This window comes from Stegostoma tigrinum, chromosome 5 (genome assembly GCF_030684315.1).
Source record: "Stegostoma tigrinum isolate sSteTig4 chromosome 5, sSteTig4.hap1, whole genome shotgun sequence".
Lineage (NCBI taxonomy): Eukaryota > Metazoa > Chordata > Chondrichthyes > Orectolobiformes > Stegostomatidae > Stegostoma > Stegostoma tigrinum.
The window spans coordinates 102514785-102762820 of record NC_081358.1 but is presented as its reverse complement, the minus strand read 5'-3'; the positions used below and the strand labels follow the sequence as shown (position 1 = coordinate 102762820).

Sequence of the window (248036 nt, the reverse complement as noted above, 5' to 3'; positions counted from 1 at the left end):
GATGAAGGGTCTAGGCCCGAAACAACAGCTTTTGTGCTCCTGAGATGCTGCTGGGCCTGCTGTGTTCATCCAGCTCCACACTTTGTTATCTTGGATTCTCCAGCATCTGCAGTTCCCATTACCATAGCCAACTGAACTAGTTGCATTTCATAAGAGACCGGGTGACAAATTTGTCCCCTTAATCTATAAAACTTTCCAGTATATGTTCACAGCCTAGCCAAGGTTTTGCGCAAACTTAAGAGTTGGAGTCCAGAGTGGTTTTTTGTTAAAAATTGGTTCTACAATCACTCATATGGCCATGCAGGTATCGACCTCCGTTAGAAGCAGGTGGCCATTTAATCAGGCATTTATCCTGATTGCTTAGCAACATCCAAATCACCCGATTTAGCTGTTCCGACCCAGATGTAGATGGACGTCTCAGGATATGAAAACTCTCCTCGATACCAACCTATGAGACATCTTGCTCAATTTAGGTCTGGTAGGACTCTTTGCTCTCTTGAATCCACATACCATCTACTTGCTGCCCAGGATCCTGAAGAAAATTTTAACTTTTTGGCTGAGGCTTGGCTTCGTTTTGAGGTTCTGCTGTGGGCTGACCTAGAGTCCCTCTGATCAGCATATCTGTGCACTCAAGTGGGGCTCCCCAAGAACCAGCAGACTGGCGAGGGTGTCAACTTCCATTGGAATACCGTGCAACTCGTATGAACCACTTGCCGCATTTTCTAATGATAAAGCCTATTGTAGTAGGCTTCAGCTCGTGGGTGCTTTTGCATGCTTACCTCATTAACCCCACAAATCAACCAGTCTCTAAACATCTCATTATGGGATAAAGCAAAGTCATATGCCCCTGTAAACCATCTTAACATGGTCAAAACGCCTGACACAGATACCCTTGGTTCTCAAATTGTCTTGAAAAAAACTACAGTATCTCAGAATTTAAGGAGGCTCAGGGTCATAATGTTTCTTATCTAACCCTGTCAACTCTTGAAAAGTTTTAGGATCTGGTACCTTAGGGAATGTTAGGCTCCTAATAACAGAAAAAGTTGCGGGTTCACAGTCTGTCAGGATAATTACTATTGCTTTTCATCTGTCTCAATGTCATTTGCCTGGAAAAATAAATAATACGTTCTTTCCACATACTGGGCCCAGTCTTTGATGGCAGTGACAAGCAAGTCAAGCTCTCCAAATAACGGCACAATGCCAGAAATGCGTACCTCAACTCAAAGATGATTGTGGCAAATGAGTTTCTTGAAGAACGTGATTTATTCTCATCGCCACTGAAATAACTTCACAGAGGCTAGTATTGCATCACAAAATGACCCTTTATTTACAAATGGTAAAATCCTTGACTCTGGTACAACCTCGTCAGAGTTACCACCCAGAGTATTAGGATCTCTGACACTCTTCTTTACCTCTGTCAGCTGGGGTTCCCTGATCGGACCAGATTAACCTAATCCTCTAATCCCCTCATCAGGGAACTCATGTTCTATGAGGTCCACCTGGCTGACCTTATTACAACCACTACAATAATATGTTGAACTGTGGCACTGCTGCCCTCCCAGGTCAACTTATAAGTCTCTTGGAACAAGTTCAAACAAAAATAGATATATTCTCCAGTGTTCTAACATCATAATGGCACTGAAACCCATATATTAAATTAATCAATGTTAGTAGGCAGACCATCCTTTTGATTTGAAAACAACATCCTGGTCTTGAGAAAACCAATTGTGGGCTTACTACAAAATAGAAGCTGCTGTGTTGCCAGGTGTGAAGGCCATATGCACCAATGTCAGGCAAACTGTGTCAAACAGCACATCCCATTGACCATTCACTGTGGGCACTATGTCAACTGAGTTCAATGAGCTCATGCTTAAAAGCCTCATAACAGTATGGCCAAGATTAGATGTGATTTTGCAATTGGTGATCATTTATTAAATAGTTCAGACAATGCTAAGACTTACACCTGAAATCACTATAAAGTTATCAGACAGGTTCATAGCATTCTAGAAGTGACATTTATTAGCACACAGGTCCTTGTTTATGAAAGAACAAGAAATTTGCATTACGTTGCACCTTTTTAATTGAAAAAAAACGGTGTTGGAGAATATTCATCTCTATTGTGTTCCCATTTCATTTCTGATTCCTCAGACACTGAAATAGTGTGTGGCTATATGCAGTGAGACTTGAATAAAATTTAGGCTTGGCTGACAAAAGGCAATTAACATTCATACCGCACAAGCACCAGCCAAGAACCATATCCAGCGAGAGAAAGTCTAACTATTGCCCCTTGATACCCAATAGGTTACTATTATGGAATTCCCCACTATCAACAGCCTTGGAGTTAATTGATTTAGATTTAGATATAGATTTGGACTAAGATGTATTGTCACATGGACTCAAGTACAGGAGTACAGTGAAAAGTGTATAATGTTGCCACACGTGGCATTGGCTTAGGTGCCCATATGCAAAGAACTTAGATACAAAGTAGTAAGAGAAACAGAGTTAAAAAGTTATAAGCATTACCTACATAGAATATGTAGTAAAATAAAGAAATATGGCAAGAGTTAACATTAAAATCTTGCTAAATTTAAACTAGAAACTAAATGAATTAAGTTAAAAATTTAAGTCTTTGATGAGTCCTCCGCTTAGTTTGCTCTCCATGAGACCTCAGCTGCCTGTTCTCAATGCCACCACCGCAGATTCTGGGGGGGGGGGGAAATCAACGTTTTGTTCTGGGCCTTTGATCCTGATTAATTTATCCCATTAGAAAGACCGTCCAAACTATAAACCAAATAAAGCAAGCAAAAAGCACCTCTTCCCCTCTGCACTGAGTTCCCATGCTGCTCTAAAATCCCAGAAATAAATACTCGATTGCGCTATATCTCACTGCGGTTGTGATCTCTGCTTGTAGATTGTGCAAAGTTTTCAGATTATTTCTAAACATTAATGATTATGAATTGCTTCTGAGTCTTGGAAGTTGTCTGTTTTAATTGTGAAAATCCTTGGTTTCATATTTCTCCCTCTGCATTGAATGCTTACTTCAAATGTTGATTTTTTTTACTGAAATAGTTATTTGTGACTTAGCAATTTAGTCTCCCCTATCTTCAATCCATGTCTTCTGAACTGCATACAAGGCAAAATAAATGCGTATTTCCAAATCATTGAAATGTTTCCTTATTTTAAAAGTTTCAGTTAAGTCTCCCATTATTTTCTTTTCACAAGAGATAAACATTTCAGAATCAATAATTGCAGTTCATACTTGAAACCTTAATTTCATTTATCATTTAATGGCCCCTCTTGTAAAACCACTTGACATCATAGACAAAAATTTGAAAATTACAAGATGCCAATTTGGTAAACTGTATGTCTAAAAATATTTTAGCCTTTAAGAGTTTTTCTTTGTTGTGTTTCAGTAATTTCATAGCAATTTGTGAGATGTACATGTGTCTAAATAAATAGAGAGAATCATTGAGGACAAGCAAGATTCAATTGCTTTTTGGATTTTTATTTTCTACATTAATTTTACACTTAAAAGTAGATGCTGAGAGCCCCACTCCCTCTCCAATTCCTGCCTACACATCACCTCTCCTTGTAACATAGCATGCTACTCATCCCTTCTGAAGCGAGAAAGAAAAATTGGGAAGGTGAGAGAAAGAGAGCAGAGAGAACAAAAAAGAAAACAAATTGGGCTATGGCATCGTAAAGCAAGAGAGAGAAAGCAGAGCAAGGAGACACAAAGATGAAATAAAATCCAAACAGACAAGAAACAGAATGTGTTCTGAGTTACTGGTGACCAGGAGGTTTTTATTAAATTTATTGCAAAAACTATATTTTATTCATTAAAAATCATCTACACTCACAGGTACTAAAACAGTTCAGTACAATCCTTGCATATCGTGAGAAACAAACATAGCAATTTGACTTTCCCTGCATTTCTTACTCATGCAGGACAGGATTTACATACATTGAGGTGACAAGAGGGTCAGATAACTGAGCAAATCCTCATCCGATTTCAACAGAAAGACCTAACACGGTAGTCTTTCTTCACTAGGCTTTGGTGGTAGCTACCGCAAGCTTTAGTGTGTCCCTCAGCACATAGTCCTAGACCTTGGACTATGCCACCCTGCAACACTTGGTTGAGGTCAAAGTAGATGCTGAGAGCCCCACTTTCTGCTGGAAAACTTACAAGGTTTTGAGCAAAGCAAAGAGCGTCTTTTGCCAAGTTGCGAGTCCCTGGGGTAGTTGATATTTGTCCCTGTGTACATCCTGGAAAACAGACCACAGTTGCTCAGAGTCCTGTGTCACGGAGATGCTCAGGATCAACCTTGACAAGAGCAAGTACATGTCTCTCCATACCTTCTTTGCACATTCCAGAAGGAATTGGTGACTTTTTTTTCAAAAATAGACTTCATTTATAAAAAAAATTATCTTACCACGCTTAGTCACTAGGGCAGTTCAGTTCTATATAGTCTTTGCATATTGAGGACAAAACGAAAATCCAGGCATTGCTCACTTATACAAGACTATATATACATACATTTGAGGTGTGACAGTGTATCCAGGAGGTTAACTCACAGGCTGTAACAGTCCGCAATATTCCTTCAATTTGGATGCCTGGCTGTTTTGAATGATCAGAGTACCTAGAGCCACTTTTTAAACCTGAATTGTGTCATTCTCGTTAATGTGATACATCACAACATTAATATATATCTTCAGTAACTTATCCCTAAAATTACCTATGATTTCATAACATTTTTCCAGACCCTGAGACAGGGCGGGGGTGGGATTTCTGACTGTGCTGATCTCCAGGATCCGGCCCCACCACCCCTCTATCCAGTGGTGACAAATCAGAGCAAGGTTGTCCCTGTGCCTTAGATAGAGAGATAGGCTGTGAGGAATTGCTTCTCCAATCAGAAATTCCGTCTCTCATGCCTCTGCAGATTTAGACTGCTTCTCATTGCCTTTCTGTGATTGGCTGCCTTGTGAACCTACCAACAGAGAATCTGAGAGACAACCAGCCTGTGTTTGAAGGTACAGTTCAGTGTGTCATTGGTTGCTGTGAACAAGTTGCTGGGATTGTTGTCCGTTGTGACTGGGCCAAAATGGGTGCCACGTATCAGAGACACGAGATTGCAAGGGGGGAGGTAAGTAGCCGCTGGGAACTGGGGTGCAAGTCGATCCAAGTGACAAGAGAAGGAAGAAAATCGCAAGGGATGGGATAAAGTGTGGCTGCACTGGGAGGGGAAAGCGAAGACTGTAAGGTGAAAGGGAAGAAAAGAGTGGGAAAGAAAATGTTGCAATGATGGGAAGGCAGGAAGTGCAAGATGGGGGGAATGGAGAAGGCTGCAAAGGAAAGAAGAACATTTTATCGACTAAGTTAGACATAGGAATTCACCAAGGTAATGCTTCCTTGAACAGGAATTTAGAATCTTTAGCTTAAGGCTGCGCACGTTCAGTAAGCGCTACATGGAGAATACAATATGGTGATGGTTATTGCAATGAACAATTTGGCTGTTGTGAAATTTAAATCTGGAGCTGAGACCTAATGAGCAGTAAATAGGCAGAAAACAAAAAAACACAAAGTTGCTGGAAAAGCTCAGCAGGACTGGTTTTTGGTTTTTATTTCGTAAATATGCAGAAACTGCTTGTTAAAATCTTCCGACTTTCCATTCTGCCAACTGCTTTTGCGATGAAAATTAATTTTCTGTAACCTCATCGATCTGCAGGAGTTGATATTGTGTTTTTTTTATTTGATATGGCAGTATATGTCAGTTATTTTGCAAAATCCTTTGGCTGCTAACTTATGCCTATTGCTTTGTGCCACTTTAAATACGTATTGTGTGGGGAATTAATACTGCCCTTGTATAATCTGTTATATGAAGGATGTAATAGCAGAGGATTTAAATATACATAATATGATAAAACAGAACCCGCAAGGCTTCATGAAAAGGAAATAAAGCCTGAAAATAAAACCTAAAATTCCTGGAGGAGGTAAAAAGCAATATGGATAGAGGGAACCAATCTATGTATGACATTTGGACTTCCAAAAGACATGTTTTAAGATACTGTACAGAAGCTACTTAATTAGATCAGACACCATAATAAAAACTGAATAAAATGCGGATGCTGTAAACCAGGAGCAAAAACAAAATTGCTAGAGAGGCTCAGCAGATCTGGCAGCATCAGTGAAGGAAAAAACAGAGTTAACGTTTCGGGGCCAATGGCCCTCCCTCAGAATGCTATAATGTTGAGATTTAGGAAATTAGCAGACATAGATGTTTGGCTAACTAATTGAAAACCTCAGCTACAAAGATAGATTGGAGAAGTTAGGACTGTTTTCATTGGGCAGAAGAAGGCAAAGAGTAGATCTGATAGATAGAAGTCTTCAAAATCATGAGATGTCCACATGGAGAAGACAGGGAAAACTGTTGCTGCTCATAAAAGCATGAAGAATGAGAGGGCACAGAATTAAAGGGATTTGCGAATATGAGAAAGGTGTTTCACATAATGAATGCTTTAGGTTTGGAATGCGCTGCCTGAAAGTGTGGTTGAGGCAGGTTCATTTGAGGCATTCAAGAGGATACTAGACAATTAGTGGAAAAGAAATAGTGTGCCAGGGTATGGAAGAAAAAGGGCAGGAGAATGTCTCTAAGTCATAATAGTCATTGGGTATCAGTGCAGACACAATGGGCCAAATAATCTCCTTCTGTACCATAACTCTTCTGTTATTCTGTGATGCTAATCATTACCATAAAAGCAAGATCTCTTGTAATCTATGTCCTTCCTAATCACCAGAGTTATGTACTAAATGTAAACTCTTTTTTATAACTGTGAATCTTCTTTGTTCAACAGCAGCAGAGAAAGCACAGCATCAACCTTTTTTTGGATGAAGCTCCAGTTCTACCTCTGCAGGCAGATTTTGCGAATCCTTTTTTATTGTGAGAAAATTACATACAGCGGAAAAGAGATGTTCCAGGTGTACAAAAGTGACTAGCTGCAAAAATAACATGCCAAACATAAAATTTCTCTTTGCAGAAAGAGTGCTTGGGAATTAAATTATAACTTTAATGGCTTTTAATAATTTGGCCTAGTTGGAGGTCCTAGATCTTACACTTTTTAAACAGATTGTTGATGGGATCTGGACATTGTTGGCTTGGAAAACATTTATTGCATATCCTTAAATATCCAGAGGGCAGTTCAGAGTTAACCACATTGCTGTGGGTTCAGAGTCACATGTAGGCCAGACCAGGTAAGGATGACAAGTTTAATTTCCTGAAATATACATTAGTGAACCAGATATCTTCTTCTTATGACACTCAACAGAGGTCCTATGGTTGGCTTTCTTTGAAATTCCAGGTTTTTAATTGCACTCAAGTTTCACCATCTGTCATGTTAGGATTTTGAACTTGTGTCCCCAGAACACTATGATCGTTGAAAACAGCGTGAGTCATACCGTTTCAAGAAACCTGTTTTCTGTATTGAGAAACATTAGCTTTTTGTTGACAATTTTGATTTAGGAGTCTCTTTGTCCTATAATATTGAATTTTGCACAAAAAGAAAACAGTCAGCAATCAAGGTGCTTCATAGATGTTCTCTCTCTGTGAGATCCAGTAACTTATTTTACACTGATTACTCCAGTATGCATGTACCACAACACTATGGTTTTGCTCTCGTTTGAACTCACCAGTGGCACATAAACTTGCCAATGCCAGGATCTGTTGGGATTGGTGCTGCCACTATCAGATTAAAAGCCCGACTCTGCACGAGGTCAATCAATGCTAGCCATAAATATCCCATCTCAGCCCACCTAACGGTGAGAAGGCTTATCATGCCCATGATGGTGATGGTGGAAGCATGAGCTGTAATGTATGCATTCTCAGCCTCAGGCAGAGGATTTTGAAATGGAGAAATTAGTCATGGTTGCAGAAGGTAGTCTTTGACACCCAGTAACCAAACCAAGCAAAGCATCAGGCCCTTGAAATGAAGCAGGATCATGAAAATTTTCAAAGATACAGCTACAAAGGCAATTCTCCTGGTATGTGGGACAGACTTCGAAGATGCGGTATCAATGGTCACAATGATTTGTACATTGCTGGAGTGGAACTGCTCTCTGTTGATGAAGTCAGCTATATTATGAAATGGTGCTTTCAGTGCAAGGTGTGTAGAGTGTCCAGCCACTGGGAGAAACCTGCTATGCTGGCAAAGCATAGAGCCTAAGCTGCAGTACTGATCTTATTACAGAGAAACAAGATGAAGGGGTATGGTCTGTCATAAATTGACATTTGTGGCCTGTAGGTTTCCAGTGGATAATTGGAGGCAGCCAGATGTATAAAACTTTAATCCAGCTGACACCTTGATAGATATTAGAATAAGTTGACCACCCACGCTTTCAAGTTGCACATCCCGGTCCAGCAGAGATGGCATAGATCTGTGACAGTATCACAGGATATCCTCATCCTGGAGGAAATGATGTGCCTCTGGGACGCAGGTACCTCCTCTGTACCTTGAGGGAACATTCTGTTGTTTTTTTTCTTTTATGTGGAGGTTGTTTGGTAGCTGCTGGAGGTTGGTGCTTGTCCAGGGCTGGCAATCATTTCCGCCTCAATTTTGTGGTGAAATCATTGCCACAGTGATTGTATCATCTGCTGGGATTAGATCTTTCCCAATGAACTGCCCAGGGAACAATCACAATCAGAACAAGTTCTTAGTCATGTGAGCTGTCAGCATCTCCTACCGTCAAGCCAATTTTGAATCCAACTAGCTAGCTTTCCCTGGATCCCATGTAATCTAGCTTTACTAACCAAACTACAATGCAGAACCTTGTCAAAGACTTGCTAAAGTCTATATAGACAACATTTATCACTCTGCCGTCATCTATCTTCTTGGTCACATTTTCTAAAGACTCAATTAAAGTTTGTGAGGCACGATTTCCTACGAACAAAGCCATGCTAACTATCCCTAATCAGTCCTTGCCTCTCCAAATGCATGTAAACCCTGTCCTTCAGAATCCAACAATTCCAAGACTGCTGGAATATCTTGTTAATGACCTTTGATGTAGTGGTCCTTACTCTGATATTTGCAGCACAAACCATGCCGCACAAATATAGAAGATTGTCAGTGTGGTAAGAATGTAAGAAAAAACTGAAACCCTGAACCTCCTGCCTCACCAAAGGAAGACCATTTTTTAGCAGCATGTAGCAAATACATGCAGTTAAAGATGAGAGGTCATCAGCTCTGTTATGCAGTTTACAAAATCTTGCAATGCCTTTGAGAATTGTGACAGGTGAGTGACAATTTGAAGGTTAACTGTGATTATATCTGCTGCACAGAGATGACTGATAATAACCAATGACATGATCAAGATGGCTGGCGACAAGAATTTATATTCCACCCACTTGAAAAGTACCTGTGTTTGCCATACAGAGTACTACTTTAAAAGATATCTTCAACCTGGACTGTGCAAGTAAATGGCAAGTCAATGTAACATCCCCGTGAAGGGCATCACAGACCGGCTTAACCAGCAATGCCAACATCCCACGAATTAATAAAATACTTCAGGTACTTGGTGAAAATTGGCACAAAATATGTAGAGACTAAAGACTTCGAGATTAGTTTGAAATAAAACCTTCAAGGGAGATTTAATCGGCGTTCAAAATTGCAGAAGATATTTGAGAAGGGGGGAAGGAAATTATTCCCAATGACACAGATAGAGAACGCATGGGAGCAATTAAGAATGATTTTTTTTTCTTACCAGGAGCACTGTTATGACTTGAAAGTGACGGGAAGGCAAATTTAAAAAAATAGTAACTGTGAAAATGTGCAAAGGCCTGGGAACCAGCGGGATTGTTCGGCAGACGGAGCTGGGCCGCAAAGTTACCCACTTGTTTATAAATCTGTGCGCCCCTGTGCAAAGGTAAAAATCATGATTCATTGTTTGCTACGTCTTGACTTTGCCAACTCCTGGAGGAGGAGGAGGAAGGGTGGGGGGGTGGTCGACTGTTTCATTTCTGTTCTCACTGGTTTGCTGTCTGCTGTGCAGCTAGGTGGAGCTTGTATTTAGGGCGACTGGTTTCCAGCCCATTATCTAACTGGACTTTATCTCCCTGTTGAGGAAGGATTCTGCTCTTGGTGTATTTAATGAGACTGCCCGCCTCTGCTGCAAGATTCTCTTTGTTTTGCTGACGGCTCCAAACTTGATGCATGTCTGATCCCGGTGGGGGTAAGTATACAACTTTATTTGGAGATTTCTTCGTTTAGAATGGTCCGCCTTCGTAAAAAGAAAATGCCAATTATTTTCATGCCCACTGTGTTTTAGTTGCTGATCCGTTTCATTTTATTAATTTTTCTTTGCAGAGCTGCGTTAATGTAAATTGTATGTGTTTGTCCGTTTTATTTTGTGAGCCAGAAGCGTTTATTTTCTCGCTTTAATTTGAGGAGCTGTAAAGTTCTTAGCTGCAATCAATGTTTCCCGTCACCAGTAAAGTGGGAAGGATAGGAATTAGAGCAGAAGAGCGGATTGTTTATGAAAAAAGTATTTTTCAAGAGCCCGAGATGCGTTAACATGATGAATTTGGTGAATTGCATGATATTTGCTGGATTGAATCTTTACTTTTGTTATGGACGGTTTTCGTGTTTGAGTGGTCGCTTGAATATACAGAAATTGTGCTCAAATTTATCACTAGAGGCAGAGCCGAATCTTTTCACTTTTAAATTACCATCGGCGTACTACCTGGGAAAGAATGACGAATACTTACATTCATATAGCATCTTTCTCAAAAGCGGGACGCCCCAATGCCGTTTGCAGCCACTTGAAATATATTCGGTGTTGGGAGTGTATGCAGGGAACATTGGCTACCAGCTTTCTCCCTCAAATGGCAACAAAATAAATAATAGATAATCCGATCAATCTTAGTTGAAGGATAAATTTAGGTCAGAATATCAGGAGTCTCCCCTCCTGTCCTAATAGTCCCATGTGGGAACTATTCCATGCTCCTGAAAGTGTAACTGAAGCCTGGGTTTACTGAGTCACCTGAGATACAGCACCTCCAGAGAATGCAACAGTCTTTCTATACAGCGCTGAAGTATGACCTCCAAATTGGGTGTGATTGCTACAAACTACCCAAGTAAATATTGTAGAGACCCAAACTGAAATCTTTGCTCCATGTCCCACAATCCATTTGCCACTTCTGGTGGTACACAGTTACATGAATAGACAGTAAGTTATCAGTGCCAGGATTGTGAAAGCAAAATCGCGCTTGGCAAATCTACTGGAATTTTTTGAGGATGTGACTTGGTAGTGTTGATGAACAGGATGTGGTTATTTGGACCTTCGGGAGGCTATTGACAAAGTCCCATGTAAGAAATCAGTGTGCAAAATTAAAGTGCTCAGGATGGAGGTAGTGTATTGAGATGGCTAGAAAACAGGTTGGCAGACTGCAAGGAAAGTGTAGGAATAAATGGGTATTTTTCCAAATAGCAGGCAACTAGAGGAGTATTGCAGGGATTAGTGCTAGGACCCATGCTAATCACAATATATAGTAATGATTTCAAGAGGGAACCAAATGTAACATTGCTAAATTTTCAGATGACACTAAACTGGGTGTGAGGGTGAACTGTGAGGAGGATTCAGAAATGTTCCATTGTGACGCAGAAAGGCTGAGTGAGTGGACAAGTGCATGATTGATGCAGTATGATGTGAATAAATGTGAGGTTATCCAGTTTGGTAGCAAAAACAAAAAGGCAGAATAGTGTGTGAATTGCTATAAATTGAGATGGGGGAGTATGCAACAAGACCTGAGTGTCTTTCTGCACCAGTCTCTGAAGGAAAGCATGTAGGTGTAGCAGGTGGTAAAGGAGGGAAATGGCTCCCATAGCAAGAGGATTTGAGTATAGGAACAGGAATATCTTGCTGTAATTATTATAGGGCATTGATAAGACTATACCTGAAATACTGTGTACAGTTTTGGTTTCCTTATCTGAGAAAGAATGTTCTTGAAATAGGGGAATCCACAGCAAAAGTTTACCAGCCCGATTCCTGAGATAGCAGGACTGAAGGAATGAGGAGAGATTGAATTGGGTAGGATTATATTTGGTTGACTGTGCAGAAGGAGGGGATCTCACAGAAAAGTAATATTCTAACTGGATTGGACAGGGTATGTGCCGGAAGGATATGCCGTTGGTGGGGAGCCCAGAACCAGAGTCACAATTAAGATGCCAAGTGAACCATTCAGAACTGAGATAGAGTCATAGAACTGTGCAGCACTTGTCCATGCTGACCAGATATCCTAAATTAATCTAGTCCCATTTGTCAGTATTTGGCGCATATCCCTCTAATGGTTCTTGCTCATACACCCATCCAGATGCCTTTTAAATGTTTTGTTGTACCAACTTCTACCACTTCCTCTGGCACTTCATTCCATACATGCACCACCCTCTGTACAAAAAAGTTGCCCCTTATGTCCCATTTAAATTTTTCCCCTCACCTTAAACCTATACCATCTGGTTTTGACCCGTCCGTCCTCCCTAGACTGACCTATCCCCTCCCTACCTCCCCACCCATACTCTCCTCTGCACCTATCGTCTCCTCTATCTATCTTCAGCCCGCCTCCCCCTCTCTCCCTATTTATTTCAGAACCCTCACCCCATCCCCCTCTCTGATGAAGGGTCTAGGCCTGAAACATCAGCTTTTGTCCTCCTCAGATGCTGTTTGGCCTGCTGTGTTCATCCAGCTTCACACTTTGTTATCTACCATCTGGTTTTGGATTCCCCTATCCTAGACCTTTACTAATCACCCTATTCATGTCCTTCGTGATTTTATAAACTTCTATAAGGCCATCTCTCAGCCTCCAATGCTCCAGGGAAGGTAGGCCCAGTCTTTTCAGCCTCTCCCTATAGCTCAAACTGTCCATTGCTGGCAACATCCTTGTAAATCTTTTCTGAGCCCTTTCAAGTTTAACAACAATTTTTTTCCTATAGCTGGGAGACCAGAATTGAATGTAGTATTCTAAAAGTGGCCTAATCAATATCCTGTGCAGCCACAACATGAACTCCCAACTCCTGTACCCAATGCACTGACCAAGGGAGGCAAATGTACCAAATGCTTTCTTCACTATCCTACTAATTTGTGACCGCACTTCCAAAGAAGCATGAACCCCTGCTCCAAGGTCTCTTTGTTCAGTAACACTCCCCAGGATCTTACCATTAAGTGTATAAGTCCTACCCTGATTTGCCATAATAAAATGTAACACTTCACATTTATCTGGATTAAACTCGATCTGCCTTTCCTCAACACGTCAACCTCTCTGATCACGTCTCGTCGTACTCTGAGCTAACCTGAGATGAGAAATTTCTTCATCAGAGAGTGGTAAACCTGTTGAATTCACTATCACAGAAGGTATTCGAGATCAAAATATTGTATGGTTTGAAGAAGGGGTTGGATATAGCACCTGGGATTAAAGTGATCAATGCATGTGGGTAGGAACATACTACTGAGTTGGATGATCAGTCATGATCATAAAATCTTAATGCCCTATTCCTGCTTTCCTTTATTTTCATGTGTGGAATCATCCCTAGAATCCTTACAATGTGGAAACAGCCCCTTCAGCCCAACAAGTCCACACCAACCTTCAGAGTATCCCACCCAGACCTCTCCCTCATATCCCACCTAATCTACACATCCCTGAACACTATGGGCAATTTAACATGGCCAATCCACCTAGCCTGCACAACTTTGAGCTGTGGGAGGAAACCCACACAGACAAGAGGAGAATGTGCAAACTCCTCACAGACAGTCGCCCGAGGGCAGAATCGAACCTAGGCGCCTGGCGCTGTGATGCAGCCGTGCTAACCACTGAGCTAGCATACTGCCCTACAAAGGTGGCTCCTTCCACAAAGCCATAAACTTCCTTAAACACCCTCAGTTGGAAAATAGAGATGGGAATTATTTGCTTGTCAATATAAAAAATGTTTGCAGCAGAAAGAATATACTTATTATGTATTGTAACAATTGAAAGCCTAAGGCAAAAGGCAGACTATTATTTAAGTGGAGAAAGACTCCAAAAAAGTGCAGCGCAGAGTGACCTGGGTGTCTTTGTGCAGGAAAGACACAAAGCTAGTGTGCAGGTGCAGGAAAGAGCTAAGAAGGCAAATAGAATTTTGGTCTTTATTGCTCAGGGTTTGAAGTTTAAAAATAGGGAAACCTTCATGCAAATATACAGAGTAGTAGTGAGGTTACAAATGGACAACAGTTTGGTCCCCATGTTTTAAAAAATTAGTATACTGGCATTGGAGGCTGTTCAAAAGAGATTCACTGTGCTGGTTGATGGGCCAAATGGGCTGACTTATCAGGAGCAGCTAAACAAATTAGGCCTTTATTCATTAGAATTTGGAAGAATGAGGTATGATCCTTTTGAAGCATAGAAGATTCTGACAGGGTATGTGTTGAGAACACATGGCGGCAAATCGGGAATCTCACACATGGAGACATTGTTATAGAATGAGGCAACACTCCTTTAAAACTGAGATGTGAAGGAATTTGTTCATTTAGACAGTGGTGAATGTTTGGAATTTTCTACCCACAGAATTGATCACTGGAAGTATTTAAGGAGAAGGTAGATAGATTTTTAAAATATCGAGGAGTTGGATGCCACTCTGCCCTGACACAAAAGCGGAATTGAGACCTCAGGCAGAGCAACTATGATCGTGTTGAATGATGGGACAGGCTTGGAGAGCTGAATGGCATAATCCTGCTCCTGTTTCTTATGTTCTTCTGTTCTTATGGTCTGTGCATCAAAGCTATGAACTGGTGATGTTTGAAGTTTTAATAAATTGGCAGGAGAATGTGTTCCAGCACATTATGAAATAGGTGAGCAAAATAAGACTTGCTGTTGAAATGTTATGGAAAATTGAAACCAACTTTCAAGATTTCAGCTTTTCAAGTTAACAGGCTGTAACTTTTAGTGTGCTGCAACTATCAGTGCTGGAGCCTCCACTATTTACAATACACATTAATAACTTATATGAAAAGGCTTAGAGTAATTTATCCAAGTTTGTTGATAAAAAGCTAATTGAGAATAGAAGGTTGTGATGAAGACACAGATGCAGAGATATAGACTGGTAGATTGAGTGAACAGCTAGGTGGCAGGTGGAGGATAATGTGGAGAATGGTCATATTTTTGTAATTTCCAGGTGCTGGTCTAGGGCTAGGGTGGACAAGATCAGGAGTCACATGACACCAGGTATAGCCCAACAGGTTTTTTGGAATTACAAGCTTTTGGAGCACTACCCCTTTGTCAGGTGAAGCGAGGAAAAGCACACAGGCACAGCACCTATAGTCAGATCAATGTGCAGAGAGATCAATAGATCACACAAATGGTGTGAGTGGAGTATCAAATAATAAGTCTTTGCAAGTGATCAAAAGTGTCAAATATGAGTAAAATGTCAACAGCTGAATAATGAGTGATGGGGATGACCCATAATCCACTTAACGGTGGTGGAGCGATAATTACAAAAAATTAAAATTGAGTTGGTGCTGGCGATAAACCAAATGACTGGTATAACATTATAGGTATAAGAGTCAAATGTTGAGGATCTAACCAAAGTAACAAGTAATCCAAAACTATACAAAGGAATTAAGGTGGAGAGAACATAACAATTCATCAAGGTGATGGTGTTAAAACAGAACAGTAAGGAAAATTTTGCAGGGGGGGGGCACATGTAGCGTAACATGAACCCAAGATCACAGTCTTCATTGGTACGGAACTTGGTTTTCAGCCTCTGCCCCACAATTCTGCGTTGTTGTGCATCTCAAAGGCTGCCTTGGAGAATGCTTGCCTGAAGATCGGAGCTAAATGGCCTTGACTTGCTGAAGTGTTCCCCGACTGGGAGGGAACATTCCTGTCTGGTGATTGTTCTGCTGTGTCCATTCATCCGTTGCTGTAGCATCTGCATGGCCTTGCCAATATACCGTGTCTTGGGGCATCCTTGCCCATAGAGTGTGAAATATACAACATTGGCTGAGGCACATGAGTATCTGCCACGTACGTAGTGCATGGTGTCAAGTTTCTGCAGAGCTTCAAGAAAGCTGAGAAGATCCCGAAAGCACTACAGATCATGAACCCACCCAAGTTAACCTACAACACAGACTATGCTGAGAGGCTCTGCCATTACAACTCTCGAAACTCCTCAGTCACCTCGTACACCAGCTCAACATTAGCTTGAAATTGAGATAGAGCCCATATTCTCAGCTTGTGCTCAGGATATAGTGGACCAGCAATGAGGCGCTGCGAAACGGAACTACAGCACCTATATGCACACCAAGAACAGGAAACTGGAGAATCTTCGCATCACCACCAGCAGTAACCAAACCTCCCACAGTTGAAACTGGTACCGCTGTAGGAAAATCCATCGTCAACTTGTCTGACCACACCCTTCAATCAGTCAAAATCAAAGTTAAGTATTTACTTCCTTGTTTTTCTAGATGGTAGAGGTCACAGATTTTGTAGATGCTGTTGAAAGAGTGGTGAGTTACTGGAACAGCAAGTATGTTTCCAGGTCAGGATGATGAGTAATGCTGTTCTCTTGAATTTGATGCTCTCGTCTTTCCAGGTGGTGTCTGGTTGTGGGTTTGGAAACTGATGTCTAAGGACCCTTGGTGAATTTCTACAGTGCATCTTGCAGATAATGCACACTGCCACTACTCTGCATTGGTGGTGGAGGGAGTGAATGTTTGTGGATGTGATGCCAGTCACGTGGACTGTTTTATCCTGAGCGGTGCCAAGCTTCTTGCACGTTATTGGAGCTGCCACTAATCCAGAAAAATGAGGAATATTCCATCACATTCCTTTAGATGTGGACAGGTTTTGGAGACATGGGAGGGGTGTTACTGCAAAATTACAAACATCTGGCCTATTCTTGTATTTAGATGCCTAATCAAGTTCAGGTTCTGCTCCATGGTAGCCCTCAGGATGTTGATAGTTATATTATCCCTTGTTGGAAATGTTCATTGCCTAGCATAAATGCGATTTCTGACTTATCAGCTCAAGACTGAATGAACGTTTTTCAGGTCTTCCTCATTTGGATAATGAACGTTATAGCAGCTGAGGAGTCATGAGTAATACTGAACATTGTGCAATAATTTGTGACTACCCCCAATTCTGAGCACATTGTTGGAGTAATTGACGGAGGAGCTGAACTTCAACTAGGACATCAGTGACTTAGTGCCTCTGCGCCAAAAGGTCCAGTTTCAGGTCCCATCTGCACCAGAAACGTGTCACAACAAGTGCAAACGAAAATCTGCCCTGAAGAAATCCTACAGTGATGTATTGAGAATCAAGTGATGGCCGTCAACTGCAAACCTTCTGCTTTGTGCTAAGTGTGACTCCAAGCAATTTTCTGCCGACTTCCCAATGACTTCAGTTTTACTAGGGCTCCTTTAAGCCAAACTCAAATGCAGATTGAGGTCAAGAGCAGTCACTGTTATCTCAACTCTTGATCTCAGTTCCTTTGTCTATATGTAGACCATGTCTGAGTAACACAGGAAGATGCCAAATTGAATGTGCCATGGAGCAACTTATTGCTTAATAAGTGCAGCTTAATAGCACTATTGTTGGCACATACCAACATTTTGCTGATGACCAAAGGTAGGCTGATCCAGGCAATTGCTGCACCATGGGATTTGCTCAATTTCTTATTATCACAGACAGCACGGGATGTTGGTGCCTGTTGGATGGGTTGGGAGGACAACATCCCAAAGGTGAGGCCAGATTGTGGGGTCAGTCGAGGAAGTTACTGTCTGGTTTGGCAGCGATTATTGTCTGTTTGTAGACCCCACTGCTCTTTCAAATCCAAGGTTGGAATAGCTACACAGAGGCTGGTACCCTGTTACCAAGTCAACCTTTATTTATATATACACCAGTACACTAGCTATAGATTAGATTAGATTCCCTATAGTGTGGAAGCAGGCCCTTCCGTTCAACAAGTCCACACCATCCCTTGATATATCCCACCCAGACCCATCCCCCTATAGCCCACACCCCCCCCTGAATATTACCAGCAATTTAGCATGGCCAATCCACCTAGCCCACACATTTTTGGACTGTGGGAGGAAACCAGAGCACCCAGTGAATATGCAGACTCCACACAGAGAGTCACCCAAGGCTGGAATCAAACCCAGGTCCTTAGTGCTGTGAGGTTGCTTATGCTAACCACTGAGCCACAGTACAGCCAGCCCCACTCAGGAAACCATCCTCAAGTGAGAGTTTAATCTCCTGGTTATATTGGCCAGCCAATGATTTCCTGATTGGCCTGGATTAAAAACCCCAATCAAGAACATTGTAGTTAACAAGATCACCTGGTCCCAATCACTATTTTCCTCCCCTGCCATGTTCAGGGCTATAGGCCTGGTCTTTCTCTTGTAGTTTCCCTTGCAATGTTTTCGCCCCAGGCCTGGTTCCTGTCTCTCGGACACAGACATTTTATGCTAGACTGTTGCACGTCTCTTGCATTGGAACATCTTGGAAGAGTTTCCTCCTCTTCTTCTGGCAGCAATGGTCTCAAAGCTGCATCCAATTCAGACTCAGAACTTTCCCTGACACTAGATGGAGGGGTAGAACCCATGGTTTCTGCCAGGCCTTCTGGCTGTTCTGAGGGGCCAGGTATGTTTTGCTCCTGCCCTGTTTGTGAGGTAACGGCTTTTAGATGATCCACATGTTTGTTGAGGACTGCATCACCAAGCCAAACGTTGTAAGTCATGGGACTGGACCTCACGTCACCCATGTACCGTAAAGGGCCATTTCCTTTGTTCAAGCACCAAACTTCACCCCCTGAATTAAACTGCCTCTCTTGCTTAGAAGTGGCATTTGGCCAGCACTGGTATTCCTGCTGCCATTTCACCCTCACCGTCAGGTCTGGGAATATCGGGTTTAACCTGGCACAGAATCTTCTCCCCATCAGCAACACTGCCGGAGCTATCCCTGTTGTTGCAGGTGGGGTGGCCCTCTTATCAAAGGGGAAGCAGGACAGTTTATCAATTGATGCTGTAGGCTGCTTCTTTAAGCCAACCTTCAATGTTTGGACTGCTCTGTCCACTAGATCATTAGATAATGGATGGTATGGAGCTGCCCTTATGTGCCGAGTGCCATCGGATTTTAGGAAATATTCGAATTCCCTGCTGGCAAAATGACTTTCCATTATTCGTGACCAATACTCCCAGGAATCTGTGTATTGTCAAGGATGCTTGCAGCTTCTCAATCACCGTCCCTGAGTTTGCTGAACAAACTTTATGTACATCCAACCCCTTTGAATGGACATCCACAATGACCTGGAACACTGAGCCCATGAAAAGTCTGGCATGGTCGACATGAAACTGAAACCAGGGTTTACCCGGCCATCCCCATGAAAGTTGGGTGGGGCTGCTAGTAGCAATTTCTGTCCTTGTTGGCACTCGGGCCACTGCCCCACCAGCGCAGTTATATTGGCATCCAACCCTGGCCACCAAATATAGCTTTTCCCCACCGTCTTCCTCTTCGAAACCCCTGGATGACCCTGGTGGAATTTGGTCAGTATCTGGCGGCAACCTTTACTGGGAACAATCTCCCTTGCTCCATGCAGTAATATGCCGCCCTGTACAGGGATCTGGTCTCGTCAGGTCCAAAAGGGTTTCAATCCGGCTTGTAATGGCCCTTTTACTTCACCCGTTATCACCAGCTGTTTCAGTTTCACCGGGACAGGGTCTTTTTATGTCGACAGTTGGCTAATGTCTGCAGTGACTGGAAAAGTGTCCAGACAGTTTAAAACCAAGCTGGACTCTTCCAAGGGAGGCACCTCCAGTGGAGTATCTGCCAGAGAGAGGCAGCTTAAGCCATCCACATTAGCTACATGGCTTCCTGGACGGTGTTCTAACTTGTACGCGCTGAGAATAAGGAACCAATGCTGGATTCTACTGGTAGCTGTGGGCGGCACTGCCTTGTCTTCATTCAGTAGCCCTAACGGGTGTGAGTTCTTTTACTATGACAATTTCTCATTCATAAAGGTATTGGTGGAACATCCTCACCTAAAAAATTACTGCTAAACCTTCCTTCTCTACCTGGGCATAACTTGCACTTGGCATCAGCCATACGCTATCGGGCATTTCTGTTCTTTGGGTCATCAATGAGCCAACACTACCCTGATACCATACAGGGAGGCACGGCATGTCAGCACCAGATCTCATTTGGCATCTTAATGTGCCAACACCTTCGATAACAATAGCTGCATTTCCACTTCATGAAAGGCTGCTCCTTGGCTGTGTGGCCATTTCCAAGGCTGACCCTTTTTCAACAGCAAGTATAAGGGTGCCAAGATGGACACTGGGTGATGTATGGAGTTACAGTAATAATTTACTAACCCAAGGAAAAACCTATGTTTTTGTACAGATGTGGGAGCCAGGACTCCTTTGGCCGCACTCACTTTCTCTTAAAACAGGTGTAACAAGGTTTTGTTGACTCTGTAACCCAAGTAGGTCACTTGGGGTGCCTGGAACACACATTTTTGACATATGTCGGCCTGGAATAAATGTTTAAACAGTATGTGCATGTTCTCTAAGCGCTCTGCATTGGCCTTCCCTGTTATCAGTGTGTTATCCAGATAAATGACGACCTGGGGTAGCCCTTGTATAATGTTCTCCATGGTCCATTAGAAAAGAGCACAGGTTGATGATACCCCAAATGGCAGTCTCTTGTACATTGATTATAAACTCTTATGGGTATTTGCTGTAGCGCACTTCTGGGGCTTCTCATCCAGTTGTAGTTACAGGTAGGCATGGCTCATGTCCAGCTTCATAAAGGACAGCACCCCCTCATACCCCCACCCCCACCCACCAACTTTGTGTACAAGCCCTCGATGTGAGGGATTGGGTATTTATCCGGCTGTCAGAAGGAGTTTACCATTTGTTTAAAATCCCCACAAAGGCAAACCGAGCCGTCAGGCTTCACAATCGGTACGACCGGTGCTGCCCATTCTGCAAACTTCATTGGTTTGATGACTGCTTCACTCTCCAAACTCAGACAATGCTGGAAGATTTCAAGAGGTTGATAAGCAAAACAAAAGGAGAGCTAAGCTATCATTTGGCCAAACCTTCATATTAGAACAGATTAAGGTAAATGCTGCTTAATTATTGGATTATTGTATTATATTCAACATGTATTTGAGGAAGTACTCGAAACAATTCATAATAAAGTAATCAGAGATAATGGGAACTGCGGATGCTGGAGAATCCAAGATAACAAAGTGTGGAGCTGGATGAACACAGCAGGCCAGGCAGCATCTCAGGAGCACAAAAGCTGACGTTTCGGGCTTAGAGTTTTTTTGTAATAGTGCTGTATGAAATTGAGTAGACTGCCTTATGACCGACAAATTACTTGGAAGTGCACGGGCTGGTGTATTGTAAACAAATTTGGTGTCATGATTCTGTAATCTGAGATTAATGTTTATTACCTGTACTCGGTGTCAGTGATAGAGCAGCTCACATACCTTTTCAATGACTTTTTCCTTTGTTAAGTTTGGATGTTCCATCAAATAAAAGAAGCATTCATTGCCTGTATGGAGATTAATGTGTCAGCCAGTATAGTTGTTTAAAATCAAAGGGTTTCATCAGGACTATTAAAGAGAAACTGTTTCCTTTGGTATGGAAATTGAAAACAAGGAGTTATAATTTTAAATAAATAAGGAGGTCGTTCAGTTGCCATGTAAAGAAATGTTGTTTTTGAATGAATGAATTAGTTTTATTGTCACACGTACTCGAAGTTTATAAGCCGTCAATTACAGTGGCATCTTGAGTAAAAAGAAAAGTATCAAAGTTCCTCAGTCACAGATTAGTTAGTGTAACTAATGTCACCAACACATGGTGCTATCATAGATGCAGGGTACCGAGGTACAATCCTTAGTGACAGAATAGAGAAATGAAGAAAAGAAGTTAAATTACAGCTATACACAGTATCACCATATGTCAGAAAAATAAGAAGCAAAGGCAAAAAGACAGACACCACAGACTCTCCACAGTAGACAAGTGTGGGCCTGGGCTGGCCGGGCGGGTGGGGGCTCAACACAGCCTGACTGCTGGCTACCACCACCCTCTGTGGTGGGCTGCTGTCACCATGCTTCACAACAAAGGGTAGAAGTCATTTGGAACTCTTTTTCCTAAAAGGCTGCGATTGCTGCCTTAATTGTAGCTTCAAAGCTAAATTTTGAAAGATGGATGTGAAGGAACGGGAACTTAATGTGGGTACATGAACAGTCGGGACAGATCAGTCCATAAATGGCAGGAATTTGGAAAGGCTAAGTGCCCCCCCCCCTCCTGTTTCTACACATTCACAAATCATTGTGTAAGGGATTCAGGAACATAGAGTAGCCTTGATAGTGTGAAAGAACTGCTACTCACTGAGCATAAGTGGCACAGAGGGGATGGATTTAGAACACTCTGCAGAATGAGAGTCTTTAGAACATATAGATATGTATGTACAAAGAAGATGGATTAAACCTTCATTAATGCAGCAACAAGTCAGAGCCTAATATAGAACAAGTCAGAGCTTAATATATTAATGATTACCATTGTTATGGACCAGACCAAACCCCCTCAAAATGTATCAAGGAGAAACCATTTTTCTGTGCTAATTTGTATCTTATTTAAAGGCAAGTGTAGGTCGCTGTGTTCCATGTGTGTTTCAATTGGTCACATGACTAGAATTTAAGCAAAACGTGCTTTTTTCTTACACTGCATGTTTTTGGATGGATCTGTTGGATTGTGGCCTGGTGTCATGTGATTTTTGACCCTGACTTCATAGCTCATAGATATGTAATTCTGTTCCCCCTCCCATAGGAAGGATGTTGTGAAACTAGAAAGGGTTCAGAAAAGATTTACAAGGATGTTGCCAGGGTTGGAGAATTTGAGCTACACGGTGAGGCTGAATTACCTGGGGATATCTTCCCTGGGGTGTTGGAGGCTGAGGGGTGACCTTATAGCTGTTTATAAAATCATGAGAGTCATGGATAGGGTAAATAGGCAAGGTCTTTTCGGCAGGGTGGGGGAATTCAAAGCTAGAAGTTATAGGTATAAGGTGTGAGCAGAAACATATAAACGGTGCCTAAGGGGCAACTTTTTCACACAGAGGGTGTTGCGTGGTTGGAATGAACTGCCAGAGGAAGTGGTAGAGGCTGGTACGGTTACAACATTTAAAAGGCATGTGGGTGGGTATATGAAAAGGAAGGTTTTAGAAGGATATGGCCCAAAAGCTGGTAAATGGGGCAAGATTAATTTAGGATATCTCGTGGGCATGGACTAGTTGGACGTTCGGGTCTGTTTCTGTGCTGTATGTCTTTATCTGGGGCCACGGTTAAAACTCGAACATATTAAAAGAATTGGCACAACTTTAACTCTATCAAAATACTTAGCAAAATAATACATGATTTAACAACAAGTGATCAATTGCTTCAGTGTAGCAGCAGCCCATAAACACACCATTGGCAAAGGCAAATTCAGCAAAACAGATTTCGCTGTTTCTTCCAGCCCAGGAAAAAAAAACTAAAGAATGAATGTAACAGCAGAGAGCGAACTGTAGCTAGCAGCTTCAACTCCAGAAATAAACAACTTTAAGTACCAAGAGCAGTCACTGGGCCTGTGTGAGCCTGACTCCGCCCACTCATGCTGTTTTTATCTAATTAAAAAAAACTATTTACTCTGGTTGACCACACCTTTCTTTAAGAGAAACAAGAAAGAACACATCCCTCTTACGGGCAAATGTCATCACGCCATGCACAGCAGTATTTAGTAGATAATTAGTGGTATTCTGAAGTCTAAACCCAAAGGCAGTTTTATATTTTGCCTTCTCAATTAGTCTGTCATGAACCTAAACCCTTAGTGTGGCATCAAACAACATGATAAAAGATAGATGTACTGTGGTTACTGTTGGGTTAGTCCTGAAGAAGCCATAAGAAGCGATGATGAGGGATAGTCTTGAAGAGTAGAGTACTCCTGAGAGTATCCTCAGTATGTTACTCAGCATGTGACATGCTATCAGGAAGGTAATGACTATACGGTTATCTGCAATCATTAGGTGCTGGAGGAGCTCCATTCCCATTAGCTGCATTGTCTTCTCTGCCATTTCCTTGACAATGGCCAAGGTCACCTCAACCTCCATGGGAGTGATTTGATAGAAATGGGGTAATCCTGCTTCTGTCTGGACCATCTTCCTTGCATTTTGCATGACCTTCTCGTTTTGTTGGTTGTCCTTTTGATTCCATTTGCTACTGATTGGCCAATCTGACGAGCCATCCTATACCCTCTTGTAGTCTAAGGCTATCCTCCCCACCAATTTTTGTACCATTTGCAAACTTACTGAGCAACCTTCGATATTCAAGTTTAAATTGTTTATATAAACCACAAACAGCATGAGCCCTATGTGGTACATAGCTCGACACAGAATCCCATTCGGAAAGATACCCCTCAACCTTCACTCTCAGATTCATGCCACTCAGCTAATTGAGGATCTGTTTTGTCAGATTTCTTTGGACCCCATTGGCTCTTACTTTTGCTATCATTGTCAAAGGGAAATTCTGTTTAACAAATTTAATGGAGTTACTTTCAGGAGTAATGTGTGCTTTTGATAAAGGCAAACTTGTAGACATGTGATACTTAGATTTCCAGAAGGCATTTCATTAGGTGCCACATCCGAGCTGATTGCAGAAAATAAACTCCTATTAATGAGGGAGTAACAGCATGGATAGAAGCTGAGCTGGCTGGCTGGCTGGCTGAATACCGAATATGCATAACTGAACCTAAAATGGATGTGATGTTTAAAGTTTAGCAAGAATATTGCTGTGAGGTGAAAGGGTGAGTAGAAGTACCCTAACGAACCTTGACCAGTTGGCAGTAATCCTTTTTAAATTGGAGTGTGACAGCGGTGAGCGAGACGAAGGAGACAAGAATCAGGAAAACCCAACACAACTTTATTGAACACTTTATCAAAGATAAACAATATTTGTCAGACCCTGTATTATAGTTTAATTAAACTCTGCCCAAGTTAAAGTTCTACAACTAGCTATATACATCTGAGACACGCTTCCAGGGTTTCGTGACACTCTGCCCACGGGTCCATTCCACTGAATTTGAACTGTTTATTTGAAAAGACTTGTAATAACTGTTCAATAAGACTGAGATAGGCTGTTCCTCAATTTTGTAGGGTTGGCTGATATTCAAGACCTGCAGTAGTTCATTTGGGGATCTTCTCTCATCTAGGGCTGTTTCTGGTCTTTGGGTGGTATCACTGAGTGGTCTTTTGGACCTGGTCAGCCCGATGATGCTCACCATGAAGTCCAAGGTGATGGAAATGCTGTGCAGCTCAGTTGTCAGTCAAAGGTGCTGTCTGGAGACACCGTCAAAGAAGGTGAAAAAGCAGAGAGAGCTGGATCCAGGTTGCCCCTTTTAATCCCCTCCCCCCATTCGCACCCTTCACAAAAATCCTGTGACTTATGTCCAATATTAGCATTGGGTGGAGGCTGGAAAATCCTTTGAGGGGACTACTTTGCACTTGGAGGTTGCAGAACATGGTTTTGAACCTTCAACTGTCAAGTGCTGTCCTTTTTGTGCTGTACCTCTGGCCTCCAACTGAGCTAGGTGCCACCAAATCTGTGTGGCATTCTTCTATCAAAGCAAGTACACTGAAGGAGTAAAGTGGTCGCTGCTTGTGCCTGGCCAGGCAGTTCCAGGCCTGTCAGGTTTCGACTGGAAGCTGATTGTCCAAGGCCTTGAATTCTATCTGATCTAGTCTGCAGTTTGCAAATTGCAGAGTCTGGCTAGGTTTAAACTTTGGCTTCCATATTTCAAGGCTTTATTCATACTCATAAAACAAAAGTCAATAATTCTGTAACAATCTGAAGATCGTGGGTAACTGGACCACAGTCTGTGCTGGGCCTCACATTTTTACAATTTACGTTAATAGTTTGGATATGAGGGTCAAAGCTGAATTTGGCTAAATTTTTAAATGACAGCATGATAGGTAGGAAAGTATATCAGAATTGTAACATCATGGAATTTTAGGACTTTCCAGTAAAGAAGGTCATTCCAGCCATCGTATCTGTACTAGCTCCCAAAAGAGCTACCCAGCTGGCAAGTTTTGAGAAGATTTGTAGCTCAGGTTGAGGTTTTGGATGTGAGTTTGCTTGCTGAGTTGGAAGGTTCGTTTTCAGACGTTTCGTCACTTTTTTTTATTTGAAAATATATACTTTATTCATAGAAGGTACAAAAAATAAAACATTTCTACACCTACCCAGTCATGCAAGCCGCTCCGGGTTACCCACGGGGTACGTACACCAACTAAAGGAAAAAAAACAAAGGGGGGGAAACAAAGCAAAGAAAACACCCCGGCAGTCGTCACCCCGCACAGTCCCCGTTGGCCCCCTGACCAGTTGGGGAAGGCACCAGCTGGGCCCAGTTACAAGATAGGGCCCTTTTTTCTATTCTGGACGAGGAGTTTCATACCGTGGTCTTTCCCCACTGTGCCTTGGCGGCGGCTGCCCCAAGCTTTAGCGCGTCCCTCAACACGTAGTCCTGGACCTTGGAGTGCGCCAGTCTGCAACACTCGGTCAGGGTCAGTTCTTTCAGCTGGCAGACCAGCAAGTTGCGGGCAGACCAAAGAGCGTCTTTCACCGCATTGATGGTCCTCCAAGCACAGTTGATGTTGGTCTCGGTGTGTGTCCCAGGAAACAGCCCGTACAGCACGGAGTCCCGCGTCACGGAGCTGCTCGGGACGAACCTCGACAAATACCACTGCATCCCCCTCCAGACCTCCTGCGCTTAGGCACACTCCAGAAGGATGTGATCAACAGTCTCGTCCTCCCCCGCAGCCGCCTCGAGAGCAGCGTGCGGTGGCACAGAGATTCCGGGCGTGCATAAAGGATCTCAGTGGCAGAGCCCCTCTCACCGCCAGCCAAGCAATGTCCTTGTGCTTGTTTGAAAGTTCTGGCGATGAGGCATTCTGCCAAATGACTTTGGCAGTCTGCGTGGGGAACCACACGACGGGATCCACCCTCTCCTTTTCCCGAAGGGTCTCGAGGATACTACGTGCTGACCACTGCCTGACGGCCGTGTGGTCAAAGGTGTTTCCTTTCAAAAATTTCTCCACGAAGGACAGGTGGTACGGGATGGTCCAACTACTCGAAGCGTTCCGCGGCAGCGAGGCCAGGTCCATCCTTCGCAACAGCGGGGACAGGTAGAACCTCAGTAAGTAGTGACACTTGGTGTTTGCGTACTGAGGATCTACGCACAGCTTGATGCAGCCGCACACAAAGGTAGCTGTCAGGGCGAGGGTGGCGTTCGGTACACCCTTTCCCCCATTTTCCAGGTCTTTGTACATGGTTCCCTGCGGACCCGGTCCATCCTCGACCCCCAAATGAAGTGGAAGATGGCCCGGGTGACCGCAGCGGCGCAGGTCCAGGGAATAGGCCAGGCCTGCGCCACATACAACAGTACCAAAAGCCCCTCGCACCTGCCAACCAGGTTCTTGCCTGCGATGGAGGGGGACCGGAGCGTCCACCTGCCCAGCTTCTGCTTCAGTTTGGTGATACGCTCCTCCCAAGTCTTAGTGCATGCCCCAGCTCCACCGAACCAAACATCCAGCACCTTCAGGTAGTCTGTCCTGATGGTGAAGGGGATGAAGGAGCGGTCGTCCCAGTTCCCGAAGAACATGGCCACGCTCTTACCCCTATTGACTTTGGCACCTGAGGCCAGTTCAACTGGCCGCAGATGTCCAACAGGCTACTCACCGACCGACGATCGGTGCAGAAGACGGCGACGTTGTCCATGTACAGGGAGGCCTTGTCCTGAAGGCCTCCACTGCCTGGGATAGTCACGCCCTTTAGGCTCACGTCCTTCCTGATGGATGCGGCGAAGGGCTCCACACAGCACACGAACAAGGCAGGAGAGAGCGGGCAGCCCTGCCTGACTCCAGATCTGACGGGAAAACTGTCCGATTCCCACCCGTTGATCGAGACTGTGCTAACTATGTTGGTGTAGAGCAGCCGGATCCAATTGCGGATGCCCTCCCCGAACCCCAATTTGGAGAGGACGCCCCTCATGTAAGCATGAGAGACCCTGTCGAAGGCCTTCTCCTGGTCCAGGCTGACGAGGCAGGTGTCCACCCGCCTGTCCTGTACGTAGGCGATCACATCCCTGATGAGCACGAGGCTCTCAACGATCTTCCTGCCCGGCACAGCACAGGTTTGGTCAGGGTGAATCACCGACTCCAGGACAGATCTGACCCGGTTGGCTATGACCTTGGCCAGGATTTTGTAGTCCACATTCAATAGTGAAATGGGACACCAATTCTTAATTTCTTCCCACTCTCCCTTCCTCTTGTAAATGAGGGTGATGATGCCCTTCCTCGTGGACTTGCACATTTCCCCTGCCCGAAGCGCACTATCATACACCTCCAGCAGGTCCTGGCCGACCAGGCCCCACAGAGCGGAATACAGCTCGACCGGTAAGCCGTCGCTCCCGGGAGTCTTATTCCTCTCCAATGACTTGAGGGCTTCTGGTCAGCTCGTCCAGGGATATCGGCCGGTCCAGCCACTCCCTCTTGCCGTCGTCTAAGACCTCCGTGATAGACGACAGGAACGACTCGGAGGCCGTGCTGTCCGTGGGCTTTGCGTCATACAGTCCGGCATAGAAGGATCTGCTGATCCTCAAAATGTCGGGCCGAGACGACGTCACCGAGCCGTCGTCCTCCTTCAGCCGGCTAAGCACAGAGCTCTCTTTGTGCACCTTCTGAAAGAAGAAACGCGAGCACGTCCCGTCCTGCTCCACGGAGCGGACCCTGGCCCGGAAGATTATCCTGGAGGCCTCCACGGCGAAGAGCGATGCTTGCTGGCCCCTCACCTCGCGGAGGTCCTCCGTGACATCAACACCCATCAACTGCGGAAGGAGCAGGTTCTGCACCCTTTTCTGGAGTCATGACAGCTTTCCCCGCCTCTCTCTCGCCTTCCGAACACCCTTGAGGACAAAGAACCTCTTGATATTCTCCTTCACCATCTCCCACCAGTCACCCGGAGACTCAAAGAGGAGCTTCACGGTTCTCCAACCGGCGTACTCCCTCTTAAGCTCCTTGACGTTCTCTGGGGTCAACAGAGTCGTGTTGAGCTTCCACGTCCCCTTGCCGGCCAGCTGGTCATCCTGTAAGTGACAGTCAGCCAGCAGGAGGCACTGGCCAGAGAAGAACACCGGCTCGACGCCAGTGGACCTGACGGAGAACGCCCGTGACACAAACAGGAAGTCTATCCTTAAGCAGGTAGATCCGTCTGGCCGCGACCAGGTGTACCTCCGCTGTGCACCGTCTGCAGGGGTGCGAAGACGTTGAGCAGCTTGGCGTCCTTCACCGTGCCCATCAGGAATCTGGACGTGACGTCCAGTAGACTCCCCCCACCCGCTGTCCCCACGCTGGATCTTCCATCTGCATCGATGATGCAGTTGAAGTCTCCGCCTAGAATGACCGGCCTGGACGTGGCCAACAGGGGTGGAAGCCGCTGCAGGACGGCCAACCGCTCACTCCGTACCACTGGGGCGTACACGTTGATCAGCCTCAGGGGAGCGTTCCTGTAGGTGATGTCAGCCACTAGGAGGCGCCCCCCCACCACCTCCTGAACTTGAGAGATGGTGAAGTTGCGCCCCTGCAGCAGAATAGCCAGGCCCGAGGAGCGACAGTCGTTACGCCCCGACCAGATCGAAGGCCCACAGGTCCAGGCGCCCGACCATTTCCCGTACCTGCCTGCAGAAACAGGAGGTCTGCCTTGATGGTGGTCAGGTAGGCCAACGTGGATACACATCTTGCGGTGGACTTGACGCTGCGCACATTAATGCTCGCAACTTGTACCCCCAATATGGGCAGTCACTGCAGTACCCTCCCCAAGTCCAAGGTCCAGCCCCTCCATCTGTCCCTTCATGCCCATTGCCCAGGCTAACTGCTGGACACTCTCCGGGCTCAGGAAACCATCCGTGCTGCCTTCCGGGTGGCATCCCCCCGTCGGGGGTACGGAGGCAGGAGAGTCCGGCTCTGGGTCAGGCTGGGGATGCACTGTTTCCTCCTTCCCGCCTGGAAGTTCCGGGGAGCCCTCCAGGGCCCCTGCGGCGCGTGGCTGGGTGTCGGAGGGAGCCTCAGGACGCCTCCTGTCGCCTGGAAGCGGGGTGCTGCTTTCCTTCTCCCTCAAGATCTTTAGCTTCAGCTTTGGGCAGGCCTCCTCCGAATCTCCCTCGTCAGAGGAGCTCTTATAGCCCCCCTGTAGCTGCCTCTTCCCGCCTGATGGTTGCGGTTCCTGGGCCCACCAACGCACCTTCCTCCTCACTTTCCGGACCGTCATCCACTCCCCTGGGTCACCTGTCGCTGCATCCATCGACTCCCGGTTGTCGGGGGGAGCGGAGCCTGGAGGGGCGCTTTGCTGGCCTTGGGTCCATCCTGCGGGGCTGGGCCCTCCTGCATGACCTGGCCCTCCTGCACATTATGGGGGTCCTTGCCCGGCCCTGGTGCCTTCCTCTCCTCTGGGGGGGCTTGCCCCGCATTGCCCCTGCTGGCGACCTGGGTGTAGGTGGTCCCCCGCCGCGGGCATGCCCTATAGAGGTGGCCTGCTTCCCCGCAAAGGTTGCAGCTTTTTTCTTGTGGGCAATCCTTTGCAAGGTGTCTGTCGTTCCTGCAGATGGTGGCTTTGCAAGGTATTTTGTAGTTTGTAGATGACGTCCAATGTAGCGTTTGTCACAGTTCTTGCAAGGTATTTTGTATTTTTGTCATCTACAAAATACCTTGCAAGAACTGTGACAAACACTACATTGGACAAACTGGCAGAAAGCCAGCCACCAGGATACATGAACATCAACTAGCCACAAAACGACAGGACCCACTATCACTCGTATCCTTACATACAGATGAGGAAGGACACCGCTTTGATTGGGACAACACATCCATCCTAGGACAAGCCCAACAGAGACATGCACGAGAATTCCTAGAAGCATGACATTCCAACCGGAACTCCATCAACAAACACATTGACTTGGAGCCAATCTACCATCCCCTGAGAAAAAGAACAGGAAATGACATCACCAATGCAGGAAATGACATCACCAACCCAAGGAAACCTAACCAGATAAATAGAAAGCGGGACATAACACCAGCGCTTTGTCGGAGGCTCACTGTTGATGTTACCTAGAATGGTGACGAATCATCTGGGAATGAACCTTCCCGCTCAGTGAACCAGCTTACTTGCGGAACACAATAAAGACCCACTCTTTTGTGGACCGAGAAGAGGAGAGAATGACTGTGTTGGAGGTGGAAGGAAGACATCAGGTTGGCTGTGCACCCTTGCAACCGGTGGATCTTAATGCTGGCTTTGGCCTAACGCTGGTTCAGGGGAGCAGCCAACCTGCAACGGTGGCTGCGGCGAGTGCTTGTGCCCCAGGTCAGGGGGTCCGGAACACCATCCGCGTTTCCGTGAAGAAGGTGGATGAAGGCGTACCTGTGGACCGCACCTTCTTCATGAAGAGGTTCCTGTTGGACTGTTGTGGGTTCGCTGCTGCGGACATTTACTGCCTGCAGGATTTCCCGGGAGGATGTTTTTACGACGTGACCTTCAGGAGTGCCAAGCTTTGCGAGCGCTTCCTGGAGGTTTTCAAGGAGAAAGGAGGTGAGGGCCCCCTCTCTGTATTGACCGCTGTCCCGCTGTTCGTGATGCCAGCGCCGAGGAGCCGTATGGTGACTGTACACATGTACAACCCGCATGTGCCAGCAGTTGATGTCCTGACCTTGGAAGGTACTTGAAGGTGGAAGGGGACCTAACCAACATCATGGACCCCTTTGGCATCTGGACCAGTAAGAGGCAGGTCAAGGTGACACTGAGGATGGGCACGGACGGGAACATCGTACACCCACCGTCCAGCTTCGTGATCGGTGGGAGAAAGGGCTACCTGACCTATGCAGGGCAATCTAAAGTCTGCCATGCCTGTGGTAGGTCAGATCACGTGGCGGCCGACTGCAAAGCCACCATCTGCAGCAGCTGTGTACGTAATTAGTGTTCCCCTGAAGATAATTGTCTGACTGGACCTGCTTCGAAGCTGAAAGAAACTGGGGGAAAAGGAAAATAATTATTCATCAAAATAGAACAGCCAATTTTTTAAGAAGCAAACTTTCCCAATGGAAAATGCAATCTTAGATTCAAAGGTCAATCCTGTGAATCCTAGATATTTCACAAACTCCTGCTTTATATGCAGTATTTTGATGACAGCCTAACGCAAATAGTTACCGGCTGGTTAATTAGAATTTTATCTTTATTTTAACTTAACTCTATCGCCAGGACTATCATGTTAATGATAATAGCCCAAGAGTCAATCATTTGTCAGGTATTGATTAGCTTCATGCGTTTGTTTATTTAATAAGCTAAAACACATTACTAGTTCTGGAGTAAACATACAATAATCCAACAGATTTCACTATGTGCAGCTTATAATTTAAAAAGGAAACTTTAATAATGAACCCTCTTAAAGACAACATACACAAGCAACATCCCTTTTTGTCCAAAAAACGGTTTTGCGACTTACAATAACAAGTGTGAACCGGTAAGTGTCTATATCGTACAGGTAATTTGCTGATTTGTCCAGACTATTGCTGATTTGTGCAGTCCTATGAAACCCAAATATCTCGCAGTGCTAATGGTGTGCAATCTAGAGTCACGTGATTTCTCAAACATCTTGGAACGCCTCTAGTTGCCAACCCTACTTTAACAATAACTGAAAACTGACTTGATAACAGATGGCTATCTGCCGACAGCATTGCAAACACTAATGTTACAGCAGCTCGTGAAGGGACATGGTTGCAAACCTGAGTTTATACCGAAGTTGCGTAGTACATCTTCTTAAGATTTTGCCAGACACTCCAGGAGAAAGCAGCCTGTTTTATTGACACCATACCCACTCCCTCCATCACTGATGCTCTGTAGCAGTAGTGTGTATCATCTACAAAATGCACTGCAATAATTCACCAAAGATCCTCAGATAGCATCTTCCAAACCCACAATCACTTGCATCTGAAAGTACAAGACCAGCAGATACATGGAAATACCACCACCTGAAAATCCCCCTCCGAGCCACTCACCATCCTAACTTGGAAATATATTGCTCTTCCTCACTGTCGTTGGGACAAAATCCTGAATTCTCTCCCAAACAGAATGTGAGTATTCCTACGGCAGATGGCCTGCAGCAGTTCAGAAAGGCAGATCACCGCCTCATTCTCAAGGGCAACAGGGGATGGGCCCTAGGTGCTGGCCCAGTCAACAATTCCCACAATTCCACAAGTGAACAAAAAAACCCTCTAAATTGTCAGCTTGGCAGATCTGAAATCCAGGAATCTGATCTTTCTTTGGATGAAATGTGTTCAAAAACAATTTGCTTTATCAATATGTGGATGCTGTTAACAGAGGAGCAAAATTTGACTTTCTTATGGGCAACAAGGGAGGTCAGGAACCGAAGTAAAAGTAGGTGAACACTGGGCCTAGTAATCATCATTATATTTGTTTCAAAATGACTAATGAAAAGGATAAGCCTTCAATAAAAGTTAAAGTGGAATAAGGCAAATTTTAATGGTACAAGACAAGAATTTTCAAAAGTAGATTGTCATAGAATCCCTACAGAGTGGAAACAGGCCCTTTGGCCCAATAAGTCCACAACGACCCTCAGAGCATCTCACCCAGACCCATCCCCCTAATCTATACATCCCTGAACACTATGGGCAATTTAGCATGGCCAATCCACCTAACCTGCAGATCTTTGGACTGTGGGAGGAAGCTGTAGCACCTGGACAAAACCCATGCAGAGTGTGCAAACTCCACACAGACAGTTGCCCAAGGGTGGTATCAAACCCAGTTCCCTGGTGCAGTGCTAACCAATGAGCCACTGTGCCATTGTTGGCTGATAATAGGATGTCTGACAAGTGGGAGGCGTTCAGAAGTGAAATAACAACAGTTCGGAGACATTATGTTCCTATTAGAGTGAAGGGTAAGGCTGGTAAGATTAATGAACAATGGATGACTAAAGATGTTGAAGTTCTCGTCGAGAATAAATTATAAGGTAGAACACAGTAACTTTGAAATGCATTTAATTAGCATAATAACCCTTTTACAGCAACTAAATTTGTTTTTAAAAATTACAGTGATTAATATGACAACGAGAGAGGAAGGGCAGGCAGACTAAACAGAGCTTTTGATTCAAACTGGCTCAGTAGCACCCTTGACGTTGGACCAGGAATTATCCATTCAAATTTTATTCTTGTCTAATTTTCCAGTGCGGTACTGGAGGAGTGTTACACTGTCAGAGGTGCCATCTTTTGAGTAAGATGCAAAGTTGAGGACCTGATGTTTTCAGGACATTATTTCCAAAAGAGGTTTTCCGCTGTGGAACTTTGGAACTGGTGATCAATGAATTGAGCATTGTATCCTGTTCTTATGAGGGTATCCTTCAATACCTTCAGGTGTCTGTCTCATGCCTCCCCATTCGAACAGATTCTGTGTAGGGCTTGTCCATTGTGAATGGCTGTTTTTAACATGTTTCAGGTGGAAGCTAGAGAAGTGCAGCATTGTGAGGTTGGCCATAGGCTTGCGGTTGAGTGAGGTATGAGGGGTCTATCCCTGATGGAGATGCGTGTGTCTAAGAATGAGCCTGATTCTGAAGAGTAAGTCTGATTTGTAGGAACAAACTTGTTGATATCACTGTGTAGTTATTTCAGTGATTCCTCGCCATGGCTCATGGCGACACACTATAATGACCTCCTCAGAAGACAGACATGAGATACGTATGATAGGGTGCCCTTTGTCGCTCAGTACTTCCTGGGAATGGAGAAACTACACCTTGTTCTTTGCAGCCTTCCACACGTTATCAATGATGATGAGCACCTGACCTCCACTTCTTGCGTTCAAACAACAGCCAAACCTTATAGCAAACTACCCAGCCATCAGGACAACATCTACCACAACACCACACAACCCTATCATGGCAACCACTGCAAGACATGTCACATCTTCACCATAGACACTATTGTCACACGTGAGAACAGCACCCACCGCGTGCATGGCAGATACTCATGTGACTCTGCCAACGTTGTCTACCTCACACACTGCAGGCAAGGATGCCCAGAGGCATGGTATATTGGCGAAACCATGCAGACACGACGGCAACGGATGAATGGACACCCCATAACAATCACCAAACAGGGATGTTCCCTCCCACTGGGGAAATACTTCAGTGATCAAGGACATTCGACCTCGAATCTTCAGGTTAACGTCCTCCAAGGCGGGCTTTGGGATACACAACAACACAGAGTTGCCAAGCAGAGACTGATAACCAAGTTCGGTACCCAAGAGGACAGCTTCCACTATGATCTTGGGTTCATGTATTACAGGTGACCTCACCACACTGTACACCATCACACACACGCAGTCACACACACACACACACTCTCTCCCTCTTTCTCTTTCTCGCGCCCACACTGTCATTCTTTCTCTCTCTCTGTCTTTTGCACACACTCTCTCTCACGCGTGCGTGTGTATATACACACACACACATTCTGTCTCCCTCGCGTGCACATACTCTCTCACTGCCTCACACACACACTCACTCTCTCTTCCATCCACACACCTACACTCTCTGTCTCCCCTTTGACAGAAGACCAAAATTGTAACAGGATTTTACTTTTATCTTAGTTCCATAGTTTAAATATCATAATATCTATTTTAGACATGGATATTAGCTGCCTAATACATAGAACTGCACAGACAGAACAGCACTTCACCATAAACCACAATTTGTATTAGATTTTATATATACAAGGGAATTCATCACTGAATTAGTAATCCAGAGATTGCTAGTTTTATGTTTGCCACCACAGCAATAAAAATTGTTTGTAATCAAAAGTCTTATTATGACCATTGTCAATTGCCGTTAAAATCCCATCCAGTTCATTAATGTCCTTTGGGGGAGGAAACTGCCTTCCTTATCTGGTCTTGTTTACGTGTGAATCCAGATGACAACAATATGGTTGCCCTCTAAAATGGCTTAGCAAGTCACACAGCTATACCAACTGTGAGAAAGGAAACAAGGGACAAAATCAGACAGACTACGTAGCATTGACTAAGATATTGACAGTAGTGAATGTGTGTGTACCATGTTGAAGTATATTGCTGTTCCTCAGTCTATCTGGACCAGAATTCCAAACCTCTCTCCCTAATGGCACTGTGGATCTATCTACAGCAAATAGACTGCAGTAATTCAAGAAGGCAGCTCACGACAATCTTGTCAAGGCTAGTTATTGATGACCAATAAATTTTGGCCCGGCCAGTGACACCTAAATTGAATAAAATTAAATATTTGACATGAGTTCAAAGTAGGATTTGCATTTCCTGACATTCAGGCCATGCTATGGATTCAGAATTAAACAGAAGTAAACACCAATCAATGATCTTGTATAGTTCTGTTTAAGAGGGAGGATAACTTATTTATAAACATTACAAAGTTTTCCTTTTGATCTTCAGCCAGTTGGGGTTGAATAGTTTATCAATAAATAAATTATTACCAAAGCTGCAAAAACATACTTTGTATTATCAAATTATTATTATCATTAAGAACATAGAAGCAGGAATACACTATTCGACCCATCAAGCCTATTTCACCATTCAGTCTGACCATGACTTATCGTGAAGTTTAATAACCGAGCCCACTCTCCCTGATATTCCCTGATCCCTTCAGCCATAAAGCCATTTTGACTTCTTTTTGAAAACATGTAATGTTTTGGTTTCAACCACTTTCTGTGGTAGTGATTTGCACAGACCCATGACTCTGTGGGTGAAGAAAATTCTCTACATTTCAGTCCTAAGAAAAGGTTTACCCCTTATCCTTAAACTGTGACCTCTGATTCTGGACTCACCAACCATCAGGAACACCCTTCATGCGTGTAACATGTTTGGTCATGTTAGAAATCGTATGAGTTTCTGAGATCCCCAGACTCTTCTAAACTAGTGAATACAAAGAACAAAAGAACAAAGAAACCTACAGCACAGGAGCAGGCCCTTCGGCCCTCCACGCCTCCGCCGATCAAGATCCTCTATCTAACCTGTCATCTATTTTCTAAGGGTCTGTGTCCATTTGCTCCCTCCCCATCCATGTACCTGTCCAAATATATCTTAAAAGATGCTAACATGTCTGCGTCTACCACCTCCGCTGGCAACGCGTTCCAGGCAACCTCCACCCTCTGTGTAAAGAACTTTCCACCTATATCTCCCTTAAACTTTCCTCCTCTCACTTTGAACTCATGGCCCCTAGTAATTGAGTCCCCCACTCTGGGAAAAAGCTTTTTGCTATCTACCCTGTCTATACCCCTCATGATTTTGTAGACCTCAATCAGGTCCCCCCTCAATCTCCGTCTTTCTAATTAAAATAATCTTAATCTACTCAACCTCTCTTCATAGCTAGCACCCTCCGTACCAGGCAACATCCTGGTGAACCTCCTCTGCACCCTCTCCAAAGCATCCATGTCCTTTCGGTAATGTGATGACCAGAACTGCACACAGTACTCCAAATGTTGCCGAACCAAAGTCCTATACAACTGCAACATGACCTGCCAACTCTTGTACTCAATACCTCGTTCAATGAAGGAAAGCATGCCATATGCCTTCTTGACCACCCTATTGACCTGCGTTGCCACCTTCAGGGAACAATGGACCTGAACACCCAGATCTCTGTGTTCATCAATTTTCCCTAGGACTTTTCCCTTTACTGTATAGTTCGCCCTTGAATTTGATCTTCCAAAATGCATCACCTCGCATTTGCCCGGATTGAACTCCATCTGCCATTTATCTGCCCAACTCTCCAGTCTATCTATATTCTGCTGTAATTTCTGACAGTCCCCTTCACTATCAGCTACTCCACCAATCTTAGTGTCATCAGCAAACTTGCTGATCAGACCACCTACACCTTCCTCCAGATCATTTACATATATCACAAACAACAGTGGTCCCAGCACAGATCCCTGTGGAACACCACAGTTCTAAGGGTCTGTGTCCATTTGCTCCCTCCCCATCCCTTTTACTACTACTCTCTGTCTACTGTTGCCCAGCCAGTTTTTTTATCCATCTAGCGAGCACACCCTCGACCCCATGTGACTTCACTGCAATATAATTCTGACTTATTCAATCTCACCTCATACATAAGTCCTGCTATCCCAGGAATCAATTTGATAAACCTTAGCTGCACTCCCTCGCTAGCAAGAACATCCTTCATCAGATAAGGAGACACTTTCCAGTCGTAGCCTCACTAATGCCCTGTTTAATTTCAGCAAGCCCTTTGTTCCTGTTCTTAGAACCTGTCGTTTTGAAGGCTGACATATAGTTTGCCTTCTTTACTACCTGCTGCACCTGGGCTCTTACTTTCAGTGAGTGGTGCATGCGTACGCATGATGCTCAAATTATAGTGCTGTTGCAGATGAGTAGGGAAGAGTGTTGGTAGAATTACATGGTGTCAGTTTTGACTACTCTGTAGACTCACCATCGTATTTATTCATTTATTCATTCATTTATTCATAATTTGTCATGTGGGATACCAGTGACGATTGTAAACAAGGCCAGGCATCCATAACATGGCAGAATCTTCCAAAGGGTAATTTAAGTCATTGAGTCAAAAGCTTTTCCGTGATTGAAGAAAAGCATGTGTAAATGGAGATAACACAGTGTGGAGATGGAGGAACACAGCAGACCAAGCAGCATCGGAGAAGCAGGAAATAGATACTGTGTTTTCTATGTGGTGGAAACATCATAATTTGGTTTGATTTGATTTATTGTAGTCACATTTACCTAAATACAGTGAAAAGCTTTATTTTGCAAGTAGTACAGGCAGGTCAGAGCAAACAAAGACGCGGGTGCTTAGACAGAGTGAGGCATGCAGATTACACCACAGGAATTGCGCAAAGCAAGATCAACATTATTTGATGTTACGGAGTCCATTCAGCAATCTAATAACAGCTGAGAAGAAGCTGTTCTTGAACCTGTTGATGCATGTGTTCAAGCTTCTGTACCTTTTGCCTGACGGAAGAGGTTGTAGAAGAGCATTACCAGGGTAGGAGGGGTCTTTGATGATGTTGGAAGCCTTTCTGCACCAACGAGAAGGTAAATAGAGACCCTGGATGGGAGGTTGACTTCCATGATGGTCTGGGCTGTACACATAGTCTTCTGTAGTTTCTTAGAGTCCTGGGCAGAGCAGTTGCCACACCAGGCCTTTATGCACCCAGGTCTAGGCCCGAAACATCAGCTTTTGTGCTCCTGAGATACTGCTTGGCCTGCTGTGTTCATCCAGCTTCACACATTATTGTCTTGCACCCAGATAGTATGCTCTCTATGGTGCACCTGGAACCTACAAAGTATGGTGCATAAATTCTCCAGAACTTTTTAGATAACACCTTCCAAACACACACCCAATTTCACTTAGAAGGACCAGGGCAGTAGATACATGGGAACACCAGCACCTGCAAGTTCCCCTCCAAGCTAGTCACCATCCTGACTTGGAAATATAATTGCAATTCCTTCACTGTGGCTTGGTCGAACTCTGGAAAACCTTCCCTAAGAGCTTTATGGGTCTGTCTACAACAGACTTCAATGAAGCTGCCAAGTTGGGAATTATACCTGCGTTCGTTGGATTTTAGCTCTGCTTTATCTTATCTTTTCGTTATTTTTTGGCCTGAAGTAGTGACAGCTCGTGAACCATCCAATCATACAGGGTATTACGGTTGCATCTGAAGTGACTGTTGCACAGAAAACAGTCTTTATAACAGGTCAAATTTCAACAAAGGTATTTTAAATTTGTTTTTATTCACTCAGGGGGTCATAGGCATCGTTGGCTAGGCCAGCATTTATTGCCTGTCTGTCCCAAACTGCCTTTGAGAAGGTGCTAGCCAACTGCCTTCTTGACTGGACTGGAGCGGTTCAAGAAGGCAGTGCAACAGTCACTTCAGATGCAGCTGTAATACCCTGTATGATTGGATGGCTCACGAGCTGTCACTACTTCAGGCCAAAAAATAATGAAAAGATAAGATAAAGCAGAGCTAAAATCCAACAAACGCAGGTATAATTCCCAACTTGGCAGCTTCATTGAACATAATTTTAAAGAAAATATATAAATAAAAATTGCTCATTATAAAACACTAACTGACTTATTACCGGGGGAAAGAGATAACGCAGGTAACTGATCCAGCCTAAATTAGACTTGAATTCTAAAACTATTTGTTTGAGGCCACTTAATGGTTAACTGTGGGTCCCAAGGCTATTTTTGAAAAATGTGCACTTAATCAATCCCAAGCCGGATAACTGGAAGATGCTTCTTTTCCTTGGAGTGACATGAGTGGAAAACATCAGTACAGAAAACAAATCTAATTGGTAATTAACAGAAGAGGCTTGTTTTTACATTGTTGACAGTGAAACATTTATTCAAGTTTACACACTAAGGCACGGGCTGTTCCTGTCAATGCCCTAGTCTGTGAGGGATTATCTTATTTTGAGTATATTGATGGTCTTGATAGATACAATTTTTCACTGTAGGCATTGTTCCCTGAAAACTACATGTGGACCAAACCACTTGGGTCCGCGCAGTGATCCGTGTGCTGTTGCCATTCATAGCATTGACATCTTATTCCAGAAATTGCTGCTGCACACAGATTTCCAAGGAAAAGGAATTAGCAGGATTGCTGAGTGTATGTGAAACAAGGGAGTAATGATGTTGCAGAAAGTAAGGTCCAAATATTGACTAGGACACTTTGATGTAACATGCATGATTTATACATATTTTAATATAATTTATTTTGAATTTGCGGCATGTGTGTTTTCTGTGTTTGTGAAAGGTTTAATAATTAATATTTCTGAAGCTATGTTAGTCAGTTAAAATGTAGCATGAAAAAGAGACTCCCTGGACATATAGGGACTTTGTATTCAATGGGTGAGTTTTACAAGTGAATAGAGTTAACAGTTTGGTTTCAGACAGAACAATTCAGAACTTGTTTTCAATTTGTATAGGGGAAGCAACCATATCTTGAAGAAAATCCTTTGGTTTGAAGTTTGTGGAAACAGATATGGAGAACAGTTGCTCCCTAAAGAAGGGAGATAGTTTAGAATTATTAGGAAATGGGTTACCTCAGTGTAAGGAATTGAGTTTTAATGTTCCAGACCAGAAGTGTTTGGATAAAACCTTGAAGGGATTATTTTAAATTGAGAATATCTGGACTTGATTGTATGAAGATTCAATGAAGCAGTAATTACATTCTGAAGTGCAGAGAATAGAATCCACAGCTAAGTCGAACCCAATATGTGATAGAGAAAGAATTCTCTCTCTGGTGTTCAGAGTACTGTAAAAGGATACTGTTGGAATTACTGTGGATTTTAGATTATGTGTGTTTCAAAATCTTTAAACTTTTATATAAATACTTTGATTTATTCTATTTCATCTTTATTTCTTTTGTGTAATAGACTTCTATTTACCAATAAAACAAAATCTACAGCATCCTGTTATTTATTGAGATCACCTTGTTAAAACAAAAAAAAACATAATATAGTCTATCAAGCTAGATTTAAGTCTGGGATCTGACTTGTCAAGTAATAGCATCAGCTGGGATCATAAATATCTAATAGAATGTTGGAACAGGCTGACAGGACTACATGGCCTACTTTTGCTATTTTAAAGGGGAGGAGAATTAGCAAATTTTAATTCGTTCTTTCTCTCACCAAGCAGAAGAGAGTTGCTGCTAATAGGTAAGGAAATGATAAATGCTTACAAGTGTGCAAAAGTGACAGAATTTCATGCGGGTGTTGTTTTTTTTTGTTAGTTTCATATCTGTTATTGATGTTGAGTTGCCAGGATTCACTTGCAAACACCACTCCTTCATATCAATCCAGAAACAAAACAACATTCCAAAGAATAAAATGTGAGGCTGGATGAACACAGCAGGCCAAGCAGCATCTCAGGAGCACAAAAGCTGACGTTTCGGGCCTAGACCCTTCATCAGAGAGGGGGAATGGGGAGAGGGAACTGGAATAAATAGGGAGAGAGGGGGAGGCGGACCGAAGATGGAGAGTAAAGAAGATAGGTGGGGAGGTAGGGAGGGGATAGGTCAGTCCAGGGAAGACGGACAGGTCAAGGAGGTGGGATGAGGTTAGTAGGTAGCTGGGGGTGCGGCTTGGGGTGGGAGGAAGGGATGGGTGAGAGGAAGAACCGGTTAGGGAGGCAGAGACAGGTTGGACTGGTTTTGGGATGCAGTGGGTGGGGGGGAAGAGCTGGGCTGGTTGTGTGGTGCAGTGGGGGGAGGGGACGAAATGGGCTGGTTTAGGGATGCAGTAGGGGAAGGGGAGATTTTGAAACTGGTGAAGTCCACATTGATACCATATGGCTGCAGGGTTCCCAGGCGGAATATGAGTTGCTGTTCCTGCAACCTTCGGGTGGCATCATTGTGGCAGTGCAGGAGGCCCATGATGGACATGTCATCAAGAGAATGGGAGGGGGAGTGGAAATGGTTTGCGACTGGGAGGTGCAGTTGTTTGTTGCGAACTGAGCGGAGGTGTTCTGCAAAGCGGTCCCCAAGCCTCCGCTTGGTTTCCCCAAAGTAGAGGAAGCCGCACCGGGTACAGTGGATGCAGTATACCACATTGGCAGATGTGCAGGTGAACCTCTGCTTAATGTGGAATGTCATCTTGGGGCCTGGGATGGGGGTGAGGGAGGAGGTGTGGGGACAAGTGTAGCATTTCCTGCGGTTGCAGGGAAAGGTGCCGGGTGTGGTGGGGTTAGAGGGCAGTGTGGAGCGAACAAGGGAGTCATGGAGAGAGTGGTCTCTCCGGAAAGCAGACAGGGGAGGGGATGGAAAAATGTCTTGGGTGGTGGGGTCGGATTGTAAATGGCGGAAGTGTCGGAGGATAATGCGTTGTATCCGGAGGCTGGTAGGGTGGTGTGTGAGAACGAGGGGGATCCTCTTGGGACGGTTGTGGCGGGGGCGGTGTGTGAGGGATGTGTTGCGGGAAATGCGGGAGACGCGGTCAAGGGCGTTCTCGATCACTGTGGGGAGAAAGTTGTGGTCCATGAAGAACTTGGACATCTGGGATGTGCGGGAGTGGAATGTCTTATCGTGGGAGCAGATGCGGCGGAGGCGGAGGAATTGGGAATAGGGGATGGAATTTTTGCAGGAGGGTGGGTGGGAGGAGGTGTATTCTAGGTAGCTGTGGGAGTCGGTGGGCTTGAAATGGATATCAGTTACAAGCTGGTTGCCTGAGATGGAGACAGAGGTGCAGGAAGGTGAGGGATGTGCCCTATTCCCAATTGCTCCGCCTCCGCCGCACCGACTCCCACAGCTACCTAGAATACACCTCCTCCCACCCACCCTCCTGCAAAAATTCCATCCCCTATTCCCAATTCCTCCGCCTCCGCCGCATCTGCTCCCACGATAAGACATTCCACTCCCGCACATCCTAGATGTCCAAGTTCTTTAAGGACCGCAACTTTCTCCCCACAGTGATCGAGAACGCCCTTGACCGCGTCTCCCGCATTTCCCGCAACACATCCCTCACACCCCGCCCCCGCCACAACCGTCCCAAGAGGATCCCCCTCGTTCTCACACACCACCCTACCAACCTCCGGATACAACGCATTATCCTCCGACACTTCCGCCATTTACAATCCGACCCCACCACCCAAGACATTTTTCCATCCCCTCCCCTGTTTGCTTTCCGGAGAGACCACTCTCTCCGTGACTCCCTTGTTCACTCCACACTGCCCTCCAACCCCACCACACCCGGCACCTTTCCCTGCAACCGCAGGAAATGCTACACTTGTCCCCACACCTCCTCCCTCACCCCCATCCCAGGCCCCAAGATGACATTCCACATTAAGCAGAGGTTCACCTGCACATCTGCCAATGTGGTATACTGCATCCACTGTACCCGGTGCGGCTTCCTCTACATTGGGGAAACCAAGCGGAGGCTTGGGGACCGCTTTGCAGAACACCTCCGCTCAGTTCGCAACAAACAACTGCACCTCCCAGTCGCAAACCATTTCCACTCCCCCTCCCATTCTCTTGATGACATGTCCATCATGGGCCTCCTGCACTGCCACAATGATGCCACCCGAAGGTTGCAGGAACAGCAACTCATATTCCGCCTGGGAACCCTGCAGCCATATGGTATCAATGTGGACTTCACCAGTTTCAAAATCTCCCCTTCCCCTAATGCATCCCTAAACCAGCCCAGTTCGTCCCCTCCCCCCACTGCACCACACAACCAGCCCAGCTCTTCCCCCCCACCCACTGCATCCCAAAACCAGTCCAACCTGTCTCTGCCTCCCTAACCGGTTCTTCCTCTCACCCATCCCTTCCTCCCACCCCAAGCCGCACCCCCAGCTACCTACTAACCTCATCCCACCTCCTTGACCTGTCCGTCTTCCCTGGACTGACCTATCCCCTCCCTACCTCCCCACCTACACTCTCTCCACCTATCTTCTTTACTCTCCATCTTCGGTCCGCCTCCCCCTCTCTTCCTATTTATTCCAGTTCCCTCTCCCCATCCCCCTCTCTGATGAAGGGTCTAGGCCCGAAACGTCAGCTTTTGTGCTCCTGAGATGCTGCTTGGCCTGCTGTGTTCATCCAGCCTCACATTTTATTATCTTGGAATTCTCCAGCATCTGCAGTTCCCATTATCTCTAACATTCCAGAGAATGCTATTCTACTCTAAAATATACCCTCACTTCTTCCAGCACCATTCTGAATCTCAGGCTAACAGTACAAAGTAGATGTTTCAGAAAATAACCCATATTTCCTTCTCGTGAAGTTGTTTAGGTTTGGTTTATGACGTTTTTGAATTTTATTTTGATTTAGGAAGAAGTTTATTTTCGGCAAAAACTGAAAGATTATCAACAAGAATGGAATAAGGATAAATTCTAAAAATGAAATCAAACGTACAACTGGATTCCAAGACATCAGCATGACAGAAATCGCAACATCTGTTTGGAAGCTAGTTCCAAAATGCTTGATGCCTACTCGAAACACTGGCTTAACTCCACATGAACTTTACCCGGATTAATGTTCAGGAAAACAAAGTTTCATTCATTTTCTTTCAGAAAACTTTCATTATTCCGACCAGACTTCCTTTTGTCGAAATATGTGTCAAACTGCTGCTCAACAACCAGCCTGTCAAACAATGATTGAGTTACAAAGAGAAATCACTTTGAAGAGGGAATAAATTGCAGAATTTGTCAACACTGGTTTCCCCAGATCTGTTTCCTGGCTTTCCCACATTTTTGTCAGATCAGTGGAGAAGTATCATTCAAGAAGGTTTCGCTATGTTTGCTCACAGGCTTCAGAAGCAGCAGTGGTTTCTCTGTTTGCTGGTTTTTACCGTGCTCCTGTTATCGGTCGCTTTTACTTACACGGACAAGATTGACTTTGCACTTAAAAAATTATTCGCCGTGAGAAAGTGCAAATGTAACAGTTGTGTGTCAGAATTAAATGAATCAGCATGGTTTGACAAGCGATACATTCCTACTATGTATCCCATCCTGACCAAAAATAGCTTCACACTTCCTGAGGCATCCTATAAATGGTGGCAAGTAAGTACACTGCACAAAAGATGTGATCAGTTAACTATATTGAGGGAGAATCCTGTTGATTGATAAAGTGTTATTGAGTATATGCTTGACATTGAAAGAGACTGATTACTAAAAATTCTTCAGGTCTGTATTGAATATAGTATAGTGTTTAAAACAAACAGTGGGTACGTTTGTGTGGCTAGCGCTTGACAAAAACATTCAGTGAAGATTGGCAAAGGTCTGCAGGGCAGGAGCAGGCAGACATCACTGTATTACCTGATACCAAACTAGAACAGGAATTTGGTACCCACTCTTACCCATCAGTGCGTGCATGGTCCTTCTCACTGCTGATGGCATTGTTCACTTATTGAGTATTTGCCACCCACTTGCTCATTTCCCGACACCAAACCTCTCATTGCCTCCTCTTTTCTGATTGTGCACAATGCCTCTGTTGCTACCCCTCACCACCTCACTTGCTGCTTCACTCTCCATCTCACCATCTCCATTCAAGAATACACAAGAATGAGGACCAAGGAGAGGTCATTTGGCTCCTTGATCTATCCCATCATTTGATAAGGTGATGCCAAATCTAATTATAGTGTCAATTTCACTTTATTGTCTTCCACCAAACCCCATATTGCTTGACTCTCTAGTTGATTAAAAAAACTATGTAACACAGCCTTGGATGCATGAAATGACCCAGCCTCCATTGCTATCAGTGAAAAGAATTCCTCAGATTTACAACATTTCTGAAGAAGGGTCTAGACCCAAAACACCAGCTTTCCTGCTGCTCTGATGCTGCTTGGCTTGCTGTGTTTATCCAGGTCTACACCTTGTTGTCTGAGAGAAAGAAAAGTTCTCTTTGCCTCAATGTTAAGAAGGATAATTTTTAAAATATGTCCCCTAATTCTAGCTGACCACAGGAGAAAATATCCTCTCAGAATGCTCAAGAGCCTTATAAATTTCAGCAAGGTAAACTGTTTTGTACACTCCAATGAGTTTAAGCCCAGCTTGCTCAATTTTTCTTCAGACATAAAACGTTCTCTTCATCCCAAGAATCAAACGAACCTTCTCTGAGCTTCTTTAGATACAATTATGTCCTTTCTTAAGTTTAAAAAACTGTAAATATACATAATGCTCCAGATGGAGTCCAGATATAGTCCTATAGCGATACTTATTTTGCCTGGTGTCCACCACTAATTTGAATCTTTCTAACAGAAGAATGCATCTGACAGTTATCCAAGATGTCTGTATGGTCACCTCCCTCTTTGTCATCACTCAATTCAAAACCACTTCCTAGCTTGCCTCATGCTGAGGATCATTTACAGGCCTTACCAGACACCTTAGTGTAGATAAAAGGATACACAAGGCATTATCATATGGATTAGGAATGCCACAAGAGCCTAAACTAAGAAACCTGACCATTTCTAGGCATTGTTCTTATGTTTTTCTGGGGAGCAATAGAAGATGGTTGCTCAACTGAGGTTGTCTATGCCAGTTAATTCTTATTAAATGTTCCTATACTTGTATCAAATAGTAAAAGTGCAGTTTTTTTAACAATGTAATTTGTTATAACTGGGGAGGTAATGGTCGAGTAGTATTGTTGCTGTGTTGGTCCAGAGTCCCAGATAAATTTTCTGGGGACCCAGGTTTGAATCCTGCCACAGCAGATGGTGATATTTGAATTCAATTAAAAGAAAATTCTGAATTAAGAGTCTGATGATGCCCATGAATCCATTGTTAATTGTTGGAAAAGCACGTCTAGTTCATTAATGTTCTTCAGGGAAGGAGGCTGCTGTCCTTCCCTGGTCTGGTCTATTTGTGACTCCAGTCCCAGAACAAGGTGGTTGACATATAACTGCCCTCTGGGCAATTAGGAATGGGTAATAAATGCTGCCTAGCCAGTGATACCCCCATTCTGTGGATGAAAAAAATTCATGTATCAGGGCATCCTGATCCCTCTGTACCAAAATATTTTGCAGTTTCTCTCCAAACAAGATAGTGCTCACTCTTCTTCCTGTCAAAGCAGAAAAGTTCACTTTTTTTCTGCATTGGACTCCATCTGCAAAGTTTTTGTATACTCACTTAATTTATCTAATTTTTAAAAATTCATTTTAAGGGGCTTTGGGTGTCACTTGTAGATGAATTGCTCAGAGGGGTTTAGAGTCAGCCACCTTGCTGTGCTCTGTAGTCACATGTAAGACACCAGTTTCCCTCCCTGAAGGATATCAGTAGGTCAGATAAGTGTTTTACCTGGCAATCAATAGTAGCTTCATGATCATCATTAGACTTTTAATGATTGCAAGTTGTATTACCTACTGGAGTGGGATTTGAACCTGGGTCCCCAGTGCATTACCCAAATCTCTAGATTAATATCACTCGGCCATCCCCTCCCCTCTTAGTAGAGGCTTTATCCTTTTGATAGCTTAGTTTGCCACCTACTTTTGTGTCATCGGAAATTTATTTATTATATATTCCATCCCTTCGTTTGTATAGATTGTAAATAGTTGAAGCCCAGCCCTGATCAAACTCTCCTACTATCATTTTGCCCACTTGAAAATGACTCTTTAATCACTGCACACTGCTTCCTTTCCAATTTTCTACTGATGCTAATATGCTAACTGTAATATCATATTGTATGGTAACTTGTGCTATGACACCTTGTGGAATGGCTTTTGGAAATCCAAATACACTACACTCATAGGTTCCTGCTCATTCCCTTGATTGTTGCTTCCTCAAAAGAACTTTAATCAATTAAATTTACTGTTCATAAAACCATATTTGCTTTCCTTGATTATACACTCATAGAATGTCTACGGTGTGGAAACAGGCCCTTCAGCCCAACAAGTCCACACTGCCCCTTGGAGCATCCCACCCAGACCCAACTCCTTATAACCCACCTGAGCTACACAGCTGTAAACACTATGGGCAATCCACCTAACCTGCACATCTTTGGACTGCGGAAGGAAATTCACACAGATGTGGGGAGAATGTGCAAACTCCACAGAGACAGTCGCCCGAGGGTGGGATTGAGCCCAGGTCCCTGGCACTGAGAGGCAGCAGTGCTAACCACTGAGCCACTAGGCCACCCATGGAAATCATTTACCTGAACCTAGGGACAAACTGCTTTTTAAAATGAAGGACATTTTCAGATACATATTAATCATCTCATAATCAAAAGCAAAATATTCATATAACACTTGAATTCATTATACTGTAGCCTGTTAGGAAATGTGTTCACACTATCATTATCAAAAATTTGATGGTGTCTGTAAACCTTTTTTTATTATCTACTGTACTTATTATTCTTTGTCTCCATTTATCACAGTATTTACAATTAGGTCTGTTTGGGCACTTGGAGGACTTAAAAAGCTTCACATCACCTGAACGGATCTAAAAGCGTTGTTTTTATTTTCCAGTGGGCCCAGACTTGACATATCTGCAAGATTTCGAAAATACCTTATTTTTAGGTCTGTTTAGTTTTCAGGCATACAGACAAAGGATACCGGATCTATGTATGATTTTCTAAATACCCTCCCAATATGTCCTTTGAAATGGATTCGAGTATTTCCTCAAAAGTTGATTTGGCTAACTGGCCTATTGCTTCCTGCTTTCTATATCTCTCCTTTCCTCAACTGAGATGTTACATGTGATAATGGGAACTGCAGATGCTGGAGAATCCAAGATAACAAAGTGTGAAGCTGGATGAACACAGCAGGCCAAGCAGCATCTCAGGAGCACAAAAGCTGACGTTTTGGGCCTAGACCCTTCATCAGAGTGTTACATGATTCATTACCAAATCTGCAGGAGCCTGTCTAGAATCTAGAGAATTTTGGAAGAACATCGACAATGCATTTACTATCTCTGCTATCATTTCTTTAAGATCCTAGGATGAAGAACATCATGTCCAGGGGAAATGTCTACCTTTAGTTTTAGTAGCTTTCCCAGTACCTTTACCTAATACTTGTGAATGTTTAAATCCTTCTCGCCTTTTACCTCTCGCTTTTCCAGTGTTCTCATTGTAGAAGACAAAAAAACCTTCTCAATTCTTCTACCATTTCCTTGTTTCCCTTTATTAATTTACTTTTCGTGCCATCCAAGACACCCTCCTTAGTTACTTTTTTAAAAAATATCCTTGGAAACTCATACTATCTGTTTTTATATTTCTACCTAGCTTTCTCTCAGATTCTGATTTCTCCTTCATTAGCTGTTTAAATAATTCTTCAATTTTTAAAGTCTGTCCAGTTTTCTGACCTATCACTAATCTTCACAGTGTCTATGTTTTGCTTTCAATTAATGCATCCTGAACTTCTAATGATATATCCTTCTCATACAGCCCATCTTTTTCAATGGAATGTATCTTTGCTGAAGATAGAATATCTTAAATGGGTGCCACTAATCCTGTACTGTCATTTATTTCAACTGTGTTCTCTGTTCACTTTAACCATCTTTAACCCCATACCATGTAACTGCCATTATTTAAGTTCAAGAGACTGTTACTAGACCCACACTTCTCACCGAACAGCAAACTGAATATAACATTTTATTATGGTATGATCACTGTTGCATCAAGACTCCTTCATCATGTGAATGTTAATCCTGTCTAACTGCAGATTACTAAAATAGCATGCTCGCTGATGGCACTGGAATATACTGCTCACGGTTTCCTCATATAGACTTGATAAATTCATCTTCCTTTGCCAATTTGCTATATACATTCAATATAAAGGGGACTATGGTGATGCCATTCTTATAAGTCTGCATTAAGTTCTCCTCCTGTTATACTCTGTTCTTCACTATGGCTATTAGGGAGCTTGCAAACTACTACTTACCATTGCTATTATCTGTACGAGTTGAGCTTCAATCATAAATGCAGTCCCATGACAATTTACTCCTATTTGGGGATCAGTACTCTTTGATGTGTTCCTTATGCTTAATTATGGTTTTAGATTGTCCGAGTGAAACCACACATCACCTTAGACATTGCACATCAGTGAAAGATTTGAAAAAAACCCAATTAGCTATTTCTGTACTTATTAAAATATCTTTGTTTGATAAGACGGATGGGTATATGCATTGCTGATGGCTATATGCTGTGTCTTTGGCAATAACGTCTCTATGTAGCAAAACTGGAAGAAGTGGATATCGGGGCAATTTCCCCACTGGTTGGGGTATTAGCTGGCACATAGAAAGATGGTTGTGGCTGCTGGAGGTCAGTCATTTCAGCTCCAGAGCACCTCTGCAGGAGTCTTCCAGTTCGTGTCCTGGGCCCACCCGTCTTCAACTATTTCATCAATGTCCTTCCCTCCATCATAAGGTCAAAAGATGGGAGGTTTGCCAGTGATTGCACAAGGTTCAAAGTCATTTGTGGGTTCAGTTCCAACCTCAGTCGACTGCGTGGAGTTTGCACATTCTCCCCATGTCTGTGTGGATTTCGTCTGGGTGCTCTGGTTGCCTTGCACTCACCAAAGATGTGCAGGCTAAGTGCTTACTCATGGGAAATGTAGAGTTACAGACATAGGGAAGCGTGGAGGATCAGTGTGAACTCGATTGAGCCAAATGGCCTGCTATTATATTGGAGGGATTCTATGATTCAATAAGATCTGGACAATATCCAGGTTTGAGCTGACATGTGGCAGGTGATATTCACCCCAGACAAATGCCAGGCAATGACCCTCTCCAGTAAAAGACTTTCTAACCACCACTGCTTGATATACTGTCGTAATAGTGAACACACATTATTAACATCCTGCGGGTTACCTTTGACCAGAAGCTCAACTAGACTTGCCATATAAACACAGTGTCTACAAGAGTAGATAAGAGGCGAGGAATACTGTTGCGAATAGCTCATCTACTGACTTGGCAAAGTCTGCCCACCATCCACAAGGCACAAGCCAGGAGTGTGATGGAATATGGCCCACTTGCCTGGATGAGTGCAGCTCTAAAAACATTCAAAAGCATGACACCACCAGGACAAAGTAGCCCACTTTATTGGCACCACATCTGGATACATAAGCTCTGTCCACCACTGATGCTCAGTCGCAGCAGCATGTACTACCTACAAGATGCACTGCAGAAATTCATGAAAGATACTGAGACAGCATCATCCAAACCGACAACCACTTCCATCTAGAAGGAGAAGGGCAGCAGATACATGGGGACACCACCACCTGGAAGTTCCCTTCAAGCCACTCATCATGCTGACTTTTAATTCAACAAAAGCCCAATAAATTTTTAATAAAATTATCAGTATGAAACAACATTGTTGCTGTTTCTTGTACTGGAATGTGGCCAAAATCACCTCATCATGATAGTAATACAACAAAACAAACAGAAAGCATCAGGATTTGATTTCTGAGCAAGTGTTAAAAATAGGGTCTACTTCATTGCCACTGAAGTTCTAAGATTCACTTAAAACACAGTTTTGCAATGTGGTCGAGGGCCTGGAATTATGCGGGTCAACTCAGATTTGAGATTTACCATACAATGTACAACATAAAAATTATGCAGTAAAAGTAGCCACCCATCTGGAACCCTTCTGATCTCATTGATCTTAGTAGGATAATAGGTCAGTACAATATCATGGGCTGAGGGGTCTGCACTGTGCTGCAGTGTTCTGTGTTCTATGTACTTAAGGTCATAATGACCATAGCACCAGCTTACACAGTTTCCAAATGATCTAATACAGATTATAGGTCACGTCTTCTCAACAAAATCATTAAAACTTAAAGCTGAATACTGAACAGAGTTTGGGCAGTAACAGCAAGTTTTGTTTTGAACAAATCACTCTTGGCACAAATGTCAAACTTAAAATATTAACTGTCTTCTAAATGAGAGGGCTAATTGAGCCAGGTCAAATAGAAAGGATGTCATGTATCCTCAGCCAGAAGTGTGAAAGTAGATGATTCACCTCAGCAGGCTCCTGATGTCCCAGGCATCACAGATACTAGTCTTCCGCCAATTCAGTTCACACACTGTGATATCTGAAAAGAACTGATGGCAAAGAATACAGCAAAGGCTATGGGCCCTGACAACATTTTGTTCACAGTTTCTGTGGCCCTAGCCGAGCTGTTTCATTATAGTGGGTTGGAGGTACAACACAATCATCGACCTGAAGATGTGGATAAATGCCCAGATATTGCCTGTGCACCAAAACCAGAACATATCCAATTCAATTAATTACCATCCTATCAGTCTACTCTCGAGCATCAGCAAAGTGATGGAAGCGACCATTGACAATGCTATTCGTCAGCACCTGCAAGGGAATAATCAGCTTGCTAATGTTCAAAATTGGCGTGTGTAATAGCGACACTGAACTCATTACAGCCATGGTCCAAAAATGGACAGCAGAGGTGAAAGCAGCTGCTCTTGACATCAAGGCCACACTTGACTAAATATGGTATCAAGGAACCTGAGCAAAACGAGAGGCAATGAGAATTGGGGAAAGGAGTCCAATGGCAGGAGTCATATCTGGCATAAAGGAAGATAGTTGTGGTTGTTGGAGGTTAATCATCTCAGCTTCAGGACTTTTCTACGTGGGTTCCTTAAGATAGTATCCCAAGCATCTTCCATTCCTCCAACAAGACCTTCCCTTCGTCATAACAATAGTGGGGCACTACAAAGATCTGTGCTTGGACCCCAGCTTTCGCAATTTATATTTGTGATTTAAATGAGGGAACTAAATGTAATATTTCTAAGTTTGCAGAAGACACAAAGCTGAGTGGAAAGGTGAGCTGTGAGAAGTACTCAGATGCTTCAGAGTGATTTGGATATGTTGAGTGAGTGGACAAGTGCATACCATGTGCAAATATTGTGGATAAATGTGAGGTAGGAAAAATATGTGGTAGCAAAAACAGGAAGGCAGATTATCAGCTGAATGGTGATAGATAGGGAAAGGATGTGGTTCAATGAGATCTGGGTGCCGTTGTACACCTGTCACTGAAAGTAAGCATGCAGGTTCAGCAGGAGGTGAAGATGGTAAATATATATTCACCTTCATAGGAAAGCACTTTGAGTACACGAGCAGGGATTTTTGAATGCAATTATACAGGGATTCGGTGAGATCACACCTGGAATATTGTGTGCAATTTTGTCTCCTTATCTGAGGGTGGATGTTCTGATTATGGACAGAGTGTAATGAAGTTTTACCAGGCTGACTCCTGGGACAGGAGAACAGATGCTTGAAGATGGACTGGATTGTTTAGGACTATGCTTCCTGGAATTTAGAAGAATGCGGGGACATCTCATAGAAACCTATAAAATTCTCATAGGATTAGGCAGGGTTATCACTGGAAGGATACTTCCAATGACTGCAGAGCACAAAACCAGGAACCACAATCTAAAGATACAAGTTCAGCCATTTGGGACTGAGATGAGGAGTAAGGAGTGTGATGAGCTTGTGGAATTCTCTGCCGCAAAAAGCAGTTGAGGCCAAAACATTGAATGTTTTCAAGGAGTCACATATAATTCTTAAGGCTAAGGACATCAAAGGATATGGGGCGAAAGCAAAAACAGATTGTGTGTTAGATGATCAGCCCTGATCATATTGAATGTAGAGCAGGCTTGAAGGCTGATTAGCTTCTATTGCCTATGTTCCTGTCTTCATTGATAGTTGTACAATGTACAGTCCCGTTTGTGACCACTGAAGTTTCTAAAGCAGTCTATATCCATGCTCAGAATGACCTGGGCAACATTCAACCTTGGACTGATAAGTGGCAAATAACATTCTTTCCACACAAGTGCCAGGCAATGACCACTTCCAACAAGAAAGAATCTAAATATTGCCCCTTAACATACAATGGCATTACCATTGCTGAATCCTAACCCCTGTCAATAACCTGGGGGTTACCATTGACCAGAAAACGAATTGGAGCAGACATATAAATACTGTGGTTACAAGAACAGGCTAAGAATTCTGTGGCAGTTCGCTCACCTACTGAATCCACACAGCCTATCCACCATCTGTTGGTTAGTAGTGTGTTTGGATGAGCTCCAATAATATTCAAGGAAGCTTTACACCATGAAGGAAAATGCAGCCCGCTTGATTGGCACCACATTCACAAACATCCACTGCCTCCACCACTGACACTCAGTAGCAGCAATACTTACTGTCTACAAGATGTACTGAAGAATTTCACCAAGGCTCCTTAGATAGCACCTTCCAAACCCACAGCCACTTCCATCTAGAAGGACAAGGGCAATAGATGCACGGGAACACCACCAACTGCAAGTTCCCTTCCAAGCCATTCACCATCCTGACTTGGAAATACATCATCATTCCTTCAGTGTCGCTGGGTCAAAATCCTGGAACTCCCTCCCTAACAGCATTATAGGTCTACCGACAACATGCACTGCAGCAGTTCAAGAAGGCAGCTCACCACCACCTTGCAAAGGGAAACTGGGAATGGGGAATCAATACTGGCTTACAATGCCTATACCTCATGAATGATTTTTTAAAAATGTATATATTATATTCTTGCAATCAAATGTTTGCCATTTTTGCACAATATGTTTCCTCTGTTTATTTTGATGGTGCTGCCTTTTGCATCTCACATTGGACATTAGCTTTCTTGACTTTTTTTTAGCTGCCTTAGCAGCTGACCATTTGAATTGGATTTCAGTGCAATTCTGCATGGTACTAATTATCGAACACAGACATTAAATCCTTTGAGACAATCGTAAGGAACACATCTGAGAAATGTACACATATTGAAACCTAACGGATTTATAAGCTATGTCAATTGGAGCAGTTCATCAGATCATGATCTAATTAACCCAATCTAGTAATTCTGTTATTGGCAGCATCCAAAGCCAACTTCTTGGAACTACTTGAGTACATGGTGAGGGATGGAAAACCTCATTTTGCCCTTGTTATATGTCATTGCTGTGGGATGCACTGTCATTTTGTCGGTCAGTTTCTAGCCAGTGTTTGCAAAAATTCTGCATTTCCCCCTAATTTTGAGCAGTCGTTCAGCATCTGATGGACTTTCTCTCACACATGCACCCACTCTGATGGATTCTTACAGACACACACAAATCCCAACTCTGACGTGCACCCACTCTGACAGACCTTCACACACATACACCCATTCTGACAGACCCTCACACACGCACACCCACTCTGACAGACTCACACACATACACCCACTCTGACAGACCCTCACATACGTACAACCGCTCTGCGAGACCCTGACACATGTACACCCACCCTGACAGACTCACACCCGTACACCCACTCTGATGGATTCTTACAGACACACACAAACCCCAACTCTGACAGACCCTCACGCACACATACACCCATTCTGACAGACCCTCACACACGCACACCCACTCTGACAGATTCACACATGTACACCCACTCTGACAGACCCTCACACACGCGTACACCCACTCTAACAGACTCACACACGTACACCCACTCTGATGGATTCTTACAGACACACACAAACCCCAACTCTGACATATCGTCACACACATACACCCACTCTGACAGACCCTCACACACACGTACACCCATTCTGACAGACCCTCACACACGCACACCCACTCTGACAGATTCACACATGTACACCCACTCTGACAGACCCTCACACACGCGTACACCCACTCTAACAGACTCACACACGTACACCCACTCTGATGGATTCTTACAGACACACACAAACCCCAACTCTGACATATCGTCACACACATACACCCACTCTGACAGACCCTCACACACGCACACCCACTCTGACAGACCCTCACACACACGTACACCCATTCTGACAGACCCTCACACACGCACACCCACTCTGACAGATTCACACATGTACACCCACTCTGACAAACCCTCACACACACGTACACCCACTCTGACAGACCCTCACACACACGTACACCCACTCTGACAGACTCTCACACATGTATACCCACTCTGATAGACTCATTCTCACACATAGACTCAGTCAGAGTGAGTCTTTCTCATGCATACATTTACTCTGATGGACTGTCTCTCATAAGTACACCCTCTCTGACGGATTCCTACACACACACATTCACCCACTCTGAAAGTCTCTCTGTTACACATACGCCCACTTCTTTGGATTCTGTCTCACGCAGACACCCACTCTAACACACCCTCACACATGTACACCCACTCTGACGGATTCTCACACATACACACACAAATAGAAGAAGGGTCTGACCCAAAGCGTCAACTTTCCTGTTCCTGTGATGCTGCCTGGCCTGCTATGTTCCTCCAGATCCACACTGTGTTATCTCTGACTCCAGCATCTGCAGTCCTCACTCTCTCTGCTGCTTACATCCCACTGAGTGCTGCTCGTCCAATCATAGGGCCTATTCCTTCTGTATTTCTTGTTACTCGGTAAGAGAGAGCCTTTGATTAGACAAAAAGCTTTGTAGCATCTTTCAAAAACACACTTAAGCTGGTCTCATGTACTTTGGGCAAAGCTAGGCAGGCACATTCAGCCCTGGGGACTCGTATTGAGCCAGCTGGAGTTAAAAACATAAGGGAACTGCAATTTTCCACTCCTCCATAATCAAGTACCCTTGCTGCCTTCACTCCTACATAAAGTTAATTATTTGGGTGTATCTGGGAGTAAGGTGGAAGCCAATGCATGACATAGTCACACTTCAAATGTGGAACAAATCTGAGGAATAAAATAATCTTTTCTCATTCAGTTTTCTCAATGGCTTTTGATGTATCAAAGAGTATCTGTAAAGCTATGTGACACCTTTTGAATGCCAAAGGCTTCTCAAATTTAATCAATTGGATTTCTCACAAATGTCTCAGTTGAACCTGCCGCTCCCACATTGACAGTATTTACTGTGAGCTGAATTCTCTGCCATCACTCTCTTCCTCCAGGTGTGAAATGTAACAAGGGAAATGGCTGGGAAAACATGAAGGGTGAGTGGAGTCCGTTCAGAGAGAGGTCGCAGCAATAGGGCCCTCAGGGTGCATGGCATTTGCTGCAGACTTCAAGTCCTTTGTCCTGATGCCATTTCCTGGGGATGTGTAAGGTCCAGTGTTGACGTGGCTTTGTATGTCCCAGGACTCTGTCTTGGAACAATGCCAGATGCTGGAGTGGGAGGTGATTCTCTCCTAGCATCTATGAAGGTCAGCTGCTTTGAACATCAATGTAACTGGCTCCTTCAAGGGAGTGATGGGTGACCTGTAATAGATCTCCCTGTCATATATTCACAAATACATCAGGACAGTGATCAGTGTTTTCTGTTCAAGGCCACTGGTTCATTTCATTCCCAAATGACCAAGTTAATGTTCCAGCTTGTGCCATACCAGAACTGAGTTCTCCAAAGTGCAGGGTGTCACTGACTGTATGTCCATGGCACAGTGCTGCAGAATTCAACAGAAGCGGGTCAGTTTACTTAAGTTCAGGTCATCTGTGTCACCACTGTTAACACTTCCTGGCAGCTGCCACAACTCCTGCAATCCAGAAGCTTTCTCGTGCCAGGTGATGAGGTGATGTGCTGGATGCTGAGGAACTGGGTGAACAGAAGCAATTTTCCGAGGAGGAGGAAGGAATCATTGGAAAGGAGGAATCTCTCTTTGCTCATGAAAGATCTCAGAGGCATTGGGTACCATGAGTTACATTGCACCTGATTGACAACTGCCTCCAGTAGATGAGAGCTGGGTGCAGAAGACCATCATGATCATTGATCATGGTGGCACATTTATGGTTTGCGTTATCAAGGCTAACGTCAGCCCTGTTGGTTTTATTTATGTTCACTTTTGCTATCTGTAAAAGCTCATGTTCAAATTTGTCCAATTATTTTCCTGTATCTAATGTTCCCCTGTTGGACAGTGAGATGTTGCAGGTCTACAGTGAGGATTTGGGACAGGGCAGCACTGCAAAAGGTGGTAGTTAGGTGAGATGTTGCTACAGACAGATGAACTGTGTGGTGTGGTGGTTAAACAACAGGTAGGGTGAGGGAATGAGGTTGTATGTGTGAGGGAGTGTTAGCCATGTCAGCTGTGAATCGTGGGCAGTATGACTTTGTGACTGGTGTGCCACAACCTTGTTGGGGTGGGGCAAGGCCAGTTTGCCATTGCATGCCAGGCTTCACAGCTGCATTTCTCTGTCTTGCATGAGTGCAAATAATGTAGGTCTTTTGTCATATAGCTGCTGACTTATTCCAGAAATGGTAGGTGGTAATATGAGGGACAACATAGCTGTTCGGTATGTAGTTAATGAGGTAAGTTTGATATGATATGACCAGAGACCTCATTACACTTTGAGGTGAAAATTCTTCTAAAAACTTTGATGCAAGTCAGACAACAAAAAAAGCATAAGATTCAGCCCATTGTTTTTTGCATTTGTATTTTACCAATGTGCATCCTGGTAAGAGAGCGAGGACTGTAGATGCTGCAGTCCTGATGAAGGGTCTCGACCCAAAACATCAACTCTCCTGCCTCTCCGATGCTGTCGGACCTCCAGCTCTACACTATACTGGCTTAGCATCCTGCTGAATCCACTGCTCTTTCTAAAACAAGTTACATTTTTTTTTACCTTTTACAAAGTGAAAAAACCCAAAGAACTGCGGATGCTGAAACTCTGAAACTGAAACAGAAATTGCTGGACAATCTCAGCAGACCTGAGAGAGGCTGTGGAGAGAAATCAGAGTTAACGTTTTGGATCTAGTGACTTCTTCAGAACTATTGGTAGCTGGGAAAAAGTTGGTTTTTATGCAGAAGGTAGGTCAGTGAGGGGGTAAGGAGTAAATGATGGGTGGAGTTAGAGGCTAAAGAAAGAGAAGAACAGTTGGACAGACAACGGAATGGATAACAATCAACCAAGTAGAATGAATAGCTACCAATGGGGACTATTTGTGACTTACAGTGGGTTGTGTGTAATAGCAGGCCATGTGATAACAGAGTCTTGTGTATGGGGTAAAGTAAGAATGTGGGAGAAGGTGCCTCAAGCCCTTAAATAATTGAGCTTGATATTGAGTCCAGAAGGCTGTAGAGTTCCCAAGTGGAAAATATAGTGCTGTTCTTCCAGTTCGCACTGAGTTTCACTGGACCACTGTGCAAGCCTGAGGCAGAGATGTTGGCTCGGCAACAGCGTGGTGCATTGCACTGGTAGGTAACTGGAAGTTCAAGGCCTTATTTTATGTACATCTCCTCAAAAGAATTAACTCTATCTCTTCTTTTGATATCTACTGCAATTAAGAATACAACTCCACCCAGGTGTAATCGATGCCATAGAATGCTTCCAGAGGAGATTGTTGAACCTGAGTCCCAGCTGTTTAGATTTTTTTTAAGAAGTGGCAAAGTTTACAGATAACAGATTCTCTGAATGGTTGATGTTCTAAGTAGCCTTTTCACTAGACACAGGTTGAGGGAGAGACTGACAGCCTTGATTCTCCTTGCTATTGCCAGCACTTGTTACTTTCTCTCACTTCGCTGAGCAAACAACTGAAATATGTTAACTTCTACATTACAAGTTTAATATAACTGTCTTCTCTAAATTAAATGCACCACGGATGAACTTTTATATCCCCATTTGTGAATTTCATCTTGCAATTGTGAGTAAAACAAAAGATCTGAATTTCTTGACACCTTGGTGAGTTCAGTGCCTTTTGATTAAGATGTGGAAAATTGATCAGGTATATCCTGTACACAGAAAGCAGGACACATCCAACCTAGCCAAGTCTGCCCCAGTGTGCTCTCGATCATCAAAAAAGTGATGGAAAGTGTCATCAACAGCACTATCAAGCAGCACCTGCTCAGCAATAACCTGCTCAGTGATGCCCAGTTTGGGTTGGAGGAGGGCCACTCAGCTCCTGAGTGGATAATAGGAACTGCAGATGCTGGAGGATCCGAGATAACAAGGTGTAAAGCTGGATGAACACAGCAGACCAAGCAGCATCATAGGAGCAGAAAAGCTGACGTTTCGGGCCCAGCCCCTTCATCCACATTGATACCACTGGGCTGCAGGGTTCCCAAACGGAATATGAATTGCTATTCCTGCAACCTTTGGGTGGCATCACTGGATTTCACAAGCTTCAAAATCTTCCCTCCGCCTACCGCATCCCAAAACCAGCCCAGCGCGTCCCCACCTCCCTAGCCTGTCCTTCCTCTCACCTATCTCCTCCTCCCACCTCAAGCGCCCCCCCCATTTCCTACCTACTAACCTCATCCCGCCTCCTTGACCTGTCAGTCTTCCCTGGACTGACCTATTCCCTCCCTACCTCCCCACCTGGACTCACCTTTACTGGCTCCATTCCCGCCTCTTTGAACTGTCTGTCTCCTCTCCACCTATCCTCTCCTCTGTCCATCTTCTACTCACTTCCCCCTCCTTTTTTGATTCAGAAACCCCTTCCCCACCCCCATTTCTGATGAAAGGTCGAGGCCCGAAATGTCAGCCTTCCTGCTCCTAAGATTCTGCTTGGTCTGCTGTGTTAATCCAGCTCCACACCTTGTTATCTTCTGACTTCATAGTAGTTTCAATTCAAATATGAACAAACAAGTTGAATTCCAGAGATAAAGTGAGAATGACAGACCTTGATATAAAGGCCACATTTGTCCGGGTGTGTCATCAATGAGTTATAGCAAAACTGGAATCAGTGGGAATCAGGGAAGAATTCTCGATAACAAAGTGTGAAGCTGGATGATCACAGCAGGCCAAGTGGCATCTGTGCCCCTGAGATGCTGCTTGGCCTGCTGTGTTCATCCAGCTCCACACTTTGTTATCTTGGATTCTCCAGCATCTGCAGTTCCCATTATCTCGGGAAGAATTCTTACCTGGTTGGGGTCATGCCTGACACAAAGGAAGGTGGTTCTGGTGGTTTGGTTATTGCAGGTCAGTTATCTCAGTTCCAGGACATCTCTGCAAGAGTTCTGCATGATAGTATCCTAGGCCAAGCCATCTTCAGCTGCTTCATCAACAGCCTTGTGTATTTAGGTAATTTGGATAAGTGTACAGCATGTCTAAATTGTTTTACATGGCCACTAATTTAAAGATACCATCTTGAGTGTTGCCTGAGTAGGAGCTATTCAGATTAGTGCACAACATACAGCTTGGGGAATATGTTATTTGTTACTAAAGTCGTTCACTAATAAGACCTAAAACCATTCTTATAAATCAAAAGGAATTTATTTAAGTACATGAAGAAGAAAAAATACAGGATATAGTGAGTGAAGGGTTGTGATTAACTGGTGAAAAGAACTCAATGTGCTGAATTATTTGATTTCCGAGCAGCTCTATCGCATAACCTTATGAATCACTTACTTTCTAAATATTACCTTTGCACAGAGGCTACAAAGTGAAAGGAAGCCATCCAATTATAGCAGTGTCATGGAAGAACTATTTAAGCTGTTTCCAGGTGATGACAAGCTCATGGACCAGGGACCAAACAGATGTCGGACCTGTGCAGTCATAGGAAATTCTGGCAACTTAAAAGGTTCTAACTACGGGCCGTCAATTGACTCTAATAACTTAGTAATGAGGTAAGTCACTTGATGCTAAATTAGTATCTTGCCCAATTATTAGAGGCGCAAAATGCAAACTCAAAATTTGAATAAAATACAGCCCATAATGTGAATAGAACTTCTCAAACCACTAATTAACACTTCTTGTTTAAAATTTCTTTAACAAAAGCCGTTAAAAGAGAGGAGGACACAGCTTGGAAAGAAGTAAAACAGAAAATACGCAAGCTTTGTGAATTGAGTGCAAAGCTCAAATTCTATGCAGAAGGAACATGATTAATACAATGTTTCTCCTCTGTGTCTCTCTAATGTTTGATCGTTTGCCATAGATAGGACTTGTCAACTGCTAGAGATTTGAATCTGAGAGAAACTTGGGTCAGTTGGCAGCCTAAGCACTGGATCAGTAATAGTTTGGCCCACATTCCAAGATATGGAGCTCATCATAGCAGGATGCCACTCCCCTGCTGAGAAAGTGTTTCAGTAACAGAGAAGAATGCCTCCTATGATGAGACTTTAAATCGCGATCTTCAATATCCATGCCCGTTCCCCCATTCGCCCCCGAACCAATTAAATGTTCAAGATCCTAATACATTGTATTAATGAGCAGCAAATTATCTTTGTGTCCTGGTCAACAATACTTCTTCAAGTAAAAGAACCAATATAGCTTAGTCAATTGCTTAGTCATCCCAGTAGGATCCTGTTCCATTAAAAATATTCTCTTACATATTTTTACTGTAACTCAAAGCAATTATTTGTATGTGAAGTGGTATGAGACATCCTAGATATTGCTGTAATTAGATTAGGGAAAGCAGAGGGTTATGATGTTTCATTGGGTAATGCAGCATTCAGTGAAACTTTACACACAAAGGTCCCAAATTTTACTCACACTAATCTGGGACATTATTTGGTAGAGTATGGATTAATCTGCAAATTTGTCTTACTTGTGTGGGAACTGAAGTAATCTTCTCTGCACCCACCCAAATTTAGCACAGACGAAGAAGTAAACTTGGAACCTTCCTTGTCTGCATGGTTTAGCCGTTCAAAGTGCATTTATTACTCAATGTGGCACTGTCCGAGCCTAATATCTTGTTTAGTCCTACTTCTTGCCCTCCCTCAGTAATTCTCACTGAGATAAGTTCTACAGATGCCATTTGTCCCCAAGTAAGAACCTCAACCAAGTGACTGTTTGTTAGTTATGAACTATTACAGGCTAACCCACTGCCAAAGATGTAAAACAGCTTTGATTAAGTTACAATGTGGATTCCAGAATTGCATATATTCCTACAGCTTTACACAATTCCAGCATAACCTCCATGCTCTTAAACTCTAAGCCTTAGCTAATAGAGGCAAGTATCTGCTAAGAAAGCGTATGAGATACTTGATTTTATTGAGCAACCCATTGAATTTAAGAGCAGGGAGGTTATGCTGGAACTGTATTAAAAGTTAGTTGGGCAGTAGTTGGTTGTTGTGTATCATGTACAGACCTGGAATCCACTTTACAGGAGGGAGTGATTACACTGGAGAGAGTGCAGAGGAGACTTACCAGCATGTTGTCTGTGACGGAGAGTTTTAGTTATGTAGAGAGATTGGATAGATTGGGGTTGTTTGCCATGGAGCAGGGGAGACTGAAGGGGAACATCATGGAAATGTATAAAATTGAGGCCCAGTTACAATGTAAAAAGGAAGGAACTTTCCCCCTTGGTGTTCAGTGACTGCTTACGTAGATTTAAGGTCAGGGAAAGGAGGGTTTGAGGGGATATGAGGAAATATTTTTACACACAGAGGCTGGTGGCAGCTTGGGGCTCACCACATGTAAGAGTGTTAGAGGCAGAACTCTCGCAACATTTAAGAAGTATTTAGATGTGAACTTGCAGTGCCAAGACTGTGGGCCAAGTGCTCGAAAATGGGATTAGAATAGTAAGGTGATTGATTTTGGATGGCACAGACTTGATGGCCAAAGAGCCTTTTTCTGTGCTATGATTCTAAATGCTATTATATGTAGATTACATTTATATATTTTAATACTTTTTCTATATTTAAGTTATATATTTTGATTTAATAAAACTTGCCAAAGCATTTCATGGGAGCTTTAAAAAAGCAATGCATTTTCAATGACTTGCAGCAAAGGGTGAAAGCATTGAAACTTTCCCTATTGTGGTCATCCATCTCAGTTGCTGTGTTGCCTTGAATTCTCCTTTTCACTGGATCATGTGAAAAACAGCTAAGAATGTAGAATAGGCAATATCATCCCACCATGATAATCAAATTCCTAAGCGTGGGTTCAAAAGTGAAGAATGTAACCTTTGAAATCATTTCCATTTTGACCGTGCTTAAACAATGCAACAGTGTACCGACACCACAAAGCAAAGTGATGTTGAGCCACAACAATTATTAAGCCAAATGAACAAATTCTCTATTGAAGGAGTGAAGCCAGGTGCAGAGGCTTAGGGACTGGGTATTCTAGAGCTTGGAGCTTCGGGAATTGAAGGTACGACTGCCAAAAGTGGACTGACTAAAATTGGGGAAGGTAAAATGCTAGAATTACAGGAGCACAAACAGTCAGAAAGTTGTGATACTGAAGGAGATAACAGTGATAAGGAGAGGTGAGGCCAGGAAGGTTTGAGAATAAGGATGAATATTTTAAAGTCACAATGTTGCTCACCTTGCAAATCATATTAATCAGTGAGTGCAGGGTGATAGGGGAACAGGACTTAGTGTGACTTTAAGACATTAGCAGGGAGATTTTGAATGACTGTGCTACTTCAAGTGTACAAAGGGTGGAAAGTGGGAGGAATATATTTAAATAACTGAGCCTGGCATGATTCATTTTCACGAGGATATGAGGTGATTTGAGTCATGTTACAGAAATGAAAGTAGGAGCTGTTCTTGAGACATAAGTAATAAGTCAGAAGCTCAGCTTGTGACACTACAAAACCACAAAGCTGCAGCAAAACTGAACTAATTACAGCACAGAGATAACTCTCAGAGCTCCTAAATCAGTCTGAGGGCAAGAACTGAATGCTAATAATGCTGAGAGCAAACATAGAGAAAGCCTTGGAAATAATAAGGACTGAAGATGCTGGAAGTCAGAGTTGGTAAAATGTGGAGCCAGAGAAGCACAGCAGGTCAGACAATGTCAGAGAAGCAGGAAAGTCATCAGGACTGGGGAGGGGGAAGACAGCTCAGAAGTAAATAGAGGGAGGATGGTGGGTCAGGGGCAAAGGTATCATCTACTTAACCCAACTCGTCCTCACCCTTAACAATTTTTCCGTTGACTCCTCTCACTTATAACAAACCAAAAGAGTGGCTGTGGGCACCCGAGTGGATCCAAGCTATGCCTGCCTCTTCGTGGGATACGTGGAACAGTCCCTCTCCTGCAGTTACATTGGTACCAGCCCTCACCTCCTCCCCCACAATATTGATGACTGTATTGGTGCTACTTCGTGCTCCCACGAAGAACTCATCCACTTCACCAACGCCTTTCACCCTGACCTCAAATTCGCCTGGACCATCTCTGACATCACCCTCCCCTTCTTGGACCTCTCTGTCTCCATCTCCACCAACTGAATTTGCACCAATATCTGTTTCAAACCCATTGACTTCCACAACTACCTCAACTACACCTCCTATCACCTGCCCTCCTGCAAAGATGCGATCCCGTACTCCCAATTCCGCCACCACCGCATCATATCCCAGGATGAAGTATTCCGCTCCTGGACATCCCAGATGCCCTACTACTTCAAGGACCATAATTTCCCCTCTCCTACGATTCGTAATAACCTCAACCATATCACCTGCATTTCCCTCATTTCTGCCCTCAAATCACCTCTCCGCCAAAGACAATAAGGATAGAGTTCCCCTGGTCCTCACATGCCACTCCATCAATCTCCAAATCCAACACATCATCCTCCGCCATTTTTCCACCTGCAATCAGACCCCACCACTAAAAAGATATTTCCTACCCCTTCCCTATCTGCTTTCCATAGGGACTGCTCACTCTGCAACTCTCCCATCAGCTCTACACTCCCCACCAATCTTTCCACCATACCCGGCACCTTTCCCTGCAAGCGCAGGAAGTGCCGCACCTGCCCATTCACCTCCCCCCTCACCTCATCCAAGGCCCCAAACAATCATTGCAAATTCGACAGCGATTCACCTGCACATCTTCTAACCTGGCCTACAGCATCCGTTGCTCCCGATGTGGTCTCCTGTAAATTGGAGAGACCAATTGCAGACTTGTTGGCAGATTTGGGGAGCATCAGTGCTCTGTACACTCCAATCAACACCACCTTCCATTTGCCAGCCATTTCAACTCCCCCTCCCACTCCCTTGGTGGCCATTCTCATCCTGGGCCTCCTGCACCGTCAAAATGAGCCAACATGTAAACTGGAGGAACAACACCTTATATTCTGCTTTAGGTGTTTACAGCCCAATGGCTTCAACATAGATTTCACCAGCTTCAAAATCTCACCACTGTCAGCCTCATCCCATGTTCAACCCTCCCTCTCATTCCTGCCTCCTTGACCTGATACATTCTGTCCATTTTCTGTCTCACCTATCTGCTCCACTCTTCCCACCTATTTCCATCCCACCTACCTTCCTCCCTCTGTTTATTTCTGAGCTCCCATTCCCCTCCCCAGTCCTGATGAAGTGTCCAGACCTAAAATGTCAACTTTCCTGCTCCTTCGATGCTGTCTGACCTGCTGTGCTTCTCCACCTCTGCATTTTATTGAGAGAGAAAGCCTTGAAGTCATGTGGTTTCCATCCTAGGGTTTTAAGTATATTGGGCGAGAACATTACAGATTTAAAAAGCAATAGTTTTCTAAACTTTCTTGAAAATGGCCGAGTCCTGTTCCTAATTTGTATGTTCCTACTTGGTATATTGATTCAGGAAAGTTGGTTGAAAAGTTATGTGAACTGCGAAAACTGAGAGAGGGAAACCAGCCAGGTTGTAGTAAAAACAGGAATGCTGGAAATTCGCAGCAGATCTGGCAGCAAATGTTTCGAGCCAGGTACACTTCATCAAGATAGAGAATGTGCAAATTAGTTGGCTGAACATGCATTGCTGGTGGTGTTGTTTGGGGGTCTGTATTTTCACTCGTCATGAAGTCTCTGCACCTTATCAAAACTGTACCTGATTCATTAATTACGTGGACTTGCAGAACATGTTTAAGTCCCTAATGAAAAACTGTTTGCAAAAATTGAAACCCATGGAACTGAAGGCAAATTAGACAGCTGATTAGGAAATAGGTCAAATGAAAAAAGTCAGTGAGTCAGGTTAGTGGGAGGATGTGACAAGTAGAATTCCAAGGTGTGTATTGAAACCACAACTGTTCTCTATATTCCTCAGTTCTGAGGAAGAGTGGCTGATCCTGAAACATTAACTCTTATTTCTCTCCACTGATGCTGCCAGACCTGCTGAGCCTTTCCAGCAATTTCTGTTTTCATTCTCTATATTAATTAGATGATAAGACAAAAAGCCAACTGGCTGATGAAACAAAGCTGGCCATTTATAGAAGTGGAAAATTGGAAGGAGGTAGTGATGTATTGAGTAAATACGCAAAACTGTGACATATTGATCTTACTGTACCCAAATGTAAGATCATCCACTTTGGACCCAAAAAAAAAGAATAATGTGATTTCTAAATGTGGAGGCCCAGGAATGCATTGTTAAAATATAATGGAACAAGTGTAGAAACTAAGCCAAAACGTCTAATGGAATACAGGAGATAACAAGGTGTGGAGCTGGAGGAACACAGCAGGCCAGGCAACATCAGAGGAGCAGGAAAGCTGATGTTTCGGGACTGGACCCTTCTTCAGAAATTTTTGAAGAAGGGCCCTGACCCGAAATGCCAGCTTTCCTGCTCCTCTGATGCTGCCTGGCCCACTGTGTTCCTCCAGCTCCACACCTTGTTGTCTCACAATCCAGCATCGGCAGTTCCTACTATCTCTAATGGAATACAGGACTCTCTCTTAATACATAGAATGTAAAGAGGTTTGAAGTTATGCTTCAAATGCAAAGCGTTGGTTATACCATACCTTATACTGTGAGCAGTTCTTGTACCACATCTTAAGAAGGGTATATTTGCCTTTGTGGGTGTAGAGTGTAGATTTACTCTGACGAAATCTGAACCCCAAGGTTGAAGTGAAAGGAGAAATTTATCAAAAGGTTCATATATTGAGGGGTGACTTGACCTAAGTTTTCAAGAACTACTGAGAGAAACTATATCCACCAATTAGACAAGAGAGGATAGCCAAATAATTGGACCCAGAATAAAATTAAGAACGACTTCTTCACATAAAGAATAGTACAAGTTTGGAACTGACTCTTGTAAATAGTAGCTGATGCTAGAGCAATTGTTAGTTTTAAATCTGAGTTTTTTTTTGTTAGTCTAATGGTACTAAGGAGCACAAAGCAAAGGAAGACATAGAGGGTAACGTCACAAATCAGCCATGACCTCACTGAACAACAGAACTGGCTTGAGAAGCAAGAAGACCTACCACTACATAAATATTTTAAAGCACCCTCGATTATATGACAAAAATCAAAAGAACTGCGGATGCTGTAAATCAGGAACAAAAACAAAGTTGCTGGAAAAGCTCAGCAGGTCTGGCAGCATCTGTGGAGGAGAAAACAGAGTTAACGTTTCACGTCCGATGATCCTTCTGCAGAACTTATAACACTTGTCATAACCTCAGGAAGTTCCAAAGTGCCTTGCAGCCAATGAGTTATTTGGAAGTGTAGTTACTAATGTTACACGGTAAACACAACCTGTTCACAACAAACTCTGACAGACAGGAATATGATAAAACATAATTTTGATGATGCAGCTTTGAAGAATATGTATTGACCAGGACACCATGGATAATTCCCATACTTGTTTTGAAACTTATAGTATGCCCACCGTCATAAAGTAACTCAAATGGAATTGTTTTATCATTTACTTAATATCTTATACTCTTCTGAGATAAGCAGTTTTTGTCTAGACCTGAAACATCAGCCGTCCTGCTCCTCTGATGCTGCTTGGCCTGCTGTGTTCATCCAGCTCTACACCTTGTTATGTCTTCCTTTCTTTACTTCCTGTTTGCGTAGGATGAACACGGCAAGGACCACTGGCTATGAGGCGGATGTAGGCAGTAAAACTACACATCACTTCATGTACCCTGAAAGTGCTCAGAATCTCGCAGAAAACGTTTCTTTGGTTCTCATCCCTTTTAAATTATTGGACATCAAGTGGCTAATTAGCGCTTTCACAACAGGCAACATCACTCGGTGAGTGAATAACTTAATCTTGGGTAAGGAACAATGGTAAGCAAGATTCAACTCACGGTAGTCAGTTTCCCTCCTTTTTTATTATGTTTCTATCCCTTTCCTGCCTCCCTGAATTGAGAAGACATTGACACATTCTAAGTTAGTGCCTGCGACCCTCCTACTTCTGCTGAAGTACTCACTACCCATGTATAAGACTAACAACCAGAAAAAGAGAATAGGGTAAAGGAGTCATTCTCATGGTGATAAACCATAACTAAATCAGCCCCAGATGTTCACAATACATCAATGATTTGGATATGGGGACCAAATATAACATTTCCACATTTGAAGATGACAGAAAGCTAAGCAGAATTGTGTTCTGTGAGGAAGATGTAAGACATTTTCAGGAGGATTTTGACAAACTTAATCATTAAGCAAGTTTGTGGCATATGGAATATAATGTGGAAAAATGTGATTTTATTGACTTTGGTAGGAAGAACAGATTGAAGTCTAGTTCCTAAATGGTGAGAGGTTGGAAAGTGTAAACGTGTGAGGGGATTTGAGTGTCCTTGCCAAGCTGTTAGGAAGGCTTAATGGAAATGTGAGCCTTTATAACAGAGATTTGAGTGTTGCAATAATGAAGTCTTGCTTCAATTGGACAGAAGCTTGGTTAGATAGCAGCATGCATCCCTTACATTTGTCTTTTTTTTTGCAATTTCTAGCCTAGGTTATGATTTAATTTTGAGATGTGCATTCTCTGTCCCTTGCTGTCACGGTCGGTTTGTCATTTCCCATATTAGTATCTTTCTTGCTTTGTCTCTGCTCTTTGATTTACCACATTTTCCCAAATTTCATCTGCTGTCCTGGCTGTTCAATTTAGAACCCTCTCAACTTCCTGAGTTATGTGGCTTTCATATCCTTTCTTAAGTCCAGATCACTTTTAGGATTTAAACAGTATATTTGGTTAAATGTCAAATACAAAAAAAATTATAATTTTAGAAAAGGTTTAAAGTTTCCCTTAGTGACCCACTCTGTTCTTAGTCATGATTAGATTAGAATCCCTACAGTGTGGAAACAGGCCCTTTGGCCCAACATGTCCACACCGCCCCTTGAAGCATCCCACCCAGATCCATCCCAGTATAATTCACACAACCCTGAACACTATGGGCAATTTAACATGGCCAATCCACCTAGCCTGCACATCTTTGGACTGTGGGAGGAAACTGGAGCACCCGGAGGAAACCCGCACAGACACGGGGAGAACGTGTAAACTCTGCACAGACAGTCCCCCAAGGCTGGAATTGAACCCGCATCCCTGGCGCTGAGGCTGCAGTGCTAACCACTGAGCCATACTGAGGTGTGGTGTAGACCATTAATTAAAATAAATCCATTTCTGAGTTGGTCAGTAAGATACAATTCAAAATAATTTTGTTCAGTTAAAATTGTTGTAGTTATCTTTAGTTGTTTACTTAGATGAATTAATTACACTTTCTGCATTTATTCTTTCATGTTCAGTACCTATATACCAGTAATGCGTCACATCAAGGCAGATAAAGATAAGGTGAGTTGAAATTTATTTCTTTATATAATTGTGAAAATACATGTCAAAGATTTTTGGTTGCTGGCTGAGGATGTGTCTCTCTGACCATGCTGAAATAGTAATGGTTGACCTGATCCCAGAGCGTAGTTAAATGAGTGATAATGGGAACTGCAGATGCTGGAGAATCCAAGATAACAAAGTGTGGGTCTAGATGAACACAGCAGGGCAAGCAGCATCTCAGGAGCACAAAAGCTGACGTTTCGGGCCTAGACCCTTCATCAGAGAGGGGGATGGGGTGAGGGAACTGGAATAAATAGGGAGAGAGGGGGAGGCGGACCAAAGATGGAGAAAAAAGAAGATAGGTGGGGAGGAGAGTATAGGTGGGGAGGTAGGGAGGGAATAGGTCAGTCCAGGGAAGACGGACTGGTCAAGGAGGTGGGATGAGGTTAGTAGGTAGGAGATGGAGGTGCGGCTTGGGGTGGGAGGAAGGGACGGGTGAGAGGAAGAACAGGTTAGGGAGGCAGAGACAGGTTGGACCGGTTTTGGGATGCAGTGGGTGGAGGGGAAGAGCTGGGCTGGTTGTGTGGTGCAGTGGGGGGAGGGGACGAACTGGGCTGGTTTTGGGATGCGGTGGGGGAAGGGGAGATTTTGAAGCTGGTGAAGTCCACATTGATACCATTGGGCTGCAGGGTTCCCAAGCCGAATATGAGTTGCTGTTCCTGCAACCTTCGGGTGGCATCATTGTGGCACTGCATGAGGCCCAGGATGGACATGTCATCTAAAGAATGGGAGGGGGAGTGGAAATGGTTTGCGACTGGGAGGTGCAGTTGTTTATTGCGAACCGAGCGGAGGTGTTCTGCAAAGTGGTCCCCAAGCCTCTGCTTGGTGTCCCCAATGTAGAGGAAGCCACACCGGGTACAGTGGATGCAGTATACCACATTGGCAGATGTGCAAGTGAACCTCTGCTTAATGTGGAAAGTCATCTTGGGGCCTGGGATAGGGGTGAGGGAGGAGGTGTGGGGGCAAGTGTAGCATTTCCTGCGGTTGCAGGGGAAGGTGCCGGGTGTGATGGGTTGGAGGGCAGTGTGGAGCGAACAAGGGAGTCACGGAGAGAGTGGTCTCTCCGGAAAGCAGACAGGGGTGGGGACGGAAAAATGTCTTGCGTGCTGGGGTCGGATTGTAGATGGCGGAAGTGTCGGAGGATGATGCGTTGTATCCGGAGGTTGGTGGGGTGGTGTGTGAGAACGAGGGGGATCCTCTTTGGGCGGTTGTGGCGGGGGCGGGGTGTGAGGGATGTGTTGCGGGAAATGCGGGAGACGCGGTCAAGGGCGTTCTCGACCACTGTGGGGGGAAAGTTGCGGCCCTTGAAGAACTTGGACATCTGGGATGTGCAGGAGTGGAATGCCTCATCGTGGGAGCAGATGCGGCGGAGGCGGAGGAATTGGGAATAGGGGATGGAATTTTTGCAGGAGGGTGGGTGGGAGGAGGGTGTATTCTAGGTAGCTGTGGGAGTCGGTGGGCTTAAAATGGACATCAGTTACAAGCTGGTTGCCTGAGATGGAGACTGAGAGATCCAGGAAGGTGAGGGATGTGCTGGAGATGGCCCAGGTGAACTGAAGGTTGGGGTGGAAGGTGTTGGTGAAGTGGATGAACTGTTCGAGCTACACTGGCCCCAAACCCCACCTCTTCCTCCGTTACATTGATGACTGTATCGGCGCCGCCTCTTGCTCCCCAGAGGAGCTCGAACAGTTCATCCACTTCACCAACACCTTCCACCCCAACCTTCAGATCACCTGGGTCATCTCCAGCACATCCCTCACCTTCCTGGATCTCTCAGTCTCCATCTCAGGCAACCAGCTTGTAACTGATGTCCATTTCAAGCCCACCGACTCCCACAGCTACCTAGAATACACCCCCCTCCCACCCACCCTCCTGCAAAAATTCCATCCCCTATTCCCAATTCCTCCGCCTCCGCCGCATCTGCTCCCATGATGAGGCATTCCACTCCCGCACATCCCAGATGTCCAAGTTCTTCAAGGGCCGCAACTTTCCCCCCACAGTGATCGAGAACGCCCTTGACCGTGTCTCCCGCATTTCCCGCAACACATCCCTCACACCCCGCCCCCGCCACAACCACCCAAAGAGGAACCCCCTCGTTCTCACACACCACCCCACCAACCTCCGGATACAACGCATCATCCTCCAACACTTCCGCCATCTACAATCCGACCCCACCACCCAAGGCATTTTTCCATACCCACCCCTGTCTGCTTTCCGGAGAGACCACTCTCTCCGTGACTCCCTTGTTCGCTCCACACTGCCCTCCAACCCATCACACCCGGCACCTTCCCCTGCAACCGCAGGAAATGCTACACTTGCCCCCACACTTCCTCCCTCACCCCTATCCCAGGCCCCAAGATGACTTTCCACATTAAGCAGAGGTTCACCTGCACATCTGCCAATGTGGTATACTGCATCCACTGTACCCGGTGTGGCTTCCTCTACATTGGGGAAACCAAGCGGAGGCTTGGGGACCACTTTGCAGAACACCTCCGTTTGGTTCGCAATAAACAACTGCACCTCCCAGTCGCAAAGCATTTCCACTCCCCCTCCCATTCTTTAGATGACATGTCCATCATGGGCCTCCTGCAGTGCCACAATGATGCCACCGGAATGTTGCAGGAACAGCAACTCATATTCGGCTTGGGAACCCTGCAGCCCAATGGTATCAATGTGGACTTCACCAGCTTCAAAATCTCCCCTTCCCCCACCGCATCCCAAAACCAGCCCAGTTTGTCTCCTCCCCCCACTGCACCACACAACCAGCCCAGCTCTTCCCCTCCACCCACTGCATCCCAAAACCAGTCCAACCTGTCTCATCCTCCCTAACCTGTTCTTCCTCTCACCCATCCCTTCCTCCCACCCCAAGCCGCACCTCCATCTCCTACCTACTAACCTCATCCCACCTCCTTGACCTCTCCGTCTTCCCTGGACTGACCTATCCCCTCCCTACCTCCCCACCTATACTCTCCTCCCCACCTATCTTCTTTTCTCTCCATCTTCGGTCCGCCTCCCCCTCTCTCCCTATTTATTCCAGAACCCTCACCCCATCCCCCTCTCTGATGAAGGGTCTAGGCCCGAAACGTCAGCTTTTGTGCTCCTGAGATGCTGCTGGGCCTGCTGTGTTCACCCAGCCTCACATTTTATTAGCGTATTTAAATGAGATGTCTTGAAATTTTTCAAATTAAACATTAATATTGAATATATTATTGCTGCAAAGAACAAAATGTGTTTTTCTGACCAAACAGGTTTAGTACATGATAGAAGACTGATTATGTTACTGGTCTAGGAATCTAGAGGCCTGGACTGTTGACTTCGAGACAGAGGTTCTGTTTCCACCACAATAGATGAAGAATTTAGATTCAATTAGTTAAGCAAATATGGAATTAAAGCTGATATCAGTAATGGTGGCAGGCATCAAACCTCATCTTCGGAGGGCTTGTGGTTCATGCCACGATCACCCTGGTGAGAGTGTGAGCATTGTTCTGCATCAATCCACAAATTTCTTAGACTTGTCAAGAGCCGTGTTTTGAGGAGGTGTCCCATGTCTTCAAATAGCCATCCCTATATGAGAATAGAATCATAGAATCCCTACAGTGCGGAAATAAGCCCTTTAGCCCAACAAATTCACACCAAACCTCAGAGCATCCCGCCCAGACCCATTTCCCTATAAACCCACCTAATCTACACATCTCTGAACCCTACAAGCAATTTAGCATGGCCAATCCACCTAGTCTGCACATCTTTGGAATGTGGGAGGAGACTGGAGCACCCGGAGGAAACCCACGCAGACACAGAATGTGCAGACTCCACACAGACAGTCACCTGATTGTGGAATCAAACCCAGGTCCCTGACACTGTGAGGCAGCAGTGTTGACCGCTGTGCCACCATGCCCCCCCCCCCCCCCCTGCCGCCGCCCAAGGTCCAATATGGTCTAAGGAACTTGGAAAGAGACAGGAACCTGTATGTTCTCTAGAATGTAAGAGTCTTCGCAGCTGCCAGTTTGTCTCATACAGGCTTCCAAATGATGTCTTCAATGATCACATTAGTGGTTGAACATTAAAGGGGTAGAATCCTTCCCTTTTCACAATCACACCAGATGGTGACAGGATGCCCTCGAAACAACATGGGTACAATTGATAGTAACCTGTGTCTAGGAAAACCAGGGATGATAGGGAATCTTAATGGTCTAGCTGCTTGACTATCATTATCGCAGGGAAAGATATTCAAGAGGCAAGCTCTGGCGAAAATGGCATGATACGTTTATGACTGGAGGATTGAGTGATGAGAGGAATTTCCTGCTTCCTGTTAGAGAATAAAAATTATGAGCAGCAATAAGGCTGACAACCATTGAAGTAATCTAATATTTTGGAGCTAAACTTTTTATCTAGCCACTGATCCAGCTCTGAGATAATGGAGTGGGATATGTTTAATTGTTTGCAGCATTGCTGTTCAGACATTTGTGGATATCTTTGCATTGCTGTTAATTTGCTCACTTTATCACCTCGGATCCATGTCTCTTATGGCTATAGACCATGCTCATGTAGAGGCAAGGAACATTGTGACTTCTCCAACTCACAACCCCCACCCGCCTGACCTGTCAGTTCCTTATTATTTGGTAAGTAGTCCCACCATACTAACCACATAGCTCCCTATCATTGTCACCATTCCCTCAGTCACCCCTGTACAGTGAAGCACATCCCTAGATTTGATGTGCTCATTTTCTTCAGGATGCCAGAGACTGCCCTTTGATAAACCCCCAGACTATTAATGACCAATTCCCCCATGACTGACCGACTTGGAAGGACAGCTCTGACTGACTACAGCCCAGCTACTTCATTGACATCTTGATATCATCCCAACTGATATCCCTATAATTCTCAGGCTGCTTGTGCCCAATCTCCAGATTCAAGGGCACAGATCTCTAGACTTGCGTAGGATGAAGCACCTGACTGCCCCTGGCCAACCCTCTTGGCTGGCACTGAATGAGCCCTATGACTGACTATAGTATCCCCTGATAGTTTGCTGTTAGCCCATTAAGAACTCATTTCCTTTGACTTTCACACAACACTGTTCACTTTTAGCACATGCAGTGAACTTGCCCCTTAAGCTGCTGGCACATGCTGCAGCCCAACATTGATGTAGTACAATGCTACACAATGATATGATCACTCCCTTAGCGACTGAAACATTTGCCCTTCAGTCCTCCCACTGCCACTAATTCTATGTTAAAAAGATGGCTGAACCACAGAGGCTGCTTGTCTTAACATTAAAGACCTTGTGCAATATAAAGCAAGCTAAGACCCACAAGATGCAGCTCCATGTCAGCACTAAAAAGATAAATGGCTGTCCCTGAACACAAACCTGGTAGAAGCATGCAAGTCCTGGCTGATCCTCTGCTCCAGAGTAGATGGTTGAAGCACTGTTGATCAAGAGCACATAAGATGATGTCGTGAGCTTGATGCCTTGCCAGTACTGGGTTGCATGGATGAAATGTCCAGAAACAGAGTGGCCACTGACCATGAAGGTAAAGGAAGTAATTCCACAATAACAAGAAGCACAGCCATTCCATGAGCTGCGAAGATGCTGACGAGACAAATTGTCAGATACCAGCACTATTTTACTTGTCAAGGCTTTACACCATCTAGTTTCTCAGTTGAGGAGAGGAGGATTTGAAATGCAATGATCATACATCAGGTTGAGGTACAAATGAGATGCAAATTGATGGAGATAAGCTTGCCACGACTTGAGTTCAATGGCCTTCTCCACTCCATCTGCACAAATGCCTTCATCTTCTCTCTGATACTTCCCATTCATTCTACCACTATTACTGCATGGTCAGCCATGATCATATTGAATGGCAGAGCAGGCTCAAAGGGCCAAATGGCCTTCTCCTGCCCCATACTCTTCTCACCAAAGCTCCTGCTCCACCACTTCCCTATTGAATGCAACATCTTCCCTCACTCACTCTTTACCCACTCAGTTGTCCCACATGACCAATCGCTCTTACCCACCCAGTTGCCCCACATGACCAATCGCTCTTACCCACTCAATTGTCCCACATGACCAATCGCTCTTACCCACACACTCAAGAGATAGTAAGAACTGCCGATGCTGAAGAGTCTGAGATAACACAGTGTGAAGCTGGATGAACACAGCAGGCCAAGCAGTATCAGAGGAGCAGGAAAGCTGACGTTTTGGGTTGAGAAAGTCTGAAGAAGGGTCTCAACCTGAAACGCCAGCTTTCCTGCTCCTCTGATGCTGCTTGGCCTGCTGTGTTCGTCCAGCTCGACACCGTGTTTACTGACACTCAAGTTCAGTTTATAATTTCTTTTTAAAAGCTTTTTTTCTCAATAAGGTGATCACAAAAATAATTATCTGCCTAAAGGTAGACTGGCAAACTTGCCTTGTTCTAATTGTGATTTCCTGCTCTCCATAATTTCAGGTATTGGTCTACAGCCCACATTTTTTTAAATATGTTTATGACAACTGGAATGAGCACCATGGAAGATACTCCTCAACTGGCATGCTGGTCATAGTTTTTGCACTTCATGTCTGTGATGAGGTAAATGTGACTTCTGATATATTTCTCTTTATTCCAGTTAAAATATAAGTCCTTCAGTGCTTAGTTGCTCATTTGATAAATAACCCTTAAAAGGAGACTAAAGATCTACTTAAATTTGAGCTTAGAAGCTTGAGGGGTGATCTGATTGAGATTTTTAAAATAATGAAGGCAATTAGCCAGGTAGATTCCCTGATAGGAAAATCAAGAACAAAGGTTGCAAACTTAAAATTGAAGTCAGACCATTTAGATTGAAACCTGGAAACCCTTATTCACTCAAAGATTGTTTAACTCGAGAATTCTCTTTCCCGGAAGGTTGTGGTTCTTGTTACAACAGGGCTTTCATGATTGATAATTGTTAATGTATTAAGGGATATTTTTTCATTCATTTGTGGGATCTGGCAACCCCTGCCTGGACTAACATTTATTGCCCATCTCTTACTGCTTTGTTCTAAGTGTCTTGCTAGAGCTATTCGGAGGGCACTTAAGAGTCAACCACATTTCTGTGGGCCTGGAGTCACGTGTAGGCCAGACCAAGTAAGAATGGCAGATTTCCTTCCCTAAAGGACGTTAGTGAAGTGGATGGGTATCTATGACAGTAGACAATGGTTGCCTGATTGCTGTTAGACTGGGTTTTAATTTGGGAGTGGCATAAATTGTAAATGAGATTTAGATAAGGAGTTGCCTAATTCAATGACTAAGTTGGCTCAAGAGGGTGAATGGCCTACTCCTGGTCCTTTGATATTCTGTGAAGAAGTTGTGAATTTTAACTTGACCCTGTTAATCTCAGTGGAGTAGTTAGCTTCAGTGCCTCTGTGGAAGTAAACTGAAAAATGAGCATAACTTACCAGTGATCTTTGCAGGAAAGACTTTTACTGAGAAAAGAACCGTCTAATGCCTCCACAGTCCGTGAGAGTAGTCCTATCCATGCGATCAGTGACAAATAAAAGGGTAGAAAACTGGGATTTTCTTCTCATGTGCAGCTTTACTTTAACATCTGTGCTGCTCTGCTGTGCAGGTGAATGTTTATGGGTTTGGAGCCAACAGCTTAGGACATTGGCATCATTACTGGGAGAAGAATGCAGGCGGAGGAGCCTTCAGAAAAACAGGAGTACATGATGGAGATTTCGAAGCCAATGTCACAAAGATGCTTGCCGATGTTGGTAAAATAAATTTATTCAAAGGTACTTGACATTGTAGCACTGTGAGTGAGCTCCAGGCAAACGTTATGCATCTGTGAATATCTTTGTGTTCACTGAGGTGATGGATTGTTGAACTAGGAAATTGAACATTACATTGGAAACTCAGAAATTCAGCTCCTATTTGGAATTAGCCAAAAGAAAAGTCAGACTGCTTCTTCTCTCTTTGAATAATGTGCCTTAACTCCAGCCTTAGAAAATCATGCCTTACTAAAACGCCAATGTTTTTCTTGTTACCTATTTTACAACTACCTTTGAAGAGTCTGTTTCTCAATCCAGCCTAATTTGTACCAAATTACAAGCAATTTCTTGACCTATATCAATGGTAAATTCTTTTGATATGTTCACTATGTCTGTCCATAGCTTTAGTCTGAAAAACAGTTTTTCAGTTAGAGAATGAAGAGTAGACAGAATCTGACTATTGTGCACTATATTAAAACAAAAGAAATGTCATTAAGAACTTTTAGTTCAGTAAGAGTGATCAGATTACTTAGACAACTTTCCACTAGGACCAAATTACAACAGGATTATCAACACGAGGGAGACTGGCACAGCCAACAACCTATGGTTAAAAACATTGGTAGCAAGAATATTCTTAAATTGTAAATAAATGAAGTTTCAGAGAGGAAAAGCTAGACACTTTATTGCATAGATGAAGCCTGTAAATGAAGTGTGAAGATTCAAGAATGCTCATTGACAGATTGGAGTTAATTGGTGTTGCTGTATTTAAATTTAAGACCTCTTTTATCTAATAGAAACTAACATTTAACAGAATGTGATATGGTGTCAGCAAGTAGATATTGAGTAAGCTCAGAATCAGAGTTAGGCTATGTTTCTAATACAGTTGAGTCACCTGCTATGCTAATTATCCAGACCTGAAGTTGGGTGAACTTAATCAGATTAGTCAGCGTCACAGAATTATTTCCCAGACTGTCCATGCTATTCAGGAGGCGAGCAAACTGAAAGAAATCCCAACAATCTTCAAGCAGCTTTTTGCTGTCAAAAAATGTTAGTGCCTCATGAAACATTGAGGGTTAGGCATTTTTCATTTTCTTACAAATCGTGTTGAAAGTCACTATCACATCTTCGACTTTATATAACAAGCCATCCCCAACACCAAAACAAAATGTTCAGATTCTTTTTTGCTGAAGTCAGTGACCTTTACTCTCATTACATTAACATCCTGAAAGGACACTGATCTGATTATGATATTAACCAGTGAAGTACTTAATTGGATTAGGTTTCATACAGAAGTATGTCTGTTTGGGCTAATAGGGATATATAATTGTTTCTGCTTCCCTGCCCTGATCTGCAACAAATTGGTCTTGGTATTTATTCTCACTGTTTGATGACTCTGAATGGCAAGACTATAAATCCAGAAAGACTAGGGAATTGAATCTGAATACAGACTTCACCTTAAGTAACACTGCTACTGTTCACTTGCTGCCGTGGAGTAAGAGAATGAAACAGCCAGGATTTCTGCTCCTAATCACTATACTGTTGGAAAGCATACTCTTGTGGCTATTGGCTCAAGATGGGATCAGATTCAGTGTGGTGCTGTCTCAGTTGTCAAAGTAGCTTGCTGGCACTCGCTATTGAGGCTCACTCATAAAGAATGGCTTCACAAATTCAAATCAAACCATACTCCAGCAGAGCCACCTTCTCTCCTGAAAAGTTCTCAAGTCTCCTCACTGTTCAACCAATGTGCTGGCCAGTGTTATTCTCCTGTTGATGGACAGAAATGTGTGCTTATCTACATGGTCATTTTAGGCATTGAAGTAGAAATGAAACTGAACAAGGCAAATCCACTACACCGACAGAATGAAAGTTGAAAAACACTACCTCATACACTGAAAACTGGACTATGAAAAGAAGCAAAACCAAACAACTATTTGATGAGAACAAATTGCTTTAAACTGGCTGTAAAGTGCTTTCCATGACTTGTGCTGTGGAGTAACAGAAAAAAAAGACATGAAGGCATTTCTTGTGTTAATGCATCGTAGTTTAGTCAGCCGTCTAGCAATTACATAAGCAAGCTAAAGTCTTAGAAAAGATGCTTGAAGATGGCTAAGTTGAAATTGATGGACATCAATAATGTATGTGTGCAAGTTCATTAAAATGCCTTGTTCTCATGTTATCGGGTGAAGCCAGCAGAGTTATTTAGGGGACTAATATATACATGCGTGGCTCTTCACTTTCTGCTTGAAAAGACTGTCAGAGGAGAGAGAATACCTCAAGAATTCTGTGTCATCTGATGGAAGGTGAACTTTGAAGTGAAGCTATAAGGGGTAATTCCTGCCATCCCATTCCTCCTTATTCCCCCATACTCCTATAGTGGTAGTTGAACTTAGATCTACAACACTATTGGCCTATTTGCAAATCTCATATGTCCCCAGTGGGTGTCAAAAGGAGTTTTGAGTTATCCCTACAAAACTAGAAAGCGGGAAGTTATTAACTGTGTTTATCAAATTAATTGATGAAATGGAAAGATGCTGCTACTATAATAGCTCCTGAATAAATAATAAAGGGCTGTATTGTTGCACAGAATTTTCAGTAAGTTGTGTGTTAATGACAGCCAGCTAGTAATCTGCCTTTCAAGGTTCTGATGATGGCCACCTCAACTGCAGGCTTTCAAGGAATATCTTTCTATCCTAAACTAAGACTTGAATTACAGGCCAATTCAATAGTCGAGATTTTTGAATACTTGAAAAGAGTCAATGAGAAAGAAATTTGAATTTCATTTACAAAGTTCCAAACTCTGTATCTCAAAATCACTGTTTGAAAGTAGAATTGTAGTACCTTGATTCTTGTGTCACTTGGTCTTAATAACTTCAGATTAAAAAGTATAACCAAATGAATGTGGTATGTAATTTAAAACCAAATTAAACCTCCAAATTAGGTCACTTATTAAATTGGCTGCAGTACTGAGCTGGAAAGACCGTGACCGTTCCAACTTTGGTCCTTATTTGGTGCTGAATAAAGGTGATCTTAGCATTACAGTGTCAATGGTACTGGAAATGGCTTCACTGGCCCATAAGATAGATAGAGAAAGAATCAACAGTGTTTTGATCATTATCAATGTTCATTTAGACCCTGCTGCAAAATGAAATGCTGTGCATTACTGAAGATGCAGTAAATTGCCTGTTCACACACGCATGAAGAATAGAAGGGAGTCACCAAACAGTCACTGCCACATGTAGGAGTGTACCTAGTTATGAGACAGGGGGCTCATTTTGTCTTTAGATATCAGTTCAGTCACCAGTTACACATCTATCCCAATTTTTATTTCCACTGAAGTTGATAGAAGAGAAGTTTGAGACAATTGTGTAGCTTGAGACTGAAACTATAATGCCTATAATTTCAAGACTTTCCCCAATATTCTTTGGAGGACGAAAATGGAAAGTTTAGCTTTTATTTTGCTTGTGTGTTTTTTTTAATTTCTGGGATAGAAAATGGGAATGGGATGATAAGTTTAGTGAAGTACTTCTGAAATGATGTGATGTATTGTGACTTTTTAGTTCATTCAGTGCCTTTCTGTGTCGATACCAGATATAATATTGTGATTATAGGTGTTCAAATTAGAAGGATGGAGAGGAAAAGTAGGAGAGATAAAGAATTAATGATCGCAATTTTTTAACACTCTTATTTAACTCTTCCGTTGGGTTTCCTCTGGTCATTCACCACCAGACAGCTTGAATAATGCTTCTCTATGAAATTAGCAGTGAAGCCAGTCGGCAAGTGAATGGTCAGTTTCCTTCAGTACTGTCCATAGGTCCCATCCTATTTCAAAAGCATTCCCATGGTGGTGTCAATGAGAGCTTTCCCTTCCCTGTTCTCACCATGGCACAGGACTTCATTGCAAGCTTGAAACTGCCCAAAAATATTCAATGTCTATTGTTCATAGCACCACTGTTTAATTGTCATTGAATAAGAATGTTAGAACTCAGAGCAAAAGTAGGCAATTCAACCCTTTTAGAGCCTGCTCCACCTTTAGATACAATCATGGTTGATCATTTCTCAGCTTCAACTCCACTTTTCTGCCTGTTTTCCATAATCTGTTTCTATTAAAATCTTTCTCCTCCTTTAAATTTACTCAATGTCCTAGCATCCACTACAGTGAATTCCAGAGAATCACGACCCTTTGAGAGAAGTAATTTCTCCCCATGTGTCTGATTTCTCTGATATGTAACTTGATAATGTTATAGTTGCTTACATTTCCAACAATTTATGATTAGGATTTTTTTATGATTATATTTTCATTTGACGTCAAATCCCTCTGTAATGATCTGGAATAATGGGATTTTCAACAATGTTTTGGGTTCAGTGCCATAGAATTGTATTTTAGCTAGCTCCACTCACTTCCAACCCTGTCCTTGCCATTTATTTTGAGAGAAATTGCATTTTAAAAAGGAAGTTGCTTCCCTCACACTTTCGGATAAATCACCCAAATCAGTGTTATAAAAATTCACCATAACTTCCATGTTTCTGTACCCTGTGCTTCCAAACACAAAGCTCAGAAACTCAGGATAAAAAAAGTATGGAGCTGGGTGAACACAGCAGGCCAAGAAGCATCTCGGGAGCACAAAAGCTGACGTTTCGGGCCTAGACCCTTCATCAGAAAAGGGGGATGGGGAGAGGGTGCTGACATTAATAGGGAGGGAGGGGGAGGCGGACCGAAGATAAGATAGAGGAGAAGATAGGTGGAAAGAAGAGTGTAGGTGGGGAGGTAGGGAGGGGATAGGTCAGTCCAGGAAGGATGGACAGGTCAAGGTGGCAGGATGCATCCTAAAACCAGCCCAGCTTGTCCCCGCCTCCCTAGCCTGTTCTTCCTCTCATCTATCCCCTCCTCCCACCTCAAGCCGCACCTCCATTTCCTGCCTTCTAACCTCATCCCGCCCCCTTGACCTGTCTGTCCTCCCCGGACTGACCTATCCCCTCCCTACCTCCCCACCTATATTCTCCTCTCCAGCCATCTTCTCCTCTATCCATCTTCAGTCTGCCTCCCCCTCCCTCCCTATTTAAGTCAGAACCCTCTCCCCATCCCCCTTTTCTGATGAAGGGTGTAGGCCCGAAACGTCAGCTTTTGTGCTCCTAAGATGCTGCTTGGCCTGTTGCGTTCATCCAGCTCCAGACTTTGTTATCTTGGATTCTCCAGCATCTGCGGTTCCCATTATCTTAGAAACTCATGTTTTTTGAAATAATCGTTGAACCATCCCAACACTTCCACTGATTTTGTTTGAACTCATGCCCACATCCCTCAGGTGGCACCCTTTGGCTTATATTTCTTCACCAAGTTCTTTCAACCAAAATATATATACTTCACGCTTCTTAGCATAAAATTTATGGTTCATTAAATTTCATTTGCTTTGTGTTTATGTTTAATATGCCATTAAAATCAGCGGTGTTTGTACTTGATATCCCCCTAAACAACACTTTATTTACCAGTCTGAAAACAACTATTCAGCACTACATTCACCTTTCCTTGTCACTCATTCAACTTTGAATCCATGCTATCATTGTCCCATTTGTTTCATGCACTTAGACTTCGCTGACAAGCCTGTCGTGTATTCAAACTTATTAACCTTTTGGATGTGCATATTCCAATAACTTTTTCAATATGACTTGACAGTAAAGATAAATGTCAAGTACTTATTTAATACTTGAACCATCACCTCCAGTTGTAGATCCCCGTTTTGGTCTCTAACTGTCCTCATCCTCCTTCTTACTACCTTTTCTTAACCTATGTGCTGGACTCTGCTGCCATTTTGTGCTGAATTTAGTCAGGCAGGTACAAGCGAGCATTGACAATCCCATGGAATGACAAAAAAGGGTTTCTGGATACCTTGCTGTCATTTCCAGGCTCCTTCACAATTTCCACATGCACTTGGTTGGCTCGTTATTAAGGCTGGCATGTGAAGAATGACCACTTGGGTACGAGACATCATCTGTACCCCTGAAAGTTGGAGTGAGGCAAAAATGAAATGAATGTTATTTTGACTAGTTTAGTGATTGTAATAACAAATATAAACAGATATTAATCATTCAGAGCTCATAGCCTGGTGCATGAATCACCAAAAAAATTACTATGTGGGGAAAAGAGTTTAGGAAGACAACTAAAATGCTGGCATTTGCAGCAAAAGAAATTGAATAAAAAGTAGGGAAGTTTTACCGTAGTTTGTACACGTCCTTAGTAAGAATGCAGTGCTATCTACAGTTTTAGCCTCCTTACTTCAAAAGGGTTATAGTTTCATTAGAACCATTTGGGACAGTTTCTGTCGACTCACTGTTGGGCTAATCATATGAAGAATGTATGAACATGTTGGGCTGTACTCATTGGAGGTTCAAAGAATGGGAAATGATCTTGCTAAATGTATAAGATCCTGAGAGGGCTAGGTAGCAGGGATATGGAAAGGATGTTTCCTCTTGTGGTATGAGATTAGAAATAGTAAGTTTAATAAAACCAGAATGAATTAATAAGTTTAAAAGTAAGGGTCTCCCTTTTAAGGCAGAGATTATAAGAAATGTGTCCTCTCTGAGTCATCAGCCTTTGGAATTTTCTTCTCAAAGCAGTGAAGGATGGGTCATTGAACTTAGTCAACATGAAATGGATAGATTTTTGATACATAAGTGAGTCAGTCGTTAAGGAGGAGCAGTGAGAACAGTGAAGTTGAGACCACAGCAAATTCAGACATGATCTCATTAAATGGTGGAGCAAGATTGAAGGACCAAATGACATTGCTGCTTCAATTCAAAAAAAAATTCTGGAAATGCCACAGGTTGTTGCAAAAGGGGTGACCTAGTAGCTCAGTGGTTAGCACTGCTGCCTCACCATGCCAGAGAGCTGAGCAACTGTCTGTGTAGATTTTCCATATTCTCCCCATGTCTGCGTGGGTTTCCTCTGGATGCTCCGGTTTCCTACCACTGTCCAAAGTGGTGTAGGTTAGCATGGATTGGCCATGCTAAAATTCCTATTGTGCTCAGGGACATGCAGAGTAGATGGATTAGCAATGGGAAATGCAGAGATACAATGACAGGCTAGGAAGGTGAGTCTGGGTGGGATGCTGCCTGGGGGGTCATTTTTCACTTGATGGCTGAATAGCCTGCAACCACACTGTAGGGATTCCATGAAAAGCCTGAACTGGTCTGCCCAAGTTCTTTAGGTAAAGAAGCTTACTTTTGTTACTAGGCCTTTATGTAGCTCCAATCTGATGGTTGAGAACTACCCTCTTAGATGCCTTAGCAAGCTACTCAGCTCAAACAGAAGGTCCAGCAGCACTTACTCAGGGTAACTAACAATCAATGCCAGCCTTAACAGCAGAGCCCATATCCTGAGAATAAACAAAGAAAACAGAAATTCTCTTACTCTTCTTCCATCCTCTGAGTGAATCATTTCCAATACTTGTATTTGTTGTCTGTTAAGAAAACTGTGTACATATTTGTCATGGGTATTTTACAGGATAATTTTTTTAAGTTAATTGATAGATATGTGAATATTTTGATATTCCTGGCAGTTTAGATTCACTAACGCAATTTTATTTCTATCAATGATAAAATTACTGAAATTGCATCCATATTTAATGAATGTTATTCATCATAATGATGGTTAGGGCAATATGTACCAAGCTACTCTTTTCAGCATTCACTGTTTGACTCGCTGGAAGGATGTACTGATTAAAATAACCCAATTCCTATCCTTTAATGTGGATTGTCATTGACACATTATCCTGTATTTGTAAAGGGAGAAGCCTTTATACTTGTAGATTACTCATTTACTTTCAAGCTTCTTTGTGGTCAAGGAAAATGGTGCCACCTGTAGCAGTCATCTGACAGAGAGCCATTCCTTTCTTGTGACATCATAGCTGTTGGCAATGTTCAGGGCAAACCTCAAACATAGACAATTAAACCTTTTGCACAGGATGCCGGCTCTTGGTTGTTGTAAATGAGTAATAATCTCCAACCAGAGGTGGAGACCAGCACCCTCAGTATTGTACTCAGCTAGGAAGAGAAATGGAATGAAAATTAACAACAGCTAGAATAACTGGTCCAGGTTGCTGCCCCTGCTTTTCCGTGTTAGAAAATGAGCACAAGACACTGAATCGTGTCCAAATATTGGCTGCTTAATGTGCTGCCACTAGTGTATACCTCTGATGGGAGTCAGTGCCTTTGGTGAAGGAGGGCAGAAAGAGAAAGTGTTTGCAATTAACCGTTCTGATATGGGGAGTGTTTAAACACTAGAGGCAATTTTCCAAGTCCATACCAATGATGGGATCTATCAAGCAGCAACCGTGTTTCAAAGTCATGGAAATGCTGTGAGTTTCCATTATAGCTATTGATTAAATGCGCAGTCCTAACCCAGACAGTGGATATAAATGGTGTGTGTCAGCAGCATGCAAATGACCTTCTGATTTATGCTTCGATTGCCCCCACTACGCAACATTCATTTTCCAAACATTGCCTTGTGACAACAATTCCCCAGTGATCTTTGGCAGATTATTGATTGTTGGCCAATTTCTAATTCAAAATCAACCAGATTTCAATCAGGTTTGTTCCTTATGTATAACAAAATACTGTAACTATGTTGTCAATGAAAATCAATGTTTTATATACAAATTATTTCTCAATGTATTTCTGACTATGCAATACAATTAAGCCCAATAAAATATTGTAACTATTGCGTTTTTTTTGCCTCTTGATGTCTTGCTTCACTTCCCTTGCATCAGGGAGGTTCCTCCCACAGTGTATTTGTAACATCAGCTTAATGATGGTGATAAGCTTAATTAAATGCTTAGTCTGCAGTTCTAATGGTCCATTGGTTGTGCTGCTTTTGTTGTGACATAAGACAATAAGATGAAAATGTGAAGTAAGCCATTCAGGTCTGCTCTACTATTCGGTAAGATTGTAGTGGAACTGATAGTGTTTAACTCCACTTTTCTGCTTCTTCCCCCATATGCCTTCAATTCTAAAAAAATCTATGTATCTCAATGTTGAATATACTTAATGATCCAGTCTGCACAGCTCTCCATGAAGGTAAAGAATTCAACAAATTCACCACCCTCTCAGGTAAAAAATTCCTCCTCATCTCTGTCTTAAAAGGGCAACCCAAAATTCTGAGATTATGCTCTCGAATCCGTAGACTGACCCACAAGCGAAAACAACATTTCTGCATCTAGCCTGCCAAGTCCTTTAACCAACTTGTAGGCTTCGATAAGATTGTCTCATTCTTTTAAACTGCAATAGAGTCCCGACCTACTCAAGCTCTCTCGTAAGACAGATAGGCTGGCCATATGGGCTGATCAGAGGCGAATGGAATTCAATCTGGGTAACTGTGAGGCAGTGCACTTGAGAGGGATAATCAAGACAAGGGAGTACTTGGTGACCCTGGGAAGACGAGAGGTACGTTGGTATGCATGTCCTCCAGTCCCTTAAGACAGGTAGATAAAGTGATTAAGAAGATGTAGGGGAAACTAGCCTTTACTGGTTGAAGTATGGAGTTTGAACATGGAGGTTATGCTGAAACTGTACAAAAAGTTTGCTGACCACTACTGGTCACAGATATTCAGTCAGAAAAACACAGCTCTCTTTGTCTTCTGTGCCCAAGCCAATTTTGTGTTCACTTTGCCAACTCACCATGGATCCTATTGGACTCAATCTTCTGAACCAGCCTGCCATGAGGGACCTTGTAAAACAAATGAGTGAAGCCCATGCAGACACATCCACTGCCCAACCCTCATCAATCTTCATCATTTCCTCAAAAAAACTCAAACAAGTTTGTGAGACAAGACTTCCCATCATATAAAGCAATGCTGACTATCCCTAATATGTACTCTTTTCCAAATATGAGTAAATGCTGTCTCTAAAAATCTTCTCCAATAATTTTCGTATCACTGTTTGAAAGTTCACCGGCATATACATTCCTGGATTATCCCTGCTGCTCTTCTATAACAAAGGAACAACATCATCTAGTCTCCAATCTTCTGGGACTTCACCTCTGGCTAAAGAGAAAGAGGGTTCTGAAGAAATGTCACTGGACTCAAAACATTAACTCTTCTTTCTCTCCACGGATGCCTCAGATCTGCTACATTTCTCCAGCAAATTCTGTTTTTGTAGCAGTTTTTCAATCTCTGAAACCCTTCTGGAATGCAGTGGATTCTGGAATATTTTGAATTAATTCCTCTATCATCTCTGCAGCCTCTTCCTGTAAAACTCTTAGATGGAGGACATCAGATCCATCAACTTGATTGACAACGCAAAATATTGGTTTAAATTATCTGTAATTTCGCTATTTCCCCCATTATCAATTCCCAGGTGACAACATTCAAGAGTCACACAATCACTTTAGCTCTTCTTTCTACTTTATACCTGTAGAAGCTCCTGCTGTTGTCTTTATATTTCTTACCAATTACATTGTGTGGTGATTAGAACCAGGTTGATCTTGTGCGCTACAAAATTCTTGATTGGGGTTGTTAACCTGGGCCAATCAGGAAAGCCTTGGCTGACCAATTTAACCAAGAGATTACAATTTCCTCACTTCAGGAGACTGGCTCCTAAGCTGGGCTGGCCACAGTCAGTGTACCTTGTCTTAGTAAATAAAGTGTGACTTGCTGATGGGAACCAGCCTCTGTGCAGTTATTTTAGTGGCAATGGGACAAAGCAGGATGTGCCTGAAGAATATTCACTTGCAACTGTCAGCTTGGAGTTGGGGTAAGCATTTCTGGCACCGTGTCTCTATTTGGGAAACTTGAATCATTTGACCCTGCTGTTGAAGACTGGGCCAAAATGTGGAAAGATTGTGATATTTTTTCCAATCAAATGACATTGGGGCAGATAAAAAGCAATGATTAATCCTTCTGACTGCATGTGGGCCTGTGGCAATTTTGGTTATAAGCAGTTTAACTTTCCCAGAGGCACCAGACACTTAAAAACTTCCAAGAGGTGACGGGGTTGGTTAAGGAATATTACGAGCCCAAGCATCCACTAATCCTGAGCTGCTATCAGTTTTATTCAGCTGCTGCAGAACAGGGGGAATCTGTATCAGGATTTTTGAGAGGTTGAGATGACTGGCAGAAGCATACAATTTTGGGTTAACAACAGCGTGTGAGATGCTCAGAGACCATTTGGTATATAGGATTAATGATGTAACCATACAGAAGTGCCTACTAACTGAAGCCCAACTGGACTTCACACAGGCACCGCAGCTGGCCTTGTCATTAGGAAATACAAGTGGAGCATGGGAACTACAGGGTATCCCATTGGGAGTGGCCACTTTCTCCTGTCCAACTAAACTTGGGGAACACCACTGGAGTGTAGGTAATTGCAGCGCCTCATGCAGGACATCTCCTGAGCAGAGGGACCCTAGGTCAACCCACAGCAGAACCCCACAACAAAGCTGAGCTTCACCCAAGTGGCGAAACAGTTCTTCAGGATCTGTGCCAGCAAGTCATTGTAGTTGCTGCTGATATGCGGCGTTGAGACAGCAAAAGAGTCTTACAAGGCATAACTCCATTAGGAAAACTAGGCCAATACCCAGGAGAGTACATACCCTGGAAAGTTCCCCAACATGTGGGTTGGAACAATTAAACTACTTTATAATTGGCTATGATATGAGTGTTACTATGAAGGTTTGGTTAAATGATCACCCAGTTCCCATGGAGGTCAATACCGGTGCAGCTGTATCAGTGGTTGTGGAATCTGTCTTTAATAAGATTTTGCTCAGGACTCCAATTTTAACTTGCTCAAGACCTCAGCCAGACTGAGAACATGTACTGGAGAACTGTTGCAAATTAAAGGTATAACTTTGCTTCTCATCTCTTGTGAGAAGTAATTGGTGCAGTTACCCCTGATTGGAGTAAAGGTTTGGGTGCAAGTCTACTGGGACAGAATTGGTTGAGGAAACATTCACCTTGATTGGCTCCACATTTGTCAGTGAAGTCCTGGTGAAAGCCCAGGAGTTTTTCAAAAGGGGCTTGGGCCTTTCAAAGGGACAAAAAAACCACTTTACATGCAGGCTGCAATGCAACTCCAAGACTTTGCAGGGCTCACTCAGTGCCAGGTGCCTTGTGGGCAAAAGCAGAGGCAGAAATCAGGAGGCTGGAGAGTGAAGGAGTCATCAAACTGATGAAGTTTGCAGAATGGGCAGCACCGGTCATACCGATTGTGAAGCCTGACGGCTCGGTTTGTCTTTGTGGGGATCTTAAACAAATGGTAAATATGTTCTGACAGCCGGATAAATACCCAATCCCTCACATCGAGGACTTGTACACAAAGTTGGTGGGGGGGTTCAAGGAGTGCTGTCCTTTACAAAGCTTGACATGAGCCATAGACATGAGTCTATCTGCAATTGCGACTGAATGAGAAGTCCCAGAAGTGCTCTAAAATTAATACCCATAAGGGTTTATATCAATGTACAAGACACTGCCATGTGGAGTATCATCAACTTGTGCTCTTTTCTAATGGACCATGGAGAACATTTTACAAGGTCTACCCCAGTTATCGCTTATCTAGAGAACGTACTGATAACAGGGAAGGCCAATACAGAGTGCTTGGAGGACATGGATATACTGTTTTAAATGTTTCTCCCAGGCAGGCATATACCTTTAGACTGGCGAAACATGTGTTCCAGGCACCCCAATGACTTATCTGGGTTAGAGAGCTGACAAAATTGGATTATATTTGTTAGAAGATGATAAAGTAGAACAAAGAACATTACAGCACGGCAACAGGCCCTTCACCTTTTAAGTCTGCACCGACATGTTGCCCATCACAACTAAAACCCCTACCGTTCCAAGGACCATATCCCTGTATTCCCATCCTATTCATGTATTTGTCAGGATGCCCTTTAAAAGTCATTGTCTTTCCTGGCAGCGAGTTCCAGTTACCCACCACCCTCATTTTTTGTTTTAAAAAAAGCCTCATATATCACCTTTAATCCATGCCCCTCATACCTTAAACCTATGGCCCCCTGTAACTGACTCTTTCACCCCGGGGAAAAAGCTTTTGACTGTTCAGTCCATCCATGCCCTTCATAATTTTGTAGACCTCTGTCAGGTCGCCCCTGAACGTCTGTTGTTCCATTGAGAACAACCCAAGTTTCTCTAACCTCTCCTTGTAGCTAATGCCCTCCAGACCAGGCAATATCCTGGTAAATCTTTTCTGTATCCTCCCCAAAGCCACCATATCCTTCTGGTAGCATGGCGACCAGAATTGAACACAATATTCAAAATGCAGCCTAACTAAGGTTCTATAAAGATGCACCATTACCTGCCGATGTTTAAACTCAATGCCTCGGCTGATGAAGACAAGCATGCCATATGCCTTGTTGACTACCTTTTATACCTGCGTTACTACTTTCAATGACCTATGTACCTATACACCCAGATCCCTCTGCCTGTCAGTACTTTTAAGGATTCTGTCATTTACTGTGTATTTTCCATCTGGATTAGACCTTCTAAAATGCATTACCTCACATTTTTTCTGGATTAAACTCCATCTGACATTGTTCTGCCTGCCTACTAACTGAAGTCCAACTGGACTTCACACAGGAACTGCAGCTGGCCTTGTCATTAGGAAATACAACAGGTGGAGCATGGGAACTACCGGGCATCCCATTGGGAGTGGCCACTCTTTCCTGTCCAACTGACCTTGGGGAACACCACTGGAGTGTAGGTAATCGCCAACCCAAGTCACCAACCAATCTATATCCAGCTGTATCCTTCAATGGTCCTCATTGCTGTCCGCAATTAGACCAACCTTTGTGTCATTGGCAAACTTACTAATCAGATCAGTTACAAACTCATCCCTGAGAAACCACTAGTCACAGCCCTCCATTCATAAATGCACCTTTCCACTGCTACCCTCTGTCTTCTATGACTGAGCCAGTGTTTTTTTTAATCAATCTTGCAAGCTCTGCTCCCGTGTGGTTTTAACTTCTGTATCAGCATACCATGCGGGACCTTGTCAAAGGCTTTACTGAAGTCCATGCAGACAACATCCGCTGCCCTACCCTTGGCGATCATCTTCGTCATTCCTCAAAAAACTCAACCTAGTTAGTGAGACACTACTTCCCCTTCACAAAACCATGTTGCCTCTTGCTAATATGCCCACTGATTTCCAGGTTGGAGTTAATCCTGTCTCGAAGAATCCTCTCCACTAATTTTCCTACTGCTGACATAACACTCACTGGCATGTAATTAGCTGGATTATCCTTGGCACCTTTCTTAAACAAAGGAACAACACTGGCTATTCTTCAATCCTCTGGGACCTCCCCTGTAGCCAGTGAGGATACAAAGATTTCCCTCAAAGCCCCAGAAATTTCCTCCCTTGCCTCTCTCAGTTCTGGGGTATATCCCATCAGGCCCTGGGGACTTCTCTACCTTAATGTTTTTCAAGACCCCCAATACCTCCTCCCTTCTGATCTCAACATGAACCAAACTATTTACACACCCTTCCCCAAACTCATGTCGTGGTTATTATTAAAATTGTCACGATAGAGTTAGCAATTAATACTAAAGACTCAGAGTCAGGTTGTCATGGATAAGAGCAAGTTCTTTATTTCAGACTCTGCGCAGAGGATGCGTTCCTCCCACCACTGGAGTAAGAGGAAGGCGCGCTCCACGCTTGACTTCATCAGGTTTTATACATATGCTGGTGCTGGGCAGGTGACATTAAGACTTACACAATTAACTGAACCAGTACAATTCAATACCATATATAGAAATCCTCTGCGAGCTTGTTCACGTAGTGATGTACTATACAAAGCTTATATACTTCCTTATTTTGCCCACCGTAGCCAGGTACGGTCTACCTCATCTTACTCAGGTAGCCATGTACTCTACAAGCTCATGCAGGTGCTCACGTAGCAATATGGTTTTGTTTATATACTTCTGCCATTCCCTTAACCATTTCTAAAGATATTGTTCAAGGTTGATCACTCAAAATTTTCCATCACAATTCCCTCCTTTTGTCATATAATGACAATATCTGACAAAATTTTGAATGCTCAATAAGAGGCTTTCATGCTGCGACATACAATTTTGCTGCAAACATCTGGTTATTTAAGAATGTTTATCAGGCATAGTCTCTCCTTGACAGGCTTTCAACAATACCTTCATTAATCCTAAATACACACAGATTACATAAAACTTCTAATGTATCTCAACTTTGCTCATACACATCACCTCAGCTCTGATAGCACGGGGTCTAACTGAAATCCCAGTCTAATCAAGCGCTGTTTCCTGGTTGAATGGGGGTACCCATTCATTTAAACATCCCAATTCCACTAGCTCCTCTGCATCTACTCGTTTAACCCTTTGGTATCTGCTGGACACTGTAGACACAGTTAATTGTTGCAAACCTTTATATAGGCAGGGTCCTCACGCTCTCCTTGCCTCGCTACTGCTTGGGTCTAGTGTATCTAAGTCATCAAACTCATACCTGTCCAGGGGGTCTGCTACGGTAATGACAACCCTCTCCATACCCCCGGTCCTGACAACCCTGCCATATAAGCTGGGGGGGAGACTCCTGTCTATCAAACCGCACAGGTATATTCCTTCATCCGTGTGTTCTACTACACTAATCGTTACCCTGGCCTCTTCCCCTGTTGCTTGGGTTATCCTGATTCGACCGTTCATATTGGGGCTCCCTAGTGCTGTGGTTGACCCCTCTATAGACCAATCCCATGACCCGCATGGATCCCGACTCAAAAAATTTTCATCTATTCCATTCTTCCTATAATGGTCACGCCATAGGTTACATGTGAATATGCCTGTTTCTCCCTTAGTCAATGTTGCTGTGTAATTCCCTGCTCCTCCCCATGCCAGTCCCAGCAGGGCAATCACTAGGAGACGGGCTGTTCCTTTCCTATTGTTTCCTCTGGTGCGGGCAATGGTTCCGGCACTCACTTGCAGTGACTAGCGTGAATCCACTTCACTCTTTCCGCCACCTTGACCGCTGTCTGCGTTACGAGGAGAACTTGGAACGGTCCCAGCCACCTTTTAGCTTTCCAACTCTTCCTCCTGAAGTCCTTTACCACTATCCAGTCTCCTGGCTGCAAGTCATGCAGTTTTCCTCTGGCTGATTGCGGTAGAGCTTCCTTTACTTCAGCCTGTATCTGAGATAAAATTGTGGAGAGGTTTGCACAATAATGTAACATTTCATCCTCACAATGACTTGTCAGGGTCCTTACAACAGGTTTTGGTCCAATTCCGGTATTAGGTGATCTGCCAAACAGCATTTTGAACGGACTAAGATTTGCCCTTCCCCTAATTCTGGTCCTCATATACATTAATACCACGGGCAGGGCCTTTGTCCAAGTTACCCCCATCTCATCACAGCACTTTGCTAGTTTGTTCTTTAAGGTAGCATGTTCCCTCTCTATAACTCCTCCGCTTGCAGGATGATATGTACAATGCTGTCTTAAATCTATTCCCAGGTATTCTCCTATCTGCCTGAGGGCTTGGTTCACAAATGGTGTGCCATTATCACCACTAATATTCCTTGGAATGCCCCAGCGTGGGATAATCTCAGTTAATAAGGCCTTTGCTACTGCACTGGCATCTTGTTTAGCCGTTGGGAAAACCTTCACCCACTTAGAGAACATGTCTACCATCACTAAACAGTATTTCTTTTCTTCACTTGGGGACAATTCGATAAAATCCATTTGTATATATTCAAATGGTTCTTGCGGTGCAGGGTGGGCACCCGGTGTCATTTTTATTCCCTTCCCCACATTGTTAGTAGTGCAAATGACGCACCGGTCACAAAATTTTTGGGAATAATTAGTAAAGCCCTTAGTATACCAATGCGTGGAGATACTTCTCAACATCCCCCCTTTTGACACATGGTCCTTTCCATGTGTCAGCTTAGCGTAATAAGGGAACAGTGCCCTTGGTAAGCACGGCTTGTCATTGGGTCCATGCCGCACCCCTTCCTTTAACTTGCCTCCCGCTCTTGACCACCTTTTCTTTTCGTCTGGTGTAGCCTGCATCTGGAGGTCCTGCAAATCAGCCGTTGGAACAGGGGTTATCAGCATTTGCAGACTTACGCGTCGGCTGCAGGTCTCAGCTCTGCCGCGTCTGCTTTTGCATTACGTTGTGCGACCGGATCAGTTTTCCCTGAGTGTGCATCACATTTGCAAACAGCAATGGAGGTGGGTAAAAGGGTTGCCTTTAAAAGATCAGAAATCAAGTTATGATGGGTAATTGGTTTTCCCGCTGACGTCCGGAAGCCCCTATGCTTCCATAGGATTCCAAAATCATGAGTGACCCCAAAGGCATATCGGCTGTCTGTAGAGATAGTAACAGATCTGCCTTCTGCTAGCTTGCATGCTTCGGTAAGAGCGACCAGCTCTGTGGCTTGCGCAGATAGGTATCTAGGGAGGGGTTCTGCCTTTAATATTTTGTGTGACGTGACTATAGCGTGTCCCACACAGTTTTGGCCCATTTTTTTTATTTCTGAACGCAGAGCCGTCCACAAATAGCTCTAACTCAGGGTTTTGTAATGGGGTATCTTGTAGGCCTGGTCGCGGACTACAGACTTGGTTGGTGACAGCTACACAGTCATGCGGTTCACCGTCACCCTCCGTGGGGAGAAGGGTGGCAGGATTAAGTATTGTACACCTTTTAACTGTGATGTTTGGCATTTCTAATAATATTGTGTTGTACCTCAGCCACCTCGCCGCTGACATATGCGCTGTTTTCTGCTCCGAGAGAAGCAGTGAGACTGCATGCGGTACCAATAATGTTAATTCACTGTATCCTGCAATGTCTCTGGTGGCTGTTACTGCCTTTTCAGCAGCCACCACTGCCCTTAAACAAGTAGGTAGTCTTGCTGCTACAGGGTCTAGATTTGCGGAGAAGTAAGTTTCTTCCCATGTTCCTGCAACAATACAGATGTCATACACTCATGTTTCTCATCTACTGTCTGAGTAAAAGGCTTGTTTGGGTCAGGAAGTCCCAGGGTTGGTGCGGACTGCAGAGCTAACTTCAAGTCGTTAAACGCCTTTTCAGCTGCCAGAGTCCAGCTAAGCAAACTGTGTGCCTGAAAGCTCTTTCCATGTGCTATGTTACTTAAGGGGGCTTCGAGGACAGCATAATTGGGGATAAAGGTTCTGCAATATGAGCACATTCCTAAAAATGACATCAATTGCTTCTTGGTTTTGGGTTTGGGAATTTCCTGGATTGCTCTTACTCTGCTTTGCTGTAGGGTTTTACCTTGTTCTGATATCAAATGTCCCAGGAACTTGACCTGTTTTTGTACAAATTGTAATTTAGAGAGACTCGCCTTGTGCCCCTCCTTAGCCAGGTGACATAATAAGGACACTGTGTCTTTTTCACATTGTTCTTTAGTTGGAGCTGCAATAAGACAGTCATCCACATACTGTAGGAGGGCTGTCTCTGGAGATGGGACCAGTGGCTCTAGGCTTTTCTTTAAGGCTTCATTGTCAATTGTGGGTGATGCACAATATCCTTGGCATAATCTTGTAAATGTATAGCCTTTCCCTTAAATGAGACGGTGAACCAATACTGGCTATCAGGATGTACAGGGATGCTGAAAAATGCATCAGCTAAATCGGCAACAAAAAACCATCAACTTCCCGGCGGAATTTGCGCTAATATAGTATATGGGTTTGGAACATTAGGAGCTCTGGGTACAACAGCGTCATTTATTGCTTGTAAATCTTGTACAAATCTCCACTTCACACGTTCCCCTGAGAGCCTTGCTTTCTTTACTGGGTAAATAGGTGTTCGTACTGGTGAATTTTCACAGGGTACTATTACTCCTGCTTTCAATAAGGAATTGAACACAGGGGTAATTCCCTCTATAGCTTCAGCTCTCAGTGGATACCGTGGTTTACATGGCCTATAGTCAGATTTTGCTATAATCCTTATTGGCTCGCAAGTATGTATCAAACCTACGTCATGTTTTCCCATTTGCAGTCGTGAATCATCAAAGTTAATTTGTGCAAAACACCAGTGCATCTTCTTCTGCCCCATATTGGTCGTAGGGACTATTTCTACTGTTCTCTCCATTTGCGATAGCCAATTTAGACTGGTCCTGTAAGCTTGCAGGCTTTCACTGAACCACACAGTTGAGTTCGGGAGTAATTCCCAATCCTTAACCTTGAGATTTCTGAGTACCCACGGTCCCAGGTCCCTGCACTGGTCATTATTTCCCTTAGCTGAAGATACAGGGGGATGTGATCCTTCGATTGTGAAGAGGTGTGGCCTTCCTGATCCTGACTTTACTCTACACAGGTTGACACTTACAGCACATCTATGCTTACTCCAATATAGTTCTTGTAACAACAGCATATCCGGCTTTTGGAGCTCCCTAAACCACTCATTCTCATATCGGACATCTGGTCCTCCGACGTGAATGTGTGCCGTACAATGCAATTCGTCCTCGGACATAAAATCAGTGTTAGTTGGGTTAACACATTCATGTGCCTTCTTCATGAGCGCTTGGTTCACTGAATTCACAGATTTCCGAGATAGTCTCCATCCATAGACATACGTCGGGGTCTAGCATCAAATTTAACTCCCTGGAATTCTGTTTGCTCTTGCTCAACCACCCTCAATCCCTCTGGAGCGCTAATAATGTTTAATCTTAATTTTCCAATCAGGTTACACCCCATGAGATTGATTGGGCAACAGTTCAAGAACAGAAATGCGAACTTGAACCTTTCCCCTTGGGGGGTTTCGCATTCCAGAAGCATGGTAATTTTTTCTTGTATCATGACTCCTGATGCTCCTACGGAATTCAGGTACCACCCACTCGCTTTTATTGGTATACTTAATTGGTTTGCCTGAATCAGAGCTCCCTGCACCTGAGTCTACTAAAAACACGAGCTCCTCCCCTTCTACGGTCAGTGTATACATAGGCATTTGCTTATTTGGCTCATTGCTATATTTAGCATACGTTCCACGCGGGCTTATCTCGCATGCAAACCGATTCACAGTTGACGCATTAATGTTAGTACATGTAATTAGATCAAGCATTTCTTCATTGCAAAGCAACAAAGTTCCAGACTTACCCTTCCTCTCAGGCATACCTCCGTCGTCCCCAGCCTCCTCCAGTCAGTCACCTTCTCTATCGTTTTTCTCTCGTCTTTCTCTTTTCAGTCCTTGGACTCTCCTTCGCCCAATGATCCTTGCTTCCACAGAGAAAACATCCATCCGTCCTATCCCGCTCCCTGCCTTGGCCTCCTCTTCCGCGTCCTCATCCTCGTCCTCTCTCTCTCCCTCTTCCTGCTTGTCAACTTTCAGCAGATTGAGCAACCATCTGTAGCATGGCTAACTGTGCTCTATGGCTCTGGTCCTCCCTTCTTTTATTCCACTTTCCCCTTTCTTGTGTCAACAAATTTTCAGCATATATGGCGTGCTGTTCAACGAGACTAAGTTTTCCCGTATCCCAGGTAATACATTATATCCTTTACCTTTTTTGCAATGTCCTCACTCAGTCCATTCATGAAGCTATTTCACAAATGTACTTCATATGGGGTTGCCTCTGAAGCATTCAAGTCAGCTGGTGGGGTGAGTTCGCTGTGAGCATTGTGGACCTCCGTAAGGCGAGTGAGGTATTGGGACACAGTCTCTCCATCTCGTTGCTTGCACATTGCAGTCTTTGTCATGTTCATTTTTACTGGGAAAGCTGTTCTGCAAGCATCTGTCACTTCCGTAACGAAGGCATTATAGGGTCTGTTGTCAGTGTGGTCCCGCTGGATTCGTAGGGCATGCATGTTATCTTCTGGCCAACTATATTTGATTTTAGAAATATCTGCTCCCAAATTTCTTCCCAAGAGTCGCCGCATCTCCTGAGAGATAGGACGAAACTCACAACAGAACTTTCGTACTTTGTCTGCAAATTTTTGTCCTCCTGCCTCTCTGGGATCAGGGAGTTGTTCGTACACACGCTCAATGTCCTTCATTGTCCATGGTCGGTGGACAAATGTTGGCTGCCCGTCCAGACCTGCTACCTCAACCATCGGGGCCATGACGGTACTGCGAATACTGTCAGGTTCCTGTTCTTCTGGTCCTTCTTCATCCAGCGGTCGGCTTCTCACTCGGCACACGTTGCTCGTAATATGGCTAGACACCGGGGAGTCAGCCAACCCAATTCTCTTCGGACCGCGGTTCTTCACTGTCTGTAGGGTCTCACCGGGCGTGGGGTGGGGTGGGGGGGGGTGGGTAGTCCGTGGCTGTCGTACTTGCAGTCGCGCTGCTATAGGATGGAGGTGAAGGTTCTGCAACAGACTGACCATCTGGGTGCATTGGAGGAGCCGTAGGACGTCACGGAGCGTAGCCGTCAAGGTCAGGATCATCTTGGGCAGTGGGAGAGCCTGGAAAAGACTTAACACACTGTAAAATATCAGTCTTCTTCACAGTGTCCCTAGCCCTAGGTTGAGATCGCCTATTCCTTATCTCTGCCTCAGTCTTCCACATACCATACGCCCCCCACTAATTTTTTATTTTTCTTCTTGTTCTTTTCCTCCAGCTCTTTCTGTTGCAGCCTTGTTTTCAATGATTCAAGTTGTCTTAAAATAAAACTTCCTCCTTCAGGGAAACCACATTCCAATCTGGGTCACAGATTCCCGTCCATAATTAGTAATCATATATTGAATGTTACGACTATTCGTAGCTACTATATCTTGTTGTTGCTTCCTGTTGCTGTTACCCATGACCGGCCTTTTAATTTTTTGACATAAACTCACAGTGACGGACTTGCTTTCACCTATGGAGGTTCCCTCATCTCAGTGCATCCACCCAGAGGTTGGTTTTCCTAAACCAACAAACGAATTGGGTACCTTAACAGGTCCAACCTGTGGACGGACCCAAGTCTAAGTCTGTCTAGCTGGTTTTTCCTAAACCAACAAATGACCAAGGTTGGGGAACAAATGACCAAGGTTGGTTTTCCTAAACCAACAAACGATCACTGTGAGGATGCTAGTCAGGTTTTCATGATATTTCTAACCCCTTTTCTTATTACATTTTAGTTCTTGATCCCAGTGTTGAGGTGATACAGCAATTCCCTGGTCCTCTTATGCCAAATGCCAATTTAGGCGTTCAAGATGAAGTGAAAAGCCTTCAAGGCATCAGCGCTAACGCTGCCCCGGGATTCTCCGTTCCCCTCAAGTATGGGATCCCATCCTCGTCGCCAAGTTATTGTGGTTATTGTTAAAATTGTCACGATAGGGTTAACAATTAATACTAAAGACTCAGAGTCAGGTTGTCATGGATAAGAGCAAGTTCTTTATTTCAGACTCTGCTCAGAGGACGCGTTTCTCCCACCACTGGAGTAAGAAGAAGGAGCGCTCCATGCTTGACTTCATCAAGTTTTATACATGTGCTGGGCAGGTGACATTAAGACTTACACAATTAACTGAACCAGTACAATTCAATACCATATATTGCAAGCTTGTTGTTCACATAGTGATGTACTATACAAAACTTATCCGTCTACTTCCTTATTTTGCCCACCGTAGCCAGGTACGGTCTACCTCATCTTACTCAGGTAGCCATGTACTCTACAAGCTCATGCAGGTGCTCATGTAGCAATATGATTTTCTTTGTTTATATACTTCTGCCATTCCCTTAACCATTTCTAAAGATATTGCTCAATTTGATCACTCAAAATTTTCCATCACATTCATCATCCACCAGGTCCTTCTCTCTCGTGAATACTGATGCAAAGTATTCATTTAATACCTTGCTTATTTCCTCTGTCTCCACACATAAATTCCCTTCCCTGTCCTTGAGTGGGCCAGCCCTCTCCCTGGCTACCCTCTTGCTCTTTATTATTGTATAAAAAGTTTTGGAATTTTCCTTGATGCTGTTGGCCAATGACTTTCCATGATCCTTTTTTAGCCCTCCTGACTCCTTGCTTAAGTTTCTTATGACTTTCCTTGCATTCCATCCTTGTTTTGTGTGCTCCTAGCCTTGATAAATGCTTCCTTTTTTCTCTTTGATTTGGCTCACAATATCTCTCGTTATCCAAAGTTCCCTAAACTTGCCATACTTATCCTTCATCCTTAAAGGAATGTGCCGATTCTGAGTTCCCAGAAACTTGCTCTGGAAAGCCTCCAACATACTTTATGTTGATTTGCCCTCAAACATCTGCCTTCAATCTACGTTCTTTGATTCCTGCCTAACATTATTGTAATTAGCCTTCCCCCAATTTTAGCACCTTCACCTGACAACCTCATTTATCTTTATCCATCAGTACCTTTAAATCTTACTGAATTGTGACCGCTGTTCTCAAACTGCTCCCCTACTGTGACATCAACCACTTGGCCAGGCTCATTCCCCAATACTAGGTCCAGTATGGCTCCTTTCCTAGTTGGGCTATCTACATACTGTTTCAAGGAGTCCTGCAGGATATTCCTTACAAACTCTGCCCCATCGAAGCTCTAAGCACTGAGTCCCAGTCAATATATGAGAAGTTAAAATCACCCACGTCAACAACCCTGTTACTTTTACATCTTGCCAAAATCTGCCTACATATCTGTTCTTCTATTTCCTGCTGGCTGTGGGGTGTTGAGGAAACCCCAAACATTGTGATTGCACTCTTCCTTGTCCTGAGCTCTACCCATATTGCCTCACTGTGAGCCATCCAGGGTGTCCTCCCGCAGTATAGCTGTGATAACCTCCTTCACATGTAGTGCGATTTCCCCTACCTTTTACATCCCGCTGTATCCCACCTGAAACATCTCTATCCTGGAATGTTATGCTGACAATCCTGTCCCTCCCTTAACCAAGTCTCTGTAACAGCAACAACAGCATAGTTCCAAGTACTAATCCAAGCTCTAAATTCATCTATCTAACCCTCTTGCATTGAAACAGATGGACTTCAGTCCACCAGATCTGCTTTGATCTGCAACCACACCCTGGCTGCTCATCCTCTGAGTCTTACTGGCCCTATTCTCTAGTCTCCTTTCAGTCCATTCACCTTTTTGTTTTGGTTCCCACTCCCTTGCCAAGCTTGTTTAAACTCTCCTCTACGCCACCAGCAAACCTCCCAGCCAGAATATTTGCGCCCCTCCGGTTTAGATGCAACCCGTCCTTCTTGTGCAGATCCCACCTGCCCCGGAAGAGATCCCAGTGTTCCAGATATCTGAAACCCTCCCTTCTACACCATCCATTTAGCCACATGTTAAGCTGTACTATCCTCCAATTTCCAGCCTCGCTGGCATGTGGCACAGCGATTAATCCTGAGATTACAACCTTGGAGGCCCTGCTCTTTAATTTTCTACCTAACTCCCTGAACTGCTGCTGCAGGACCTCATCTCTCATTCTACCTATGTCATTAGTACCGATATGTACCACAACCTCTGGCTGTTCACCCTCTCCCTTCAGAATACTTTCAACCTGTTCAGAGACATCCTGGACCTGGCACCAGGGAGGCAACACACCACCCTGTACTCTCTTTTACACCCACAGAAGAGCCTATCTGTACCCCTAACCGTACAGTCCCCTATAACTACTGCTCTAGTGCTTCTTTGTCCTTCCCTTCTTAAGAACAGAGCTAGCTGTGGTGCCATCAGTCTGACAGCTGCTACTATTACCCCCAATAGGTCATCCCCTTGACATCACTTGACAATAGCCCCTCCACAAACTACCTTCTGGAAGCAGTGACTGCACTGATGCAGGTCTTCCCACATCAGCCAATCAGCATCACTACTCTGCCCTCTTCAAGTAAGAGGGGCCAAAGGTGCCCTGTCTCTCACATCTTGGGTTAGTGAATTATTACTGTAACTTCATACATAACCTGGCCTCCATCTTATCACCCTTATACCTGCTGTTGGAAAAGGGTCAGCCTTGGAAATGATCACGTAGCCAAGAAGCAGCCTTTTGGGAAGTGGAAATGCAGCTATTATTATCAAAGGTGTTGGCACAGTATGATCCAAAGTGAGATCTGGCACTGACATGCCATGTCACCCTGTATGGTATTGGGGTAGTGTTGGCTCATCAGTTGCCCAATAGAGAGGTTTTCTCAATAGTGTATGGCTCCCAGACTCTGGCTGATGCCAAATGCAAGTAATGCCCAGGTAGAGAAGGAAGGTTTGGCAGTCATCTTCCGCCAGTAGCTTTATGAACAAGAAATTGTCAGAGTAACAGAACACACACCCTGTTAGGGCTTCTGAAGGAAGATAAGGCAGTGCTGCCCACAGAATTCCCCCGGGGGAAGCCGAAGTGTCATTACAACCTGGATTGAAACCCTTTTTGGACCCAGCGGGACCAGATAACTGTACAGGATGGCATATTACTGCATGGAGCAAGGGCGATAGTTTCCAGTAAACAAAAATAGAACTGAGGAAGGGTCAACAGACCCAAAACCTTAACTCTGAAATTTTTTTTTCTTCACATGCAGCCAGACCTGCTGAGCTTTTCCAGCAACTTCTGTTTTTGCTCCTGATTTACAGCATCCGCAGTTCTTTCCATTTTTATTTTGTCCTGAGTAAAGTTCTTCCAGATTCTGGCCAAACTCTTCCAGAGTCATCCAGGGGTTTCCAAGATAAAGAGGCTAGTAAGAAGCAATGCCTGGCGGCCAGGGCTGGAAGCCAACATAGCGGCATTGGTGGGGCAGTGCCCAGAGTGCATTCCTGGGATTGGCTGGGTAAACCATAGACTCAATTGCATGTTGATTGTGCTGGTTCTTTCGTGGACTCAGTGGTTATTGTGGACACCCTGTCAAAATGGTTTGGATGTGCATAAAGTTTGTTCAGCAAACTGATGATATTTAGAAGCTGTGAGTATTGTTTGGGTTACCAAGATTCCTGGAAGTATTGATCACAGACAATGGGATGTCATTTACCCACAAACAATCTGAATATTTCTTTAAAGTCCAATGGTACTCGGCACATAAGGACAGCTCCGCACCATCCATCCATCATCCAATGGTCTTCAGGAAGGACATACTAGCCCTGGAGCATGTCCAGCAGAGATTCACATGGATGATCCCTGGAATGGTAGGTTTAACGTATGATGAATGGGTAAGGATCCTGGGATTGTACTCATTAGAGTTTAGAACATTGAGGGGAGATCTAATAGAAACTTGCAAGATAATGTATGGCTTAGAACGGGTGACTGCTGGGAAGTTGTTTCCGTTAGGCGGGGAAACTAGGACCCATGGGCACAGTCTTAAAATTAGAGGGGGTAAATTTAAAATTGAAATGAGACGACATTTCTTCAGCCAGAGAGTGGTGGGCTTGTGGAATTCATTGCCACAGAGTGCAGTGGAGGCCGGGATGTTGGATGCCTTCAAGGCAGAGATCGACAAATTCTTGATCTCACAAGGAATCAAGGGCTACGGGGAGAATGCAGGGGAATGGAGTTGAAATGCCAAACAACAATGATTTAAATGGCAGAGTGGACTTGATGGGCCGAATGGCCTTACGTCCACTCCTATATCTTATGGTCTAGTGGAAAAAGTAGTCCAAACATTGAAGGCAGGCTGAAACATCCCAGTTCCTGTTTGATAATAGGGCCACCCAAAACACAACAGGGATAGCTCCGGCAGTGTTGCTGATGGGGAGAAGACACCACGCCAGGTTAAACCCGATATTCCCAGACCTGAGGGTGAGGGTGAAATGGCGGCAGGAATACCAGTGCTGGCCAAATGCCACATCTAAGTGGGAGAGACAATTTAATTCAGGGGGTGAAGTTTTGTGCTGGAACAATGGATATGGTCCATTATAGGCACAAGTGAGGGTGACGTGAGGTCTAGTCCCGTGACTTACAACGTTCAGCTTGGTGGTACAGTCCTCAGCAAACACATGGATCATCTAAAAGCTGTTACCTCACAAACAGGGCAGGAGTAAAACATACCTGGCCTCTAAGAACAGCCAGAAGGCCTGGCATAAACCATGGGTTCTGCCCCTCTGTCTAGTGTTGAGGAAACTTCAGAGTCCAAATTGGATGCAGCCTTAATACCATTACCACTGCAAGAAGAGGAGGAAACTCTCCCGAGACGTTCTGGGTGCAAGAGATGGGCCACAGCCCAGTACAGGGCACTTGTGCCCGAGTCAGAGGAACCGGACCTTGGGCACAAACTTCATCCAAAAAAATCTGAGCAAAAGACCTGACTTACTTTCCTGCACTTATTGGCGGGGTTGGGAGTGGCAGGTGTGGATGTAGTGATTGGAACCTGGTGGACCTCATTATGAAGCTCTTGATTAGGGTTGTTAACCTGGGCTAATCAGGAAAGGTTTGGCTGGCCAATATAACCAGGACAATAGAATCTCCTCTGAGGGATTGACGCCTGAGCTGGGTTGGCCACAGCCAGTATACTGTGTACATGTAAATAAAGAGTGACTCAGTGATGAGACACTAGGCTCTGTACAGTTATTTCAGTTCCGTAACAAATTTTCTCTATTTTTATTAGTTTTTCATCGTCTGCTGCTGGTTCCTAAAAACATTTCTAATCTTCTGGCCTACCACCAGTTGTTGCCACTTTGTGTGCCTTACATTTTGATTTGTTATCCTCCTTGACTACCTTTGTTAATCGCAGGTACCTCACCCTCAGTGAGTTCTTCTTCTTAACCAGAATTATGGAGCTCCCCTCCTTCTCATCCAGTGATCAGCCCCAAGGTCTTTTTCCCAACACACTTTGGGCAGCTCTTTAATCAGGGATCTGTCATTGCCCTTATTTAGGTTGAGCACACTGGGTTTAAACCCGAGTTGCTGAACTTTGAACTGATTTTGACATTCGGATTGTGTTGTGGGAAAATATGCAAAATAACAGTTAAAGTCATGACATTTCCTGATCCTGTTTTATAATTTAACCTATCTCTGCCTTAACTGGGCCCATAACCTAACACTGATTTAGAACATAGAACACAGAATAATATTGCACAATACAGGTCCCTCAGCTCATATGGTTGTGTTGACCTATTATCCTACTCTAACATCAAATTAACCTGCATACCCTTCATGTTACTATCAAATTTCTTCTTATTCATTGCATATAGAAATGTTCACAGCCTATTTGACTGCTAGTCCACTTCCACATTCAATGCAAAAGTAACTTGCAAGAAATAAGGGCTAAAATATATGGAATAGATAGGAGCAATTAATTTTAAAATTACAGTTTGGTGAAACCCACAGCAAATTGCTTTCTTCAGACAGAAATGACCAGACATAACATGGTCAGCCCCCTTCACATCAATATGAAATTGTTAACAAAGATTAAACACACAAAAGTGACTATCCTAGGGACTCATTGATTTTTGCAATGTAGCAGACTTGCGGGATCTCCGTACATGAATATATAGGGGCCTGAGCTTTGCAGACAGAAAGAATGTGACAGCCATTCACTGGATCATTTCCCAGCACAATTCCTTGACTAAACAGATTCAACCCCAACCATCAACAAGCAATTATAACAGTCAATCATTCACTTCTGCATTCTGCAAGGCATCACCTGATCTGTCAGAGTGCAATTGCCAACCAGTCAGCATTGTCATACAAACCGAAAGGACTGTAAATCAGAAATAAAAGCAAAAATTGCTGGGAAAGCTCACAGACCTGCTGAGCTTTTCCAGCAATTTCTGTTTTTGAGCTCTGTGATGCAGTTAGTTTTATACTTTTATTGGTACTCAATTGGAACCTCGATTGAGATGCAGAGTGAAGCAAACATCTTGGGTTCGTTTCCTGTACCAGTGAGGTTACCACAAAGATTCTCCTTTTCGACCTTCCCACGCCCCACAACACCCCCCCCCCCATCCCGCCTCACGTGTGGTGACTTCCTGGTTAAATTGCCTCCATTCATTCAATTGTAATGAGAGCAGCCCTATGGTCCAGTAGGGCTATGGTGAGTTTGTTCTTATGAATTGTGCTGATGTGAGCAAGATAAATTTCAACATGAAATGCATATTTCAGCATTACTTTCTTCAAATATTTACATTTCCTGGGTAAATTAACTTAAAAATAATGTTTTTTTAAGACTATGGTAAGAGGACAACATTCTTGACTAGCTTTCTTACTTTGAGCTGGGTTCTGCAGGCACAAATTATTTGTCCTAAAATCTAGCTCCCTCTAGCGAAAGTTGAGAGAAATTAGTTGAGAATTGTGCCTGACCCAAACAGCTCTAAATGAGGAGATTGTAAAAACAATGCAGGGTCTGAGCAACATTGTCTTCTTTTCTGGGAAATACCTTAGGACCAACAGTGCTTCTATTCCAGGCTGATGATTTCTAAGCAAGCTCATCAGACCAATTCATAAACTACAGACGTTTACACATTGGGTAAATGATGCTTGGATAGATGGGTTGATTGGTCCTGACTCTGGCAAAACTTAAGTCATCTGAGGTCCCTCAGATGTTTTGAGGTATGATGCCATTCTTGACTTTATTTTCCTCACATCACACTTCACCCTTTTCCTGCTATCTGCTGACATGACTGTGGACTTCTTTCTTATTTCCACCCTGCCCTATCCCTCCTGTATTTCTGTTTTCAGACTCTGCTACCTGTAGAGCCACAGATCACCAGGGGCAGAGAAAGAGCTGTACCACAGCCCTGATCCAGTCACTTGATCTGATGCTCACAGTTATTAGCTCCTGAACTGTGACTATACATATTAATGAGTTTGACCAACACATAGTCAGTTACCATTTACAAATAGGCTGCATGGATAAGGGGTGGTTTGTGTGCCAGCTCACCAGACAGTGAATCATTTGGATCTGATTATGTGTAATGAGGCAGATTTAGTAAATCAGAGAGAAAATCTTGGGTCAAAAACAACTATGTTGAATTTAAATAAGGGTAATTACAAAGAAATGAAGAGTTATCTAGAATAGAACAGGAAAGGAGTTCAGCAAAGACAGCTGAGAAACTGTGGTAGACAATTAAGAATGATAGTTCAAGGCTGACAACAAGGATATTTCCCAGGGAGAAAGAGGATTCCAGAAAGGAACAAAGCCCACTATGGTTAACCATGTGCCCCTTCGTTTAAGGAAATACACACTGACATTGGAGACTGCCCAATGAAGGTTAATTCAGCCTATACAAAGTAAGGAGAGTTTCTCTTATGAGGAGTTGAGTATATTGGACTTGTAATCATTACAGTATAAAAGAATGAGAGGTAACTTGGTTGAAATGAGTAGATGCCAAAAGGTTGTTTCCCTTGTGGACTGTGTTGAACCAAGGGCATAATCACAGAATAAGGGGATGTACATTTATAATAAAGATAAAGAGGAATTTCTTCTGTCGGTGGATTGTGAATCCGTGGAATTCTTTCCTGCAGAGGACTGTAGAGCCTGGGTCATTAAGTATATTCAAGACTGAGATAGGCAGATTTTTAACTAGTAAAGGAATCCAGGGTTTTGGACAAAAGGCAGGAAAGTGGATTTGAGGATTATCAGATCAGCCATGATTTCATTTAATAGTGGAGCAGACTTGATGGGTTGAATGGTCTACTTTGGTTCCTAGGTCTTATGGTATAGCATACAGTTGGTCATCTTTCTCAATAGTTCACAAAAAGCTAGCATAGACATTCAACAGTAATAGGGAAGGCAGTTGGAATTTTTGGCCTTTATTTCAAAGGAAATGAAATATAACAAAAGGGAGCTCTTGCTAAATCAATACAAGGATCTAAACACATCACCTCCATGAACAGGTTGGGTCTCCTTATTGAAAAGATATGTTGGCTTTGGATACAGTCTAGAGAAGGTTCACTAGGTTGATGACAGGAATAGAGGGACTGTCCTGGGAGGGAGGTTGTATAGCTTAGCCCTTTACCCACTGCAGTTTCGAAGAATGAGAAGTGACTTCATTGCACTATATTAGATTTTTAAGGGACTTAACAGAGTTGATGTGGAAAGGCTTTTCTCGTTTGTGAGAGATCCATGAGCGTAATCTCAAAATAAAGGTTTGCCTTTATGAAACAGATGAGGAGGAATTTCCTTTCTCAGAAGATACAAATCTGTGGAAGTCCTTTACTGGAAAAGTTTTAGAACTTGGTCATTACATTTATTCAAAGGTGAGAGAGATTTTAATGAGTGAGGAAATCAAAGGTTATGTTGAAAAAATCTAGAAAATGGAATTGAGGATGAACATATCATCCATGATCTCATTGAAGGTTGGAGCAGACTCGATTGTGCTGTGGGAAATTATTTTGCAAAATATTCTAAGCAGCCTTGAGGTACATGTTATTGAGCCAACATTGGGAGAGTTTACTGCATAAAAGATTCTGAGGTAGCACTCCAGCTCAATAAGAATTCATTAGATATTTATACATCTGAAATACATTACTTGAATTCCGAAATGGTCTGTTTCAGACAAACACCTTGCTTTTTTTAAATTCCGAAGACACCTGTTACTCCTGGTCTTGCCACATGCCATCCTATCTCATCTCCGAAACCTGTGCTTCGTTCCCATACCTCCTATTGCTTTGTCTTTCTCAGTGTGGTATGTGATCAACCTGACATCCACTTTCCAAATAACGCTTCAGGATTAATGTTGGATCAGTCATGGCACTGTTTTACAGAATCTCTGACTACTGCATTACCTTCTGAGTGTGTTTATGTGGTTTAACTCATTTTTCTTTTAAACTGACTACTTCCTTGATTAAGAATAAATGAAAAATAAATCTTAAATGATTTATGAAGCTACCTAAAACTCTTTTCACATTCTAATGCCAGCTGGCACTTCAAGTGAATTTACTGATTAACTGATGTTTCCCCCTAACAGCATTCCTTGTAGCCCCTTGGACAAAAGTTCAAGGTAGCCAACCAACAGATCCTTACTAAACACTTACTCCACTCTCCACCACGCTAAATATTGGCTAGATATCCTGCTTACAGTTGTAACGGTGGGTGATTAGAAGTTCTGTATCAATTGATCCTTTATTCTAGCCATGTGGCTTATTACTTTATTATCCAAATTGCTTAATCTAATTTTCTTACCTTCCTTTCTGAGATAGGTCAATATGACAAGTGCTCCTTGAATTAAGGCTGGTGCATTGAGATAATCGAAATCCGCAGATGTATTCTCAGGTTTGAGCCCCAGTTCCACATATCCTTCCACCAAGTAGATGCATCAGTCTGATCAACATGTTCCTTTAGGGCGGAGTTTGTTGCTGAAGAGTGAAATATGTTTCATGTGTCCTTTTTGAGTGTGTTCCTGAATCACCATCAAATGCTTTCAGTAGGAAGGGAATTTCATAAGAATGCTGATTCAAATATTAGGTTAAATTATCCTTCAAAATGTCCTTGACCAAGAGGTCAATGCTTCTCTCGTTATATTTCCTCTAATTTTACATTTCTCACTCTTTCTGGTATTTGTGAATGGAAGCAATCAGCATGATTGGTTGTGGGGCATAATAGATTGTTCCTGTACTGAAAATTCTGTGGCCGTGTAGCAAAGTAAAATATCCCCTTGCCCATGCATGCAATTTGGGTCGCTTCTTTTGAAACTCTCATAGTTTCCATTGTACAATTTATTGTTGCATTAAACCCACACTTGCCTCATCAGTTTTACATATTGAATCCACACACATCATTGCTTGTGCTGACAATATTTCCCTCTATCTCTACAGCATATAACAGCACATTTTAATATCTAATCTAATGATTCACTCTAATTACACCAATACTTTGATATATGCTTGATATGGTAATTTGCCAGGTGTTGATGAAGGGATAACAGAAATTACCAATACAATACTGATTCACATATTGTTTTCCATAGCATATTCAACATTTGGGGCGGCACGGTGGCTCAGTGGTTAGCACTGCTGCCTCACAGCACCCGGAACCTGGGTTTGATTCCACCCTTGGGCAACTGTCTGTGTGGAGTTTACGCATTCTCTCTGTGTCTGCGTGGGTTTCCTCTGGATGCTCCGGTTTCCTCCCATAGTCCAAGGATGTATATGCTAGGTGAATTGGCCATGCTAAATTGCCCATTGTATTCAGGGATTTGTAGGTTAGGTGGGATATAGTGGGGTAGGTCTGGGTGGGATGCTTTGAGGTTTGGTGTGGACTAGTTGGGCCAAAGGGCCTGTTTCTATACTGTAAGGATTCTATGATTCTATGATTAGTGCTGTATATTTGTCAGTGCCCTAAGCTGGTATCCAGCTCATTCTGGCCCCTATATCAGGAAAAATTGAACATATGTTCATTTGTTACCCACAAAGTAACCATCCCCTCCTTAATCTGCCCTAGATTTTCCCACATCTGTTCAAGCGTCCATAATGCATAGGTGCTGCATGCATCCTTTCTATTAAAGTCACCTGAGATTTTTTTTCAGATTTAATTAATCTGTCAAAGATTCCTGCAAAGCTCTCCACTACAGTGGCCAGATTTTGGATTAATTTTGTAAGGCTCTGGTTTGCATTTAGTTACTGCCTTGAATTCATTGCTATTGCTCTTCTGGTAGAATTGTCTTAATTTAGGAGCTCAATGACTGGACCTTCTGGTTCATGGCTGCCAGATCTACAGAATTAGCTATGCACATATCTGAATCGAAGGCTGTGGCAATTTCATTCATCTAACTACATTTGGATCCAGGTTTCCCCAGAGATGCTGGGAGTGCAGCCAATGGATGAGTTCCTCATTGAACTGAGCTGCTTCAGTCATCAATTGACAAATCGAGATTGTGGAAATGTATATGGTATGTGATGAACCACTGCCGGGGCGTAATATCGGAAACATTTACGAATACAAATATCGGCTCATGGCATACATTGTCAAATAATAATTTACCACTCGTTAATACCACTCGTTCCAAACTACACTGAAATGAGGGGACGTCACGATATCTAGTCAGTAGGATACCAAACATTCCACATGATTTTGCCTGTCCTTTTCATGGAAGAGTTAAAGTCCTACTCTGCTAATCTGAAACAAAAAGTGTTTAACTGTAAAAACTTAACAAGAACTCCACAGAGTTGTAAACATGGAAACAGATCCTTCAGTCCAACTTGTCCTTGCCAATCAGATATCCTAAATTAATCTAGTCCCATTGCCAGCATTTGACCCATATCCCTCTAAACCTTTCCCATTCATGTACTCATCCAGTTGCTTTTTAAATGTTGCCTTTATACCAGCTTCCTCCATGTCCTCTAGCAAATCATTCCATACATGTACTAGCTTCTGCGTGATAAAAGTTGCCCCTTAGGTCCATTTTAAACCTTTCCCCTCTCACCTTAAACCTATGCACTATGATTTCGGACTGCCCTATCCTGGGAAAAAGACCTTGACTATTCACCATCTCCATGACCCTCATGATTTTATAAACTTCTCCTCAGCCTCCCTTGACACTCCAGGGAAAATAGCCCCAACCTTTTCAACTTCTCCCTGTAGCTCAAATCCGCGCCCCCCCCAACCCTGGCAGAATCCTTATAAATCTTTTCTGCACCTTTTCAAGTTTAACAACATCTTTCCTATAGCAGGGAGACCAGAACGGAATGCAGTATTCTGAAAGGGACCTAACCAATGTCCTGTACAACTGCAACATGACATCCCAACTCGTATACTCAATGCAATGACCAATAAAGGCAAGGATACCAAATGCCTTCTTTACCACCCTGCCAACCTGTGATTCCATCCTGAAGGAAGAATTAACCTGCACCCCAAGGTCTCTTTATTCAGCAACACTCCCAAGGGCTCTACCATTAAGTGTATAAGTCTTGCCCTGATTTACTTTACCAACATGCAACACATTTATCTAAATTAAGCTCCATCTGTCACTTCACCGCAGTGTAAAGTCACTTGATCTCCCATTATCACATTTAAAGTTGCATGTGATATACTGCATTCAGCCTCAGTTGAGGTGACAGTGTCTGTCATGTTGCGGTACCTGTCACTGCTTCCACAGTGAGGATTAATAATTCCTCAAGACTAAAGATGGCTCCCAACATTCTGTAAATTAAACAAAATATCACTCAGTCATCACTGGTTGGTTGGCATTCATGCAATTGCACCGTGCTTCAGCTGAGAGCCGGACTTCCAACACCTTCTACTTTTCATAACCACACAGGAGCAAGTGTCACTGGTCGTATTGATCTTATATGGTCCTAGTCTTTAGGTACGAATCGTTTTTGATTTGATTTGATTTATTACCCAATTACAGTGAAAAGTTTTGTTTTACATGTAGATCATACCATACAAAAAGCATAAGGATAATAGAACAGAGCAAGAAATACAATGTTACAGCTGAAGAGAACGAGCGAGGTCAATATTAAATTTGAGAGGACTATTCGGAAGTCTCATAACAGTAAGGAAGAAGTTGTTCTTGAATCTGTTGATCCATTTGTTTAAGCTTTTGCACCTTGTGCCCAATGAAAGAGGTTGGAAGAGTCTTTGATTATGTTGGCTGCCTTCCTGGGACAGCGAGAAGTGTAGATGGAGTCGATTTAATGGAAGGATTGGGCTGCATTCACAAATCTTTGTAGTTTCTTACGGTCTTGGGCAAAGCAGTTTCCATACCAAGCTGTGATGCATCCTGATAGGATGCTTTCTATGGCACCTCTATTAATATTGGTAAGAGTCATTGTGGACCAGCTGAATGTCCTTTTGAGGAAGTAGAGGTGTTGGTGTGCTTTCTCTAATGTAATGGTTATTCACATCCAGTGTTCATCTTTCCTGTCACTACTCAATTAACCCATTCTCTCAATATTCCTAAAACAAAAATCATACATTCCACATTACCTCACAAACACTAACAGTTCTTGTTAACTAATTATTTGTCCCAGTTTTTCAAAAGTAAATGTAACTTGCCAAATTTCTTCAGACATTTCTCTTCTCGAATATCCCAAATTCACTATAATGAGTTCCTTTCAGAACTTGTCTCCTTCCTGGAACTGTTAATGTGTGTAATTTTTCTTGCTATTATCTGAATATTTAATGCTAGCTGAGCTACAACTGATCCAGTCCCTTCAGTTCACCCTGCAGACCCGGTAAGGATAACAGTTTCCTTCCCTAAAGGACATTACTGAATCAGCTTGGTTTTTCTGACAATTGACAATAGTTTCCTGGTCATCATTAAACTCTAGATGATTTTATTGAATTCAATTCCCACTGTCTGCCATGGCAGGAGTCAAACGCAGTTCCCCTAGAACATTAGATAATAAAATGTGAGGCTGGATGAACACAGCAGGCCAAGCAGCATCCCAGGAGCACAAAAGCTGACGTTTCGGGCCTAGACCCTTCATCAGAGAGCCAGAGGCTCTCTGATGAAGGGTCTAGGCCCGAAACGTCAGCTTTTGTGCTCCTGGGATGCTGCTTGGCCTGCTGTGTTCATCCAGCCTCACATTTTATTATCTTGGAATCTCCAGCATCTGCAGTTCCCATTATCTCCCCTAGAACATTACCTGGGTCTCTGGATTAATATTTCATTGATAATGGCACTAAAACATTGCCTCACTAAACATGTGCATTTGATGAAAAAGCCTGAAATTCAACATCCCTAGAATTGCTACAGTTTTGAAGCAGGCTGTTTGGTCTATTGAGTCCACAGCAACCCTCAAAGAACATCCCATCCACACCTACCCTTCTATCCCTGTAATCCTGCATTTCCTATGGTTACCCTACCTATCCTGCACACCACATCGGCAATTTCCCATGGCTATTCCACACATCTTTGGACTGTGAGAGGAAACTGGAGCAAACTCACACAGACACAGGGGCATTGTGTAAACTCCACATGTACAGTCGCCCATGGGTGGAACTGAGCCCAGGTCCCTGGTGCTGTGAGGCAGCATTGCTAACTACTGAGCCGCCGTGCTGCTCCTTGTAGTGGCCACTTTACAATGCTTCACCCTGCTACAAGTGTGAGGTATCATTGAGTAGACAATTGTACTTACCCTGACAGGGCAGAGGTGATCATTCATCCTCTTGCAGCCACCTGGAGCCAGATTTTCTTGACCCACTGTGAGAGCTGACCTCTGCAGCAACCTCTGTCCATTCTCAGTCAGAATGGTCTCTTGTTGCCATTCATTGGGACAACAGCTTCCCTTCTTGCCTGGACAGTCTTTAGGAGAACATATAGGGAACCATCATTAAGGCCTTGCGTCATTTTTTTTATTCTGGTCTCTGACTTCACTGGGTGGGTGGGGATGCTAAACAGAGATTGAGTGGTGCTCCTGGGCTGCAGAGAGGTCCCATCCGGATGCCTTTTAAATATAGTGCACAGGTGTTGGAGTGTGGAAAGTTCTGGACAAGTTTCAGAACTTGTTCCCCATACAATTGCCAATGCATATTTAATCCCCTTGAGTTACCATTATTGTGTAGGGGAAACCAGCCCTGCTACAAGCAGAAGTCTCACTCACCTTTAGAAATTCCACCCAGATCACTCTAGCATGAGGAAATGCAGAAGGCAATGTGCACAGCAGGAGGTCACTACCAGCAGTTTAAGGTCATTCACCAGAAAATCAATTTCGGTGATCAATATTGGGCAGGGCAGCTCCCCAGCCCTTTTTCAGACTAGTGCCATGGGATCTTTCAGAGTCAATCAAAGGAATTTGACAAAGACTCAGTTTTTTGGCTCAGTGATTAGCACTGCAGCCTCACAGCGCCAGGGACCTGGGTTCGATTCCAGCCTCTGGTGATTGTCTGTGTGGAGTTTGCACATTCTCCCCGTGTCTGCATGGGCTTCCTCTGGTGCTCCGGTTTCCTCCCACAGTCTAAAGATGTGCAGGCTAGGTGGATTGGCCATGCTAAATTGCCCATAGTGTTCAGGGATGTGTGGGGTATAGGGGGATGGGTCTGGGTGGGATGTTTCAAGTGGCAGTGTGGACTTGTTGGGCCAAAGGGCTTGTTTCCACACTGTAGGGAATCTAATGTGTTATCTAAAAGTCATATCTCAACAGCGTATTGCATTTTCAGTACTGTCTGGAGTATAAGAGTAGCTTTTGTGCCCCAGTTCTGGATTGGAGCTTGATCCTACCACTACAAATAGAGGCAACATAGCCAAGGAAACAAAACTGACTACCACATTTGCTGATGTGCAGTGTATGTCATATTTATAAGGTCCTGTGAATACAATAAGTCTTTTTGTAAGTGCATGTTCCTTTCAACAATTCCTGATTCTAAAAGGCAACTATGCCTCCTAGGAGGGAATAAGTCATTCAACATTTGGGTCTGACAGCCCGACATTCGATCGAGTTAGTTTTGTTATTTTGCAATCCCAGTGGAAAACTTACATTCACAGCTCAGAATTACTTCATATGTTTTGAGATGCTCCCACCCATTCTGACAGCATATTTACAATTGTAACAGCTGGAGGAAGCACTCATTCCTGGCTGGGAGAATCTGATAGAGTCTGGTGAAACTCAGCTCACATGCAACCAGGCACTCAACCAGCATATATTGGAATAAAATAAAAATTAACCCCTGCCTGTCTGGAACCCAAGTTATAGACACTGGTCTCTACTCAGCAAAGAATCACAAACACACCGTCAGCAACACTTTTTTGAGGGGAGCTCTCATTTTTGGTTCTCGGTTGAAATGTACCACTTTAGGCTAAACAGCAGTGTAAAAACAACCCCCTCCTCACACTCTTACTTCTTGTGGTTTCTGTTATTAATCATTCATCGGATGTAGGTTTCATTGACTAACCAACATTTATTGGGTGGCACAGTGGCTCAGTGGTTAACACTGCTGCCTAACAGCACCAGGGACTCAGGTTTGTTTCCACCCTTAGCTGACAGTCTGTGTGGAGTTTGTACCTTCTCCCCATGGGTTTCCTCTGAGTGCTCTGGCTTCCTCCTGCAGTCCAACGTTTAGGCGTATTGGCCATGCTAAATTGCCTATAGTGTCTAGGGGTTTGTAGGTTTGATGTATTAGTCATGGGAAATGCAGGGTTACAGGGATAGTATAGACGGGTGGGTCTGGGTGGGATGCTGAGGGTCAGTGTGGACTCAGTAGGCCAAAATAGCCCACTTCAACACTATTAGAATTCTACAGTGATGAGCTGCCTTCTTGAACTGATAAAGCTGTTGCGATTAAGGCAGTTCTGTTAGGAAGAGTGTCCCAGCATTTTAACCTAGTTAAAGTGGTGATAGTTTTACAAGTCAGGATGGTGTGTCCCTTGGAGGAGAAATTGTGGGCAGTGGTGTGCTCATCCTGCCATTATTCTTCTCGATGATAGAGGTTGCAAATTTAGAAGGTGCTATTGAAGGAGACTGTCAATGCACCAGATTGTACATACTGCTACAGTTGTGCATTGGGGGGGTGAAGTGACTGAATGTTGAAGGTGACAGCTGAGGGTCCCATCAAGCAGGTTGCTTTGTCCTGGATGGTGCTGGAGCTGCACCCATCCAGGTAAGTGGGGAGTATTCCGTCACGGTCCTGACATGTGCCTTGTGGGCAAGTTTTGGGAGACAGGAGGTGAGTTGCTTACCACAAGATTCCTGGCTTCTAGCCTGTATTAACATGATTAGTCCTGTTCAGTTTTTAATGAATGGTGACCACAGGATATGATAGTGGAGGAATCAACAATGGTAATGCCATTGAGCATCAAGGAGGTGGTTGCATTCCTTTTTGTTAGAGTTGGTCATTTCATGATACTTATATGGCTCAAATGTTATTTACCACTTTTCAGCCCAAGTCTAGAGATTGTCCAGATCATTTTGCATTTGGCCGTGGTCGGCTCCAGTATCTGAGGAGTCACAAATGTTGCTGAAGATTGTGCAATCATTGGCGACCGTCCCCAATTCTACCTTATAATAGAGAGAAGATCACCAATGAAGAAGCTGAAGATGATTGGGCCTCGGACATAAACCTGAGGGACTCCTGCAAGGATGTGCTCGAGCAGAAATTAATGATGCCAACAACAATAACCATCTTCATTTTTGCTAGATATAACTCCAACCAGCAGAGCAATTTCCCCTGATTCCCACTGATATCAAAATTACGTCTACACAATTCAAGAACACTTACTTCTACCTTTCTATCTGAAAGTTTATTTCATTTCCTGATTTATCTTTCTACAAAATAAAAGCCGTAAAATGGCCTTGTTTTGATTCAATTGAATCTGAACCCTAGAACAAATCTGGAAGTTCCAGATTTCTGAAAGAGAGATCATCTATGGTTAGAAAGAATGGAACAAATTCCAGGTTGACTTCTTTGTGAAAGCTTAAGTCAATTCAACGATTCATGGTAACAAAGTGTGGAGCTGGATGAACACAGCGGGCCAAGCAGCATATTAGGAGCGTAAAAGCTGACGTTTCGGGCCTAGACCCTTCATCCTTTTCTGATGAAAGGTCTAGGCCCGAAATGTCAGCTTTTGTGCTCCTAAGATGCTGCTTGGCCCGCTGTGTTCATTCAGCTTCACACTTAGTTATCTCGGATTCTCCAGCATCTGCAGTTCCGATTATTGCTCATTGATTCATGCTGTTGATGTGAACTGAGGAAAGAAATGATTTTACTCTTCCACCAGAGGGCACTCTATTCAAATATTGTAATAAACCAAGAGATAGAGATAGAAGGAACTGCCAATGCTGTGGGATCTGAGATAACAAGGTGGATGAACGCAGCAGGCCAAGTATTTGAAAAGAGCTTTACAAAGACCCATCTTCAGAAGGATTCAGACCTGAAACATCAGCTTTCCTGCTCTTCTGATACTGCTTGGCCTGCTGTGTTCATCCAGCTCTATACCTTGTTATCTTATAATAAACCAATCTGGCCTCTCCCTGACCATTAAAGAGGAAGGTCATTTGAGCTTCATTACCACAGAGAGGACCCAACAAATCCCTATTTTGATATCTGTTCATTTCTAAACAATTCTACAGCCTTTACTTCCATTTCTGTCTCTGGATGTTTATTCTACTCAATGGCCTATCTTTTCGCATAAACAAAATCTATCTTTTTCTTTAGTTAGTTTAAAACATGGCCCTAGTTGCTTCAGATCAGCTCCAATAAATATCTTCGATGGCTTAGTGAATTCATATCTCATCCCCAAGATGAAAAACCCAAGTTCTGAAGAAGGGTCACTCGACTCAAATGTTAACTCAGCTTCCTCTCCATAGAAGCTGCCAGGCCTGCTGAGTTTTGTCAGCATTTTCTGCGATTTCCATAGCTCAATTCTTAAAATTCAAGACTCTGAATATCGAGAATCAGCTTGTTGGCTGTCCTTGACACCACCTTTGGCATTTTCCCAACTTTGCTGCAGCTGGATGCTAAATTCAACTTCACTGCACTTTAGCAAATATGTCAAAGTTTGGGAAAGGATGCAAAGGAAATTCATTAGGATAATACCAGGGATGAGGAATTTCAGTTTTCAGACAAGCTGAGATTAGATTCTTTAGAGAAGAGAAGGGAGGAGTTAAGAGAGTCATTCAAGATTCAGAGAGGTTTAGTATAACACAAAGTGAGAAATGGTTTCTACTGCCAGAAACATCAGTAAACAGAAGAAACTCGTTTAATCAAATTGCCAGAAGATTTATTCTTATACACAGTGAGTGTTTAATGGCCTAAATGAGCTGTCTAAAAAGTTGGTGAAAACACATTTAATCACACCTTTCAATCGAAATTGTAACAATACTTTAAAAGGAAAAAATACATAGAAGGCAAAGGGGTAAAGTGCAAGGTAAATTAGTCATGCGAACATTTAGACAGCAGGCCAAGCAGCATCTCAGGAGCACAAAAGCTGACGTTTCGGGCCTAGACCGTCTAGGCCCGAAACGTCAGCTTTTGTGCTCCTGAGATGCTGCTTGGCCTGCTGTGTTCATCCAGCCTCACATTTTATTATCTTGGATTCTCCAGCATCTGCAGTTCCCATTATCTCTGAACATTTAGACAGCTCTTTTCAAATACCAGCATTGGCATGATGGACTAAATGGTCTGCTCTTTCGCCGTACAATGGTGTCATTCAATTTTAAAGGGTAATGGGCCAGAGCGGAGCACTGAGTTATAATCATTAAGGTATAGAAGGAGGCCATTGGCTCACTGGGTGCATATCTCTCAACCAAAACCTGTGCATCCTATCTCCTCTCAGCCTTGTGCTGTTGGCAAAAGGGAACAGTTTTCTTATTGTCTATATTGCCTAAACCTGTCAAAATCTTGTTCAACTCTCTCAGATCTCTCCTCTATCTCCTTCGTTCTAAACAGAGAGCCCAAGCTTCTCCAGCCCAACCCTGACACTAAATTCCCTCATCCCTGGCACCTTCACAGCCTTCTTAAAGTGAGATGACAGAAATGGACACAATACTGGGGGGCGGTGCGCCAATAGGAGTTTTATGAGCACACTCCAGCATACCATCACTGCTTTTGTACCCCTATTTCTCGAGGATACCACTATGTCTCAGTACATCCTGTCACTTTCAAAGATCAGCATGAACCCTCAGATCTTCTACGTTGTCACACGCTCTTCAGAACTGTGTCACTAAATCAATATTGTCTCTTTTTGTCCCTTCTACTCAAATGTAACATCTCATATTTCTGCACATTAAACTTCATCTGCCACTTTTCTGCCCGTTCTGTTTGGCTATCTAAATTTTTGGCTCTGGATAAGCAGTCAAATAGTTCAGCAACAATGAAGAGATGTGAGGTAAGATTGGGTGTTTTCATTGTATTCATGATGCTGAAAGTTTTGAAAAGTCTCTGACCGTGGTTTGCACTAGTCACGGAACCCACTGCAGCTGTCACTAAGTTATCTCAGTAGCCCCACTTAGCCCCACTCAATTCATGACCCAGATATACAGCTGAAGTATCATTGTAATGTAGGGAATCTCAACAATTATTCGCACACAACGAGGCTGCCAGAAACACCATTAAGATTATGTAGCAGACAATTTGTTTCAGTGATTTTAGTCAGCATGGCCAGCAGGAGTGAGATAAGGGCAGAAGTAAAAATGCCTGAGGAAAAAGGTAGAATATTACAAGCTGTACTCAAAAACTAAAAATTCCAAGCGCCTTCATTTTCCTTTAGCAAAATTTTAAAGATAAAACAAGCACTAGACATCATTCTGTAGGGAATTTGAGTGGCCCGACTCTATGCCAAATTCTAACGCGAAACCTGGACAAAGAATATAGTGAAGCTCAGTACAGAATGTTTACATGAGGTATATAGGTTAAATAGGGGCATAGCATCCCCACTTTCCTGCTGTATATGGCTTAATTTCATGACAAATGCTGTGCCTCAAACTAATTTAATGGAAAGGAGTCAGAAGTGACAAGAGAGTGAAAAATGGAATTTAATTAGAGAGTTGGTGTTAGTTTTCTTTCAACATTCACTCACCCAAGATAACCTCAAACATGAAGGAGAGCTTTAACTGGAGTAAATAAATGATAAATTATAACACTAGAGATTAACACCTCTCAGTTTTACCTTTGGCTATGTACCTGAAGATGTTTCAAAATTATTAATACAATGACAACCATGACAAGTACAAGCATGCAAGATGCAAAAAAATTTTAATTTTCTTTTGAGTTCTGAAATATTCAAGTTAAATATTTCTTAACTTAATGACTAATTTTCCTAATTTAATGACTAAAGTTGATTTTTAGAAAAAAAGTAGAAATGTTCAGATAATCTGCTCATTTGCTGCACTCTTTATAGGCAGAAATTAATGTATCTATTTCCGAAGACAAGTAGGCAGATAGTAAGAACTGCTAAGTAGTCAACAGTAAGAACTGCCAAAGCTGGAATCAGAGATAACATAGTATGGAGGTGGGAGAACACAGCAGGCCAGGCAACATCAGAGGAGCAGAAAAATTGACGTTTCAGTTCTGGACCCTTCTTCAGAAATTGCTGGGGTTCCAGGATATTAATTGGGACTGTGTATGTTGTTCTTACAGAGAGGTGGTATGGACTTTGTGGGCCTAATGGCCTGCTTCTGTGCTGTAACCATTTATGTGGTTCTGTCACATGATCAATCTGTTTCTGCTTAAACAGCATAAAAGGCCTTTTAAGTTCAATTTTTCTGCAGCTACATGCTTTTCTTCCAAATTACAGGACATCTCTATGAGATGTACCAATGAATGTGACTATTTTCCAATACTGCCCTATTTTGACTCCAGGTGAGTGATAGCATTGAAAACCAACCCAGGCTTGTTCTCAGGATTGGTACTAGTGCTGTTTTACAACTCATCACTAATAGACTTGTTGACGTAAACCCTTCTGAAACAGAGTGAACACCTCATTTGCATGACAATAGTGCTGTAGCCATTTTGCTAGTCCTCAAATTTTTCTCAGGACTAGAATTAAATCGTTGTAGGTTGGTAACAGTTCCTCCTTGAATATACATCCTGTCTTGCTAATAGCCTGCATTCAGGTGCAAACTGGCATTGGCTTCACAATCAAAGGCTCATATAACAGCCAAGTGAAAAGAGGACCTTGGGTTAAAAGAATACTTTACTATACTGGAAGTGATTTTCAATATTATTCAGGACACAGCTGTTAGAGGTTCCTTTCTCATAAAATCAGAGACTAATTACAGATGTGAAAGATAATTTGAATGGTCATAAGTTTCCCATGCAAAGTGAGATGAAAACTACCCCATTGCAAGATCCAATTGTTTCTTAAATAATTTTCAAAGTTTTTGACACCGCTATTTATCTGAAAGTTTATTTTGCACATTGATCATTCTGTGAAGAATTTCCTGATTTCACTTCATAAGTGACCTTGTGCTAGTCTGACCCTATGACTGAATCGTGCACCAACAGCTTCATTTAAAATAACATTCTAAGCTACATTTTCTTCATGTCATTTTAACAATCTTAGATCTCTCTTCACTAGATCACTGCTCAGATATCCCTTTACAAGTGTGATGTGACCAATACATTGGCGCTTCCTCAGAAGCCCTGGAAGTAGGAGTCAACCTCAGTTTTCATCTTAGAATCCCTACAGAGTGGAAACAGGCTATTTGGCCCACAAAATCCACACCAACCCTCCAAAAAGCATCCTACCCAGACCAAACCCCTTGCCCCTGCATTTTACCATGTCTTATGCCCCTAACCTACACATCCCTGAACACTACGGGTAATTTAGCACGGCCAATCCATCTAATCTACACATCTTTGGACTGTGGGAGGAAACCAGAGCACCCAGCAGAAGGCCACACAGACGCAGGGAGGACATGCAAACTCCACACAGACAGACATCTGAGGGTGGAATCAAATGCAGGTGCCTGGTGCTGTAAAGCAGCAGTGCTAAACACCATGCCACCTTGCTCGCCCTTCTATCACAGGTAAAGATTGAATCCGCAGTTCTCCACCTCAGAGACAATTCTCAAGGCTCTCTATTCTTATTTCTGACAAAACAAGCTTACATGTAAAAAGTAAGGCCTACAATTTCCTCTAGTCATGCTCTGCACGATGGGTATGTTGGAGTAGGCTTGCTGCTCAAACACCCTGATTTGGTTCCATTCTTTGCTGATAGCCCTGATAACTCTAATTTTTCTTACAGATGTTGCCAGACCCACTGATTTTTTCCAGCAACTTCTGTCTTTGTTCCTGATTTACAGAATCTGCAGTTCTTTCGGTTTTTTCATCTACTTTCTGCCATGCCAGAAACAAGTCTAGAGCAGATGGCCTCCAAGATGGCACCAGAGCCTGGCAAGCTGTCCTAAGCAGATCATCGCCTCTCATCTGTATAATCGTTCTACTCTTTTAAATCTCAATTGTAAGTCTGTCAGAATTACTGACAATGTTCTTCTGTACTGACAATCTACTTACAGATCTGATGAACTTCAGACCTTGGGAAACAAGCAATAGCCCGACTGGATCTGACCATGGAGACCAGGACCTCACAGAGCACCCGAGTGTATGAACTTATGGGCCCATCTACTGACTGATGCTGGGACCACTACTGTGACAACAAAGTGACTAGCCACTTACCAGCTTCTCAAAGGCCTGACCCAGAGTATGTTCAGTGACCTGACTCTGTGGAGTGGACCCAAACTTGTGGTGACCTGACATGGAAGCTGGACCAGATCTTTCAGAGTGCCTGAGGCTGCAGCCAGGTGCCCAGGACCCCACTGGACACACTGACCTACCTTCCAGAATAATAGACCATCTACACTGACTCCTGGGCCTGGACAGAAGCAGCTGAACTGGAAACCCGGGAGTCGTGCTGGCCTGCATGTGTGACTGAAAAAGACATAGTTTCTCCCAGCATACATCTGGCAAATGCACAAGCTACTGAAAACAAGCTGGACAAACTTAAATAAGAGATGAAAAAATGAAGAGCTGGATGAACAGAGCAGGCCAAGCAGCATCAGAGGAGCAGGAAGGCTGATGTTTAGGGGCTAGACCTTTCTCTACACCTTGTTATCTCAGATTATCCAGCATCAGCAGTTCCTGCTACCTCTGGACCATCTTAAAAGCTAGGCTCACCAAATAAAGGAATTGAGAGACTGGTGTGTGTTCTGTTTTACAGAGACATGGTTCACTTCTGCTCTACCCACCTGTACCTTACATCCTGACGGCTTCACAATCCACCAGATGGACTGCATGGCATCCTGGGGCAGGGCAAAGGGTGGGTGGGTCTGCCCACTGAACAGCACCTCTTGGTGCCCAGATGTGCCGACCCTGGCGAGTTACGAATCCCAGATCTAAAATATCTAATGGTGTACCTGCCACGTGAGTTCACCTCCGCTATCCTGACATTTACATCCCACTCCACTCAACACTAAACAGAGCACTTGATGAAACATACGTCGCCACAAACAGCTATGAAATGGAATACCCCGAGGCCCTGTTCATCATAGCCAGTGACTTCAACCAGGCCAATCTAAAAATTGTGCTACCAAGATACCACCAAAACATCTCCTGTCTCACTGTGGGCCCAAATACCCTGGAGCATTGCAGCACAACCATCAAAGATGCTTACCTCTCCATTCCCAATGAGCATTTTGGAATTCAGACCATAGGCTGTGCTTCCTCTCCTGGTTTACAAGCAGGAACAGAAGCGTGAAGATCTGTTACAGAAACTTATACAGTGCTGGTCTGAGGTAACCAACGAGCTCCTACATGAGTACTTAGAGTCGATGGACTGTTTCATATTCCAGAGCTCAGTAACCAACCTAAATGCTACTAACTTTACAGACTTCATCAGTAAGTGTGTAAAGGATTGTACGTCAAAGAAGTTAATCCGAGTGCTCCCCAACAGATGAACCGGATGGCCCACTCCTGACTGAAGTCCATGTCTGAGGTGTCCAAGTTGGGTGACCCTGACCTATACAGGAAATCTAGGTATTGTCTTTGCAATGCCACCAGAGCTGCCAAGCGACAATGCCAGAATAAATTAGGGTCCCAGAATAACCACATAAACTCACGTCAACTGTGGCAAGGCTTACACAATATAATGGGCTACAAAGTGAACTCGAGTAGAATCGCTGACAACACTATATCCCTCCTTAATGAGCTCAATGCATTCTGTACTGGTTTTGAATAGAACACCAGTGAAATGATGTCACCTACCCTGATAGACTCAGGTGCACATGTACACACAGACACTGTCGCAGATGCCAGATCAGCCTTCCTGAGAGTGAACCCTTGAAAGCAACTGGTCCTGATTGAGTGCCTGGCCATGCACTCAGATCCTGCATGTACAGCTGGTGGGAGTATTCACAGACATCTTTAGCTAACCTCTCCTTACTTCAATGTGAGGTTCCTACCTGCTTCAAGAAGACCACTATCATCTGAACAATGTTCCTTAATGATTACTGCCCTGTAGCTCTGAGATCCATCATTATAAAGTGCTTCGAGAGGTTAGTAATGGCACGCATCAACTCCAGCCTCCCAGATTGCCTTGACCCTCTATAATTTGCCAACCATCACAATTGGTCCACAGCAGAGGCCATTTCCTTGGCCCCACCCTCATCCCTGACACATCTGGGTAACAAAGAGACCCTTGTCAGACTCCTTTTTTTGACTTTACTTCCACCTTTGACACCATAATTCCAATAAAACTCATGTCCAAACACTGAGACCTGGAACTCAGCTCCCCTCCCTTACAACTGGATGCTAAACTTGCTGACCCACAGAGCACAGTCAGTAAGGACAGGCAACGACACCTCCTCCACAATAATGCTCAACACCAGTGCCCCATAAGGGTGCATACTCAGTCTCTACTATACTCTTTGAACACTTATGACTGTGTCACCAAATTCAGCTCTAACTCCATTTATAAATTTACTGATGACACTATAGTAGTGGGTCAGATTTCAAACAACGATGAGACAGAATGGTATGGTGTAAAGAGATGAACAGCTTAGTAGCATAGTATAAAGACAACAATTTCTCCCTCAATGTCAGCAAAATGAAGGAACAGGAAACAGAATGGAGGACACAGCTCCAGACTATGTTGTCTCTGTCTGCAGCATCGGCAGTTTTACAATCTCTGAGTGATTTCTAACCCCACTATGAAACCTGTTCTAGGGATGCCCACCTTGAAGAAGTTTTCCTCCTCCCTCCGCAAAGACCTCAGTGGATCTCTCTCCCTTTGCAACCCACAGGTGACCTCCTCTTCCCTGAAACTCTTCAACCACATGCTTAAACAAACCCAGTACTACAGCCACATCTCCTTTCTCAGTACAACTTTCTGAAAAAGGGTCCTAACCCGAAACATCAACTTTCCCGCTCTTCCAAGATGGGGCTAAATAGATTATTGAGGCAAGCGTATAAAAGTATATCAGAAGCAGTCGAAAATATGGTGTCATCAGATTGGCCACATCTATTTTAAGGTCAGAACAGACTGGAGGGACCAAATGACTTATTCCCAGTTTAACTCATATGTTTGTATGTTCGAAAATCACTCACCAGAGGTTTCTCTCTATTAACCCTGTAATTCTTTTAAATATCTTAAACACTTACAGCTTGATGCAGAAAGTTGTTCTGATGTGGAAGTTGAAATTGAGTAACACAGGGAGGAATCTAAACAAGCATGAGACAGAAAAGAATAGAGAGATACATTGATGGGGTTAGATGAAGCAAGATAGGAGGAGACATATGCAGACCACAAAGAGCAGCAGGGACCTGTTGGGAAATCACCCTTTGTGTTAAAGGAATAGGCAACACTAGTAACAGTATAATGCAAATCCACAGATCTGAAAGTTTTATACTCTTTTTCTCTCTCCTCGGACTTGCTGAGTATGCCCGCACTTATTTTTGTTTTAACATTGAGTAATGCCTTATTTTAATGCCTTGCATCAGCATTGATCTTAAACATTGCCCAGTCAGATTTCACGCTGTGCCATTCCAACTCCTCCTTACAGCTAGAACAGCAATCACTCAAATCAGAGATTGTAGGAACTGCTGATGCTGGAGAATTTTTTCTGAAGAAGTGTCCAGACCCAAAACGTTAGCTTTCCTGCTCCTCTGATGCTGCTTAGCCTGCTGTGTTCATCCAGCTCTACACTTTGTTATCTCATCCAGCTCTACACCTTATTATCTCAATCACTCGAATCAGGCATGATTTAGTAGTAGCTATACACTCCAAACCGAGCTTGTTCTGATGAAGTGTCACTGGACCCAGAATGTTAAACTCTGCTTTCTGTCAATAGATGCTGCCAGACCTTCTGGTTTTCTCTGGCAACTTTTATTTTCATTTCACATTTCCAGCATCTGTAGTTCTTTGTTTAATCAAAATTAGCTTGTGGGAAGTAAAGTGCATTGAGATGTCCTCTCTTTCTGAAGTCTTTCTTATTGCTGCCTGATTTTCACCAGAATATCCATCATATTGGATGTTTGCTCCTGTCTCTGCCTGTGTTACACTCATATTCCCCAAGGATGCACCCAGCCACATTTTTTTGTGGATTTCAGGAAGTACAGTAGCAGGGATTGAGCCATGACAACCTTGGCTGAGCACCTCTCCAGAGACTTCTGGAGAAAAGAGTTTTGCGCTTTGAATATTGCATGAAAATTCAGTGGGATCCCCTGCAGGATGGAAGTGAAAGGATGATATCTAATCTGACCCAATCCCCCACCACATTCTGTTGCATCTAGCCAACATTCCTTTGCTAGAATTCACCCTGCCATGAGTTGATTTCTGGTAGGGGAAAGTTTTGATTTTAAAATTCTAATCCTTAATCTAATCCTTAACTTTAAACTTCTTCACTCCTCCAGCTCAGCCCATTCTCCAGCCAATTCCAGCTTCTAAAGTATCCCAGTGTTAATCACACCAACATTAATGATTGTGCTATCCTCTGCCTAGACCCGCAGCTCCCTCCCTCCCTGAATTTCCACATTTCTCTTTCATCCTTTGAGAAACCTCTGTAAGATTAGTTTTTGACCTGGCTTTCAATTTGTCCTTATTGGTGCTATGGCTCAATGTAAAGCTTTGCTTGATAACACTCTTGAGTTAACTGCTGAAGACAATTTATTACAGTAAAATGCTATTTAAAAATAATTTGTTGGTGTCCATATAAATCATGAGCCTTCAATTTCAGAAATGCAGGATATGGTGTGGGATAGTCTGCTCCTCAAGCCTTTCCTATCACTCAATTAGATTATGGCTGCTGTGTATCTTAACCACCCACTCACCTCCAATCTGTATCAGCCAATAGGTTACAACAACAACCTGCACTTGTATAGCATCTTTAACATAATAAAACATCCCAGGAAGCTTCACAGGTGTATCATAAAATAGAACATGACACTAAGACACATATAGCTTGGCAATAGTGATAATGGGAACTGCAGATGCTGGAGAATCCAAGATAACAAAGTGTGGAGCTGGATGAACACAGCAGGCCAAGCAGCATCTCAGGAGCACAAACACTCCTGAGATGCTGCTTGGCTTGCCGTGTTGATCCAGCTCCACACTTTGTTGGCTTGGCAATAACTTGGTCCAAGAGGTAGGTTTTAAGCCGTGTCTCAAAAGCGGAGAGTGAGATAAAAAGCTGGAAATTTGGGGTGGGAATTCCCGTGATTAGAGCTTGGGTGACCATTAATGGTGGAACAAATAAAACTGGGAATGCTGAAGAGACTGAGAATAGAGAAGGGCAGATGCTTTGAAGGGTTATGGGATTGGGTGCAATTGCAAATAAAGCAAGGGGGCCATGTGATGGAAGCAGTTGACGATAGGGAAGCAAATTAGAGGGAATGCTGCTGGCAAAGCATTCAGTTGTGTTAGTCACCAAAAAAATCTAAGAAAAGATAGTTAAATTAGACCTACCATGTGGCACTGACCTAGTCATGGAAATAACAAAGACAAACTCAACACTGTTAACTCTGCTAAGGCCTCTTTGTCTACATCTGGGGCTAGAGCCAAAATTGTGAAAACTATCCCATAGCTATATTTGTGGAATTAAAACGCCTTACACAACATCATCATCATCTCTGGAGAGGTGGCAGACCAGTGAAATGGTCATGATGGAGTCATTGTGGGGGTCCTCAACACTGACTTTGCACCCTCCTGAAGTCTCATGGCATTAGGCCAATCACTGACAAGGAAACCTCCTGCTGATTACTATGTACCACTCCTCCTCAACTGATGATTCACACAGCTCCTCCATATTGAACATCACTTGGACGAAGTGCTGCAGATGGCAGAGTTGCAGAGTTTAGTCTGGGTGGAAGACTTCAATGTTCATGACAAAGATTGACTCTGTGGCATCACTAAAGACTAAGCTGGTTGAGGCTTAAGGGACATAATGGCTAGACTGGGTCTGTGGCAAATGGTGAGGGGAAAATGCAATCTGCCTGCTGCAAATGAATTTGTGACAAGAGTGAACACTACAGGGCTCGTAGAGACAAAGTCCCATCTTCACATTCAGGATGCTGTTGTGTCGTATGGCACTATCTCTGTGCTAAATGTTATGGACTTCAAATAGGTCTAAACAAGTCAAGACTGGGTTTCTATAAGATGCTGAGGGTCATAAGCCTTAGCAGAATTGTACTCAAAAATAATTTGCAACCCCTTGGCCTTGCATACCTTCCACTCCAGCATTACCTTCAAGCCGGGGGAAACAGCACTGATTCAAAGAAGATTGCAGCTGGTTATAGAGATGGTAAGACCTGCTGATGCTGGAGTCAGAGATAACACAGTATGGATCTGGAGGAACACAGCAGGCCAGACAGCATTGGAGGAGCAGGAAAGCAGACGTTTTGGGTAGGGACCCTTCCTCGGAAAGGGAGTTGGATGGGTAAAGGTCATGTCAGGAGCATCACCAACCATGCCTAAAATGAGATGTCAACCCAGTGAAGCTACAAAAACGGTGACAAAGTGACATGCCAAGCAGAACACAGAGCAGGTTGCAGGGAGGGCTAAGCAATTCCATAACCAATGGATCAGATCAAAGCTTTGCAATCCCGTCACGTCATGTCATGAATGGTAGTGGATAATTAAATAACTCACTGGAAGGGGAGCTCCACAGACATCCACATCTTCAGTGAATGTGTGCCCAGCACATCAGTGCATAAGTCAAGGCTAATATATTACAACAAATCTTGATCAGCTCTACACCCAAAAGCATTCATTCCCTTCACTCAGTGTGTACCATCTACAAAATGCACCATAGAAATTCACCAAAGCTGCTTAAACAGCTTCTAGAAAGATATGGGCAGTAGATACATGGGGACACCATCACTTTCAAGTTCCGCCCCAAGCCACTCACCATCTTGGCTTGGAAATATATTGCCATTTCCTCAGCGAGACTGAGTCAAGACCCTGAAACTCCTGTCTTTATGGCATTGTAAGTGTACCTACACTATAAAATGGACCGCAGCAATTCAACAAGGCAACTTAGTACCACCGTCTCAAGTGCATCTAGGGATGGATAATAAATGCCGACCAGCCAGCAATAATGGCCCATGAATGAAGAAAATACACAAAGATAAGTATTTTAAGATCATGAACAAAAACAAAGTTGCTGGAAAAGCTCAGCAGGTCTGGCAGCATCTGCGAAAGAGAAAAGGCTTTTATTTTTTATTTTTAGAACAAGAATAAACAACAGTATAGCACAGGAACAGGCCCTTTGTCCCACTAAAACTATGGCGTTGCTGTACAATGACTGACAGCCAATCTAGATGTGTGGTCGAGCAAATGAAGAGTGATAAATCAACAGGATCTGGTATCAATTAAATCATAAACATCAGTTACTGGATTTCATAACAATGGTTACCTTTTGTGTTAAACATGGAAAAGGAGATGAAAATATGCATTGCAAAACAATTTTTAAAAGTTTAGGTAATATTCCTTACCCAACTTTTGCTATTAGAAAACACGAACATTTATTCAGCAGCCCCACCCCCATAACTCCACATAGGCAGTGAGTAAAATCTAAGTTAACATTGATAAGGGAAAGTTTGGCAGTTGCTTTATCAGACCGGCTCCATCCTGTCCAAGGTTTCTCCCTCTCCAACAAAAACAACATTTGCAAATGCGCATGCTGCAACTCTGAACTGATTACAGTGTGAAGTTCAAAGCACATGGAGACATGTGTGGATTGGGTTTTAAACTATACAAGCAGGCCAGTGTTGTGACTGCCTTGAGGCAAAATGCAATATGCTGATCACCCTTTTCCCCTATGAATAAGGAGACCATTGAAAAGTTCCCTGCTGATATCAAATTACTAGGACATTCTGGTCACAGTCAGATCAAACCACAATGAATCAACTCTCCATGTGCTTTTTTCCCCACAGATGTAAGGTGCCCCATCAAGCGATTAACTGCTTAAGTATTATAAAGCTCATTGTTAATGTCTGTCTCCTAATACAGACCATTTTATCTTTGTGTAAAACAATAGGACTATTTCTGACAACAACTATTTAACAGTAGGTGGATTATTTTGTGGAGTAGGCTATTGTTTTTCAAAATGTAAGACAGCAGAGGAATTTGTGCTTGGCCACTGCTGAATAAATATTAGAGGCAGAAAAGATCCCATCAAACTGGCTCCGAGATGAGAGCATTCACTGAAACGATGACTGTCTTCCTTCCCCCATTCCCTCATTTGCTATCAGTCAGGCCTATAGCTAAGGCGTAAAGTCTTGAAAGAAATGCAATGATTTCCTGTCAGGATTCATTCTGATCAGTTCCGTGGTATAAGGCTCCACCTGGGGAGACCCTGCCCCCATAGCATTCCACATCATAGTTCCCCAGACCTGCACTACTGATTTCTACCTCCCTCCCAAAATCAACGAACAGGACTGAGGTACGCCCATCCTTTCTGTATCTGCCCGACTGAATCTCTCTCCAGAGATCGTAAGAGCTGCTGATGCTGGAGTCTGAGATAACACAATGTGGAGCCAGAGGAATGCAGCAGGCCAGACAGCATCAGAGGAGCAGGAGAGCTGACAGCTCCACACTGTGTTATCTGAATCTCTCCCCACATCCATTCCCCCTTCTGGTCTAAAAAATGATCTCCACTTCAGCGTTATGGAGTTGTTCTAGCACTTTCTGTTTTTATGCAAGTTAAATATCAACTGTGGGTGGACAATTTTGTGAAAGACACAGTTGCGATGTGCTGAAATTTGATTGACTTTCAGCGCCAAATATTGTCAGCGACTGACCACACATGCTAAGGCCCAACACTACCTGCTGAGGCACAGTGCCTAAAATGGCATCTTTCAGCCATAGCAGACTGATGGTTGGAAACTGGGTCAAATGTCTTGGCTAAGATAACAAGGTGTGGAGCTGGATGAACACAGTAGGCCGAGCAGCATCTTAGGAGCAGGAAAGCTTTCCTGCTCCTAAGATGCTGCTTGACCTGCTGTGTTGATCCAGCTCCACACTTTGTTGTCTCAGATTCTCCAGCATCTGCAGTTCCTATTATCTCTCAAACATCTTAGCTATAGGTTTGACATGTATTCAATACCATAAATATTAATTGTAAATTTGCTCTAAATCACCAGTCCACCCAATTTTCAGCTGAGAACTTCAGAAAATGAACATCAACAGTTTGGAATAATTTCAAATGGATCCCATACAGCCTTTTATTTACAAATACTTCCCAATTGGATGGTGTAACAGAGATAGATTTTGATCAGAAATCAAAATGAAAAATGTTGGTACTAAGCTACCCAGAAACATCTGTGAGAAAAAGGAATCAAGTGGTGACCTGTATTTTTGAATTCAACATATATGGACGTCCCTGGTAAGTATTCACCATTCTTGAGAGTGAGTATTTGCTAGACCAGTTAAGAATCAAACTGGGTCTGCATTTACACAAAAGGTAGACGGGGTAAGGACAACAGATGTTCATTTCTAAAAGGTTAGTAGATAATAATAGATAATAGACAATAGGTACAGGAGTAGGCCATTCAGCCCTTTGAGCCAGCACCACCATTCATTATGATCCTGGCTGATCATCCACAATCAGTATCCTGTTCCTGCCTTATCCCCATAACCCTTGATTCCACTATCTTTAAGAGCTCTATCTCTTTCTTGAAACTATCAAGAGACTTGGCCCCCACTGCTTTCTGGGGCAGAGCATTAGAGCAATTTGGAAGTTTCATTGTCACTAATACTGGTAAATTTCCCAGGAAGCAGGTTGGGATTTGAACACAGTTGCTGCTGATTACTAGTCTTTGGGCAAGTCTAATAATTACTGGATTACCTGTCTAATAACATGACTACTATGCAACCATACCCTGCCATGAGCTATTTTATCCCCTCATGCCTCCATCTTAATGAATTTTGGACTTGGCATGACACTGAGCTCTTCCGTTGCCTTCAGCTCCATGCTCACTTCTTCACTCAGAACTCCTCCCCACACTCTATGTGCCCATTCATCTACTTTCAGTATTCTTTTTCCACCTCAACATCTGCCTCTTATCCTCTCTTGGTCTTTTTTATTGAAAACTGTCTGCATGGTACCTCTGACTTTGTGATCAAAACTGCTGTCAAGTGGGATGCATTTGTTGTTTGTCAAACAAACCTCTGCCTGACAAAGGCTGAGGGAAAACTGTCCAAGATTGTTTTCCACGATCCCCTGGACTTTGGCCCTACCACCAAACCATGCCATTGTTTCCAGGCCTGTCACTGCCCTCATCTTCCCTCCAGAGCCTTGCAATTTACAGTCCCCAAATGAAACCTGTTTCTATCTCCATCCCAAACACAGATTTGTCATGGTAGACCCATCAGGTCATAGGAACATACAGGTTGTGAGCGGAAGATGGACATACAACCCCTTGAGACTCCACTGCCATTCAATAAGATAATGGCTGATCTCATTTAACTCCGATGATCTTTAATTCTATCAAGAATCTATCTCTTTTCACATTTCTTCCCAGCAGAACTTATTTCTTCTGATCTCAACTTTATTTTTTTCTCCCAGTCTCTTCCCAAACATAGGCAACTACTTAACAATGCGGAAAATTGCTCAGGTCTAGCCTGCACACAAGAAATAGGACTAACCCAACCTGCAAATTATCACCTCATTAGTCTTCTTTCAAATATAAGTAAAGCGATGGAGAAGTTTATCAACAGTGCTATCAATAACCTATTTAGCAACAACCTGCTGACTGATGCACAGTTCGGGTTAAACCAGGATCACCCTGACCACCTTACAGCCTTGGTTCAAACTTGGACAAAGCAGCTGAATTCCAGAGGTGAAGTGAGAATGACTGCCCTTGAAATCAAAGCTACATTTAATCAAGTGTGGCATCTAGAAAAACTGGAGTCAATGTGAGTGTGGGGTAAACTCTCCACTCATTGGTGACATATGTGACATATAGGAAGCTGGTTGTGATCTTTGAAGGTCAATCGTCTCAGCTCCAGGGCATCTCTACAGGAACAATAGCAGAAATTGCTGGAAAATCTCAGTAGTTCTGGCAGCATCCATGAAGAGAAATCAAAGTTAATGTTTTGGGTCCGGAGACCCTTCCTCAGAACATCTCTTCATGAATTCCTCCCAGGCCCAACCATCTTCAGCTGCTTCATCAAATACTTTCCTCCATCAATAGACAATAGGCAATAGACAATAGGTGCAGGAGTAGGCCATTCGGCCCTTTGAGCCAGCACCACCATTCATTACGATCATTGCTGATCATCCACAATCTGTATCCTGTTCCTGCCTTCTCCCCACAACCCTCGATTCCACTTCCACAAGAGCTCTATCCACCTCTTTCTTGAAAGTATCCAGAGAGTTGGCCTCCACTGCCTTTTGGGGCAGAGCATTCCATATATCCACCACTCTCTGGGTGAAGATGTTTTTCCTCAACTCTGTTCTAAATGGCCTACCCCTTATTCTTAAATTGTGTCCTGTGGTTCTGGACTCGCCCATCAGCGGAAACATGCTTCCTGCCTCCAGAGTGTCCAATCCCTTTATAATCTTCTACGTCTCAATCAGATCCCCTCTCATCCTTCTAAACTCAAGTGTATACAAGACCAGTCACTCCAATCTTTCAACATACGATAGTCCCGCCATTCCGGGAATTAACCTCGTGAACCTATGCTTCACTCCCTCAATAGCAAGAATGTCCTTCCTCAAATTTGGAGACCAAAACTGTACACAATACTCCAGGTATGGGCTCACCAGGCCTCTGTACAGCTGCAGAAGGACCTCTTTGCTTCTATACTCAATTCTTCTTGTTATGAGGGCCAGCATGCCATTAGCTTTCTTCACTGCCTGCTGTACCTGCATGCTTGCTTTCATTGACTGATGTACAAGGACACCTACATCTCATTGTACTTCCCCTTTACCTAACTTGACTCCATTTAGATAGTACTCTGCCTTCCTGTTCTTGCCACAAAAGTGGATAACCTCACATTTATCCACATTAAACTGCATCTGCCATGCATCCGTCCACTCACCTAGCCTGTCCAAGTCACCCTGTATTCTCATAACATCCTCCTCACTTTTCACACTGCCACCCAACTTTGTGCCATCAGCAAATTTGTTAATATTACTTTTAATGCCTTCATCGATATCATTAATGTATATTGTAAACAGCTGCGGTCCCAGCACCGAACCTTGTGGTACCCTACTGGTCACCGCCTGCCATTCCGAAAGGGACCCATTTCTCACTACACTTTGCTTCCTGTCAGCCAGCCAATTTTCAATCCAAGTCAGTATTTTGCCCCCAATACCATGTGCTCACTAATCTCCTATGTGGGACTTCATCAAAGGCTTTCTGAAAGTCCAGGTACACTACATCAACTGGCTTTCCCTTGTCCATCTTCATGGTCACATGCTCAAAAAATTCCAGAAGATTAGTCAAGCACAATTCCCCCTTCATAAATCCATGCTGACTGTGACCTATCCTGTTACTTCTATCCAAATGAGTTGTAATTTCATCTTTTATAATTGACTCCAGCATCTTTTCCACCACTGACGTCAGGCTAACCGTTCTATAATTCCTTGTTTTCTCTCTCCCTCCTTTCTTGAAAAGTGGGACAACATTAGCCACCCTCCAATCCACAGGAACTGATCCTGAATCTATAGAACATTGGAAAATGATTACCAATGTGTCCACAATTTCTAGAGCCACCTCCTTAAATACCCTGGGATGCGAACCATCAGGTCCCGGGGACTTATCAGCCTTCAGACCTAACAGTCTATCCAACACAATTTCCTGCCTAATATAAATTCCCTTCCGTTCATCCATTACCCTAGGTCCTTCAGCCACTATAACATGTGGAGATTGTTTGTGTCTTCCCTAGTGAAGATGGTCAGAAGTGGGCATGTTTGTTGATGTGATATATTCTTGGATACAGAAGCAGTCCATATCAAATTCCAACAATATTGAGCTGGTAAGTTGCAAGTAACTTTCTGCAAGACCGTGCGATATAGGTGAAGAATCAAGTCATTCAGCCTATTGAGTCTGCTCCACCATTCAATTATGGCTGATATGTTTCTCAACCCCATTCTCCTGCCTTCTCCCCGTAACCCTTGATCCGCTTAATAATCAAGAACCTATCTACCCCTGATAGATATCCTCAACATTGCACGTTGACATTCAATGGCATCATTGAATTCTTCACTATCAACATCCTCAGTTTTATTCAGAACTTAACTGGACCAGCCATTCGTTTCTAGCTGCAAGACTAGGTCAGAACTTTGAAATTGTGTAGTGAGTAACTCAGGTTCTAACTCCCAAATTCTGGAAAGACACAAGTCGGGAATGACCATTCCCACTTCCCTGGATGATTGAAGCTCCAACAACACTCACAATGCTTGGTACCAACTGGGAAAAAGCATGTTGTTCGGTAGTTCTCTATCACCATAAACATTCTCTCCCTCAACCACTGATGCACATACTAAAGATGCATTGCAGCAAATTGACAAGGTCCCTTTGGTAGCACATTCAAAATATATACAAACTAGAAGGGCAAATAAATGCATCAGCGCACCACCATTTGAAAGTTTTCATTTCAAAGAAACCACAAACCAAAGTTGAAATTATATCTCATTACTTCACTGTCACTGAAAAGTAAGTTATAATGAGGATATGAGAAAGCTACAAAGGTGAGAGTGGCAGAGATAATGGGAACTGCAGATGCTGGAGAATTCCAAGATAATAAAATGTGAGGCTGGATGAACACAGCAGGCCAAGCAGCATCTCAGGAGCACAAAAGCTGACGTTTCGGGCCTAGACCCTTCATCAGAGAGGAGGATGGGGAGAGGGAACTGGAATAAATAGGGAGAGAGGGGGAGGCGGACCGAAGATGGAGAGTAAAGAAGATAGGTGGAGAGAGTGTAGGTGGGGAGGTAGGGAGGGGATAGGTCAGTCCAGGGAAGACGGACAGGTCAAGGAGGTGGGATGAGGTTAGTAGGTGGCTGGGGGTGCGGCTTGGGGTGGGAGGAGGGGATGGGTGAGAGGAAGAACCGGTTAGGGAGGATGAGACAGGTTGGACTGGTTTTGGGATGCAGTGGGTGGGGGCGAAGAGCTGGGCTGGTTGTGTGGTGCAGTGGGGGGAGGGGACGAACTGGGCTGGTTTAGGGATGCAGTAGGGGAAGGGGAGATTTTGAAACTGGTGAAGTCCACATTGATACCATATGGCTGCAGGGTTCCCAGGCGGAATATGAGTTGCTGTTCCTGCAACCTTCGGGTGGCATCATTGTGGCAGTGCAGGAGGCCCATGATGGACATGTCATCTAGAGAATGGGAGGGGGAGTGGAAATGGTTTGCGACTGGGAGGTGCAGTTGTTTGTTGCGAACTGAGCGGAGGTGTTCTGCAAAGCGGTCCCCAAGCCTCCGCTTGGTTTCCCCAATGTAGAGGAAGCCGCACCGGGTACAGTGGATGCAGTATACCACATTGGTAGATGTGCAGGTGAACCTCTGCTTAATGTGGAATGTCATCTTGGGGCCTGGGATGGGGGTGAGGGAGGAGGTGTGGGGACAGGTGTAACATTTCCTGCGGTTGCAGGGGAAGGTGCCGGGTGTGGTGGGGTTGGAGGGCAGTGTGGAGCGAACAAGGGAGTCATGGAGAGAGTGGTCTCTCCGGGAAGCTGACAGGGGAGGGGATGGAAAAATGTCTTGGGTGGTGGGGTCGGATTGTAAATGGCGGAAGTGTCGGAGGATAATGCGTTGTATCCGGAGGTTGGTAGGGTAGTGTGTGAGAACGAGGGGGATCCTCTTGGGGCGGTTGTGGCGGGGGCGGGGTGTGAGGGATGTGTTGCGGGAAATGCGGGAGACGCGGGAGACGCGGTCAAGGGCGTTCTCGATCACTGTGGGGGGAAAGTTGCGGTCCTTAAAGAACTTGGACATCTGGGATGTGCGGGAGTGGAATGTCTTATTGTGGGAGCAGATGCGGCGGAGGCGGAGGAATTGGGAATAGGGGATGGAATTTTTGCAGGAGGGTGGGTGGGAGGAGGTGTATTCTAGGTAGCTGTGGGAGTCGGTGGGCTTGAAATGGACATCAGTTACAAGCTGGTTGCCTGAGATGGAGACTGAGAGGTCCAGGAAGGTGAGGGATGTGCTGGAGATGGCCCAGGTGAACTGAAGGTTGGGGTGGAAGGTGTTGGTGAAGTGGATGAACTGTTCGAGCTCCTCTGGGGAGCAAGAGGCGGCGCCGATACAGTCATCAATGTACCGGAGGAAGAGGTGGGGTTTGGGACCTGTGTAGGTGCGGAAGAGGGACTGTTCCATGTAACCTACAAAGAGGCAGGCTATAGCTGGGGCCCATGCGGGTGCCCATGGCCACCCCCTTAGTCTGTAGGAAGTGGGAGGAGTCAAAAGAGAAGTTGTTGAGTGTGAGGACGAGTTCAGCTAGGCGGATGAGAGTGTCGGTGGAGGGCTAGCAGCTCAGGTGTCATTGTTGAACCGGCTCTCCTTGAGTTATATCTTTTATCTTTTCCATTCTTAAACTATTCAAAATTATGACAGATTGTGGCAACTGGTGATGTTTTTCATTATACTTTACTGCTTTATTCACTGTAAAATGCAAGTGATAATAAATAAACCATTCATTCATTATACATGAATTGCAGAAAGTTAGTATGCAGGTACAGCAAGTAAATCAGAATGTTGGTGAATATCAGTTAATGTAAGGGGAATTGAATATAAAACTATGGAGGTTATGCTTCAGCTGCACAGAATGTTGATGAGACCACATTTGGAGCACTGTGTTAGCGATCTGCTTATTTCAGAAAGGTTGTAAATCAGACAGTTGTAGTGAAGGTTTATTAGCGTAATACCATGAAATAGTGGGCTGTCTTATGAGGAAAGTTTTGACAGGCTAGGGTAGCATCTACTGGAATTTAGAAGAGAAAGAGGTGACTCCATTGAAGCATAAGGTCCTGAGGAGTCTAACAAGGTCAAGGTGGAAAGGATGTTTCCTCTTTGGAAAAAACTAGAATTAATGTTTAAAAATAATGGGTCGCATGTTTAAAACAAAGATGAGGGTATATTTTCTCTCAGAAGATTTCAAATCTTTGGAATTCTCTTTCTCCAAAAGTGGTTGAAGCACCTTGAATATTTTTAAAGACAGAGGTAGATAGATTCTTGTTAAGCAAGATAGTGAAAGGTTATTGTGAGTGAGAATGACTATAGAATAATTAGATCAGCCACGATTTTATTGAATGGCAACTGCATTAGAAAGTTCAAGTGGTCTGCTCCAGCCGATAATTTATATGTTTGTATATTTCCCAGGGTTGGAAAATATCTAAGAAACAGATAATGCCTTTAAGTCTTCAACTCACAAGCAATGGGCATACATCTCCCACAAACAGACAATATCCACGCATCTCTCCAAGCACAGACAATATCCACGCTTCTTGTCACTGTCAGGCAGTGTCAATGCATTAGGTAATATCTCTACATTTCCTCACATCAGGCAGTCACACATTTCTCCACAACAGACTATATTCACACACCTTCCAGTTAAGCAAATGTCAAGCATCACATGCCAAATGGCAATAACTTCTTATTTCTCATCATCAGCAATGTCCATGTTTCCCTCTTGCAATTCTGTGCCCTGACAGACAACACTCGGATGTCACTCCATCATTGAACCATTATGATTAAGGGAGACTCACATTTCTTCCAGTGCTGTCCTGGTATACAACAGTCTTTAACAAGACGTCCCTGCAGCACTCCTGCTGTTAAGATTTTCTGCAGTGTTCAAACCAAACAGAACTATGCCAGAGTTAATCCAAACTCTTATTAACTGCTTGTAATTGTTTTTAAGAGATCTACTAACCACAACATTAATTCTCTAATTCCATCAAAAAACTATGTAGATCGCATTGCTGAGCTGTCTGAATATGTTGGCCCAATATGTAGCCATCAACCAAAACACCTAAAACTGAAACAGATCAGCTAAACATTCATTTTATATGAGCCTAATGTGGCCCAGATGGGTACTGCATTACCCTATGTAACAAACAACAATGTATATTCATCTAGGGCCTTCAACAGAAAAGATTCAAAGAACTTTGGGAAGAGTATCAGAACATGACTAAAATCATCTCTACAATGAATTTCAAGGAATGAAGCAAATCACCAAGATAAAAAAAGGTTAGGGAAGAAGTTTTACAGAGAGGGGTCACTGTGGTTGGATGTTCTGACATGAAATGTGGATCTGAGAGTGATGTGTGTCATAACCATCAAAAGCAGTTGGACTAGAAGGCTTCAAATTGCTGATTTGTGCAGAGAGCCTCAGATTGCAAGTGTGTTAGATTCTGGTATAGGGTTGCGTCCATCTGTAGATTGGAGTATCAGATCTCCAAATGTGAGTGTGTCAGGGATTAGGGGAAATCTTGGATCAGGGTTTAGTTGTAGTATCGATTTGTAGGGTGGTGTGATGTCAGACCATGAATCCTGGGTGGCTTGTATCACAATGGCCTTGGATTGTGGCTATTGAATTATCAATCTGGGTGTTACAAATTTGGGTGGCACGGTGTCTCACTGGCTATCGCTGCTGCCTCACAACGCCAGTGACCCAGGTTCGATTCCACCCTCAGGCAACTGTCTGTTTTGAGTTTGCACATTCTCCCTGTGTCTGCGTGGGTTTCTGCTGGGTGTTCCAGATTCCTCCCACAGTGCAAAGATGTGCAAGTTCAGTGGATTGCCTATGCTAAATTTTCCCATAGTGTCCAAGAATGTATAGGCTGGATGGATTAATCATGGTAGTTACAGGGTTAGAGTGGCGGGGAGATGGGGCTGGGTCGGTTGCTCTTTGGAGGATTGGCAAAGAGCCAATGGTTCCAATAGTCTCTTCCTGCACCATGTAGATTCTATGAAGCGGTGTGGCTTCAGGTTATTGCTTGAAAGCTGGTGAACAAGGGACAGGATGCTGATGGCAGGATTGGAAGCTTGTTAGCTTGGGGGAAGAAAAGCACTAAATACGTGGCATCTTAGCAATGTGCACACATCTATCCACAAACAAGCAATTATGGTTTGTGTTGGGCAGGCACTTAACCAGCATAATCCAGTCATTCTCGTCACTCTTCAGATATTGGGTTTCATTTGACAAATGAATAGCTGATGCCATGCAGCAGTTATATGTTCCTTTCTGGCAGCAGATCACAAGAGGGAAAGTGGCCAAATTGTGGTTAACAAAAGAATTTAAGGAGTTAGATTCAAAAAGGAGTCACATATAGTTGCTTGAAAATATAGAATATCTGAGGAGATAGTAAAAACTGCCGATGCTGGAGTCTGAGATAGCACCTGGCCTGTTAAGTTCCACCACCTCCAGACTAGAATACCTGAGGATTTGGAACAGTTTAGAATTCTTCAAAGAAGAACCAAGAGGTTGATTAAGAGGTAAAGGATAGAGTAGAACAAATTTGCAAGATATGAAAGTGGACTATAAGAGCTTACATTGGAAAAATAGAAAATAGTAGACCATTTGGCCCTTCAAGCCTGCTTTTCCATTTAATATGATCATGGCTGATCATCCAACTCAGTACCTTGCTCCCACTTTCACCCAATGCTCTTTAATTCATTTAGCCCCAAGAACTAATCTATGCCTTTCTTAAAACATTCAATATTTTGGCCTCAGCCACTCCCTGTGGCAGAGAATTCCACAGACTCTCCAGTGCACTGGATAAAGAAATTTCTCATCTCAGTCCAAAACAGCCTAACCTGTGTCATTAATCATGCCCCGTGATTCTGGACTCTTCAGACATCGGGAACATCCCAATTTTTGTTCTGTTAGAATTTTATACATTTCTCTGAGATCATCAGCCCTCACCCCCGCTTCTTCAAAATTCCAGTGTGGAAATAGTCCTAACTAATCCAGTCTCTCTTCATATGTTAGTCTTGACATTTCAGGATAAGTACCAAAAGAACTGCAGATGATGTAAATCAGGAACAAGAACAGAAGTTGCTGGAAAAACTCAGCAGGTCTGGCATTTTCCTGACATTTCAAGAATCAGTCTGGTGAACCTTTGTTACACTTCTTCCATAAATTTTGCACATTCTCCCCGTGTCTGCGTGGGTTTCCTCCGGGTGCTCCGGTTTCCTCCCACAGTCCAAAGATGAGCAGGCTAGGTGGATCGGCCATGCTAAATTGCCCGTAGTGTTCAGGAGTGTTTGGGTTATGGGAGGATGGGTCTGGGTGGGATGCTTCAAGGGGCGATGTGGACTTGTTGGGCCAAAAGGCCTGTTTCCACACTGTAGGGAATCTAATCTAATCTAATCTAAACAAAGCACCCTTCCTTAAATAAACTGACCAAAACTGTGCACAATACTCCAATAGTATGGTGACATCAAGGCCCCATACAATTACAGGGAGACATGGTATTTCAATGCATCATAGTAACATATCTGCCTTAGATCTATTTTTAGTGCTCAAATGAGGTGCAAAGTAATCTTGAAGAACAGCATGTCAACTTCCACTTGGGGACCCCGCAGCCTTAAGGACTCAACATTGAATTCAATAGTTTTAGATCCTGAACACTTCCTTCCATGTCTTTTTCCCACTTCTATGCTCCAGGTCCTGCCTTTAAATAAGAAGCTTTCAGCAAAGTCAACATATTTTTGCCCACTCATATCCCCCATTATCATTATCCAGCTTCATTCCTTCCCTGGCTTACTATCTACAATCACTTTGTTTGCTGACCATTTTCCCTCTTTCTTTTGCTGGGCACTTTCTCCATTTATCCATTCAGACCTTCTCACCCCCCAACTCCCATCAGTACAAGTATCATGTTTTTTCCAGCTGCTGTCAGTTCTGTAGAAGATTCACTGGACTCAAAATGTTAACTCTATTTTCTCTGCATACATGCTACCAGACCAGCTAAGTTTTTCCAGGGATTTCAGTTCTCTTCCAGATCTCCAGCATTCACAATTCTTTCTTTTATTATATCCCTGCTGCTGAGCTATGCTTCTATAACAATGTAAAAGTAAAGAGATTGGTAAAGACAAATATAGATGCCTTGCAGTCTGAAATGGGAAAAATGAACATGGAAAACAAAGAAACAACACAGCAAATAAACAACAACTTTAGTTTTATCCACAGAGAAGAATGCATAAATAATTTCTCAGAAATATGGGGGCGGCACAGTGGCTCAGTGGTTAGCACTGTAGCCTCACAGCGCCAGGGACCCAGGTTCAATTCCGGCCTCGGGTGACTGTCTGTGTGGAGTTTGCACATTCTCCCCGTGTCCGCGTGGGTTTCCTCCGGGTGCTCCGGTTTCCTCCCACAGTCCAAAGATGTGCAGGCTTGGTGGATCGGCCGTACTAACTTGCCCGTAGTGTTCAGGGATGTGTGGGTTATAGGGGCATGGGTCTGGGTGTGATGCTCCAAAGGGCTGTGTGGATTGTTGGGCCGAAGGGCCTGCTTCCACTCTGTAGGTAATCTAATCTAAACAAAATGAGGGAAGCAAGGGTCTATTGGGAAGGAGAAAGTTAAGGAAATTACTATTAGTAAAATAATAGAGATAGATAAATTAATGTGATTGAAATATGATAATTCTCCAAGGTCTGTAACCTACAACCCAGGATACTAAAGGAGGTGACTGTGGAAATAATGAATGCATTGGTTCTCATCTTCCAAAGTTCTGTAGATTCTTTGATGGTCCCAGCAGATTGGAGAGTGGCAAATGTAACCTCATTATTTAAAAAGGAGGAAGGGCAAAAACAGGGAATTACAGACCAGCTAAGTGAACATGTATAGTGGAGAAAAGGTTGGAGTCTGTTATAAACAATGTGATAACATGACAGTGAGAAGGTACCAACAGGATTGAACAAAGCCAGCATGGACCACTCAGGTTTGACAAAATCATGTTTGACAAAACCTGCTGGAGATTTTTTAGGGATCGACCCTATAGAATTAGTGAGGGAGGACTAGTAGACATGGAGTATCTAAATTTTCAGGAAACTTCTGATAAAAGCCCACGTAAAAGGTTAATTTGGAAAACCATAGCACATAGGATTGGGGGTAATTTATTGGCATTGATTAGCAGACAGGAAGCAAAAATTAGAAATAATTCTTTTTGAAGTAGAAACTGGTGACTCATGGAGTCCCTTAGGAACCAATGCTTGGGCCAAACTATTCACATCATGTTTCAAGGATTTGATTCAGATAATCAAATGTAATACTACAAAATCAAAAGAAACTACTATGGATGTTGGAGATTCGAAATAGAAACAGAAAATGCTGCAGAAACCCACAGGGCTAGCAGAAGAGAGAAAAAGGTTAACATTTTGAGTTCAATGTACATTTGAAAGATGATTCATATTGTATTCAAATATTTTAAACTCTTTCCACATTGCCTGCCAGATCTGTTGGCTTTCACCAGCATCGTTCTGATAATGTTTGCAAGTTTTCCAATGACTCATTGCCAGGATTAGAAGGATTGAGTTGTAGGGAGAGGCTGAATAGGCTGGGGATTTTTCTCCTGGAGGGTCAGAGGCTGAGGGATGATCTGATAGAGGTTTATAAAATCATGATGGATGTGGATAGGGTGATCAGCCAAAGTCTTTTTACCAGGGTAGGGGAGTCCAGAACAAGAGGACTTTGGTTTAAGGTGAAAGGGGAAAGATTAAAAAGGGAACTGAGGGGCAACATTTTCACACAGGATAATGCATATATGGAATGAGCTGTCAGAGGAAGTGGTGAAAGCAGGTACAATTACAACATCTAGAAGGGTACACGAATAGGAAGGGTTTAGAGGAATATGGACTAAATGCTGGAAATGGAACTACATCAGTTTAGGATATCTGGTTGGCATGGACGAGTTGGACGAAAGGGTCTGCTCCTATATTGTATGCTCTATGACACAAAAATAGATGGGATTGTAAATGGTGGGGAATCTTCAAGGTGATTTGGATAAGTTGAATGAATGGACAGTTGGCTCAGGAAATTGTAGCATGTCTGCCAGGATACTCACCAACTTTTACAGTTGCACCATAGAGAATACACTATGCGGGTGCATAATGACCTAGTATGTCAACTGCTCAGCCCAGGACAGTAAGAAACTTGCACAGCCTAAACCGTCATGCAAGCTAACCTTCCATCCATGGGCTTTATTTACATTTCTTGTTGCTGTGGAAAGGCTGCTAACATCACCAAAGATCTGTCTCACCCGATAATGCTCTCCTACAATTTCTTCTGTCAGGCAGAAGGTGCAGAAGCTTGAACACATGCACCAGCAGGTTCAAGAATAGCCTCTTCCCTGCTGTTATTAGACTGCTGAATGGACTGTCTAACTTCAAATAATGTTGATCTTGTTAATGTTGACCTTGCATCACACAACCCTTCTGCAGTTTAACCCTGTATGCCTTGTTCTGTCCAAGAACCCAATGATCTGTATATTCTTGCTTTACTATTATCTGCCTGAACGGCTCACAAATGAAGCTTTTCACCGTACATGGGTACATGTGACAATAAATCAAACCAAATCAGACCAAATCAAATGCATGGCAGACAGAGTATAATGTGGATAATTGGTGTAATTTGGTAAGAGTAACCGGAAGGCAAAGTACAGGGCTAATGGTAAGATTCTTAGCAGTGTAGATGAGCAGAGAGATCTCAGTGTCCATGTACACAGATCCTTGAAAGTTGCCACCCAGGTTGACAGGGCTGTTAAGAAGGCATATAGTGTTTTAGCTGTTATTAATAGAGGGATCGAGTTCCGGAACCAAGAGGTTATGGTGAAGCTGTACAAAACTCTGGTGCAGCCGCACTTTAGTATTGTGTACAGTTCTGGTCACCGCATTATAAGAAGGATGTGGAAGCTTTGGAAAGGGTGCAGAGGAGATTTACTAGGATGTTGCCTGGTATGGAGGGAAGGTCTTACGAGGAAAGGCTGAGGGACTTGAGGCTGTTTTCATTAGAGAGAAGAAGGTTGAGAGGTGACTTAATTGAAACATATAAAATAATCAGAGGGTTAGATAGGGTGGATAGGGAGACCCTTTTTCCTAGAATGGTGATGGCGAGCATGAGGGGGCACAGCTATAAATTGAGGGGTGAAAGATATAGGACAGATGTCAGAGATAGTTTTTTTACTCAGAGTAGTAAGGGAATGGAACGCTTTGCCTGCAACGGTAGTAGATTCGCCAACTTTAGGTACATTTAAGTCGTCATTGGACAAGCATATGGACGTACATGGAATAGTGTAGGTTACATGGGCTTGAGATCGGTATGACAGGTCGGCACAACATCGAGGGCCGAAGGGCCTGTACTGTGCTGTAATGTTCTATGTTCTATGTTCTAATTGCAGTGTTATCCACTTCGATAAGGAAATCAGAATGGCTGAGTATTATTTAAATATGATAAATTGGGGAATGTTGATTTACAAAGGGAACTGGGTATCCTTGTGCACCTAAATAATGCACATTAACCTCTGGAATGGTGTTTGAATCCACAATATTCTTTCTCAGAGGCAGGAAGTTATGACTGAGACAGGGTTGATACCATCAATACCATACCCAAACATTCCCCTAAATTTTCTTTATGTATTGGCTGCAGCACTGCCCTTCTAAATGCTGTGCATTGTTCTGAGGAAGGCTCAGACCGGAAATATTAACTTTGATTTAACCCAGGTTCCTGGCGCTGTGAGGTAGTAGCGTTAACCACAAAGCCACTGTGCTGCCCATTATGCCACTCATTTGGAGAATTGATGTAGACACAATGGGCCGAATGCCCTTCTTCTGTGCTGTAACAATTCTGTGATTCCATTAGCTACAAGAATTCATACAAAAATGCAAGTCTTCCTCAATTTTATTAAAAAAAGTATTACAATTCTTTGGCAGGATGGAGGGAGGGCTTGATGGAAACATAATATTTATCTACCAGTGCTAGTAAACCAGATATAGAGTAACAATTTAGGAAACTAAGAGTTCAAATGGCAACTGGGAATTTAAGTTCTGTTTATCAATCAAACCTGAAATAAAGTTATTGTTAGTAATAGGAAACATACATGAAATTTCCCAATTGCTATGTATTTTAAAAATCTGTTTCTCAATATCAAAGCTGAAGGCCTATTGGAAACTATTTGTGTATCATTCAGGGATTGAACTGAGTTCAAATGAATGGTTGCCAAAGCTGGCATCTATAACATTGCCACTTCGGGGGCTGCTCCATGGCAATGAGCCATGTCCTTCGAAGAAAATATTCATAGTTTCTACATTGTTGCATTGTACAATGAGCCACTAATCCAGACTTCAGATCAGACCTGCTAAACATTCTGGCTATTCAAGTTCTCTCAGACCAGTGGAAAGATTCTTATCTCTCTAATCCTTTCTCAGTAAATTAAGCAAATCTTTCCATTCACATAAATTAGAATGGAACTGCTGCTGGGAGAATGGAGTCGGTGCCCAAGACTTGATTAACACGTCTGAGGAAAGGCCATCCTGTCCAGTGTTTTGTTTTCCTGTAAACAATGGAACCAACCTACTGAGTGTAAATACAGAACAGGTCACCAAGTGACATTCAGGCATCCCGACAATGGGGGAATGATGTTAGAAACACATCTGTGTATTGGTAAGAAACTACAAACTTTCTGTTGTAACATCTTAAAGCCTTTTGTATATTCAGCAGTTATAATCTTAAAATCAAGAGGAACATAACTTCATTAAAAGTGTTAAGGGAAAATGATGCCTTGGAAAAATAAAGCAATGAGTGACCTCTATTAGTCTTGATAAGCCTTTTCTTGAGACATTATAAAGCGAATAAGGAATATAGGAAAAGGAGTTGGAATTTATTCATCACACACGCTTATCATTATTCCATCAGAACATGACTGATGAACCCATCAAAACTACTCTCCCATACTATTTCCATATCCTTGATGTAATTATTCCCTAGAGCTTCATTGATTTCTTTCTTAAATGTAATCAATGAGTGAGCTTCCAGACTTCTGGGGTAGAACATTCAAAAAATTGGCTATCATGTGAGTGAAGAAACTCCTTCTCATCTCAGTTTTAAAAGGCCTACTCATTATCCTAAGCTTTTGCCTTCTCCACCTCCCCACCACCCCCTCCATTACAGACTGACTACCACTAGCATAACAATCCTATCCATATCCACCTTGTCACAACTTTCTAAATTACAATGAGGATATCCCTCATTGTTCAAAATTCTGAGGAATACAGGCACAGTTTCCTCAATGTCTCCTCAAAAGGCAAACTTACCACCCGAAGGCTTAACTTGGCGAACCTCCATTGCACTCTTCTGTGCTAAGTATATCCCTATTTAGGTACGTGGGCAAAAACCAGATATATTGTTTCAAATGAGATTTCACCAAGGCTCGATACATCTACAGCAAAACACCTTTACTTGACTGAAGCTGAAGGAACACAGCAGGCCAGGCAGCATCAGAGGAACAGGAAAGCTAACATGTTATCTCAGACTCCAGCATCGGCAGTTCTTGCTATCTTTACTTGACTTAAATCGCCTTGCAATGAAGCCAAACACATCATTTGACTTCCTAATTGCTTGCCGCACCTGCGTACTAAACTTAAGTGACTCATTAGCAAGGAAACTTTGGGAACTGCATTTTCCAACCTCACACCATTTAAGAAATAAAATCCCCACAGTGCAGACAGAAGCCATTCAGCCCATTGAGTCAGCACTGGCCCTCCAAGAGAAGGTTCCACCGAGGCACCGTTCCCCACTTCCCAACCCCATAACCCTATGTTTCCCATGACTAATCCACTAAATTACACATCCCTGGGCTCTGTGGGGCAATCTAGCACGCCCAATCCACTTAATCTGCTTCCTATTTGGACAGTGGGAGGAAACCCACACAGGCATAGGGAGAATGTGCAAACGCCATAGACAATTCCCAAGGCTAGAGTCGAACCCAGGTCCCAGCAGCAGTGTTAACCACTGCGCCACCCAATTCTGCCTTAATGTTTATCAAAGTAAATAAATTCACACTTATTCACATTACATTCCATATGCGAGAGAATTCACTCATCCTGTCCAAGTCTCTGAAACTACTATTATCTTCTTCTCACAACTTATGTTTCATTCATTAATTAGGTTTGTATCAGCAGCAAATGTTACATTTGGCCCCCATAAATCATTTATATAGGTTGTGAACACTTGAGGACCAAGCAATGATCCTTACAGCACCTCAGTAGTACACAGCTACTGTCCTGAGAATGTTTGATTTAATTCTAGAGTTTGCTTTTTGTCTGTTAACCTCTTCTCAATCCAAACTAGTAGACTACCACCAATCCCCCACACTATAATTATATTTACTAACCTCCTGTGTGGGACATTATCAAAACCCTTCCAAATTATCCAAATACACAACATTCACTTGTTCTTTTTTTATCAGTAGTAGAAGCAATATCCTCAAAAAACTCAATTTATCAAATATGACTTCCCCTTCATAAACCAATATTAGCTCAGTCTAGGTTTACCATTGTTTTTTAAATATCCAGTTATCACCCACTTTATAATAACACTTCCGTGTAATTCATAAAGATGAGTTGCAAACTTTGCAGTTAGTCTCTTGAGTTTAAAAGTTGGATATGTGAATTGATCAAAGTTTTAAAATGTTAAAGGGTAGATATGGGGAAACATTTCCCCCAGTGGAAATAAACTTTAAATGGGAAATCAAGAACATTTTTTTCACACAAATGGCAGGACATGAAATTCCCTCTACCAAAAGGCAGTAGGGGCTGAGATACTTACATGCATTAAGGTTAGGCAAGATAAGGGATATGGATCTAGGACAGGAAAGTTGTATGTTACTGCAAGGTGGGACAGATCTTACAGCCTAAATAACCTGTTTGTTTTTTAAAGTTACAACAGACACCTGGAGTTTACAACGTGCTCAGATTAGGCAACAATTTTGCTGGAATTCCAAATGTGTAGCATCATTGGAAGCTCCCACAGTCATTTCTAATTAAGACTCAAGCGGGGTCTAACATCAGGGTCAGTTGACCAATCTTCACTTTTGTAACTATCTTGCATTCATCTACATACTTCTGACAGGAATTGCTACATTTAGAATATTGTGCAGCGCCTCATTGAGTATAGGAGTTGGGATGTCATGTTGAAGTTGGAAAGAATGTTTCTGAGGTGGCTTTTAGAACACTGTATACATATCTGGTCTTCTTGCTACAAAAAACATTGTTAAGAGTACAGGAAAGATTTATAAAAGATTTACAAGGGTGTAGCTGAGATTGGAGTGTTTGAGCTACAAGGAGAAGGCTGGGGCTTTTTTCCCTGGACCACCAGAGGCTGAGGGTGATCTTATAAATGTACACAGATATTTTCTTTTGTAGGGCAGTCTACTGAGAGATCATAAATTAAGGCTAAATGGTGAGAGATTTGAAACAGAGATGAGGAGAAATTATTTCTTTCAAAGATCGCGAAACCATGGAATTCACTGTCCAGAGTGTGGTGGATGCTGAGTCATTGACTACATATAAGGAAGAAATAGATTTTTAATGAGTAATGGGGTTACAGGGAGTAGGCAGGAAAGTGGAGTTGAGGCTGATAAAATCAACCGTGATTAGATTAGGTGGTGGAGCAGGCTCAAGGGGCTAAATTGCCTACTCCTGCTCCTAATTTTTACATACAAGGAAATTAGATTCCATATAATGAATTAGCTTAGTACGGTGCCAGAAGGAACAATGCAGTAGACCAGTTTAAAAATCAGGGACAGAGAGGACAGGCTGTTCATAAAGTAAATACACTTTAGCCATGATTATTTTACTTCAATTTGATTTCAGATTCACCTGCACCCTTGAGAGATAGGCACTCATTTATAAAGAAACGTACTCATTAATAAGAACTATTTTGGTTAAGTGTCCTAAAATGGTCTTACTGAATTTTCAATAGCCAGAACCCATAATGGCATTGGATTATTTTTCATATTTTAAGGACATAGCATAATAATGTTATCATTTTGCTTACCGAATAAAGATTACCCACATGATACATTCATTCCCATTCAATGGTCTACAGGTAACTCCCTGAAGGTTCAAGTAAAACTTTATATAAGTAGCTAATTCATACTGACTAGGGAGTGCCCAGGTTTTAATCTCCAGTCCTCCCTGAGTTTGCATTTCCTGTGGATTGCAAATTGTGTCAGTAGCCTTCATGTACAAAGCTGATGAGCACAGCAAACTATTAAGTTCTAGCAGATTCTCTCACAAGTACCCCACCATGAAGCTAACAGGTGTCAACATTATTGATTGTTTTTGGCATTGGCATGTTACCGTGTCATTGTGGTGGTGCATGTCAGTCCCAAATAGAGACTTCGAGCTGTACTTAAGGTAATATTCCATTTAATTTGTCTATGCTGACAAGATATCCTATGTTAATCTAGTCTATTTTCTGCTTTTGGCCCATATCCTTTAAATCCTTCCTATTCATATATCTACCCACATACCTTCTAAATGTATTTGTACCACCCTCCCTCACTTCCTCTGGCAGCTTGTTCTATACATGCACCACCCTCTGTGTGAAAAAGTTGTCACTTATGGCCCTTTTAAATCTTTCCCCTCTCATCTTAAACCCATGCCATCCACTTTTGGGCTCCTGTAGCCTCAGGAAAAAACCTTGATTATTCACCCTACCCATGCACCTCATGATTTTGTAAATTTCTATGAGGTCACCCCTCAGCCTCCAACACTCCAGGCAAAATAGCCCCAGCCTATTCAGCCTCCCCCTATTGCACAAATCCTCCAACCCTGGCAACGTTCTTGTAAATTATTTCTGAGCCCTTTCAAGTTTCACAATATCCTCCCTATAGCCGTGAGACCAGAACTGAACACAATATTCCAAAAGTGGCCTAACCAATGACCTGTACAGCTGCAACATTATATCCTAACTCCTAAACTCAATGCGCTGACCAGCAAAGGCAAGCTTACCAAATAACTTCTTTACTACCCTGACTATCTGTGACTCCACTTTCAAGGAATTATAAACCTGTGCTCCAAGGTCTCTTTGTTTGGCAACACACCCTAGGACCTGACCAATAAGTATATAAGGGACAACTGAAATTGGTCTAACTGTCAGTAGGTGAGGCAAGTATGAGTATAGAATTAGTTTACTATGTTTCTCACTGTAGTTGAACATCAGACTAGGCTTGTGTAAAATAGTCACTTCTGAAAATTTCTGGCCAACTGTTAGCTATAGTCAGAATCAGAACAAAAGGTAATTGATTTTTTTTCACTCCATATTATGCAATCGCACAGGTCAAATCTAAACATCAAATCCTTCAGGAGGGAGGAAAGATAAGTCTCAGTCGCAGGAAAGATAACATGTATGATAAAAGAGCCACTGATTTGACAAAAGGATGTTCAATGGAATATTCTTGAAACAAGGTTGGATTCAAAAAAAAGGTTTTTTCAAGACAGTAAAACAAACAAATAAGGGCAATATAGACTTACCACAATTCTTGCAATTAAATTTGACTAAGACATCCTCATAGTACTTGTTTATTGTCATGACTCTTCATTATAAAAAAAACTTTTAATCTTCAGTTATGGGAGGTTATCTCAATTGTTTAGCAATGGACTGTGCAGATAGATAGCTTGAGTTGAGTGCAGTGTCACTGGAACGATAGCATATTTAGTAAGGCATTCGAAACTCAGGCAATAGGAGGTGGATTAGCTTGGATAGTAATGTTGAACAAGTCTTGGGACACACAGAACAGTTGATGATATTTTAATATGAAAATAATTGCTTGTCAAGTATTTAATCTTGGCAATCACGGCAGCAACATTAATGTTATTTACATTCCTGGGTCTCCCAGAATAGAATTGAACTGCTAGAAATGTAACAATTTATCACTCTTGCTTTCGTGCTAATTCTTCAGATGGAATTATTTTTCTTGTATGTTTCCTTTTAAAGATGTTGAGTGAAGCTCTGTCACTCTTCAGGGATCTTGAGGTTCATGTTCAGAGCCCTGAAGATAGCTGGACAGGTTAATAGATTTGGTTAAGAATGCATATGGGATGCTTGTCTTTATGAGTTGAAGCACAGATAACAAGAGCATGGGGGTTAGGATGGTGTTATACAAAACTTTAATGAGACCACAACTGGAGCACTGTGTGCAGTTCTGACCACTACGCTATAGGAAGAATGTGATTGCACTGGAGGGGGTGCAAAGGAGATTCACCAGGATGTTGCCTGGGATGAAGCATTTTAGGTATGAAGAGAAGTGGATAAACTCAGGTTGCTTTCCTTGGAGCAGAGAAGATTGAGGGGAGACACGATTGAGATGTAGAAGATTATGAAGGGCGTGGACAGGGTGAATAGAAAGCAGCTGTTCTCCTCAGTTTAAGGATCAGAAACATGGAGCATATTTTGAAAATGAAAAGCAGGACATTCAGGAGGGATTTAAGGAAAACATTTTTCACCCAGAGAGGTAGTGAACATTTGAATTCACTGATTAGGAGGTAGTTGAGGCTGATGACCTCACAACCATTAAAAAGTAATTGGATTAGCACTTTATTACATCAAGGCTATGGTTCTAATGCAGGAAAGTGAGACTGGTGTAGGTAGTAGCCTATTTTTGTGGAACAGACTCTTTGGCCAAAGGGCCACATCTGTATTGTATGAATTTTTGTTTCACAATGAGCAAAGGTGGCAAGGCTTACAGTAATTGACGGAGTTTACGTTTTGGGTCTGGTGACCCTTCCTCAGAATGTTATTAGCTCTGAGGAAGGGTCAGCGGACCTGAAACGTTAACGGTTTTTTCCTTCACAGATGCTGCCAGACCTTCTGAGCTTTTCCAGCAAATTTGCATTTGTTCCTGATTTACAGGATCTGCAGTTCTTTTGGTTTTTATTACAGTAATTAATGTTGTGCACAATTTTAATGTGTTAATGACAAATTTGTACACACATATGATGTGCCAGTTTCGCTCAGTATGTATCAATGAATTCAGATTGTTATGCAGATTTAGCACAGGAACTGTAATGCATATTTAGTCTTTCCTGGTTAGAAGCGAAGTTGGGATGGGCAATAGGATGAAAGCACACTTCACAGGGCAAAATTTGGGTTCTCAAATTGTAGAATCAGGCATTTTTCTATTAACTTAATCTTTATTGACTCTCAAATAGAAACCACATTTTAAAAACACAAAAAATGCCCATTTTAAATCACAGAGTTAGTGTTCCACATATGCACAAAGTTTATTATTGTATACCATTTCAGTAATTGAGACCATTAGAAACAATGTTCTCAACCAGTATCTACACTTTCCAGCAGAAATAACGAAGAGATCAGAACTGCAAGGGGTCAACTTTTCTCCTCATTCTTAGCACAAGGCCAATGAGGCAAATTGTGACGGTTTGTTGCCATTACTTTGGCACAGCTGGTGATCTTTGGGTCAGAGGTTGAGGTTCAAATCCATGACCTAGTACTTGGGTAATCCTTTAAGCCAGACATGCTGAAAGATGCTGTATTCTCTAATCACGATTTTCTTCAATGTTTCAAGGCAGTGTTTGAAGTATTCCCCTCACACACTAGATCACACCCCAGATACCAAAAGCAGATTAATCAGTTATTCAGATCACAGCTGGTGCAGAATACTTTGGCATTTGTCAACAGAGGAATAATGCACATCAGAAGGAATTCACAGTAGCAAGCACTTTTCAGATGTTTCCAAGTAAGAGGTGACTCTGATTGCTGTCCTGGTGTAACCTTTAACAATATCCCAATGATTAATCTTAATAATTCCTGGTGACGTCAGAAGAATCCAGAGGGTGGCAATACTCAGTTCAGGACACCATGAAGCAGAAACTACAGAATGATACCATTGACAGTTGCATAAACTCACATATATTCCTTTTGGTTTGGGACTGTTGAGTGCAATGGATAGAGAGACTTTATTTTCTCCAATGGAGGATCCTGAGTTACGGGCAACAATCCAAACGCTGGAGCATGGCAACTGTCGAATGAAATCAGGACACAGTTTGCTTCTCAATTCCGAAAGCTTCTGGATTTCAGACCAATTGAAAGTTTCAAAACAACCAATAACTTGCATTTACATAGCACCATTAATTAAAACAACTTATGGCATTTTTCAAGGTTGAGATACCTAAACATTTGGTTAAATTGTAGAATCAAAAGTCAGGTAGTTGGAGTTAATGTGTAATCTGATCATGGCCGTGTAAATTAATAGCCTCAATACGTTCCTGTTTGCTAAGCAATGGTGAGCTATTAGGATTTTTTTTAAAAAGGCTGTATGTAAGCTTATAGTTGACATGCAGTTCAATTATGAACCTGATTTTAAGAGATGAGAGTGGAACAGTAACAGAAACACAATCTTAAAAACAACTAGTTTGTTTAAGTTATTGTACGCAGAGTTGAAAGCACAGATATAATAGGAGGAGGTGAAAAATGATGTAAAATGAGTTGAACAGGTTATTATAAAGTATGTCATTAACAGATGGGTCCCAAATGAAAATAATTACAAGACATCAACTCTTTGATGCAATTCAGCTTTAGGAGCATCACATCCAGGCACTATCCCAAAATTGCTGTGTCTGCCCACATCACAGCTGGGAATGTGGGAATTGTGGCCAGTTTTCTCCTCCCTCATTCACAAGCACACTAATGCCAATTACATAACATCTCTGATCCAAGTAAACAGCACCTAGATAAGAAACCACTCCAACAGATTGTACTTATTTCCATCAATAAACTCGCAGAGTCCATTTAAACAATACTCCCAAAACACCTGATGGAAAGATGGAGGGAGCTTGGCACATTGGGAAATGTAGGGTGGAAAGAAGAATCTTACCTAAAATGTGCAGTCTCAAAACACAGGACAGGTGAGAAGATTGCTTATATTCATGGAGCTACCATAAAAACAATGTGCATAAATCACTTACAAGTCAGTAGAATCATAGAATCTCTAGAGTATGAAAGCAGGCCATTCAAGTCACACTGACCCTCCAAACAGCTTTCCACCCAGATTCATTCCCCAACCCTATCCCTGTAACCCTGCATCTAACCTACACATCCCTGAACACTATGGATGACTCAGCATGGGAAATTCACTTAATTTGCACATTTTTGGACTGTGGGAGGAAACAGAGCACCCAGAGGAAACCCCCATAGACATGGGGACAAAGTGCAAACTCCGCACTGACAGTCGCCCGAGGGTGGGATCAAACCCAGGTCCATGGTACAGTAATACTAGAAATATTAGAAAGTTTCCAAATAACTGCATTTGGGCACTTAGTAGTCAAATGGCATGTATCGAGCCCTTGCCAGGTTGCTCTCATTGGGTGACATTTCAGTGCCCACAGGAGATGGGTAAAACTGATGAAATACAGTATCAAAAACACTCTTGTTTGGTGGGACAACTTGCAGCATTCTGTCCAGATCAAATACAAATGGTGGACGTAAAGGTGGCAAAGCGTGTGGCTCAGGTAGAAATGGCCACCTGGGTGGGCTAAAGATCGGCGTTGGTCTATACGGAGAGAAGAGGTTTGAAGGACTGCTGTACTGAAAAAATGTGGAATATGGTAGACTCATACTCGGAGGTGCAATTACATTTGGAGGAGGATATTTAGTGTAAGATGTTGGTAGTTCCCAAGGCATGTAAGGCCTGGATGGAAGCTCTGAAAAGTTGGCACAACGATTGTTTAACAGTGAGAGAGGAGTAGACGTGCTGTAATCCATTGATAACCTCAACCGTTTGGATTCATGCTGATGAGGAGATTCGCGTTGAGAAAAGTTGGTGTTGTCTTCAATGGAGGAAGAACTCGAAGTTGAAGTGCTTAGGGGTGAGGGAAACTGGTTCTTGCGATGAGCACTATGAGAGAAAGAGAATGAAGAAGAAGCCTGAGGGCTGTCAGATATTGCTGGATGAGGATGCCAAGTGCCCAAGTCCGATCTTTCCAGTTGTGTAGAGCCTTCGTTTGATGCCTTACTCTGGAGACTGCACTTGGAGGTCTTTGGATAACGTTTGTACCTTTCGGATGGAGATGCTTCCAGGCTATTCCACAATGTATCAATGGAAAAAGCGTCCCCTGTCCTGCTGCCACCTTGTTGCAAGGGGGCAGTTTCACACCGAGAGCAGGATCCAGACACTGGCTGTGCTTTGCTGCTTTCTTCAGAAGCCACAAGGCTAGCAATCCCACCTTGGATATAAGCAGTTGAACTTGCTGCAAACTTCCTCGCATCTTGTCGTGAGACAGATGTGTTTTGTCGCTTCAATGCTTCGGGTGGAATGCGAGTAACATCGACCGTCCAGTAATTCCCCTTCGCTTGTGGCCGCTGTGGGTCATTCAATACCTAAATAACAAAAATAAGTGTATTTTAGACATCAAGCCCCTTTTGTCTCCTCTAGACGTATAAATTACTCAATTGCTGTGGGGCTGTGATTTCTCATTTATGAGCCAAGGCAGCTGCTTTGACAGGAAATTATACACCAGAAGGCATCACAAGTGAACTATCAAAATCTCTACCACCCTCATGCATTATTAATATACTTACGCTTTCCAGGACGCTTCTGTGGAAAATAAATGAGAAGAAGTGGCTGGCAATGCTGCCTCACAGCGCCAGGGAGCCAGGTTTGAATCCAGCCTTGAGTTTCAAGTTTGCACATTGTCCCATTTTTATGGGTTCCTTCCAAGTCCTTAGGTTTCCTCTTACAGTCCAAACTGGTGCAGGTTTGTGGATCAGCCATGCTTAATTGTCCCATAGTGATTAAGGATATGCAGGCTAGATGGATTAGCCATGTTAAAAGCGGGGACAGGAAAAGGGGACTGGGTCTGGGTGGTAGGCTTTTCGGAGGGTCAGTGCAAGACTCAGTGGGCCAAGTGGCCTTTTTCTCCACTGTAGAGATTCTAAGAAGGATCCTGGCAAATTCCTCAGTACCTACCACTTCTGCAATCAGTGTTGTGCAGTCCAATTCAAGATGGCTCACTACGAGCCAGTTACCTCAATATCCTTTGGGGATAAAATCTAGGACATACCCTGACTACGCCCTTATTCAGTCACATATTTACCAACTGAGGCAGGCTGTGTACTCTATTATCCCATGCTGTAATGCTGTAGTTACTGAGTTTAATGAAGTCTAGTTGTTATAAAACCCGAAATTTTCCAATGGCTCAGAAATTTATCTAATGAGGAAACTATATGCTGTAGAATAAAAAGGAAATAGCCTTGATTGATAGTGTTAACAGGAAGTTGTCATTCAGCCACTCCTATAATTTCTGCTAAAGATCTCCTGACAAGAGGGGTCAGCTGCAGCTTTAGGAAAAGGGCTGGCACGAAGATTGTAATCGCAGCCTGCTGTTTCTGATTCTAGTCAGCAGTTTCCCATGAATGACACTTTTCCTTTGTGACCACACATCATGGCTTACCCTTCTCCTTTCATGCCCAAAGATTTTCATTTTACTGTTATAATAGCACCAGTGCACACTGTGGGACAGTCCAGAATCACAAACTATGGATGAAGGAGGTTAGTTATTCTATCTCATTCAAATTTCTATAGAAACCTGTAAATTGCCAAAGTCTAATTCAGTGTTTTGGCTTCCATGACATTAACAGGCACAGTCCAAGTATTAATAATTTTGTTTATGCAGCTTCCTGACCCAAATCAGGAATTTGCCTGTTTCTCCCATGACAGTTATTTTTCAATCATTGTTTAACTTAAATCTTTTGGAATTTTATGTTTTCTAAACCACTCCCTTAATTGAGGAAACATCAGAAGTAAGCAAGCCTCCTCCATGCCACTCTCATTTACTTTGTTAAACTTAAATTGGCCTACACAGGTGCACTATTCTCCAGACAGAGAGCTTCCCGCGATACCCACTCAGCATTGAAGGGACAGAAACAAACTTATCTTCAACTCCACTTCCTCTTCCCTGCACCCAGAAATTTTATCTACAAAGTCAGCAACAAAGGAGTCACAAATGAACTCAGTGGTCAATTTCTTTTAACCTCCTCCTCAAATGCTCAAAAATTTAAATACCTCATGCTAACTCTTTGACTCCCTTGTTAGTCAAGGGACTATTTCTGCCTTAAAAAGTACTATTCTCCAGGGAAGCAAGTTCCAAAGACACTCAGCCTTTAAAATGTTTCTCCTCATCTGTCTTAAGTTCCCTAAATTTAAACTTAACTCCCTCGTCCTAGATTCCCACAAGGGGAATCATTCTTTCAACATCCCATCGCCGCATCTACCCACCCCGCCCACCGCCATAACTCTCCTGTCAAATTCCCCCAGAATTGTGCACTACAAAAAACATTCATCTACCCTTATTTGCTGTTGGTTAGGAAACCAGCTGGGACCACCCTAAAACAGGCCCAACCCAATTTTCGATCCAATTTTTCTACCCAGATTCTAGTCTTTAAAAACTGATTTTACCAGAGGAAATTCTGTACCACAGACCTGTTTTATGTAAGAAAAGCAAGGAAAAAAATAGGTGACAGTGAAGGTAAGATTTAAGTGAAAAGCAAATGGAATCTGCCAACACGTGTCCTTAAAATTTATCACCAAGTGTGAAACTGACAATAATGGTCAAGCAACTTATTTTACAACTCAAGCTGATCTTCTCTATTATTGATGGAAACAAAATTAGGGTAGGGTGTAAAATGGGTCCAATTTGCTAATCATTCAATAAGACTAAATTATTCACAACTATTCTGAACTACGTAGAAGGAAACATACTCAGTAGCAGAATGTGCTAATGTGCTAGAAGTTAAAACATTCCCCTACTACAATGATACTAATTAACACCTACATGCCAAGTCAGAGCTAAGTATAGGCCTTAGATTCTTGCACTTAGCAGGTACTTTACACAAGTTCTTACAACCGAATGAAAGATTTGATGAGAACTCAGCTCTCATATGCAACAAGTAATTTAAATTTGCTTTGAATTAAAAACAATGATGAAATCTGCAAAGTACATTCTGTAGAGCATGCTTTTATAATTCTCCATTACTTGAATTCTCAAAAAGCTAAAGCAGTGATTTTCTAAGTGGCTACAGGAATAATGGAGTGGTAGAGCAATTATTTAATCTGGTGAGAGAATCTATTAAACTGTAAAATATAGGACAATGCCAGAAGTCACATGATTCAAGATCAGGCAGCATCAGGAGTAGGAAAGTTAACATTTTGAGGTGGGACCCTTCTTCAGAAGCATCAACTTTCCTGCTCCTCTGATGCTACTTGGCCTGCTGTTTTCTTCCAGCTCCACACTGTATTGTCCTTGACTATAGCATCTGTGTTTCTTGCTATCACTGGGTTGTAGCCCAACAGATTTATTTGAAATCAGAAGCTATCAGAGCATAGATAACAAAGTGTGGAGCTGGATGAACACAGCAGGCCAAGCAGCATCTCAGGAGAACAAAAGCTGATGTTTCGGGTCTAGACCCTTCATCACCCCTCTCTGATAAAGGGTCCAGGCATGAAACATCAGCTTTTGTGCTCCTAAGATGCTGCTTGGCCTGCTGTGTTCATCCAGCTCCACACTTTGTTTTCTTGGATTCTCCAGCATCTGCAGTTCCCATTATCACAGCTATCAGAGCATAGCCTTTTTGTCCGGTGAAGGTGAGTTATAACCTGGTATCATGTGACCCAAACACCAGTACCTCCACATTATAAAATGTAGGAGCAGAAGTACAACATTCAGTTGAAGAAGTTTGTTCTGCCATTCAATGACATCTAATCAACAACTCCACCTTCCTTTTCTATCATACAGGTTTCAATTCAGACTGCATTAGAGCCTTTTTCACATGAGGAACCTGCAATCCTTGTTTCCATACCTCCTGAGTCCCTTACTGATTAAAAATCAGTGTGTAACAATCAGTTTGTGTCTCAGCCTTGAATATCCGTAATGACCCAAACCCTTACAGTAGAGAATTCCACAGATTCACTTCCTTCAGGGAATAAAATAACCTCTTCTAATCTCATTTCTGAAGAAGGGTCTTGACCCGAAACCTCAACGTTCCTGTTCCTCTGATACTGCGTCGCCTGCTGTACTCCTCCAGTTTCACACTGTGTTACCTCTTCATCTCATGTTTCAATGGGTGACCCCTGATGTTGAGATTATGTTCTTGGTCCTAGACTCATTAGGGGAAAACAACCACGCTGCATCTAACCTCCCTTTAATTCTACCACGGTTTCTTATATTTGCCTTTTAAAAAAAGCTTAGTAATGAGAAGTTAGGAAATAAAAGAGAATCCACTTTTTGCCTTCAATTCATTTTTCGTGCTGAAAGGAAACTAAGTATGACTTTCTACTCAGGCTATTCATAAAATTGCATTTATTACTGAATTAATCTCCGGCAGCTCTGAATGGTATGGTTCAGCAGTCACAGGTAACCTGGGCGAGTTGAAACAAAGATTGAAATTAACATCAGCTGTCAAGTTTATATTACTAGAGCTGTACGTTCAATTGAACTGTGCTTGTATTGATAAATAAAGGAGGAAGTGTATCGCCACCAAATGTCTTGAATGCTCGGAACAAAGACGGAAGTAACCCTGCCTTCTCTCCACAGAGAGCTATTCCGTCAATTTCTGTTTTTTTTGTTTCTGATTTCCAGCATCCCCAGTTCTTTGATTTTCTTTTTGTCTAGTCTGCTAGATATAGGAAGAAATAAGGGGCGCAAATGCTATTTCAGGTGGAGCTGACACGGGCTATTCGGGCCGAAAGGTTTGCTCTTCGCGTTTTAATTTCAACTCGTTTTGCTCTTGAGTAAGGGAGGATTTTTTTTTGTTCATTAACAGTGGCTTTCATGAGCTGCGCCTTGTGAAAATGGATAAAGGAAACATTCAAACTGAAGTAAATTATGGGGAAATCCACACCAACTTTTGCTTTGTCGACGAAGAGAACACATTCCCACATTCCCACTCCCCCACCCCACCATCTGGGGTCAAGGTACTGTACAAGTTAGCGAGAACTGTAAAAACTGAGCAAGGGAACAGCAAGAAAATTGTTTCCCCACTTTATCCCAAACGCAAAATAACTCATTGAAATAGATAACACAGATGGCCAGGAATTCCCAATTTACGGGCACCACACTCATTTCAATGCTGGAAAGAGTGTGAGCGTTCTTTCCCGCTCGTTCATTCTAATTTCTTTGGGAGAGCTGCGGAAATTCCGGAAAAAAAATCAGGTATAAATCATTTCGCTGGAGTTTACACATCTCTTCCACAAGCAGGAAAGCTGTCCTTAAAAGTCAGCCCGTCCATCCATTACCTGCATTTGCAATCACCAATGTTGTGACCGAGTACTATACTGGCAAGCTTCAAAGTCAGAAAAGGTACGAATTTCTCATCGTACCCGGGTGATTAGCCTCAATTCCAGTGGTTCAAAAGCCAGAGAATTCCACAGCCCCACAATAAGGCCTTGCTGAGAATACAAAGGATACAACCACGGAACTGAGCTTTTCAATCTCTCTCCTCATTTAAATTGCTACACTGACCTCTGCTTTACAGTATAATTGCCCAACACAATCAATATAGTTTAAGAATACTTACTTTTATAAAACAGTCATTCAGAGACAGGTTGTGTCTGACTGAATCTTTCCAGCCTTTGTAATGTCCTTTGAAAAATGGAAACATAACACTGATTTCATGGAGAATCTGTGAACACATAACACACAGCCATCTTGTTACATTTTGTTACACATAACATCCTCTCCATATTTGACAAAAAAATTTCTACACACACACACACACCAGTCACAATCAAAAAATCTGTACCTGAGATAGCTTCAGTTTCTTCTCTGGTGAATTAAGGATAGCAATGGTAATAAGAGCAAGGTATGTGTAGGGTGGCTTAGGGTATCTTTGGTAATTTTTCTTCTTCGATAGTTGTTTGTCCATATCTCTTGCATTTCCTTCATTGCAGTCTTCTATAAACTTGTGGTCTCTTATATCCTGGACCTGAATTGTAGAGTCATGGGTATGACAAGCTGAATCATCAGGGATGTGAACTGACTGCTTCACCCTGGGAGCCTTGGATGAACCCACCAAATGCAAACTCTGAGAGGAAGGGTTTCTTTGGTAGATGGATTGTTTGAAGTCAAGAGAGGTGGTTGTTGCAGGAGGAAGAGAGGAAGCCATTGCATTGTCCCAGTCTTGCATTGCAAGTTGAGCATCACTGCTGCTAGCTAATGGAGACGATGTTGAAATCATCTCAAATCTGCGTACCTCCCAGCTCATTCTCATGCTGATAAATGGAGCCACACAAATAGACTACAGCCAGAGTTGTTTTCTTAGAAGACAATCAACATTTGCATGATCATCCAGAGTGTAATCAGTCATGACATAGGGGGATTAGCTGATGAATAAAGGGGTGGGATCAAATGGGAGGGGCATCAGAAAGCTTGGGAAGCCAATGGAATTCATCAGCTCCAAAACTTTATGCCCCCTTCAATGTTTTTGCTCCCAAACACTGGAATCTCTCCTTGTATTGTGGCTTAAATTTATTGCACTGAGTCCCTTTGTTTTTCACCTGAACCTAGTTAAAGGTCACTGCTATTAACAGAGTGACTTCTCTTTTCCATTTGGTTATAATAACTCTTTGTGAGGTTATCAGTCCTCGTTAGCACATGGTGCCTTCTAGACAGGAATGAGAAAACACTTCTTTCCCTTATCAAGTATGAAAATGTTTGCCCAGCTGTACTTTCTCCCCTCCCCTGAGGAAAATTTACCTCTTTAAACCTTTTTCTCATTTTGATCTACTCTGTTAGGAAGTTGCTTTAATTTGCTGAGCTGTTTCTTTGACTATGTTGCTGGTTCTTCCTTTTTTATTTGTTAGAACTCTTTAATTTTTGTGTCAATGTTTTACTTCCCTCCCTCCCTTTTACCACTAATTTTCTCCATTCTGCCTTCCATCCTGGCATTGAGCCCCTTAAATACCTGGCATCCTGAATCATAGAGAATCTTATCCTCTTTCTTTCCCTCTCGCTCCCTCTTTATTGTTCCTCCATTTACATATCTATCATTTTTATGCTCTTTTTCAGTTGTTTTTCTGCATAAGCCCCTCCAAGGCCTTTCCTGTCACTCCCTCTGTAGGCTTTTTTCCAAACTCTTGTCCCTCTGACTGGCTCTGTTCACCCAATTCTGTACCGCTGCCTCCTCCCTGCCCTGCCCAACCTCTGCTTCCCCACCTCACCCCATTCCCAGTCCGCCCCACACCCCACCTCACACCGACACCCCTCACTACTTCATACCTAAACACGTTGAAATCTTCCTGCTGTAACTCCCAAGTATCATTCCCTGCAAGGTCCAGTTATTCAAATGTGGCCCTGAAAAGTGAATGACTGCAGAGCATTTGCAAAACGGAAGATTCTCAATATCAGCATTAATGTAACACCATGACAATAATTGGTAAAGTTTGACACTATGTTACGTGAAGTAACTAGAGCAGATCGCTGAAGTTTCATTTAGGAACTATGTTTGAAGGAGTAACTTAGAGGAGGAAATATAGGTGGAGTGTGTATAAATATATGGAGTGAATTCCAACATTTAAGGGCTTGGCAGCTGATGCATGGACGTCAGTGGCAGACAATTAAAATTCAGAAGGCTGAAGAGAAAGAATCGTATTCGGCTTGGAGGGCCAAAGGGCCTGTTCCTGTGCTGTAGGTTTCTTTGTATGATTGCAGATATTTCTGAGGGTTATGAAGCTGTAGGAGATTACAGAGAGAAAGAAGGCCCAGGCCATGGATGAAAACAAGGATGAAAATTTTAAAATCAAGGTGTCACTAAACTAGAAACCAATGCAGGCTAGTGAGCCCAGGGTGGCTGAGTGAACAATGGTGTGAGCAATGGCATAGAGTTTTGGGATTACCTCAGATCTATAGAGGATAGAGCACAAGAGTGCAATGGATTCATCAAGTCTAGATGTAACAAAGGCATGGATGACACTAACAGCAGCAGAAGGGCTGCTGTAGAAGTGGAGTTGGGCAATGACTCTGAAGTGGAAATAAGTGATCATTGTGATGTTGTGGGGAGTGTCTGGAAACTTTCTTTAGGAGCAACAACAACACCAGGCCTGTCAATAATAGAGTTCACCTTCAGTGAGAGTTTTAGAATTGGTAACTAGGGAAGAGAGTTTGTAGTAGGTACCGACAATGATAGCTTTATTCTTCCTCATATTTGGGGAAGCCTATAGTCATCCAGCACTGGATGTTGGATAAGAAGCAGTATAATGTAGTAGCTGTGGTTGAGTAGGAAGAGTGGTGTGGAGGAGCTGGAGACCAATGGCATTCTTTTCAAGTGATGCTGCAGAGGGGCAAGTAGATAAGAAATAGAAGAAGGACGAGGAAGAATCCTTGGAGCACACCAGAGGTACAGAGTGGGAAAAGAAGCCATTAGAGATGATACTCTGACTACAATGAGGTAGAAAATAATAAACCAGGGGAGTGAAGCTCGACATCCAACTAGACAATGATAGAAAAGCATTGGAGGAACATAGTGTGGATAATTGTGAAACTCAATTGTGTCAAAAGTTGTAGACAGATCAACAAGGATGAGGAGAGATAACTTTCCTTTGTTATAAAAGGGGGACTTTGAAAAGAGTTATTTAAGTATTGTGGTCAGGGCAAGTTGCCAAAGGAAGTGGTAGAAGTGGGTACAATTACAACATTTAATAGATATCTAGATAGATACATGGATAGGAAGGGTTTAGAGGGATATGGGTCAAATGCAGGCAAATAGGGCTGGTTCAGTTTGCTGACAAATAGGCTTAGGTTAATTTAGGATATCTGGTCAGCATGTGTCTGTCTCCATGCTTACAACTCTACGACTCAACAAAACCTGGTTGGCATGGATGAGCTGGGCTGAAGGGCCTGTTTCCATGATGTACACCTCTATGACAGAACCTGATTGAAAGGATTCCAATCTGCAATCCTGGTAGATTTGGGAAATGAATATGTTTTGGGACTTTGGAGAGGAAGCGAGATTGGAAGTAGGTAATAGTTAGATATTAGGGGACTTTTTCGAGGATGTGAGTGAAGATGACTGATTTGAAGGATAGAATGGATGTAACCAATGATTGGACAACATGAGAATTGGACAACAGGTGGTGCTAGAGTAAAGTGTGATTCAGTGCTAGGGAATGGGAAACAGAACTTTCACAGCGTGGAAAGTCGGGAAGTGGTAAGTGCAGCTGAATGGGTGGCCTCAATGCTCGTGATGGAAAGGCTATGAGATCTCATGCTTTTTACAATTCATTCACAGGATGTGGGGTGTCGCTGTCTTGGTCAGCATTTATTATCCATCCCTAATTAGCCAGAGGGACGTTATGAGTCAACCACATTGCTGTGGGTCTGGAGTCATAAGTAGGCCATACCAGATAAGGGCAGCGCATTTCCTCCTCTAAAGGGTGTTAGTGAACCAGGTGGGAGTTTCCTCAAAAATTGGCAACAGTTTCATGGTCATCAGCAGACTGATAAATTCAGGTTTTTTTTATTTGGTTCAAATTCCAATATCAGCCATGACAGATTTGAACATGAGTCCACAGAACATTACCTGGGTGTCTGGATTAATAGTCTAGCAATGATACCAAGCGATCACGACCTGACCTACATGCTATACCTATACCCCAAGCGATATTCAGGGGACAGTGCGGAGGATTTTAACAAGATGGTTTTCAGCCAAGTAAAAAGTTTTGGAAAAGAATGTACAAACACTTAAGACCATTAGATCCCATTAAATACACTTAGATACACCAAAGACCACAAAATAACATGCAACAAAAGCTTGAATTCATATAGCACCTTTAACGCATTAATGATCAATAATTGACAGCAAGACAAAGAGGGGAACGTTTGGTCACATACCCTATCATTTGGTCAGTGACAGCCTTGTGCAGAATTTTTATACAGGAGAGCTGGATAGAGTGGCAAAGAGAATTACACAGCTTAGACAGGCCAAGGCATCATCACCCATTGTGGGAAGCAGAGAGTAGGGAACCCTCAGAAGGCCGCAGCTAAACGAACACAAAATTGGGAAAATTTGAAGGGCAGAAAGGCGGTACAGAGACAGAAAGGCCTGAGGGTATGGACGGATTTGAAGACGAGGATGAGATGTTTGAAGACAGCATACTTAGATGTTGATAAACTAGGGTGTTTTGTGATCCAACTTCCAAACTACTGGACTCCAACATATGAGTTGGAGTTTGTGTTTACGTGTTTAAATCCATCCCACCATCTGGTTCCAAGCTATTTCTAAAACTCCTCTTGCTTCAAACCCAGCTGAAAACATGGTTTCATATTTCTGGTAATTGCCTCCATTTGGTCTTTCTATCAATGATAGCATCATGACATGATGGCACTGTGCTCAGCACTGTTGCCTGACAGTGCCAGGTTTGACTCCTGCCTTGGATGACTATCTGTGTTTGATGTTCTTCCTGTGTCTGCGTGGGCTTCCACTGGGTGCTCCAATTTCCTCCCACAGTCCAAAGATGTGCAGGTTAGGTGGTAAATGTGGAGGGGGAAGGGTCTGGGTGGGATGCTATTCAGAAGGTCAAATGGCCTCTTTCTGCACGACTGTAGGGATTCTATCGTCATCTGCTCTCTTCAGGTGAACTGCAATCCATACATCTTGGCCTTTAGGTGGCAGCATTTCCACACTAAATCAAAGACAAGAACAACTTTGTGATAACAAGGTGTGGAGCTGCATGAACACAGCAGGCCAAGCAGCATCTTAGGAGCACAAAAGCTGACGTTTCGGGCCTAGACCCTTCATCAGAAAAAAAAGAAATAAAAAAACACAACTTTGAGAATGTACTTTTTGTTCCCTGGCACCCGTTCTCCAACACATCTGTCATCAGTTATAATTAGGAGACAATAGAAATGCTGGAAGCTAGAGTCTGTAGGTGTCAGGCTGAAAAGGCACAGCAGGTTAGACAGTATCAGAGGATCAGGAAACATTTCAGGCTGAATCCTTCATCAGGACAGGGGAGGGGCTAGGGTGCCCACAAATAAAGGGGAGGGTGGGCTGGGAGAAGGATAGGAGAGATGGCGATATATGGATACGGGGAGGGGTTATTGTGATTGGTCTGTGGGAAGGGTGGAGCTGATAGGTGAGTAGGAAGATGGACAGGTTAGGGAGGTGAGGAGGAGGGGGAGGGCTGGACATTGGATAAGGCTGGGAATGGAGGTATTTTGAAGCTGGTGAAGTCATTGTTGAGGCCATTAGGCTGTAAGCTCCCAGGGACAAATAGCAGGTGTTGTTCCTTCATTTTACATTTGGCCTCACTCTGACAGTGGACAAAGCCAATGTTGGACAAGTGGTTAGGAGAGTGGTAGGGGTAATTAAAATGGATGGCGACTGGAAGGTCAGGTTGGTTGATGCACACATTTGTGCTCTCCACCCCTTCCCCAGTCCCGATGAAGCATTTTGACCTGAAACGTCGACTTTCCTGCTCCTCCGATGCTGTCTGACCTGCTGTGCTTTTCCAGCCTCACACCTACAGGCACCAATTATAATTAAATTGGCTGTAATTCTAATCTGATTTGCTTAACATTGCTTCCCATAGAGATACAATTTCCAAACTGCAACTACAAAAATAAATGAAGAATTAATGTATTGGAAGGATTGTTTCTGAACTTTTTATTTGTTTATTTTTCTAATTTATTCCTATGATCTTTCATGTTGGACTTTTTCTTTTGTTTTTTTTCCCTAAGAGTTTGTACTTAGGAATCTATACCTAGGTACCTGCACCTGAGATGGGTCAGTAAGTAGCGACCTGTAAACTTTTCATTTTATTCATGTGAGTACATGTGACAATAAAGCTAATTCAATTTAATTCTAATTCTGGTCTATTTTCTGACATTTTGTTATTTTGTCACAGTTTAAATAAGCGGCCAAAAGAGATTGTGAGATCTATCTTGCCTGACCTTAAAAGTCTCATTATAACTCTAGTTATAATTCTAATTAATTTACAAACTAAAGAATGAGATGGCACACTTAATAATTACATTTTCAGTGATAGTGATGTTTATTGGCAGTAGTAACACATCACCTAATGAAAAGGACACATATGTTTGTAATTAATACCCTAAATATCTGTGATAATTATAGCTCAGAACAGTTACATAACGCTGCTTCACGCTGTTCAATGCAATCAATTGCGTGATAGTGACCACAACTCTATACATTTTATGATTTGTTATGGAAAAAGAAAAAGATGGTCTGCAAAAAAGTGTTTTGAATTGGAGAAGACAGATTTTACTGAAATAAGACAGGATCTCACCAAAGTAAACTAGGAATAGCTTCTTCCAGTAAAATATACAGCAGAATGGTTCTGACATGACAAGTTCATAAATTAATTAAGAAGGCATATGGGACATTTGCCTTTATCAGTTGAGGCATGGATTATAAAAGCTGTGAGGTTATATTGGAGCTGTACAGGATTTTGATTGGGCCACAGCTGTAGTACTGGGTACACTTCTGGCTTTTGAACTATTGTAAGGATGTGATTGTGTTCGAGGGAGTGCAAAAGAGATTCACAGGATGTTGAGATAACAAAGAAACAGAGCTGGATGAACACAGCAGCCAAGCAGCATCTTAGGAGCACAAAAGCTGACATTTCAGGCCTAGACCCTTCATCAGAAAACAGGATGTTGCCTGGAATGTAACGTTTTAGCTAGGAAGAGAGGCTGATAAGCTGGATAAATCTTCGAGAGCAGGGAAGGTTGGGGGGGGTGTTGAGCATGATGAGGTGTATTAGATTATGAAGGGCATGGAGAAAGAATGAATAGAAAGCAGTGTTCCCCTTGAATAAATGGTCAATAACAAGGGGCTGTAATTGTAAGGTGAAAGGCAGTAGGTTTAAATAAGACTTGAGGAACATTATCTCTAGCCAGAAGTTGATGGGAAAGTGGAATACAGTGCCTGGGAATGTCATTCAGGTGGAAATCTCACAACCTTTCAAAAGTACTCGATGAGCACTTGAAATATCATTACGTTGAAGACCATGGACCATTTTCTGCAAAGTGGGACTAACGTACATTTGCAAGAGTTTTTTGTTGCGGCAGACTTTATGGGCCAAAGGGCCTCTTCTGTACTGTATGATTCTATGATTTGATGGACAATGAGGGAGTCAGTGAAACGCCATCTTCACAACGTTAATGGGGAGCAGAGCATCTCAGATATTCACATTTAACCGCAAACCTGTCTCTCTGCTGAAATTGTGGTGCCATTTACCTATAAATAGTAGCCATAGGATCCCATTGTTTGCCTGCATTCTTGCTTTGGTTTTGTAAGTTCTCTTCTCCTGCAGGAACAAGGAAGGTAAATGGAGGAGCACAGCGGGCCAGGCAGCATCAGTGGAGCAGGAAAGTCGATGTTCCGAGTCAGGATCCTTCCTCAGAAAACATTTTCTGAAGATGGGTCCTGACCTGAAACGTCAACTTTCTGGCTCCTGTGATGCAGCCTGGCCTGCAGTGTTCCTCTAGCTCCACACTGTGTTATCTCTGACTCCAGCATCTGCAGTTCTTACTATGTCGAAGGAAGGTAAATAGCCTTGTCTGTGAGCTCAGTGGTGCAACAACAAAGTGAGTGGTGAATGAAGTCTCCCCAGTCCCTTGTTCGCCTCAGGCTAGCAAAGTGGTGTAAGTTCGCCTTGTGGTGAGGGAAGCGGGTTCAGTGCATTCCACACTGGCAGAGTCCTCTCAGGATGCTCCTGATAGTGAGAGGGTCCCCTCAGCCCCTCTGCCAGTAACAACAGCATCTCAAGTTATCATAATGACTGGAGGAGACTCCTTCACCTGAGTGTGAACCCGCAGGAATACCAGGAATTGGTAGGCATCAGGCTGCCAGGCACATTGGAGCTGCATGTCAGCGGCCTGCCCTCCCCACAACTGGCAATGAAGGGCAGCTTCATATGGGAGTTCTTGGAAGCAAATCAAGAAAGCACAACACTTGGGCTTCAATTGGATGAATACTGAGTTTGATGATCATCCATGATCAATTTAAAAGGCTCAAAAGGCTAATCGGCCTACTCCTGCTCCTAATTTCTATGTTCCCATGTTAATAGGTATTTATTAAGGTTGCCACTTGTGTGAGGCAACATGTTTTTGCAACATTTCCATTGGATGTCCCCTGGGAAATGCAGGAGGACTATGGCTTACTCCCAAGCCTGTTTAGGAGGGACTAATATGTTTGTGCTTGACTGTATGAACATCTTGATTCTGGGTGAAGAAGATCGGGTTTGAAAACGCAGGGTAAATGGAGATTGATGGCCTACCTTTATTTTACTGGAAGGATGATGTGGGAAAGATCCTGAATCATATAGGTATGCATGCCTTCTCAGTCTCTCTGGTGCCTGCTGTGTCATTAGGCCCAAAATCTGCCCTCAGTTTTTTTCTGGTTCCTGCAGCCCCAGTACTCCCTTGTCAGGAATACCTCTTGCTCCACTCAATCCTCATTAGCCAGAACCCCTGCATTCTTTATCGCAAGATTGTTGACCATACAACAGACCACCACAATCTTGGAGACTCTGTCTGCAGCATAGTCAAGTGTCCCACTGGAATTCATTGCCACTGATAGCTGTGGAGACCAGGTCATTGAGTATATTTAAAACCGAGATTGATAGGTTCTTGATTGTCAAGGGGTTCAAGGATTACGGGGAAAAAGCAGGAGACTAGGGGTAAGAAACTTATCAGCCATGATTGAATGATGGAGCAGTCTCAATGGGCCAAATAGTCTAATTTTTGTCCCTATGGTCTTAGGGAATGATCCAGGCATCTGAATCCTATCTTCAGGAAGATATGGCCTTTCTTGTGGGCAGGTTGAGGAGGAATGAATTGGCTCCCTTCTTTTTCAAGCCTTGACTGCCCACAACAGATGTTTATCATTCTGCACTGAAAAAAATTACTGGAAATCACAGCAAGGCAGACAACATCCATTGAGAGAGGGCAAGCTAACTCCCTCTCTTTTCAGGTTGTCTTCGATCTGAGACCCATGTCTTGAGTGGACCATGCTCAAGACAGGTGTTCATCCAGCTCAACACTGTGGCATCCATGACAGGGTGGGCATTGCCAGTCTGAAGGCACCATCTTCCAGATGCTTCAGACACCGCGCTCTCTTACCTTTGACTGTGCTCATGTGCCAGCATCTAGTTGGAACTATAGAGGCTCAACATGAATCCTCTAGAACCTGAACACCCGCTCCTCACTGTATAACCCTCCACCCATCTCCAGACTTCTTATGAAACTGCTTTTACCCCATAGCTGCTGCCTAGATGGAGTTGCTGGGACTCTTACAATCCATGGTCCCCTAATGCATTTTCTGGAAAATTGAAATCGATCTGTAATATTACCATTAATCACTTTAACTAGTTTTATCTATTTGTTTTATTTTTTCAAAACTGTGGCCACCACACTGATTATTTGCCCTTCCCTCATTCGGCTGAGTTATTCCAGCAATTTCTAATTTTGTTTCCAATAAGTGATAAGCTTATCAAAATATTGACCAAAAATTTTCAGCTTCCACCCTATGATGTAGACTGGAGTGATTCCCACCTTCACCTAGCAACCATGCAAGCGCCTAGTTGCACAACCTGTGTTTGTGATTGGGCTTTTTATAAGTTTTTTTCTTCTCCTTAAGCCATTGAAGTCAATAGTGGCAGGCCCACAACTAAAATCAGATGAGGTGAGCTAACTCAGCAATGATCGGTTACTATACTGGAACGGACATGTTTTCTTCCTTACAGTTCCAAATCAAACCAAATGTTGGGACCACAACTATTCATGTTATACATTAATGAAGTAACTGAGGACATTTTTGCTCTGTTTACAGATGGCACAAAGATAGCTAGAGAGACAGGGAGGCTGGAACACTGTGGAAAGACTTGGATAGACAAGGAGAATGGACAGAAGTAAGAAATGAGATATAGACTATTTTCTAAGTGGGGATTGCTTCAGAAATCACAGAGTCGTACATCAACTCATCCACGTTGATCAAGTTTCCTAAGCTGAACTAGTCCCATTTACCTGCATTTGGCCCATATCTCTCAAAACCTTACCGATCCATCTACCTGTTCAAATATCTTTTAAATGATGTAATTTTGATCACATCTACCACTTCTCCTGGCAGCTCGTTCCATATACACACCACCCTCTGCATGAAAAAGGTGCCCCTCAAATCCTTTTTAAATCTTTCACCTTACGCCTATACTGTCTAGTTTTGGATGCCCCCACCCTGGGGATAAGATCTTTGCTACTCACCTTATCTATGCCCATCATGATTTTGTAAACCTCAATAAGATCATGCCTCAGCCTCCTATGCTCCAGGGAAAAAGGTCCCAGCCTAATCAGCCTCTCCTTATATCACAAACCCTCCAGTCTTAGTAAATCTATCCTGCACCCTTTCCAGTTTGATAACATCCTTCCGTAGCAGGGCAATCAGAATTGTACGCAGAACTTCCAAAGTGGCTTTACCAATGTCTTGCACAGCCATAGCACAACATCCTAACTCCTGTACTCAATGCTCTAACCGATGAAGGCAAGCACGCCAAATGCCGTCTTTACTACCATGTCTACCTGTAGTGCCACTTTCAAGGACCTACGACATGTACTCCTCAGGGCTTAGCGTCTTAGTTCAGGATTCTCTCACTGTTAGAGTGCTGGCTCATTTGGCAGTTAGGAAGGCGAATGCAATGTTAACATTCATTTCAAAAAGCCTAGAATACAAGAGCATGAATGTTTGACTGAGGCTTCATAAGCCTCTGGTCAGACAATATTTGGAATATTGTGAACAGTTTTGGCCCCATGTGAGAAGGAAGGATGTACTGACCTTGGAGAGTTTCCAGAGATGGTTCACAAGAATGATCCTGGGGATACGGGCTTGCCACATGAGGAACAACTGAGTACTCTGGATCTAAACTCAATGGAGGTAAAAGAAGGAATGGCGGGGGTGGGGGTGGTGGTGGTGGTGTGGTGGGTGGGTGGGGGGGAGCATAGTGCCAAATTCTCGTTGAAATTTACAGAATACTGAGAGTCCTTGATAGGATGGACATGGAGACGATGTTTCCACTACTAGGACCAACTAGGACCCAGGGCACAACCTCAGAGTGAAGGCATACTCTTTAGAATTGACATGAGGAGGAATTTTTTCAGTGAGAGCGTGGTTAGTCTATGGAACTCATTTGCACAGAGGGCTGTGGAAGCCAAGCCTTTGAAAATATTTAAGACAGATATAGATAGGTTCTTGATTAGAAAGGGGATCAAAGGTTAGAGGGCAAGAGAATGGTAAATGTGAAAGAGGCCAGCCATGGTGAACTCTGCCTGTCCCTTCACCTATCTTAATGTCTTCTGCAAACTTAACAACGATGCCCCTTAGTTCCATCATCCAAGTATTTAATGTCTTATGTGAATAGCATGGGCCCAATACTCATCCCTGCAGAACGTCACTAGTCATTGATCGACATCTAAAAAAGACTCCTTTATCCCCCCTCTGCCTTCTGCCAGTCACCCAGCCTTCTAACCGTGCCAGTACCTTTCCCTCAAACTATGGGCTCTTATCTTCTTTAGCAGCCTCTTGTGTAGCACTTTGTCAAAGGCCTTCTGGAAATCTGAATAGATCAGGTACACTGGCTCTCCTTAGTCCAACTTGCTCAATATCTCCTCAGAGAATTCTAACAGATTTCTCAGGCGTGACTCCACTTGACAAAGCTGTGCTGATTCAGCCCTATTTTTCCAGGTACTCCACAATCTCTTCCTTAGTAATAGACTCAAAAAAATTATCAAGAAGCAAGGTCAGCCTAACTGGCCTATAATTTTCCACCTTCTGCTCCCCCTGCCTTCTTAAATAGGAGAGTTACACTAGCCACTCTCCAGTTCTTTGGGATCCTCCCTGACTCCAGTGATTTCTGACCTGAAAGATCATCACCAGATCTCCTCAGCCATCTCCTTCAGAACACTGGCATGTAATACTTCTCTTCTGGATGGTTTATCCACCTTCAGACTTTTCAGCTTCCTCAGCGTCTTCTTTTGCAGTTCAAAAAGGAAATGAAATATTTTTTGCTATGAAGACCAACACAGCAATATGAAATCCCATAAACAAAAATGAAATGAATGGTCAGTTTCACAGAGCTAGAAGAAAAGTAGAAGGGAGGGAAACAATTGTGTAACTTTTTAGACAACAATGAGTTGAATGGCTTCCTGCTGCATGGTACCAATCCAAAGTATCAGTTTCTCCACCTCAGTGTTCGAAGGGAGGATGGTGGCCACACGTGTTTAACTTCTGAGGTGAGCTATGAGTGGAACAAGATGTCAGACATGGATTCAAATTGCATAAAGGGGATGATGTGGAGACATATTTTCTGTCAAGAAAACAAAGTGTGGAGCTGGATGAACACAGCAGGCCAAGCAGCATCTTAGGAGTGCAAAAGTTGATATTTTGGGCCTAGACCCTTCATCAGAAAAGGGGGATGAGGAGAGGATTCTGAAATAAATAGGTAGAGAGGGGGAGGCGGACTGAAGATGGATAGAGGAGAAGATAGGCGGAGAGGAGAGTATGGGTGGGGAGGTGGGGAGGGGATAGGTCAGTCCTGGGAGGACGGACAGGTCAAGGGGGCGGGATGAGGTTAGTAGGTAGGAAATGGAGGTACGGCTTGGGGTGGGAGGAGGGGATAGGTGAGAGGAAGAACAGGTTAGGGAGGCTAGGACGAGCTGGGCTGGTTTTGGAATGCAGTGGGGTAAGGGGAGATTTTGAAGCTGGTGGAATCCACCTTGATACCATTGGGCTGCAGGGTTCCCAAGTGGAATATGAGTTGCTGTTCCTGCAACCTTCGGGTGCCATCATTATGACACTACAGGAGGCCCAGGATGGACATGTCATCTAAGGAATGGGAGGGGGAGTTGAAATGGTTTGCGACTGGGAGATGCCGTTGTTTATTGCGAACCGAGCGGAGGTGTTCTGCAAAGTGGTCCCCAAGCCTCCGCTTGGTTTCCCCAATGTAGAGGAAGCCACACCGTGTACAGCGGATGCAATATACCACATTGGCAGAAGTGCAGGTGAACATCTGCTTGATGTGGAAAGTCATCTTGGGGCCTGGGATGGGGGTGAGGGAGGAGATGAGGGGGAGGGTGTAGCACTTCCTGTGGTTGCAGGGGAAAGTGCCGGGTGTGGTGGGGTTGGAGGGGAGTGTGGAGTGGACAAGGGAGTCGCAGAGAGAGTGGTCTCTCTGGAAGGCAGACAAGGGTGGGGTGGGAAAAATGTCTTTGGTGGTGGGGTCGGATTGTAGATGGCGGAAGTGTCGAAGGATGATGTGTTGTATCCAGATGTTGGTGGGGTGGTATGTGAGGACGAGGGGGATTCTCTTGGGGCAGTTATTGCGAGGGCAGGGTGTGAGGGATGAGGTGGGGGAAATGTGGGAGACACGGTCGAGGGCGTTCTCGACTACTGCGGGGGGGGAAGTTGCGGCCCTTGAAGAACGAGGACATCTGGGATGTGCGGGAGTGGAGTGCCTCATCCTGGGAGCAGATGCGGTGGAGGCGAAGAAATTGGGAATAGGGGATGGAATTTTTGCAGGAAGGAGGGTGGGAGGAGGTGTATTCCAGGTAGCTGTGGGAGTCGGTGGGCTTGAAATGGACGTCGGTTTGTAGGTGGTTGCCTGATATGGAGACAGAAAGGTCCAGGAAGGTAGGGGATATGTTGGAGATGGTCCAGGTGAACTTGAGGTTGGGGTGGAAGGTGTTGGTGAAGTGGATGAGCTGTTCGAGCTCCTCTTGGGAGCACGAGGCGGCACCGATACATTTCTCAATGTTCTGGATGTAGAGTTCCCATTATCTCTGATCACACTTTTTGTCAAGAAGTCAGCTTTATCTTTTATCAGCGTTTAAACGGATGAAAACCTGACTTTTGTGTGAAAAGCAATGAACTGGATGCAGGGAGATGTAGGACTGGTTAAACTCAGCGCATGTTTAGGAAGTTGACTGCTCAATCATAGCAGGTATTGTTGGCAGGCACAGGGGCACAGGTGGAGGTTTACCGTGGAAACTGAGGGCTTCCCAAGGATAGCCAAAGGTAAACAAGAATAGACGTTACTTGGAAGATTTGCTGTTTCAATTGAGACAAAGCTGCAGTGGAGTTGTGAAAGGAAGTGAGCCACTGAGAGAAACCAAAGGGGAGGAAAGTGGAGACCAACCACATGTCAAGGTCATAATCACAACTGGTGATTTAAAACCAGCCCAGTTCGTCCCCTTCCCCTACTGCATCCCAAAACCAGTCCAACCTGTCTCTGCCTCCCTAACCTGTTCTTCCTCTCACCCATCCCTTCCTCCCACCTCAAGCCGCACCCCCAGCTACCCACTACCTCATCCCACCTCCTTGACCTGTCCGTCTTCCCTGGACTGACCTATCCCCTCCCTACCTCCCCACCTACACTCTCCTCTCCACCTATCTTCTTTACTCTCCATCTTCGGTCCGCCTCCCCCTCTCTCCCTATTTATTCCAGTTCCCTCCCCCCATCCCCCTCTCTGATGAAGGGTCTAGGGCCGAAACGTCAGCTTTTGTGCTCCTGAGATGCTGCTTGGCCTGCTGTGTTCATCCAGCTTCACATTTTATTATCTTGGATTCTCCAGCACCTGCAGTTCCCATTATCTCTGATTTTAATGCCTCTGTTGGGTTTCACTGTGGCTTAATGAAAGCTGGATCGCAGAGTTTCCATGTCAGTGTGGTACAAAAGCTGATTGGAATTTATGCAGTAGTTATATTGCGCAGCGGCAGGTTTTTCAGACTCGGAGGTGCTGCAAAGATTTGAATTTAATCATCTTTATTGTGACTCTTTTCAATGAATTAAGCAATTGTATCATTCCAGTGAGCATGAGAGACTCATTAACCAGTAAACTAAAACATAAACCATCTGCTGTAACTACACTTTATTAAATTCTGTATCAATACAAATATTTGACACACATACACAGAGCTCACATTACATTTATGATGGTAACAGCTCTTTATGTTTAACAAGCATTCAGGATCTGGTCTCTAGTTATTACTTGCATATATATGGTCCTTCATTATTTCTCTCAGACATGCAAGCAGATGCAAAGGACATATTATGTACAGGAGTGATGTTATGTGTCAGTCAATTGATAGCCTATTTATGCATTTGTAATAAATCTGAAGTTCTATGTTTGGACTGTCATACTTCCTTTTTGAAACCCGTTTCTTTAATACATTGGCTAAGGTGAAAATGTTGGCTGGGACACAAGGGGGCACTGAACTACTGAGTGAACCTCTGTCAATACAGTGTGGAGCTGGAGCATCACAGCAGCATGATGAAGGGTGTAAACCCAAAACATTGACCTTCCTGCTCCTCTGATTCTACCTGACCTACTGTGTTCCTCCAGCTCCACACTGTATTGACTCTGATTCGCAGTTCTTGTTTTCTCTGAGTGAACCAGTGCTCACTTTCTCACAAGATCAGTAATATCCTTCTGAGTCAAACTTGGTTTAATGTATGATGTTCATATGCAAAAACTGCACTCAGTACTTCAGTATTGCAGATGAATATGAGTTGTGAGCCCAAACTCTGGTCAAAATTACAATCTTCAGGCTAAGACTGTTAACAACTAAGCCTGCCTGGAATATCATATAAAAATAGGGTTAATGTGAGTTATGTATGGAGAAAGGTTTTACTGCTCCTCTTTGCTGCGTGAGCAGGTACTGAATGGTACAGTCAGGGGATATCATTTTCTCTTAATGTTAACAAGACAGCAAACTAGAAGCAATGATAATCAGCCTATCTGTTAAAACATAACCAAACACCATAAACACCATGACAAAATAAAACAATTTTGAATCAGTGCCAGAGATACTTGCAGAATATTGGATAACAAAATGAGCAATATAACGTTCTACACTTCAATAGGTTTGGAGTTTGTTTTGCTTGACCTAATTTCACCCTTTACTTTCGTTATGTTGGGACATGATTCAAGGAGAGCTGATTGCCCTGAAGTCCAAGCCTTTGTACCAGGCAATTGTTTAGGCACGTTAAGGGGCAGTGTGTGATTCATCTACGGTAGGCATTGTTGTACGTTGAGCTGGACTGAGTCTGCATTCACCACTCCGTAGATTTTCTATCATCATCTTCTTGAAGTGTAGGGATCTAGGTTTAATATGGTAGAGCAAAACCACTTACTGGTCTAACTCAGTGAAGGTCTTCTTTTGAACGAGTCACTGATTATTGCACAATAAAAATGAGTTACAATTTATATTTATAAGATAGACATTATTTCAGAAGCTATGAGGATGACCTGGATATTAGATGACATGATCATGGTGGTTGGTGTTGCCATGTTAGACTCTTTCAGATCCATCTCCAACCATATTTCTCTGTTATTTGTATTATGTATTTGTATATGTAATCACATTTACTGCTATCCCATCACTTGCCATCTCCTAGAATGTGATCTCTTCAAATGCGTATCACTGATATTTTTATGGGTGGAGGGCCATTAGGTTCTCATTTGACTTTGATTCTCTTCTTGACAATCTGAGATCTATAAGTTCCTTCAAATTTGGAGAACCTTTAGTCTTTTGGATATCCTTCACAGTAATGTCTTCCCTTCTGAAATAGCCAATTTCTTCATTGTAGTAGTTTGAATTGTTGGACATTGTTAGGCCCTTCTCAGTAGCAATTTTCATGGAATAAAAATCGAAAGAACTGTGGATGCAGTAAATCAGGAATGAAAACAGAAGTTGCTGGAAAAGCTCAACAGGTCTGGCAGCATCTGTGAAGAAAAAAAATCAGATTTAACATTTTGGGTCCATTGACCCTTCCTCAGAACAGTTCCAAAGAAGGGTCAACAGACCCGATATATTAACTGTGATTTTTGATTCACAGATGCTGCCAGACCTGCTGAGCTTCCCCAGCAACTTCTGTTTTTGTTCATGGTTTTCATGGCATTGTATACACCATGTCTTGGATCTGTTTCTTGGATTTTTATCCTAAGTCTGCCTGTAGTTAACCACCCAGTGAACATATTTTTCAGGTGAACAAAAACAGCTACAAAACAATAAATTGATCATTTAAAAACAAAAAAGCATCAAGAAGCAGAACTAACCAATGAAACTCTTATTGCACATTTTTGATTAAAAGGCAGAGCTACAGACAGAAAATGACCGAGCTCCACATCCTGAGCACTAGCAATGTAGCGGAGATGGGAGTCGAGCTAAGGAGTTGAATCTCACTAAAACTGTGCTTTGTTTGCCCCAACCTACTTGCCCCCACCATTTCTGAAGAAGGGTCCCAACCCAAAACGTTGGCTTTCCTGCTCCTCTGATGCTGCCTGGCCTACTGTGTTCCTCCAGCTCCACTCTGTGCTATCTCAGACTCCAACATCGGCAGTCCTTACTATCTCATTCAGTGTTGGAGCCTCAACTTTTTACAATTTGTAGAAATGGCACTAATAAAAGGACTGAAGATATAGTAGCCAAATTTGATGATGATCCAAACGTAAGTAGGAAAATATGTTGTGAAGACAGTGAAAGGAGGCTACAAAGGAATTAGATAGGTCAATAGAGTAGACAATAATCTGACAGATCACAGTGCAATGTGAAAAAAAAGTGAAATTGTCCATTTTGGCAGGATAAATGAGAAAAGCATATTATCAAAATGGTGACAGATCTTGCAGAGCTCAGAGGTGCAAAGGGATCTGTGTGTCCTAGTACATGAATTGCAAAAGCTTGCATGATAGTATACCATATAATTAGGAAAGCTAAAGGAAAGCTATCATTTGTTGTAAGTGGAATATGAATTGTGGAGGCCACACTTCACCTATAAAGGAGATTCATGATACCATCTTGGGAGCACTCTACAGTTCTCTTCTGCTTGTGTAAGAAAGGATGTAAATGCATTGGAAGCAGTCCCGAGAAGGCTTACTGGACTAATACCCGAAATGGACCAATTGCCTTATGAGGAAAGGTTGGGCAGGCTTGTATCTGCCTGAGTTTAGGTAAGTGAGAGATGATTTGCTTGAACATATAAGATCCTGAGAGAATTTGACAGGGTGTTTCCTCTACAACAGAAATGAGATCTAGGAGCCACTTGAAAAATAACAAGTTGCCCACTTAAAACAGAATTTGCTTTCTCACAGAGGCTCGTTAGTCTTTGGAACTCTCTATAAGACAGCAGAAGCAGAGTCTAATGATCTTTAAAGATGAAAAATTTTCCATTTTTCCACATTTTCTCCAGAACTCAGCTTAAACCTGTCAACATTGGACAATTCCTAATTGTTGCCCAATGTCCTCACCTCTGACTTGTCGATCTTGCATAAATGCTACAATAGTAACTTTCAGATTTGCTAAAGCAGCAGTAGATATTGGGCAAAAGAAACTCGCACCTACACAGCTACTAGTGCTTCTCTCCCCATTCCATAAATCCTCCTTCAGATCTAGGTTCACCTTCTACTGGAGGCCAGGAATGATACTGCAGTTATTATCTGCAAATTGAAGTCTATTATCTTCACTTGTGAACAACATGGGTACTATTGCCTCTTACTTTGTGATTTTCCCTCTAGACTGGTCACGACTAACTTTGCTCTAATTGCTCCTTTCTGATCTCTCTCATGGGTCCACAGGATGTTATGTTACTCTATGATTCCATTTATCTTTCACAGCTGTGTGGAGACTGTGGTACTGTCCCCATCTCTAATTATTCCTTTAGAGCAGTTCTTGAGTATCTTTCCTCTCTCTTCCTTCTCTGCTCCAAAATAGGCCATGTCCCCTTCACCCTGGTTTCATTCTTTATATCTCCCAAGCAATTTTATTCTCCAGGTAAATTTCTATCATGCCTCCCTCTTAAGTTTTAGTTTACTTTTAATATCTTTATTGAAAAAAATGTAGTTGCAAAGTGCTTAAAAAAGATAGCCCCTTAGACTAACTGAGCTACATGGCAATTTAGCTCAACATAAGCCTCCACTCATCCCTTTTCATTCAATCCCTTCATCACATCATTCCATTCCTTTCTTCCTCATTCACTTATCTTCTACTCACCTCAACTTTGTATGTTTTCCACGTTCTTACTGCTTTTTAGGGAAAGGAATTTCTCCTGAGTTCCTTTTGGATTTATTGGTGACTATCTTAGACTTATGAGACTTATTTTTATTTTCATCAGAAATGGAAAGATGGTCTCTACCTGGATCTTATAAAATCCTTTCATAAGTTTAGAGACCACAATAGGTCTGTCCTACACTTCATTTATCTATAAATAAGAGCCCTACCCCATTCAGCCTGTATTGAATAGTGTGTCCTCTCAATTTTGTACATATCACATAATGAAATTGAATCAAATCTCATCTTATTGGACTTTGCCTTTGATAGTCCACCACCCTTATCTTTGTACATTATCCTTTGTGGCTTTCATAGTTATGCTAACCACATAGTGATCATTTTCTCAGATGTCATTCTAATTTATATGTCTGTTATCTATCTCACCACATTTCACAGAAAATTAAACAATGAGTTTGACTGAATAGTTTTGGTTTGAAAATTGCTCAACTCCATGGAGCTCTTGCTAACAGAGTCCTTGGAACAACTGTTAGCCTCACAGTTAATAAAAGGTTGGAGGCATACACAATCTAGGCAGGAGATGATGCAATTTCCTAACAGACCTGATGCTGTGCATTTTTCTGAGCGTGTTGACTGACAGAGCTGGTTAGTGATCTAGTACCATCGAATATCAGATTTCTGTCCCAGTGAATCATTGCAGTAGACAAAGTCGAGCCTTATTGTAACTGGTCAACAGTAAACTGGAAATGTCAAACTTGAATGCTTCAATGGTTAGAACACATTGAACCCAAGTGAGCAGAGCCTGTTAGTTCTGGTAAGCAAGCAGAAGCAGCTTTTATATTAGTTTAGTGATGTCAGTGCCTACTGACACGCGGACCTCTCACAACATAATAAACATGTTTGGTTTGATGAGGCTGACTCCTTCCTTTCTGGTGGCTTTCCTTGACTGACATCAAAAGAAGCCAGATTGTCTCTAGATATAACACCCCTGCCATTTTAGAGCGTACCACCCACTGCTCCCTATCTATCCACTGCACCGGAGCTAGAAGACAAGATTTAAGCTTAACTTAGGTGCAAGGAGCTGTGGGCAATGTTTCTTTTAAATGCCTCTGATATGGGGGAGACATAACATTTCAACTTCTTCAGGCCTTTTCTTTTTGCAGAAACATTCATTTGTCCCAGGACAGAAGGAGGCCTTTCGTGTCTATGCCAGCTCTATAAATAAATATTGCACTCAGTGCCACTGTCTCTGTAGAGCTGACACCTTTCCTTTCCATATAAGAATACAATTCTGGCTTGAATGTTCCATTGAATTTTCCAGCACCATAATTGCTGGTCATGTATTCGAAATCTTAACCACCTACTGAGTAAAAAAAGTTGTCTTCATGTCTCCTCTGTTTTGTTTCCAAATCTCTAAATCATTGTCATCTCTTTCTGGACCCTTTTGCCAGTCAGAACAGTTTATCATGACTTTGAACACTTGCAGCAAAATTCAACTTCTCCAGTTTATCTGCATCACATAAGCATCTTCGTGAATACTTTGAACATTCTCAGTAATGTTTTGCATCTTTCCTCAAGTGTTATGTGCAGAATTAGATGGGATGCTTCAGCTGAGGTCAAATCAGTGTTCTTTAAAGTATAACATACCTTCCCTTAACACGTGTTCTATGCCCCTGTTAACAAAGACTAGAATACATTGTGTAGAATTTTGTAGTGGTCTGTGCGAGGTGGGCTATAGCAAGGCAAGTGGCAGAATTGAACCACGCTATGAAGAACCCTATCCTAATGTCAGGAGCAATTGGTACCATCTTTTATGCCGTGGACAAGCTGCAAGACAAACTTGTCACAAGGCAGCCTCAAGTAGCTAATTTACAGCTATTATTGGCTCTTTAATGCATTGTTAAAACCCAAGTTGTCTCATCATCACTATTCAGCCTCCCATTACACCAGAGTAAGCTCAATGTCAGGAAAACAAGATAACAAAGTGTGAAGCTGGATGAACACAGCAGGCCAAGCAGCATCTTAGGAGCATAAACGCTGATGTTTCAGGCCTAGACCCTAAAACCTGGCAAGGAAACCAGAGTGAGCAAGCTCCTGGTGGATTCAGCTGGCTGCTTGCTCTAATGGAACTCCATGTTGGAAATTAGGCAACAGCATCTCAGGGCATGCCCAAGTGCACTGGTCTCACGCACCGCTTGTCCACAGATACTGGCATTTGATCATGTTCTAGTTTCTAAAAAGCCTCATAGCTCATCTCTGACCTACTTACAATTTGCACTTCAACACTGCACCACGGGCTGTACAAATGGTTATCATTGCAATGCTGCTGCAAGGATACTGTTTACACACGGGCATACACCCAGTTGAGGGAGTGGACCTGGCTGTATCTCTGGGCTCGTCATTTGTTCTCATAGTGCTCACTCACTCTGAGCCTACCTGAATGATCACCACATCACCACCTTGCATTGCTTTGCCTTCCCCTTTTGCGTTTGAGTCCTTCAGCCAGATATATCTCAGGCTCATATAACAGCTTGTCAAACCATACCATCTAGTACAGACACAAAGCCAGGAAGCTTATCATAGTTTTCAGCAGGCTTCAATAAAGACAACGGGGATGCCATTTATTTAGAGCAGCAAGTCAAGGACTGCACTCCAAGTCCAGCTCAGGGCTATCACTTTCCTCGTTCAGGTTTAGAACCAAAGGATGGGTAGCACAACATCTGTCTTGACTCATTCAGCTCTGTTGTGGGCTGTTTTGTATTAAGGAGGATGAAAGTTGGTGGCACAGCTATTACTGGTGGTGTATTGAGGAAGTGCCCTGAGTAATTGAAGAGGTGGCAGGGTATGCAGGGTTTTAGTCCTGTCAGAGTTGGGGTGAGGGAGGGTATATTTAGTAGGTGATGAGAGTGATAGAGTATGAGCCTTGGCAGGAGGTGGGTACAGTAGCAGCAATAGATTGAGTGTGAGGTATCAGAGAGAAGATGGTGGCTCTTCCATTGGAGTGGAAGAGGATATTGACCTTCTTCCTACAGTGTAGAGCATTTCTTCAGGCAGTCTGGGAGTGCGTTAATCTGGTGACAACTTCAGATCAGGCTGGTATGCAATGGTGTTGTGGCCTCCACAGCTGGTCCTTGAGGAGAATGAAGTCATGTGTCAGCAATACCTCCCTCCAGCAGAGTCTAGGACACTGCCTGCATGGCAGAGAGTTCGTATCCTCCTGTTTGTCATGTCTAAGGTAAATGCCAGGAACCATGCAGGGCAGCACCAGACTGACAATGCATTTCCAAGTGCATAAGTAGCTTTTAAAGATGGTGTGATTGCAGGAGATGCAAGCAAATTCTGGGATATCCGCTGAGTGGGGAGCGGTCCCAAGAATGGGACATGGTAAGATGAGATGGAAATCAGACAATGAAAGGCACCATAGAGCTGTGGTAGGTCATTAACAGGACAGTTTTGGTAAGATATAGCAATAGAACTTGCTTACGCTCTCAAGAGTTCCCCTTAATCTTCTTTCCAGCTCCTCAGGCCCCGGAGGTCTGTGCATGGCAGGTTTTTCCTCAACCAGAAGCCAATTCCAAAGGACATTTCCATCAAGTGGGAGTGCTGACACTGATCAAGGTGCATGGTACCTTGGAACGGCTGTGTGCATGCATATCTGTAAAGCTTCGAGGGAAAATTGGTCCTCACAAAAACAACCGCTCTAAAAAAACTCAACACTGCTGGGTCTTAGCCAAGAAAACACTTAAGATTCAACCCTTTATGTTTTATTGACTGCTTTCCCAACCTGTTCTTCCATCTTCAATGAATTATCCCCATATATATTAAGGTCTGTCTGTTACTACACTTCTTCTACAATTCTACTCTTTATTTCATATTGATGTTCAATCTTCTTCTGCATTGACTTTCATCTGCCTCCAGTCAACACATTCCATCAACTTTCCTATATCCTACTGAAGTTTTATTCTACCCTCCTTACAGTTTCCAAAAAACATCCACATTTCCTATCATTTGTGCAGCAAAGTCTAGATGGTTAGTAAATGTCAGTAAAAATGAAAGTCCCAACGCTTAATCCCAGGAACTCCATTAAAAACATTACTCCAGTGCAAAGAATATCTAGCAACCATAACCCTCTCTTTCCTGCCATTCAGTTAATGTCTGATTAATTTCCAATTTATTCTGTGGGCTATAGCTTTGTCCAGAAGCCTCTTGTGTAGCACCAGTTTTCTGGCTATACAGTCATTGGACAATCTCAGTGCTCCACACAGAACTCAATGCCTACAACATGTATCAAGCACAAAGGGGGAAGAGTTGTGGAATGGCCAATTACATGTCAATCTTCCATACAACTATTTTCTTCTTTCTCTACTAAGGTAAGGCAACTGACAGAAAAACAAGAAAACCTCACCACTCTATCAGCACTTTCTTTTCGTTTGGAGTATCTGGACAGCAGTGACAAGGTTTAGTTTAGTTTAAGTACTTATTTTGAATCTTTATTTACCATTGAGAAGGTAGTAGTGGGCCTTCTTTTTCTTAGAGGTGCTGTGACAGTGAAGTTAGACCGTACAATCATGATCTGAACAATCCCATTCTCATAGCTCTGCAAATTCATTTTCCTCAAGTGTCTATTCAGAATCTCTGATTTTAACATGGTTGTAAAAATTTTGGTGCAGCAACAACAAACAAACAGCAATATCTTTCCAAGTCAGGATGCTGTCTGATTTGGAGGGAAACGAGCATCTTGTGGTGATCCCTTGCATCTGTGACCTTACCGATCTGGGTGTTAAATGTTGCAAGTTTGCGAAGTGCTGTCAAAAACGTCTTATCAGTGAGGCCTTTTTCTTACCTTTCTTGGGTGGCCAAGGGGAAACGTCATCCAAGGAAGCTTGTTAAAATATTGACTTCTATCCTCTCTGAGCATAATATACTGGTTAGTAAAAGCCAAGGAAGAACAAGGTAACTGGGTACCTTTGTTTTGCTGGGACAGTCCCTGTTTTTATTAAAAGCAATGTACTTAAAGGGAACATTTTGCTTTCCAAAAGACATTGGTGACTCTCCACAGAATGTAGCTATCGCTGGCTAAACCCACACTCATTGCCCATCCTTAATTGCCCTTGTTGTAGTGAGCTGCCTTCCTTTAAAATGTGGTGTTGGAGCACTCACAGTATTGTTAGGGAGGAAGTCCAGAATTTTGACCCATGGGATGGCAATATAGTTCCAAGTCAGACTTGGAGACATGCCAGCAGGTAATGGTATTCCCATGCATCCATTGCCCTTGTTACACAATGTGGTTGTGGCTGCAGTTTTGGAAGGTTCTGTTAGAACAACATTGGTGAGTTGAGATACCAAGGTGTAGAGCTGGATGAACACAGCAGGCCAAGCAGCATCAGAGGAGCAGGAAAGCTGACATTTCAGGTCTAGACCCTTCTTCAGTTGCGTCTGTTAATGCAGTTCAGCTGAGTTGATGCAGTGCATCTTGGAGATGGTGCACTCTGCTGTTACTGTGCTTCAGTTGTGGAAGGAATCAATGTTGAGTTGTTAAAGGGAATGTATATCAAATGAGATAACAAGGTGTAGAGCTGGATGAACACAGCAGGCCAAGTAGCATCAGAGGAGTAGGAAGGCTGACGTTTCAGGCCTAGACAGTGATACTCACATGAAATATCATGAAATAAGAGTTTATGATATAGGGGGTAACATATAAGCCCAGATAGGGAATTAGTTAGTTCACAGGAAGAAGGCAATAGGGTTAAATGGTCATTTTCTGGTTCACAAGATAGCCAGTGGGGTGCTACAGATATCAATGTTATGGCCTCAATTATTTTGCTATCTCCCTTGGTGACTTTGATGAATGGTCCAATCAGTTGCTTTCTTAAGAGAAAAGTGGTCATTGCTCTATCATTGACAAATAGGCTTTCAGATGTCTGGGGCTTAAACTCTGGAATTCCCTTCCTAAAACTCTCTTCCTTCAAAATCCTGCTTAAAGCCTACCCTCTTGACAAAGATGTTGAATATCTGTCCCAATATCTATTTACTTAAGCTGGTATTTAATTTTGTGAGATAAGGCTGTTTATAAAGTATTTTGGAATAATTTATGACATTGAAGCCATTCTAAACACACGGGATTATATTTTTAGAAATGGTAGCAGCGTTTTCTTTCAAATCAGGCATCCCAATCAGCTGACGTTCACACGATAAATCATTCATCTTTCTCTCTCTGTTCTTTTCTAACAACATCAAAAGTAAATGATTAACAGGCAGGAAAGGTTGAGAGAGCTGTTAACAAAGTTTGCAGTGTGACTTTATTAACAGAGCACAGAGTACAACAACAAGAATATTGATGTTTTATAAGACATTTCTTTGGCTTCAGTTGGAATGTTGCATCCAGGTCTGGGCCATGTGCTTTAAGAAGGATGTGCAATCTTTGGAAAGAATGCAGAAAGGATTCACAAGAATGATTCCCGGGATGAGGAACTGCAGTCATGAAGCTAGAATGAAAAAGTTAGTATAATTTTCCTTGGAGAAGAGAAGATCGATAGGGGATCTAATACAAGTAGCCAAAACTGTGATAGTTTTAAATAAAGCAGACAGGGAGAATCTATTCCAATTGTAAAGGACTGAGGATGAGAGGCTACAGATGTAAAGTAATTTGAAAAGGAATAAATGGAATTTTCACACAGCACGTGATTAGGGTTTGGAATGGACTGGCTCATTATGGCAGAGACAGATTCAATTTTGGTATCAAAAAGGACATCAAACTTTTATTTGAAAAGGAAGCATCTGCAGTATTTCAGGGAGAAGGTAGGAGAGTATATGGAGAAAATTATTCATTTGGATAGCCATTGAACACCTGATGGGTTGAGTGGCCTCTCTCTGTGTTGTAATGCTTCTGTCATTAATTCTACTACCAAGCAGGTAGAAAGCTTCAATCAGATAAAATAATCTGATTTGTGAGACTAAATACAAGGTCTTAGCTGGTTAAACTTTAAACCATCTGATTGCTTTGATCGCTGTTTCTTAATGATAGTGCTGTTGGATGCCAAAGATTTCCTGTGTTAGCGATAAAGTAGCTCGATTGCCAAGGTGCCAGCTAAAAGCTGTTCTTGTTTTACTTAATTTGCAGATCTTCTCTAGCTGCAGATACTATTACACATCACCGGACAACCATTGACTTCCAAGTAAACATTCTTAACTTAAATTACCACGTGATTGAACTGAAGGGAAGAGATTTGGCAGTTTTTTCTTCCCCCAAAATCCATACTATTCTGGGATAGTGGAGGTAGGGGCGTGGGCAACTGGGAAGTGCTCTTCTTATAAAGTTTGCTGAAGTTGAGTGGAAGGAAGCTCATGTGGAAGATAGACCAGTGGAATGAATGCCCTATTTTTGGCTTGTAGCTTCACTGATAAGGCCAAGTAACCTTATACTACCCACGAAAGGAATATTAAGACCTGAATCCACATCGCAGCTGGATTAGAATCAAAGCTATAATGTTTTCTGACCTACACAGCTCAGTAACTCCCTGGATAAACATCCTCAGTCTCAAAGAATGTCAAGGTTATTTTTAAATTGCTGTAGGAACTACATTAAGCTTTGAAGTGACACTGTTCAGTAGCAATTGATCTTGGGCACTGCAGCATTGTGGAACCTGACATCAGATTGAACTCTGACTAGAGGGACCTAGGGTTATTCTTTCTGTTGGTGCTACGTGGTATGAGTTTGCTTACAATCCAAGTTCTACTATCTTAAAATGAATACATTAAACAGCATTAATATAAACATCCCCTAAGGCCACTGAAATGAAAATCAACATACCAAAGGGATGTTATATTTAAGTCTGCACTACCTATCTTTTGCAGAAAGCATACAGTTAATCCAGGATGCAAATTGCACAAAATTCAATTGTCATTGAGCTGACAATCTTATTCAGAAAGGCTAGAGGGCAACTCACATTGTGAAATGGAGCTGTCACATTGCTATTGCAATGGACACTTTTACTTTGGAAACGTTCTCATTGTTAGGCCTGAGTGGAAAGAAAGAGCACTCTGTCATACATACAGAAAGGAACGTTGACCTCCAAGTCAGCCATGATAACCATGCCATACAAAATTTAGGGGTGCCTGCAAGTTACCTCTGGCAATAGTGAGTGCTTGGTGAGGTTCTGTAGAAGAGATTTCACACTGCAAGGTCAAAAAAATGTATACAAAGAAGAGCGCGGAAGGTGCAAACATGTTCTGCACGCCCCAGATTTATGATAATAATATGTACAAGGACACAGAGTTCCATTTGTAAGAATACATGAAGAAATAATTAGAAGTTAATTGCCCTGAAAACCAACTCATCTAATTGTGCAGAGTGGAAATGGGGAGCAACTTGGTCATCAGATATATGCCAGGTCTGACTTCCACTTTGAAGTGATTTAACAGACTGAAACCAAAAGAATACAACACTTGGCCTCTGTTCCCCATAACAGTCTTCCAAATGACCTCTTGAGCCATAGTTAATCATTAAGAAATCAAAACATTTCAGTTTCTAATTTCTTTTCTTTTCCCACTCCTGAAGTTTTCGTTCCCTCTCCTGATGTTGTTGCCTTGTTACTTAGCCACAGCTCCATGATTCAGGCTGTGATACATTACCTCCTCTATTCTTCCACTGTGAACTGAGGCACACTGCTTTGGCAGGCAATATAACAATACCATGCAGGTATCAATACCTACCAAGTCTCAACGTGAAGATTCAACTCCTACTTAACAACTTGAGTACAAATGTCTATGCGGACACTTCAGTAGATACAACAAAATAATACAACTATTTGGCATTAATATTTTGCTGTTTTGTGGGTGTCTACTGAAATTGGTTGCTCCCAAGCCCATACTATAACAGTATTTATATTTCAACAATGCTTTACAGGTTGTAAAGTGGTTTGTCATGCCCAGTGACCATGAAAAGCACCATTTAAAATGCAAATCTACGTATTTAACAGCTTGGATATAATGCAACACCTTTTATGTATGAAAATGAAGTCATAAACTTCACAAAGTCCTGGCCCACTGCCTTCTCTTTCAATCTTTTCACTAGCTCTAAATTGTTAGAATGTTGTCCAGTGTTACATGAGCAGAACTTTCCTCAGTGCGAATACTGGGAAGCCCAAAGTTATTGGCTTCATTCCCTGCCACAAACTCTGTTTCCCGGTGACCAACCATTCCTCTTCTTGGCAAGTAATTGAGACTAAACCAGACTGAACCAGATTGTTCATCATCCTTATATTAAAAGGATATGGTGCCACAGCCATAATGTGACGAGACAAGTCATCTACTAGATGTTTTCCCAGCCACCATCAGTTCTGAGGAAGGGTCACCAGACCCAAAACATTAACACTGTTTTTTCCCTTCACAGATGCTGCCAGAACTGAACTTTTCCAACAACTTTGTTTTTGTTCCTGACTTACAGCATCCGCAGTTCTTTTGGGTTTTTTTAAAGTTATCTGTTGCGTTCAGAATAATCCTCCAGGGGTTTAAATTCTACCACTGCAGTTGATGGATTTGAATTAAATCAGTAAAATCTGGAATTGAAAGCTCAGCCAATAGTGGTGAATGTGAAACTATAATTGATTGTCCTCAAACCCACGCAGTTCACTAATATCCTTCAGGGAAATATTTCCTCCCACGTCCTAAACTGAAATGGCTGAGCAGGCCACTCATACCACTGCAAAGTTTAAAGACAGTAATGAAGGCAGATGAACAGCCTCGCATAGACCCAGGCACTGGAACCGACAATGGGAAATCCAGCACCGCCCTCATGTACCAAAATTGGAAACGGTATCCCACAGTCTGGTCAAGCAACAGCCTGACATAATCAACTCACCTGATCATACCTTAATCATACATCCTTGATACCTCCATCTCAGATTGACCCACCAAATGCTGTAGCATAGTGGCATATTGTTAGGAAGGGATTGCCCTCAAAGATCTAAACATTGACTCTAGATCCCAGGAAATTTCATGGTGTCAGTTCAAAAATGGGCAAGGAAATCTTATGTTAATTACCATCTATCCAGCAACCTATCTCCTTTTTGTCATTTCAGCTGATATACCCTCAGTATTGAACACCCAACAGACAAGATTCTCCATTAGAAGGCCTCAAGACCATAAGAAATAGGAACAGGAGTAGACCAGTCAGCCCCTCAAGCGTACTCTGCCATTTAATAGGGGCATGGCTGATCCAACATTCCAGGCGTCCACTTTCCTGCCCGTTCCCCATTACCGTTGGTTCCCCGGCTGATCAAGAGTCTACCTGTCTGAGCCTTAAAAATACCCAAGGACTCTGGCCCAAGAGCTCTCTGTGGCAAAGATTTCCAAAGATTCACAACTGTTTGAGAGAAGGAATTCCTCTCATCACCCCTTTATTCTGAATCTTTGCCCTCAGGTCTTAGAATCCCCCATGAAGGGAAACATCTTCAGCATTTACACTGCCAAGCCCTTTAAGATTACTTGATGTTTCAATAAATTTCTTCTAAATTCTAGTGAATAGAATTCCAACCTCACTCGCCTTTGGACGTAAGACAATCCCTCCAATCCAGGGATCATCGTTGTGAACATTTTTTTGAATTTACTCCAATGAAATAACATATTTTCTTAAATAAGGGAACAAAAATTACTCACTGTGTTCCAGATGCCTGAGCAGCACATTGTACAGCTGCAGTAAGACCTCCCTACTCCTGTTCTCTAACCCCCTTAAAAGAAAGGCCAGCTTTCTATTTGTCTTCCTGATTACCTGCTGTACATGTGTGCTAGCTTTCTGTATTTCGTGCACAAGTCTCCCCAAATCCCTTCATGTCACAGCTTTCTGCAGATTTTCTCTGATTAAATAATGCAGTTTTTGTTCTCTATTTCAAAATGAATAATTTCACTATTTCCCACATTATACTCAATTTGCCAACTTTTTTGCCTGCTTACTTAACATATCAGTATCTCTATAAACATTAATGTTTATATTCCTTTCACAACTCTGCCTGTATTCTGGATGTTGCTGAGGCAAAATGAGGAAAATACATTTCAAGTCATCCTCAGCAAGCCACCTGCCCGAGATGCATCTGTCCATAACACCATTAGAAGGAATGACTGAACACCATATGAAATGCAATAGATTGTTGAAGTTTCCAGACTGGATTAGAAACTGTTGGCTATCAACAGTAGCAAAATTGTACTCAAACGCAATCTGATATATGACCTGATATATCCCCCACTACTATGACCATCAATGCCCTGTTCAATGAAGACAGCAGTAGGTAATGTAAGGGGCAGAAGCAGACATACCTAACAAAATGAGTTATTAACCTGGTGAAACCACGACACAAGACTACCTACAATCCAAAATGTGGAAGCAGCATACAATACAAAGAACTAGCAATTCCACAGAACAGAACCAGATTCTGTAGGCTGGACACATCAGCCCCAAATGCTGGTGAATGATTACAGAACTAACTGAAGGACAAGGCTCTGTGCAATCTCTGTCTTCAATTGTGTGGTGGGGGGGAGCTGGGGAGACCAGCGCATAGAAACATAGAAGATAGGAGCAGGAGGAGGCCATTTGGCCCTTCAAGCCTGCTTCACCATTCTTCATGATCATGGCTGCTTGTCCAACTTAATAGCCTAACCCTGTTTTCTCCTCATAACCTTTGATTCCATTTGTCCCAAGTGCTATATCCAGAAACCTCTTGATTACATTCAATGTTTTGGCATCAACTACTTGCTGTGGCAATGAATTCCACAGGCTCACCACTCTTTGGGTAAAAAAATGTCTCCTCATCTCTGTCCTAAATTGTCTAACCCGAATTCTCATACTGTGATCTCTGGTTCTGGACACACCCACCAGCAGTGGAAAAAGGTAAGGCTGATGAATTTACAACAACTTTCAGCTAAAAGCACCAAATGGATGATCCACCTGGGCATCTTCGTGAAGTTCCCAGCATCACAGACACCAGTATTCAGCCAATTTGCTTAACTCCACTTGATATCAAGAAACAGCTGATAGCACTAGTTACTATAAACCCTGTGGGCCCTGATAGCATTCTGACAAAGCCACAGAAGACTTCTGCTCTAGAATTAGTTGCATCACTAGCCGGGCTGTTCTAATTCAGTCACAACATTGATATTTACCTGGCAATGTGCGGAAAATTGCCCAGATATTGTCTGTCCACTAAAAGCAAAGTAAATCTATAGATACCAATTATCATCACATCATCCCACGCTTGACTGTAAGCAAAGTGATGGAAGACATAAGTGACAATACTGACAAGTGGCATTTACTCAGCAATAACTGACTGACAGACACTCAAGTTTGGAGTCCACCAGGGCCATTCAATTCCTAACCTCATTGCAGCCTCAGTCAAAGCCTGGGCAAAAGAGCTGGACTCTAGAGGGGATGTGAGTGTGACTGCCTTTGACACCAAGGCCACATGATTAAGTATGGCATGGGAACCCATGAGCTGTGAATCGAACGAAGATGGATTTTGTTTTTTATATGACTTCTGTTATTAATAAGCATTGCAGAATGGAGTCTTAAACACTTTTCACTGTATTTTAAATAAAAATACAAGTGACAATAGATTACTATTCAATTTTAAATCAGGAAGAAACCTCTCGATTGTTTGCAGTCACACCTAACACAAAGGAAGATGGTTGTGATGGTTGAGAATAATTCATCTCAGTCCCAGGGCATTAATGGAGGAGTTTCCCAGGTAGGACCTTAAGCCCAACCATCTTCAGCTGCTTCATCTGTTACCTTCCTGACAGTATAAGGTCAGAAAAGTGGCTACTCACAATGCTTCAGCAACATTCACTACTCTACAGTTAGCTAAGTATTCCATGTCTATATGCAGCCAGACTTACACAATTTCCAGGTATGAGCTGGTTGTTAGCAAGTAGCTTATGTGCCACACAACTATCGGGTAATTAATGACAGTCCCTGATAAAAGAATCTAACTATCTCCCCTTGGTATTCACATTACTGACTCCCTTACTTTCATCATTCTGCATGTTACCATTGACCTGACACTGAACCAAACTGAACTGTTGCATTAGGAAAAGGCTAGCATGGGCAATGCATTGGGCTCCATCCGACAGTGTCATATGGTCCAGTGTGGAGAACTGAAGAGTCCAGTTCGAGCTTTCAATGGCTTCTGTCATGTCATCCCTGGCTTCTGAAAGTCTCACTATTTATCTTCAAAGGTCCAAAATAACTTTAACCCATTGATTTTGGGCAATAAACGACATCTTGTGATTAAAACAAGCCCCTCTTCTTGCTCAGACTCATTAGCGGTTCATTCTCTAACACTTCAAACCAAACAGGACGCAGTTTTAAGGGAGACATGGTGTGGCACCGCTCTACTCCAACACTCAGCAGGTTCCACAACCATATGACATGGTGATCAGGAGTGGGATCATGGCTTGAATACCTTAAATGTAGCAATGGTGAAAAAAAATCAGTTCTGAGGAACGTTCACCAGACCCAAAATGTTCGCTCTGTTTTTTCACTTCACAGATGCTGCCGGACCTGCTGAGCTTTTCCAGCAATTTCTGTTTTTGTTCCTGATTTACAGCATCCACGGTTCTTTTGGTTTTTGTTGTTGTTGTTGTGAAAAAAATCCAGTTGGCCCAGGAGAAGGAATTTTCTGAAGATAAGTTGAGTTTCCTGCTGTAAGAAAATCACCACTTTAAGAGTACTTGGGATAGTCAGTTAACAGCAGCAAAACTTGAACAGACAAACAGTCAACTGAACCCATGGAAAGACAAGCAGGGAAAAACCAATATTCCAAGCTAAGACCTTCTCTTCAGAGTTGCCAAGAGGTGCAGGAAAGTGTGGACTAGTTAGTGACTAAATACAAACTAGTCAAACTAGTTATACAGTTCTTAGAGAAGAACAATCTTTAGTTGCAGTCCCAATTAGATGTTTGGCTGTAAAGGAACCATTTCGGAGCTTTCTGCATTAAGTTAAATAGCTTTAAATTAATGACTTAAGGAAAGGATAGAGGTGAAGAAAACAGTACTGACCATTTACAGTGAGTATCATTCCTGTAGTAAGTGCACATTATGAGGCATGCCGATACTTGCAAAGGTGTGGAGGTGCTGGCATTGGACTGAGGTCAATGATGTCAGAAATCACACAATACCACGTTCTAGTCCAACAGGTTTATTTGAAAAGACAAGCTTTAGCAGCCTCAGTCAAGGCCCATTAAATTCATGAACACTGAGGCATAGAATCTCAAATGTCACGGAGCAGATTTCAGAAACACAAGAGCAATTTCAAAGTTTTAGAAGGTAGAGTCTAACAGAAGAAAATTGAATCACTATAAAACTGTGACAATATTGGGAGATATGAAATTTAAGCTTCAGCTTTGGCAGGAATATTTATAAAGAACACAGCCATTGAGGTTTATTCAGAAAGTTTGCAGGTGGGGATGTGCATTGCGTGTTAGGCTGTGATAGACAGGAAAATATTTTTCTCTTTAGGAAGCAGGAAACTGTATCGAACCTCCTACTTGTAGGAGATGACAAACCAACTTTTAAATCACAAAATGGCATAAAAACCCAGCAAACAGTACAGAGATGCAAGATAATAAAATGTCAGGCTGGATGAACAAAGCAGGCCCAGCAGCATCTCAGGAGCACAAAAGCTGACGTTTCGGGCCTAGACCCTTCATCAGAGAGGAGGATGGGGTGAGGTTTCTGGAATAAATAGGGAGAGAGAGGGAGGCGGACCGAAGATGGAGAGTCAAGAAGATAGGTGGAGAGGAGAGTATAGGTGGGGAGGTAGGGAGGGGATAGGTCAGTCCAGGGAAGACGGACAGGTCAAGGAGGTGGGATGAGGTTAGTAGTTAGGAGATGGAGGTGCGGCTTGGGGTGGGAGGAAGGGATGGGTGAAAGTAAGAACCGGTTAGGGAGGCAGAGAGAGGCTGGACTGGTTTTGGGATGCAGTGGGTGGAGGGGAAGAGCTGGGCTGGTTGTGTGGTGCAGTGGGGGGATGGGACGAACTAGGCTGGTTTTGGGATGCGGTGGGGGAAGGGGAGATTTTGAAGCTGGTGAAGTCCACATTGATACCATTGGGCTGCAGAGTTCCCAAGCGGAATATGAGTTGCTGTTCCTGCAACCTTCGGGTGGCATCAATGTGGCACTGTAGGAGGCCCATGATGGACATGTCATCTAAAGAATGGGAGGGGGAGTGGAAATGGTTCGCGACTGGGAGGTGCAGTTGTTTATTGCGAACCGAGCGGAGGTGTTCTGCAAAGCGGTCCCCAAGCCTCCGCTTGGTTTCCCCTTGTAGACGAAGCCACACCGGGTACAGCGGATACAGTATACCATATTGGCAGATGTGCAGGTGAACCTCTGCTTAATATGGAAAGTCATCTTGGGGCCTGGGACGGGGGTGAGGGAGGAGGTGTGGGGGCAAGTGTAGCATTTCCTGCGATTGCAGGGGAAGGTTCCAGGTGTGGTGGGGTTGGAGGGCAGTGTGGAGCGAACAAGGGAGTCACAGAGAGAGTGGTCTCTCCGGAAAGCAGACAAGGGTGGGGATGGAAAAATGTACAGAAAACTGTACAGAGATGCAGACTGCTATTTAACAGAAATCTAAAATATGGAATTAATAGCTTTATTAGGAAAAAAGCATTGCAAAAATTCTACAGTTAAAAGCTTGAGTAGATTTTAATACAAGGGAATTAAACTGCATTAAAATACTGCAAAATTAAAAGCTTAAAGGCCAATGGATTACCACCAGCTTTGAGATGCTACAAATTTAAAACAGCTTTAAACTGCTAAGCACAAGCAATCATATTAGGAAGGAAATGGTATCAGAAATAATACGACTAAAAAGATTTAATGTCAGATTTGGGCTTGAGATTTCAATGGAATCTAACATGTCATTCCCATTTCCTGATAGTCTTCATAATTATGTCTAACTATTCGATGTAACTTGGACTTATTGCTATCAATGACTATACCTTGTTGATATAAGTACATCTTCTTGTTAAGACAAGGTTATGGTTTATTCTGTACAACTGCTAACCAAACAAGGCTTTAGAGTCACCCTAGAAAGGAGGATGAGTGACAACACTCTACCCCAACCATAAGCAGCTGTGGTTGGTTCAGCAGATGTATGACAGCAGCCATATCAACCATTAATGATGCATCATCGATGGGCATTAGGCTAATCATCTGTGACTACAAGGACAGGTCAGAAGCTAAGAATACAGGTGACTTACCTCCTGATTCCCTTAAGCCTGTCCAACATCTACAAGGCATAAGTCAGGATGTGATGGCATTCCTGCCTAAATGAGCGTAGCTCCAACAATACTTAAAAAGCTTGATACCATCCCAGACAAAGCAGCTCGCTCAATTAGCACTCAATGAACTACCTTCAACATTCACTGTCTCTACCACCACTGCACAGTGACAGTCATGATGTACTGCAACAACTCACTGTAGTTCCTTCAACTGCAACTTTTAAAATCTTGACCTCTACCATCCTAGAAGGATAAGTACAGCACATACATGGGGATAACAGCACTTGTGGCATCTCTATACCACAAAGACTGCAGCAGTTCAAGCAGACAGCTTACCTTCACTTTCCCCAGGGCAATAACAATGGAAAATACCCATTTGTTTGCTAGGAAGTCCTCAGAGTCAAGCAGGGCTTTCTTTCACTCTGGTTGTGTCGTAGCTAAACAACCTGTTGTTAGAACTGCACATTGCTACAAGTGGAGCAGATGTTGTTTGGTGAGGTGACTGAGATGCTCAGGTTTCCGAAACTCCTTCTATTCTTCCCATTTGGCCTCCCAGAAGGTGCTCCAGCTAGGTCACACCTTTGGAATGCTGATTGGGCTTCCCTGGGTGAGACACTTCCCTGAGTTGGGGCAGATATCGCAAATTTTCAGAGAAGCTTTGATGATATCCAGGAATAATTCCTATGCCCTCAGACTTAGGAACTTAGAGTAGGGAGTTTGTTTAGAAATTTTTTACCAGGCACATGGAAGATGTAGTCGATACAGTAAGGAGCTGGAGGAACACAGTCGGTCAGGCAGCATCGGAGGAGTAGGAGAGTTTTGGGCCTAGACTCTTCATCGGGACTGGGGAGGAGGAACGGAGCAGGGAGATAAATAGAAGGAAGGGGGTGGAAATGGTAGGTGAGGTGGCGATAGATGGATGTGGTTAGGGGCAGTGGGGATTGGTCAGTAGGAAGGGTGGAGCGGATAGATGAGGAAGGAGATGGGCAGGTAGTGTCAGGTAAAGAGAGCAGGGATGAGAAAGAGTTGCGCATGCGATGAGGCTGGGGTGAGGGTGGGGGGATTTGTGGGGAAATTTTGGAACAGGTAAATTCTATGTTTAGGCCATCAGGCTGTAGGCTCCTGAAGCAGAATATGAGGTGCTGCTCCTACAGTTTCCGGGTGGCGTCGTTGTGGCACTGGAGGAGGCTCACGATGGACATGTCACCCAGGGAGTGGGAGGGGCAGTTAAAATGGTTAGTAAACGGAAGGGTCTGAGGAAGGGTCACCAGACTCAAAACATTAACTCTGATTTTTTTGCTTCACTGATGCTGCCAGACCTGCTGAGCTTCGAGCAACTTCTGTTTTTGTTTCTGATTTACAGCATTCTGAGGTTTTTCAATGCATTTTCCAGGGTAGGGGAGTCCAAAACTAGAGGGCAGAGGTTTAAGGTGAAAGGGGAAAGAATTAAAAGGGACATGAGGGTGTGTTTATATGGAACAACCTGCAGAGGAAGTGGTAAAGGTGGATACAATTATATTATTTAAAAGGCATTTGGACAAGTACATGGAGAGGAAAGGTTTAGTGGGATATGAGCCAAATGCAGGCAAATGGGACTAGTTCAGCTTAGGTAACCTGGTCAGTGTGGAGATGTGGGCCGAAGCACCTGTTTCTGTGCTATGTGACTCTATGACTCTATAACTTGCATGCAGAACATTTTACTTTGCATCTTGATTACTAAAAGCATGATAACCCATCTGACAGAGGAGACAGATATCTATAATGAACAAAATACCATATGTTACAATGTTAATGTGAAATTCTGAGCATAGGTATGGTTCTGAAATACCACATCATCAAAAACAAAGCTGTACAGCCTTCTGTCCATCATGTATTGAAGTGTTTCTATACCTGGTTGTAAACTATCTTGGCCTACCTATCGAAACAGATTAATCAAGTCAAGAATTTGGGGTAGGGTAGGAGAAGTAACAAAAATCTGAACTGCAAGTGTGGTAAAGAGAAGTAATCTAGAGCATGGATTTGAGGAGGTGTATGACTCATAATCAGTGTTTATAATGAGGGGAATAAAGGTTAGGGAGACACTTTGTGCAAGGGCTTCAGCATCCTGGAGCAAATGTGCTGTGATGTTTCACAGCTGCACATCACTGAATGTAAATAGCCCAATGTCAGTGCAGTTAAAGTTCCTGACACCGGACCAGGCTAAAATAGAAAAATTGCGAAAACATACAGACATAAGCATATGTTGAAGGTAGATTTGACATTAACTAATGTGAGTAAAAGTCAGAACCAGAGGCAAGTAAATGATTACCAAAAAAGCAGTATTTAATATTAATGTATAATAAATAGTGTACTTTGAAGTCTCAAGCCTGAAAACAGTCCTCTGCCTTGCCTTCTCCTCAACCAGTCTGCCTTGAACACAAACACATATTGACGTTAAGCATATAATAAAAGAGATGACTGTTGCTTCTCCTCTGTTGCAAGAGACTCTTTGTCTTTCTGCTCAACTGAGGAGCTCACGTCCCAGAAAAAGGCTCCAAGGACCTTTTCCATCTTGCAAATGCTGGAATAGGGCTTCTGAGCACAGGGTTTGTCCACTCAGTCAGCTTCTGTTTATGTTCCTTTCCTTTTTAGAATCTTCTTTCTTAATTTTTTTTCACTTTTATTTTACTTAACCCGTGTTGAATAGCTCAGTGGCCGTGCAGCTTCAGCGGTGGCAAGCGCACCCAACGTGGATTCGAGTCAGCCCTGTACCGAATTGCTACAGAGGTGAGTATGGGTTCCTGGCAGCATTTACACCTAACACAGGTCCCTGGACGTGGATTTGGACCATATGAGACCCAGCCATGTCAGCAGAGGCTGCATTGGCAAAGCGGGCTTGAAGCAGACTCATAGTGGCGGAGTGGTGTCTGTATTGGTAAGATCCAGTGAGGATTCATAGTGGTGGAGGCATCAGTGGAGGCGAGATGATGCCAAAGAGTGGCAAGTTACATTCTGGCAGCAGCGACTTGGCAAAGAGGACGCATGCCTGGTCACCAGGCCCGTGGCCCATGGCGGATCACTTAGCAAGAAGAACTGTGAAACTGAGCATTTTTAAAATTTATTTCCTTATCTTTCTACTTTGATATTCCGTTTTTTGGTTATTTTTTCTGTGTTATAAGATGGCACTAGAGAGTGGCGACACTACACAATACTTTACACGATATTTTGTAACAAATTACATGTGGCAATAAATAAATGAGAACAAGCCTTTTTTTGTTGATCTCCTGAGCAAGGCACTACATGGAGGTCTGTGTACATTTTTTGCCATCCATTGAGTATCGTAGTCTTGCTGTACATAAGAGTCATTAATCGCTTAATGGAAGTGCCAAGTGTGCATCCATTAAAGACATGGCAACATGGATGGACTCCATCAATGCATGAGAGATGAGTTGACTGTGATAGACTGAGCATGGTGTGGGTAGGCAATAGTCAATACTTAAGGAATGCATGTATGCATTACAGCAGTTATATTTCCTTTTGGGTGAAAAGAACTTAACAGTGGCCCAAATATGGCTGACGCAAGAAAATGTTAAGGATAGCAGTAGAAGAGTCATTTAAAGTTGCTGGAAAAAGTAGCAAACCTGAAGCTTGGGAGCAGTTTAGAATTCAGCAAAGGAGGACTAAGGGGTTGGTTAAGAGGGGAGATATAGAGTATATGTAAACTTACAAGGTGCATAAATGTGAACCATAAGCAATTTTGTAATTATGTAAAATAAAAGTGTGGCGAAGACAAATGTAGGTCCCTTGCAGTCTAGAACTGGGAAATGGTACAGCAATCAACAACTACTTTAGTTCTGTTGCCACAAAAGACACAAATCACTTCCCAGCAATACTGGGAAAAGCTGGACCCTTCTTCAGACCCAAAATGTCAGCCTTCCTGCTCCTCTGATGCTGCCTGGTCTGCTGTGTTCATCCAGCTCCACGCTGCGTTATCTCAGACTCTAGCATCGGCAGTTCCTACTATCTCTGAGTGAGTATTTCCCAGAAATGTTGGTGAGGCAAAGTCTTTAGAAGGAAGAATTGAAGGAAATGAATAAATAAAAAAGATGCTGGAGAAATTATTGGGAATGAAAGCTAATAAACCCCCAGGACCTGATAATCCACACACCAGCGTAACAAAGGAGGTGGCCTCGGAAATCATGGATACAATACTTGTCAACTTCCAAAATCCTGCAGATTCTGGAGAAGTGCCAATAGCAATGAACAATAGCCAACCAGGGACGCCTACAAACCACTTGTGAATTAAAAAAAAGATTGCAGGGTGACAAATGTAATCACATTGTTTAAAAGATGGGAGAGGGAGAAAAATGGGAATTATTGATTGGTTAGCCTGACACTATTGTTCGAGAAAATGTGGGGATCTAATTTACAAAATACCAATAGTAATACACAAAGTCACAATGAAGTTTTGGAAAGGATATCATCTTTCACAAACTGTTGGAGCATTTTAAGGAGACAATTTGCACCATAAATGATGAAAAAGCAATGAATGTGGTATGTTTAGATTTTCGGAAAACTTTCATCAAAAACCCACATGAAAGGTAATGGAGCAAAAGGAAAGCATATGAGATTGGTGACAATATAGTAGCCTGGATTTGGAATTTGGTAGCACATAGGAAGTAGAGAAAAGGGATAAATGAATTGTTTGCTGAATGGAATGAGGTAACAAGTGGGGTGCCGCAGGGATCAGTGCTTGGGTCCCAGTTATTCACAACATGACTCAACAATTTGGATGAGGGAATTAAGCGTGATATTTTCAAGGTTGCTGACAACACATAACTGGATGCAAGTGTGAGGAGGATTTAGGATAACTTGAACAAGTTGGGTTGGTTGACAAATACATGGTAAATGATTTATAATGCAGATAAATGCAAAGTTGTCCATTTCAATATGAGAAACAAAATGACAGAGTACTATTTAAATGTGATAGATTTAGAAATATTGACATGCAAAGGAACCTGTGCATTGTTGTGCATCAGTTACTGAAAGAAAGCATGGAGGTGAGCAAGTAATTAAGAATTCAAATGGTAAGTTGGCCTTCATTGCAAGCTTGTTTAAATAAAGGATCAAGAAGATCTTACTGCAGCTGTATATGCCCCTAATAGACCACAGCTGGAATATTGCGTGTAGCTTTGGCTTTCCTTACCTAAAAAAAGTTACACTTGTAATAGAGGAAGTGCAGAGATGTTCCTGGATTGGCAGGTTTGTTGGATAAGGAAAGATTGGGTTGACTGGTCTTATATTCACTGGGGTTTAGAAGAATGAGAGAGGGTCTTGTTGAAATGTATAAATCTCTTGAAAGACTGGATGCAGGGACAACATTTCCCAATAGCTGGGAGCTTCGAGAACCAAGTGTCATGACGTCAGTATGCACTCTAGGCCATTTGAAGTGAGATGAGGAGAAATATTTCCACTCACAGGGTGGTAAATCTGTGAGTTCCCTACCTTGCTATTGGGGTAACATCACTGAATAGGTTTTTAGAAGTGGAAGGTGTCAAGGAAAGTGGGGAGACAGTTGTAATATGCTGTGGAGCTAAAGGATCAGCCACGGCTATGTTGAATGAAGAAGCAGGCTCGATGTGCCGAATGGCTTATTCCTGCTTCTATGTGATGTTTCTAAATTATCCAATTCTGACTGCACATTTCTCAGGCATCCTCGCAATGTGTTCTCCACCTCAGTGTAGCTGCAGTGGGGGCCATATTGCTGACAACTTCAGAGCCACATCATTAGTCTTGAGCAAGCATTGTCCTGGTCTCCCACAGTCCTCTGACAATTAGTGTCCTTGGCTGTCACAGCCTCAGATTGTCCTTAATTCAAGCATGAATGGTCACCCACTGACATGAGAGTACCTGAGCTGGTGGAAAGCGTAGGAAACTACATGATGGTGAGACCTCTGAGAGCATTGGACATGTCAGCTGACCCACTCCTGCAGCCCTCTGCTTTTTGGTGTGCCCTGTATGTAATTAAAGGGTTATACACATCATACTGTGTTATTCCAACTAGCCCTACTGTGGAGTTTCATGTGTTTAGTGGTGGATGCATGAGAACTAAGCTGGGCTATGCCTCTGTGTTTAGCCATTTTCTCATATAGACTTGCAATCCCGTCTTGCCATCAATGATGGAATGGCTGCCATACTGAAGTGCCAGTTCTAAGGCCTTGTTTTTCCTGGTGGACAAGAGAGCAAGCAATTGAACTGATTAACCCATTCCTCAATATTATTGCATGTCTTATGCAACCTGAAGGATGAATAAAGACAAGCGCAACATCTATACCTATGGGACCTGCACTCCATGATTGGACGCATGCATATTTTCTGTCTGTGGCCACTCCCAAGAGCCCTTGTTGGGGGTCAACAATCAGAGATGAATGCCATCACTGACCTACAGTCATGCCTCTGACAAGATGCGTGGCTTCCTGACCACTATGCCATTAATTGAGTGAGAACACTCTCTTCAAAAAAAAATTCACCCTTTTGGGTTACCATATGCAAGCCTGAAAGGAATGAGAGGTATACAATACATATTTAAATGTTTCAGCTTTCCCAGTCTGGAAGGAGACCCTGCAGAGAGGCAATGCTAAACCGTGAAACAACCAGTTAAGGTCTTCCTGCTGCTATCCTCACCACCACCTTTCTCCTTTCTTAAGGTTTCCTATTATTCAACAGCACCTTGACAATATGATCAGATACCAATTCTGTGGTTAATGCAACATTCTACTTCCTTGGTGGTTGGCTGATGCATTTCTCAATGGTTAATTCATTGACTACCAGATGATCGAGTATGGTTGGTCAGTCCCTGCCAAATCAACAGTAGCTTCCATTTCCATTCCCAGCAATGAGACCTGGAGCCTCACTGCAAAATTCAGCCCCATGACTTAGCTTAGCTGCTAAGCTTAACAGCTCATTCCTTGGTTATTAATGGAGCTTGTTATCAGGATAGTTAATTGTTAGTTAATGTTTTTGAATCTGGGGAAAGAACTCGATGTCCTGTTTTTAAATTTATCTTCGCATTCTGCATGTTTGCCATTTGTATAAAATTAAACTGAATGCTGGCCGCTTTGCACTAAGTCCATAAAATAAAACAAACTAAGATCTTGGCCTCCAAATGTCTGAATGCACTTTATAACCAATAAAGATGTTTTAAAGTCACAGTTGAAATGTGGGAAATACAGCAGCCATTTAATGAACAGCGAAGTGCCGCCAGCAGCACTGTGATAATGATCAGATTGTCTGTTTTAGACTTGCGTTAAGGGCTTAGTCTTGTTCAGAACATGAGCAGGCCTCGGCACAACATCATCAACCTGATACGTTAATTGTGCTTTGCTTTCCATGAAATACTGCCAGAGCCGCTGAGTATTTTCCCTGTGTTTTGTTTGGCTCATCCCCTAAATCTCTGTCTTTTTCCACACTCTCTTTTGCCTGATGCTTTTTGCCTTGTTGCCTTGCAATTATCCGTCCTGTAATCATATTGCCATTTTTAGAATGAGATGGCAGGAGTTAGTCGTGAAAATTATTGCAGTGTTGTCTAAGAAGCCTGCCAAAGTCTACTTGATGTCAAAAGCATCACACTACATCTTTTGTGCAACTGCCGATGTGGATTTCTTGCTAGGCAAGAACGATTTACCAATTACAGGAGATTATAATTCGTTAAATGCCTTGTTAACATCATAACTTGCCTCATTAATATTCTGCTTCCAATCTTAGCAAGCATGCCGAACAAGCCAGATGTTGAAAATTCTTGATGTGGACGTCAGAAAACTCATTGACTTTAGCTCGCTGCTTGCCTCAAAGGATCTCAATGCACAGCTGCCACACACACACCTACCATTTATCCTCACTGAACCTGAAGAAGGAGCGAGACTCTGAAAGCTTGTGTCTTCAAATAAACATTTGGACTACAGGCTGATGCCTTGTGATTTTTGACCTTGTGAATGCTTGGCATTCACCGTGTACCAGCCTCGGACAGCCCGTGTGGCACATATCTAATTCACTTACAAGACCACTTCCAACACTAACTCACTCAGAGCCTTCTGGCTGCTCACGGCATCCACACTTTGTCTTTTTGCAATTTTTTCTCCTCAGCCAGAGATACCAGTTGCATGGTATTTCTGTGCTGCTTGGCGCAGACACAAAGCCAGGAAGCTTGTTATGGTTGTCAGCAGTTCTCAGCCTAGTCAAAGGGGATAACCTTTGCTCAGTGTAAGTCAAGGACAATCTCTGATGCCAGTCCAAGAACTTGGAAATGGTCAGTCAGTTGCTCGGGGCAGTCAGAGCCAGGACATTGGTAGCACACCACCCATGTTGATTCTTTCATCTTATTGTGGACTGTTTTCCTTCCGCAATGAGACAGCAACAGGTATTAGGTGAGATGAAGGTGTGTGACACTATTGCTATTTTTGGTGAATGTTGGAAGTTTGTCCTAAAGAAGTGAGCAGGCAGTGTAGAGGGCATACAGGTTGTTGGGACTTGGAGTAGATGACAGTGAGTGAGGGAACAATGTTGTGGGCAATGGTGAGAGTGATAGACCTTATTTCTTTGGTGGGAGGTGGGTACAACAGCAGAAATAGAGTGAGTGTGAGGTACTAGAAAGAAGATGGTGGCACTTTGGTGGAGTGGAGAAGATCATACATTTCCTTCCTATTTCCCTGTCATTCCTCCAGATGGCTGAGCCTGCAGTGATCTGGCGGAAGACCAGCCTTATATAAGAGAGATAGTAGCAACTGCAGATGCTGGAGAATCTGAGATAACAACGTGTAGAGCTGGATGAACACAGCAGGCCAACCAGCATCAGAGGAGCAGGAAAGCTGATGTTTTGGGCCCAGAACCTTTCTGAAGAAGGGTCTAGGCCCGAAATGTCAGCCTTCCTGCTCCTCTGATACTGCTTGGCCTACTGTGTTCATCCAGCTCTACACCTTGTTGTCTCTGTTATAAGAAGACACTGTGCTGGTTCAGTCTGCTGGTCATAGCTTTAATTGCTGGTCCTGAGAGAAGCTTACATCCGAGCTGTGCCCGCTCTCCCCAACAAGAACTATTGGTCGCTATCAACAAGGTAGGTGGAATTTCCCATTTTATGCCATCCCTGTCATTTTTAGTGCAGGTTAGGAGATGTCCCAAGCAAGTGAATCAACAATATGTGGGCAAATATCAGGAACTGTGCATGGCAGCTGCTGACTGACAGCACTTGTATGGGTGAACAATGAATTTTAAAAGATGCCTCCGGGGGTACCAGGGATGTCAGTCAATTCTGGGATGTCCCTGTAGTGGCAAATTTCTCTGGGTATGTCAAGTAAATAATGGAGCTATAATCAAGGGAGAAGTGCATCTCAGAGGTGGGATAAATTAATGAGACAGGTTTTGTAAGTTGTAGTGAGAGTCCTCACTAAGCCTCACAGAGAGAAACCCTCTGTGAAACTTGACACAACTAGCACTCAGTCATTAAAGCGTAAGACTCAGCCCATTAACTCTGTTTCTCTCTGCAGATGCTGTCAGACTGGTTTAGTTTCTCCAGCACTTTATTTTGATTTTAGACTTTCAGCTTCTGCAGTACTGGACCTTGCTTTTATTTTATTCCAGATTTAACTGAACATTAATTCCCTAGCAGCCATGGAGAGATCTGAACAGGATTAAGTGGGATTTAGTGTAGCCTTCTGGATACTTAATCAGGTAATAGTGCTACTCTGCTACTGCACTGTGTTAATGTTCATATATTCTTTAATGCATGGCCTCCTATTGTGTACTTTGAGCTCTTTTCAGCATATGTGTATGAGATTACTGTGACAACATATGAAAATTTTTAAATTGAGCTACTTCTGTGACATTCATTTAGGCGTTGCAAAGTTTGTTTAATAATTGTCTTTGAAGTAATCTTCTGTCTATAGATGCCCACATCCCTTTCCTCCCATCATTGTCCTCTCTCTGCTCTGCTCCATCTTTTCTATCCCTTAAGCCTCTCATTCCCTGCCTGTCAATCTACTGTATATCTGTCAATCCATATTAAACAAGCTGGAATATTTAAACATGGGTCTGAACATGCAAATTTGGAACGTATGTATGCCACTTTGTCCTGTTAATCCTGTTTTTCCATGTTTTTGCCTGCCCCAAATAACTTTTAAGCTCCTTGTTTATCAAGATATGGTCACTTTCAAATGTGTTTGGCTGATGAAAGGTCTATGAACGAGCTAGAGTTTCAGCACCATATGCAGGGTGCACCAGTTTTCAGATTCTCAGAACTTGCAAGTCTGCAGAAAGTAATGACCTTCCCCACATTACCTCGATGAGAAACTGATCTCAATCTGTCTATTCAAATGGATCTCATTCCAGGCGCTGATGCACAGAACAGGCAAATTCTGCTCATGACTGAAAACGACTAATACAAATGAAATGGAAATTCATCTAATCTTGCTATTTGTGAGATCTTGACGCGCACAAATTTGCCTGCAAATGTGCTCACATAATCACAGTGACTGTGATTCAAAGACAATCAATTGACCACAAATTGATGACATCCTGGGGAAGTTAAAGGCAATAAACAAATGCAAGTTTTTCTCTGTACACCTCCACTCATGAATGGACAGCTTCCCCTCTTCCTTAAGATATTGGGGGTGAAATGTAATTTTGATGGAGACAGATGATGAATGGCTGTAAATTGGCTGCTTGCAAAATATCCACCAATTTTTCGTTCCACTGAACTTTTACTTTGTTAAAGCTACTTTTCTTTTAGTTGCCCTTTGTTCCACCAGGACATCTCCTACAGAATGCAGTCCTGATTTGCTTGTTATATTAAAGTTATGATAAAAGTTTTCAGTTCTGATAATATGTCATTGACCTGAAACATGAACTCAGTTCTCTCTGCAGATGCTTCAAACTGGTTGAATTTTACAGTTATTTTTTATCTTATTTTGTTCCTATCAGCTTGGCCAAATCCCAGAAGACATGACTTTATACTTCAAACTCCTGGTACAATAACTTTTTTTAAAATTGTAGAATCTGTTTATCAATTGCTGCAATTGGAATTTGTATCTCACGTGGACCTTTCAGTGAGCTGTAATAAACAAGTCTATTGGTGTAAATTGCAGTTATTCTGTAAACCTTGGTAAAAGTCTTTACCTTATCAGTCAAAACTAAAAATGTAAACAATTTGTACCAAGGTATAAACTTTAGGAATAATATTCACAGCCCTTCTCCTATTGCTTTCTGCACCCAAATTCACACCCTGCTTGAGAAAAGGGAAGAGTTACTGTCTTCATTAAACTGTGCAAGCCCTACATAAAGTCAACGCGAGGTAGCCTCTTTCCTATCAGTTGTTATTTTATGGAAAATGATTGACTGGCCACAAATTAATTAGTCTTTCAGCCATCTGTTGGTGGGATTTGCTGCGCACAGATTATCTGTCCATGTGTGTCTACGCAGTAATCTAATCTGTATTTGAAGTAATCTAATGTTTGTGGTATGCTTTGGGATGTTTCTGAAGGAGGTCTTAAGAAATTATGTTAAAGCTAATGACTTCTTGTTTCACACCAGTACAGCAACCATCTCTTGTTAAGGTGAAGACCAAATGAGATCCAATTCAACTTTCCATAGCAATCTGGAGTCTGTTCGCCCAACTGCCCTCTCGCTCCCCATTACATGGCGTTGTACTCTGTTTGACTCCAGAGCATTTTTTCATTCAGTTCTGCTATGTTATTAACTACATAAATTGATCTGGTTGATAGGGAAAGAAATAGCAGGGAACAACAAAACATATACTAGATCTAACAGAACTGCTTTTATACTCTTTCAAGCAAAATGGACAATTTCACAGCTCTAAATTTTTACCTACTTGCCACGTTCTTGCACAATCACCAAAGTGATCTCTATCCCTTCGCAGCCTCTTTATATCCTCTCCGTGCCTTACTTTCTCAACAAGATTGAGGATGGCTTGATGCAGGATCAGTTCCAGGAAACAGTCTGGATGAGCTGAAGTTTCTACAGGGAGGCTAATCAAAAGAGATTTGGCATAGTCAAGTGTGAAGATGAAAAAGATTTTTAAAAAAGTGATAGACAAGGAGCTTAATTAAATTCAGAAGAGAGTAAGATTATGGAGAGAGAAAAATGTGGAGAGGAAATGGAGCCCAGAAAATGCTAGTTTCGGTCTTTACAATTCATCCAAAATTTCAGGTTTAACCAATAGTTTGAGAGATTCTCTGGAGGGTTCAGGGAAAGTAGTGGAGATTTAGAGCTGAATTTCATCAATGTAGATGTGGGAAGTGCTGCCCTGTCCTCCAAGAGCCAACCTGTTACCGAGGAAGATCAGGGGATTTGATTTGATTTATTTATTGTTACATGCATTTGTGACAAATGCAGTAATAGTTGTTGTTTAGTGTCGCCGCTCTACTGCGCCATCTTGAAACTCAGAAAATAAACTAAAACACAGAATTTACAGCCAGACGTTAAGTTCATTTTATAGCCTTATCGCAATAATGTTAGCTGGTCTTTGGAAACGCTCCTGCTTCTGTCTCAGCCATAAGCCCGGATCCACCATCCACCACCCTGATGCCTCGAGTCCCTGCTGATAAACTCACTATGCTGCTGCAACCGTGCTTTGCTGTGCCGCTGCTACTGGAGAAAAGAGTCGCCACTCTCCGGCACCATCTTCCCTCCACTAACGCCACCGACATCATGAGTTCACACTGGGCCAACTCGCCAAAGCAGCAGCCGCCACTGGTACTGCAGTATCTTGTGCTGGGACCAAACATGCCGCTGGTGGATATCTCCACCACTAGGCACCTGGGCCTAGCTGCGGGCCTGGAGCTTCTGCTCAGCCTGTGAGCCTGGCCAGGGGATTAAGCCTGGGACCTGCTCCTCGCTCGCCTCGGGCTAGGGTGAAGCCACAGCCACCACGTGCTGGAGTTGCTGTTGCCACTGCTAGATGCCTCCTCCTGCTACATTTACTAGGCCTCACAGCTCACTGGGCCTGCACCACCATCTTTGTTGGCCAATCTGTGCAGGGCCCATTCTCGCTGATTCCGCCATCAATCCTGCTTCAACCGAAGCAACAAGGTAAAAGAAAAGACTTTAAAGAGAAAGAAAACAAAAGTAAGAATAGAGAAAGAAAAGAAAATTAGGCTGAATGCCACTAACTCCACTGCTGCCATCTTGGACAAAGGATCAAGGATAGCTGTAGGATTTTGTCAGTCACAAGCTGTACAAAGAAGTGTGAGTTATGGAATCATCTGTCAGCTAGATCTTAGGAATTGGCAGCGATAGGCTTGAAGGAGTGTCTAAGAATGTGGCAGAAAGAGCTGTAGATCAGATAAGCTTGAGGATAGGCACGTTTGCTTCTGCTCATAAGGTGTATCTGATGGGTGCTCTTCAAAACCTGTCAACAAATGGTTGCTCTTGGATTATACAAGGATAGATCAACACAGGATAATGGAGAAACAGGAAGGTAGAGAAGTTGTTTGGCTGAGGTGGTGATTTATCCCGCACATAGGGGAGACATGCAAAAGGCCCTGATGGAGAAATGGGAGGATGAAGGGGAGAAGGGCCTCAGAGGGTTCAGCAAAGAAAAGAGTTCCTATAAAATTCTCTGATTTGAAATGGTAGTCAAAGTGCTCATGCAAGTGGTCACGAGAAGATTGCTGAGACACAGCAGAGAGATAGAGAAATGGGTCCGAATAAAGCCATCCCTTCCCCCACATCTCTGCTTTTTCAGGTGCTTTCTACCAGATATGTCAAAGATCATTTTACTTGGTATATTCTGTACCTTAATATTACAATGAATGTTACTATATATAATTAACCAAATGTTGGCCCCCCCAGCTGCCAAACTGCACTGCAACGCTAACCACAACACAGACCAAAGCATCATACAAAGCAATGAATGCAGATTGAAGATAACATGGTGCGAATCTGGATGTACACAGCAGACCAAGCAGCATCAGAGGAGCAGGAAAGTTTGACGTTTCCGGTCGAGACCCTTCTCTGAATGCGGATTGAATATTTTTTTCTTCCCTCTTCCTCATTTAAGGTCACCATCACTGACACAAGCTTTCAATTACAGATTCCAGCTGCCATGGTGGGATTTAAACATGCCGCAGACAATTACCTTGAGTGTTTGGATTAACAAGCCAGGGGTATTATCACTATATCGCCACCTAATTATTTAATTCACTCAGGGGATGGGCCAACATTTATTGCTCACCCCCGAGTGCCCTTCAGAAAGGAGCACTGAATTGCATTCTTGAACCATTGCAATGAATTTGGAGTAGTTATTTCTACAGTTCCACAAGGGAGAGAGTTCCAGGATTTGGACCCAGCAACAGCAGGGGAATGATATCCTCCCAAGTCAGTGATAATGGGAACTGCAGATGCTGGAGATTCCAAGATAACAAATTGTGGAGCTGGATGAACACAGCAGGCCAAGCAGCATCTCAGGAGCACAAAAGCTGACGTTTTGGCCCTAGACCCTTCATCAGAGAGGGGGATGGGGAGAGGGTTCTGGAATAAATAGCGAGAGAGGGGGAGGCGGACCAAAGATGAAGAGAAAACAAGATAGGCAGAGAGGAGAGTATAGGTGGGGAGTTAGGGAGGGTCAGCCCAGGGAAGATGGACAGGTCAAGGAGGCGGGATGAGGTGGTAGGTAGGAAATAGAGGTGTGGCTTGAGGTGGGAGGAAGGGATGGGTGAGAGGAAGAACCAGTTAGGGAAGCAGAGACAGGCTGGGCTGGTTTTGGGGTGCAGTGGGGGGAGGGGACAAGCTGGGCTGGTTTTGTGATGCAGTGGGGGGAGGGGAAGAACTGGGCTGGTTTTGGGATGCAGTAGGGGAAGGGGAGAATTTGAAGCTTGTGACGTCCACATTGATACCATTGGGCTGCAGGGTTCCCAAGCGGAATATGAGTTGCTGTTCCTGCAACCTTCGGGTGGCATCATTGGGGCACTGCAGGATGCCCATGATGGACATGTCGTCTGAGGAATGGGAGGGGGAATTAAAATGGTTCGTTTCAACTCCCCTTCCCATTCCTCAGACAACATGTCCATCATGGGCCTCCTGCAGTGCCACAATGATGCCATCCGAAGTTTGCAGGAACAGCAACTCATATTCCGCTTGGGAACCCTGCAGCCCAATGGTGTCAACGTGGACTTCACAAGCTTCAAAATCTCCCCTTCCCCTACTGCATCCCAAAACCAGCCCAGATCTTCCCCTCCCCCCACTGCATCACTAAACCAGCCCAGCCTGTTTCAGCTTCCCTAACCTGTTCTTCCTCCCACCCATCCCTTCCTCCCACCTCAAGCCGCACCTCCATTTCCTACCTACCACCTCATCCCACCTCCTTGACCTGTCCATCTTCCCTGGACTGACCTATCCCCTCCCTACCTCCCCACCTACACTCTCCTCTCTACCTATCTTGTTTTCTCTCCATCTTCGGTCCGCCTCCCCCTCTCTCCCTATTTATTCCAGTTCCCTCTCCCCATCCCCCTCTCTGATGAAGGGTCTAGGACCGAAACATCAGCTTTTGTGCTCCTGAGATGCTGCTTGGCCTGCTGTATTCATCCAGCTTCACACTTTGTTATCCTTCCAAGTCAGAATGGTGAGTAACTACTCCCTTACCGTCTCCATCTCTGGGCTCCCATCAAATATCACCTTCCACTGAATAGAATTAAATTAGTTTTATTGTTTCATGTTCGCAAATGAGTACAATGAAGTTTACAAGTTCTTCAAGCTCTTAGGGAAGAGTGTTAGAAAAGTAAAGAACTAACAGATCAATCATTACAGATCATTGGAGTAAATTAGAAAAATAGAAAAATAAAAAGTTCAGAATAACAGTCCACACAATCCAGTCAATATCAGCGCCTTGCCCCCCTGTATACGCCAGGCTTTGAATCACCTCGAGGCCTAAACCACCATGGGCTGCCACACCAGACTGGTAGATCACCAGGCCGTGCTGGGACACTGCCACACCAGGCCAAGAGGATGCCACACCAGGCCGCAAAACGACCGTCATGGGCTGCTGAAAGACCACCAGGTGCCACCAGGGGATCACGATGCCAAGCTGTGAGACCACCGCGCTAAGCTGCTGCGTGATGCCATGTTCAGCCGCCAAGCAAGTGCCATGCCAAGCCGGGAGATCACTGTGCCACATCAAGCCGGGAGGATGCCTTACCAAGTCTGCACTGAGGCTGGGAGTTCAGGTCATCGTCAAAATGAAAGAAGAGAAAGAAATACAAAAGCGAAAAACAGAAGAGAAATTAAAGAAAAAGAAACAGATGGAACAGACGAATTCCAGCTGTAGCATCCTACTCTGCCGCCATCTTGGAATTCTGTCTCCAATCGTCGTGTGTCTCCCGCTCCCTGTGTTTGATTATTGCCTGTAGTTACACATTTCAAAAAGTAATGAATTGTTTGTGAAAGTACTTGGGAATTCCAAGGGACTGAAAGATGTTTTTTTATAAACAAGCTCTTTTTTTTCTATTGTCCTCCCCAACCTTTCTGTGAATTTGACATAATTGATTATCCCCTCCTGCTCCATCCAGTTTTGGGGTGCCGCTCTTGTCTGTGTCACAAAAACACAAGAATCAGAAGGCAGACTCAGCCACCCAGCCCAAGTTTCACTGTTTAAAAAGTCATGGCTAATCTGTTCTTCGTCTCAAATCCACTTTCTTGTTTGGCCTGTATAACCATTGACTCTCTTGTCGATCAAACATCAATGTTCCTGCCTCCAGTGCTCTCTTGTGAAAGAGAATTCCACAGAGTAATAAGTTTCGGAGAGAGGAAAAATTCTCTCACTTCCTAATCGTAAATCAGAAACCCCAATTTTCATATTTATAGACTTGCCCGACAGAAGGAATTGTGCTCTCTGCATCCATGCTACCAATTCAGCTCAGAAGCTTGCATGTCTCAATAAGATCACCTCTTATTCTTTCAAACTCTAATACTTCTCGGCCAGCTTGTTCAGCTTTTGTGATAAAATAACCACGTCACTCCAACAATAAGTCAAGTGAACCTTCTTGGAGCCGTTTCTAATACTGCAATGTCTTTTCTTGAATAAGGTGAGCAGCACAGTGGCTCAATGGTTAGCACTGCTGCATCACAGCGCCAGGGACCCGAGTCTGATTCCACCCTCAGGCAACAGTCTGTGAGTAGTTTGCACGTTCTCCCTGTGTCTGTGTGGGTTTCCTCCGGGTGCTCCGGTTTCCTCCCACAGTCTAAAGATGTGCAGGTTAAGTGGATTGGCCATGCTAAGTTGCCTGTCGTGTTCAGTGGTGTGTAGATTAGGAGGGTTATTGGGGGATGGGTCTGGGTGAGATGCTCTGAGGGTCGGTGTGGACTTGTGGGGCTGAGGGGCCTGTTTCCACACTGTAGGGATTCTATGATTCTGAACTATACACTTCCCTCCTGATGTGGTCTCACTAATATCCTGTACAAATGTAGCAAAAATTTCCTATTTGTGTACTCTACTTCCTCTCCAATAAATTGCAAAATTCTATTTGCCTAATTAATCACTCTCATAGTGATACACACATTTCTCTGCACCACTAAGTTACCTGGAGAGGTGATGGCAATGAGATATATTTATCTTAAGCAAACTTAGGCCAGTGAGAGGAAGATTTACCACATTTCTTACATATGATCGCTTCCAAACATGATGGTAGAACCTTCCTGGTCAGTTCCTCACTGCATATTCCATTTAACAATAGGGCCTTTCAGAGAGCTCTAATTGATTTTTTTTAAAATGCTGAGTTTATTGGAAAAAGTGCCAAATTTTACCCAGCGACGTCACTACAGTTTTAGAAATTCAGAGATGAGGCATATATTTCTGCCTCTATTGGTGTTTACATTGGATTGCCAAATGAATGACTAAATAGGTCATAGTTGAAAGTTTGACCAACTTACAGCTTTTTTTTTAATCTTTGGGTTGAGAGAATTCCAGAACCAAACACAACAGCTCTTTGCAAACTGATGTGTCTATCAGAATTTAACTGAAAGTCTCTTTCCCTCTGCTTTCTGTTTTCAAGATTAGAGCTCAGTTTTCTCTCGAAGAATTATTGAAGGCTGCAATGACTCCCAGCCGGTCCAAAGTATTGCTTTTCCAGTGGGACAGAGGAAATGTGATATCAGGGAAAGTTTCTCCCTCATGCCAAAGTAGTTTAAAGCCATTGAAATGTTGCCTAGGGTGCACTCCAGAGGAAAGTAGGGTGGAAAAAAAAACTTAGATGAATTCGCTATCATTTATGACCAAAATATGGCCCAAAACAGATCTCAGTAAATTAAAGTTGAAGTATGATAACTGTTAAAATGTTAGGAATGCACCAGTAATTTGCATGCAGCATACCTCAAACAGCAATGTGATAATGACCAGACATTTTGTTGTCCATTGAGGAATAAGATTAGGACATCAGAACCTTTCAAAAATGAATTTAGGCAACACTTTCTCTCATAAAAGTCAGTAGCAGTTCAGATATCTCTTCGGCAAATGACAATTCAGTTGTTAACTCCTAACTGACATTGATATATTTTTGGAACGGAAACAAAGTTGCTGGAAAAGCCCAGCCGGTCTGGCAGAATCTGTGAAGGAGATAACAGAGTGGACGTTTTGGGTCTGGTGACCCTTCCTCAGAAATTGATAGATTTTTGTTAGCCAAAAGAGATATGGGGCAAAAGCAGGTATGAAGCTGTGCCACATCAGCTATTATCTCAATTAATGTCAGAACTGCAGACTTGAGGGGCTAAATGGTCCACTTGGATTCTCATGTGCCTTGCTTTGCTTTTTCAAAAGTGTGTAATGGGGTTTTTACCTCTGGCAGAGCAATATTGCCACCACATCACAACAAAGAGTCAAACCTTTATTGCATTCATGGATTCGGGGCTTCACTGGCTGGGCCAACATTTTGCTCCTCCCACCTCACTGACCAATCCCAACCACTGCCTACCTGCAGTCACCTATCACCATCCCACCCACGTTCCCTGGCCCCACCCCTCCTCTCTCTACTTATTTCAGAGACCCCTTCCCCCTCCCCCATTTCTGAAGAAAAGTCTCAAACTGAAATGTCAGCTTTCCTGCTCCTCTGGCGCTGCCTGGCCTGCTGTGTTCCTCCAGCTCCACGCTGTGTTGTCTCAGACTCCAGCATGAGCAGTTCTCACTGTTTTTGATTTCATGGCATTTCTAATTGATCTTTGTGCTATGGCTCAAACCAGCGGACAGTTTCCCCTCGGTGCCATTGACTCCTGTTTTGCCAGACAATGCCACAATTGGTTGTATGTTGCCTTGGTATCAAGGGCAGTAATGGTCACCTCAGCCTTGGAATTCAGCTGTTTTGACTCCGAGGTGGGAGTGTTTTCGCCAAGCTAAGGCTTGAATTAACAACATACTAAAGGATGACAAAAAAAGGACGAGAAATGCATCAACCAGTCAAGAGAGATATAGAATTCTTAATCGAAAAGGTTAACATGGTGCAGATGCTAAATTGTAATGTCGATATAAAAAAGCAATTCATACTTAATTATAGACAATCAATAAAATAAAAATGAAATTTAAAATAATAAAAGGATTACAGAATTATGAACATTTCAATATAAAAAACAGTTAGTAAAGTAATTATGGTCTCAGAAGACTGTCCTCTCATTAAAGAGAGGTGACTGATGTTGAGTTTTTCCTGGGGGTCACCACATCTCAGGAAAGGGTGAGGTTCACCTCTTTAACAAATTTGTTGCAACAACAGTGCTGAACATAAGCATAAAATTGTAATGAAATTCACTCAGGTCATCATTAGCTCCTTTCACATACACATGCCAAAACCCACGTGGTGACCTCAGCTGGTTCATGAATTGAACCTACACCATTGCCATCATTCTGGATTGTAAACCAGCCAACAAAGCTAAAGAACCCCATTGGTGAGGCCACTTGCAGAATACTGCATACAATTCTGGCTGCCCTGCTATAGCAAGAATGTTGCCAAACTAAAATGGGTGCAGAAAAAATTCACAAGGATGTTGCCAGTACTAGAGGGTTTGAGTTCTAAGGAGAGGCTGCACTAGCCAGGACCTTTTTTCTCTGGAGTGTCAGAAGCTGAGGGGTGACATTATTAAGGTTTATAAAATCATTAGGGGCATAGATAAGGTAAATAGCCAAAGCCTATTTCCAAGGGTAGGGGAGTACAAAACCAGAAGGCTTAGGATTAAGGTGAGAGGGAAAGATTTAATGGAGACCTAAGGGACAACTTTTTCACAAGGCGGGTGGTGTTAGCATGGAATGAACTGTCAGAGGAAGTGGTGGAGGCTGGTACGATTACAACATTTAAAAGACATTTGGGTAGGAATAGTATCAGAGATAATGGGAACTGCAGATGCTGGAGATTCCAAGATAATAAAATGTGAGGCTGGATGAACACAGCAGGCCAAGCAGCATCTCAGGAGCACAAAAGCTGACGTTTCGGGCCTAGACCCTTCATCAGAGAGGGGGATGGGGGGAGGGAACTGGAATAAATAGGGAGAGAGGGGGAGGCGGACCGAAGATGGAGAGTAAAGAAGATAGGTGGAGAGGGTGTAGGTGGGGAGGTAGGGAGGGGATAGGTCAGTCCAGGGTAGACGGACAGGTCAAGGAGGTGGGATGAGGTTAGTAGGTAGCTGGGGGTGCGGCTTGGGGTGGGAGGAAGGGATGGGTGAGAGGAAGAACCGGTTAGGGAGGCAGAGACAGGTTGGACTGGTTTTGGGATGCAGTGGGTGGGGGGGAAGAGCTGGGCTGGTTGTGTGGTGCAGTGGGGGGAGGGGATGAACTGGGCTGGTTTAGGGATGCAGTGGGGGAAGGGGAGATTTTGAAACTGGTGAAGTCCACATTGATACCATATGGCTGCAGGGTTCCCAGGCAGAATATGAGTTGCTGTTCCTGCAACCTTCGGGTGGCATCATTGTGGCACTGCAGGAGGCCCATGATGGACATGTCATCAAGAGAATGGGAGGGGGAGTGGAAATGGTTTGCGACTGGGAGGTGCAGTTGTTTGTTGCAAACTGAGCGGAGGTGTTCTGCAAAGCGGTCCCCAAGCCTCCGCTTGGTTTCCCCAATGTAGAGAAAGCCGCACCGGGTACTGTGGATGCAGTATACCACATTGGCAGATGTGCAGGTGAACCTCTGCTTAATGTGGAATGTCGTCTTGGGGCCTGGGATAGGGGTGAGGGAGGAAGTGTGGGGACAAGTGTAGCATTTCCTGCGGTTGCAGGGGAAGGTGCCGGGTGTGGTGGGGTTGGAGGGCAGTGTGGAGCGAACAAGGGAGTCACGGAGAGAGTGGTCTCTCCGGAAAGCAGACAGGGGTGGGGATGGAAAAATGTCTTGGGTGGTGGGGTCGGATTGTAAATGGCGGAAGTGTCGGAGGATAATGCGTTGTATCCGGAGGTTGGTAGGGTGGTGTGTGAGAACGAGGGGGATCCTCTTGGGGCGGTTGTGGCGGGGGCGGGGTGTGAGGGATGTGTCGCGGGAAATGCGGGAGACGCGGTCAAGGGCGTTCTCAATCACCGTGGGGGGGAAGTTGCGGTCCTTAATATTCACCATGGACGTCCAGTCCCTGTACACCTGCATTCCGCATGGAGATGGCCTCAAGGCCCTCCGCTTCGTCCTGTCCCGCAGGCCCGACCAGGCCCCCTCCACCGACACTCTCATCCGCCTAGCGGAACTCGTCCTCACACTCAACAACTTCTCTTTTGACTCCTCCCACTTCCTACAGACTAAGGGGGTGGCCATGGGCACCCGCATGGGCCCCAGCTATGCCTGCCTCTTTGTAGGTTACGTGGAACAGTCCATCTTCCGCACCTACACAGGCCTCAAACCCCACCTCTTCCTCCGGTACATTGATGACTGTATCGGCGCCGCCTCTTGCTCCCCAGAGGAGCTCGAACAGTTCATCCACTTCACCAACACCTTCCACCCCAACCTTCAGTTCACCTGGGCCATCTCCAGCACATCCCTCACCTTCCTGGACCTCTCAGTCTCCATCTCAGGCAACCAGCTTGTAACTGATGTCCATTTCAAGCCCACCGACTCCCACAGCTACCTAGAATACACCTCCTCCCACCCACCCTCCTGCAAAAATTCCATCCCCTATTCCCAATTCCTCCGCCTCCGCCGCATCTGCTCCCACGATAAGACATTCCACTCCCGCACATCCCAGATGTCCAAGTTCTTTAAGGACCGCAACTTCCCCCCCACGGTGATTGAGAACGCCCTTGACCGCGTCTCCCGCATTTCCCGCGACACATCCCTCACACCCCGCCCCCGCCACAACCGCCCCAAGAGGATCCCCCTCGTTCTCACACACCACCCTACCAACCTCCGGATACAACGCATTATCCTCCGACACTTCCGCCATTTACAATCCGACCCCACCACCCAAGACATTTTTCCATCCCCACCCCTGTCTGCTTTCCGGAGAGACCACTCTCTCCGTGACTCCCTTGTTCGCTCCACACTGCCCTCCAACCCCACCACACCCGGCACCTTCCCCTGCAACCGCAGGAAATGCTACACTTGTCCCCACACCTCCTCCCTCACCCCCATCCCAGGCCCCAAGACGACATTCCACATTAAGCAGAGGTTCACCTGCACATCTGCCAATGTGGTATACTGCATCCACTGTACCCGGTGCGGCTTTCTCTACATTGGGGAAACCAAGCGGAGGCTTGGGGACCGCTTTGCAGAACACCTCCGCTCAGTTTGCAACAAACAACTGCACCTCCCAGTCGCAAACCATTTCCACTCCCCCTCCCATTCTCTTGATGACATGTCCATCATGGGCCTCCTGCAGTGCCACAATGATGCCACCCGAAGGTTGCAGGAACAGCAACTCATATTCCGCCTGGGAACCCTGCAGCCATATGGTATCAATGTGGACTTCACCAGTTTCAAAATCTCCCCTTCCCCCACTGCATCCCTAAACCAGCCCAGTTCATCCCCTCCCCCCACTGCACCACACAACCAGCCCAGCTCTTCCCCCCCACCCACTGCATCCCAAAACCAGTCCAACCTGTCTCTGCCTCCCTAACCGGTTCTTCCTCTCACCCATCCCTTCCTCCCACCCCAAGCCGCACCCCCAGCTACCTACTAACCTCATCCCACCTCCTTGACCTGTCCGTCTTCCCTGGACTGACCTATCCCCTCCCTACCTCCCCACCTACACCCTCTCCACCTATCTTCTTTACTCTCCATCTTCGGTCCGCCTCCCCCTCTCTCCCTATTTATTCCAGTTCCCTCCCCCCATCCCCCTCTCTGATGAAGGGTCTAGGCCCGAAACGTCAGCTTTTGTGCTCCTGAGATGCTGCTTGGCCTGCTGTGTTCATCCAGCCTCACATTTTATTATCTGGGTAGGAATAGAATAGGTTTAGAGGGATATGGACCAAACGCAGGCAGATGGGGCTAGTTCAGTAAAGAATAGAATAGCATAAAATAGAATAGAATAACTATTCTTGTCATACGTATTTTTAACCAAAAGAAGTGAAAAGTTTTAAAAGGCACCACACTAATGTGCCTAAATTCACGAAAGAAATCATAAACAAGAAGAAGAAATAAATGAAGTTCATCAAAGTGCAATTAACTCCTGGGTTTGGGGTAAGCTGGAAAACTGGGCCAAAACCACCAGACCAAGCTGAGACCTCAATGTTGAGACTAGATTTCCATGCTGGGCTGTTGGGAGACCCAGAGGTCATCTCTGAAGCAAGGACAAGACATTCATGCTAATACAGGACCACCGCACCATAACTAGGCCCTCACACCAAGCTGCTGGAATATTCAGAATTTGCTTACAAAGACCTCCAGATAGGACGAGACCTCCAGGCCAGGTCAAGAACATCACTCAAGGCTGAAACCACCCTTCCTCGACAAAAGTGCCAAACTGTGAGACTGCAAACACTAGGAGATTGCCCCATCAGGCACCAGGCCTATACTGGCATTCTGGACTGTTGGAAGCCACCTCATCATTGGGTCTGAGCCATAAACATACTAAAGGATAGCAACAAAAAGGGTAAGGAATGCATCAACCAGTCAAGAGAGATATAGAATTCTTAATCGAAGTGGTTGTCTTGGTGCAGATGCTAAATTGTAATGACGATGCAAAAAAAAGTAATTCATACGTAATTATAGGCAATCAATGAAATAAAAATAAAATTTAAAATAATAAAAGAACGAAAAGCTTGTAGAAGTTGCAAAATGCAGGCCTCCATTCGCCCAATAAAGCTGAAATATCTACTGCACTCAGTATTTTGTGTTTAAAGTGTATAGATTACTTATTATCAGTTTGATTTAATTATATTTTTAATCATTTAAATGTGTTTTATAAACTAGGGATTGGATTGACTTGTTGATTTGTTCCACATCATAATTGTGGAACAGTATCTTTTCTCCTTAATTCCACTGCACATTTACGTTCATGCAGTTGTGGCATGAGGTAGTAGCAATGGGAGGTGGATTTAAGAGATTTTCAGTGAAGTCCACACATAGCTTTTTCTGCCTTTCAGCAAAGGAATGCATATTCAGCTGTTTGATTATGTTTGAGTAATTTTGGTTTGCATTACCTAAGATCAGTTACAATGCATTTTTCTGGATGCTTTCAAGTTTATTAACATGCTCTACAGTAAGCCCAGCATTCCAAGTTAGTGCCACGTATTCAACAATGTGTCTTATTAAACTGAGTGAATAGCTCTATGATTTTGGTCGATATTATTAGGCAAGTCAAATCTCAGTCTGAAATCTAGCTTAATCGATTGATTTTTTAAAAAATTTTTAAAAATAGAATACAATACATTACAGCACAGGAGCAAGCCCTTCAGCCCACCAAGCCTGCCCCAATTCCTAATCCTTATTTAGATCCACTACTTATTGCCTATAAACAGAACCTATCCCTCTGTTCAACTCATATTCATGTGTCTATCAAGATATGCTTTAAATGTTGCTAATAAGCCTGCTTCCCCCATCTCCATTGGCAGTATATTTCAGGCACTCACCACCCTCTGTGTGAAAAATTTTCCCCGCCCTTCTCCCTTAAATTTTCCCCCTGTCACCTTGAACCTGTGCCTTCTTGTAGTTAACCCCTCCATCATAAGAAAATGTCTCTGATTATCCACCCTATCAATGCCTCTCATGACTTATAGACCTCTATCAGGTCAACCTTCAGCCTCTGTCTTTCCAGTGAAAACAATCCTAGTTTACCCAACTTCTCCCTGTAACTAACATCCCCCAGACCTAGCAACATCCTGGTAAATCTTCTCCGCACCCTCTCCAGCACATCCACATCCTTCCGGTAGTGTGGCAACCCGAACCTCAGCATCTCTCGCGTGTCTCTGTTTTATGAATGCTGACGTAAAGCACTCATTAAGGATATCATCCCTTTTCTCTGGCTCCACATATAGCCTTAATCCTTGAGTGAGCCTACTGTTTCCTTAGCCACCCTCTAGCTCCTAATATATATATAAAATGCCTCAGGATTTTCCTTACTCTTATGAAGTGGTCTTTCACAATAACACACAGAATATTGTTGATATGGTTTTAACAATAAAATAGAAGTTTATTAAGCAAAAGAAAAGAAGATAAAATAAAATAAACCTAGCTATCCATATATAATACAATTCGAAAGACTTTGAAATCCGATCAAAGTACAATCCCAGAGAGAGTTCACTTTTTCATCACAAGTATAAGTTTTAACTTACCTGTTTCATTCAATCCCCAGTCTTGAGAGTTTGGTAGCTTCTTCCTTACTTAGGCACACAACTGAGCTCAGACATTTTCAGCTTCCTATAATTCTGCTGGGTACCAACCAATCATTTTTGGGCTGGAAATTTTACACTGAAACAATTATGCTGCAATAACCTCTCTTCTAACCATTCTAAACTATCTTTTTAGTGAGGAGAAACTGTTTCTGACATGTTCAGCAAACTGAACACTAAAGCTTTTCTAGCTTTTCCTTGAGCAAAAAAATCCCTGATCCTTCTAAAGTGAAAGCCAGCTAATGTTATTCAATGTTAACTCTGTCTGCTCATAAAACTTTCCCAATGCAAATAAATCGTCAATATCATTTCAGGGACTCCCTCTCTGTACTAGTCTGAAAAGAAATCATGGGTGCAGAAACATTGACCAGTTAATCATTAAACCCCTTTTTACACACAGACTAGAACACTTATGTCACTAGTTCAAAATCCAAATGGTTAACTAAATGATTTTATAACATATAAACCACACAGCTTCTTAAAGAAGATTGAAAATGTATACTAAAAATGCATTTTTATTACCCCCCCAAAAAGTACTTTTGCACTATTTCTATGCCATATTAACAGCATTATATATATTGATAGAAAACATACAATGAGTTATACAATGTTCGTACTTGATATAAGCCTCTGGGCACCACAGAAATCAATGCTCATTGAATGTGCTCTGAATAAAGCTTCCACTTTCACATTTTCTTTCCCGGGTATGAACGATTTTGAAATAAGAGTGGAGAATTAAGCTCCACCTAAATAATCATAGTTCTTCTCCCCAAAGTTCCCCAAGGAATTTTCCAAAGAATTGTAGCCCTTTGATTGTTGTAAATAACAATTATATTTCATACAGTTTCAAAATAATATACAACTAACACAAGACACAAACAACTGCACCTCCCAGTCTTGAACCATTTCAATTCCCTCTCACATTCCTTCGACGACATGTCCATCCTGGGCCTCCTGCTGTGCCACAATGATGCCACTTGTAGGTTGCAGAAACAGCAACAGCAACTCATATTCCGCTTGGGAACCCTGAAGCCAAATGGCATCCATGTGGATTTCACAAGCTTCAAAATCTCCCCTCCCCCCACGGTATCCCAAAATCAGTCCAGCTCGACCCCGCCTCCCTAACCCGTTCTTCCTCTCACCTATCCCCTCCTCTCACCTCAAGCCACACCTCCATTTCCTACCTCCGAACTTCATCCCACCCCCTTGACCTTTCCGTCCTCCCCGGACTGACCTATCCCCTCCCTACCTCCCCACCTACACTCACCTCTACAGGCTCCAACCCTGCCCCTTTAACTTGTCTGTCTCCTCTCCACCTATCTTCTCCTCTATCCACCTTCGACCCACCTCCCCCTGTCTCCCTATTTATTTCAGCACCCTCTCCCCATCCCTCTTTTCTGATGAAGGGCCTAGGCCCAAAACGTCAGCTTTTGTGCCCCTAAGATGTTGCTTGGCCTGCTGTGTTCATCCAGCTCCACACTTTATTAACCCAAAGCCTCCTCAATCCATAAATATTTTTACTCATGTGAGGTCAGTTTCTTTGGAAAATAACTGATAAGCTCTTTCTTGTTATCTTGCAGTAAAACAACCCCTCACCAATGTCACTAGCACCAATGTCCCGTTTGAGTGTCTTCTCCTAAACCTGGCGCAGCTAGAATTATTGTAGTTGTCAGCATAGCTTTTAAGTTTTCAAAACACCCATTCAAATTTTCTGCCTTGCTTCATCAAATTTGTTAAAGGTACAACAGCGCTGAAGCCTGAATAAACTTGCGATTACATCCAATCATGCCAACATTAGCCTTCTGTCATAAACACATACCAAAACCCACATTTAACTCGCTCAAATTCCAAACTCTGAATTATCAAAATATATATATAAACACACCTGAGATAACAATATGTCAGTGTGAGATAGGCTTGGATGCTTGGGAAGACATAGTCTTCCATTTGTTCTCTTATGTATTTCATGCTCTTGGCAATTGGGGCAGTTAGCACTGCCGCCTCACAGTGCCAGGGTCCCAGGCTTGATTCTGTTCTCAGGCAACTGTCTGTGTGGAGTTTGCATTATCCCCCCTTGTCTGCATGGGTTTCCTCTTACAGTCCAAAGATGTGCAGGCTAGGAGGATTGGCTATGCTAAATTGCCCCTTGTGTTCAGGGATGTGTAGATTGGGTGGGTTATTGCCAGGGGGGGGGGAGTGGTGAGATGCTCTCAGGGTCCGTGTGGTCTTGTTGGGCCAAAGGGCTGTTTCCACACTGTAGGGATTCTATGATGATAGTTATTTTGAAGATCACAATGATTCTAGATTCCAAATGTGTGTAATTTCAGCATTGTGTAAGTTATTCAGGGGGTGTCACGAGAGTTACACATGAAACACAATTCTATTGCACTACATTTTTGAGGTTTCCACTCAGGTGTCTGTCTGCTTGACAGAGTGATTGCCACTTGCAAGTGAGATGCACAGTCTTTGTTATGACATTCTAAGAAGATCAGAACTCCATATTTATATTGATGATTTGGCATGATGGTCTCAGTACAGGCATTGTTCACAATTACGGAATTTATAACTTGGTCTAATTTGATTGCACGTGGGATGCTTGCATGTAATTCAAATGGAAAAGCTTGAGTGGTATTGAATACATTGTCATGGATTTTTGAGGAAGTTCAAGATCTAGTATACGCTTGTAGTATACAGCTCATTCCTGACTGACAGAATCTGTGGATTGCAACATTAGGGTCTTTGTGGTCAAGTGCATTGCTGAGAACAGTTAGCGTCACAGTTGATGATGCTTGCTATTTGTCAGTATTAGCATCAGGCTGATTGAAGAGATTCCCGAGACATTGTATTGTAGATAATCATTTTCTGTTGCAAAACTGCTGATGGTCTGAATGTTTTGTCATATTACTCATCATCTGCTCCACAATAGAGCTTTCAGCTAATTTGGCAAAATGACCAATGAGAATGATGAGGCATAAATTCCGATCAGTATCTGAGTTGACTGTGGCACGGGTTATTCCCAGTGGTGTATTTATATATTTTTATATTTGTTTTGTTATGACTTGTAGTAAATATGCATGGGATAACTTAATTAAAATTGAGATAGAAAGGAACGAAGGCCATAAACCAGACGTGCACCAAGGATGAAAATAGTAAAGGAACATGCAAACTGAGAAATAGTAAATTATTTGGTATTGCCACACTTTAGGTTTTAGAATTCTGAAGATTGTAAAAGGAAAGGAAAATTGAAGAAGGTATAAATTTGTACAAAGAAATTAGGAAAACTTGCAATTATGTTGCATCATTTACAACTACAAGTATATTATGTATTAGATATTCTGTTTTAATGGTATGGATCAAGAGGTTAAAAACTGGCCAAAATACTGGCAACACCTCTTGGCTCTTCGAATAGCTTGGTTTAAGATACAGGTTAAGAAAGCACTCAGCTATAAAAGACTCAGCATCACCAACAGTCTTGCCAGTGTTATCCAAATTCTGGAAGCAAATTTCAACTCCAGTCAGAAGGTTGTGAACGTATCTTTAAATAATCATCAGCTTAAAAGCATTCAAAAACCTCTCAGCATTTTTGCCAAGAGCTAAATGTTAGAAACCTACGGGATTCATAACAGTATAATAAAATGTGAGGCTGGATGAACACAGCAGGCCAAGCAGCATCTCAGGAGCACAAAAGCTGACGTTTTGGGCCTAGACCCTTCATCAGAGAGGGGGATGGGGAGAGGGAACTGGAATAAATAGGGAGAGAGGGGGAGGCGGACCGAAGATGGAGAGTAAAGAAGATACGTGGAGAGAGTATAGGTGGGGAGGTAGGGAGGGGATAGGTCCGTCCAGGGAAGACGGACAGGTCAAGGAGGTGGGATGAGGTTAGTAGGTAGATGGGGGTGCGGCTTGGGGTGGGAGGAAGGGATGGGTGAGAGGAAGAACCGGTTAGGGAGGCAGAGACAGGTTGGACTGGTTTTGGGATGCAGTGGGTGGGGGGGAAGAGCTGGGCTGGTTGTGTGGTGCAGTGGGGGGAGGGGACGAACTGGGCTGGTTTAGGGATGCAGTAGGGGAAGGGGAGATTTTGAAACTGGTGAAGTCCACATTGATACCATTAGGCTGCAGGGTTCCCAGGCGGAATATGAGTTGCTTTTCCTGCAACCTTCGGGTGGCATCATTGTGGCAGTGCAGGAGGCCCATGATGGACATGTCATCTAGAGAATGGGAGGGGGAGTGGAAATGGTTTGCGACTGGGAGGTGCAGTTGTTTGTTGCGAACTGAGCGGAGGTGTTCCGCAAAGCGGTCTCCAAGCCTCCGCTTGCTTTCCCCAATGTAGAGGAAGCCGCACCGGGTACAGTGGATGCAGTATACCACATTGGCAGATGTGCAGGTGAGCCTCTGCTTAATGTGGAATGTCATCTTGGGGCCTGGGATAGGGGTGAGGGAGGAAGTGTGGGGGCAAGTGTAGCATTTCCTGTGGTTGCAGGGGAAGGTGCCGGGTGTGGTGGGGTTGGAGGGCAGTGTGGAGCGAACAAGGGAGTCACGGAGAGAGTGGTCTCTCCAGAAAGCAGACAGGGATGGGGATGGAAAAATGTCTTGGGTGGTGGGGTCGGATTGTAAATGGCGAAAGTGTCGGAGGATGATGCGTTGTATCCGGAGGTTGGTAGGGTGGTGTGTGAGAATGAGGGGGATCCTCTTAGGGTGGTTGTGGTGGGGGCGGGGTGTGAGGGATGTGTTGCAGGAGACGCGGTCAAGGGCGTTCTCGATCACTGTGGGGGGAAATTTGCGGTCAATTCCACATTAAGCAGAGGTTCACCTGCACATCTGCCAATGTGGTATACTGCATCCACTGTACCCGGTGCGGCTTCCTCTACATTGGGGAAACCAAGCGGAGGCTTGGAGACCGCTTTGCAGAACACCTCCGCTCAGTTCGCAACAAACAACTGCACCTCCCAGTCGCAAACCATTTCCACTCCCCCTCCCATTCTCTAGATGACATGTCCATCATGGGCCTCCTGCACTGCCACAATGAGGCCACCCGAAGGTTGCAGGAACAGGAACTCATATTCCGCCTGGGAACCCTGCAGCCTAATGGTATCAATGTGGACTTCACCAGTTTCAAAATCTCCCCTTCCCCTACTGCATCCCTAAACCAGCCCAGTTCGTCCCCTCCCCCCACTGCACCACACAACCAGCCCAGCTCCTCCCCCCTACCCACTGCATCCCAAAACCAGTCCAACCTGTCTCTGCCTCCCTAACCGGTTCTTCCTCTCACCCATCCCTTCCTCCCACCCCAAGCCGCACCCCCATCTACCTACTAACCTCATCCCACCTCCTTGACATGTCCATCTTCCCTGGACTGACCTATCCCCTCCCTACCTCCCCACCTATACTCTCTCCACGTATCTTCTTTACTCTCCATCTTTGGTCCGCCTCCCCCTCTCTCTCTATTTATTCCAGTTCCCTCTCCCCATCCCCCTCTCTGATGAAGGGTCTAGGCCCGAAACGTCAGCTTTTGTGCTCCTGAGATGCTGCTTGGCCTGCTGTGTTCATCCAGCCTCACATTTTATTATCTTGGAATTCTCCAGCATCTGCAGCTCCCATTATCTCGGATTCATAACAGTGCTAAGTTCGCCTGGAAAATGTCAAATCAGTTGGAAATAGTGAAAGCTGCTGAAAAAGTGGTGAAGACCAAACAGAGTCTAAACACATCTGCAAGAGAAAAAAAAATTCAAATCATAATACCAGGAGACAGCTGTCAAAGTCCAACACCGAATATGAACTTTGTCTCTAAGCAAAAGGGGAAAAAAGACTTCATATATAAAATGAAAATTCTGCATATAGAAGTTCGTAGAACGTTTAAAATGCTGTCTTAAGCAAACAAACATTTCTATAGTTGTAATCAGGGAAAGCTGTAACAAGTGTCTATGAAATGAAAGGCACTCATTAATAAGATTGAAAATACAAAAGCATAAAGTGACGAATGAAGAAGAAAATATTTAAGGCAGAAGAGGTTGTTGAAAACAAAGCTTGAAAGGTAAAAATAGGTTTTTATTAGTCGACTGAAATTATTGCTTCAAAACCTCATGTTAGCATAGTGTCACTTTTTCATGTAAAATAGTGCAACAAGTCCACAGAAGAAACAGAAAGGACATGAGTCTTCCATGGTGCCAAATATGACAGGAAAATCAGGGAGAAAGGGGAAAAATAGTGCAAAAAGACAGGGTTTCTTCTAGCTCACTGGCCAGCCAAAAGAAAGCAGCTCTCTACAATCAGGTCAACGAAGTGCGAAGCTGGATGAACACAGCAAGCAAAGCAGCAATCAGGATTTGTTTTTGCAGAAACCCATGGCTGTGATTCATGTTTAATTATATTGACCAGAGTTAAATGCTTCTTTCTGGAAATTAACAGTGGAACTTGAGGCCATGGGTGTGGCCTATAGTTCGAAACACTTGGAGAACTCTAACTTTAATGAAGACTTACTTGCTAAATTTTAATTGACTATAATGCCTTAAAATAATGTATTAATAGTTTTCATTGTACAAATTGTCATGACGTTGCATCAAAACCTGAGGTACTTACTTGAATTTTTAATTACAGTGTGTTATTTTATACCAAGGGACAAACAACGAAGACATAGCTGCAAATACAAATTTAGTGAAAGTCTGGAGGAAAGACCTTGGAATGTCACACCTGACGATGTGAAAAGGGAGCTTCAAAGGGATAAAGTTAACGGGGAGAAATACTCTGCAAACTGAGGTGCAATTTCCTGAGTGTTATCTCAGACTGTGGGCATAATGGAAAAAAGGTCAGCAGTCTGGGTAAGAAAAGAGTTTTATTACTTCCCCTTACAGAAAATAAAAGAACAGGGGTTAAAAAAAATCATTTCAACCCACATCTGTCTGTTAGTGGACAAGGTGTGCTAGTGAACTGAGCTTCATGAATGCTAGTGAGCTAAGGTGCTGGTGTGTATTAGCTTAGGTTAGAGCACTCAGATCTCATGAAGGTCACAGTTGAAGAACCACCCACTCGTGACCACTATATCATAGGTAAAGGATTTGCTTGCTCTGAATGCTAGAAGTCACTCAGAGAGTTAATCAGTCAAAAGGAAACAGGACAAAGGTAGTACAACTAACTTGATAAGAAAGGAATCCTGAAGTCAACTGCTCAACTATCAACTTTCTCCAACCTACTCTTCACAAATAACTTCAAAGCTGATATACTAAAAGTGTATATTTTAGCTTATTTTTTTTTATTTTATTCATTCATGGGATGTGGGCATTGTTGGCTGGGCCAGCATTTATTTTCCATCCCTAACTACCCTGAGGGCAGTTAAGAGTCAACCTCATTTGGACTCATTTCTCACTTTTAACCTGTGCGTGTATGTGCAGTGTGCTATTATTTCTTTTTTAGTAACTATAAACTCACTGTATTGTTAACTCAAGAGAACCTAGTAAAAATTGTCACTTTTTAAGACATAAATTCATCTGAGTTGGGAGAAAGGCATCATCAAGAGAGGGGTTTTTGTTTCAAAAAGATTAACCTGGCTGTAGTCGATTGACAGGGCAAGTAAACAAAGGAGGGGTGCCAATTCATCCCTCTTCAGCAGGGAGGTTAACAACTTTGGATATCCCATCTAGAATTGTAATAAGTTGGGGAACATCCCCCATCGTCAGATTGTAACAAGGCATTATCATTATTACTGCAAAAATATACTTTATTCACAAAATAATCTTTATATAAATTCACAGTTAATGAAACAGTTCTGTACAGTCTTTGCACATGAAGAACAAACATTAGAATTTGTCATTCCTTGCAGTTTCAAAAAACCCAAAGCGTTTCTTACTCACACAGATCTATATTTAAATACATTGAAGTCCTGAAAGTATCTGATAACTGAATGGAACTCCATTAACTTGGCAGAAAGACCTTAGACAGCAGTCTTTTGGCACTGATTCTTTGCAAGAGCAGCTCCAAGCTTTAGCGGGTCCCTCAACACAAAGTCCTGGACCTTGGAATGTGCCAGTCTGCGATACTGTGTTGAGGTCAACTCTTTGCTCTGGAAGACCAAGAGGTTTCAGACAGAGCGTCTTTTCATTAAGTCAATTGCCTTCCAAGCACAGTTCATAGACTGGTAATTGAGGAGTCCTATAAATCATAGAATCCCTACAGTGTGGAAACCGGCCATTCAGCCCAACAAGGCTTCACCACCTCTCTAAAGAGCATCCCACCCACACCCATTCACCTAATTTCCCCATATCTAACCCACCTAACCTAAACATCTCTGGGCACTATGGACTATTTAGCATGGCCAATCCATCTACCCTGTGCATCTTTGGACTGTGGGAGGAAATTCACACAGATACAGGGAGAATGCGCAAACTCCAAACAGACAGTCGTCCGAGGCTGGAACCAAACCTGGGACCCTGGCGCTGTGAGGCAACAGTGTTAACCAGTGAGCCACGGTACCAGTTCATGTTTGTCTTGATGTGTGTCCCAGGGAACAGCCCTTGGAGAACAGAGTCCTGCGTCACAAGGCTGCTCAGGGCAAACCTTGACAAAAGCCACTGCATCTCTCTCTTCAGACCTTCAATGTATTCCAGCAGAAGATGTGTGGCAGTCTCTACCCCACCCCACAGCTGCCTCGAGAGAAGTGTCCAATGGAAGGAAGTCAGGGCATGCATGAAGGATCTGATGGTTAGTGCCCTTCTCACCACCAGCTAAGCTATCTCATTGTACTTGTTGGAAAATTCTGACAATGAAGGATTCTGCCAAAGGACTCTGATAGTCAGCTCAGGGAACCACCTGACAGGATCCACCCCTCTTTTTCCCCACAGGTTGTTACACGCTGACCACTTCCCAATGGATTTATGGTCAAACAAGACTTTCTTTACAAATTTTTCCATAAAAACTAAGTAATATATGGTCCAACTACTTGGAGTGTTCCATGGTGCTGAGGCCAGGCCTATGCTTTGCACCACCAGGGAGAGGTAGAACCTCAGTTCATTGTGACACATGGTGTTTGTATACCCACAGTCTACACACAGATTGATGCAGCCACACACAATGGCCATCAGGATGAGGATGGTGAGGGAGATAGTAGGAACTGCCACTGCTGGAGAATCTGAGATAACACAGTGTGCAGCTGGATGAGCACAGCAGACCAAGCAGCATCAGAGGAGCAAGAAAGCTAACATTTCAGGTGGAGACCCTACTTCAGAAAAGAAGGGTCTCAACCCGAAGCGTCAACTTTCTTGCTCCTCTGATGCGCCTTGGCCTGCTGTGATCATCCAGCTTCACACCATGTTATCTCAGGATGAGAATGGTTTTGGGTATATTTTTCCACCCCTCTTTTCCTGAGATTTCTACATGATATCCCTGTGGACACAGTCTGTCTTTGACTCCAGATGAAGAAGAAGATGCATCACAAACGTCAATGTCAAAAATATGGCACACCCCATGGTTGACTGGAAAACTGGGTAACCCAGTTGTGTCATCCATTGTCTCTTGCAAAGAGCTAGTGGCCAAGATAACTAGCTCAAAAACTTTCTGAGCTGCAGTTATTGCAGTCAAATTTCTTGAGAAAATTTGCAGATCATTTTGTAGGATAGTGAAAAGCTCTTCCAGAGCTTTCTCATTGTTGTGCAGACTTCTCATGTATTTTGCACTTAAGTGTCATTTTTGGGGGCAACAGATGATTATGGTGCAACCAAAATTGTGCTTGTTTTGAGCAGTTTTCATTGAAACAATGCACGATAGGGAGGCAATGGCTGAGTGGTATTATCGCTGAACTGTTAACCCAGAGACCCAGATAATATTCCAGGGACCTGGGTTCAAATCCTGCTACAGTAGATAGTGGAATTTGAATTCAGTGAATATCTGGAATTAAGAATCTAATGATGGCTGTAAATCCATTGTTGATTGTTGGGAAAACCCACCTGGTTCACTAATGCCCTTTAGGGAAGGAAACTGCTATCCTTACCTGGTCTGGCCTACATGTGACTCCAGATCCACAGCAATGTGGTTGACACTTATCTGCCTCCTGGGCAATTAGGGATGGGCAATAAATTCTACCTAGCTGGTGATGCCCTCATCCTGTGAATGAATAAAGGGAAAAAAAGATAAGAAAAACTTGTTGGCAAAAGGAAAGTTTGCTGTGAACCAAAGCAATTGGGTAAGGTTTTAGCCGATATTTTAAAAACTTTTTGAACTTTAAAAGGTTGGTTTTATACACTTAAAAATGGTAACTTTGGGCAGTGCATTCACACAGGCGAAAATGGTTTATCATAAAATAAAAGCATTTTGCACTGAACACCAATATACAGTCTCTGAGAGACTTGTTTTTAAATAACTGAAAATGAGTTCTTAATCCTTTGCAATTATGTTAGCGTCCAGTAGACAATTTTATAGGCATTTCAAACATGCCCATCGGAACTCATGGGGACTAGTTTGATTTCTCTGAGTTCCCTCAAAGCCCCATCAGCAAACGTAGTTAGTGAAAACTGACAATAGTAATTAATTTGGCCTGGTTGGGACATGATCATTTTTCTGGGTGTGCCAGCTTCTAGCAGGATATGTTCTTAAAATAGTACAGGGAATTACAGAGATTTAATTTGCACTGAATATATTTTAAAAAATTCTTTCATTGGATATGTAATGCAGACATTGACAACTTTTGCTGCCAATCTCTCACTGAGTGGTTTCCTATTTCAGAGGGTAACTAAGAATGAACTACATTATTGTGGGCCTGGAGTCACATATAAGGCACATTACTGTGGGCCTGGAGTCACAGGTAAGAATAACAGATTTCCTTCCCGAAAGAGCATTGATGAAGCAGATGAATTTAAATCACGATTGATGATCGTTCAATGGTCACCATTACTGGTACTAATTTTCAATTCCAACTTTGCTGCTGTGATAGGACCTGAATCCATGATCCTAGAGCACAGGTCTATAAACTACTCGCCCGATCACCATCACTCCACACTTGCACTTTCAAGTATATTGTGCCGAAAGATAAAGCTTGGCATTGTGAAGACTCCAAGTTATTTTAGCTAAATCTGGGGAGATAATCAAAGAAAATCTTTTTGGTCACTTATGATTTGGATCGAATCTATCAAATTAACATATTGTTCCAGATGAGACTATTACAAATGTTACGATCGGGTTTTGGACCAATTTTTTTTTGGTTTGAAGCTGCCAAAATTTGAAATCCTAGGTAGTTACTCAATGAATAAAGACATAATATTACCAGTTTGAACAAAAGGAGGAAGACTCTTTGTTAGGCTACATACTAGGATTCCATGAGCTCCTCAGTCATGCTGCTACCAACAACTGGCAACTTTACAGCTCTTCTCCTGAGCTTCACAAGGCTGCAATCTAATCATGCACACAGTTGTAGCTCTCTAAGTTCTCTGAACAGAATGCTGCCATTCACCAACTATCTCATGGCCCAACTGAATGGAAAACCAGTTAAGGGCAGCATTTCAACAACATGAAGCAGTTTTCTCTGACTCCTTCTTTCTCACACACATCTTGGCTGTTGAACTATTATTCAATGATCCTTGAACTACTCTGAGTGACTTCTGGAAACACTCTGATAGGGTTCTGCCTCTGTTCTTCGGGAAAATAAAGTATTGCAACCATTGGAAGATTTTGTGCCCTGAATGTTACCATGTTCACAGCTGCCAGGCTTTACAGTACAAGGGAATGCAGAAAAATGGACTGTCTTACAGTAGCCTGCTAGCTGGTTATCTGCGGGAGATTCTTGACCTCTCCTTTAAAAAAAGCAAAAGAACTGCGGATGCTGTAAATCAGAAACAAAATCAGAAATTGCTGGAAAAGCTCAGCAGGTCTGGCAGCATCTGTGGAGAGAAACCAGAGTTACCATTTTGGGTCGAGTGACCCTGCATCAGAACTGAATCTCTTGTAGGCTACTCATAAGCCGGTGCTCCTAGATTTCCAATTATTTAATTTCCTCCTCTCTCTCTCTCTCTCTCTCACACACACGTACACATATAGCCATAAAGAAACACCAACGGGAAACCTGTATTGCACACAGTAACATGATTTAAGACAATTATTCAATCAAAATTAAAAGTTGAAGCCTTCAAAATGAGAAGCAAACCAATAAAACTTACTGGTCTATGCAAAATAGCATCCAGCCTAAGTTGCCCCGGTTTATTTTGAAGAATATACTTGGAGCTCTGCAAACATTATTTGAATCTGGAATTCTCTGGAAGTAAAACTAGCACAAAGTAATCCATGCTATGGATCAAAAATGCAGCAGGAAGATGAGAGGCTGCCATGTTTTGTAAAGCATAGGAAATATTGTTTGAGATGAAATGAAGGCAACAAATACGAATGGTAGGAGGGTGCAGAATATAGGGAATTAATTTAAGATACCTGCGGTACAGCAACTAGGGCACATAGGCAAAACTGAAGGAACAGATGATTTGTAGAATATGATTAATTGTCAAAGATTTAAAGCATCATTTCAGGCTCAGATTCATCAGTTTAATATGGAGGAAAATATGAACAGCTGAAACCTCATCTCATTGCTCTTGTTTGCGGCATGAACTCTATTGCTTGCACTCACCAACTTACATGTATTACCTCAGGAACGTACATGTTAGCTAGATAAGTGACTTACAGGCAGTGACTCATTTCCCATGAGGAAGCCAGAGAAGAAATAATGGAAGTGAAGCAAAGTGTACATCAGCCAAGTCACTCAGATGTAGCATGAACTGCAGATGCCAGTCAGAGTCAATACAGTGAGGAACTGGAGGAACACAGCAAGACAGGCAGCATCAGAAGAGCAGGAGATTCAATGTTTCGGGGCTAGACCCTTCATCAGGACTCAATTTTTACAGGTCTGGGTGAGAGAGGCTCTGAACTGGGGTAGATTTGACTGCAGAGATAGGAGGCTCCAGTGCATGGCTGCGAGCAGTGAGCTGAGGGTCCACAGGGAAGGAGGCTGTAGATGTACTGTTGATAACGGTTGTTGCGGTTTTGGCCAAATTGGGATAGTCTGAACTTTGCTTGGAGCCCATTGGGGAAGAGCCATTTATGTAGGCAGCTAATAGGAGACATGGCTGTAGTACCGGGTTTGTTTCTGTTTGTGGTCAAAGGGCTTCAGGGTGGAGGAGATCACCAGAGGGTTGTAGTGGGAGAGAGATCCACTGAGGTCTTTCCGGAGGGAGGAGGAAATCTTCTTCAAGGTGGGCATCCTTGGAAGAGTCTTTGCAGTAGGGTTATAACTCACTCAGAGTTAGCACAAACTGCAGATGCTAGAGTCAGAGTCAGTACAGAGTGGAGCTGGAGGAACAGCAGCTCAGACAGCATCAGAGGAAAAGCACTCTGATACCTAGAGTCTTGATGTAGAATCTAGGCCCGAAACGTCAACTCTTCTCCTCCTCTGATGCTGCCTGACCTGCTGTGTTCCTCCAGCTCCACACTGCATTGACTTGGACTTGAGCAAAAACTTACGCGATGCCCAAATTGTTGATATGTACATGTTGATCAGTAGTCAATCATAATGATAAATGGAAAACAATCTGCTTTCCCTATGAAGACCCTGCAAAGACTGTTCTTGTGTTATAATTGATGGCAGGGATCGGAACATGCATCAAATGCCATCTGATGCAGCACTCAAAGAGAGGGCTTCTCAAAGATGGAAAATATCATAGAATGAGTGGTATCTCCAAAGCGTTCTGTATTTTGCCATGTGATTTTAAGTCCATATCTAACACTTTGTGTTCAACACAGAATGGTTGAGAAGAATACAATGTACACGAGCTTTGGTTTCTTTAGACACTGGGACATTTAAGCAACTCTTGGATAGGCACCTGGATGATAGTTAAATGTAGGGTATGCAGGGTAGTTTGATCTTAGAGTAAGGTAATAGGTAGGCACAACATCGTGGGCCGAAGGGAAGGTACTGTGCTGTACTGTTCTGTGTTCTATGTTGCAGTAGGAAGATCTCTGCCACTGCTGCATTATGAGTTTGACTTCCTTGGTTGTGCCCTGTACCTTTTCTTCCAGTCAGTGAATTATAGAAGTGGAATCCCCATGAGGAAAATTATTTTGCCACTTTTCCCATCACATTAAGGAAATATGTCAAACAAGGAACAGCCCCGAGAGAGTCTTTAAAAGGAAGCTTCCCAAACAAACAGCCATATAAAAAACCTCAGCAAAACGCCAATCCAAAGTAAGATTGTGAGGCCACACACATCAGCAGAATGAAGCAGAACAAATAATGTCTAATATTGTAATACCAGCTTTCCTTAACTTTAGTCTATGTGGCCATTCTTAACAGCAGTAGAAATTATTCTGCAAATGGTAAAATAAGTAAAAATTATAGTTTTTAAAAAAATTCTTTCTTTGCTTGTGGCCATGGCTGGTTGAGTCAATACTTACTGATCATCCTTGATATGTCAGTGGTGATGATAAGCTGTCTTCTTGAATCACAACAATCCATTCGTGCACCTTGTTTATTCACCCTATCCATGCCCCTCATGAATTTATACACCTCTATAAAGTCACCCCTCAGCTCCAATGTTGCAGGGAAAGTAGCCCCAGTTCATTCAGCCTGTCACTCTAGTTCAAAGCCTCCAACATTAGCAATATCCTTGTAAATCTTTTCTGAATCCGTTTCACAACATACTTCCCAAAACAGGGAAACCAGAATTGCTCACATATTCCAACAGTGGCATAACCAATGATTTGTACAGCCGCAGCATAACCACCTAACTCCTACACTCAATGCACTGATCAATAAAGGCAAGCGTACCAAGTGCCTTCTTCACAACCCTGTCTACTTGCAACTCCACTTTCAAGGGAATATGAACCTGTACTCCAAGGTCTCTATGTTCAGCCACGCTACCCATTAGGTATATAAGTTCTGTAAAAGGATCAAGAAGTTTTAAGGTCTTTCTGGAATCATTTGAATCAGGGAGGATCCTAGAGGACTATAAAATAGTTAATGGAACACCCCTGTTTAAGAAGAGAGGGACGCAGAACACAGGAAACTATAGGCTGGTTAGCCTGACCTCGGTTGTTAGTAAGATTTTAGAGTACAGCATTAAGGGTGAGTTTGCAGAGTACTTGGATATGTATTGTAACATAGGACTGAGTCAGCACAGCTTCGTGAAGGGGATGTAATGCCTGAAAAATCTGTTAGTAATTTTTGACAAAGTAAGGAGCAAGTTGGACAAAGGAGACCCAATGGATGAGATCTGTTTTGATTTCCAAAAAGCTTATGACAGAATTCTGCTTATCAAAATAAGAGCCCATGTTGTTAGTGGCAAGATACTGTTATGGATAGAGGATGATCTAACTGGAAGAAGGCAATCAGCAGGGATAAAAGGATCTTTTATAAGATGACAGCCCATGATTAATGGAGTTCCACAAGGATCTGTCTTTGGACCACAACTGTTAGTGCTATATATTTAAGATTTGGATGAAGGAACTGAGAGCATTGCTGTTATACTTGAAGATGATGCAAAAACAGATGGAGTCACAGGTAGTGTCGATGAAGCGGGGAGGCTGCAGAAGGACTTGGGCAGGCAGGGAGAATAGGCAAAGTGTGGCACATGGAATACAATGTGAGGAAGAGTGAGCTCTTTGGTGGAGACAATAGAGGCATAGGCTATTTCCTAAATGGAGAAAATCTTTGGAAATCCAAAGCACAAAGGAACTTAGGGGTCCTAGTTCAGGATTCTCTCAAGGTTAACATGCAGGTTCAGATAGCAATTAGGAAGCCAAATGCAATGTTAGCATTCATTTTAAGAGTGCTAGAATACAGGAAAAAGGATGTACTGCTGAGGCTCTATAAAGCTCTGGTCTGATGGCATATAGAATATTGTGAGCAGTTTTGGGCTTTCTATCTCAGGAAAGACGTGCCTGGCCTTGGAGGGTTTCAGAGGAGGTTCACAAGAGTGATCTGGGATGAAGGCCTTGTCACATGAGGTGAAGTTGCGGACTCCGGGCCTTTGAAACTCAATAGAGTTTCAAAGGATGAAGGGGGATCTGCTTGAAATTTACAAAATACTGAGAGGCCTAGAGAGGATATGGAGAAGAGAGAGTAGGAGAGACTGGAACACCAGGACACAGCATTAGAGTGAAGGATGACCCTTTAGAATGGAGATGAGGAGGAATTTCTTCAGGCAGAGGCTGGTGAATCTGTGGAACATATTGCCCAGAGGACTGTGGAGGCCAAGCTGCTGATGCGGAGATAGAAAACTTCCTGATTGGTAAAGAGATTAAAGGTTATGGTGAGAACGCAGGAGAATGGGGTTGAGAAACATATTAGCCATGATTGGATGGCAGAGCAGACTCAATGAGCCAAATGGCCTAATTCTGCTCCTATACCTTACTTCCTTACGGGATTAATAATGGGCAAGCACAGATTTGAAATGATTTGCAAAAGATGTAAATATAAGGTGAGATTTTCACTTGTGGTGAGATTTGGTCTGGAATGCACTGTCTCAAAGTATGTAGAAATGTTCAGTTGAAGCATTCATGAGGATATTGGATGATTATTTAAGGAAAAACAATGTTCAAGGGTATGGGGAGAAGGCTGGAGAGTAGCATTAAGTGATCGTTCTCATGGGAAAGCTGTTGCAGATAAAATGGGATGAATGATCTCCCTTTGCATCATAAGACGTCGGTAACTCTGTGAACAGAGAATAGAGAAGGAAACCCCTTTTTTTATTATTGGCTCCCAAATGGGTTCAGGGATGCCACAGTGCATAAATGTTTGTAGAGAAATTTAAGACCGAGAATATCAGATTACTCTGCAGGAGATTGTTCTTTCAACTATACTGTTTAAAAATCAACCAGATTGCCTGCTAATTGAATGTAATTGCAAACACTTTGCCCAAAGCTAAAGTGATCCAGTCAGAACTGAAAAGATAATTTTGAGCAATATGTTTGTGTGAATATGTTTGTTGTTTTATATGTTTAATTCTTTTTTACTCTGTGTTATGCAAGCTGGTGGCATGAAGGCAGATCAGAACACCAAAGTACTATGTTTCAGAGATAGTAGGAACTGCAGATGCTGGAGAATCTGAGATAACAAGGTGTAGAGCTGGATGAACACAGCAGGCCAAGCAGCATCAGAGGAGCAGGAAAGCTGACGTTTCAGGTTAATAAACCCTACTTTAGAAATGGGGACGGTAGGGGATCCTGAAATAAATAGGAAGAGAGAGGGAGGCGGATAGAAGATGGATACAGGAGGAGATAGGTAGAGAGGAGATAAACAGGTCAAAGAGGCGGGGATGGAGCCAATGCAGGTAAGTGTGGGTGGGGAGTTAGGGAGGGGATAGGCTAGTTCAGGGAGGATGGACAGGTCAAGGGATGAGGCTAGTAGGTAGGAGATGGGGTAGGGTTTGAGGTGGGAAGGGGGATAGGTGGGAGGAAGGGCAGGTTAGGGAGGGGATTACAAGCTGGGCTGGTTTCAGGATGCAGTCGGGGGAGGGGAGATTTTGAAGCTTGTGGTGTCCACATTGATACCATTGGGCTGCAGGGTTCCCAAGCAAAATATGAGTTGCTGTTCCTGCAACCTTCGGGTGGCATCGTCGTGGCACTGCAGGAGGCCCAGGATGGATGTGTTGTCTAAGGAATGGGCGGTGCAGTTGAAATGGTTTGCGACTGGGAGGCACTGTTGTTTGTTGCGAACCAAGCGTAAGTGTTCCACAAAGGGTCCCCAAGCCTCTGCTGGGTTTCCCCGATGTAGAGGAGGCACATCGGAAACAGCGGATATAGCATACCACATTAGGAATATGCAGGTGAACAACTGTTTGATGTGGAATGCCTTCTTGGGGCCTGGGATGGGGATGAAGCGGGAGGTGTAGGGGCAGATATAGCACTTCCTGCGGTTGCAGGTAAAAGTGCCGGGTGTGGTGAGGCTGGTGGGGTATGTGGAGCAGACGAGGGAGTCACGAAGTGAGTGGTCCCTCCAGAAAGCAGACAAGGGTGTAAGTTCACCAGGACCGTCTCTGACACCACTGTCTCCTTACTGGACCTCTCTGTCTCCATCTCTGGCAACCACCTGGAAACTGATACCCATTTCAAGCCTACCGACCTCCACAGCTACCTAGAATACACCTCCTCTCACCCACCTTCCTGCAAAAATGCCATCCCCTATTCCCAATGCCTTTACTTCCACCGCATCTGTTCCCGGGATGAAGCATTTCACTCCTGGACATCCCGGATGTCCTCGTTTTTCAAGGACCGCAATTTCTCCCCGACAGTGGTCGAAAACACCCTCGACCACATCTCCCGCACTTCCCGCAACTCATCCTTCATATCCCCTCCCCGCAATAACAACTAAAACAGAATCCCCCTCATCCTCACGTACCACCCCACCAACCTCCAACACATCATCCTCCAAGACTTCGGCCACCTGCAATCTGACCCCACTACCAAAGATATTTTTCCCTTCCCACCCTTATCTGCTTTCCGGAGGGACCACTCTCTCTGTGAATCCCTCATCTGCTCCACACTCCCCACCAGCCCCACCACACGTGGCACATTTCCCTGCAACTGCAGCAAGTGCTACACCTGCCCCCACACCACCTCCCTCACCCCGATCTCAAGGCTCCAAGAAGACCTTCCACCTCAAACTGATGTTCACCTGCACATCTGCCAATGTGGTATACCGTATCTGCTGGTCCCGATGTGGCCTCCTCTACATCGAGGAAACCAAGCAGAGGCTTGGGGTCTGCTTTGTGGAACACCTACGCTCGATTCGCAGTAAACAACTGCACCTCCCAGTCGCGAACCATTTCAACTCCCCCTCCCAGTCCTTAGACGATATGTCGATCCTGGGCCTCCTGCAGTGCCACAATGATGCTACCTGAAGGTTACAGGAACAGCACCTCATATCCGCTTGGCAACCCTGCAGCCCAACAGTATCAACGTAGATTTCACAAGCTTCAAAATCTCCCCTCCCCCGACCACATCCCAAAACCAGCCCAGCTTGTCCCCACCTCCCTTACCTGTACTTCCTCCCACCTATCTCCCTTCCCACCTTAAGCCTTACCCCATTCCTCATCCCGCCCCCTTGACCTGTCCATCCTACCTGAACTAACACATCCCTTCCCTAACTCCCCACCTACACTCATCTGCACTGGCTCCACCCCCACCTCTTTGACCTGTCTGTCTCCTCTCCACCTATCTTCTCCTCTATCCATCTTCTATCCATCTCCCCCTCTCTCCGTATTTATTTCAGAATCCCCTTCCCCTTCCCCATTTCTGAAGAAGGATCTGTACCCGAAACGTCTGCCTTCCTGGTCCTCTGATGCTGCTTGGCCTGTTGTGTTTATCTAGCTCTACACCTTGTTATCTCACCAAAGTAGTATGGATTTTTTGAACATTTAATTCCAAAATGTTTGGAAAAGCAAAATATTGACTGCAACCCTCGTCTGGGGCAGGGGAGTGGGGGTGGGTGTGTATGGTTTGCCTGGTATTATTGGGACAACAGAGAGGGTTGCATTAGACTAGGAGGGATGTCAGGATGGGGTTGTCAGGAAATAATAGTGTATGGTTTGCCTGGTTTTATTGGTACAACAGAGAGGGTTGCATTAGACTGGGAGGGATGTCAGGATGGGGTTGTCAGGAAATAATAGTGGAGATGTAGTTGATGTAGTCAGTTGTGAACCAGGAGTTCTGTTTAACAGTTACCCAGGAGTTTAAGTAGATTTTTAATTGTCTATGGTATTTGACTACTATAATTGAATACTAGGGGTAATTGTTCAGCTTAAGTGAATTGGAACTGTTCTAAATCTCTAACTTTACAGACCTTTGTCAGAAGATTCGAGACACAGGGATTTGCCCATTAAACAGTTCAATTTCCATGGAGTCAGATATTGGGGAGCTTGCATTGTCTCAGTGTGCAATTATTTTCTGTGCTGCTTTATCTGCTAGCTGGCCTTTGGAATATCTGAGCCAGTGGGTGGAATCTTCCCCGTCACTGAATGAAATGGGCCACCGCAGGAAAATGGGAAAGCTGTGTGAGATGGCCAGCCAGAAACCTCACAGCCTTGAGAGTAAAAGTTCTCATTTTCCAACAGCGAGATGAGGTTTTTGTTACAGATTGACAAGCAGCTGATTTACTTATAATACCATCTCATTGTGCTAAGCTTGCTGCATTCATATGCAGCTCCCATTCTTCCAAGCAGTGAAAATTCCTGACTAAAAAGTCAGAGCAGTCACCTGGCAATGTAGCTCTCCCTCCTCCAGACCTCCATCTTGGACTCCTGACACAAAGATCTCATGACATGGCCCATGGGCAGCAACCGCATGCTCTCCACATCTGCTGACATTGACATCTGGCTCATACCAGCTTCATTGCAGCAACATTATGGCACACTTCTGATTCACTTACAGTTCAGTTCTTTAAGAGCATCTTTCATTGGAATGCTCACGCCAAGTCACTTTGAACTCAGGGACAGCTCATGCATTTGATTAGGTTGCATCATACAGTTCTTGCATTCCTAGCACTCACTGGATGCTCACAACATCCCTATCATGGTTTGCCTTTTGCATTGAACCCCCTCAGCTAGAGCTTAAAGACTCACAGTACTATTTGCAGTTGAGTACAGACACAAAGGCAGGAAGCTTGCTGTGTCAGGCAGCTCTCATCAATAAAGGAGACTGATATGTTGCAGAATGGCACCATGCTACGTCAATCCCACTCCTACACCATGTGCTACCGGCAATGCCCAGCAAACGTAATGCATTTGCTGCGAGCAAACAGCCACGTCTCAAAGTCTTGGGGAAATAACCCACTGTCAAGTCAAGGGAGACATCTTTTAGCCATGGGGTCCTGGTACATCTTCAAACATCTGTCCAGGGAGCCTGGGTAACAGTCAGTCAGACACTCGGTGGGTCTCCACACAGTGCGAAGAATGGGTCCTGTGAGTCCAGAACAACCAGTCCATGAAGTCATGGGAAGTCATTCAGGCAACTGCATACACTTCATTCAGGTGTCTGCTCATTCTTTCATTCAGGCTTGTCCAACTACGTTGCTCAAGATGGTGGGCCAAGCTCAGTCCTGGGGTGAAGAATCCTGGACCCCAGGATTTCTGGGAGATCTCAGCAATGCCATGTAATTCTATCTACAATGTATGGGAGAATAAGGCAGATGGGACACCATAGGGGAAGTGGTACACGCTTAATGAGGTGAGTTTGGGATGATTGTGTGAGAAAACTCATTTAGCCTTACAGAGAGAAACCCTCCATGAAACTTGCCAAAAGTGACACCTCGGATTACTGGGAAGATTCAGCTGAGTGTCTTTATTTTTAGTAATGAATCGTAGGAGATGGTCTTCAGACCACTGAGTCTGAACTGACAAAAAACTACTCTAAATCCACAATACCACTTTGGCCCATAACTTTGACTACATTCCAGTCAAGTGTGTTGAGTTGCTTTACTGTGTTCCAGGTGCTACATAAATGCAAGTTGTTGTTTGAATTACATTAATAAAACTCTTTTAGATACCGTACAAGGAATGGAGAAGCCAGATTAAAACAGATAATGATGCAGACACCCAGCAGGTCAGGCAACATTTGTGGAGATAAAGAAGTTATTGTTTCAGATAAAATGATGCCTCAGGGTAACAACAAAAAGCCAGAAATGTGACAGATTTAATTAAAATAATAATAAAACAGAGGCAAGCTTTGTGGTTAGGAAGGAAAGAAAGAAACAAAAAGGATAAAGATCTCGCATCTGTAATAATTTCTTTTTGGCAAAAGATTGTGCTAGATATTTCAAGGAGTGGCAAGCTCCCTTAGAGACTTTCACTCTGCTTTCACTTTCACAAGAGGTGAGAAATGCAGAGATTTCAATCAGGGCTCCCTCAGAAATGCAAACCCGTATTTCTACTATCGGCGCACTGTTGTCGGGGGGAAGGTAAATCACAGTGCCCACTTTCAAAGCAGCCAGCTGCTGCATTGTGAAATGTGAAGGTCCAGAGTCACCCATCTACTGTCAAAAAGTACATTTGAGCAGGAAAGGGAGGAGAGTCAGAGATGAGAGGAGTGAATCTGGTATGGTGGAGGTACATCAGCACCTAGATGGAGCATGGTGGGGAGGGAAGTGAAGGGGTTCTGGATTTGGTGAAGAGAGGAGACGAGCTGGTGGGGATGAAACTTTGTTGGGTCCAGAGCGATGCAGGCTGGTTGGGTCCCAGGGATCGAAGGGGGAGTCTGGGGAAGGTGGGTCAGGTCTTGTGGTGGGTGAAGGAGGGGATCACAGGTGGTTTAAGGAGGGCTGGCTGTCGGATCCATAGCAGTGGAAGGTGCAAGAGTCTGGCTCCAGAGGGTGAAGTGGAATTGGGTGAAGGGAGATTGGGTCCAGAGTGGGAGAAGGCAACTTGGGTTTAGAGTAGGGCAGGATAGTCAGCTCCCAAGGGTGTTTTATCAATGATTGAAAAATTGGAGGAGGGGGAGGTAAGGAAAGTGTAGGTCTGTTGACTAGTTACTCAGAAGTTAGACTGAGCATTTAATAGCTTAACATTTCCTGAATGTTGATTGACTCAGTATCATTAGAATCCTCCATTTAAACAGAGACTTTGGGGATTGCCTGTGGAATTGCCAGGCGTAGGAGAATTGCCAGTGGAAAATGCAATTGAGCATTTCCTTCAGAATCTGCTACAAATGGGAATTCGAAAAGGTTTTCAT

At 43.3% G+C, this 248036-nt stretch overlaps 1 protein-coding gene and 1 long non-coding RNA gene across 6 annotated transcripts; both read left to right on the top strand.

The window, feature by feature from the left end:
• The first annotated feature begins 5045 nt into the window (after positions 1-5045).
• Positions 5046-83290, top strand: LOC125451671 (CMP-N-acetylneuraminate-beta-galactosamide-alpha-2,3-sialyltransferase 1-like). Of its 5 annotated transcripts, none has more exons than XM_059646177.1 (9): positions 5046-5144; positions 9755-9913; positions 10040-10219; positions 44940-45670; positions 61930-62123; positions 69196-69375; positions 70870-70915; positions 77401-77520; positions 78536-83290. In XM_059646177.1, the coding sequence occupies exons 4-9, from the start codon at positions 45404-45406 to the stop codon at positions 78707-78709; spliced, it is 981 nt and encodes a 326-aa protein (XP_059502160.1). In that variant the 5' UTR covers positions 5046-5144; positions 9755-9913; positions 10040-10219; positions 44940-45403; the 3' UTR covers positions 78710-83290. The 5 variants fall into 5 exon arrangements, with proteins under 5 accessions (XP_059502160.1, XP_048385089.1, XP_059502159.1 ...); XM_048529132.2 differs by having other exon boundaries at positions 5053-5144; positions 6853-9913; XM_059646176.1 differs by having other exon boundaries at positions 5056-9558.
• A 12223-nt stretch (positions 83291-95513) lies between these two features.
• LOC132209593 (uncharacterized) lies at positions 95514-210599 on the top strand. Its single transcript, XR_009445783.1, has 4 exons — positions 95514-95859; positions 98335-98428; positions 209211-209300; positions 210549-210599. It is a non-coding gene; the product is annotated as an uncharacterized LOC132209593 (long non-coding RNA).
• The last annotated feature ends 37437 nt before the right edge of the window (positions 210600-248036 follow it).

Bases quoted from the DNA above. Each gene is read 5' to 3' on its own strand.
- LOC125451671 (XM_059646177.1), top strand. From the start codon at position 45,404: ATGTTTGCTCACAGGCTTCAGAAGCAGCAGTGGTTTCTCTGTTTGCTG. The intron at 45,671-61,929 runs GTAAGTACACTG...ACCTTTGCACAG, and splicing joins CATCCTATAAATGGTGGCAA to AGGCTACAAAGTGAAAGGAA. The intron at 69,376-70,869 runs GTGAGTGAATAA...TTTCATGTTCAG, and splicing joins ACAACAGGCAACATCACTCG to TACCTATATACCAGTAATGC.